The 207,406-nt window shown below is 33.3% G+C and overlaps 9 protein-coding genes and 1 long non-coding RNA gene across 16 annotated transcripts; 7 read left to right on the top strand and 3 right to left on the bottom strand.

Moving 5' to 3' along the window:
* The first annotated feature begins 22,238 nt into the window (after positions 1–22,238).
* LOC106050538 (uncharacterized protein YqhO-like) lies at positions 22,239–29,549 on the top strand. Its single transcript, XM_056008383.1, has 8 exons — positions 22,239–22,391; positions 23,646–23,793; positions 24,567–24,709; positions 25,803–25,938; positions 28,017–28,141; positions 28,546–28,643; positions 29,203–29,287; positions 29,535–29,549. Exons 1-8 carry the CDS (start codon positions 22,239–22,241, stop codon positions 29,547–29,549), a joined length of 903 nt encoding a protein of 300 aa, XP_055864358.1.
* Positions 29,550–31,398: 1,849 nt separating this feature from the next.
* Positions 31,399–36,850, top strand: LOC106050539 (uncharacterized). Of its 3 annotated transcripts, XM_056007395.1 has the most exons (5): positions 31,399–31,540; positions 31,754–31,807; positions 32,091–32,195; positions 36,256–36,351; positions 36,755–36,850. In XM_056007395.1, exons 2-5 carry the CDS (start codon positions 31,802–31,804, stop codon positions 36,833–36,835), a joined length of 288 nt encoding a protein of 95 aa, XP_055863370.1. In that variant the 5' UTR covers positions 31,399–31,540; positions 31,754–31,801; the 3' UTR covers positions 36,836–36,850. The 3 variants fall into 3 exon arrangements, with proteins under 3 accessions (XP_055863370.1, XP_055863369.1, XP_055863371.1); XM_056007394.1 differs by lacking the exon at positions 31,399–31,540 and having other exon boundaries at positions 31,560–31,807; XM_056007396.1 differs by lacking the exons at positions 31,399–31,540; positions 32,091–32,195 and having other exon boundaries at positions 31,560–31,807.
* A 9,916-nt stretch (positions 36,851–46,766) lies between these two features.
* Positions 46,767–70,227, top strand: LOC106072909 (fidgetin-like protein 1). The gene is made up of 18 exons (XM_013233362.2): positions 46,767–46,826; positions 48,071–48,221; positions 48,366–48,454; positions 49,936–49,989; positions 50,089–50,153; positions 52,068–52,161; positions 54,498–54,688; positions 55,886–55,960; positions 56,645–56,730; positions 60,235–60,288; positions 60,432–60,546; positions 61,371–61,471; positions 61,701–61,780; positions 64,320–64,390; positions 64,926–65,087; positions 65,227–65,446; positions 66,283–66,383; positions 69,643–70,227. Exons 2-18 carry the CDS (start codon positions 48,103–48,105, stop codon positions 69,769–69,771), a joined length of 1,806 nt encoding a protein of 601 aa, XP_013088816.2. The 5' UTR covers positions 46,767–46,826; positions 48,071–48,102; the 3' UTR covers positions 69,772–70,227.
* An 857-nt stretch (positions 70,228–71,084) lies between these two features.
* On the bottom strand, positions 71,085–81,814 carry LOC106072910 (leucine-rich repeat-containing protein 23-like). 2 transcript variants are annotated; one of them, XM_056009121.1, is made up of 10 exons: positions 81,573–81,814; positions 80,467–80,579; positions 77,665–77,839; positions 77,029–77,107; positions 75,728–75,858; positions 74,477–74,613; positions 74,140–74,216; positions 73,505–73,659; positions 72,480–72,572; positions 71,085–71,382 (listed from the first exon to the last, which is right to left on the bottom strand). In XM_056009121.1, exons 1-10 carry the CDS (start codon positions 81,696–81,698, stop codon positions 71,320–71,322), a joined length of 1,149 nt encoding a protein of 382 aa, XP_055865096.1. In that variant the 5' UTR covers positions 81,699–81,814; the 3' UTR covers positions 71,085–71,319. The 2 variants fall into 2 exon arrangements, with proteins under 2 accessions (XP_055865096.1, XP_055865097.1); XM_056009122.1 differs by lacking the exon at positions 72,480–72,572 and having other exon boundaries at positions 81,573–81,813.
* Positions 81,815–82,333: 519 nt separating this feature from the next.
* Positions 82,334–121,599, top strand: LOC106072911 (uncharacterized). The gene is made up of 13 exons (XM_013233366.2): positions 82,334–82,368; positions 85,381–85,439; positions 103,590–105,351; positions 108,062–108,197; positions 108,314–108,401; positions 110,002–110,166; positions 110,796–111,012; positions 111,196–111,333; positions 111,954–112,075; positions 112,373–113,250; positions 113,435–113,678; positions 114,362–114,476; positions 114,869–121,599. Exons 3-13 carry the CDS (start codon positions 103,617–103,619, stop codon positions 117,169–117,171), a joined length of 6,141 nt encoding a protein of 2,046 aa, XP_013088820.2. The 5' UTR covers positions 82,334–82,368; positions 85,381–85,439; positions 103,590–103,616; the 3' UTR covers positions 117,172–121,599.
* LOC129922531 (uncharacterized) lies at positions 121,503–134,115 on the bottom strand. Its single transcript, XR_008774544.1, has 3 exons — positions 133,874–134,115; positions 130,792–130,871; positions 121,503–124,421 (listed from the first exon to the last, which is right to left on the bottom strand). It is a non-coding gene; the product is annotated as an uncharacterized LOC129922531 (long non-coding RNA).
* On the top strand, positions 125,448–134,977 carry LOC106072912 (signal peptidase complex subunit 1-like). Its single transcript, XM_013233367.2, has 4 exons — positions 125,448–125,701; positions 132,080–132,139; positions 133,525–133,611; positions 134,233–134,977. The coding sequence occupies exons 1-4, from the start codon at positions 125,645–125,647 to the stop codon at positions 134,374–134,376; spliced, it is 348 nt and encodes a 115-aa protein (XP_013088821.2). The 5' UTR covers positions 125,448–125,644; the 3' UTR covers positions 134,377–134,977.
* An 8,304-nt stretch (positions 134,978–143,281) lies between these two features.
* On the top strand, positions 143,282–167,541 carry LOC106072914 (segment polarity protein dishevelled homolog DVL-3-like). Of its 2 annotated transcripts, XM_013233368.2 has the most exons (18): positions 143,282–143,537; positions 148,947–149,016; positions 149,900–150,024; positions 153,764–153,849; positions 154,058–154,126; positions 154,375–154,513; positions 154,761–154,854; positions 155,114–155,183; positions 155,284–155,371; positions 155,538–155,666; positions 155,929–156,158; positions 156,562–156,693; positions 157,871–158,038; positions 158,175–158,192; positions 158,870–159,172; positions 161,204–161,422; positions 164,184–164,399; positions 165,533–167,541. In XM_013233368.2, the coding sequence occupies exons 1-18, from the start codon at positions 143,377–143,379 to the stop codon at positions 165,559–165,561; spliced, it is 2,346 nt and encodes a 781-aa protein (XP_013088822.1). In that variant the 5' UTR covers positions 143,282–143,376; the 3' UTR covers positions 165,562–167,541. The 2 variants fall into 2 exon arrangements, with proteins under 2 accessions (XP_013088822.1, XP_013088824.1); XM_013233370.2 differs by lacking the exon at positions 161,204–161,422.
* Positions 166,767–184,069, bottom strand: LOC106072906 (lisH domain-containing protein ARMC9-like). Its single transcript, XM_056007712.1, has 23 exons — positions 183,880–184,069; positions 182,817–182,942; positions 182,060–182,227; positions 181,353–181,502; positions 180,807–180,899; positions 180,550–180,568; positions 180,337–180,428; positions 180,082–180,156; positions 178,663–178,787; positions 178,062–178,179; positions 177,807–177,902; positions 177,136–177,226; positions 176,474–176,597; positions 175,866–176,005; positions 175,664–175,740; positions 175,309–175,383; positions 173,922–174,012; positions 173,051–173,247; positions 170,026–170,114; positions 169,626–169,735; positions 169,322–169,403; positions 169,081–169,238; positions 166,767–167,880 (listed from the first exon to the last, which is right to left on the bottom strand). Exons 1-23 carry the CDS (start codon positions 183,937–183,939, stop codon positions 167,837–167,839), a joined length of 2,400 nt encoding a protein of 799 aa, XP_055863687.1. The 5' UTR covers positions 183,940–184,069; the 3' UTR covers positions 166,767–167,836.
* A 2,204-nt stretch (positions 184,070–186,273) lies between these two features.
* LOC106072915 (uncharacterized protein DDB_G0290301-like) lies at positions 186,274–206,646 on the top strand. Of its 3 annotated transcripts, XM_056007511.1 has the most exons (13): positions 186,274–186,515; positions 187,093–187,316; positions 191,585–191,725; positions 192,124–192,278; positions 193,641–193,748; positions 193,991–194,085; positions 194,414–194,487; positions 195,515–195,659; positions 197,218–198,042; positions 199,598–199,711; positions 201,065–204,643; positions 205,086–205,231; positions 205,763–206,646. In XM_056007511.1, the coding sequence occupies exons 1-13, from the start codon at positions 186,469–186,471 to the stop codon at positions 205,954–205,956; spliced, it is 5,847 nt and encodes a 1,948-aa protein (XP_055863486.1). In that variant the 5' UTR covers positions 186,274–186,468; the 3' UTR covers positions 205,957–206,646. The 3 variants fall into 3 exon arrangements, with proteins under 3 accessions (XP_055863486.1, XP_055863487.1, XP_055863488.1); XM_056007512.1 differs by lacking the exon at positions 191,585–191,725; XM_056007513.1 differs by lacking the exons at positions 186,274–186,515; positions 187,093–187,316; positions 191,585–191,725 and having other exon boundaries at positions 192,143–192,273.
* Positions 206,647–207,406: the final 760 nt, after the last annotated feature.

The raw sequence follows: 207,406 nt of genomic DNA, 5'->3' as shown, positions 1-207,406 counted from the left end.
TTAAAATAAGGTGGCAAGATAGAATAACGAATGAGGAAGTGCTATGAAGAGCAGGGTGCCAGGACATCCGCTCTGTTATCAGCAGCAGACGCCTGGGTGGCTTGGCCACGTTCGTAGAATGCCAGTAGGTCGACTTCCACAAAACATTCTGTATGGCGATCTAATAGAAGGCAGAAGAGCCACTGGTCGCGCACTTTTACGGTATGCAAACGCGACATGAAGCTCTTCAAAATCGACACTAGCAGCTGGGAAAAAAGTGGCTCTGGAAAGATCCACATGGAGAGAGAGCATAAAGGAAGGGTCTCGGATTGCAGATGTCATACACAACAGAAGCAGAAAGAAGGGTGAAAATGCAACGGCACCAGGTGATTACATATGCCCAACCTGTGACCGCAGCTGTGTATCAAGGATTGGCCTCTTGAGTCACACAAGAAGTTGCAAAGGGAAAACATCATCTCTCGAGACGTCAAATGCCACAGAAAATGCCAAAAGTGCTGACAATATAGTGATTGCACTTAGGTAAATCAGTTTGTTAAAAATTAAATAAATTATAACCTCTATCTATTCGAAAAGGAAATCATCCTGATAATTTGAACTCGAGTTGAATGGACTAATGGAGCTCTGTCCAGTCATGGTCTAGTTCACAATTTGACGTCTGGTGAAATCACGTTTGAATGTTGACAATAAGGAGTATATATGCCTTCTGATAAGAGTGTTGATCTCTGCAGTTTTATTTCAGTGCGCCTGGCTAATGTATACGTAGATGTTTTCGGTAACGGTGGCCAATACATCATTTCAAGTAATGTCTCAGTGTCTCTAGCCCTCTACTTTATATATGTATATGATAACCCAAATGACAACAAAAGATTCGTAAGAAGAAAGAGTCTCAGAAAAGATAATAAATTATTTTTACAAAACTTACATTAACTCACTTTGTCTGTCTGTCTGGTACACTTTTTGTACACGTTATGTCTCTCACAACTATTCTCAAGGTCACGTTGAAATTGTAAACAATCATTTTGTACCTGACAAAACAAGATTCAATCATGAAAAATTAACCAGTTAGTAAATTAAGCATTGTTAATTAATTTTTTTATTATTTTTTTTTTGGTATCGAAAGAAGGAAATAAATCCACCAGTATTTTTTATGTGGAGTTATTTCCCTTATCACATTTTGTACAATTTTTTTTTTTACCATTTCTCGTTCTAGGTTCAAGCTGAAATTTTGCAGATTTATTCTTAGTCGACGACAATACATGAGTCAATTTAAAAAAAAACAATTAGTTAATCAGTTTGTAGTGATTCATTAATTTTGCTTAGGGTGCGTATTCATGCATTAGAGAGATATATGTCAGTGATTTTGCGTTTTTTTTCCTTATATAAGCATCTTTTATTTTTAAAAGTCTTTTTTTATTTCATAAATACTCTTATGAAAACAAAACAAAAAAATGCGAAGTGTGCACACAGTCTCTAGCTAATAATGAACAATGCAATTTGTTAGTGTTTGCACGATAGTTACATAAAGTACTAGGACTAGAACTATCACTGCAACGTTCAAACTACAGGTTGAATTCATCTGACACAAGTTTTAAAAAAAGGTGAAGAGTGTTAGAAAATTCCCTTGGTCGAGAAGGAATGATTGAAATGTTTTAAGAACCCAAGGAGTGTGCAAGTGTTGGTAAGAGAGAGTGGCGATGCGACTATTGATCATCTCGTGCACATGGGAATGAGATCAATTCCTCAGGGACTCGGAATTTACTTTAGTATTAAATTAGGAACATTTATTTCTATATGTATGCATTAATGGGGACTTGAAATTAAGTTGTGAATCAAAATGTCATGCAAATTAGGTTCAAATATGGCCGCCACAATTGAAATGATACGATATTTTTACACAATGATAACTCCGTTTCTAATTGAATTTTCAATTTAAGATATTGTTTTTAATCTGCTAAGGGTCCTGCACATATAAATGATGAATAAATATGGAGAGTTTTTAAAGCAATAGAGCAATATTTGTTCAAGTAATGAGTTTTAAATGTTGGGCGTTGACAGACAGAACATAATTTTCGGAAAACTTGAAAAAAAAAAGAAAACTAATTATTTTGTTAATTTTATTTTCAAAAATGACTTTATATGCCTCCATGGAGTGTACGTTTCTTCTTGTATAGCTGCTGGGGGGGTGGGGGATATACAATTATGTTTTAATGGATCCTATCATTCCTATGACCTCGTATATAATTTAATTTTCCAGCTAGAAGGTCAGAAGTCGAGAAAAACAGCTAAAAAATGTAGTGTTGAATTACCATAAACGTGTCTTTATAATGATCTTTTGAAATAGTCAGCTAAAAATCAAAATAATATGTACAACAAGAATAATGAACGATTTTATACATTAATTAGTTTGCCCTCTGTTTGACATAAAGACGATTATCCTAATAATGAAGATTATTATTATTATTTTATTATTATTATTAAAATGAATCTATGCTTCAAATGTATAATACCTATCTGATTATTTGTATGCACTACTATCATTTAGAATTATTAAGCACAATGCTACTCGGGAATTTCACAATAACTTTTTTTCTAAACACTATCAATGACGCTAAAGTACGAGATCACTGCAGCCAACTAATTACTACAACATGAAAAACAAAAATAATGTTAAAAAAAAACTATACAAAGTTTGTAGTTGTATCATTTAGTTTGCATTGACCTGACTCATGACTCAAGCCTTCTCAAGCCGACACTTTATAGATATATAGTTTGTTTCAAACTTACTTTAGAGCGGCAACCTAAAAAGGGACTAATTCAGCTTATACAACAATTTTAGTCAAGTACAATTTCTTTACCTTGTTCAAGTTACCAAACAAAATAATTAATTACAAATAGATAATTAAATAATTAGTAAATTTTTGTTATTGATTCTTGTGTTGCCAGGTAAATGAAATAATTGTTCAAACTTTCGACTTGATCCGACATTGGGTGTGGGAGAAATCACGTGGACAAACGTTTTACCAGACAGACAGACAGACAGAGTGAGTTGATATAAGCTTTGTAAAAATAGTTTGTGCTACAAACTAAAGGGCTTAGAAGTTTGATTCTACAGTGCTGAAAAGTGCAAAAATAATTATTTCACACGCTTCAAGTTGCATAGCTAGTCAACACTTCCGGTTGAATGTACACCGTTTACACCAAATATTTATATTTATAGCTAGCTATTTATATTTATCTGGCTTACATTAAAATGTTAAATAAAATTAAATAACAATTATGCGAACCTTCTTAATGATGAACAAGATTATAAACAAAGTAAACATAAGACTTCTGCGTCGCCTAGCGAGATGTTATTTATAAATACTGCGCAGATGTTATATTTGCAGTGCTATAAACGATCACCAAACAATGATATATTTATATTTAACGCCTTTAATATGGTGTTCGGTGTGTTGATTATGTTTAATGTAGGCTGGGTGTTAAACATAACCCCTTTGAAACCGTAAACCATATCCTCTTTGAATGCCCCTCCCTAACCCACCTTAGGCAGACCCTACTTCCACTACAGCCCAACATAACCAACACCCTGTATGGCAGTGCTGAACAACTGAAGAAAACAGCACACTTTTTTTCCTTGGCACAGTCTGCAAAAGAGCTCACAGCTCAGCAGCAATAAAGCTGACTAGAAGAAGAAGAAGAAGAAGAAGTGTTGATTATGTGTGAAAAATATTTTTAATTATATTATTTAATTAACTTGAAAACCCCAACAAAAAATAAAAGGTTTCACTTTCTTAAGTCCTAGAGTGGTCCCCGCATCTATTTTGAGATGAAATCGTGTTTTCATTACCAATTTTAGTGGGGGGGGGGGGTTTAGTTCTAAACGTGACAGACAGACGGACAGACAGACAATAGCGTTTTCTTTATTGGGCCCGCTAACGAAGTTAGAAAGTGTTACTGACGTTAAACGAGAAAGAGGTCAATTAAGTTGGGAAGAAGAGGAGAAAGAAAAGTAATAACCAAGAGAGTTGAGCTCCGGGATCTGTCAGTAGGTTGTAGCCTGTGGTCTTTTTTTTTTAACATTTCTGAGTTTATTCTCTAAAGTGCATATGGAGATGGTGTTATTAAATGCAATTAATCATAGTAGTAACAAACATTCTTCCTTTAGTCGCTCAAGAGAAAAAAATTGTTCTAGCACAAACGGACAATAGTTGTCTATTAACTAAAGGGAAATAATCATGGAACAAACCAAGTGTAGATAAAAATTCATTTTCACTTACCTTCCTTGTCTTAGCATTTAAAAAAAAATATACACCTGTTGTGAAAATGTCAAGTTTAATAGAGGATTTAGTTCATTATGTAAGTGTGCCATTACAAACTCCTGGTCATCGTACTCTAGTCATAAGTAGACTACATGCCTTGTGGTTGACTGTAGAAGTGACGATACAGTATAACCGTAGAACTAACGTGTTGGATTCTCAACTAGACTGAAAGGCAGTCTGTACACACACACATATTCACAACAACACATTTGGAGACGAATGGTTTAACCAGCTTCATAACATAACGGACCATCCCAATGGGGAATTTCTTCATCTTCTTCTGTCCCTTTGTCCGTTGGACCGTTGGGGGCTACACACGGGATCTGTAACGTCTTTCTCCATTTTTCTGTAACTTTGCCAGGATAAGAGTATCTTTCATAGTCAGACCTGCCCATTTCTTAATGGTGTCACATCTTTTGTCTGCGCTCTTCCTTTTCCCTGTTTCTGTTCCCTACAGAAGCGTAATCCTGTTTTGTATTTCCACGTTTGTAATATGGTCTCTGTATGTGATGTCTTGACTACGATATGGACTAAGAACTTTTCATTCGAAATTAAATTTGATCTGTGTTGTGTTGGTTAAACTTCAGAAAAACAAATGGGACTCTGCAGTAGAAATAATAAAACTATATTTTCATTTATTATACTATCAGGTACGCTACCGGTGTGTAACTCATTAAACTCAGAAAAATAAGCTACATTGAATCCTAAATGCTGCTGGTAAAGTCATTGGCAAATAAAAACAAATCCCATTTTGGGCAGCTGTTTAAGTCAAACATCCATAAAAAAGCTAAAAGATTCTAGAAATAATAAATCACCCTTTGGGTCAGTATTTTGTGATTTTACCATCACAAAAGAGATACAAGACACCGATAGCAAAGACAAACAGACACAAACATTCTTTTGTTACCCTGGCTATCAAATGATTAAATAGAAACAATCTGATATAAACTTTTCACATGCAAACAGACACAAACTCTCTTTTTTGTTCCATTGGCTATCAAATCATTAAATAGAAACAATCTGATATAAACTTGTCACATGTAAATTATGAGTGAGTCTGGTGTGAATGTACACTTTGGTTTCTTATAGTTATAATGTTTTGTTTGTTGTAACACACAAAATGTAAGACAAATTTCCTTACGGACAATAAAGATTATTATATTATATTATATTATATTATATTATATTATATTATATTATATTATATTATATTATATTATATTATATTATATTATATTATATTACTGATAGGAGATGGAGCGTGCAAACAACTGAGAGTTTTTGTTTGGAGAAAAAAGAAGCGCTTACAGTTTATATCAATTTGAACATGATAAAAAATTAACTTCTAGCCATTCTTCTCTCACTGATCATCTTTTGCAATGTGAAAGTATGCAGTGAAAACAAATATAATGCTAATTCAAAGATTTTCAGATACAAGACGAAAATGTGTGTGTGTGTGTGTGTAGAAAATGTGTGTGTGTATGTGTGTAGAAAAGGTGTGTGTGTGTGTACAAAATGTGTGTGTATAAGTGTAGAAAATAATCGGGATCTCTAGGGCGCCTCTGAGTCCACCAAGCTCTAGTGGGTACCTTACATTAGTTAGTTAGTTAGGCTGGCCACGTGACACCCTCGTTAACCGTGGGCCACAGAAACAGATGACCATAGATCGCAGGGTCTGAAAAGTGTACTTTACTTTTACTCTCGAGTGGAATAAACCTGTATAAAGTATAAAGTACTTTAAAGCTCTGATATTTCGGAACAAATAGTTAAGATTGAAAGAGTGAATAAAATTTGTTACCATAAAAAATTAACTAACAAATAACAATGGCTCTAGTATTTTATTTTCTTGACTAGAAACCAGCTGGAGACTGGTTGAACTACAGATAATAGGACTTAGTATAAACTCTCAAGTAGCGTAGATGCAATTAACATTTTTGCATGTGACCATAGCAAAATTATTCTCGCTTTGTTAAAACATTTCTACTCTTGTAACATTTAATCTAAACAAAAGACAACAAATGTGAAGTATTTAGTTTCTTAACCAATCAGCCGTTAGTTTAAAATTCGTTGGCAAATAGGATTTTTTTAAAAAAGCTTTATGAAAAGTGTTTTTTAACTTAGAGAAGTAGTGATTCAATTACTTCAGAGGGCCCAGAGGTTGAATCGTGAGATACATTACACACAAAAAAAAGTTTGTGTCATATTAAGTTAAATTCTACATTCTAACAAATTTTGATGTGATAAACAGAAATAACTCCCTTGCAAAATAAATGCTAGGGTTTGATATCCATACAGAAATGTTTGATACTACAGGCACAAACTAAGAGCCTTTGTACTCGACTGCTCTTTCAGTGCATTGAGCACAATATTGTAGAAACATGATGCAGTCGTCTTTTTGAAATATGTAAAATCTGTTCATCTATGGAGCAACCAGACACGATGGACAGTTAAGAGCTGTTCTCCAGTTCCAAAGTGGTATGAATAAGTCTTCTAATAACCAATACAAATAGCTTTCAGGCCTTCTTTGTTCTGCAAACTGCTCAGAGCTATAACGCGCTCATCGCGGTCTCCAAAGCTTTCAATCGCTTGCTACCTTTCCATGACTCTATGAGCTACTTAATGATAAACAATAAACACACGCTGAACAAAGTGAACACTGTTGGTAGATCTAAACTCTGGCCGCATTAAGCCCTTTTGAAGCCTTAGCAAATAAATGTGTGTGTTCAGTGTCAACAACATTCTTTCCAATTAGGTAAATGTGTGTATAAACAACTCATTAAAACAGAAAGGACAAAAAGAATTGTGTTATGTACAACTCATGGAATAAATTAGATCGTTACCATTGAACAAATTATTTAGTCTTGTAAAGCTTTGTTTTTCTGCAGATGTTGATAAGGCTGGTGTAGGCTTAAAACCAGGGCTTTTTTGTGTACGGCTTACTTGTACCTTTTTCAATGTGGGGGGGGGGGGAAATATTACTTTTCTTGTATTTTAACGTTTATTAGTAGTTAAAAGTTAGGCAACTCATCACTGAGTCCCAGCTACTATTTCTTTACGAAAAAGCACTGCTTAAAATTATGCCCTTTTCTCAATGTCAATCATTCGTTTCCTGCATAACATTCTTGTTTGCAGACTTGTATTTGTGGACAATTTTTATTAGACGTCCTGAACTAATGTCTTTCCAGCTGAAATGTTCTCTTAAACTGGTGAAATGTTCTCCTAAACTGGTGAAATGTTCTCCTAAACTGGTGAAATGTTCTCCTAAACTGGTGAAATGTTCTCCTAAACTGGCGAAATGTTCTCCTAAACTGGTGTTCTTAGTTTGTAAGTCCCATCTTAGAGTTTTTTTTCCTCATCAGCTACATTTAGTAAATAAAAGTGTAGGCCATAAGAAATCATGCAATATTTTAGGAACACAGAACAAGAAGCAACAGCTCAACGGCAAAAAGAGATGTCGAGATTACAAATAAAAGCTTTGTAGAGTTACCTAACTGTTGGATTGTATTGAATTTTAGAATTTGATTGCACTGCAGATATCACAGAAGCAATAACACATTATTCACTTCTAGCAATGGATTTACACTACCAGAACAAGATTTCTTATTTAACTTTTAAGCTTTCCATTATACTTTGGAATCATCTGACCCTTCAATACCCGGGCAATCTACCCGGATTCAAAGTGGCACCCGGGTGGAAACGGTTGTAAGAGGAAACGACATTTTTTTTAAACAAGTAGACCAACTGGGTAGCGAAACAAGACTGGCGTGGGAGTGCCTAATGGGTGCGAGACTATTCCAATAGCACTGTGCGGAGTTGTAAAAGAGCTCCCACGATCTTGTCAACAGCCAAGTCCATGAAAACAGCAGTATTGACTAAATAGACATTAGCTTCGAGCCTCGCCTGACAGAACACTTTGTTCAGCTAAGCTGGTAAGAAGGAGCTCTTTCTGGCCTCAAGTTTCATGAGCCTTAGCTAAACTCTTAATGACAGATCAAACTGGCCCTCAAAATTCCGGCTGTGCTATGTGTTTCAGGCTGTGTCACGGGCAGATGAAGTTAGAATAGTGCAATCTAGGACTTCGAAAGTTTTAGTTAGTAGAAAACAAGTCAAAACCTTGAATCAGCAAGCAATTAGATCTTTCTCGAGCAAGAAATAAGTTCATTTATAGTCGTTGGGTTATAAAAAAAAAGGATCGATTAATTGATTTAACAGTCAATTGATATTCTTAATGTCCATGTCTTTTACTCCATGCACAAGAATTATTGTATTCTTTCATAAGAAACTTATTTAAACCATTTTATCATCAAGCAGAATAGAATTATATATTGCATTTCCTTCTTGAATCAAAATGACCTCATGGAATAATATAAGAATATTACATTTGATGTGGTGACTGTGCTCTAGTAACTACAAATGTAATATGCTTGAAATAATGCATTCTCGAACTTTTGTTATTTATACTTCGTAGCATTCATTAGAAAAAGTTGACTTATTAAGTATTTGTACTGTTGAATGTGAGTATCTATTGGAAAGATAATGTCCTCAGTCTCACTGTTATTTACTTGCATCACTTTATTTACAACTGAAATAGATTCTTCTTCCATCCAGACACAACATCCCGTTTGAAACCACTCTTCATGAGCGAAACTGAGACGAAAGTTATTCCTCTTTGTTTGATTTGTTTTCATTATCTCCCTTCACGTGCACTTTACACTGAGATGACGTCATTAAATACGGATTTAGGGATCGTGCATTTGTGCCGTCCAAGAAATAGTTTACGCAAGTTCATAGGTGGCATCAGGGCCGGCCCTAGCATTTGCGGGGCCCTATGCGAAACGGATTGCGCGGGGCCTAGTCTGGATAGGGATAAGCATAATGTCAAAATTAAGATTATTTTAGTTAAAAAATACTTTCGTCTTTGCAATAAATTTTTATTAAATGAAAGCTCACAATGCTGATTTTATTTACTGGCACCCCAAAAATGACAATATTGTCCATTTCTCATGAGATTTTAATAATTTCAGGAGATTTTTAGGACTTTTTCGTACATTTTGCCTTTTTAGGATATTGCCTTAAAATCAGGAGGCCGTGGAAACCCTGTTATTATATATCAGTTATAATGGTTTAATTTAATAATTTACACTTACAATTAGCGCGGGGCCTATAAAGGCGTGGGGCCCACTGCGACCGCATAGGTTGCAGTGGCTTAAGACCGTCCCTGGGTGGCATATGTGTTAAATGTGCGATGTACTTTGTTTGGGTGAGAATTTAACCTCGCCCATAGAGTTATCTGACTAGAGTTAGCTTCTAATGTTTCTCAGTCTACTGCTTGAATTCTCATAGATTTACATAATTAATGGAGCCCAGCGACAGATGACCTTTACATCATCTGCCCTATAGACCACAAGGTCTGAAAGGGGAACTTTACTTTTTTTTTTAGCGACATGTAGAAAAATAGATCAGTAAAAATTTTTCGGGAGAAGGGATTTTATTACTGCAAAGGGAATGAATCCATAACCACCCCATTTCCTTTTCTGACAACACCCATGGTTATGAGATTGTTATTGCCCTTTTTATGTTTTCGAAATGTCCTTTAATGATGTTATAGTGGAAAAAAAATTCAGAGCAAAATTACAATCTCCACCAGGGACGTAGCTAGAAATTTTCCATCGTTTGGGGTGCGGAGGCTTGACCTCTTTGGGGACCCTGCATTTTGCGTAATATTTAATTTTTTATGTAAAAAAACGACTCATTCGGGGGCCCCTCAAATGGGGGGCGGGGGGATTTTCCAATTCTCCCCCTACTCCCCCGACCCTAGCTACGCCACTGATCTCCACCACTACACCAAATAATTGTTTAACTTTGTGTTTTAAATAAAACGGTATAGTGTATTGTATATATTTCCTCCAATTTTTCACTAAGCATGTATTTTTGTCTGTTGTTTTTTTAATTGTTTGTGTTCTATCCAAATGAAATGTACCACATTTATTTCGTATTCTCTAAAAATCAATAGGAAATAGTTACTTTTTTTTATAAGCAAACCTGTAGAAGTTAAAAGAACCGCTAATTACTGCAATTTATCTGAAAAGGGCAAGGTTTATCTTCTTTTCTGCTATATAAAACAAACAGTATTAATTAGTATTAATTTATTAATTTATTAGTGAATTTTTGGATTCATGTATTGTCCTCGATTATAAATAATTATTCAGAATTTCAACTTGATCCAAGAATGGGTACAGGGGGAAAATGTGTCAAAACGTAATTAGGGAATTAAATCCATATATACATCCACATCTCGCATTAAGTAGCATTTATTCCCCTTATTTTGATATCAAAGAAAACAATCACCAATAATTAACTAATTAGGTTATTTTTCATTGATTCGCGTTTTGTCAGGTTCATTAAATAATTGTGCAAAATTTCAACATGATCCGTGAAAGGGAAATGGGAGAAAAAAAATGTTCAAACTTTGTACCAGACAGTAAGAGTGAGTGAGTTGATATAAACTTTGTAAAACGTAAAACCAACTTAAAGCATTCTTATCTTTTTTCTAAATCAATATATAGTAGAATAAATAACTCCGGGTCACATCACAATTTCTCCGTAAATAGTGTTGTCACACTTGGACCCTCTTTACAGACCAGTGGATCGTGTCCAGCCCATACGAAAAAAACTTATCTTGGTGTCTTTTTTTTTAAATAACTCAAACTCGCCATCAGAAATTTACAAACTCGCTATCAGAAATTTACAAACTCGTCATCAACAAATTTTACAAACTCGCCATCAGAAATTTACAAACTCGTCATCAACAAATTTACAAACTCGCCATCAGAAATTTACAAACTCGTCATCAGCAAATTTACAAACTCACCATCAACAAAGTTACAAACTCGCCATCAACAAAGTTACAAACTCGCCGTCAACAAAGTTACAAACTTGCCATCAACAAAGTTACAAACTCGCCATCAACAAAGTTACAAACTTGCCATCAACAAAGTTACAAACTTGCCATCAACAAAGTTACAAACTCGCCATCAACAAAGTTACAAACTTGCCATATCAACAAAGCTACAAACTCGCCATCAACAAAGTTGCAAACTCGCCATCAACAAATTTTACAAACTCGCCATCAGAAATTTACAAACTCGTCATCAGCAAATTTACAAACTCACCATCAACAAATTTACAAACTCGCCATCAGAAATTTACAAACTCGTCATCAGCAAATTTACAAACTCGCCATCAACAAAGTTACAAACTCGCCATCAACAAAGCTACAAACTTGCCATCAACAAAGTTACAAACTTGCCATCAACAAAGTTACAAACTCGCCATCAACAAAGTTACAAACTTGCCATATCAACAAAGCTACAAACTCGCCATCAACAAAGTTGCAAACTCGCCATCAACAAATTTTACAAACTCGCCATCAGAAATTTACAAACTCGTCATCAACAAATTTACAAACTCGCCATCAGAAATTTACAAACTCGTCATCAGCAAATTTACAAACTCGCCATCAACAAAGTTACAAACTCGCCATCAACAAAGCTACAAACTCGCCATCAACAAAGTTACAAACTCGCCATCAACAAAGTTACAAACTTGCCATCAACAAAGTTACAAACTCGCCATCAACAAAGCTACAAACTCGCCATCAACAAAGTTACAAACTCGCCATCAACAAAGTTACAAACTTGCCATCAACAAAGCTACAAACTCGCCATCAACAAAGTTACAAACTCGCCATCAACAAAGTTACAAACTCACTTAGCCTTGAAAGAAGGCTACTTTTTTTTTTCGTTTGTCCGTGTGTCGGAGAGGCCAGCGGTTAATTTCGGGGCAATGTGCTATAGTTTGTTAGGTTTGGCCGTGTGGCCGATTGGCTAAATTCTACGTTTTGGGGTAATGCTTGAAAGAGGTTGAGGACTGTAGAGTAATTATAAAAAGTTTTAGCTTTTAGGAACGCCTGAATGAGAGAGAGAGCGAGTACAATAATTATAGTCTTATTGATTTGCATACTAGTAAACATAACAGGCGTTTCGGTTGTTAGGATTAAAAGCAAGTTTTGTGTTACATATTTACAGCTTTAATTGTGTCAAAGATATAGGTAAGATCACCTGTAGCCTTTTTGTAATTTTTAATTAACTCTAAAGTTGATTAACTAAATTGGTAGCTACTTAACACGCGTTATTTGTTAATTCTAAAAAAAAAGAGTTACTTGTTTTTAATTGACAGACTAGTAATTTGATTTTTTTGTTTTATTTCATAATTATGGTTTGATTCTAAATCTTATTAAGAAGCTTTAATTTCCAAGTTCTAGGAATAAGTAGCTCTAGGTTTCGTTAGTTAACTCATCGTAAAATGATTCCAAAACTAAAGATAAAGTATAAGTTGTCTGACTTAAAACTTTTTTCCTTTCATATGTAATGTATTTTAAACATTTATTTTTTGGGGTATTTGAAAAAGGCGTTTTACCAGCTCTCAGAGACTGATTTAGGCCCTAGTGAGAGATGTAAGCGGGACCCAACCGTCACCTAACTCAGACCCAAAATTTCAATCTAAGAGCATTCATGGAAATTGGTCTAGATGAGGGGAAAGACTTCATTTCTATAAGCTACAAGTGTTTATGTAGGGAACTGTTTCCGAAGAAATCCAAGACATTGTTCCGTCAAGAAACGGATGAGTACAGTACATTAGAATGTGTGTTAGAGGCTCGCATATTAGTATTGTGAGCTGATGGGGGACCAACAAAAATGTCCCTATCACGAGGCCTCCCTTAAGTGCAGGGTCGTGAGCGGTCGCCCTTGTTTGACACCCCTTATGGTGGCCGCCTCTAAAGCTATAGAAAAACTCCCGTGGTTCTTAGTAATTTTGTATTGCCTCAGGTTCATAATCCAACAGTTTGTTTGTTACCTGCTGACCACATCAACTAGGGTCAGCGTAGAGCCCTATTAGTCCCTAGACTTGTGTCGTAGAGTTGCTGTGACTAATTGTGTAAACAAATCCCTCTACTCTTCCCGGTCAGCAGCTGTCCCTATCAGAATATCAAGAGGGAGGCCAGTCCATTCTTTCAAGTTGTCCAGACAACTTTTTTTTTTGGGACGGTTCTTTTTTCGTGCTCCCTCCGCTGCATCTTCTATCGTGAAGGAAAGTTTCAGACAGTGAGAGTCGTGTCCTACAATAACACAGACCAGCTCAACATACGAATTGTCACAGTACTATTGAGTTCTTCCTTTTTACTAGCCAACGTGTTGTTTTACAGAAGTACAAGCTCATTTCTTTTACTCTCCTGATATCTGATCAGTGATACCAAATAGGTTGTTTGTTTTTTTATAACATTTACTTTCATAGCCTAAAATTCAGCCAAAGCGATCAGCGTCCAACTTTCACAGCCATAAAGAACTATTGATTAGAGCTGTTCGATGCGCGCTAGATCATTTTCCCCTTACTTCGTTCTTCTCTGCAGACAAGATCCAAGCATTCTTAGATTTTACCTTTTCTTTTGATGATACATTTGATGTTACGTTTAATGTTAAATGTTAGGGCGACGAGCTGAATGAAAGGGGTTATACATCCGTGACAATATCTTTATTAGCCCCCCCCCCCCCCCTATTTTAGTTCTTGTTTATTTAACAGAAATGCTGACCATTGTCAGAACAAAATATTCCCTTGAAACTTGACAAGCTCATATCATGGCCACACGCCATATTTCCCCGAGTGAATGGATCTACCAGTAAACGACTTATCGCGATCTGTCAAGTATCAAAGTTTTCTGATTAAACATGTGTATACATAGAGGCAAGCCTATACATAGAGGCAAGCCTATACATAGAGGCAAGCCTATACATAGAGGCAAGCCTATACATAGAGGCAAGCCTATACATAGAGGCAAGCCTATACATAGAGGCAAGCCTATACATAGAGGCAAGCCTATAAAAAGCAACCTTTTTTTTTGGTATATCCGGTGCACCGAATATAAAAGTATTTATAAGAGTATTATATTAATTAACCCTATAATAATATTTGATCACTTTTCAGCACTTTTCAGTTTTTTAAACGCAAAGTAATTTAATTTAGTTGACAACAGTTTTTGGTATACAAGCCATTTTTTATTTTGTATCTCTCAATTTTTTTTTTTTACAGCAGGGCCGGCCTTAGGTAGTCCGAGGCCCTAGGTGAAGTGAATTTGGTGGTCCCAAAAAAAAAAAAAAAGAAACACCATAAAAATAAAATAACGCAAGGGTACCAGACTTGAAATAACGTTTTGACATATTCACCAATAAGAATAAATAAGGTTCTTCTAACATGGGTAGTCCAAGAAGTAGATCTAAACATTCACGAATAAGCCTTGAGTTTTAGTAGAGATAGCTAGCCTTGTAGACACAGATTTCTGTTTCATTCGAGATTTGATCCAAGTTTCGCAATTTTCTCTCGAAAAATGTTTCCTGTGCGAGGCCCCCACCAATTGCAGGCCCTAGGCGGCTGCTTTGTTTGCCTATGCCTAGGGCCGACTATGCTTACAGTCTTACTCCTTCCATTTTATATTTCTTAATCATTGGCCACCTTCAGTCGTAGAACGACAATGGTTCATCTCAGAGCACACTTCCTCATGTGGCTGTGGAGCCCTATTTTGGAGAGACACTCCCGTCCACAGATAGCGCAGGTTAAGGTGGCTTTTGCTTCCGTGGTAGAGGAGCTGGCCGTTTTTCGGATTGTACGTTTTTCTTCCAGGGCTGAGACCCATGTACTTTCACTATCCATAGCTTTCTTGGTCACTGTCTCTCTCCACCTGTTGCGGTCTAGAGCTATGTCTTCCCAATTGTCAGTATTGATGTTCACTGATTTGAGGTCACGTTTTATTACATCAATGTAACGGAGGTGGGGGCGACCAGTTTTTCTTGTGCCAGTCGTGAGTTTTCCTTAGAGGATGATTTTCGGGATGCGCTTGTCCTCCATCCGGCGGACATGTCCAAGCCAGCGCAAACGGCGTTGTCTGAGGGCTGTAAAGATGCTGGGAATACCTGATCGCGCAAGGATCTCAGTATTGCACACTTTTTCTTTCCATGTGACTTTCAATATCCTTCCATTTTATTTTTCTTAATAATACCTTTATATCACAACCCTTTTTCTTCATATTCCTTTTCTTCTTTTTCTTTTTTATTGAATTTTATTGCTTAGAGAAAGCAAGCGGCATCTTTAACCATCAAATGTAAACAAAGATCAGATTACTCTCATTAACTTTCAGAATTCTATACATAAAACAGTATAAGACTTTAAAGTTTGTTGTTACATATAACCATGTATGCCTATAAATCAGTATGTTGGTTGTTGTACTGACCACACGACGCACTCATTTACCGTCTGCCATAGAACATGTGAGCTTTACATCATTAGCCCTATAGTTTGCAACGTCTGAAAGAAAGATATTCGCTGAGCCATTTAGTCAATCGTAGTGGGGGAAAAAGGTAGTCTAGTTGTTTGACTTTAAAGTACATTTCAACTGACCAAAGTTTTTAAAAAAATCTATCCATTTGGATTTGAAAACAAAAATATACAAACAGCTGTTTCTTTACTTAAAAACTTTCATTAGTACTATGTAATAACTACAAACACACCAACTAAAAGTAATCCTATTGATTTTGTGCAGAGCTTTAAACAGGCTCTAGATTCGACCACCAAAAGTGCTAAACTCTTGTCCGGGTAATTAGGTAAATCCCTTTAGAAATAACTGGTGGACTATTTTATGCTCCATTAAATGTACAAAGTTTTTGTATGAATGAATGTTTTCACAGTTTTTCAATAGCATTATAATTCTTTAATTTATAATTTTAAAAAAATTATTTGTAGGCGAATAGTGCAGAGGTATTTATCCCTGCAAATCAACATCATTTACATCAAATAATCTACAATCTATATGTTAGGCCATTTACACTATTTACACACACCATAGTCATCATATAAATACGTTACACCATATACACTCGTAGACCATAAAATCCATCTATAGATATGCAACATATATCGCATAATAACTAACAAAAATATAATAACTGTTGCATTTTTAAAATCATGACAATATTTATACATTATGAAAAAAGTCAAAATAGACCATAACTCAATTTGAATTCTTTTATATCAACTTTTGCGGCTTATAAAAGTTGAAGAATTTAGGTTACCGGTCAGTTTACAAAAATATATCTATTTAGTTTATATTTAGACTTATGTCGTCCTGGAGGGATAAAGAACTAGAGTTCCGCCGTTTCAGTAGCAAACTTGTAAAGATAGTGGAAAAAGCACACCAGCAAATCAAAACATTTTAGGAATACGAATTTAAAATCTAAAATATGATTTAACACTGTAAGGCTAGCACATCCTGTAACTATAAGTCCCTACGGATTTCTTCATAGCTCCTTTCAGGCTTATGAAGGTGATCGAAGGCTTATGTCTGTAAAATTATTTTTTTTTTAATTATTGATAAATCAAGTTACACTTGACCGGAATACAGTGAAATTTTAGGGTTATTACATTAAAAATCTAAAGTGTAAGGAGTTAATAGCTGATCATTGGTAACAAGAGGTAAAGATGATTTTTTTTACTAAAAAAAAACAACAACCTTAAATGCATTTAGTGTTGTACTGAATCAAAAATTCCAAACACACATGTCTTCAGATTTAGTAGACTATTGTGCATCATTAATAATTTTTTAGTGGTGCCGTGACTGAGCGGTAGAACGCTTGGCTTCCGAACCGGGGTCGGTCGCGGGTTCGAAGACAGGGATTTTTAATTTCGAGATCTTTGTGCGCCTCTGAGTTCACCCAGCACTAATGGGTACCTGACATTAGTTGGGGAAAAGTAAAGGCTGTTGGTCGTTGTGCTGGTCACATGACACCGTCGTTAACGGTGGGCTGTAGAAACAGATGACCTTTACATCTTCTGACATATAAATCCCCCTGAGAGATGTACTTTACTCTTTTAATTTTTTATTAGTGCTTTGAAGCAAAAATATACCATACCATCCAATCCAGTGTTGTAAAGATGTTACAACAAGCTTAACGTTTCATGAAATGAGTTAACACGTGCTATATCAGTTGGTAGGCTGATGTCCTTTTTTTTCTAATTACTCCACAGATCCCTAGGTCGCGAAGGTAACTAAGATCAAGTCACAAGTAGACAAAGCACACTGGCAGTTTGATCAGTGTTAAAAGTAATAACACTTGTAGCTTGACGTAACACTTGTATTCTATTGTAACAAATGTCTAAAACACAAACGCTAGTCACTTGTATTCTATTCTAACAAATGTTTAAAACACAAACGCTACTCACTTGCATTCTATTTTAACAAATGTCTAAAACACAAACGCTAGTCACTTGCATTCTATTGTAACAAATGTTTAAAACACAAACGCTAGTCACTTGTATTCTATTGAAACAAATATTTAAAACACAAACGCTAGTCACTTGCATTCTATTGTAACAAATGTCTAAAACACAAACGCTAGTCACTTGCATTCTATTGAAACAAATGTTTAAAACACAAACGCTAGTCACTTGCATTCTATTCTAACAAATGTCTAAAACACAAACGCTAGTCACTTGTATTCTATTTTAACAAATGTCTAAAACACAAACGCTAGTCACTTGCATTCTATTCTAACAAATGTCTAAAATACAAACGCTAGTCACTTGCATTCTATTGTAACAAATGTCTAAAACACAAACGCTAGTCACTTGCATTCTATTTTAACAAATGTCTAAAACACAAACGCTAGTCACTTGAATTCTATTCTAACAAATGTCTAAAACACAAACGCTACTCACTTGCATTCTATTTTAACAATGTCTAAAACACAAACGCTAGTCACTTGAATTCTATTCTAACAAATGTCTAAAACACAAACACTAGTCACTTGCATTCTATTGAAACAAATGTTTAAAACACAAACGCTAGTCACTTGCATTCTATTTTAACAAATGTCTAAAACACAAACGCTAGTCACTTGCATTCTATTCTAACAAATGTCTAAAACACAAACACTAGTCACTTGCATTCTATTGAAACAAATGTTTAAAACACAAACGCTAGTCACTTGCATTCTATTTTAACAAATGTCTAAAACACAAACGCTAGTCACTTGCATTCTATTCTAACAAATGTCTAAAACACAAACACTAGTCACTTGCATTCTATTGAAACAAATGTTTAAAACACAAACGCTAGTCACTTGCATTCTATTGTAACAAATGTCTAAAACACAAACGCTAGTCACTTGCATTCTATTTTAACAAATGTCTAAAACACAAACGCTAGTCACTTGAATTTTATTCTAACAAATGTCTAAAACACAAACGCTAGTCACTTGCATTCTATTTTAACTATGTCTAAAACACAAACGCTAGTCACTTGAATTCTATTCTAACAAATGTCTTAAACATAAACGCTAGTCACTTGAATTCTATTCTAACAAATGTCTAAAATACAAACGCTAGTCACTTGAATTCTATTCTAACAAATGTCTTAAACATAAACGCTAGTCACTTGAATTCTATTCTAACAAATGTCTTAAACATAAACGCTAGTCACTTGAATTCTATTCTAACAAATGTCTTAAACATAAACGCTAGTCACTTGAATTCTATTCTATTCTATTGACAAAAAACAACTCTCAAGTTATTAAAAGTAATAACACCTCCATGACATCATTTTATGATAAACTATATATTCTACATTTCAGGACACTGAGACAACATGGGCAATAACAACTGTAGTCCTTTGCCTGTCAGTGAGGTGTAAGTAATAGATCTAACTGTAGAGTCTTTAAAAACTTTCTCAAGCCTGAGTAGTCTTCTATATGTTAATAATGTATCTTCAGTATTGTTGTAGTTCTCTATCTGCATCTATAGTAAGCAAATACTTGTGTAGTCTACTAACTAGATGTACTTGTTTGTCACTAGAAATATGATTCGGATTTCTTACCCGAGTATTGGTATACTGTAAACCCACCTAGCTAGCTTCTAACTAGTTTTTGACTATTATTATACTATCACTGTAATCTGACATGAGTCCTAAGAAACTCAAGTCTTCCAAATGCATGGGAGATGTCTGAAGTATTACTCGAAACTTCTCTGTTATTAGGTTACTGTAGCACTTTTGTTACTGTATTTCTTGTGATACTGTAGCCCTTGTGATACTGTAGTTCTTGTATTACTGTAGTTCTTGCATTACTGTAGCCCTTGTGTTACTGTAGTCCATAGGTTACTGTAGTGCTTAGGTTACTGTAGCACTTCTGTTACTTTACTCCTTAGGTTACTGTAGTTCTTGTGTTACTGTCCTTGTGTTACTGTAACTCTTGTGCTACTCTAGCTCTTGTGTTACTGTTGTCCTTGAGCCAATCTTGAGACGAGATTTTATAAGGACAACATAGAAGGGACAACTTGGAAGGGACAACGTAGAAGGGACAACATAGAAGGGACAACATAGAAGGGACAACATAGAATGGACAACATAGAAGGGACAACGTAGAAGGGACAACGTAGAAGGGACAACATAGAAGGGACAACATAGAAGGGACAACATAGAAGGGACAACATAGAAGGGACAACATAGAAGGGACAACATAGAAGGGACAACATAGAAGGGTGGCTTAGCACAACACATTGATTGGGGCACGTAAACTATCCACGATAGAACTACTTGCATTACCCAGACCATACAGGCGCTCGTATTTTTGCTGTCTTCAAATCTTGTTCTGCTGAATTTTAAAAAGGCCATAGCCTTTGAAGAAATACTTCATGAAGCTACTATTCATACTAACAGAGGCTTTATCTCATAGGAGCAACTACGTTTAAGGATCGAATAGTTGAATAAGTCTTATTTTGGTCTCCTGGATTACCAAAAGTCAGATTGTACAGTACAACCTAAAACATTTAAGAACTTGTACAGATTGTCCTGCAACAAAGGAAAAGGCAGAAGAAGCAGGGAAATACAGAGGGCATCATACAAGAATGGAAGATGATCAATGAAACAATGGTCGTAAAGAATTGAGCAAAGGAAACAGGAGTGTGGGGGCTGGAGATGTTTAGCAGATCTCTTGAAGCTCCTCTACGAGGACAAGTCGACATAGTCCTACTGTGGCGCTACCTTTCTTATCTATCAATCGTTGGCTAGATTATCAATGCTGTCATTAGTTTGGACGATCATTTAGATTTTAGAAAAGAAAAAAAAATACAAATACTTCAAAATAAAAATGTATACAAAAAAAGGTCCTTGCACTAGGAAGAGAAAGTTAAATAAAGAAATGATTTTTATTTCTATAACTACATCTCTCTTTGCCTTATAAAATGTAATCCCTACATCGACAACAATGAGTATGTGGGTAATGATGTTTCAAATAAGTTTTTTTTTAATGATAGTTTGAAAAATTTCGTTTCCTCTAATTTTAAGTTCGACTAATTAATATTTGTAATATTTTAGTCAAGTTAAATGTCGGCCAACAAAAGTCTTTTTAATCAATTAAACATGAGAAATCTAATCATTAAACTAAACACATTAACAGCTAAAGTGATTATTGTAATTGTACTACAAACTGGAATATATTTCTGTCTTTCTCATTTTGTGTCTGAATTTTACAGAATTAAAAAATAATACTTTAATAATAAAAAACATAGAGGGAGTGGCATAAATCAGGGGAGATTATCGTTTTATTTAAATGCATTATCATTATCATTAAGGAGTATGTGTGTGAGTGCGTTCGTGTTGCTTGTTTTTCTGTCTTGTACACAACTTATTTTCGGTTTATTTTTCAGGCGACAAAAATCGCTCCAGATTTTAGAAGAACGTGCGTTAGACAAAGAAAGAAAAGAGAATGGTAAGTTTGTTTTTAAAAGTACATTGCTAGGAGTTCCAGATGATAGTTTCAGAGATCACTTCACACTGCAATTAAAATTAGTTCATCATTTATGTTCATAATTCCATTCGCAAAGATCCAGATGAACTAAGAGTCGCTAACTAAAGAGACTAATCTCTAGTTTTAATTTTGGATCTAAATGTACACAGGCAATGGTGACGTAAAAATTAATAAAAAGCGTTAATATGTTAATGAGATGAACGGATTTCAAGATGGTTTGATTTAGTCAAGTGTGGTGCGCCTTCACCCTGATTGTCCTAGAGCGGAATGTAAATGGATAGCGTCTGAAGAGTAAATTAATTTATGAGAAGACAGGTGGCCATTTTAACGTATTCTTAGGCAATGAAATATATAACATACTTTAAGTGAAATGGTTTCGGTAACCACACATTATTTCTTCACGATGAGTTCACCATTCAAACTTAAGCTTTGGGAAATAGATTTAGACTATGTACTGGGCTTATTTGATATAAATAACAATAATTATAATAATAATAATTCTTGTATTCGAGTATGAAGATTAATGAGGAATGCAGTATTTCCCGTGGCCAATCAGAGCCAGCTGTGACCTACATATTTCGCCACACCTAACGCAGTCATAGCCATTGTCAGCCGGTGGTCAATTTAGATTTTCTTTTCGGCGTCTATATCTGTCCTCGGCAGCGGATTCTCTTTTGGTCTCAAATGTGTATCCCGAGGCCTTTGTAACAATAATGATAATAATATTAATAATAGGCCTCATAAACAATTTTTGGAACTTCGCAAAAACGGGAAATTATTAGTATAAAATTAAATACAATACATATTGTTACTCTTATTCTCATCTTTCTCTCTCTTTCTTTCTTTCCTTTTCTATTCTCTTTTTTCTTCTTTCCTTTTCTCTGTATTAGTCTACCCCATCCCTACAGTTCGCTCACCCTCACTGCCTCACTCTCTCACTCAATCTCTTTCTTTTCTCATTCTATATACTTAGACTTAATGATACTTATAAATTCCTCTTGAAATTCCTACTATGAATAAAGCACTGCAGCGACCAGCGAAGGAACTCAGTCAGGAAGACATTGCAGCCAGTTTAGTTCAGATCGAGGACTATGAATTCCCCTTTGAAAACCTGATATTTGAAGGCGGGGGGAACAAAGGAACGTCTTACGTTGGCTGCTTACAGGTAAAACAAAATACCAGAGCTTAGTGGTTTCATTAGTTACCAAGGGAACATGAATCAATTTATTACATTACATCCACATTACTAGGGTTATCTGTCTTAATACTTGTTTACTTGGGGGGTTTTTAACTTTTGTTACACAGTTTTATTTCAAATAGTTTTAAAAAATAGAGAAAAGGATTTTGCATCAACTGACTGCTACAATTGCCAGACCACAATATGTATCGCAAAGTTCCAGACAGTTGAGTGTAAGGATAAAGCTCTCTACATAAAGTAGAGGCGGGTACGCTCTTTATCTGAGCCTAATTTTACAATAGCAGCGAGTCTTTGACTTAAAATTAGAAAAAAAAAGGCAATGAGATGTTTAGGAAACGTTCAGACATCACTTATAGAGACAGCATTTCCAATGAAGAAGTAGGCGTCAAAATAAGAAAGTTAAAAGGGCCTCATTAGGAGGTTCCTGGTCTTTTTTTTTTTTAAAAAAAAAAAAAAGAAAACGCAAACGTGGATGGTACAGGCGGTACAGCCAAATCACGAGATCCACAGAAGCTGCAAATTCTTGTCTGCAACAGAAAGACATCAACGAAAGGAGTTTTAACATTTTTTGAGACCAAACCTAACACTAAGGAAAGTAGTGTATCCATTGCAGACTATGCGATCTATAGGACAGATAATGTATAGGTCATCTGATTCTTTTGCCGACGGTTAACGAGGGTGTCATGTGGCCGGCACAGCGATCAACCGCCTAATGTCAGGTACCCATTATAGCTGAGTTCCCCAACTGATGAAAGGTACCCATTTGAGTTGGGTATACTCAGGGCGCCCTTAAAATCCTGAAGTTCAAATTCTCACCCTACACTGAGATTGGAACCCGAGACGCCTCGAATAGGAAGCCAAGCGCTTTGACACTCAGCATCTCACCCCCCAATCACTGACTATTTAAGGAATAATAAAGAACTTTTAAGAACTGGTCAGAAGTTCATTATGTTATACCGGCTGTCCAAATGATTAATTCTCAGGTAAAGGTAAAAGTCAAAGTTTGTGAATAAAAAGATAAAATAAAGTTTGATAATATCATTTGCTTAGAGGCTTAGAATAACAAAAAAATGTTTAAACAGACTGAAATTAAAAATTCTTTTACGTTTACTTCCTAAATCCAGTAGTTGTTATTATTTTACTTTTAATGTCTAATTTACCAAGACACATGAAATACTTTTTATAATTGCTTCGTCTGTTGGTTTCATTATATTGTTATAGTGTTTAGAAGACATTGGACTCGTATCACAAATAAAGAGATTCGCTGGAAGCAGTATAGGATCCATCACCGCTGCTTTGATTGCTCTGGGTTATACTTCCTCAGAAATTGATGGATACATGTCAAAGAACAAGGAAGATATGATTTTTGGTAACGTAAAAGATAATTTAAAATATCGAAAATAAATTGTCAAGAAAATTTTTAAATAAAGCGTCTACTTGTTATATCTAAATCTGTCAATGTCTTTGGTGGTCAGTGCTGATGGACACGTGTAAAGGTTTCGTTCAACGTGTGGTGGTCATATGCATAATTTGGGCAATTTCACAAGGACATGCAATTTTTGTTATTAAAAAAAAAATGTTTTTTCTGTTATGGAATGTATGTCCCTAGATGACTCTAAGTGTCTCTAAGTCTATGCTGCTTTGATATGTCATGTGGCTAGCACAACGACGTAACTGCTTTTTTTTTCCCAACTAATGTCAGCTGCCCATAAGAGGTGAATAGACTCGAGGGCGTCCCGAATTTCCCGAAGTTCAAAGTCCTCTTTCCTCTTGCCACTTACCAGTTACAACGTACCAGTCACCAAATATATATTATATAAGATAAGATAAGATACAAATAGCCATCTACCACATGCCCATTCGAAAAACCTTTCAAATTACATCAGAATGTGGTAAAGCATATAGGGCCTATCAAACTATCTCCTACTAACTGCCTAAAATATTTCTATGACATAAGTATGATCCATATATATGAAATACATTATTAAGCGTTTACACTAATATTGAGACAAAGAACGCAAGAAATACGATGAATAGCTCATTTAAAAATAGGATAAAATTGTTTAATTAAATATGAGAGGCATCAAAATAGGATTTGAATAGAAAAAAAAGAATCTTTTTGTGTTTGATATTTCGTTTCAGATCATTCCTTTGGCTATCTGAGTCTGCTCCCAAATTTATTGAAGGATTTTGGTTGGAATCCGGGCAACGGAATCTACAAATGGTTTGGAGACATGATACAAAGAAAGTCGGCTGTAGGAAATCCAGATATGACATTTCTTGATGTAAGCTGAAACATGAATTCAGCTTAAACTACAGGGTAGAAATGGAGATATGAGGTCATTTATTTATACAATCTTAGGTGCTGGGAAACCTTACATGTCACAACTGTATGTTTGTTATTTTTATCTTACATTCTATAGTTGTTGCCGTACTTTAGATTTTTTTCTAGAGTTGTAGATCTGTTTCAATTCTTAGTATCTATACTTGTATACCTATGCTGGACTTTTTTCTAGAGTTGTAGATCTGTTTCAATTCTTAGTATCTATACTTGTATACCTATGCTGGACTTTTTTTCTCTGTAGTCTACAAGTCTATTTTTACAAGTTTATATTAACTCTGTCTGTCTGGTACAAGTCTTGTATTTCTCCGATTTCCCATTCTCAGATCAAGTTGAAATGTTACACAATTAATTCATTGCCCCTAACAACGGATGAACCAATAGAAAATGGCTAATTTTTTTCATCAATTAGTCATAATAAATCAATTTCGTTTTATATAAAAACGGTACTAGCTAAGGGAAGATAAGCCTTGTGTAGAGAATTAGGTCGAAAATTTTGAAACTAACAATAAATAAAATAAAATCTTTTTTTCATAACCCCTGGCTGACTAGCTTATTGGCAACCATAGTGAGAATAAGGAAGCTTAAGCTCTCAAGTTCGAAAAGCAATATTTTAAAATTGTTTTTGAAAAGCAATCACGGAAACCTCACAGATATCCCCTCCTTCCTCCCACCAACTGGTCCATACAAGACCAAAGCTCAGTGAGCAGGCTAAAAGCATGAAATTACGCTAACTTTGTACTAAATTTTACCCATCGCACTTAGGCATGCCTAGATTGACCTAGTAGGCCTAACATGCGTAGGACGTAATCATCTTCTTTTTTTAAGTAACTTTTGCATTTTATAAGATAAGATACTTATTATTGTTAGTCTAGATCTATTTACAAATCTAATCACATGACCCACTCAAACCAGTTGATACAGTTGCACTTGGTTTTAAGCTTTTTTTTTCTGTTATATTTTACCCGGTTTATGTTCCATTTCATACATTCGAGATATCAAGACTTATTTTCTTGTTGTTATCTTAAAATCTTCAGCTGTACAAGGAAAGAAAGAAAGAGTTGTGTGTCGTTGTGACAAATGTCAATCAAATGAGAGAGGAATATTGTCACATTAAGACCACGCCCAATATGCCAATACGAGATGCTCTCCGTATGTCTATGGCCATTCCAGGTAACTCTTGTTACAACATTTCAACAGATATGCATTCTAGAGCAATCCGGGCCTATACAAATCTACATTGTTGCTGTTTCTAAACTTTTTTTTTTCAACATTTTTAAATGCCGTTATTTTTTCTCTTATGTAGGACTTTTTGATCAGGTTTTTTTAATTTATCTATATGTATAATTCTCTTCATGGCTCAAGAGTTTGGACAAGAAATAGATCACTCTTTTTTATTTCTGCAAGTCGGACTTGAGTTACCCTACGAAAAAAAATAAAGAGGGGGTGGGGATAACAAGTAGTATTCACCCGTTACAAAATAGCAGGGCCGGACTTAACCATTGTGACCAAGAAGTCATGGAAAGATCACTCTTTTTTATTTCTACCCCACGTAGTTTAAGGGGCGAAAAAATGAGGGGGGGGGGATAGAACAAGTAATCTACTCTGTATTCACCCGTCACTAAATAGCAGAGCCGGACTTAACCATTGTAGGGCCCTATGCGAAACGGAATTTAGAAAATACATTCGTCTTTGCATTTTATTCATTCTTTACTACGTACAAAATTACTTTACGAGCCCTGCGTGTAGCGAATTCATACAGTATATCATGAAAATTCTATTTCCTACATAGATCACGCTCAGTAGCAAGAATTACCAAATGTTTCAATATATCTACGAGAACTGTTCACCTTAAGTAATTCTTCATTAGTTTGAGGCGCGAGAAGCTTCTTTCACCAGATTACACAATTATGGGTAATGCATAATGCCGTTTTTATTTATCGCGCGTAGGATTTGCGTTTTCCATATTGAATGACACCCCAAAATGACAATTTTTGTTTTGTCTATATATTTCATGAGATTAGTATAAGTTTTCAAAAGATTTTAATAATTTCCGGATATTTCCAGAACTTTTTCGTATATTTTGCAATTTCAGGAGATTTCCAGGAGCTCCTGATAAATCGACAGGAGGTCGCGGGAAATCTGTCATAAGTTTTAAAATGGTTTAATTTAATAATTTATACATCTAGAATTAGTGCGGGTCCTATGAAAGTGCAGGGCCCACTGCGGTAGCATAGGTTGCATTGGCCTAAGGCTGGCCCTGCAAAATAACGACTAGTTTATTGCCAGGATTAAGATTAGATACAAACTCTAGCAAGCAAAAAAAAAAGCGTATCTAAGTGAAAGAACCGATAATTACTGTCATTTATCTCAAGATGGCATGTTTTAGACCCCTTTCTGCTTATAAAAAAAAATTGATTGCTACTGATTGGCTAATTTTTTTTTTATTTATTCGTGTATTGTCATCAATTATGAATAATTTATGCAAAATTTAAACTTGATCTGAGAATGGCATGTGTAAGAAATAAGTTGTGAAACGTATTAAGGGGAATAAGTGTGTATATAAATCCACATCTCTCATTATGTAGCATTTATTCCCCTTATTTCGATATCAAACAAAATAGTTAATAACCAATAATTAATTGACTTATTGGTTAATATTTTAATTGATTAATGTTTTGTTAAGAACAATGAATAATTGTGCACAGTTTCAAATTGATCCAAGAATGGGAAATGACAGAAAAAACAATTTCAAACTTTTTACCAGATAGTGAGTTGTTAAAAGCTTTGTAAAAAAAAAAATCATATTAAGGCAGCGTGTGGTATTGTTTCCGCGTTTCCTCGGTACAACACTTTAGCTTATAATAAAAACATTCTTAGTCATTAAAGCCCTTAGAATTCATCAATCTTAGCAAATAGATATAGTTTCCCAAAGAATTGTCACTTGAGTCTCTTAGCAAACAACATGTCTCATATAGTTTTCTATTCTGCAAGGTGTGTTTGCGGCAATTTTTCATCAAAACAACGGCGAGCGGGATATTTACGTTGATGGGGGCGTGGTCTGCTCATACCCTCTCCACTGCTTTGATGGTAAGGGGAAAAAATCTTTTCAAACAAAAATGTTTTCTTGTGTACCTTTAAGTGGATGTTGTTCTGAAACACACTCTATTAGAAATAATCAAAAAAAAAAAGTTTCATGAAGTTTGATTATAATTGATACATTGAATAAAATTGTTTCCTATTTCTTACAGGTTGGTATCTCTCAATGTCACCTGACGATACGTTTCTCCAAAAGATGGCGCCACTTAGCAATCTTCATAATATCATGCTAGAACGTTTTCGAGAGAAAAATTTGAAAAGTCTGGGATTTCTGCTAGTAAGTGTTCAATCTTGTTTATTTTTGCACAGATCAGTAATTTCTATTTTTATATTCTCTATGAATCATTTTTGCAACAGATACAAAGATAGTCAATTGATTGGAAGGGTTTTAAAAACTTTAGACATTGAAGAATGATTCAAGAAATAGTTCGTTTATTTCTATGTTTCTATTATCATGTTATACCTTTAGGGCGATTTCCTACAGAAACGACAAAATATTAGGCCTACAATACTGTGTTTGTATCTCTAACCAAATTGTTTGTCTGGAATAAGACGCGACTATGTGTTTAAGTTATGTACTGCTAGGCGTTTTGATATTTAATTCATATCATGGTTTTCTTCAAAACGAGGCTGGTTTACTCTGATTTTATTTATTTATTGTTTGTTCTACATTTTTTAAAGTATGATGATTCTGAGCTCGAGGTGATTCGTTTTAAATTAGAGAAGAGAGTTGGAGCTACTGAGCCTCAGAAGCCAAGAGTGGAAACTAAACTGTACAAGTAAGTATTGAGTTGTTAAACGCAGTGGCGTAACTGTGGATTTGGGGGCCCCGGGGGCGTGAACTCAGGGGCCCCTACATTAAGACATTTGATATCATGGCATGAGATAATGGCGTAGCATTTCATGTAAAAACAAATTTCTAACACTTATTTGGGGGACCCCTCCTATTTTTCAAATTTGGATACCCCCTTTCCCCCACCCTAGCTACGCCACTGGTACAACGTACGCTATCACTGTGGTCTTAATTAGTGTACTTCTCTATGACAGTCAACCAAAATTCTTTCCCACTTAAATACGCATAAACTGTTTATTATTTAAAGGATCCAGTCCAAGGATTATATGTTTTTCTATTAAAAAGTAAAAAGCCAAATCGTTAGCGGTTAGCGTATTCAAAGTGTACCTTGACATTTTATAGCATTCTTAAAATCATTACTGTAATATTTGATACTCTTTTTACGGTATTTAAACAGTGTCTCTTGTACTCTCACATTCACAGCTATAGTTGTAGTTTTATTCAATAGGAAACTCTTATTCAGGTCTTAACTTATTCTAATGCAGACAATGGCTACATAAGATGAAACGTTCAACCAACGCCATGGAAGAACACAGTCGCGTTGTCGAAGCTTTCGATGCTTTTATGAAAGTAAGTAAACATCTAGTACTTATGAAGTAACACCTGGTGCGACTTTCTATAAGTTTTGCATCATCTTCAGATACGTAAGCAAAAGGATGGTCTTTTGAAAAGACGGTTTCTAGTCACATATTTATGAGAATAGCAAGCCTATTCTCACTCGAGACAAAATAGTGTCTATTACATCGTTAGTTTTCACTTTCTGTAACAACAGCTCGAAATCAAATGTTTTAAAAAAAAGTTTCATTTGATATCTTAGAGAGATATTGATTAACATATTTAGGGCCTACTGTTTTTTAGTTTTTATTGAATCTTTGTATCAGGCGCTAAGAAAACACAGTCTTGTAGATAAAGAATTCATCTCTGAAAAAGATTTGGCAGATGCTTTACAGGATGTAAGTACGTGTGTAATTAGGTAATTAATTGTAAACATGTTTGTAAAATGTTTTACATCTTTCGGATCTTCCTTCAGAGTTGTAGATAATCTACATCCTAGTCCAAACGTCACGCGGGAAGATGGGAGATGCCAGCGAGCAGGGTATGAACCCGGTTAATCTCGACGACCGAACAACAGTCCAGCGCGCATACCGCACAAGCAGTTGTAATAAGATAATGATAACCAGCTCTGGACAAAGGAGATCTCTAGTTCAATTAATGATGATTATTATATTCTTTAAAACATCATAACTTCTTCGCTAAGTAAAAGAAATCTCTAAACCATTACTAAACAGAACACCTTTTTTTTCCCCACTATAACAATTATGCCATTATATGTTCATTAGACAAGGATCCGTAATTTTGACATTTAGCTGTTTTTACTGTTCTCAGTCTCTTAAATAATCTTCTTTTCTATTTTCTTTCTTTATAAAAAAAAACTTTTTTTTTTCTTTTTTTTTTTCCATTCTTTCCATGACTATGCCCCACACAACAGCGGGACAGTATAACTTCTCTTTTGGGGCATCATTGACCTTAATAGTTATTATTGAGCCCATATTGTTATGCTAGCCTACAGCGTCAACACAACTGAAGATGTATTGTTGCCATGCTTTTTAAAATGTTATTATGTTCAACAGAAAGATGTTTTCCATGAAGAATATTCAGATCTTTTGTTTGGGCCAAATCTTAGTGTGGACAAGGCATTTCAAATGCTGGACAAAGACAGTAACGGACAGGTGAAGCCTACACAATTTTCTGTCAGAGTTATGTCTAAACTCTACAATCTAGATCTGTGTTTATACTTTTTAATCGGCGAAGAATTGCTTTTAAAAAGAACAACATCGTGATTGAAATGAATGATTAATTTTTGTCAACGATGAAGTGAAGTTTATTTTCAAAAGCGAGACAACTCATGTTTACTTATGATAGAATATTGATTCGAAACTAAAGTTTCTTGAAATCAAATATTCTGGTTCAGATGTTCTTGGAAAAAGGAATTTAAAAAAAAATACATGAAAAACGAGAAATATCTAGGAAATAAAAATAAACAAAAACCCTTTTATTTTTCCTTTTCTCACAAAGGTAATACCCACAGCCCACAGACCTAGAGGCTATATATCATGGGCGTAGCCGGGGGGGGGGGGGTTCTTGGGGTTCAACCCCCCCCCTTCCGAAATGAAATCCCCCCCCTGCGGGGGGGATCGGAATTTAGTGACTGATTTTATGCTTTGATTTTGTTTATTTTAGTTGAGATTTTAATACTTAACCATCAGTTGCCCCAGCACAGCCAAGGGATTTTGAGTTTAAAACCCTCTACCAGCTGGTTTTGAGTTTAAAACTCCTTACCAGGAGTTTTGAGTTTAGAACCCCCTACCAGGGGTTTTGAGTTTAAAACCCTCTACCAGGTGGTTTTGAGTTTAAAACTCCCTACCAGGAGTTTTGAGTTTAGAACCCCCTACCAGGGGTTTTGAGTTAAAAACCTCCTTCCATGGGTTTTGAGTTGAAAACCCCCTACCAGGGGGGGTTGACTTTAAACCTAACTGTAACAATCAAATAACCCTTAAAACCTAACTGTAACAATCAAATAACCTTTAAAACCTAACTGTAACAATCAAATAACCCTTAAAACCTAACTGTAACAATCAAATAACCCTTAAAACCTAACTGTAACAATATGACCAGGGAAATCATCGACAAAAATACATTTAGACTGAGTGCTGAAATTTATTTTCAAAATTGAAGATCATTGTTTTTATATGCATACCAAAGTGTTTCTCACCATATGTAAACAACACCTGTCGACCAGTCTATATAGTTCTATATCTATGGGTAATACATATTAATTAAATTGATCTATGTATAACCCATAATAAGGCCCTAATTACGAGGAATGCTGGAACAGATATTTACCACACTTGATTCTAATCTGCGTAATCGAAGACAATGCATTCTTATACGCTGTAATAATAGTGTTGGATTGTTATTATGATTATATAATTTTTTTTAACAATTATTTTGATTATGTTAATATTCCATCATCAGATATCATTTATTGAACTTGTACAGTTCATTGAAGCTCATGGAATAAAGATGCAGGTAATAACAACTTTCAAACAAAATGCACTGTAATTGTGTTTCTATTCCAACACTTCATATATAAAAATATGGAATCATTTATTTCCAGCAAAACTATTGCATACAGGATGAAAGCCGGATAGTTGACAGAGTGTGTGTCTCTGAGCCCCATACCTACCATATCTTTTTCTCTCTCATTTTTTTCCATTCCAAAGAAAATCCGAATATTTAGTTTGCTGTATTATTTGAACATGAAGTAGAAATTGATTTATATAAAAATGTATATCACTTGTTTTATTGCTAGGCGAAATTCCAGGGTTCTAGAAGAACAGAAGTGAAGAATCTGTCTCAGTTTTTTTCAGCCGTGGGAAATACTCTAATGTCCAATCTGGCATACCTGTTTCTAAAGGTTGTATCTTTATATCATATACTAGACATATATTACCCGCGGGTTTTTTGTTTGCGTATAACTGTCGATGAGTCACTGAGAGTGGTTTGTAAACAATGAAACGAAATAATAATGTTATAAGTAAAGCGAATGCGTAAAAATGTAAAAATAGTATGAGTGAATGGTGCTATCAAAATAGCTAATATACTTAAATCCATTTTTTCAAATAAAAACATTTGCTTGTATGCCTACATATATTTGATTAAAATTAAATGAATAGACTTAATTTTGTATGTTCATGTGTTAAAGAATAAAGTAGATCTTGAGTTAGACATAGATCTAGATCTAGAGTCTAGAGTACCGCAATCTAGAGTTAAATATTGGCTTGGATTCGATAGAGTTCATTTTGCACGTGCGCATGCGTGACCTTTTTAATTAGATGTACGCGAATGAATGAATCTATCAGAATATATATTAACACGACTTCGCAGGTTTAGGGACAACGAATGCATGAAAAATGCTTTAGAAAAAAACAAATTTGAATGTTAATTTGGTTAAAATATGAAATGAATAGACTATAATTAGTATGTTCATGTGTTAAAGTATAAAACTATCTTTGCGAAGAGAAGTTATAACATCATAGAGTTGAAATAGAGTTTTTGACCATGGAATAGAAAGATGTGTAACATTACTGTATTGTCTAATGAAAGAATGCTCATAAGGAATTCTACATTCGCAGATATAAGGAACGAATTTATGTAAAATAAAATGCTTATGAAACACAAATTTGAAGGTTAATGTTATTAAATAATGAAATCAATGGACTATATTTTGTATTTTCATGTGTCAAAGTAAAAAAAACTATCTGCGCAAAGTGTACTTTTCTCATGTAAACATGGCCTAGATCGATGAAGTTATAATGCTTTCATAGAGCTGATCAACTTTTTTTGAGGGTCTTAAGTTTGTTTAAGGGCTACAATACATACACTACGGTCTAAGTTGGTACCCAAGAAACATTTCTGCCAAGTTTTATCAAGATTGGTCAAACGGTTTTGATTTCTATACAGGGACATTTCGCCTTACTTTCTACTTCATACATTAGATGAATATATAGGTTACAATATTTACTTTACATGTATAATGCTGCTAAGTTTAGGGTTCTATGCAACTCACCAATTATCCGCCGCCGCTCTTTCTCTAAATATCGCCGACTTGAGTAAATTAATAATCCGGTCAAAGAATTCAATGAATTCAAACACTATTCCATACAATTCCATAACTCCTAAAATGTCTCAATATTTCTTTCCTACAATCGAGAAGAAATCTCTAGTCTACACACTCCTCGTGTGTCTGCACGAGTTATTCACACACACACACACATACGCAAAAAAAAAGTCATGCTGACCTATCCGCTAGTGGCCTGTAAAACAAAAAGGGAAGTTATCATACGTGCTACAATATTTATCATGGGACATTACAGGCTCACAACAATACATTTTTTAAATTTAGAAATAGTGTTTTATTTGTGATACCCAGCGCCCAGATTTTAAACAAATGTATGTACCCACTCGTTGGTAAGCTACAAGATTTGCGGGCCCTTCCCCACCCCGGTGCAAAGCTGTTTCCAGCATTTCAAGCTACAACAAGCAATTTTTTAAAAAATCCTCTTTTAAAAAAAACAAAATCTTTTCTTCTTATCTTATATAATACAGACGTTACTTCAAAAAAGAAGATGATTACGTCCTACGCGTCATGCATATTAACCAATGACCTAAATTCTGCTCACTTGTTTTCCTGGCTAGCTCAGGCAACCCATTCCATGCTCTGATAGCACTAGGGAAGAAGGAGAATTTGTACAAATTTGTCCTAGCATATGGAATGAAGAATGTGCCTTTATCTTTGTGTGTTTCTGAGTCGGCCTATTTTATTAGATTTTGTTATTGTATTTGAAGATGATGATTCAGTGTTTTATGTATAATTGCTACTTTACTTTTGAGTCTTCTATCCTGAAGGCTTTCTAAATTTAGTGATTTTACTAAAGGTGTTACTCTATTCAAATGTGAATATTCGTTAGTTATGAATCTCATTGTTCTATTTTGTGTCTGTTCCAGTTTCTTAATGTTTTCTTGAGTTGAGGGGTCCCAAACAGAGGATGCATATTCTATTATTGGCCTAACCAAGGTGTTGTACTTAATAACAAACCATGTTACGTTCAAAACTTTATTTCACTGAATAACAAACAACTACACACATAGTAGAGATCACAACACAAAATATGGTCAGTACACAGGCTAACAAATGTAAACAAACCCTAAGGGGTGACAAATAAGCAAATTCAAGACACAATGTTAAATAACATTTTAGTTCTATGTTCTTATATGATTTATAGAAATTTCTTTTAATAAACTCTAATGCTTTGTTTCATTTTTTTTATAGTTTTATCAATATGGCGATCCCATGACAATCTTTCATTTATTATAACACCTAGGTATTTTGCGTTTTCAGTCTGTGTTAATGGTTTACCATGAATAAGATAAGTGGAATTATCTTATCTTATACAATACAGACGTTACTTAGTAAAAGAAGATGATTACGTCCTACGCGTAATTTGTTTTAGTTGTTGTTTTTTTGTTGTTTTTTTTTTGGTCATTTCGTTACTCTTATTAACTGACATTTTACTGGGTGGAAAGACGTGCTCCAATTTGATCTAAGGGGAACAACTCCGCACTTTAAACTTTATGTTTCTATAATTTAGAAGTTTCCCTTATTCCACATCAAACATAATAAATATTTACCAATAATAAATTGACTAATCGATTAATTTTTTTTATTGATTCATGTTTTTTTAGTTACAATAAATGATTGTTTGAAGAGTCAACTTGATCCGAGAATGAGAAAAATAACGTGTACAATCATCTAACTGGTGAAAATCCTAAATATTTAGTCATGTTTGTAAATACTGAAGGATTTATTTCCCTTGTTGGTTGTTTTTTTTTATTAATTTATGTATTGTGTCAGTCTACGCCAATGGATAGTTGTAAGTTTCAACTTGATCCGAGTTTGGGTGTGGGGGGGGGGGGGGGAATAACGTGTACACATTTTTTTTACCAGACACCCAGAGTTGATAGAAGCTTTGTAAACAAAAATGTTTCTCCTGGAGTGTTTGTCGCATATTCCATCGGCTATACTAGCGTTCGTCAAAAAGTGAATCCGAGACGTGGATAGAAAGGTGTGTCAATACTTAGGAGAGACATTCGAGACACTTTAACGCACGTAGATTTGTAATGGGTTGGATCTTCTAATACCTGGACTGCTTTATTACACAAAAGAAGAAATCGCACCGAAGGAAGAATTTCGGACATTCTGAGGGGTGAAAGACTGGTAGAATTGCGTTGGCAGTTGTATACATTTATTGAAATGACATGCGAGAGAATGTTTAGAGTCGATCTTGCTACAGACGACACTCTTAAACAATTCTAAGGAGACAGCTGACCGCCCAAATGCCTAAGTGTAGGTATAAGTAAGTGTGTACGGTGAAAAGATATGTCCTAATTTTTTTTTTCTTAAAAAAAAGTTAATGTCTGAAATAATGTCTTTTAGATTATCAATACTATGACTACAATGCAAATACAGCTGAATTTTTGTCCTTTAAAAGAATAGATCATCTTTGCTCTTTCTTTCCCTTTGTTAACTCGTTGCTTTTTCTCCATGTTATATGGTTATCTTATATGTCCTATGCTTTTATTGTAGTAGCAATCAGAAAGAGAATCGTTCCGGATAAATTAGAATTTTATTCATCTGAAAATGTGTTTCTTCGATTCAAGATAGAACTCAACAAAACAATGCTCTACCGCCCTCTGGACTCTATAATATTCCCGATTCCCTAGTTATCGATATGCCAACAATAAGCTTATACAGCCTTTAATAGTTTCTCTTTAGCAGCTTACTTAGAACTAGAATACTTTAGTTTAGTGTAATGTGGTTTTTAAGTCTTTTGAACACGACAGTGGAATTTTTAAATCTTTAAATTAAATACCCTGTGTCTTTGTAGCTCATACAAAGTATTTCTTCTTTTCTCCAGGAAAATGATGAAGACCGAACTGTTGGTATTAATACTGGACATATTCAAACACTTGACTATAATTTAGAAACAGCTGATAAAGAATTTGTCATTCAGGTGATATTTTTAACTATTACATCAAAAAGGTCAGGCTCTACTATTGCAGCGAATCTCTGGTTTCCTTCCTTCTAAACAAACAAAAAAACTTTCTTCCTGATATCCATATAAAGAGGTGACTCCTCCTTCTCGTCTGCTGAAAAAAAGTCATAGAAAAAAAGGTTTAATTGTTTTAAAAGTATCTGGGGATTAATGACACGGAACAAAAGATTCAGGATTAACATACTGGCCATCATTCATCAACAAAATCAAGCTATCAAAAAAGAAAATTTGATAAAAAAAAATAGGGTTATCCTATATGTTAAAACAAGTTTCATAATTTATAAGACGTCTTTATATTTAATTAGGAAAATTTGGTAATGGCATGTATGCCAATGATTTGAATAATTATTTATTTCATCAGCGTGGATATAATGCGACCAAAGCCTTTCTACAATACTACGTCGTACAAAATACACAAACTAAGAAGAAGCCGAGACAATAAACCAGCCAAGAAAAGGTAAGCCTAATAAAATGTACTTCGCATTATTTTAAAAGTGGAATGTGTTGTGTTTACTGAACGCCTAATGGCAGCACGGAAAACCTTCTCCCAGATACCCACTCCTCCCACTGGTCCACAAAAGAGCTTGGACCATAGTGCTCTGTGCGTGCTATAAGCATGAAAGTTGCGCTTTAGAAAAGCTATTCAAAAAATAATCTTATTTTTGTTGGTACATTCGATATGCATAAAACAAACGGAGAGAATGGACAAAATGAAGTTATCATTGTATGTTAAGTGAATGTTAAGTCAACATCATTGTATGTTAAGTGAATAGTGAATGTTGAGTCAACATCATTGTATGTTAAGTGAATAGTGAATGTTGAGTCAACATCATTGTATGTTAAATGAATAGTGAATGTTAAGTCAACATCATTGTATGTTAAGTGAATAGTGAAAGTTGAGTCAACATCATTGTATGTTAAGTGAATAGTGAATGTTGAGTCAACATCATTGTATGTTAAGTGAATAGTGAATGTTGAGTCAACATCATTGTATGTTAAGTGAATAGTGAATGTTAAGTCAACATAGTTGTATGTTAAGTGAATAGTGAATGTTGAGTCAACATCATTGTATGTTAAGTGAATAGTGAATGTTAAGTCAACATAGTTGTATGTTAAGTGAATAGTGAATGTTGAGTCAACATCATTGTATGTTAAGTGAATTGTGAATGTTAAGTCAACATAGTTGTATGTTAAGTGAATAGTGAATGTTAAGTCAACATCATTGTATGTTAAGTGAATAGTGAATGTTAAGTCAACATCATTGTATGTTAAGTGAATAGTGAATGTTAAGTCAACATAGTTGTATGTTAAGTGAATAGTGAATGTTAAGTCCTTTCTTTAGAGATGCCTTTCCAGATCTTCATTTAGGCGATTCCGTTATGTTTTTTCACTGTCCGGCACTTTGGAGAATAGTGTTGTCTTAGGGTAATTATAGTAATGTAATGCTTGTTTTCCCTGTGTGATACATTGGATAATAGATTTGTTTTAGGGCATTTACAGTAATATTAAAGGTATTAAAGTAAAGGCGGTTGGTCGTTGTGCTGGCCACATAACACCCTGCTTGTTAACCGTTGGCCATAGAAACAGATGACCTTAACATCATCTGCCCCATAGATCGCAAGATCGGAAAGGGAAACTTTACTTTACTAATGAAACTGTAACGAGATAACTGAGACGATTTTAACGAGGCCATTCTCTTTTGCAAAACTTTTGAAACAGCTACTACAATTTGCGATATGTGCTAATTTAATAAAGATGATTCATTTTTGGAAAAGTATCAAATCTCTTGTGATTTCATTGCTATGACATAGGTCTGGATTTCAACATTTGGTACAAAATGAGTCACCAAAGGTCATCGGAAATCATTTTATGATTCATCGACGAATTTTAGTAACGAATACACTGCCACGAGAATTACAAGAAGCAATGATAAACGTCGCTGCAATGATCAAATGCAACATTCCTAGATTTGTTTTAAAAAAAATTTGATCTTTGCAAATAACACTTCAGCTTCACTAGCGGATCCAGAACTTTGGAGTGGGGGGGGGGCGATTTTTTTCCAAACCCTAACCCTAACGCCAAGTAAACCCTAACCTTATGCATAAACGTGCGTACAGCACACACACACACACATACACAAGCACACACACACACACACATACATACATATATATATATATATGAGAATTAAAAAAGCAGCATTTCTCAAACTTCGTCGAAAAACAAAACAACTGGGGCAGCGCTATAAGGTTCCCTAGTGGGGTTCGACGACAAAAGCGTTTTCTTACTTTTTTCACTGCTGAAACGCATTCTCCTGACATCTACAGCTCATTATACATCAATGGAATTCGGGGCGAAGCCCCGACTCCAAAAGCGTTTTCTTGCATTCTTCACTGTAGAAACGCATTCTCCTGACAATTACAGCTCATTATTCATCAGTGGAGTTCGGGGCGAAGCCCCGACGCCAAAAGCGTTTTCTTGCATTCTTCACTGCAGAAACGCTTTCTCCTGACCTAAAGCTCATTATTCATACTATTAAAAATGGACCTTTTGAATAATGTTGTACTTGAAAAATATTCTAATATGAATTTATAGGCCCTAAATACATTGCAAATAAAACCAATTTGTTCCTTGAAAAGATAAGATACCCCACATATTTAGATTTTGGCTTTGAGGATCGCCCCCCTGGAAAAAAATTGTTCGATAAATAGTATAAATTGTGAGTTAGAGTCCCAAATTTATTCAACTAGAAAAATATCAGATTGAGTAAAGTTTGGGAAAAGGCGACTATTGAAATATTATTTGAGTTTAGAACTCATCTCAATCATGACTCTTATACTGAAAAATTTCGATTGAATTCTAACTTTTCCAATGCAAAGTCTTTCTTAAAATAATTATGATAAATTCATGTGAAATTACATAAACTTTGTCTGGAAATGGCAGGGGCGGTAGAGTGAAAACGATTAATCCTCGCTCCTTTAATAATTTCTGCTAAAGATTGCATTTAGCATTAAAGAATAGGGGTGGGGCGACTCGATATAAGAATTTAATTTATAGTATATATAAATTATATTAGTGACAGATTTTTTTTAATTTTGTAATTTCTTAACTATAATACAAAAACAAAAAGTATTGATTTGTCCGATGGGGGAAATGCGATTGCATGTATCGCCCCTCCCACCTGGTACAACCCTTTTTCATTTAAATTCACTAATAATACAATTTGAGATTAAAGTGTGGTACGACATAATATACAATGGGTCACATATCAATACGTAGTTTATATTATATATGTATATTTAACTAATTTTGTTCACAAACTATGATTCTTCACAAAAATAGGACCGCCCCCCCCCAGCACTCAGAGAGCTAGAGTGGGGAGGGCAGTACATGCAATCGCCATCCCCCCCAACCCCACCGAATTGGCCAAATACCAGAAAGGGAGCGACATAATATAAAATTTATATATTAATTCAACTAATTTTGTTCACAAACTATGATTTCTCCATAAAAACGGACCGCCCCCCCCACTCAAAGGGTTTAGGTGGGAAGGGCAGTAGAGGTATTCGCCCCCCCCCCCAGCAATCGGCAAACAGGGAACGACATAATATAAAGATCGGTTAAAATATCAATAACAAGTTTTAGCCATATGGATATTTAATTGATTCTGTTAGCAAGCTGTGATTTCTACAAATAAATTGGACCGCCCCCCCCACTCGAAAGTGTAAGGGGGGGCAATGATACCATCGCCCCCTCCCGACCCCACCAAATCGGCCAACATACTAGAGGGGGGGGCGAAATAATCTAAAAATAGGTTGAAATATAAATAATTAGTATATATTTTTAACATAAGTAATAAATTCGTATACATATTGTGTGAATTCTATAATAAAATTCGCCCGCCCCCCCCCCTTTCGGGGGGGGCGGGTGTCGGCCGAGTGGGGGGGGGGCGATCGCCCCTACCGCCCCCCCCCCTGGATCCGCCAGTGTTCAGCTTTGGTAGACAAAATTGGACGAAAAAAAATATTTACATATTTCCAATATTATCTGCTTTCAATGAAGATACGATGATAATTTCTGTGAAAGAACATTTGCGCATGATTGAAGACGAAATTTCATACTTTTCAAATCTGTCAGATCATCAGATAAACCGTTTGCAGGTTCACACTCATAAGTCGAACGGTCGAAGATGTTACGCAGACAAAAAGTTTAACTCATTTTTCTTTCATTTCCATTAACTTATTTTAGCGAAACAAAGTTTTCTAGCATGTTAGTTTTCAAGTCTAAATACAGATGACATTCTTGACCTTAGGAAACTCGACCTTTGCATGCATTATGTAACAGTATTGATGACAGACATACAGATGTGTATATACTGTCTGACCTTAGTGACCATCTGGATGGAGGTATTCTTGACTGTAGCCTACTAATAAGTTGTTGTTAGCACAGTTTACTAGCGCGAATGAGTGTTTACATTTGAATGGGTAATATGTTGAAAACATGTAGAATTACGATTTACATTAAGGTGTGTAGTTTATTTATAAAATTGAGTTGCTTTTAGTTGCGTATCAATGACTTATCCATGAGTGCAGATTCAGAGGTACGCTTAGGTAAAGTGGATGAGTAAATGGTCTAATTCGGTGACGCCATATAAGGCACATGACGCTGTGCTTTCTGCCCCCTATACATTTCAGCCCACTAGACATTTCTGCCCCAAGACATTTCTACCCAGTAGACTTTTCTGCCCAATAGAAGTTTCTGCCCAGTAGACATTTCTGTAAAGCAGCAGACGATTGGTTTTATTGAACTCGGTGATTTTTAATGGAATGACACTCGTGTCAAAAACGTATGTGACCCTTATGTCGAATAAGTTTGGAAGCCACTGCCTAACAAATGACTACCTGGTCTTGTGGTATGCACTCTGGCTGTCGTCACAATGGTTCTGAGTTCTAATCAATCCCAATTTCATCCCCTGACATCACAGGATTATAGGATTAAGAATTATTCATCTTCATTTCTAAGAACACGTCTACAAGTTATAAAACGAAATAAAAACTTGTGCCTGACTCCGACCAATCGTACGTAGTGTTGATAAAGTTTGGACGTTGGCTATGTGTCGGAACAATCTTTCGCAGAAAGAAACTTCTAGACCTAGTAGTTTGTTGAGTTTTAACTTGATTGTAACATTTAAAGATATTTTTTAGATCTCTTTTTTAAAGGGGCAAAAATGTGGCGAAAGATGTTCAACCCTAAAAGTTTTCTTTAATTTTATGCTTTTTGTTGTCACTAACAATATCAAAAAAAAAAAAAAGGTTGAACTAGACCTATAATATATATATATATATAATTATTCGACTGTATGCCTACGGTTTGATCTTATTCTTTTAACATTGTAGAAATATTTATCCATAATAAAATCAGTATTAAGGAATATGTTTCTTACATAAACGTAATGCACAATAAAATTTAAAAAAACAAATTGCAAATAAATATATGTGCTTGTATTTTTGCCTTGAATTAAAACCTTTAGAACTCACTAATCAGATTCCCACTATAAACAGAAATTAAACACCTCCACGTGGCTCACAAAAAAAAATCGGAACAACCCCATTCATAATATTGCTTTTGGCAAAAAAAATGTACATTTTATAGTACTGCTACTTTCAGTTGCAAATATTTACTCCCACAACTTCTACCAGCATCTTACTTTACCCTCTTCAAATGCAGACTGACTAAATAGTTGTTAACTGCATCATTTTTTTTTATAATCAAAGTAATTGATATCAAATGACCAGAAAACAGGGATGTGTGTTTCAACCCTGACCACATGTTGAAAAGTTTTACAAATTTTAATTAAACTTTTTAGTTAGTAACTAAAAAAAATTAATTAAGCTACGATTTTAACTAAACTTTTTTTTTTAATTATTTTTTTAGTTAAACTAAAAGTTTCTATCTTTTTAGTTAACTCTTGCCCATCACTGTATATAATCACCAAATTGCTGGGCTTTATTTCTTTTATGGAATTTGCACTTGAGTTTTTCACTCTTTTTGTTTTCCTCTTCTAGAGAACGAGCCCCAGAAGGTTAAGCAGGACCCAGTGACCTCAGAGACCTAATTGTCTGAGTAGATGATGTGATGGACATTAAAGCTGAACTGTCAAAGAGTCTTTTGCCCTTATGTTGCCTAATGCGCACGGACTATGTATATATACTTTCCATCATCTCTATATATCCATTGATGCAACATTTGACTAACTACTAAAAGCAGATTGCCTTTAAATGGGTTGGGAGTTACTTATTTTTCCTCTTTATAATATGTGTTAAAAGTTTTCAATGTTTCTTTTTTTTTTTTTTATGTTTTCAGAAATTAAACAAACTTTCTAAACAAAAATTGTTTTTTAAAGTGTTGTTTACGTTTTGCTTGTAAGTACTTTGACTCATGTTTGTTCTGCTAATAATACTAATGTGTTATCCAGATCTAAAGAAGGTTATTTATTAAAATATAATTGCAACAGGTTAGACAATGGTCCATATAATAAGGGTATGAGGGTTTTTCCGGTGTTAATTTTGTTGAATGGCTTATAGCATTGATTCGGTATAGATTACATTTTTAAGGTAGGGAAGAGCGAGTGTCGTATGTTAGTTAGATATGCTGAATGTGGAACCTGATATAGATGCCCTCATGCAGGCGCTGCCTCATTTTATTTACCTTGCTCCAAAGAATATTGCAAAGAGTGTTGGAGCAGCACACAACCTTGCTTCACACCATCCATTCTCTATAGAAAAGTGAGCTTACAGGCCACCGTTGTATCTGATTTTTTACCTTCTTGACCCTAATATAGTTGCTTCAGATAGGCGATAGACTTAGAGATCGAGATAGAATCCTCCACAAGTCAAATGCTTTGGTGAGATCAATGAATGCAGCGTTCAAGTCCAGGTTCTGCACCCTGCATTTTCTTACATTTTTTTGGTATCTCAAACAAGAAAAAGAAATATTACTTGACTGAAGTGGTGATAAAAGCTGAATTAGCACCTTTCCAATAGAAAGAAATAGTACTTGACTGAAGTGATGGTATAAGCTGAATTAGTCCCCTTTATAGATTGTCGTCTGAGGCTTATTACTAATTAAATTACATGACTGATCCAAACTAGTTGATACACTTAATATAAGATTTGTTTTTTTTAAGTATTTTTTTATTTCGCTTGTTATAGTGGTACTGTTGAGGTGGACAATTCTAGTCAAACTGAATTTCCATTTGTTTGGACCAGTAAAATTAACTTATCTTCTACAATTACCGAATTTCAAGAGCATATCGAAAACCCAACCTTTGGCTACGCCCATGGAATTTGGATGGCTGCCTGGTCGTGCGGTTTGCGCGCTGGACTGTCGTTCGGATTTATCGACGGTCGAGGGTTCAAACCCTGCCCGCTCCCATCCCCCGTCGTCCTGCGGGAGGTTTGGACTAGGAAGTAAACTATCTTCAACTCTGAAGGAACATCCGAAACATGTAAAACAAACATTTTACAATTTAATAAAGATCTCATCTCTGTCACAGGCGTCCTCGTTGTTTTTTAAACGAAATGTGGGCTTCCACACATTTATTGTAGCCAGCCAAGTATAAGCTTTATTTTCAAACTCGTCGACCCGCGGCATATAAAACGCCGCTATTTAGACACAGTTGTTCAAATGGGATGGGTTTGGGCAAACGACTGTATGCGCATGCCTAGAGAGCGAGGAAGGCACGGGTGCGCACGGCAGGGGGGGGGCGGAAGGAGGGTTAGAGAATCGGCTTGCGTGCGTGGTGTCCCACATGGTTGGGCAACGTAGAGAATTATGTAAATAGATAGTTTCAACCGTTTAGACATCAGCGATGGACAAAAAGAGAGGTTTATATTAAAATGATTAAAATTAGAAGAGGGGGGCTTACCCGCCAGTGGCGTAGCTAGCAGGTGCGAAGGTTGCGGGCCGCACTGGTGACACCCATTAAGGGGTGATACCAAAATGAAAAAAAAAAACTGGTCACTCCTTACTACTTTAATTATAAGGAGGAAAAGCGTGTTGTAGGAGCGGGAGAATCTGTAGGCCTACATGAAACTCAGAATGCATGAAACGTTTGTCACCTGGAACTCGCTTGGAAAGCTTACGGCGCTCTCCAAATCCCTATCTAAATTAAGGTAAGGCTGGGTTACATGTATAGTTTAGGGAAACACTGTTTTAAAAATAGCCTTTACCTATGGATTTTAACACTGCACTATGCATCTCTTGCCTTCGAAATTTTGCATTGTTGGCTAACCTTAATAATTTCTGTCGATCGTTTTAACTGGCTCCTTGTACACAAGTTCTGCAAATAGAAGATTGAGTCGAGACCAATATTTATAGAAGGCCTGAACACTGATCTGTGACGTCGCAACCTTTGTGCAGTTTAGACCAATAGCTCGTTGCCATGTCACAGGTCCTACGTCACATCTGCCCTTAACGGCGTCTAAACTGCCCACAGGTTGCGACGTCGCAGCTCAGTGTTCAGGCCTTTTATAACGATTTTCTTTGATTGAGTAGACATCATTATCTTACCCGACTCGGTTGATGACGCTGCCAAGGCAAGGCTATGTTTATAAAAGTTTATAAAACGTTGAAAATTTATGAAACAAATACCTAAATTTAAATTTTTAAAAACCTAACAAGGTGACAAAGTCATTTTGTTTGGAGAATCACAAACTCAAGTGGTCCGCTCAGGCAGGTAAAAAGGCAGGTTTCAATATTTTCAGAAAGAATATCGGAAACTATGAACTACAAACTATCAACACTACATCCTATTTTCGTCAATACCAGGAGACGTGCGCATGCTGAAAGTGTTGCCGATACTGTTGTATTTATCTGTCGACTAACGATTGGATACTACAGGATACGGAGATTTATTAATGTTATTATTGTTAATATTCATATGTATTCAATGAGCTGATAGTTATGAAGATATAGTTAGGCCTAAATGTGATCCTGGCCTAACCGATGCTATTGAATGATTATCTAATTGATTTAATTGTTTTGTATAGGGCCAATCTCTCTTTCCAAGCCTCAACAAAGAAACTTTTCCCTTTATTTCTATGTTCATTGACCTATAATACTATATGGTAACAGTTACTATTTAAAAAAAAACACAAGGTTACAAAGATAGTTTGTGTAAAAACGCAAACTCAAAATTGGCCCCCGAAGTTGTCCACCCAGGCAGGTAAAAAGGCAGGTTTCAATATTTTCAGAAAGAAAATCAAAATGAAATTTTATCAAAGGTAAATGACAGAGAAGAATAGAGAAAGAAGGTTGACAGATCATGTGTGGTGCCCCAACTGTCCAGCAGACCAAGGGATATGTGAAAGTGAAGGTGAAGTTACATGTGAACCTGGCCTAACTGATCTAATTGTTTTGCAAAGGCCAATCTTTTATTCAAAGCCTCAAGAAAAAAAAAACATTTCACCTTCCTTTAGTTCAGTGTTCTGTATAGATATGATCACGCCGCGTTCACGCGATGATGTGAAGCACTACTTGTTAATTGTTGTTCCTATGTTCTTCTTATATGTATACTTAATAGATATTTTCTCTATAAAAATAAAAGTAAACTTTTTTTTAATGTAGTAGTATGACAGAACTTACAAATTTAGCAATACAATTGTAAAAAAAAATAAAAAATTTTGACAAAAAATCTAAAACCGTTTGCATAAATGTGTTTAAAATATGGTAATTAGTAATCTCCATTACAAAATAGCCTCCCGTGTTTGTTACTATTAATATTGAATAGTTAAAAATTGCTGGATTTTTATGAAAAAAAAACTGCTTGCATAATTGATTCTAAAAATTAAATTTTTTGCTTTCAGAAAAGAAAAAAAGTAGCCATTGCATCAGAACTTTGAATGGTCAAAAATATCATGTCGGATTTTCAATATCTTTTCTAGTTTACGATATCTAAAACGGACGGACGGACTGTCAGACAGACCACACAAGACTAATAGCGTCTTTTCCCTTTCGGGGGCGCTAAAAACATCTCAGAATAAGTTATGAAAAGATAATTTATAAAGATAAATGCGAATAAAATAAAGCATGTTTTCCGGGAAAAACAAAGTTCATCCTCCTAGTCTAGGCTACCTACTTCTAGAAAATATTACTAGATCTAGATCTAATATTAGATCTAGATTCTAATATCTATATCTAGATTCTAGATCTCTAGATGTGATCTGGATCTAGATCTATAAAGCTTAATGCGAAATTTGGATATAAATCTAGATCTGTTGTATTCATAGCGGCAGAATTTTGGACCTGAAGTTGAAGAAAAGAGTGAAAAGCTCGGGGCAGAGTCGGTGTCTTCCAAGACCAAGTATTCCAACTTCCACGTCTTCGATCATGATATTGATATTCATATCTGCATATTCTTAATTTAATTAAGAGTAAGAGAAACCCGATTTACTAGTCATTTAGCGTTTCTAGTCACGAAGAACCGGATCAGGCGTGGGCGGCATAATATCGCCTATTACCCTAGTCACGTAAACTAGACCTAATACCATATACTTTATATACTTCATATAATAGACTTATAACTTAATAACTTATAGATCTAGTTATTCTTAATCGTATCATACTTGTGCCTATGTCGCCTATGATTATGAATATTAATATTATGATTCTATGATTAGACTTATAATTATAGTTATTCTTAATCTTATCATACTTGTGCCTATGATTATGAATATTAATATTATGATTCTATGATTAGACTTATAATTATAGTTATTCTTAATCTTAGTGCCTATGATTATGAATATTATGATTCTATTACTATGATTAGATCTACAATCTAAATCTTTCTAGACCTCTAGAATCTAGATTTAAAATGAAAGATCCGTGAAGGAGCACCCTGTTAGTGTTAGTCTAACTTAGTCTAAGGATATATACAAGAAAGAAGTCATTGAGCTGATATTTAACTAAGCACAGACATTTGAAAGAGACTACCTGTACTGAGCCTGAGTACCTCAAAGCAATAGATCTATCTATATCATATTATAGATCTAGATCTTTTCATCAAAGACATTTTTTTTTTGTACTGTAGCATGAATGATTCATCCAATTGCCAGCATTTACACTGAACAAGTTATTTTTAATAATAGATTTGCATAGTAAGCTATGCTCACTGATGGGCATATGTATTAACAACTAAGAATTAGATCTATATAACATCTAGGCTAGATCTATGTTTGCAGAGGACATTACAACTTTACAAATAAAGTACACTCTCCCCCCCCCCCCCCATCCTTTAAAGAAATCTCAATAACTTTGATGAACATTTTTTCAATTTGTAAAATTATCTGGGTCAGAAACAACTGTCAGTTTACTTAATGAAGAATTTGCAGATAATTTGTTTTATTCATTTTACTGTACAGAAATTTTCTGTTGTAATATTTTTTTTAATACATCTAGTTATTTGTTCTAAATAATATCAAAAAATATTTTATATTTATAAAATATAAATAAAAGTTTAATGTTTCTAGATGCACCAAGTGCTTATGGTTTACTGAAAACATGTGTCTTTTAAATAGTTATGGAATTATTAAAGCAAAAATGTTATTGGTTTTAAATATTTTTTGTTTGACCTTTATTCTTCTTTATTGTTTTTTTCGCTTCTTAATTATTTTAGGCCTTAAAAGATAATGTGATTACACTTCCAAGATGAATCTACCAGAGAAGGAAGAACAATTTCTATCTGTGCTTCAACACTTGGAGTTTTCACAGAAATCTGATCCATCACAACTTGCTGACAAATACAGAAATTTCTATTTACACCTAAGGTAAAACATAACTCAGATGGTAAACTCAAGGCAGTGACATTTCTGGAATGAAATTAATACCCTTTGTAGATTTACTTCTCAAACCCTAGTTATGTAGTAAACAATGACTAATTAAATTATATGCTATTTTTCCCCCACTTACAGTGACAAGCAAGAAGAATTGTTTCTATGTCCTGAGACAAGACAAAGGCTTAGTCAGTATTGCCATATAGTAGATACTATTGATTCCAGGGGTAAGTTTTCTTAGTTAAAGCAGCTGAAACAACTCTTGCAATCTATAAAAAAACTGCTTTATAGACCAGTGTAGTGTTAGTAGCAGAGTTGATATTGTATAATATTGTCTGATATTATGTGAACTTATATAGCAATGGTATATTGTAAGGCATTGAGTTTGCTTAAAATTGATATAGTCATATTTAGTTATCAGTATCATTTAATAGTAATACTATTGTTCTGGCAGGTTTAGTATTATTTAGTAATTTTTTTATTAGTAGTAAATTAGTATAAGAATTCTATAGTATTTTTAGTTTAATTCATTGCGCATAGTGATGTCATACAGTTTATGAGGGTTATATGGAACCAGCACTAAGACAAATGCCTCCTGATCATTAAAGCTGGATGTACTCATAACCAATCTTACAAACTGCTATTAATGAGCATGATCTTCATCAGTGTTTTCACTAGTTGTCTAAGAGAAGGATAAAACCATAAAAATTCATGATACTTTTAGTTCATAATTATTAGGCATTGCACAAGTTCTAAGGTCTACCAGCCTTTAGTAATCACTTTATATCCAATTCTTCTGTGCGTATTGTGATGATTGTATTTGTGTATAGTATTGTAAATAGCACTTGATACAATCTTGGTTGTAAGATATAATGAATTCTATGTTTATTTGTTATGATTTCATTGGTCTCTTAAGTTAAAGTAGAGGCATTGCACAAGTTCTAAGGTCTACCAGCCTTTAGTAATCACTTTATATCCAATTCTTCTGTGCGTATTGTGATGATTGTATTTGTGTATAGTATTGTAAATAGCACTTGATACAACCTTGGTTGTAAGATATAATGAATTCTATGTTTATTTGTTATGATTTCATTGGTCTCTTAGTTAAAGTAGAGTTACGACCCTTGAGAGATTGTTATTCTTGTCTGAAGCCTTAGTTTTTCAGACTAATAGTAGAAGGCAGTTTTCATAGTTTGTTGCATATTTAACTGTTCAACATTTGTTGGCGTTGTTTACAGTTACAGTTTATTCTGATTGCTTTTATTAAATTTATATTTCTGTTCTTCATCAATCCCTGACGTTTCTTTGAATTGCTGAAAGACATATAGGCCCTACATTTACAGAGCCGTGCCAGCAGTTCACAAGAAGTATACATTTCTCTGACTGAAATTAGTTAATATTGTGATTAGGGGTTTGAGTTTTGACATATAGGCACAATTTAGGCCATGGCGTGCCCGTAATCCTTTAAGGATTACTCTCCCTTATATCACAAGAGCTAAATTCCATACAGTTAAATTATTAAAAGCAAGGTGTATTCACAGTTAAAATAGTAAGGGTAGTAAAAATTTAATAAAAATCTTTTGTAACTATTATATGTTCACAATTTCACAATTCAAATCTTCGTAGACAACCATAATTGCTTCCAGTATTCATCACTTATTTCAAGTTCACTTTTTATGACCAGCCCTTGCTTTTATTTTACTTACAGGTGTAAATAATTATGCAGAAGGTGCTATGTCTCTTTGTTCTTACTATAAAAATGGTAGGTATTTTTAAAAAGTAGAACTACTGAGATATGTTCAATTTTGATAGCAGGAATTATGAACAACCAATAATTATTTTTTTATATACTAAATTTCAGAAAGCAAATCATGGAAATCTTCATTGTCAGAAATAGATACTTCCTGGATATCAAATTTAAAAATGGTAATAAAAAAAAATTTTCCTTGTGTCCACATATTTTTGTATATTAATTTTTCTAAAGATAGAAATAAAAATTGCTAGTAATAATATTTATTTTTTACTTTTAAAATTTACTATATTGAACTGTCATTAAGATGGCCCAGAGCTCAAAACCTGCCCATTCTTCCATCCTTTAAGAGGTTTAGTCTAAAAATGAAGGACGTCTAAATAATAAAAGAATAATGACCAAGGAGCAAAAATAGTTATAAATACAGTATTCAATAAATCAATATATATATAAATCTGTGACCTAGATTAGATCTATAAATATATCTAATAATCTTTATCTCCGATGGAAACTTATAAAAACCAACAATGAAAAAATTGGAAGAAATATTATTCTAGATCTAAATAATTTTAAAGATTACACCAATTATCTGCATGGGGCGATGGGTTAAATTGAGAAAGAAAAAAACACATTCAAGCCAGGACATTTTGAGTGACTTATATATACTCTTCCTCTTGTATGTATGTTTTGTAATTTGTTCTGAGCAAAGAATAACACAACTGAATTGGGAAAACTTTTTTTGAAATGTGGTGAACCTTACAGTCTCACCTGTTTATATATAAATAAAAAATTTAATGCAGCCATTCTTATTGGGGGTTCACCGGCCCTATAGAAGCCACTGCACTTCTGAAAGGTTCCATAGGCTGTAAAACAATATTCAGAGGGATGTCTTTTTTTGTGGGGCTACACTAATTTTACAGAGCTTAGAATATTAATACAGTGAAACCAATAGGATTGTTTATTATTAAATTGAAGATAACATAGAGCTAATTAAATGGAAATGTTATTGAATTGCAATTTGTTTTTATTTTATTTTAATCATTATAAAAAACAACAAAAACAACAGTATAATCATAATAATGCAACTTAAAGGCACAGTTATTAAATGTTTGAGTATTCTTTAAAAATCTTGTTAGTTAATTCTATTTAAAGAATTTAAATTTTTCAATGAATATTGGAGAGTTCTCACAAAGGCGCAGAACACACATTTGAAGCCTAAAGAAAAGCCCTTGTAGAAGATGTAAAGAAAACTTAAATAGATCCCAGCAGACAATTGCTTTGTCTGCATAATATGTGGAAAAATAAGTAGGTCACAACTGGGTTTGCATAGTTATGTGAAGCATTGCTTTCATCCTTAATCTTTGGAATTGAAGACATTGCCTTTCATTTATTCATATTTAATATACTAATACCCCTTACAGTCCTTGCAATCTATAGGGAAGATACGTAAAGGACATCAGTTTCTATGGTCAACAGTTAACAAGTGTGTTATGTATCCACCATGTTGACCAACTGCCTTTACTTACCCCAACTAATGCCAGGTACCCATTAGAGTAGAGTGGACTCGGGGGTATTTTAAAAATCCCAAATTTTAAAATCACAGTCTTCACCAAGATGTGAAGCCTAGACCTTATGGTTTGAAAGCCAAACACTTTACCTTAGCCATCATGCTCCTATAAATATAGTCTACCGCCATAGATAAAAACTTTTTTCTTTTTAGATGTTTGTTAGTTTGTTAAAGCTCTACTTTTAATTTTTATCTGGGATGGAAAGAAGTCAGAGCAGGAGAAATAGCCCTGAAGAAGGGCATAGTCCAAAAGAAATTGGGAATGGCTGGTCTAAAAAAATTTATATAATTGTACAAAGATAAAGATAACTGATATAAGAGGCATATTTTGTTGAGATTACCCACTTTGACAGTAAGTTTTAATTACTTAATTATAAGGTTTTAAAAATATAGACATAAAAAGTAAGACATATGTTGTTGTTTTAAGTATTAAATTATAGCAGGGCATATTTGTGAAACAATTGTTTATAATCTTTTTTTTTTGTTGGCCTAATAAGCTTTTTCTTTTAAATTCTGTTTTAAGTATAAACCTACTGAAGTTCAAAGTGAGGAATTTATCTCTTTACCTGTCTTAACACCTACAAGAAAAGAACAGAAAATGGATGTAACAGATTCAAGTAAGATTGCAGAGCTTAATTACTTAACTAAGTGATTAGGAGTTATTTGGGTTGTTCAATAGCTTAACAAAATTAATGTCCCAAGGTTCAGCCTGACAAGAACATAATTCACACACATTCGTACATAGAGTAGCCATGTGGATGATTTAAATAACAGAAATTTTGAATCTAATTATATGATACCTATATATATATATATATATATGTACTGTCTGTACAATGAAAAATGGAAAAAAATGGTGAATAGATAATGGTATATAATCTATGTTTTAATGAACAAATATAAGCATCATGTTACTGCTGCAAACTTGTCAACATGGTTTCATAGTAAACCAGACGCTGACTGGTGATATCACCCTACTGAAGACATCGACAATGTTAGAGTTGAACTCAACTGATCCCCAAATGACAACAACTCTTCTGTAATGGCCACTGACTCTCACGTCTTCAATGTTTGACAATCTGACAAAGACACTCAAGACTGTAATAGATACTTCTAAGAAGATAATATACTCCAACACTGGCTAAGAATCGAGTTCAGTAATACACTCCGACACTGGCGCCCTATAAACAAAATAAACACCAAACTCAACTTCTACTCTAAAACTAGAAATGACAATCTCACTAAAACTAGAAATGACAATCTCACTAAAACTAGAAATGACAATCTCACTAAAACTAGAAATGACAATCTCACTAAAACTAGAAATGACAATCTCACTAAAACTAGAAATGACAATCTCACTAAAACTAGAAATGACAATCTCACTAAAATTAGAAATGACAATCTCACTAAAACTAGAAATGACAATCTCACTAAAACTAGAAATGACAATCTCACTAAAACTAGAAATGACAATCTCACTAAAACTAGAAATGACAATCTCACTAAAACTAGAAATGACAATCTCACTAAAACTAGAAATGACAATCTCATAGTCTCATAAAACATATAATAAAAGATATCACAAACGAAGTAACTCACCCTGAACAGGGATCCCAAAATCCTACCGAATAATAAGTCCAAGGAAAAAGTAATTGTTTAAACAGGCTAATAATCTTTTACAGACCAACACACCGTCAGTTTCAACCTTCTTCAGAGGGTGAACTGCCACATGACAGAAATGACCAATAAATGTCACCAAACTTTGTGTAGCAAACAATTCAAAACAAAAATACAAGACACTCTGGCCCCGCACAAAAAAAAAAACTTAACAGAATTGGAAGAAAGCAAAAGACACTTGTCCAAACTATGTGACAGTGATTATACTTAAAGAACACAATGCTTTTTAAATATGCAGAGCTAGGTTTAGGTTTATATTGTTGTTTTTTTACTTAAGCCAAGTTTTGTCTTATGCATGCTCTAAATCAGTTTGAAATATTAAAGTTAAAAATCATTTTCCTGAACCATTCTATTGTAAAAATTTCCTACATAAACTGTTGAAAGTGATATATTTCTATCGTCTTATGAGTCTAAAGATAATGAAATTTCTTTACATATTAAAAAACTTATTGTTTAATAAACATTGCCAGCATGTCACAGGTAGATGTTAATCTGAAATTTAAATTTGCCATCTTAGATTTTTTTTATTGAGTTAACTATTCTTGTCAATGTGCTTAAATGTGGTAATTAGTCTTTTGGATAAATTCAGTTAATATTTTTAAAAATACCATTTTTATTTTCACTATTGTAATGCTTTAATTATACATTTCATTTTACTTATGTAGTTTTGCTTGCTAAATAATAATAAAATAATTCCTCAGGAGCAAAAATAACTATTATAAAAATACAGTATTCAGTAAATCAGTATATATAAAATAATCAATATTTACCAAGAAGTAGGACTTCAGCAATTTACACATCAAACTCTAGTGTAAAGTAAATGTTATTTTTTTAACTTTACATTTTAAACAATAAATCTTTTAATAATAGGTAGACATGGACTTAATTATAAGTATATCTTTCAATATCAAAACTTATGACAGACCTTGGAATTTTTTATAAGCATATCTTGCAGTCTCAAAACTTATGGATACTTGGGATGCGAGGCTAAGTACGCTTAAACTTGACTTGGCTTGGCTTAGCTACCTATGAAGGGGTCTTGAGGTTCGACACATGACTCGAGCAAAGTTGAATTTACTGAGCGCCTAAAGGCAGCACGAGAAAAAAACCCTCCCAGATACATCACACATACGCACACACCGGTCCACAAATGAAATTGGACCATAGCGCTCTGGGCATGCTATAAGCATGAAAGTAGCTATATAAAAGCTATAGTTTAATTATTTAATTTAAGTATTTAATTATAATGTATTTATATCTGGCAATGATACAGTGTCAAAACAAAATATTATCAAGCAAAACATCATTATGGGTGGTCAGGAGTCTGCATTCAAGACAATGGTGTCAATGGTTGGGCAAGAATCAAGGCTTACTATGATGCCTAGTGTTTCAGAAAGGAAAGACATTTTTAAAGAGTCACCCACCAATAGCTATGCTATGAATAAATGTATTGACTGGAATGAGGCAAGTTAGCATAGTTTTTAGTTAAAATTTATTGACAAACAAAAAAAAAATGTTGGCCTTTTTTTTTTACCCAACTTTGTGTCCTTGCCTATCCTTTATTCTCTGGTATTATATCATGAAATCTTTTTAGCTCCCTTTATATCTAAATGTTTGCTATTGTAAGTTTTTGTTTGTTTACACTTTCCCTACAGCCTCTACTATTAGCATACACTCTTTTCATGAGTGGAAATGAATTTAAAAAAAAAAAGGATGAAAAAGACAGGATCTCAAAATATTATGGAAATGTTTTGGAATGGATATATTTGTAAATTAGGTTAATGACAGTTCTAGACCTGTGTGATGAGCACTTTGCTATACGGAAGTGAAAAAATGGTCAACCTACTCATGGCAGGAAAAAAGCTGAATGTCTTCCACCTCTGATGCTTAAGGCGGATCTTTAAAATAAGGTGGCAAGATAAAATAACCAATGAGGAAGTGCTACAAAGAGCAGAGTGCCAGGACATCCACTCTCTAATCAGCAGCAGACACCTTGGTTGGCTTGGCCACATTCATAGAATGCCAGTAGGTCGACTTCCACAAGACTTTCTGTATGGCAATCTAATAGTAGGCAGGAGAGTCGCTGGTCATCCACTTTTACGATATGGGGATGTATGCAAACGCAACATGAAGCTCTTCAAAATCGACACTAGCAGTTGGGAAAAAGTAGCACTGGATAGATCCACATGGAGAGAGAGCATAAAGGAAGGGTCTCAAATTGCAGATGCCATACACAACAAAAGCAGAAAGAAGGGGGAAAGTGCAATGGTGCCTGGTGATTACATATGCCTAACCTGTGACCGCAGCTGTGTATCAAGGATTTAGTCACACAAGAAGTTGCAAAGGGAAAAGATTTTCTCTCGAGACGTAAAATGCCATAGAGACAGTATTTGTAAATTGCGCAAATGTCATGGGATGGATCCCCACACTTGCCTTTTTTTTTCTTTTTTCTATTTGTTTTTCAATCAAAAATAAAATCTGAATGCTTTGTTTACTATATTATTTGAACATAAAGTAGGAATAGATATTGTTTTACATTTTTATATTGTAATTATTTTTCTTTCTAAAAGCAACTTTTTTTTTCCAATGCTTTTTTTTTTTTTTTTTTGTAGCAATAAAATTAGATTTAGTTTTTGAAAAATAATTTTCTAACCATTTCAGAGAAAAGAGGATCAAAATGTTGATGAGAACAAAGCCAATAAATTTGGACCTTTTAAAACAGCCAAACAACAAATGGTGTGTACATTGATTGGTGGATAATTTGTAGACTTATGTCAAGCTTCTTTTAGCCAATGTGTGCACAAAACTTCTTACTGGTACATTTTGCTAGACTGTCTAAATGTGTTAACAAATTTTGTAGGTTTGATACCACCTAAGAAAATGAAAAGTTATAATCGTTGCTTAGATGTGACAGAGAAACAAAAACTTAGACAAAACTTTAATGCAATGAAGATAAACTGTATTTTCCTTTTTTTTTTCTTTCTACTTCTGATTCTTCTTCTTCTTCTAGCCAGCTTTATTGCTGCTGAGCTGTGAGCTCTTTTGCAGACTGTGCCAAGGAAAAAAAGTGTGCTGTTTTCTTCAGTTGTTCAGCACTGCCATACAGGGTGTTGGTTATGTTGGGCTGTAGTGGAAGTAGGGTCTGCCTAAGGTGGATTAGGGAGGGGCATTCAAAGAGGATATGGTTTACTGTTTCAAAGGGGTGGGCGCAGTGTCTGCAAAGGGGGAGTTGTGTGGAGTTTATTTTGTTCAGGTGGTAATTTAATAGTGGTGTGTGTCCTGTATTAGTTGGAAAATTATAGATTGTTCTTTGTGGGGGAGGAAGTTAATACTGTCCAGTTTGTTAGGCGTAGTCATTTATGTAATTTATGTATTTTGTAGTGACCTAATAGTTATAAAAAAAAAATATTTTCTCTCCAGATAATTAATCAACAAAAATATGTGAATGACAAGTCACAAGTATCTGAAGCTAGTTATGGTGCACTGAAAAAATCTTTAGGTACCAGGTAAAAGAATTTAGTCATACATTGCAAAGAGAATAAATTTAATCCTTTTTTTTTCAATGTTTATTTGTTACTAGCTGGATATGAATTGCTGCCTGCAGGCCTTTTGTTTGGGTAGTACTGATCTAATGTATTGGATTTAGATCTATGTTAAACATGGAGAAATTTTTTCTTCACATTTTTTTTTGCCACAAAAATAAAAAAGTGTGAAAATGGGTTTACCCGTTTAGCTAACATATTTATATCTATATTTATATAAAATACTTTGAAAAATGTTTACCCAATTTGTTAGAAAGTTACATTCTCTAATAGAGATAAATTAAGCTATTTTAATTTTTAGGGCCTTCCGGTTGTGGGACGGAAATTAAACAGACTACGGTCTTTGTCATGGTCTAAGGAACATTTATGCCAGGTTTTATCAAATAGTTTAGATTTCTATGCAGGACATACATACATATATTCTACTCTATATATTAGATGACTGTTTTTTTTTTTTTTTTATTATTTGCGTGATGATCTTTGAAGTTGGCCCACTCTTCTTCAAGGGTCAATATATCTGCAAGAGCCTCAAAGCGGTTCGTTAGTTTCAATTGGAACTGTGCTGCAGTATTGCCGTCTTTAAGCTTCTCTACATTAAATGGGCGGGGTCGTGTGGTTTGTTTTGGTTGGCGTTTCAATCGGAGCTTACATTTGCCACTGACAAGGTAGTGGTCTGAGCCGATATCAGCTCCTCTGCGGGTCCGCACGTCTAACAGAGATGACCTCCATCGTTTGGAGATGCAAATGTAATCTCTCGTTGAAGGTTTCTCCATTTGGTGATCGCCATGTTTTTTTGTGTATTTGTTTGTGCTTAAAATATGTGTTTCCAATTGAAAGGCTGTTGGATGCGCAGAGAGAAATCAAGCGCTCGCCATTATCACTGATGTTTTCTGCAGAGCCATATGGTCCCATTACATATTCAAAGCCAGTTCGGTTAGGATTGATTTTGGCGTTAAAGTCTCCCATCAGTAGAATTAGGTCGTGAGTAGGTGTTTCATCAAGAGTGGTTTGTAGTTGATTATAGAAATGATCTTTGATGGTATCTTCTGCATCCTCTGTAGGAGCATAAGCTTGGATGGTAGTGACTTTAATTTGCTTTGTTTGGAGTCGAGCTGTAATGATGCGGTCACTGACCGGCTTCCAAGCAATTAGCGCTGAAGCTGCTATTTTAGACATGATGATTCCTACACCACCAATGTGCTCCTTGTCATGTCCTGAATATATTATTGTCTTGCCATCATTGATTATTTGTCCACTTGATGTCCACCGCATCTCGCAGATCCCAAGGATGTCCAGCCGGTAAGAGTCAGATACCACTATTGGATGCGCGGAAGAAGTTATCGGAAGGAGGCGAGGCTCATACAAGGAACGGTGGATACAAGACAGAACATGGAAATTGATAGATGAGAGGAAAGAGGCCAAACGTAGACGAGATCAGAAAAATGAAACACAGGATCGCAGCCTAGCGGAAGAAGCCTATAGGGAAGCAGATCTGAAAGTAAAGAGAAGCTGTCGGCAAGATAAACGGGACTGGATTGAGCAGAAGGGACAAGAGGCACAAGCAGCTGCAAGCAGAAATGACACAAAAACCCTCCATCGTATTGTCCGAGATCTCACTGGAGCAAAGAGTGGACATGGGGCACCAATAAAAGACAAGCAAGGCAAAACTTTGTTAACCAAAGAAGAACAGGATGCAAGATGGGTAGAGCACTTTAAAGAGACCCTTAACCAACTGTCGCCAGACCTAACTTACATATTCAAGGACCCCTCTCCAGACAATGATCTCAAGGTCAAGACAGACCCAATAACTGCTGAGGAGGTTACCATGGCCATAGCAGTGCTAAAGAATAACAAAGCACCAGGACTAGACATGATATCAGCAGAAATGCTAAAATATGGGGGACAGTGCATTGTTAACAGAATGACTGATCTCTTAAATCTCTGTTGGCAAACTTCAAAAGTTCCAGAGGACTGGCAAAAGGGAGTGATTGTAAAGCTTCCAAAAAAAGGGCAACTTGGCAGATTGCAACAACTGGAGGGGCATTACTCTCCTCTCTGTCCCAGGCAAAGTTTTCAGCACTGTTTTGTTGAGACGGCTTCAACAGTCTGTAGATGAAAGGCTCAGAGAAGAACAAGCAGGTTTCCGAAGAGGCAGATCATGTACAGAGCAGATTTTCGTTTTACGAAATATCATAGAACAAAGTCTTGAGTACCAACAACGGCTAATGATCAGTTTTGTGGACTTCAAAAAAGCGTTTGATAGTGTCCACCGAGAATCACTATGGAAAATAGTTAGAGAATACGGTATCCCAGAAAAATTCGTCCAGATCCTACGACGCCTTTACAGTCAGTCTAGTTGCTGCATTAAAACAGAAGAGGGAACAACAGAGTTTTTTACAATCGAGACAGGTGTGAGACAGGGGTGCATCTTATCTCCCTTCCTTTTCCTCCTAGCCATCGACTACATTATGAGGAGAGCAATGAACCAGACTGCCTTTGGTATTCCATGGCATGAACAACTCCGATTGATGGACTTGGACTTTGCTGATGATGTTGCACTACTCGGGGCTACAAATAAATGCATTCAAGAAATGACGGAGAGCCTAGACAGAGAGGCACCCAAAATTGGCCTCCGCATAAACTTGGATAAGACTAAAATTATGCGAGTGGGATATAAGGCAAAGGGTGTCCCCATCAGACTTGGCGAGTCAAAGCTTGAAGAGCTGGACAAGTTCACGTACCTTGGCAGCATCATAACAAATGATGGAGATGCTTACCATGATGTAGCATGTCGAATAGGAAAGGCAGGGAGCATTTTCCAAAGGCTGCAGCCTATTTGGACTAGCCAAGCCATTGGACTCGAGACAAAAATACACCTTCTCAACACAATCGTCATTCCAACTGCTACATATGCATGTGAGACGTGGAAGTCATCTGTCAAAATTGAGAAAAGACTAAATGTGGCTCAACAGAGATGGCTGAGACGGATTTTGGGAGTCAGTTACACAGACCGGATCTCAAACAAGGAAATCCTATGCCGAACTGGGAGTCGAACACTTAGTGAGGTTGTGACTGAGCGTCGCATGAGGTTTGCGGGACATGTTCTACGTCAAAATGAATTACGCACACCAAGAGTTGCGATAACCTGGAAGCCAAAACGAGGAAAGCGCAAACAGGGACGTCCTCGTATTACCTGGCGACACACCTTCATGGAGGACCTCAGAACAGTGGACACCAGATGGGAGGAGGCTCCAGACATTGCCAGTGACAGATCATTATGGAGACAGCTTGCCGCCCAATGCGCCGAACGGCGCGGGAGGACCTAAGTAAGTAAGTCTAAGTAATTTGCGTGATATTCCAAATAGTTCTTAAAGTCTCAAGGCTTAAATTAATTTTAAGATGTATATTTTTTATCTGGTTCTATATGGCAAATGCTAGAAAGATTATTTATTTTTATTTTCATTACAGAAGAGGTCCTGCCGCAAAATTTATTCCCCCAGTTTTAGTTCAGGACTCTGATGAGTAAATACACTTTTAGAAAATTTTAAATTATTTATATTACTAATAACTAATATGGCTACTTGTTATTAATACTCTTAGAATTTTACTGTTTGAGACTATTGTAAGAATACATACAATTTTTAAATATTGTTTTTGTAATCTAGACAAAAAGCAACACCAAAGTTACCATATGGTGCCAGCAGTAAAGCAGAAACAGAATGTCAAGATGAGCGGTTAAAAGGAATTGATCCTAAAATGGTGGAACTGATAAATAATGAGGTATTAAACAAAGAATATTAACCCTTTTACTACTTGTGGTATCACACTGACATCTCATAAATAAATTTACTTTTTTTAAATTCTAAAACCTTAGCAAATCTTTTTGATTTACCAGCATTACTTACCTTTAGTTTGAAGTTGAGCAGTTTCACAATTACAAAATGAAGAGTTACTATCCTTGGCATTGATTACTGTCCAACCAAAAGTAACTGAACTTTTGTTCATACTTGTGTTTAAAAAAAACACAGTATAATCATAATAATTTAAATTTCTGACAAACTAATTTAATTCAACATTTAATAACTTTTAATAGCTTTTTTTTTTTTAGTTTGTTCAGTTTTAGAGGTTTTTCATACAGTGTTAATCTTTAGGAAAATTAAAATTATAACCATTAAATTGCCAGTTATTGCACATTAATAAAGATTTAGGAGACAAAGGGAGAAAATTGTACTTATTTGATGTGTGATGAAAACATAAAGTTAATGAATTAATATTGCAGAATTTACTAGTAAAAGTTTGATGAATATTTATATTGATATATATTGAGATATTATGTGTTCTTAAAAATTCTACAAGAAGGTGATTTTTTTAAATACATTAAAAAATTATTTTGTTAAGGCTTCATAAAATATGAAATAGTACATTTTTGTATAGATTAATATCATATATGTATATATATTTATTTTTTAAGCCATCAAAGCATGTTAGTTTATTTAGTATTTATAGTATAAATTGTTTGAGTTAGAGTTTTTGGCACATCAGCACAATTTAGGCTATGTCGTGCCTGTAATCCCTAAAAGGTTACTCATTTTCTCTTTATGTAGATCATGGATCATGGTCCTCAAGTGACTTGGTCAGACATTGCAGGATTGACCTTTGCTAAAAAGACTATTAAAGAAATAGTAGTTTGGCCCATGCTTCGCCCGTAAGTTTACAAGATAGATAGAAAATATATTATTATTGTTTCAGATATTTGTTTTATAAATGGTCGTTTGAACTTATTACAGTTATTGAGTTAATCTTTTGAATACATATTTTATTGCTAATTTCCTTAGGCAGCCTCTTATGGTACAAAATTATTTGAATTTTGTATTTTTGTTTGATATGTATGTTTATATGTAATTTTGTTTTTCATTTCTTGTTTCTAAAACTAGTGATCTATTTGTTGGACTACGTGGGCCACCAAGGGGACTGTTACTTTTTGGACCACCAGGCACTGGCAAAACACTCATTGGTAATATATAAAAAGCAAATAAGTTAATATTTTTTTAGTTTTTTCTTTTGCCTTGAAATGAAATTATCTCCTTATCTTATCAAATACAGAGGTTACCTCAAAAAAGATGATGATTATGTCCTAGGTGTTTCCCTGGGTCAATCTGGTCATTCATGCTAATCAATGACTTAAATTCTGTCAAGTCATTGGTTTTCCTGGCTGGCTAGTGCTCTAATAGCGCTAGGGAAGAAGGAGCATTTGTACAAATTTGTCCTGGCATATGGAACAAGGAATATGCCTTTGTCTTTGTGTCTTTCTGAGTATTTTATTTGGTTTTGTTTTTGAAGATTATGGTTCAGTGCTTTACTTTTAAGTCTTATATCCTGACGGGTTTCTAAATTTAATGATTTTACTAAAGGTTTTTACTCTAATGAAATGTGAATATTTATTTGTTATGGAACTCACTGCTCTATTTTATGTCTGTTCCAGTTTCTTAATGTTTTCTTGAGTTGAGGGGTCCCAAACAGAGGATGCATATTCTATTTTTGGCCAAATAAAGGTTAAATAATATTTTAGTGTAATGTTTTTATTTGATAAACCCTAATGCTTTGTTTGATTTTTAATAGTTTCATCAATATGGGGATTCTATGATAGTTTTTCATTTGTTTTAACACCTAGGTATTTTGAGTTTTTAGTGTGTGTTACTGTTTTACCTGAATAAGTACAAGTGTTTTTTTTTTGTTAATTATTTGTTAGTTTTTTTGTTACTCTTAATAACTGAAATTTTTCTGTGTGGAAAGACATACTCCAATTTTATTCCCATTTCTGTAATTTATCTAATTTTATTTTTTTTTTGCAAAATTTCAGTATCTTGTGTTGTTTTTATTGTTCTATGTATTATTCAATTATCTGCAAATAATCTGACTTTTGTTCCTGAACTAATGCAATTTGGTAAATCATTTATGTTAATTTAAAGTAGTAGTAGACTTAAGACTGTTCCTTGAGGTACATCTGAGTTTACTGTTATTGGTGTTGATTTACAGTTTGTTCTTTCCCTATCAGAAAATCCTGAATCCATTGATGAATGAACCAGTAATGCCAGAAAATGGTGGTGAATTTTGTGAAATGCCTTAGAAAAATCAAATAAGAGAGCATCTATTTGCTCACTATTAAGTCCTATTAGTTGTGTTTCACATGATCTATATTTCCTAAAGCCATTATTATTATAGCTTTTATATAGCGCTACTTTCATGCTTATAGCATGCTCAGAGCGCTTTTGGTCCAATCTCATTTGTGGACCAGTGGGGGGGGGGGGGGAGGGGGTATCTAGGAGTTGGTTTTCCGTGCTGCCTTTAGGCGCTCAGTAAACACATCTCTGCCCGTGTCGGGTGTCGAACCTTGAGCCCCCTTCTAGGTAGCCAAGCCAAGCCAAGTTCAAGTGCACTTGGCCTCTCAACCACGCTTCCCACTAAGCCATGTTGGTATGGAGTAAGGGCATTATGTTTGTCTAAGTATTTTATGATGTTATTGCATGTGATACTGGTTAGTGATACTGGTCTGTAGTTTCCTGGTTCAGATTTTTCTCCATAGACTTATATAACTACTAGACTGGAAACCGGAAATAAATTCTTATCTGCGACTGATCGATCGTGAACATTATGTAGAAAGTTGGATCAATGCGTTGTTTTGTAAAGTAGTTAAAAGAAGTAAAGTTGTTGTTTTTTTCAACCCTAACCTATGTAACATAATTTTATTTTTTAGCTCTAGATCTAGTAATTGATTATCAAAAATACACAAAAAAATCACAATTTAGTGTTGCATTCAGTCTTTTGATAAAGAAGATTATGTATCTAAAAATTGCAAAATAATAATTATGAGACGAGAGTACTCTTATTTTTGATGTTCATTACTAGATCTAGATCTAAAAATTAAATTATATGTTACATAGGTTAGGATTGAAAAAAATAGCCTTTACTTCTTTTAACTACTTAACAAAACAACGCCTTGATCCAATTTTCTAAAAAAATTTCACGACATTTTTTGTAGTGTTAAAGAGTCTCCATGTCCAGTCTAGATATAGTATATATAAGTCTATGTTTTTCTCCTTTTCAAATAGGTGAGTGACATTAGCTTCTCTCCAGTTCCTCGTTACTCTGCCCTGGTTAAGAGAAGCCTGAAAAGTATTTTCAACACTCCTTTTTGCATCTGCCATGTAGGCTCTGCAGAGATTCAAAACTTTCTTAGAGTGTTTGTTTAAGCATTTTTAATGGAGTAGAGATCCTTTTAAAACAAGTTACTTCTTCCAATTTTTTATAGCTGTTTGAAAGAGATGTTATCACAATACCAGTTAAAACAATCTAGCTTTGACTGTTCTGACTGCAAGTAACAATGTACTATTATGCTGCCCCCCTCCCTATCACTTGTTGAAACGTGTAAATGAATAAGTTTTCATTTTAAATATTACCATTTTTTTTACTTTCTAATTACCTTTTTTTGTTCTGATTGTAAACTTTTAATAATTATTTTAATTAGTTTATTAAAACTTGTTTAAATCTTTCAGGTAAATGTGTAGCAAGCCAATCCAAGTCAACTTTCTTCAGCATCTCTGCCTCCAGTCTCACATCTAAATGGGTTCGAACACAATCATTTGTATAGAATATGTAGCTTTTTTTTTTGTAACACATGACCTTCACACCACATTGACATGCAAATCATTTCAAACTTTCCCTGTTACAAGGCTATACATAGCTTAGTAGAATCATTTCATTAAGACTATTGTTTTGCAGCAGCATACAGTAAACAAACAAACAAAGAAATTAGGGAAAATTAGGATTTAAAAAAAAAAGCAAATGGTGCAGCCTTCAATTCCCTTCCATATTAAATTGTGCTAGGTTCTATTCACTTCCTTGCATTCTGTCTCGATAAAGTATTCTAGGCATTAGCATTATTTTTCTGGTCTTCCAAAGCTTTCATGTGTTTGGCTACAATCAAGCAACTATTTCACCATTATAATCTTCATTTTCACTGTAGTATTGATGCTAGCTGCCTATTGAACTCTCATATTTCTAATAAAATTTTCACCTATTAACATCTTCCCATCCAAATAGGTTTTTTATTTATTTGTTTTATGATTTAACTGATTTTATCCTGCATTCTATTTATATAGGTTGGTGAAGGAGAAAAAATGGTCCGTGCTTTGTTTGCTGTTGCACGTTGTTACCAGCCAGCAGTTATTTTTATTGATGAGATTGATTCATTGCTTGCTCAAAGGTCAGATACAGAGCATGAATCTTCCAGAAGGATAAAAACTGAGTTTTTAGTTCAATTGGTGGGTCAAATTTCTTTTAAAATAATTGTGCATTTAGCCCACCTTGTAAAATGTAAGCATGAACTTAAAGCAGATTAATTCTTTCCTGTTAGCCAATAAGAAGCAATAATTTGCTGTTGTTTTTTTTAACTCATTGAAGGATGGAGCCACAACTCAGTCAGATGATAGACTTCTTGTCATTGGGGCTACCAACAGACCCCAGGAGATAGATGAAGCTGCTAGAAGGAGGTTTGTTAAGCGACTGCTCATCCCTCTCCCAGAGCCAGTTGCTAGGCAGGAAATAGTTCACAACCTGATGGCACAACAAAACAATAACTTAACTGAGGCTGAGATTCAAGTTATTGTCAACCAGACTGATGGTAAGAAATAAAGATAACAGGGACTATGGATCTATACAGGAGAAATCCAGTCATCTATAGTTATTGCTACACTTCTAGAGTACAAAGCAATTCTCAACAATTTTCTACAAATGTGGAGTTCCAATGCAAACCCACTAAAATTGTACATTTCTTTAACATAAGTCAAGTAACAAAGAGAGGTTTTAAAATTTTTATGAGCAGATGCTTATGAAGAATAAAAATACTAAGCCATTTTAAAAAAGTAATTGATAATTCAGTACAAGAAAGAGCCATTTCTAGTACACTCAAAAACATCTGACACTGAGAAAAAAAGGATGCTGATGGACCATGCTGTAGTAGGTGTTAAGGAAAGTTTAAAAAAAAAAAAAAAAAGTAAATTTTTGTGTTCTGTCACATCCCCCTTTCAACAATGCTGACACAAAAAGCTAATTCTTTTTAGAAGAATTTTTGGTCATGTTCTCATTGCTTGTTACTGCTATTATTCTGAGCAGTAAAGATGAAAAACTGCTCTTTTCTAGTGTTGACAAATATATTTTGACTGATAATTCCAATATTTGTCATTTTGTGCAAAGAGTGACATAAAAGTTAAAAAAAAAAAAAGAATTTAATCATTTTAAAACATTTGTTACTATGGTAGTGAAAAATTATTAGTAATGATTTGATTGCATTTAATACATTTTAAAGTAGATAATATATTATTTAAAAAAAAAATGGATGTTTTGTTTAGTTAAAAAAATAAATAACAAAAAATGATAGAACCTCAAAAAGTAATACAGATTTGGCATAGTGTTTTGTATTTCAGTGATTATCTTATAAATTTTTATATTATTTTTAAGGCTACTCAGGTGCTGATATGACCAACTTGTGTAGAGAGGCAGCTCTAGGTCCTATAAGAAGTTTGACATTTGAGGAAATGGAGACTATCACAGCTGAACAGGTAAAGAAGCCCTTTTGTAGAAGAACTAGAGCACAGTTTAAAATTATATGTTTATATTGCAAGCCTGATTAGGTTATGAGGCTTACTAACAAGTGCTTAAGATTATTTTATTAACAGTGATGAAAAAATGTGTTCCTCTTATAAAAACAGTAACTTCAATTAGTATTAGCCATTTTTCGCCACTCAGAGTAACAGTTTTATCAAATATAGCGGTTAGTCTCTTGAAGACATTGGAACAGGGAGATGCAAGTTAGATGCACATATGAGCTTGTGGAGTGTAAAGGCAATAAAACAACAGGCAAATAGAAACTCTAGGGAATGCAAAACTTGATCGCTAAGCATGAAATTCATATAGTGAACTTAATTTATCTGTTGTAAAACAGATAATAAGTAAAAAGTTGTTACTGAGTAATTGATCGCATAATGAGATGGACTTTCCATTGGTTTCTTATGTGGTCCACAACTATTATATTTTAAGCTATTGCATCTAAATAGGCCTATTTGGTGTGTTATTTTTACAAAGCTTATATCAACTCATTCTGTCTGTCTGGTACAATTTTTGTACACTGATTGAAATGGGGTTTGTTGCTGAACATAAAAATTATATATGTATCAGACACGAATAGCCCAATTTTTCAGTAAAATATATATATACTACAATAAATATAGGTTTTTGGTTTCTAGTTATGATTTATTTAGGTAGGTGCTGTTTTACTATTACATACCAAGTATTAGAGTTTAGAAAAACCTAGGTTTGTTTCTTGTGCAACGCTGTTAGCTAACACCGCATATTATCTCTCCATTAGTATATTTAAATCTATAATCTAATTCTAGTCTAGATCTATATATAAAAATCGAATAGATCTAGTAATAGTATAGATTCTATATTGAGACTAGATTGCCGAGTCTAGCCTATGCTATGCCTTTAGTCAGTTTTTATTAGAAAAGAGTCTAGATATTAATAAAGACTAAAGTTTTTTAAATTATAGATTATTAGATATAGACATAGGACATAGATCTAATAATACTCACATACTGTAATACATTTACTATACTCTATACTTAATCAACTAGACTAGAGATCTATTTATAGATCTATCTATAATCTAGTCAATCTAGATCTATACAATATTCATTATAATACTTCTACTTTTAATGACTTATTTAATAAGTTAGTACTTAGACTTAGATCTATTATAGTTTATTAATAGATTTACTTTTCAATGCCTAGACCTAATAATAAAATTGCAAATGATGTCTAAGGACTGATTATTTTAATTTTTTTATAGTAATAGTATAGGCCTACTAGATCTAGGTCTATACTCTACTTAAATCTAGTCTAAAATAATGACTGTCTAAGACTCTAGATGATTGAGAATTTCACATAGAGTTCATAGAGGTGTTTTTAATATAACGGCATGTCGGCTGAAAGTATATAAAGTGCTTTTTTTTTTGTAAAAAAAAAAAATAGGTGCCGGTACTCAGTGATAGATTGCCTAACTTTCAACTACTAATAAATTAACAATTAACGTTGAATTACAAGAAAAGTAATAATTTTTCCCGACATTGAAAAAGGTGCCGGTACCCCGTACCGGTGCTTACCGTCACAAAAATATATGTATATCTCAATCTTCTTTCATTTAATTTTTTTTTTTGCGGGGTTATTGCTACTTAATACATTGATACCGGATCGATTTATATAGGGCCTAAGTATACAAGCGGATCTCGAGCATTGGATAAATTTATTTTTTAAATACAAAGTTTTATGGAAGAGGCAATATATTAGTTGTTTGAAGTTTGTAACTTCTTAAATTCAGGCTAAAAATATCAAAGCCTACATTTTTACACTTATGTCTAAACAATTAGAAGAGATGGACTGACTCATAGTGTAGCTTTTGTACGTTTGCAAAAATACAAACTCTCTTTGTAATCTTATCAGTTAGACTTTCAAAACTATTTTTTTTAAAACTTAGTGATTATATTTACTGTAAAATTATATTATTATTCCTTTTTAGAATCAGGATATAAACAAAAATTTGCCATATGTCTTTGTCTAACAGAAAAAAAAATGAAACTTACGTCTATTTATGCAGTTATTTATAGTTACCTAGTAATATAAAATATATTGAACTATCACATACATTCATCATAATGCAACCATGCGATTTTTCGTTTATAAACATAGCATTATTTAGGACCAATATTTTACAAAGGCTGCTTGGAGAAATCAGGTATACCCATTAGGAGAAAAAACGACCCTTTTACTCAAGAAAAATTTAAGAAACTAGAACAGACACAAAATAAACAGTGACATTCATAACAAACTGTTATTCAAAATTGATTAGAGTAACACCTTTTTAAGTAATCATTTAATGTTTAAAATCACTAAAAAAATTTTTCAACAATTATTTTGTGTATGAAATTGTGTATCGGAAAATGCTGGGTACTTGAAATAAGCTAGTCCTAAAAAAATAACACAGATCTTGGGTAAAATACTCATCAAATAAAGTACTGTAAATGTGTAGTTTCACACGCCAGTTTCAGGTCTTATATTTTTATAGCCTCTATCGGGTTATATCCCAACTACCCGTATTTTTGTGCATAATTTTTTTCTCTATCAGGCACACTTAAAATTATAGCACATAATGTCAGTTTAATTTAAAAAGAGAACTGAAAAATGCAAAGATATATAAGGAAAAAAGCAACTTCCGGCCCAATTTGTGATTCAACTTTTTAATCAAAGAAACAAAACGGACTAGTCCAACATACCCCATTGTACGTGGTATAAGTCAAATTAGTCCCCTTTATATTTTGTGTAGAGAATTAGGTCATCACTTCAACATTTAAAACTAACAATAGATAGCTGTGGAACCTTTTATTTTCATAAGCACTTTGCTGGCACAGTGGTAAGTGTATTGGCTTGAACCCTCAAGCTTGAAATCAAGCTGTACAATGTTTTTTTTTTATTAAATACATTTTAAAAGCTATCCCAGATACCCCCTTCTTTCTTCCCCCATCCCATTTTCCCAACTGGTCCAGACAAGTGATAGGATCATAGCACATTGAGAAAGTTAAAAGCATGAAATTACACTAAGCAAAAACAATTTGAAAACTATTTCTAATAGCACAGAATTATTATTGTTAGTCTAGATCTATTAAAAATATCATTACATAGCTGATCCAAACTAATTGATGCAATTACACTTTAAAAAAAAGGTATTTTTTTTTATTTTTCTTGTTACCTTTATTTTTTATTCAGGTGCGACCAATAATGTTCAAAGATTTTGAAGATGCTTTTTCTCAAGTACGAGCCAGTGTTTCTAGCAAGGATCTAGAACTCTATACTGAGTGGAACAGATTATATGGCAGTTTCAGTCATTGTTGTTAACTTATAATCATTTTACTACTATTTATTGTTCATTATATTATAGAAAGTTGCGGACTGATTCTTCACTGCTTAAGTTAAATATGAGCATTAGTATTTATTTCATTTTAATGCCAATCCTACACAGTTGATTGGTGATTATGTCACAAATGATGGCTTCCTGGTCTTGTGGTAGGTGCTCTGGGCTGTCATATTAATAGTCCTGGGTTCAAACCCTGCCTGCTGCCATCTTCTGCAAACCTGCCAGAGGTTAGAACTAGGATATAATAATCTTTAGTTCTGAAGTAACCTCCGAAACATGTAGAACAAATGAAAAATTTCTCTGCAGTGTTAGAATAGCACTAAAAATGTCTGTAAATATTAGTGTTTTGTGTAAAGATGTTAGTTAATATGGCAATTGTTACCTCTACATTTTCTGTTTATCATGTTTATAATTAAATGTTATGTTGCTCATTTTAACTTTGTTGCTTAATTTTAAACTTGTAATTCAACTGAAGACTCAACCTAATTTATCTTTTAGAGGAACATGAAGAACATACTTTTCTTTTGTTTAATTGATGTTAGTATTAATTTAAAAAAAAAAAGTTCCCCTTTCAGACATTGCTATTTATAGGGCAGGTGATGTTGTCATCTGTTTCTCTGTTCAACAGTTAATGAACAGGGTGTTTTGTGGCCAGTTGTGGTTCCAGGTGACCATCAGAGTTGGGTGGACTCAGGGCACCCTGAAAATCCCTAAATTAAGATCCCAGTCTTCACCGAGATTTGAACCCATGACCCCAGGTTTGGAAGTAAGTTCCCCTTTTAGACCTTGCGATCTATAAGGCAGATAATGTAAAGGCCATGTGGCCAGTACAACAACCAACTGCCTTTACTAATGTCAGATGCCCATTAGAGCTTGGTGAACTCAAAAGCACCCAAAAATCCCGAAATTAAAAAATCAGAAACCAAGCGCTCAACCACTCTGCTACCACGCCTCTATGTTGGTATTAAGCCTAGTATTATTTGTGTGGCATAGAGGATAGCAGCTTGTAGCAGATGATATCTGAGAGACAGATGGAGAGCACACACGAGACCCAAAAAAAAGCCCTTGCAGATAAAAAGATAACTTAAATAGACCCCCGGCAAACACTAGCTTTGTCTGCACCAGGTGTGGCAAAATATGCAGGTTTGCATGGTAACATGAAATACTGCACTCATCTTTAATCTTCAGAATTGAAGACGTCTTATTTGTCTGTGTGTATTATTGGTACATACCAAAAAAAAAATAATATACTTGATTGAATTATTTTAAAAAATAGCATTATTCAAAACTCAGCTTCAACAAATTATTAATTCTTTTTAATGTCCTCATTTAAATATAGATTTAATAATATTTACATGCAATATAAAGCCTTACTTAGTAACATTTTTTTAAATTTATAAGTAGAAACAAAATAACAATGTCACCACTATTAGCATCACATACTAAATTTCACTTAGACAAATCCTCATAGTCCAAGCAGATTGAGTTGACCACAGGTACTGTACATTGACATTGGGAAACATCAATCATTAAAATTCTGGGGCTGCAGGGTTCTCACCAAGAGTACTTTCAAAATGTTCAGTTTCTTCTCCCTAAAAGTAAAAACACAAAGAGAATGGAGATAACAAAATACATGTGGACTCTCTACACAAGAAAATTTCAAATATAAAACTGGAAAAGAAAGTGAAGTACCCGGTAGTTGAAAAACAAAGAAGAACCAATAAAAAAAAAACGTCTGCTTTCAAACAAGGATGTTACATTCACTAAAAGTGCCCTCTGCATCGTCTTGCAGTATGTCTGTTTATATTAGTCACCTCCACTTTTTAATTATTTTTTTTTTCATTGAAACTTGACAATCGTTTCATAATTTGTTTGGTAATAATGCTATATGAGTAATATCCCATGATAATCTCCACCATTGTAAATTTATATCAACTATGGTACAAATATGCTTTTTTACAACAAATAAGAAACAAACAAAAAACTTCTGATAAAAAATTGCCCCCCACCCCCCAATTTTCCGATGGTCTTAGGCAACTCTGGCAAATGGTTATTCGACCCCCAAAAAGATAACAACCAACAGGTTGAGAACCCATGCTTTAGAGGTATATTTAAAAGTCATAAAAATGAAAGAAAAAAAAATTATTATTTGCAATGGATTGTGTTTGTTTCTTTTTGAGGTGAAAATTGAAATGCATGAAGTAATTGTAGGTAAACAAAAGGTAATGCTAATGCACTTATCCAATATTGAATCTATAATCGATTTACAGTATAGCTAGGTGATAGTGTATTTTTTTAATATATGTTTTTAAGTTAACAGACATTTCTTTTTTTTGCTTGCATTCTTCAAATTACTATTAACTATAAAAATGACCAGTTTAGTTTTCTTTAACTTTTAAAGTAATAAAGTTTAAATTATAAAATAGAAACACACAAAAAAAAAATTAACAAAGAAAGAGAAGAAAATTGTGTATGTGTTTTTGTCAAGATTAGTTTTTCTGTCAAAAATATTTTTTATTTTTTGTGTTCCTGTTAGTGTGTATTTGTAACAAAATGTCAATTTTAATTAATATTTTTTTACATACAAAAATGAAACTGAAAATGTTTTTAAAATAATCAAACAAAATTTTTAACGAAATTTTGGTAAAATAAAAATTCAAATTAATGATCTAAAACTTAAGTTGTAAACCTCAGCATAAAAATTATCTTCAGCATTCTCAAAATCTTCCCTAAGTGTCTTCTCTGTCAGCTCAATTTCCTCCATAATTTGTGCTTCCAAAATCTGTCCACAAAGAACTTTGATAGTTACTAATTATGTCCAATTGAATTTAAATTATATTTACACAAAAGACCAAACTGAAATAAAATTTTCCAGAATCTTGACACAATTTTAATTTAAATTACATTTTAAAATTATAAAAAGTCTGACGGTGTACAGTTTAAAATTTCTTTACAAATGGTGCACCAAATGACTAAATGGAGACAAATTAACTCTTTCCAAAATACAAAAGCTCCACTGATTCTGAGGCTGATGATTACTTACTAAACTGTATCTTTTACCATTCATTCATCCATCTCAGTGGCACTATAGCCCATGGAGGGCCCAGGCCTGCTTCAATACATCTTTTCATTTAGATCCCTCTTGTGCTTTTCATCTCTATGCCCAAACTCTAAGCTGTCATAAATCTGCCTCTACATTATCAAGCCCTTGTATTCATGTTCAGTCTTTGGAGCACCTGCCTTTTGGGTTTTGCTAACATACTTTTTTTTCTCTGTTTTCTGACATGAGATGACCTGCCCAACACAAACCCGATCTTTTTATTCTCACCACTAAAGAGGGGTCTTCATATAACTTGTATATCTCCTGCTTACAACTTCATGCAGATTTTATAGTAAAAAAAAACTTGTACATTTTGTAAGAAAAAGATTTTGAATTATTTTTTAGTAAATTTTCATCAACTTGTTTAAAAAAACAGTTCTAAAGTTATAGTAAGCTGAGATAGAATTAGAATATTTATAAAGATTTAATTGCTTACAAATGCAACTAAATCTGATCTTATAAATTATAGACATTCTTCAAAAGAGAAGATAATTATGTTCTACACATATCCATTCTGTTCATCTAGTCCTGCATGTTTTGTTAATTAGAGACTTGGTATTTGATGAATAAGCTGAGATCAAATTAAGATATTTATCAAAGATTGAAGTGCTTACAGCTTTTTCCTCTTCTTCAGCACGCCTCTTCTCTGCAATTTCCTCTGCTTCTGATCGTTCTTCTGGACTGTATTCATCTTTATCTAATCTTTCCAATGTTCTTATTGCTATTAAAGTCTCCAGCCTGTAATCATCTTCCTCTGCACAAGGGTTCTCTAATAAAACAATATTTCAAATTAGGGCATTATAATCTTAATACTGGCTTTATGGGTTATCTAATAAAACATATATTTTCACACATATATACATATCTATATAATATTATGATTGTATGTAGGATTTTTCATGAGGAAAATATTATTTCCACTTTGTTAAATATTTTAAAACTCCAGAACAATCATTTTTACCAAGTATTGTCATGTCACAAGCATCATGACTAAGGACTTTACTTTTACCAAACAATTGTGAGATATTTATTAGAACTGAGTCAGGTCTGTAACTTACCATCCACAAAGGCCAAATAAGAATATTACTTAAGCTGGTTGAATGCTTTAGATACTGTACAGCACAACTGTCACTTCTCTTAGTTCTGTATTCTATTTACAGCCTTTTTAATTATTTTTTTTAAAGAAATACTTTATATTACAAATCATTTTGTACATAAGCTACTTAAACCAAAAATTAAAAAAACTTACCAGACAAAACCACCGCTCTAAGCATTGGAAGTACTTTTAATTTGGTCACCTCTCTGACATTAGGGATGGCATTTCCCCTTTTTGTTTTAAAGAAAACACTAAGTTTTAGAATATTATAATCAAACAACTTATGTGTTTTCAGAAATATTCATTTAATACCAAATCCTTTATCCAATTACCATAACACAAAATAAAATGTATCTATAAACAAAAGATTTTGATAAGCTGTTATTTTAAAATTTGCTGAATTTTTTAGCAATCCTAATGAAAAAAGGGTGACTACATCAAACTAATTTTGCAGTATGGGCATAGAAAAAAAATGTGGAAAAGCTTTCACCTTAAGTTTATATATTGCAAATTCATTTGCAATTCAGAAAACCCTTCCAGGGATTCTATTTGATTTTCTCTGAGATGAATTGTGTTCAGACCAGGAAGTCGAGACATCCCTTCAATTTTCTTTAAAAGATTTGATGCCTGCAACCAATTTCCAATTAGGTACAAATTAACAATGTTTACAGTTAGTCCCTAATAAGCATAATTAACAGATCAGTATACAAAGCATCATTATAATGTTGTAGCATACTAACAATGATTGATGTGATAAAACAAATGAGGAAGAAAAAAACATATTTTCAATTTGCAGGAATATGAACAGTTAATGTGGACTTGGTTCTAGAGCAGTAGAAAGGAAAAAAAAAGAGGACACCGCAATAATCAATTATTGACCTCCATTGAAAAGGGGCAATGAAGAAACCAAACCAAAAAGTTCAGAAAAGCCACCAGATAAACTAAGGGAATGTTTGAAACAAAAAGTAACTTAATATTAAAATAATAAAATTCATCATGTAGACACAAACATATATGGTTCATATCTTGACATTTTATTAAAACATGTAGCCAATGTAATGAATATGAGAATAGAGGCAAAGCAACTGCCATTATAATATTAGGCCTGAATACTGACCTGTGATGTGGTCACTGTTGAGACCAATAGCTCTGTCATGTCACATGTCCCTACGTCAGACCTGTGACATGGCAACAAGCTATTAGTCTTTACTGACCAGAGGTAACAGGTCAGTGTTTAAGCCTACTATGACATTTGGTCTTGGGCAAAGCAATACAACTATAGAAGATGATGATACTAATCAAGTAGTTTTGTTCACTTTCTGAAGACGTGATAATGTTCTAAACTCACATAGTTTACTTGATCATTTAACATCTTTCTTTTAATAGAGTACAACTGAATTTCCTTTTAGCCAACTAAGCATATATGAGCAAAAAAAGATATCATTCTTTCTATTTTTATTGATGAAAACAAATTTTTTAGCTAATTAGTGTAGTGTATTTTTTTCTAGAAATGAAAAAAAAAACAATAATTTTGAATAAATAAAAACATTTATTATTATATATAATTCTGAAAAAAAAAAACGCATATAATCTTTAGTTTTCTTGAAAAATAGGCCTCTTATTATAAAGCTAATCTGGAATCTTTGTAATCAAGCCTAGATCTTGATCTATATACTGTGACCAATTTTTTTTTACACTATAAATATAAGATGTTAATGATATAGCTTAATATACTTCTTACCACAAACAAATTTTTTAAATTGGGCAAATTGATCCCTTCCAAGCTTTTAAGTTTATTGTTTCTCAGCTCAAGTGTGTGCAACCTAGACAACTTCCCTGCTTCTAATCCAGTAACTTCTTGTATATTATTGTCTGTGAAATAAAAAAAAGACTTAAAAATTATATTTCAAAAATATATTTATATTGTCCTAATTACTTTCTATGCGATAAAAATTTTTTTTTAAACTTGTTAAAAAAAAAAACACAATTTAATTAATGAACATTTATTTTTTCAAATAAAGTTTTAAATTTATTCTTGAATGTTTCTGACTAAAAGACACTGATAAGTCGTCGTCCAGATTGATTGTTCTCACTAATTGAAATCTTTTTGTCCAATTTTTTAGATTTAGACAAGACTTCCAAATGTGGTGTTGACAACATGTACTCAAAGGCCTATCTAAACTGTATCTGCAGACTAGCAACAATACCATTTATGTGACCCTGTATTGACTGCTGTTGTGTTAAGAATAATGATTTTGACATTCCTTTAAGCATCATATTATATTCATCAATAGGGCTTGCAGTTAGGTGAAAATATTCTCATATCATAGGCCTATATTTTCAAATATGATCCACAGTCACAACCCAAATGCCAAAAGTGAGAGTTCTTATCAGACACTAGATATTTTTTTATTGTCAATTCTCTGGGTAAATTCAAGCATAATTCCTCTTAAGAGATCTATTCAGCCTTGATTTTATCTGCATGTACTCTTGATTCCCTGACAGCTAATTCCCAATAGTAATGTCAAAGGCAAATCTTATTATGCTTCACTTAAGTTTTGAAGAACTTTTGTTTGCCTTATTGACAATGACAATTGTAACACTTGCTTACTGCTGGTGTTTCATATGTTTTTTCATATGGGAAAACTATTCTGCGACATGGAAATCTATGCTGCTCTTTTCTTCAGTACAACCACTTTATTCTTGCATTTAGATTGTTGATGAATCTGGTAAGTTTGTTGGATGCTTTTGTATGACCAAAGGGTAAAACACACACACACACAAAAACTACTGCACAAGCAAAAGTTCATCAAATGTAACACCATGGAAGGTATTATTTTTTTAAATCTTAAAAGTCATAACCCCAAAGAGCATTCTATATGAGCATGGCAGAGAAGCTATAATAATCATAATAAAACCTTATGGATAAAAGTATTTTAAAGGTTTATTTAAATGTGCATAATGAATTATGTGCCTTATTTTAAAATCTACCTTTAGCAATTTAAAGACACTTTTAATGCAGACTCATTTATATAAACTTACGATTAAGGTTTATATGCTCTAACATAGGATGGTTAATTCCTTCTGTTGTGGTGATTTTGTTGTGACTGAAATTGGCAACCTGAATAAGAATAGTCATAGTATGTCTTTAATGTTTTTAAAAATCATATTGTTTTGACATTGGTGACATAAAAAAGGAAATCATTGTAGTTCAAATAAGAAGACATAAGACAAGGGAAACAGTATTTGTTTTTGGAAGCAAAAGAAAACACAAATATCTCTAAGCTGCTAAATAGTCAAAGAAAGAGTAGCAAAGTAAATTTTCCCTCCCAAATCAAAATATCAATGGGGAAGATCAGAAATTAGTTAGCAGACATTCACAGAGAGTGCTGTATGGCCATTAAAACAACACTTTTCGCAGCTGATGTTTGGTGGACTGAGGAACATATTAAAATGCCAATCTCCATTGATTGACACCCAATGATGTTTATTACGAATATCTGGTCTTTAACACTTCTCCACCAAGTTTCAAAAAAGCAACATTTTTTATTACAAATGCAATACAGAAAAAAAAAAGAAAAACTGCATTACATATACATTTTATTTTCTAAACTAAAAGTTTAAAATTGTAGATAAATCTGGTTGTTTTTTTTTTAGTTACTAAGTATTCAGAATCACCTGTAAATATGGCATTTCATCCAATTTAGCAGAAGTTAGTAAGTTTTCTTCAGCTTTCAATGTCAACAGCTGTGTTAAGTAGTTTAAAGCTGATATATCTTTTAACATGTTTTTACTAATATCAACATACCGGAGATGAATGAATGACTTAAGAATATCAATGTTTGTAAGTTCCCTGTAAATAAAAAAATACAAAAGTGATAGTTGTTGTTTTTTTCACATTTGTTTTAAAATATTTTTGATGGTCTTAAAGTTGTATAGAGGTTGAAAGCTGAGTTAAAGTTATAAGTTAAGGAATGTGAAAAATAGTTACATTTTTTTTTCAGTCATGATTGTATGGAATGTTAAAGTAAATATAACACACAGAAGCTATCCTAATTTTGGTTAATTTCATTTTTAAACATATTAATTATAAAATATGTAAATAGATCTAGTTTTCTAAATTTTGAAAACATAAATGAAATAAATACCATCAACATTTTAATATTTGACAGAATATTTAGCTTTATTCCTAATTCAATTTTAAAAAATGATGTATAATTTAATTTTTCAATAATATATATAGTAGAGTCACTATTGCAGAGCAGGCATGTTTGCGGAACAACTCGTCGAAATTATTTAAAATCTACTTTATTTTGACATTTTCTGCTAAACTACTGTAACTGTACTGCGCATGGGCCATTTCTCTACATTTCCAACATAAGGGTTTTCCTTTCACAGCAGAAAATTAATTTTGACTGCAGGTTAAAGTTGACAGGTGTGGAATCGTCCATTATTTTTCATGTACCAGGAGAACTTAAGGCTTTTTAAAAATGATAATGACTTTTCACCTGCATGATACACATATTTTTCGGTTTATAAATGGAAAAACTTCATTTCATAGCTATCTACCAGGAATTCAAAAAAATTGGGAGGTGTTCACCTAGTTTTTACCTTTTTAAAGATAGTCACAATTATGGAACACTATAGATGTTATTTATTTGACCTGCGCATTTAGCTTAATATTTACATAGTAATTTAGATTATCGGAATTTAAATATGAGTTTGTATTAGTATACATCAATTTAAAAACTCTTAGAGAATAATATTACATATAATATATAATTTATGATTACCAGACGTCCAGCAAAAAGAGGACAAATCATAATATCAAATAATATCATATAGGCCTATATAATATTAATATAACAAAAAAAAATTAAAGCGGAAAATAAAACCTTGTAAGGAAAATCAGGCTACTGTGACGTCAATTAAATTAAAGAGGTAAAGAATCAAAAAGTGACAATGTGTTGTCTTAAGCTTTAATAGAATAAAATTAATGTAAAGGATAAGGAGTTCAAGTATTATATAAGACTAAAAAATATATGCTTTATATAGGCTTTGTTCCGACATTTTTACCATGTTCCGCAATTATGACTTCTTAAAAAATCCTGTTACATAATTGTGACTGACCGTATCTCAGTCGATTCGAATGTAAAATTTAAATATCTGTTGAAAAACTAAACAATGCGTCTATTTTTATCAGAAAATGGATGGGCAATGCCTAGATACTTTTAGTTTTTCCATAGGTCTAACCATTACGAGCAAAAAATTGAAAACTAAAAGTAGCTGCAAACTGTTCCGCAATAGTGACTCTACTCTATAGGATTAGCTTTATTTTTTTATGATAAACTTTTTATGTTTGACAACAAATGACAACACACAAAAAATATTTAAAAAAACAACTTAAATAACTTCAAAGTTTAAAAGGTGGAGAAAGGTTGAGATGGAGGGGAGAGAAAGGAAATGAAAAGCTATCATGGAACAATGGATGACATTATTAAAGGGAGATCAAACAAAACATTAGAGTTTATTAAAAGAAGCTTTTACAAAACAAATAAGAACATAATGCTAATTAACTTTGGTTAGACAAATATTACAGTATACATCCTCTGTTTGGGACCCCTCAACTCAAAAAAAACATAAAGAAACTAGAACAGACACAAAATAGAGCCAAGAGATTTATAATAAAAAAAAATTAACATTCATAAGAAAGCTAAAAAGATTTTAGAAATAAAAAAAAGACACTCGGGATAAGGATTTTGTCATTTCGCAATCACAAAGGAGATACAAGACTCCGATTGCAAGACATATATACAAAAACTCCTTTGTTCCCCAGGCAGTCAACTCATTAAAAACATTTCAACTAAACACTATGCATGTAACTTTTGAGTGAATCTGGTGTGGATGTATTTTTTTTTGTATAGTTATAATGTTTATAGTGTAATGCACAAATTGTAATACAATATTTCCTTACATATAATAAAGATTATTATTATTATTATATTCACATTTGACTAGAGTAACACAATTAGTAAAAGCGATAAATTTAGAGACACTTTAGAACAGAAGACTAAAATAAGAATAGAAACAAAACATTGAAACATAACTTATAAATACATACACACACCTAATGAAATACTCAGAAAGATAAAGGCACATTTCTTATACCATATACTTGGACAAATTTGTCCAAGTGCTTTTTTTGCCCTAGTATATGCCATTAGCATGGAACTGTTGCCTGAATCAGCTAGGAAAACCAGTGATTTAGGAGAGTTTAAGTTTTTAATTAACATGAACATTAACACATGAATATGCGCAGGCTATAAGTATCATCTCTTCTGAAAGAACATGTTTAGTTTATAAGATTAGAAGGATGGATACAGAAGGAGAGAGAAAGTGAAAAGAGAGGGGGAGAGATAGAGGGCGAATGATTGAAAGAAGGACAGGAAAAGATATGTATATATGTAATTTAAATCTTACCGTTCATGAATGTCGAGTTGAGCATAAGCATGTGACAGGCCATCCCCAGTTTTACAAAGCAAAGACAAGCTGTCTGCTATAAGCTCTTGTGATAGAGGATTAGGTTGAATTTTCTTGAATAAAATATAAATATACAAAGTAATTAATCTCTTGTGATAGAGGATTAGGTTGAATTTTCTTGAATAAGAGATAAATATAAAAAGTAGGCCTAGTTATAGCATATAGTTTATTATAATACATCTAGTTATTCATTATTCTGGATAATTGTAAAGGGAAATATATAAATATTAGATTTTAAAAATTGATAATATGCCTTATTTCAGCTATCCTCATCTCAAGCTGCAGCTATGATCATGATTGTTACATCATAAGAGTTTTAACTCCTCGAAATCTCTAATATATGTATTTTGTTGATATATACTGATATACTGTTTGTAATAGTCTAAAAAATAGATCTATATTTAGATTTGAAAAGTGATAGGAATATCTCTAAATTTAAACAGGGCATGTTCTAATTTAGCTGCAATTGTATTTTTGGATAGTCACCATATGATTATTATGATGATCCCTCGTGGAACTGAAGGATTCTAGGCCCTATTATGTTTTGGGCATAGGCATAATAATATTTTTTGAAACTTAGACAATCTCATGAAAAATAATAATAATTAATTCAACAATAAAGACGAAGATAAAATTGAAGAAAATAACTATTATATAGAGTAGAGAAGATAGATTCTCTAAAGTATTATACAATAGATCTAATATAAGGCCTATCTATAGTTCAGACTAAACTTAATTCTAGAATATTTCAAATATAGGCCTACCTCTATAATAGATGCAGATAGTTTGGTAAATTTGGTCTTATTTTAAAATTGTTTGTGCTTAAATCCATATTAAGATTAGGTCTAGCAGTAATAATATATGGGCCTAATTAAGATGTGACTTTAGACTACTTAGTACGTCAATAATAACTAGACGTCTAGAATCTAGATCTAGATCTACTGTAGTGTAACTGTCTAGCAGATGCAGATGACAGAGTCTAACTCTAACTAACGTTTACTAGATCTACTCATCTAGTCTAGATCTAAATCTAACTAGTAACTTACTTCTTCTTCTACATGATCTTCTTCGTCGCCTTGAATATCTTCTGCACCTTCATCTTTATCTCTATCTATTTCAATGCCATCTTCTTCTTCGTTTCCAATAATTTGTTCGGTTTCGTCGTCAGACATTTTATCTTCAATTAGATTCTAGATCAAGATCTAAGCTAGATCTAGAGTCTAGAATCTCAAGTAAACAAGAAAACGAATTGAATTTTACAGAGCGTCGCCGTTTCTCTGACAACAGTTATTTCCGGTTTTATCTAGATCTATATTTTACTAGATTTTAGATCTACACCATATTTTAATTTTCCATAAATGCATTTAATTTTTAAGTCTAATTAAATTTATTATGTTATATTAATTTTTCTATATATAAAATAGATCTAGGTCTACCATAAAGAAATTACTCAAATTTGTTTTTCAATTCTAAAAATTATTTTATTTAATATTTAGACCGAAGATTAGATTAAATCAATTTTGGACTGAGGATTTGAGGCTAACTCAATAAATTATTTTGTGGAAAAAGAAAAAAAAATAATAATCGGTAAATCACACAGGATGACTTAACACCGAAAATGACACAGCGTAGTAGATTATATATATTATTTTCTCTAATCAATTCTAATCTAGACGTCTAAGTTTTGTGTCTCGACCGAGATGCACCGCCTTTTCATTGTGAATTCTTTTACTTCAGTCTTTCAGTGAAGGCTCAGTAAACTCAGTTAGTAGTTGTGTAGGTGTATTCTAATTCTGTTATTTTCTTATTCTTATAAATTCATTGTCATTGTTATTCGAATAGGTAAGCGAGTTTTATCAGTTTTGTTTCTAGATCTAGATCTAGATATCTAGATCTAGATTCTATTTGTATTAACTATTATATTATATTAAATATATCAAATAATTATAATGATAATATAGATCTAAATAATATTTAATCTATTTAATATTAAGTTAATTAAAATTAAGTAATTAGATCTAGATCTAGATTAAGTAAAGGTTTTATCTTCGAATTAAGTCCATTATAATGATTATTATTTACTATATTAATAATATTTTTATAATAATTAGATCTAGAATCTAAATAATAGATTCTTGCTAGTATTCTTTATAATTTATAATAATAATATATAGAAAAATAATAGATCTAATACTAGTAACTATATATAATACTATATATATTATTTAGACTCTAGCACTAGCTAGCCTAGACGCCCTCGCCCTAGAACTAGAATGGAATGCCTAGATTATCATCTAGCAATCTAGGACAGGAGGATATAGATATAGAGTAGTATAGAGATCGACATAGCATAGACTAGAGTAGATAGAATATTAATACTGAATTCTAGATCTAGCTTATTCTAGATCTATACTAAGTTTTTTATATAGATCTAGAGTCTAAGTCTAGCTACATAGTAATCATAGTTACAGTCTGAGTATATCTAGATTCTAGATAATTTATATAATATAAGAGGTCTATATAATATTTATCATGATCATCTGAAAAAAGATTTAGTTGATATAATGATCATCTAGTTCTAAACTAAAAAAAAAAGTAAAAGTTCCCCCATCAGACCATACAGGACAGTCTATCTAGTGGCAATAGCCACTATAAGGAAGATGATGTTAAAAGTTAAAGGTCCATTTCTTTTGCCAACGCCACAGTTAACATGCAGAATGTCATTTGGCCAGCATAATGACCAATCGCCTTTACTTTCCCAAACTAAAGTCAGGTACCCACCAGAGTTGGGTGGACTCAGGGGCACCCTAAAAATCCTGAAGTTCAAAATCCCAGTCGGCACCTAGATTTGAACCCAGGACCTCCAGGTTCGGAAGCCAAGGGCTTAACCATTCAGCCACTGCACTCCTTATTCTAAACTAGATCTAGATAATAATAAATAATAGATTCTTGGTCTAGATATAGATTCTAGGTCGAGATCTAAAATTCTAAATTTAGTCAGTTTGATGTCAGTTGACGTCATAGATCTGTCACTAGCCTTATTATATGTTAGGGTTACCAGACACAAGCAAACCCAGAGGAGGAATAAAAGGAGGATGAAGCCTTACAAAGTAAGGATGTAATCATCTTCTTTTTTTGAATTAATGTCTTTAGTTTATAAGATAAAACACAAAGAACAGACAAAGTAAACTTGCTAGATTTGTATTTAATTAATGAAACATTTTTTATTTCATGTTTAGGTCTATATCATTTGTCATTGATTGATTGATCTATATATATTTTAATTATTTATTTGGAAAGCACCAATCGCTAGCACTAAATAAATGTTATTATAGTATAGTAATTATTATTTTTGCTTGAAATATCTAAAGTTAAAAGTAATGTGTGTCTTTATAAAGAACCCTTTTTTACCAATTTTTTGTCGCATATAATTATTGATATCAATATCATTGTCATAATGTATTTTTCATCATTGATTTTCTAGCTCACTTATCACACTCACACTTATTTCTATGATTATTTGGGTTTTATAGGTCAGCTTTGTGGGAATTTTATTTACATTTAATACATTAAAAAATCTAATATTCAATAATCTACACTTGCTTTAATGATATTCACATCCAGAAGTCTAGTTTAGTTGTATTTATAATTTTATATATATTATATATATATATATATATATATTTAGCTTTTGGAGGCATGGTGGCCTAGTGGTTAAGTGCTTGTCTTCTGAACCTGATGTCCTGGGTTCGAATTTTGGTGAAGATTGAGATTTTTAATTTTAGGATTTTTATGGTGCCCTTGAGTCCACCCAACTCTATGGATAGCTGACTTAAGTTGGAGAAAGTAAAGACATTTGGTCGTTGTGCTGGCCACGTGACACCCTGCTAGTTAACCATTAGCCAAAGAAACAGATGACCTTAACATCGTTTGCCCTATAGATTGCAAGGTCTGAAAGGAGATATTTAGCTTTGTTTTAAAAAAAAAAACTATTTTGTATATAGTTTTCAATGTAATGTGGTAGATTATTTCTTATTTTGGTTGGATTACATCATTATTATTTTTTTCATCTCATTATCTTTTAAAATCATTGACTGTCTTATCCATATCTTAAATTACCTAATTGAGAAATGGGTTGTAATTTAAACATATTTTTTGAAGCATATATATTATATGTTGCCTGCAGTCATTTTAATTAGTTTTGTTTGTGTGTTGTTGTTTTTTTATTGCAATTTTTAGTTTTTCTTAAATGTCTATTAGGGAATGAGGGACACATAAAGTTTAGTTAATAAATATGAGAGTGGTAAAAGGTGGGGAAAGCAGGTGTTTGGCTCATAGTCTACATGCATATTGTGGCATTAGCCTAAAAATCAACTAACTTTATACTTCTCAGCTAATGTGCTGTTATATATGGTTAATTATTTATTACACAAATATATATGTAAATATATTAATTAAAGTCCTTTAGTTGAGAAGAATAAAGTATATATATATCTATATATATCTATATATATCTCTCTCTCTCTATATATATATATATATATATATGCATATGATTAAAATGAACTAAATGAAATATTAAAACCATGATGAAATGATTATTATACATGAAAATGAAGCTGTTGCTAAGAATGTGTTTATTTGGATTGGATTGTCTGTAGAATGAAACTTTATCTGCTTTAGGACTACTGAACATCAGTTAGGATTATGATAGTTTTTAGGGCTACTCAACATTAGTTAAGAACAAGATAGGTTTTAGGATCTCTACATCAGTTACAATCATGATAGGTTTAAGGACTACTCTTCATCAGTTAATATCATAATACTAATGAAATGTATTTTTCTTATACATAGGGAAACTGCTGTCGTGTGTATTTGCTAACTGGAGACTTTTTAATAGCTAATATTTCCAGGTAAGTCTGTAATGTTTTATATATGTCTTTCTTGTCTTCTTCATATATATATATATATATATATGTCTCTTCATGAAAAAATATTCATTCATTCTTTCACCTATACACTCATCTATCAAGAGATCTCTTGAACTTCCATGAAATTTTGTACACAGGTTCCTTTTACTTCTTAGGTGCTTACTAAATAGAAAATAGCTGTGTGAATGTTTGCGTACAAAGTTTATAATATAAAATGACATCAACAATTCATTGATGCTTAACTCGCCATTGTGGAAAATTTAACAACACTAAATTGATATTTTCTTTTTTTTTAATCTGAAAAACATCAACTATATTTAAGTATCTATTTAAAGTATGTGTGTGTGTTGGAGAGGATTTTTTTTACATGTATTACAGTTGGTGGTAATGGGGTCATAATTCCAAATAGAGCCTTTTAAATATTTGGATCTTGAATTGAGAAGTCGAAGAAAAGTCTGAGATTATATTTAAGACTAACTGTCTTGTTGGAAGAGGGAAAGTTATACTAGATTTTACAGGACAAAGAAAATTATGTTTGGGTGCTCATTATAAAGCAGGCCGTTCCAATTCAAGTCAAACATCTATTTGGGGTGCATCAAAAAGGGGTTGAGTGTCATAGCAAGAACAAGAAGACTATATGGGTAAGAATAATGATACGCAGGGAGCGAAAAAAAAAGGGGGGGGATCCAAAGAGAGAAAGATGTGGAGAGAAATAGCCAACTGTTCCAATTCAAGCTAAAAACCTATAGAGAGCATTACGATGCATAAGTTGAGTTCTGAGAGACAAGATGGAAGAGAGAAGGAGAGGGAGAGAAGGTGATATTTAAAAGTGAGTTGTTTAATTAAATGTAACAGATACTAGAATCTACAAGCTTAAAAGTACATTAGAGGTGATCATTAAAATGTTGATTTATGGGAAGTGCAAAGAAATAAATAAATAAAGAGAGCAGGTTTCACCCCAAAAAAAAAAACAACAATATATAGTCTGGAAACAAATCAATGGGCTACTCTTAGAGTAATATATTTTATTATTTGTAATCATCTTGATTTCAACAATTATCTGCCATAATATAATAGGTTTGCTTAGACATAGGTTTGATCTATCCCCACCCCTTCTTTTCTGTCTCTGTATCTATCTCCTCTTTCACCTAGACTTTCTCTCACTCCATATAGTTTATTTTTTTTACATTAGGAATGCTTGTTTTAACTTTTTGCTGTCGTGCGTTACATTGTGAGGGTCTTTTAAGCTGTGTTTATATTATTACATGACAAACATGCAACAGTTACATTCAACAAAACAAAAAGGCAAAGAATTTGTTAATTTACTTGATAGTTTCATTCCTCGTGAGCATTCATTCATTCTATCTTAATTGGAGGTTTGTACAGTGGAACGTATTATAGTGAGAGCTTGGTGGGATACTAAGAATAGTGTTAATGTGAACTTTTAACAAGTGCATACAAGTTTAATATTAATTCTTGCACCGGTATTTTTTTAGGGGAAAAGGTGGATGTTATTAGTTAAAGTGCACTTTGGTGTCAGTTTAAGTGTGGTGGGTTTGATTCCTGGTTTTGTGATTTAATTTTTAAACTGTTTTGTTTTCTGCGTATGCTAATCTAACTTTTATCCCAATCGCGACTTAACACTTCACTGTTGACAAAAACCTCAAAAGGCCCCTAACCCCGGTGACATTCAAACTTCAATTCCTCCAGTTGTACCAACGTGACCATTATAAGGTATTTATAAAGTATGTCTTGACGAACCTTTTCTTAACCATGTCCTTCAAAATAGTTGCGCATAACTGTGTATAAGTATACAGTACAGTGAAATCATGTCTAGGAAACTCTGTCTTTACGCAACAGAATTATCATAAATTTAGGACCTATCATTATTCTTGATAAAGGAAATGCGTCAAATCGAGGAGTCTCGGGTTTCAATCTTGATGAAGACTGAGTTTGAATTTGAGGATTTTAGCACGCCCTTTAGTCCACCCAACACCAGTTTTGGATAGTAAAGCCGTTGGTCGCTGTGGTGGCCACATGACACTCGATGGCTGCCTGGTCGTGCAGTATGCGTTCTGGACTGTCGTTAGGGCTTCGATAGTCCTGGGTTCATACCCTGCCCGCTGCCATCCCCCGTCGTCCTGCGGGAGGTTTGGACTAGGAAGTAAATTATTTTCAACTCTGAAGGAACATTTTACATTTTAAACCGACGGCCATGGAAACAGATAACCTTTACATCATCTGCCCTAGAGATAGCAAGGTCTGAAAGAGTAACTTTAATTTTATATTTTCGGAAATGGAAACGGGTCACGATTTCGTCGATCTTTTCCAAGTATTCAGTATTCTGTGTTTGTTAAAACGTTCGCCTTGATGCGTGTCCAAGACTATAGAATATGATGTTTGGAAAAAAAAAAGAGAAAAAACGCCATCAAATCAATGTTTCCATTTTATACTGTTGATTCTCAGGAAGTGCTAGACTTTACCTTTATGTTGTTCTTACAACTCCACGCTCTAATGTCAATAATATTGATAAATAGTCCTCACGTTTGGTCAGATAGTCTAGTATTTGGATTGAAAAAAAAGTATGGTCAATCTCATTCTAGGGGACTGAGGCGAAGAAAAATAAGGAACAAAAGCGTATAAAAGATTTATTGAAAGCCCTATTGATTGGCTGACATACTTTCCTTCCTTTGTGGCGTTCTTGGTCGTCATGGTAACGTACAGCTTTGGTCGTGACGGAATATCTGATGAAATTGATTTATGCTTTCGTGACTGTGCTGTGACACTAAAACTAGCAAGTAGATCCAGTTTTTAAACCAGTTTTTTTTTTTTTGGTGCTGCTTGACAACCGCAAATAGACCTACGTTTTTTTTCCCCTCTCAATGTCTTTATTGTAATACTATTAGAAATAGTAGGTAGACAAAACGCATGAACTCTAATCGATATGTTCTCATTGATAAGTTCACTAGAAGCAGGACTTCACTTTACATGGTCACGTGTAGGATTGGTGTGATTTAAAACTATGCCCATATTATATTGTAGCTTGCTGTAGCTAATTCTGTTATAAGTCATTATGTACTGGTATTCTTGTTTTTGGAGGCGTCCCACTTATGTTGAAAAGAGGTGAACACCAAAATAGAATAAAAACTAGTTGCTAAACTCGTTAAAAAATGGTGACTAACCATGATTTATTATTTTGATGTGCTGTATGTTGCTGCAAAATATATATATATATATATATATATATATATATATAATTTGGTAACAGACATAGGTATCGAATCCTTTACGAATATTTGGATTTTTCTAATATTTTCAATGCATTTATATAGTTTAACATATTTAACTTCTAATTAATATATTTATCACCAAGAAAAAAAGATCACTTTATCTTATTGTGTATTCTTTATTTTCAAGTATATGTATCATCAGTTCTCATGATTGGTCTGTAGATGACAAATATTCAATCGATTAAGCTCACGGACTCCCCTGTTAAATACATGTGTGTTTGAGCACCGTCCGTCCCTAGTCTACTTAAATACATGTTTGTTAGAGCAATGGCCGTAGTCTACTTAAATACATGTTTGTTAGAGCAATTGTCCGTCCCTAGTCTACTTAAATACATGTGTGTTAGAGCAATGTCCGTCCCTAGTCTACTTAAATACATGTGTGTTTGAGCACCGTCCGTCCCTAGTCTACTTAAATACATGTGTGTTAGAGCAATGTCCGTCCCTAGTCTACTTAAATACATGTGTGTTAGAGCAATTGTCCGTCCCTAGTCTACTTCAATACAAATAGTGTGCACTGCTAAGAAAACAATAAAAGCTCAATATGATTTACGTTCTATGGAACTCAATGAACCACGTTGACTAGAGTTCGATTGAGTCTAGTACCTGCGTACCTCATACAACTTCCTTCACACCTCATAATGTTAGGTGTCGTCTATCCAGAGGAGTTGGCTTCTTTGAAGTGTGTGGTAGTCGGCAATCAAACATGATGACCGATACCAATTTGAGTCCAGTCGACGGCCTATAATCTGCATTTATATTTTAAAAAATCATTACGTGGTTTCGATCTTGAGCCCTTTTGACAGGATTGTCCTCAAGGTATCGGTCACCGCTTGTTCATCTAACTTAAGTGAGTTTAATGGTAAGGCGAAATTTACGTTTAATTAATATCACAGGAATTCATTTCCTAAGCTCGATGCTTATTTTGTTCTGACTTTGAAATAATAGCAGAACGAAATACAAATATTGAGAGGGAAAGAGCTTGAAGTCATGTTAGTTTTGTATCTTATTTTATATAATACAGACGTTACTTCAAAAAAGAAGATGATTACGTCCTAGGCGTCATGCATTTAGTTATGCATATTAACCAATGGCCTAAATTCTGCCAAGTCACTGGTTTTCCTATCTAGCTCAGGCAACCCATTCCATGCTCTAATAGCGCTAGGGAGGAAGGAGTATTTGTACAAATTTGCCCTGGCATATGGGACGAGGAATGTGCCTTTATCTTTGTGTCTTTCTGAGTATTTTATTGACCGAAATAGACGGGTCATTGTATCAGAAAGTACCGATGACCTTTTCTGAAATATCAAGTTATTTGATATTGGTAGAAATTCAGATATTAATTTAATGCTATATTGATGATATTGATGAATAGGTTTGAAGTTTCCTCAAAAACAACTTGGTATTCTTTGTATAAAGTGATTCATTTGAGCTAATAATTCGAGAATGTGAGTTGTATCTCTACATAAATGACCGCATCGCTTGTGTCGTTAGCTCTTAGGTCTGGCCGTCTGACGTCAGTGTTTGAAAGCTGCAACATTGTCCCTGGTAATTCTCATGAAATCCTGCTGAAGGTCTGTGCAACAAAAATGTAATGACCTTTATTTTAGATGGAACACCGGGAACTTTCCAACCATAGGCCCTTGAAGTGACTTTTAAAAGAACACTATGTCCCTTGTCTCTGGTGTCTCTACCCATAGTTTCACAATGAAGTCGTAACAAATGTCACAATGATTTGTGTTGATTGTTTGACTTTATTCAAAATGGATAAAGTTTGTCTAACTAATTAGTATATATATATTTACATAAAACAAAGGAAACAAAGTTGCTTTACATCTCTGTTTGTAGGTTGTAGGCCCCTATTTATATATACTTTTTGTTTTGTTTTTTGTTATTTGTTTGTCTGGTTTATAATTGGTTTAGCTACTTTACACATAACTTTCTTGATCATCATTATAATGATCTAATAAGTCGTATTAGTAATTCGTCGATATTCTTTGTGTGAACAGGCGCACTACTTAACTGGGAATTCAATGGAAAGAAGCAAATATTTTCTGTCAGACACATATCAGAAATACTTTTTTTTTAATTCAATAGATATTGTTATAATACATATATGGCTTGATCCCATGCTTTTTCTCTATTCCAGACAAGATTAGTCTATAAGCTTTCGTTGTATAAATAGGTTATATCACACAATATTAATATTATTTTTTGTTCAATGTAATGAAAAAACAAAAAGAGGGACATGGGTGGATTCGTGCGTAACATAAGCCTCACCGCCACCAGATTTAACGTACCTAATACCCACATAACTCTACCGCAGTGTTCTGGACAAGTGATTTCTGGACTGTCGCCATGGCAATCGCAGCTCCTGTTTGTTCTATAAATAACTTATGTTCCTGACGGTGACATTTGCTTTGAAAACCGCGACTATGATATAAAAATAACATTAACTTTATGATTCCTAATGGGTTGATAACACAGAAATCTGGGAGGGCGAAAACCCAAAACGTTACATTGCCTAGTTGAACTGGGAAGTAGTACCTTTACTGTTATCATATAGGTGGCCTCCCCTACTTTATGCAAAGCTCCCTAAAGATATAGATACAGGTACATATATATTTTTTTCCCCTTAGTCTTAACATATTTGTATGTGCCTAACTCTCCTTGTTCTGTTGATTGTCTTGTAAACGTGCTATATTGGGGCATTGTGGTGCACATGCTAATAGATCTATGTGCATTTATAGACGGCGTCCTTTGCAGTTGTATTGTGTCGGCTATTTAATACGTGTTTCATTGAACTAGAAGATCGTTGAATTGTTGTTGTTTTTTTTAACTGGGGAATTACTTTAATCTTCTTTGGCTTGGCTGCCCCTATGCTGCAAGACGATAGGCTAGACATAATTGGTGAGTGCTTTAACCCGTTGTTTGTCTTTTCGTACCAGCAGTATCTACTGATTCTGTGATGTGTTTCTCTGACTCTCAAGACTTTGATGTGAGAGTTTTACTTACTTTGTGAGTTAAACTCGTGTTGGTCAGTATAATAATAGAGAATGCACAGGAATATTTATAAATGAGGTTATGCTTACAATGGACTGTAATGTACTTTTATTGTTTTTCATTGCTTATCTAGCTACGTTCCACCACAAGAGGGGAAAATGCTCTAATATATATATATATATATATATATATATATATATATATATATATATATATATCACACGTTCGAAAACTGGTTGTGATATGGACTATTGATAGCTCGTCTGTGTGCTATGTGTTCAACTCATGTTGATAGATATGGACATATGTTTTTTCCGTATTCGTCTCTTAGAAGCAGAACGTTTTGATCAACTTTTGGAAACCTATTTGTATACTCGAGTAGTCAACATTTTTAATCATTGTGAAATCTTTGGACGTTGAAAAAGTCAAGACTCCAGTGGTTTGTTTTCTTCTTTTATAAACTTAGCATTATACACATACAGAATCTACATTTACACAAAAATAAACTTAAGAAATGGTCATGAATCTACCGTGTTGAATTTTATGCCTAAAGTGTGCGGGCAGATGAAAATGTGATTCTGAGCTAAAAATAACGATTATGGTAATCTGTGTCAAACAATGAGAATTGTCTGCGTGTGAACTGCATAAAATTCAGGATGTTGTATTTTACCATTGGTGATAAGAATGCATTACGTAGTTTAGGTTAAAAGTGAAGTGCGTACCTATACTGAACTATAGAGAAGTGACTTGAAATGCAGTTGCGAAACTTAGTGTTGTAGATTGCAAGATTTGTAGATAATTGTAGGCTACGTATTATTGTTCATTGTCTTTTTCTAATTAATAAGAGCTCGTCTTTAATGCTGTTGTTTAAACATTTATCTGCTCAACAGATATCGAAAGATAGCTACTATTAAAACGACAATTTGTGGAGGACTATGTTGCTAGCAATGTTGTGTGCAGTCAAATAGACGGGTCATTGTATCAGAAAGTACCGATGACCTTTTCTGACTTCATTCCCCCCCCCCCCCCTCACAGGACATGACAGCGCATCTAGATCTAGTAGTCGTTTCATTTTTTAATCGTTTGCCGCATGTGTATTACCGATAGTATTATTATTATTATTTATATAACTTACAAGTGCACTTTTCAAATCATTTTTCGAGTCTGTTATAGGGACTGACAGACGACAGTGTCCGGGAAGTGGAAAAAATTCTGTTCACCGATGTTCTGGGTGCCTCGCGCTGTCAGGGACGGAAGAACTCTATGTTTCTGTCTTGCTAATTAGATCTTAAGCGTTCTCGTGCGATCCCTGTGTGTCAGTGACTCTCAGATGTATATCTTGATCCATGGCGCAGGCCGTCTTCCTCGTTTGTGAGTGCTTGTCTTCTATGTACAATGAATGAACCAATAAACCAATAAGCATTTATGATTGATGCCCCTGTTACATATCTTATATAATACAGACGTTACTTCAAAAAAGAAGATAGAGTCTAATTACGTCCTACGCGTCATGCAAATATACAAGTAAATTAGCGCCCTGGTTATGTTAATGTTTTGAAGACTGCATTGATATCAACGTAAAGAAGACTAATTTAGACATCCTCTAAGCAATGATAAGACCGATGTACTTCCCTAAATATTATGTTTAAATGAAATGCATACATCCTAAGATTAAGCTATAACATAGTAGGTAAGAGTGTTAACAATATTACGGCTTTTTGTTAATGACGAGTTTTTCCTACAGCCTGTGTATTGAACTAGTCAGCCTTTGGTTGACCCTCAATTCAATATGTTCCCAAGCACCAACAAACTGTCTTTAATGAGCGACTTGTTAGTTAGGTGCTCGTGGAGCCATTATTGCACGTATAGTTTTGTGTTGTGTTTTTGTCGACCTACTTTCCAGGTATTTGTCCCTCGTTTCATTATACACTTAACGTCATCAACATGACCAATTCCCCCCCCCCTCCCCCATCCCTTCGCCCTATGCATTGTTTAATGTCATAGAGTTTAGATCATCGCTAATGCCAGTTGTCTTTCCTAATGGCTTACTAAGGGAAGTTATTTTCTGAACATAGATTTTCTTTTTTGTCAACGAAGCTATGTGTGTGGGGGGGAGGGGGGAATAACTATGGCATGGTATGCATACACACATACGCGCGCGCGCTGTATTGATGAGACTATAATGGGACAGTGGACTGTGTAAATCAGTTGGATCATTCATTTCATGATGTAATGCTCTTTTATTGCCCTGACAGGTTAATACTGCTGTTTATCGAAAAACGAATCAAAAGAACTCTGTGAAAAAGATGAATCTGCACTGGGAAAAAGGAGGGGGATTCTACCTTTACTACTAGGTTATAACCGCGTTTAGTCGATTTCTTAAAGGGAAAACAAAACACATATATTTTTTTATTTAATTGAAATAGCTCGTTCAAGTTGTATTGGGAAGTAAGGTTTCATCGATCAAAGCTGAGTTGTCGGCCAGTTTAGGTAGGCCTACGTGGATAAGGGGACACACACGCCTCGTATCATCACTTTTAGTGAAGAAATGAGCGAATTGGAATTAACACTTCTTGATGCTAAATCTGGTTTTAGGAGAGTCACTTCTTGATGCTAAGTCTGGTTTTAGGAGAGTCACTTCTTGATGCTAAATCTGGTTTTAGGAGAGTCACTTCTTGATGCTAAGTCTGGTTTTAAGAGAGTCACTTGATGCTAAATCTGGTTTTAGGAGAGTCACTTGATGCTAAATCTGGTTTTAGGAGAGTCACTTGATGCTAAATCTGGTTTTAGGAGAGTCACTTGATGCTAAATCTGGTTTTAGGAGAATCACTTCTTGGTGCTAAATCTGGTTTTAGGAGAGTCACTTCTTGATGATAAATCTGGTTTTAGGAGAGTCACTTCTTGATGCTAAATCTGTTTTTAGGAGAGTCACTTCTTGATGCTAAGTCTGGTTTTAGGAGAATCACTTCTTGATGCTAAGTCTGGTTTTAGGAGAGTCACTTCTTGATGCTAAGTCTGGTTTTAGGAGAGTCACTTCTTGATGCTAAGTCTGGTTTTAGGAGAGTCACTTCTTGATGCTAAGTCTAGTTTTAGGAGTCACTTGATGCTAAATCTGGTTTTAGGAGAGTCACTTGATGCTAAATCTGGTTTTAGGAGAGTCACTTCTTGGTGCTAAATCTGGTTTTAGGAGAGTCACTTGATGCTAAATCTGGTTTTAGGAGAGTCACTTGATGCTAAATCTGGTTTTAGGAGAATCACTTCTTGGTGCTAAATCTGGTTTTAGGAGAGTCACTTCTTGATGCTAAATCTGGTTTTAGGAGAGTCACTTCTTGATGCTAAATCTGTTTTTAGGAGAGTCACTTCTTGATGCTAAGTCTGGTTTTAGGAGAGTCACTTCTTGATGCTAAATCTGGTTTTATGAGAGTCACTTCTTGATGCTAAGTCTGGTTTTAGGAGAGTCACTTCTTGATGCTAAATCTGTTTTTAGGAGAGTCACTTCTTGATGCTAAATCTGGTTTTAGGAGAGTCACTTGATGCTAAATCTGGTTTTAGGAGAATCACTTCTTGGTGCTAAATCTGGTTTTAGGAGAGTCACTTCTTGATGCTAAGTCTGGTTTTAGGAGAATCACTTCTTGATGCTAAGTCTGGTTTTAGGAGAGTCACTTCTTGATGCTAAGTCTGGTTTTAGGAGAGTCACTTCTTGATGCTAAGTCTGGTTTTAGGAGAGTCACTTCTTGATGCTAAATCTGGTTTTAGGAGAGTCACTTGATGCTAAATCTGGTTTTAGGAGAGTCACTTCTTGGTGCTAAGTCTGGTTTTAGGAGAGTCACTTCTTGATGCTAAATCTGGTTTTATGAGAGTCACTTCTTGATGCTAAGTCTGGTTTTAGGAGAGTCACTTCTTGATGCTAAGTCTGGTTTTAGGAGAGTCACTTCTTGATGCTAAATCTGGTTTTAGGAGAGTCACTTCTTGATGCTAAATCTGGTTTTAGGAGAGTCACTTGATGCTAAATCTGGTTTTAGGAGAGTCACTTCTTGGTGCTAAGTCTGGTTTTAGGAGAGTCACTTCTTGATGCTAAATCTGGTTTTATGAGAGTCACTTCTTGATGCTAAGTCTGGTTTTAGGAGAATCACTTCTTGGTGCTAAATCTGGTTTTAGGAGAGTCACTTCTTAATGATAAATCTGGTTTTAGGAGAGTCACTTCTTGATGCTAAATCTGTTTTTAGGAGAGTCACTTCTTGATGCTAAGTCTGGTTTTAGGAGAATCACTTCTTGATGCTAAGTCTGGTTTTAGGAGAGTCACTTCTTGATGCTAAGTCTGGTTTTAGGAGAGTCACTTCTTGATGCTAAGTCTGGTTTTAGGAGAGTCACTTCTTGATGCTAAATCTGGTTTTAGGAGAGTCACTTGATGCTAAATCTGGTTTTAGGAGAGTCACTTCTTGGTGCTAAGTCTGGTTTTAGGAGAGTCACTTCTTGATGCTAAATCTGGTTTTATGAGAGTCACTTCTTGATGCTAAGTCTGGTTTTAGGAGAGTCACTTGATGCTAAATCTGGTTTTAAGAGAGTCACTTCTTGATGCTAAGTCTGATTTTAGAAGAGTCACTTCTTAATGCTAAGTCTGGTTTTAGGATTGTCACTTCTTGATGCTAAATCTGGTTTTAAGAGAGTCACTTCTTGATGCTAAGTCTGATTTTAGAAGAGTCACTTCTTAATGCTAAGTCTGGTTTTAGGATTGTCACTTCTTGATGCTAATTTAAGTCTGGTTTAAGATATATTTTTCTTGATGCTAACTTTGGTTTAAGATGCCGAGTCTGTTCTTTGAACGGTGTGAATTTTAAAGTCTTAGAAATACAAACAAGGTTTGTGAAAATCCCATACACTGTAATGTATTCAAGTAATTAGTTCTGCTATATAGCTTTCTTTTTGTTTTGGTTGTAATTTCCAAGACTAGAGCTCCTAAAAAAATAATAAAAAATTGACGACTTCGGTTTGGTTCAGTAGGCCGTTATCACAAAAAGTGCCAGTATGAAGGATATTGTCATAATCTGTATACCACAGTTTTCTAAACACTGACATTGAGTTGTCTTATTAGTAAGACCGAGTGTAGATATAGAAACACATTGGCTCCCAGTTGGACTGAACAGCGTGAAGATCGTATTAAGTTTCAGCCACGTGTAACATGTGTTTGGCTTTTAGAGTCTGACCTTCGTTACTACATTTGTATGCTCCTACACTTCAAGGATGGAAGGAAAAGTTGGTTGCAAGTTCGTCGCAATTCAAATTGTTATGGGCTAATATCATCTTACTAATTATTACTTCTCATTAGCCACAGAACATTACAAAATAGAAATATGCTTAATAACTAGTTTCACTTGAATACAATGGCACTTTATTTATCACTGGGAAATCCGTCCAGTCTTCCTAAAACGTCGCTATTTCTAACTACCCGGTACTATTCAAAACAGCCTACTTCTAGATCAGTGATTCCCAAAGTGGTCTATATAGACCCCCAGGGGTCTACGAAGATTTTCAAGGGGTCTACGAAAGTGAAAAAACAAATTGGGGGTCCATGAGATGTCCAAGGGGGTCTATGATAATAGATTTCATATAAGCAGGTCGTGACTTTAATTTTTACATCCCATTAATGTAATTCTTCACACTATATATAATTTTAACTTAGTTTATCATTTAAATATTTATCCTGTTATTCAAACGAAAAATTGTTTTATTTAATTTCAATACTTATTAAAATAACTTAATTTTGTCTTCATGTAAATAATGTTTAACAAAAAGAAATGTAGACTGTCTAACAGTTGATTATATAAAATTGTTCATTCTTTCCTTGTCAACCAAGCGGTTACCGATTGCCTTTTTTATGACGATATGAAACTAATTACGCTTGAGGATCATCTGCGACAATATCACCCAGATAAAAAGATATAGATTTGAAAAACTTTTGAACATTCAAAGATAAAGTTCAGAAAAGACCCACAAAATCTCTATTCAACATTATGTAGAGAAGATGGTGTTTTATGAGTCTTACAATATCTGTTAACTTATAGCAAAATAAGGGTGTGGTGCTAGTGGTTAAGCGCTTGGCTTCCGTAATTGGGGTCCTGGGTTCGAATCTCTGTGAATTTTGAATTTCAGGATTTTCAGGGCTCCCCTGAGTCCACCCATCTCTAATGGGTACCTGAATTATGTTAGGAAAAGTAAAGGCGGTTGGTCGTTGGCCCACATGACACCCGGCTCGTTAACCGTTGGCCAAAGAAAAAGATGACCATAACATCATCACAATGTCTGAAAGGGGAAATTTACTTATGGCAAAATGAGGAAAACACCATAGGTACAACTTTGATTTTTACCAGCCGTTGTAGTTTTAAAACCTGTTTTACACAAACCCACATCTGATATTATTATAAGAATTTCTTTAAGCAACAATACAGTTCAAGGTTGCTTCGGTGGCAAGAGTAATAAAATTAAAAGCTTCATTTGTAATTCGACATATATAATTTTGGGCTCAGCAGCGTCACAGGTTCTGACAGGATGTAGTGGTGTGTGCTGCAAACTGCATTATGGTCACCGGCTCCTTATTTTTCCTCAAGTTAACCCACAAAACCTTTCCCGTGTTTGAGTTGCAAGACATGAGAGTTTTGAATTCAGTTTTACTTCTGCTAGGTTGGTAGCCAGCCAAGACTAATGAGCCCTTCATGCGCGGACACAATATTTGAGTAACTCGTGAAACGTCAACAAATACACGAGAAACTGCTCTTTGCGAAAATTCTTACAATGATACTAAAGGCCATTGTGTTTGGAGATTCCAGCAATACATATTGCTATTTTAATTGGTTCTGAATTTTATCAATAAAAAGAGAGATCTCTAAAATCTCTAATATGTAGCTTTAAATTACTTTTTCACTTTTCAACTCTCTACAGATAGAAATTAGGAGACGTTTTGGCTGAGCGGTAAAGTGCGTGGCTTCTGAACCGGGGGTCCTGAGTTTGAATCCTGTTGAAGACTTGGATTTTTAATTTCGGGATCTTTTGGGCGCCTCTGAGGCCACCCAGCTCTAATGGGTACCTGACATTAGTTGGGGAAAGTAAAGGCTGTTGGTCGTTGTGCTGGCCACATGACACCCTCGATAATCGTAGGCCACAGAAACAGATGACCTTTACATCATCTGCTCTACAGACCACAAGGTCTGAGGGAACTTTACTTTACTTTTTGTACAGATAGAAATTAGTTTTTAAAATGTTGAATTTGCAAAAATTTGAAAGTTAAGCAGGGGGTCTACCGATAACCAGAAAACATGGCAAGGGGTCTACGAGACAAAAAAGTTTGGGAACCACTGTTCTAGATGAACGCCTTGTTGGTCTCTTGTTCGCCTAAGTCTACTACGTCATTAGTCTGTTTTTCTACGTCACTACTTTTACCGTCGCTAAAATGTGTCTAACAAAACTAACCTACTCTCTAAACTAGTACATTACAAAGTGCTTCGAGTTGTAGAATGGTGTGAATGCAGAATGAATGAACACAAATCAATAAAAGAAATTAACCAATTAGTTAACTAATTATTTGTTAAGAATTATTTTGCTTGGTATCGAGCAAGGGAAATAAAATGTTACTTATTGAGAGATGTGTATGTGGAGCTATTCCCCTTATTACGTTTGATACACGTTTTTTTTTCTTTCCCACTTTCAATTCTCGTATCAAGTGAAAACTTTGCACAATAATTCATTGTCGATGACAATACATGTATCAATAAAAGAAAATACCGATTAATTAATCAATTGGTGATAATTAATTATTTTGTATATAGAAAAGGGAGCTTGTTCATGCAGTCATTGGCAAAAAACAAATCCCATTTGGGCAGCTGTTTGAGACAAACATCCATAAAAAAGCTAAAAAGATTCTAGAAATAAGAAATCACCCTTTGGGTCAGGATTTTTTTTATTTTACCATCACAAAAGAGATACAAGACACAGATAGCAAAGACAAACAGACAAAACACTCTTTTGTTTCCCTGGCAATCAAATCATTAAATAGAAACAATTTGATCTAAACTTTTCACATGTAAATTATGAGTGAGTCTGGTGTGAATGTACATTTCGTTTTGTTTTTTCTAGTTACAATGTTTTGCTTGATGTAATGCACAAATTGTAAGACAAATTTCCTTACGGACACTAAAGATTATTATTATTATTTTGCGTTTCCTCCACTTAGATAAGCTTTGTTTAAAAGAATAGATTGTTCTACATTTTGCTTGTTTCTTGAAATATTCTCAACACCCACATCACGAACCAACTCTCACAAATCATACCACTCGTCAGTTTGTGTGATTTGGCTATTGAGTGTCGAGACGAAGCCTCTTTGACCAGCATGCTGGCTCCTCAGATCAGAAATGAGAAGTTTTTCAATCGGCCTCCGTCAACTGGAAGCTCATTAAATGACAACCGTCACGGGATCTCTGCTCCTTGAGCCTCCCCGGGGTCGGACTGGGTGTCGAAATCGGTCCTGGCATTACCATACGAACCGACCCACAAGTTACGTGTCATATGACGTACATCTATTGGTACCTGTCCTCACAATATATACATTTTGATCATCGAAAGCTGAACGCATATATACAAACGTGGTTTTTTGAGTTACGTATTCTATTTCTATATGTATCTAGACTCAGAGGCTATAAATGAAATCTCAATTTGCAAAAAAAAAAATCATCTTCCATACAATCGCAACGTTAGTTATTTTTAATGGAATGCTTGATTGTATGCTTTTACAACTATTTGTTGTGACTAAAATAGTCATACATATAACTTAAAAATGGAGCGACCAACAGTTCCTTCTACTCACTTATACTGTATACATTAACAAATCCACATTCACGGAACAAGGTCTCTCATTAAAAAATCACATTAACGGGACTTGCTGTCATTCAAAGTGGCCCATTGGGGTACCGGTCCACCAGGCATTTGCCCGAATGCCCATATAGCTGGTACGCCCCTGAGCCACCCCATTCCACGGCAGCAAACGATGTGATGTTTCGTTTTTCTGTTCGCCTTTCCTTAAGGCCTCTAACCATCCGACTCCGAACACACACATACTGCGAGACATGCACAGTTCCAAGTCTAGTACCCTTTGATTTATAATCCAATCATGCTTGATCTTGTAATGTAGACGATGGATGAAATTGATGCGTCCATCTTAGCAACCATTTGATCGCACACTCACGATCACACCTTTCCTGATTTCAAAGTAAACAAAAAAAATGACCCTATTCCTTTAACAACAACAAAAAAAAGGACAAATATATTAGGCCTACCTTTGTAGGACTTCTATTTATTGACCTAAGACTAAAGCACGCTCATAACAAAATAGCTGCCGACTTAAAAATGCGGAGGTTCTTCGATTGTCCACTAGCGTTGTCTAAACCTTATTTCAACTCGACCACAGATAATGCCTTCTAGGTTTTTGTTTGTTTTGTTTTTTTGGTTGTTTTTTTTTTTAAAGAAGAAAAAACTACTTCATCAATTAGCCCTCGCGTCTCCCAATTATCGCCTTGTGTTTACCTTTTGGACAGATAAAAACAACAGTACTTAAACACAAATACAAGTGTACCTCCCCCCCCCCCCTCCTTTTTTTTTTTGGTCTGCCAACCCGTAGTGTTCCATATAACTTCTTATTTCGGTGCTAGGTAACGGCTTATAAGGAAGCCGACATGTCACAGCGAGTTCGTCTAGGACACAGCGTAGCAGACGTGTAAATACCTGCCAATGAGGGGGGGGTTATGTCCAATCTATGTTGTTTTTAAATATGTTTCTATGGTTAAGATAATGAAATGGATTTCTAACATATCGACGTCTGCTCTAATTACCATACAGTACACAATCCGCTGGTGTGCTGTTTTCCTTAAGCACACGATAGTTGTGTGTGTAGTTATGAAGGTTATCGGGGGGAAGGGAGAATAACTCGTCTGCGTGTAATACGATTTTATGTTTCAAAATTTAGGGCAACTCAGGTAAAAAAAAAAATTGAGTTAGAAGTGAAATTACCTATCACGTGACAGAGTAGAGGCTATGTTATACCACCTTTTGTTCTTTGTTTTATAGATTGGGAACACGGCTTCAGTTGTTGGGTTGTGTGTCAAATTCAAGCTATGCATTTATGCTATGCTCTATTATATTGACACCAATAATTTAGTCATAGGACATTTAGATTTGATATAGCCATTTCTATCATGTGAATGTAGCAGTAGAGTCTATATACCATTACTTAGTGCTAGTGACTGTGGCATTAAATAATATCAGCCATTAGAAGTCATATAATTGTGTTCAATAACATAATCCCTTTTTCAATCATGTGATGTTACATGTTAAAAATAGCTCCATTACTTCCTATTTATAATTGGAAGCAATAGTCAATATATAGTCCTATTCCTCTCAAAATACAATCACATCATTTTTAAGAAGAAAAAAAAAATAGTTTCTTGTAAAATGTGTTTCTGAGATTTTCCTAGTGATAAATAGCCATGTCAATTTCAGGAAAAAGTTTTTACTTCATAACTGTATTTGAAATCCTTCTAAATCTTAAATTCTTGATTGATTAAGTCCTAGAAGTACATAGGAGCCCTAGAACCTAGCATTGAAAAATAAATCATTCCTGTAGCTCCCCTTCCCTTCCACTATGTCACTTCTCCCCTCCCTCCCCTCATAACAAACTTGAACATTTTTTGATTGAAAAGCTCAGTTTTGAAAAAGTCAGTCATCCATTTCAGTAACATGTTGTTACAAATTTAGATAGTTAGACTGTAAAAAAAAATATGTTGGCTGTATTTAGCATAGCTAATGGTGTGCTTGAGACCTGATTCAATAAGTATATGTAAGTTTTCAGTTGGTTTGTGTTTCAAGACTTGAATTTCAACACTCAGTTTAGCAGACAAAAAAAAAAACACATTTCTGTTCAATGTATGGATATAGATGTGTACTTTGACCTAGTAAGTAAGGTGGTAGTGTCTTTTTTTATATATATATATAAATATACTTTTTTCTATAATAACAAAAATACCTGTAAAACCTTGTAAATTTAAGGCTAAGAAATTATTTATATCTCTACTGAAACAAACAAAAAAAAATGTGATGATATCTGACTGAGATAAGCCTTACACTAGTTGTGATAGTTGATTTTTTTATTTCACACTGTGGACATTAAGCTATAATTCTTTTCTTTCTTTCATTTTGTGTGTGTGTGATATAGTTTAAAACTTCATATTGGTTTTATTGAACAAGGTAATAGATTGCACTGGGGAAATGTGTTGTTAGTGTGTTCATAGATTGACTGTTTCATTCTTTAGGATTGCAGTCTTGTACATTTATGTTAAGATAATGGCTACTAATTCTGAAATAACCTTTTTTTTTAAAACTAAATGAGTAAATTTATGTATGTGTAGTTAAGAATATCATCATTTAATCTTTTGTTGGTTTACCTTATCAGTATTATTATCTTGAAGTTCATACAAATCAGCATGGTATGTTTAATGTAAAAGGGCAACAAAACATAAATAGATAATGTCTCTGGATATCAGAATTCATGACAATAAAATTGCATTTAATACTGAAAAAGGGAAAGGATTGTACTTAGTTATAAGGAATGTTGTTACTTTTTTTCAAAAATAAAATACATTAGTGTACTTTAAATTTAGGAATGACTGTACTTTAAGTTATGGAATGAGTAGTGTAGGTGATAAGGGATTTGTTGTTGTTGGTGTTTTTTTTAATAATGGACTTTTTGTATTGCCTACACAGTTCTTTTAAAAAAGGAAAAATATTTTTTTTTTTTTTCCAGCTCATTCTTTTCCTGTGATGGAAAATAATGGCTACATTCTCGCTAGGAAAGTTAGATGCTATTTGTGCCCGTCTAAAATCTACCCAGCAGTCTCAGAATGCAGAAGTTACCAGGGCTCAGGCCAAGGTCACCACGGCATCACCTAAAAAAATATGTGATAACAATGAGGCTTCAGCAGGTGGAAATGACTCAGAGCCCCTTCCTGCAAAATATTCTAGGCATAGTATAATTAAAGAATGCGCAGGGAGTGTCACTACTGAAAAGAACAAAGTACACAAAGGTGTGGTGCCCTCTCCAAATTGTGAAGACAAATGTGTCAGTACTATCCCCAAAAACAATAATAACAATGTTGAGACAACTGACTACAACGAAACAGCTTCTTCTTCTACTACCCCTTCTTCATGCTCAACATTCCAAACTGCTGACTCCACCACTGCTGATTCCTTGGTCTCGTCCACAACAGGAGACATTCCTAACCATGATGGCACCTGGGATAAGTTTATACTAAACCTCACCGTCCAGCAATCTGGCAGCTCTAGTCCTGAAAGGAATCCCTCCAGTGCTCAAAAAAATGCACCACCCTTGTTTTCTCTTTCTGCATCTTCAAAACTGCTGCAGGACAACAGCACCGCTTGTGATCCACATAACTCGTCACACCTTGAAAGTGATCCACAGAACACTTCACATATTGATAATGTTCTGCCTTCTGGTTGTGAAACTAATTGCCCTGAGGCAGATAACTCTGCCAGTAACCATGATGTCATTTCTTCATCTACATCATTCCCATTTCAGAATGTAGATACATCAGCTAATGTTGAAACTTTAAAAAGTGATCCACCTGCCAATGTTAAAACCTCACAGAACCCACCTTTTAGTGGTAACATAGGGAAAGCTAAGAATGAAGACAGCAGTGAAAAAAGAGAAATATCTATCAATGCTGAACCTTTTCAGAACCTAGAACCTAATAGCACAAGCACCGAATCAGTATCAATGAATGGAGTAGAATGCATATCACAGCCATTGTCAGAATATGACTGCAAATCAAAACCATCGTCAGGTGTATCTGGCTTCTCTAGTAAAGTATCTCCCACATGTCCTAGTCTTCCTGCCACTGGTAGAAGAAAAAGTCGTAAGGCAGCTAAGCCCCAAAGACAGATGAAAGATAATTTTTATTTTGACTTCTCAGATGCAGACCTTGAGACTAGTTCATTTGACAAAAGCAATATTTTATGTGATAATTCGGAACTAGTAATAGCTACTTCTACCAAGGCAGTGATTAAGACACCAACAGCGGATGATTTATTGAAAGATGATTTATTGTGTCCCACCCATCAATCTACACCTATGACTTTGTCTGACATTCCAATGAGGCATTTGACAAGTGAAAATGGTCATTGTTTAATAGGCCAGTCTGAAAGAGCTAGAGCCAGTAAAAATGCTAGAAAGAAATCTAAAGAATTATCCAAGTACTCTAGCTCCCCTCTTGATCTAACAGACTCCAAAGTTCTTGTTGATTATGCCCAGAATACTATGAATGAACTGCTTGGAATTTATGGGTTTGGGGGCTCAGAGGCCAAAAATATGTTACTCCAGAACTTTCAAAATTCACCTGAAGAAAAGTCATCATTAGCAGTAGCTCTGGAGACAGTTAATTCTCAAAATAGGGATAGATTTGAGAGTTCACTTGGACCAGATCATGAAGTTGATATTAGTAATACACTTATAAAAAAGAGCCCCAGTTCTCAGCAACTAGCTAGTTCAGGTAAGTTCTTAAATATTCCAGCTCTTCTCTAGTAATTTACTAATGTTCTTAGTCAGTGCTAAACAGTAGATTCATTACATGATTTTAAAAAATGTTTCTATAATCATATAGTTTTCCAACTATGAGAAGCAGTGGTATTGCTGGGTTTTAAGAGTTTGAGAATACTGGAGGTTCATACAAATGTTGGGAAGCAGAGTAATAAAATAACTATACGAAAAGAAACTTTCGGGGCGGGGTATAATAAAAGGAATCATACACATTTTATACTGTCATAAAAAAAAGTCTAATCATAAAATTTTTATAAATAAAGTTCATAATTTTGTGCACAAATCCTTCTAGCTAATGTTTAACTTCATTGTTATGACAATTAGTGACAGTTAAAGGTATCAGCATACATAGCATGCAGTTCAAGGACCAACATTTTTTTTTTCATGATTTATGTCTCTGTGGCATAGATCCAAGCCAAATAACTCAACTAAACAGATGTTTTAAGTTGTTAGTCTCTATAACATCACCCTAGATCCCTAATTTTATTTTACCCATATGTTAATAAAGTGTTAAATACTATCATTCCATTGTATCCTATCATATTTGTTACAAAGCTTATATCAAAAGGATCTAGAATCATAAAATTTTTTAAGTTCTTTTTTTCAAAACAAAACAAAATGTCTTTTCATGCGAATAAAAATACCATTTTTTCTAATTCTTGAAAGACATTTTATTCCCTTAGCTTTTCATTAGTATAGTGCTTTCTTGGTTATCACCAAAGTCCAGTTAAATTTTACAGAAGAGTGAAATACATTACTTTTGTTAAAAGCAAGCTCACTGTCTGATTTCAAAAGAAGGGCTATTTTTTTAGCCCTTCATCCAAGCATGATTAGCACATTCTAGGGCTAGAGAATCTGATCTTAAGGTTTTTAATTGTCCATGCCATACAAATTCAGTTATGTAGGCTTGTTATATCTATAATATATTTACAAAGGCCCTGACATTATTCATCACTAATTATTCTCCCAATTGGAATGGATGGGAAAAAAATTTAACCTGTTATTATTTACTTTGTGCCGAGAACAGCCCATTTCATGATCAAAACAGCAGTGATTAATTTACCTCACATTGACTTTTTTTTTGCAGTTTCATTTCAGTACATATTTATAAAACGAACATTATTATGATTAAAAGCACAAAGAATCTACTTCCTTTTGCTCCAACTTTTAATGATTGGTATCATGCATTTCCTGTTTTTTTTAAACCATGTATTTATAGATCTAGTTGAAATTAACAAAAGCAATTAATAAAACCAAACATTTTATTTTTCGAAGTTTGCTGCCTTTAAAGCATTATATAATTATGACTAGATCTAGACCAAAATGTATTCTAGATCTAAAACTAAAACCTTAACTAATTCTCAGAATGAATATTAGGACCTAATAATCAATAGTTTTTTTAAAGTATGGTATATTTCTGAAGGGAGGGTGGGGGTTAACATATTTTTTTTCAATAATTGGAATTTCACCCAGTTATTCTTTAGCATAGGTCTACATATTATAATGTTACTACAATTAGAATTTGTAATATTAGAGTTATAAATAAGCTGATTCTTAACACTTCAGTTTTAACTTATATAATTTTCAGCATTTCATTCAGATTTTGCTAAGGTTGAGAAATAGATAGTCCTTGAAGGATTAATGTGGATGACATGGCCTAAAATAGTTTTACATATTTTGATTGTTCCTTCAGAATTAAACATTATTACATCCTTACCCAAATCTCCATAGAGATGGTGGGGCATCAGAGTGTGCTGGGTTTAAACCGGGATCATTGAGACAATAGTCCAGAGTGCAAACAGCACAATGTGCCAAATAAACATAACCAAGAGAGGGGGGAGTAAAGTGATACTAAAATAAATGTGTCAAAAGTAGATGTGTGTATGGGTGATGGAGGACATTCCAGTTCAACTTAAGAGACTAGAATTCACTGGCCAAAAGTAAGTTAGTTAAAGGTTTATTTGTGGGATATTTCAATGGAAGTGGAAATAAGGAAAAGAGTTCTGGCCAGAATATTGTGTTGGAGAATGTACGATGCGCTGGATGGAATACAAAATAAAAGGAGATTCTGGTCATTTATTAGACATGGGAAAAAAGGGGTAATGGTAAGGGTCAAAATAAATAGTAATTACCCTGGAAACAAATTGACAGGGTTAGCTGGTATTTAATGATAGTTTAATGATAGTTAACTGCATTATAAACCCATCCCACACTTTCTTAAACTTTCCCACAACATCCATATTGTTTCCTGTACTGAAAAAAAAAAAAGATTCTTAGCAGTCATTTGAACTCTTTAAATTGCATAATTTAAAATCTTATTTCCTTAGCACTGGTTTAAACTTTTTAAAGTAGAAACGTAATTTAAAAACATACAGAGCATACAAATTAATGCTGACAAAGTCAACAGAGATAATCAGAGCCCAAAATTGTGTCTCATATACTATCAACCCTAACTAGCTAAAGTTGATGATGGAGTAGCGCATACATTTGGTTTGGGTCTGAATAACTGCATCTCTTGTTCTTATTTTATGGTCAAAAACTATTCATAACTATAAATTATTTGGATACTTGCTAACTAGATCTAAATCTAGCAGCTGACTTGAACCATAGCTGAAAAGATAATTTTCTGTTAAAGCTAAAGATAATACTGTCCCATATTTCAGAAACTACTAATGCTATGGAATCTGCCAGTAAAAAGTTTGTTGTACAGGATTCCATCACAAAATCTTTGTCAGGTCGGAAAAAACACTACACACATAAGCCCATCAACTCTGCAGACTTCAACAAACACATCAAAAGGTAAAAAAATAGTTATTGGTAAGAAAATAGAGGAATAAACTCCAATGTAAATATTGTGTAGATCTACACTAACAATAAATGTGTACTACATTCCAATGGACAATTTTCCTTTATAGATATGGCACAGGCTTTGAGTGTGGTGGTAAACTCTGTCAAGACTTGGGATACAGGGAACATTATCATTGCGTGGATTGTCCACACAAAGTAAGCAATTTTTTTTATTTTAATTATCATTAGCTTAGAGAACAGAAAATAGCAGTTTGTTGTTTGTTTTTTCTTAGAGTGAACACAAAAATGTGGTTAATTTGATGAAAGTGGGATGTGTGGTATAAACCACTTGGCTGCCTATAATAAGGCTCAAGTTCAAATCCCAACTCAAGGTCATTTGTTTTTGCTAAGCGCCTGAAGGTAGTATGGAAACCTTCTTCCAGATAGCCCCTCGACAAATGAATCCACAAAAGAGATTGGACATGAGTGCACTATAGCATGAAAGATGCTGTGTACAAAAACAATTAAAAGAATTTTTATTTTTTTTTAAATTGTGGAAACAGTTATTGAGCTACAAATTCAAATGTTAAAATTAATCCGAAAATCATTTCAATCTGAGGCAGATTAGCATATATTTAACATTGGCTACAACATATCTTGAAAAGTCTTGATTTTTATTAACCTCAAAAAAATTTTTAAAGTTTAAAGTTTTTATCCTATGGATAAATATCTCTTATTAAAATTTAATTTGCTATTTAAAAAATGCTTTAAATTTATGTGCTTTAATCTTAAAGCAAATAAAAGCTCTTTAATCAATTTGTATATATTCAAGATAATAAAATATTGTTGTTTTTTTTTAAGATTTATTTAATATAATGGTATAATTGAAATGTAACACTCAATTACTGTTGTAAATCCTTCACATGCTCTTCATATTATACAACTATGCAAATGTATAAAACCTACATTTGCTTTCTCTTTGTGTCTTTCAAAGATATTGGATTTTTAGTCTCTAAGAGAATGAGTACATTCTAAATTTAGAATTTAAAGTATTTTTAGATTTTAGAATATTGTTAAAGTGTATCATTTTTCACCATACAAATGTTGTTGATCATATTAAGTTTAACAATGACACAGTCAATGTTTATTGTTGTTTTTTTTATCCCTTTTGTCAAAGTGTACATTGTGGGCATTAGTATCGGAAAAAAAAATGTATTTTAAAAAATAATTTTCAATAAAGTAGAAATGTAAATTAATAAATTCAGAAAAACATATTCAGCACCATTTTAATGAAAACGAACAGGGGATAAAGCTTTTAAAATTTTATTTTAAATAATTAACAAAGCTACCATTCACTAGGAAACCATGAATATTTTAAATAGATATTTGATCTTAACTTGCTGTGCATGTTTTATGTGATCTCATTTATAAATAAAGATTTTAGATGTCTATTGTAACTCCTCAAGTTCAGGTCAGAACTGAAATTTTTTTAGACATTGATTTTTATATTACTAAAATCAGATCTCCTTTAATGGCAAATTAGTTGTTTAATTATTTTACTATATGAAAAAAATTATTTATACATATTGACAATCAATTTTTGTGTTTATCAAAAGATATATCTTAGCTTTTGTTCAATAAATTCATACAATTACACAGTCATTGCTTTTTTTCTTTTTGGGACGGCGAAGGGTGGTGAACATATTTTACTACTTCTTCTTTTATTAGATAAACTTGCTAAAAACTTTGATATCTGACCTTCAATCTTCTTACACTTAAACTCACAATGGAATTTTTTTTTTTCCAATTAATTAAGGTTCTTCTTCGCAAAGAGGAAATGTTACGTCATTATAAGTGGCATAAGAAAAGACAAGACTCCCTCCAACATGGTTTTATGCGCTACAGTCCGACAGATGACTGTAGTAAGAAATATGGCAGCTGTACTCATAATGGAAGGCAAACACATTATCACTGTGTTCAGGTAGATGTTTAGTAGTAAATAGTGGTTTAGCTCATGGATTGTTGATTACAAAGCACTTAAAATAGTTTAACTTACAACTGATTGAATATAAATGTTTTACAAAATACATCTCACATCTATGCAACATTATTTTAATTTGCTCAGAATAACAGTTACAAAGAATGAGCATAAAAATTTGGTGTATTTTATTGCTATTAGTGTAATTAGGTAACTAACTCTTTGTCATTTATGAATGAGGAAATAGAAAAATGATCAACATTTTAGAGTAAAACAAAAATCCAATAAAAATTATTATAAAAAATCATCATAACATTTAACCTTTCGGCGCAATTTAGTATTTTAATTTTTATATTTACCATGGAGTATTTATTTGTAATCATATGGGTTTTAATAATTAAATGGCAAATGTAGAGCTAGTAAAAGCACAGCCTTAAATTATCAAGTTAAAACAATGCCACTTCTAATGTGCTTTGCCGGCATTGGACTTAAGATATGTTTCTTGTCTTATCTTTATTTAAAATTGTACATTATAGTAGTATCTTTTTCTGTCTAACATACCATGCTGTGGTCAACCCAGATTTTGCTATTTAGATGGAACCTCACTGTTGTCTCTCTGTCCTTATTTTCAGAATAGCTGTGATAAAGTTTACGTCAGCACATCAGATGTTCAGATGCATGCCAACTTTCACCGCAAGGACTCTGCCATTATCCAAGAAGGTTTCCAAAGGTTTAGAGCCACTGAGGACTGTGGGACTACATCCTGCATGTTCTATGGCCAGAGAACAACACACTTTCACTGCAGGAGGCCGCAATGTCATTTCACATTTAAGAATAAAGCCGACATGGGTACAACATTTGTTTGCTTATTCTTGTTCTCCTAGAAGTAAAATTAATTTAAAACCTAAATCTTGACTCACAATGTGTATGCAGTTTGATTAAATATTTACATGTCCAGTGCTTAATGTTTGCTACTTCAATTTTACTTACTCTTTAACACTTTAGGTATTATTATCCACCCTATCATTTCAGAAAAACACAAAAGTTATCACCAAAAAGACGAGATACTAAGTCGGGATGGTTTCAAGAAGTTCATGAAATATGAAGCTTGCAACTATGCTAACTGTCGCTACTCCAGTACCAGCAATCATATTCATTGCATAAGACCTGGTAGGTTTGTTTGTAGTTGATTTGTATTTATATAATACATTTTAATCAGCTTTGAAATTTTGAAACAAAAGTGTACATAGAATACCTTTATGAAACCAAAGTAATTTTCCTTTCTGAAGCCAAAGTACTTTTTCTATAAAGGGCTCAATATTTTACTAAATAAATGTTGTGTGAAAAGTTATTATTTCTCTTTGGTGAAAAATATTATTCCAACTGCAGTAAATAAAATATTTGTAGAGATTGTAGCTGTCTGCTAATCAGCTCTTTACATGGCTTTGTAGTACTAAACTATCTCACTAAATTGGTTTCTCTTATTTAAAGAAGTATAATTTAATAAAAATTATGCATCACAAACTCTTACATTGTTTAAAAATACATATGTCTGCCTAACATCACTATGTTAGTTAATAAGTTCTTTCCAAATAATTTAGAGAATATCAAACTTTTTCTTACCTAAAATTAATTTGACAAGTTTAAACAAGTATACTAATTTTGTATTTACACAATAATTTTTGATTTCTTAAAAAAAAAAAAAAAAGGATTTCTACATTGATATTTAGTCTTTTATGGCCCACAAAATTTTGGTTATATTCTCAATGAGTTGTACTTTTTTGACACAGGATGTCAGTATGTTCTACACTCATCTACTCAGCTCTACTCACACAAACGTAAACATGAGAGGAGAGACTTTGAATTTGCCTACAGAAACTTTCGTCACCTCCAACAGCTGACACCCAAAAAGGTAACTTGAATTATTTTTTTCTTAGACCAATGCAAATCAGAGGGCTCTTAATCTTTTTAGACTTCAGAACCAAATCACTTATTTTATGTCCTTTTTTTTATGAAACTATCATTTCATTAATTTAAAGCATATAATTTTCTATTACATTTGGACAAAGATGACAGGTTAAAAGGCTCATTAGTATTTTAGTTTCATCCCATAATGAATAGACTTTTAATAGTAAAACATTTACAAGGGCAAGAACTTAAAGCTTTAAATTCAAATTCAGTTTTTTTGTTTGTTTTTTTTTCAATATAGATGAAAAGAACGGGAATGAATCTGCCCAAAATGATAAATCCCACTGTTGTTGAGAACAATGTTAAGAGCTCTCCTATCTCTGGCCTCTATGCTGTACAGTCCATACCAGTCAATTCAAGCACACTGCCGATAGAGACAATAGATACAGTTTTAAATTTGAGTAACCAAAAAGCTGAACTCAAAGTGGAGGAAAGAGAGGACTCCTCGGATTTTCCAATTAATTTAGCACAAGACAAGACTGCTGTTGCTGTTGAAGAGAAAATCAAGTCAGAAGTTTCTACGCCAGATATTAGATTGCATGCTGTCTCCAGCTCATGTATTAAGAAGGAAATAGACAGTGAGCTTGAGCCAGAGGATTTGTCTCTAAAAAGTAGACCCCCAAACTTTACGGAGTCCTCTTTTAGTAGTGAAAATACTCAGGTTGAGGGTCTTCCCATGAGTAACAAACAGACAAAAAAAGAGGTTGACGACCCCAGTGTTTATGGCTATTGTGAACTAGATGATGAGACTTTGGAGGATGAAGATGATGACGACGATGATGATGACAAAGACTATGGCCTATATGAAGAGCCAACTTTGGTCAATACAGACAGAGAAGAACCAATAGAAACGTGGCATCCAGTGAATGGTACCACTAGCTGTCCTACTTCTGCAAGCTTAGAAGATCACATGCTTGGTATCACAGCTGGTGCTGCCACGTTAGGAAGCAATATTTCTTCACACAAGATCAAAGTAGAACATGTGCTGTCCAGTTCTCACCAGTCGCTCCCTGACCCATCAGTTCTATTAAGCAATAAAAGAAAAACTGCGATTGCTCATAAACATTCCTCACCAGAGAAAAGAGAGAGAGATGAATCATGGAAAAAGTACTTGATAAGGTTAGAAATCATGTTTCTGAAAGGTCACTTTTTGTAAACTTATATCCCTATTGGCATTTCTTAATTAGTGTACTTAAAATAACTTAGTTATGTTTATCACTTAGCTTAAATTTTTAATTAAGCATTTTAGAACCAAACATTCCTATTGTAATCCAATTTCTATTTTGATCTTACTTCTTGCCAGATACACAGCCAATGATGCCTGTTATTCTCGCTGCTCTTGCCTGTATAAGGATCACTACCACTGCCGGGTAGAGGGTTGCCAGGTGATATTTAAATCTAAAGATGGTGTGAGGAGCCATGCAAGGTTTCATGACCTTCAAGACAGTATCACACCTTTAGTTTACCGCCATTTCACTAGCGGCCAAGCCTGTAATGAAACAAATTGTCAGTATGACCAAAAGGAGGCTCATTATCATTGCAATTGGGTGAGTTCCTCTTACATTAACAATAATTGTTGAGAGTCGCTGCATACACCTAGACAACTAGAGTAGTTGGGAGTCACTTGCAGTCGCTGATGTAGGGTATTTTTTTTACAAATTCACTTTTAGTTTGTAAATAATTATTTTATTCTTTACTTTCTGACCTTAGAGAGCAATAGTGTTTACTCGCTGTCTGCTTCTTGTTGGTAGGAATTTTTATGACACTTTGAAAATTGCGGTTGGTAGGGGTTTTCAGCTAGCCTACAAAGACTGAAAATATTTAACTAATGCTATAACTGAATATGATTTTGATGAGAGCATTAATGTTTCAGATGTAGAATAAGGAAATAAGAGCCATTTGAGACTGATAGTAGTGATAGTGAAGAAAAAATCAATACTAGAACCAATATCTCTAAGAGTATTTTTTTTTTTTAAAGGATAGTTTTTCATGATTTTTTTTATTTTTTTTTTTCTGTGAATTTAAACAAAAAACTGATTTTTATGAAGATGATATGGAGCTAGATCCCCTCTCTTAGGGATGGGGTAGATATTTCCTGACAACTACTAAAGGGTTAAAGATAGCATACCCTAATTGATGAAGTTCTAAGTTGTAATAGAAGTAAGTGTTAAGGAGAACATGCCTACTTGTAATTTGATGTTTTGTTTTAAATCCATTTATCTTTTTTCAGACCAATTGCACTCATATTGTGCCTGACTCAGCCCCAACTTTTGCTAGATTAGAACATTATCGCATACATGAATATGCTGCAACCTATGTAGGGAAATCTAGAAGTATTATACCAGGTACTTAAATTTGTTTTTTTCTTACAAAATCGAGATCATGTTTCATAGTATATTTGCTTGTATGCTATATGTTGATACAAGTGAATGATCATCATAATAAATAGAAGTATCTGAAACAAATATTTGTGAACAAACTTACTGAAGAAATGTGCTTGCAACTATAAAATTTGTATCAACCAGCTTCACATTTTTAATATCAAATATTACAAGTTTTTGAATAGTTTACCTTTTTATAATCATCTTCTTTTTTGAAGTAACGTCTGTATTATATAAGATAAGATAAACATTTTTTTTAATTGTTTTTTTTAGTCTGAATTTTATAAAATTTTTAGTACATAAAAATAAACATAAATTGATTACATCTTTTATACAAGTTATTTTATTTTGATTAGGTTCAAGGATAGACCTAGACCCCTTGCACAAACGCAGAGGAAGACCCCCAAAGTACCCAAAATATGATCTACCTATTGTCCCTAAAGTACATCTTACTGAAAAAGAAATAACAGATTCAACTATAGCATTTATGCATAACAGATGCCCAGAGAATAGCAGAATCATCAATGGCTTTAAGAAATTTGTTGTCCCTGAGTTGTGTCCAGATGAGAAGTGTCTTTTTAAAGGGAAGGATCATTATCACTGTGGACGCAAGTTTTGTCATATGTCAACAGACAGGATGGATGTTTTGAATGTGCATGCAAAGGAGTTCCACAACAACATCACCATTTTAGAAGGATATGAGTTTTTTGAGCGAATGGTGAACTGCCGTAGGCCTGTGTGTCACAACAACAGAATCAACCGCCATTTCCACTGTGTGAGGTCTCGATGTGACTACAGTTTTGTCAGACACAGCACTATGGCACAGCATAATAAGAAGCATCCAACTGTCACATCTGCTGTACTTTCTGCACCACTGACCAGGTCTGCTCCCATATCTTCTGTGGCTCATACTAAATCCACCCCTTCTCAATATGTACCCATAGCCCCAGCCATCAGCTCACCAACTTTGGCATCACCACCTGTTACTTTGAAAACTATATCCAACAGTTCTAAGAATACTATCAAATCATCTGGTACCTACTACCCTATTCCCGGCGTATCTAAGTTCAAGCTAACACCATCGCCATCTTCAAAAATAGCTTCTAGCAGGAAAACAATGTCTTCTAATCATCAGGTTATTGCAGGTCACCCCCTCTCGTCAGGGAGTAACTCTATCTTGACCCCTAATGGAGTTTGTCTAACATTATCCCCTATTCCTTTAATTGCACAGGGAACACCTTTGGCTCAACAAAATAATATTCTTGCAGGAGTGATTCCACTAACTTCACCAAATTTAGCACCAACATTTGTTAACATTTCTGGAAACACATTTTTGCCAACTGCACATGGTCAGTACCTTCAGCCAAGTGAACTACTCACGTCTAATGTCCTTCATCTTGTTCAAAACCCATCAGCTCCAGCTAGCAGTAGCACAAGAGAGACTGTCAATTTTCCAAATCGAACTAGTTCTGCTTTTCTCCAAACCAAGCCTGAAATCTCTGGCACCTGGTTAAGCTTAAAGAAGAGAATGTATTTCTCTGTTCAGCTCAATTGTGGGAGACCATTTTGTAAACTCAAGAAAAAAGACCATTACCATTGTTTAGATTGCAACCAAGCTTTCTCTGATCCTGCCAGACTTAGAACTCACTTGGGTAAACATGGTTTCAGGTTTCAAAAATCTGATGACAAAACTGACAATAAAGTTAGCCCCAATGCCCTGGACCTGAAAATTTCTACAAAGCTTGATGAGGACAAAGGAGTCCTCTCAGAGTCTGAAGATGACCCAGCTAATTCATCTCTTAATTTACAGCCATCTGTATTTGCTAGTATGGTCACTGCCACTGCTAAGAATGAAGATGCATCAGTAGCTGTGCCCTTGAATGGCACTAATTTTAATAATCAAAGCCCAGAGAGAAATAGTAAGAACACTAGTGATGAACATCTTCTTAACCTGTCATCAGTGGATGATAATTTAGAGGAAAGCAATGATTCTATTCTTAATGTTTCCTCCTCAAGCTTAACTCTCTGCTCATCACTTTCTTCACCTAAATCTGTCTCTAAGCGACCTTTTGATCAAACTACTGATGTCGATGCAGAGATTACTGAGCCAAAGCAAAGAAAAATGAATGGTTCAGAAGCAAGGATGGGGGATATTCCAGGAGGTTACAAGAGAGTGAGGTGCGGAGAAGACTGTGGCCATGTGCGTTGTGCTTACAGACAGACTGTAACGCACTACCACTGTACCCGGTCAGACTGCGGCTATGGCTTTAGTGATAAGTTACGCATCATGCAACATCAAGTCCGGCATGACCGTCTTGACGCCTTGATGGGAAATGAATTCCAGCAGTTCCGAGCGTCTGTCAGCTGTGAGAGGCCTAACTGTGAGTTCGATGAGAGGGCGTCCCACTTTCACTGTTTAAAGTGTATGTACTCTTGTGCTGACTCCAGTAAAGTGCCAGCTCATCGTAAATTCCATGCCAAACTTGATAAGATCAGCAGCAATGGCTTCATCAAGTATTCAGGGTCTGCCGACTGTCAGGTTGCTACCTGCTCGTACTTTCGCAAGCAGACTCATTATCATTGCACTTTTTCAGGTTGCAAGCATGCTGTCCTGGGTCCCTCCCAGATGGCAGCACATAAACTTAAGCATGATCAATGACAGTCATTTATATAGTCATATTAATCTCAAGCAATGCAATAAGTTAACATAATATAAACTTTGCTATTTATTCATGAAATCGGAGGACCATCAACTTGTGTTTATTCCAAATATCTTATAATCTTTTTTGTCTGATTTGAAGTAATTTAAATTGAATTGCACTGAATTCCTCATCAAAGAGTCATAAGTTATTTAATTTACTTTATAATAATAGTTTTTTTAATTGCTGTGTGCACATAATTGGTTTTGAAAACATTGCGTTGAACAAAACAATTTGTAATATGAAACTTAATACCTTTACAAGTATTTAACTTAATAGTATTTCTTCATTTCAAGTGAATTAGAAACTTTAGAGCTTTGATAAAAAAAAATATTATAATACTAATTAGAAGCTTGAATTTTATGCAGTAACTTTAAAATCAGAACAATTCAAATGTATATGTAGCACATGGCTATAGAAAAGTTAAAGTAAAGCTCATTTCTTCATCAAATTATGATCACTTGAATTTTTCAGATAACCATAATACTTTACTTGAAAATCAGATTTCAAAAAATGTAACTTGAACTTGGTTGGATTTGTGCATTCTTTCTTTTAGTACATGGGCATATACACTACTAGTTCAATTGTAATACATATAACACTGTGTGGACTTCTTTTTTGTGCTAAAATAAGGTATTAGTCTAGGAACTAACAGTTCAAACTCAAGTTTTGTTTTGTAATATAGAAAATTATTCACTCTTCTTTTGATGTAAAATGCTACACTATTATTGTTTGTATACTCTTACTTTCAAATGTGTTGTTGTAATGCAACTTGACGTCTAAACAAGCATAATTATTTGATAGTATCTTTATGGAGAAGCCGAAGAGCTAATCAGAAGTCAGGATAAAAATTAGAGATTTATATTCTGCATATTGAACCTATAGCAATATGTGTCTCTTAAATGTTATTTTAAAACTGTTATAGCAACTATAACAAATCTTTATCCAAGTAGATGTTTGTTTTTAACTTTTTTATTTATCTATGGCTCTATGCAAATGATTTGTACTGCTGATAAATTTTTTGTTTCACCTGATTGCTCTTTTTTTTTTAATCTTACACTGCTGGTGTACACAGTTGTTGTTTTTTTTTACTGCTGATTCAATTCTTTGATTTAGACTTTTGTTTTTCCTTTTCACACTGTTATTGTAAGATTTCTACTGCTGATTCAACTCTTTGATTTGGACTCATGTTTGTCCTTTTCACACTGTTATTCTAAGATTTCTACTGCTGATTCAACTTCTTGATAGGGACTCATATTGGCCCTCATAATTTTTATTTCTTGTGTAAATTTTTAAGAAGTGAACAAATATTTACATATTTTGATTTTAGATAATAATTAATGGTAAAATATATCAAATATTATACTGTCCCCAGACTGCTGATTTTTTTATATTTAAAAGAAATAAACAGTGTGCCATAATGCGTGTGCAGTGAAACAGAAACAAGTAAATAGTTAAAATTAAAACTATTGCAATATGCAAACGAATATAAAACATTATTTTTTTAAATCTTCTCCTCAGTAATTTTGTACTGCTGATATTTTGGTTTGGCTATTGATAATATTTGTACAATATTTGTACTTGTTGTTCAAAAGTTGTTACTTTCATTCATGTTCCTAATATGATATATATATCATATATATATAGGATGTTCCTGTAAATATTTTGGTATTATTTTTCTTAGTGATAGTCATTTGTTTGATTTTTACCCAAAACCTAATTTGATAGTTTTGTTTTTGTCTAAAAATTTATTATACAGTGTGTTATTTTGTAAATTATCTGTGAATCAATTTCAGTTTATTTGTGTAGTCTTTGCAGTATTCCTGAGCCACTGTTTGCCATATTGGTACTACATCGGCACTTTTTATGTGCGTTTAGTGTTAAATTGTGTTTAGAACCTTGTTTAGTGTCGACTGAATTCACTAATCACTTTATGTAAGCACACCTCAGTTCCATGAAAAGAAAACCATTGCTCTGATTATTCCTGACTTAGCCTTAACAATCATTCCATCCAGTTCACTATACTTGTTTGTCACAGCTGATGCTTGCTATGCATTCCTGACCTTTTCACATCTTTTATATAAAAAACTATATATATTTATAAAGTATATTATTCAAACTGCTGACTGTAATAATGAAATGTAGAGTTCCAGTGTGTTTTATTATTTTAATGTATATTTTGAATATATTTTATACAATGTATGTTCACTATTTATGTTGTTTTGAGTACTGCTGGAAAATGTTGTTTTGTACTGCTGAATCTGTTACTAGAACATAGTGTCTTGTTGTCTTAATGGTTGTTGACACAGAATTCCATTCATGCATTAATTTAACAAGCTCTTTTAATAATATGTAGTAAGTTGTTGTTTTTTTTAGGCATTCTAAAGAAAATGTATTTTTAATCATCTGAACATTGTGCAAAAAAAAAGTCTGAGGTTAGTATGGTTGGATCATAGTGTTAAGTGTTACCAAAACAACCAATTTTTTATTTTTATTTTGGGAGACTTAAGTGACAATAAAGGATGCAAAAAAAAAAGTATAATATAAGTATATTTAAAAATCTGATCCTCATTAATTGTGCAAGGCCTGTTTCAAAGCCTGACTGTTGTTACACTTAAATAATCATTATGCTTAAATCTTAATATTTAGAGCTTAACGTCAAACTGTGTATGTTGTATTTAGCAATAATAATTGTTGAAGTTGGAGGATTCATGGTAGAGATTAAATGATTTAAGCAAAGCTAGATTAAAGAATCAAGGTCTTACATTCTTAGCTTCTTTTGAAATTTACTTCTTTTATTTATGGATAAATATAAAAGATACTTCTCCTCTATACTTAATTGCGAACTATAACTGTATGATGGGAATGAATGTAAGATAACTATAATAACATATGAAATTATCTTTCTGAAACTATATTGATTTTATTCCGTGGTCTTTATTTTATGCTGCAGTCATTCTGTTTAGAAAATTACATTTAAGTGAGATGAGAATAATCCTATTATGTTGTGCTCTATACTTTCACCATGATGCTATAAATCCTTCAGTTGAATATTTGTCTCATATTTTCTATCACTGTGATTATTTTCTTTTGAATCAGCTGGAAGGTGAGCATAGTGAAAATGAAAAAGGTGGTTCCAGCTAGATGACTCTATACAAATCCTATTGGCACAATTTATGTGTTCTGTGGGCCAGGTTGTTGTTGTTGTTTTTCCAACATGCCAGGTTTTGAAAATTGTGGACGAAACTTTACATCTGTATTCTGTATAAATTTCATTCTCTTTTTTTTTAACTTAACACACAACCTCTGCATTTTATTTCATTGTCCTGCAAGTCTAAATGTGATTTAAAAGTGTTACATTTGGCTCCTTTGCATAATTACCTCTTTGAAACCTCAAGGTACCACAAAAAAAATGAAACTCAACCAGCAATTTGACCTTACACCTTTGGCATGGCAACCAAGAAATCTTTAACTTTCCATGATATTTGTCATATACTGGTGTTGACACAGTATAAATATCTAGTTTTATGAGTATGAATTTAAGTGTTTCTCCATAGTTTAGCAAGCCGTGTGTGGTTCTTTACATGCTTGTGTATACAACTTTTTAAAATGTTTTAACATTTTTCAATGGTACCTTTTAGAATTCACAACAAATGTTGTTTTTTAGGGATGTCATATTGAATAGGTGATGCTTCAGTTCAATATTACATTAATGTCTACGTTTAAATTTGCTTTGGGTTGTTTATACTATGTTTTATTCAATGTTTTATTCATTGGTTGTTACTAAGTATTTTATTGTTTGTACTGCTTTGTAATGAAACTAAATGCAACAAATATACTATATAAAACATTTCTAAATGAGTTTGTATCAGAGTATCAGTAAAAGCAAGCAAGAGCTCTTAACATTTTTCACTTATGAAATTCACTTGACACCAACACTCTTGGTCAGAGAAAAAGTTGCATAACAATAACATTTAAAACACTAAATTAACCAAAAAAAGACATACAGATAAAATTGTATTTCCATATGATAGGAAAAATGTGTACAAGAACAACTTCTTAATAAGGAGACATTTTTACATTAATAGGAATAGAACAGTTCAAATCTATATAATGAACTGAAAAATTAGAGATGTGTATATGTATTAAGAGTGTAAAAACTATAATATTATTTTGAGAAAGAATTTTTAAGCATTAAGGTTAAAAGAAACATTGTAATTTTTTTTTTGTTTAAAAAAATACATATTTTTTTTTAGTTTGTTGTTTCCTTGGCACAGATTGCAAAAAGCTTTTTGTTTCCTTTGCACAGATTGCAAAAAGCTGGCTTGGTGAAGGTCAGAAAGTTTGTGTTGGGTATGGTCTTTGTGGTGTGTTTGTGTGGTTTGGTACATACATATTTATACATTTTATTAGTATCCCAGAATGCCATGCCAAAAGCAGTCTTTTTTTTTCTCTTAGTTTCATTAAAGAAATATTGAATTCAGCATTCATTCAATTCTTGCTTAAAAAATGTTATGGACTAAATGGACATAAAAATTGTGGTGCATGTTTTATTGAACAAATCATACTTTACATATACATACATATACATGATTAGTGTCTTTCTAATTTTATTTCCCTAATTTACATTGACATAAACATGTCTCTACATTTTGTACAACTTCTATTTCTTTCTTTTTTATTACATCAAGTCAGCAGTTAAGTTGTTCATCCTTCTGGTTCATGGAAGCAAAAAAAAAATGATTGACATTATTTTTAATCATGCATTACTTATCAGAAAAGTATATGTAAATAATGCATCAGTCACATTGTAGTTTTATGTGAAATTTTATGTACCTTTAAGATTGGTTACTAAATTATATTGAAACAATCTTTGGATTTCAGAACTATGTTTTAGCTGAATTGGGTCAGTATCAAACATATGTATCAATTGCTTTTGATAATGTGCAAAACATAGTTTAGTTCATTATAACTCACTACTTGCTTGAACTTCTTTTGGTTAATAAGATATTGCATATACATTATCAGGAAATGTGTATGTTTCATATCTATTTATTTAAACCTAATAGGAATTTATTTTCATACAAATACAAGATTTTGTCTAAAAATGTCTCCTTAAATTTGACAAGGAAATTTGTGTAGAAATTCAGTTTCGTTACAAGGCAAAGGTCACATCTACTTTTTTTTTTAAATCAATTTATTTTTATTAAAGTTTGTGTCATGTAGACCTATTCCAGCCTCTATAATTTATCATTGTTTTATAATTAATAATAAGCAATGTTTTATGTGCAGTAAGGGATGCATGTACGGATCAATGTGGATCAATACACAATTTAAAATACAAATGAGTATACAAGTATTGAGTATAAATTAATGTAAATCTTCATTTCCTGAATTCCATTTAATGCCCTTTTTTGTTATGCATTATTATTAAGTTTCTGTAAATCTAACTTCTATTCCAGAAACAGGTTGTTATTGATATATTTATTTCTCTTAAGGTCTGATATGTTGGTCTCTTTAAGTTAAAGGAGATTTAAAAGAATCAAACTTCATCTGAATTATTCTTTTGAGTTCTACATATATATGTATTTTTTTTTAAATGTTTGACATGTGATAATTATTTATTTATTTTTTTTTTGTACATTAAAAGATAATTTTCAATTTAAAACAAAAAGATTTTGATTAAATCAGTGAAGATTCATTCTAAAGCTAATTAATAATTAATATGTTTTTGCAAAACGAAATATAAGAGAATGGATAATTTCAGTGCACTAACTAATTGGACCAACTGCATATTTAGGAGGGAACATTCTTGTAAACTTGTAATACAGAAAATGTTCATATAACCTGACAAGCCAGTTATTCGGATCAAAAGCATTATGTGCCAATTTAGTCCAAGTAACTGGAATCTAAAGTAACTGGAACAAAAAAAAATTGATTTTGTCTAGAACAAACAAAACAATGTTTGGTATAAATTCATAAATGTTGCTTAGTTTTCTTGTGGTTCTATTCCATGTGTTTCACATACACCAAATTAGACTGGGCTTTGTCCAATGTTAGAATTCAAAGATGTCAGTAGGGGTTTTTCATTGAATATTTAGCTTGTGAATTGTTTGGTTTTTAATGTAATTATTGATCAGAAGTGTTTTAAATGCTCTAAAGTGTGTCATTTGATTGTGCTTATGTAATGGAACACACTTGCATCACCTCAAACTGTTTTGTGGTTAAGTCAACATTTTTGTGGTACAACTTATTTCAAATGCATCGCTTCATGTGTTGTTTTTTTTAATTGTAAAAAAAAATGTTGATTCTAATATCAAACACTGTAATTAAGTTAGCATTCACCTAGGTATATTTTTTTTAAGTGGATTTATGTATTAGCTAATTAGTCAGGTAAATCTTTAATTGTGCATGTATCCAGATTTATTTTTGTTCTCTTTCAAATAAAGCCTAAAAGAACAACCAAAACAATATTCATTTCTTACTTTTTACTACTTAATTTTACATTCGTGCTAGCCACCGACCTGTGAGAACGTCTACATTACCTTAATTGAGCTAGTCCATTCACTTTTCACAGACATACACGTGACTTTATACAATTACCACGACAAAGAGCAGTGAAGTTCTTTGCAGCACATTTTGTATTTATTTCGAGACATTTTTTTTCCATTAGATCTTTATTTAATGCTAGTGTAAGTTCATTACATAGCCTAAGCATAGTAGTAGAAACTTCTTGTAAAATACAGATACAGGGTCGGCTTAGGAGGTAGTCAGTTTGGACTGCCGCCCAAGACCTTTCGTTTCAGGGTAGTGTAGATGATATTATTTAGCGTAACCTATATTCGGGTGTCTGCTCTCTGGACTGTCGTCTTGGTAGTTCCGGGTTCGAAGCCTGCTCGCCGTCCTACAGATCCTTGTTGAGATGAATGGGTTATCAAAACAGCTGACGCTAGCCAGTAGCCTTGCTTATCACCCACTATAGGGTCAATTCAGTCCTTGCGTAGGCCTCCCTCTAAAAAACAATAGAGTTCCTCGGTTTAACTTGTAGGAACCTACTCACCACGTTCGGAGTAAAGGAAGTCGAGGCATTTTGAAATCTGCTGCCATTTGGCTAAGTCCATGCATTAGAAGAGAACGGTGAGCTTATTTCTGATGGTGAAAGCCCGGCCTATAGATGGTCGCATTAAGGGGCGCTGAACCTCAGTTGAACCTGGCGTTTGATAACAAAACTAAATCTAGATTCTAAATCCTTTTTTTCTTTTAAATGACTAAAACAATCATAACTAATTATTGTTATTAGCATTATATTAGACCTAAAGTATCTGGCAGGACTCTGAAAGAGACAGTTGGAGAGCTCTCACGAAGGCAGCGGGACACACATTTGAGGCCCCAGAGGAAAGCCCTTGAAGAAGACAGGCGCAGATGACGTTAAACTTAGACACCCGGCGGACAACGACATTGTCTGCATCAAATGTAGAAAAATATGTATGTCGCAACTGGGTTTGCTTAATCATGTCACGTGTAAAAGAAATTTCTACAAATCAAATAAGAACATAAAACTAAAATGTTATTTAACCTTGGTTATGCTAATAATAGAATATACGTCGTCTGTTTGTGACCCCTCAACTCAAGAAGACATTAAGAAACTGAAACAAACACAAAATAGAGCAGTGAGACTCATAACAAACGAATATGCCTATTCACTTTTGATTAGAGTAACACGGTAACACCTTAAGTAAAGTAGCAAATACATAAAACATCTATACAAACGCTCCTTTTTCCCTGGTGCTATTAGTCTATTAGATTCTAATAATTAGAGCATGGAATGGGTTGCCTGAGCCAGCTAGGAAAACCAATGACTTGGTAGAATTGGTTAACATGCATGACTAGATTGACCTAGGAACAGGCGCAGAACGTAATCATCTTCTTTTTTGAACTTATGTCTGTATTTTATAAGATAAGAAGAAAGGAAACACTGCCCTCATCCCTAATCTTTGGAACCGAAGACTGAAGACATTGCCTTTAGGCTATTAGACCTAGATCTGTGTCTGTATCAATTTGAAAGAGTATTATTTGATTGACTCTTGAAAACTTTTAAAATGGATTTTGAAGATAACAATCTAGATCTAGATTCTAGAAATCAACTAATTAAGATCTGGAAAAAAAATATATACCTCAATGACATATTAATAATTAATTGAAATCTATTTAGAAGAAAATGCGAATATATTTAGCACAGTGGTTTCCGGCTTGTTAATGCTACGTTGACCAAGTTGTTTATAAACTAGATTAGAGATATAGATCTAGATCTACATACATAGACATAGACAGGTCTAGATCTAAACCTTATAGAATATCCAGATCTAGATATTGAATTTAGGTCCATAGACCTTTTATATCTAGGATCTAATTTAGATCTGTAAAATATCATAAATGGAATACATTCTTCCTTTCCTGCCAGAAAAAATAAAAAATCTTCCTATTCACATGGTAATTTTAATTAATTTATTTACTTCAAAATTTATTTTTTTTTAATCTTAAAATCTTAACTTAATCTATTCTAAATTCAAGATCTTCACACAGTACCCAGTAACCTAGAGGTGTTACATTTAAATTTATTTTAGACTCTAGATAGACATCTATATCTAGAACAAATCAAATACAAAATATTGCAATAATACTAATAATAGTAATTAAGTAATAATTAGATCTAGTCAATCTAGAATTTTATAATACATTATTACATAAAACACTGAACGGGAACCATAATTTACAAAAATAAAAAAACAGAACCTAATAAAATTTTCAGAAAGACAAAAAGAAAGAAGGCAAGAGGCATTACGTTTTTGTTATGTGAAGAGGCTCTTTTAATAAAACACAAACAAAATGTTAACGTCATAATAGATTATAATTAATTTAATGTTCATGAACACTAAAACCACTATTTTATTTAGTTTCTATTCCTCCATTTTGGTTCTCACCCTTTCAACATGCATTCGCACCATTCCACATTTACGACATTTACACTAACATGCGCACGTAATATATATATATATATATATTTCTAAGAATTTCTTATTCCATATAATATATATATATATATATATATATATATATATATATATATATATATATATATATATATTTTATGACTCTACATTGCACGTTGTCATTAGGTGTGAGACTGCGCACCATGAGACACGGGACAGAGACAGGAAATAAGTGTGGGAGTCAAAAGATGGCTGATGTAAACAAGTGTTGTTATTATTCGAATGTGTAATTGTTATCCGACTATTAGTCTATTATTAAATTGCTGTTTTACCTATCACTTTCGTTGAGGTTCTTTGGGCTCGCTGTAGGCAGAGTTACAGCAATTGGTATCAGAAGTGGGATTCTCAACGAAAGTGGGAACAAGGTCATTGTACACGACGGTTACAACATTTTTTTCTCGGATAACCCAACGTAAATTTTGGTAGGCCAACGTAAGAAAGATACTGGATGGCGTCAACGAAAACACTTGGTCAGCTTTCATTGATAGAACTTAGACGAGAACTCAGATGCAGAGAGCTGAAGGTAAGCGGCAACAAAGAGGCGCTCACGGAGCGTCTGAAGCAAAGCATCATAGATGATGAACAGGATCCGGACACCTATTTATTTGAAATAGAACCCGATACGGCGGAGATTTGGAAATCGATGAAAGAGCATATAAAGGAAGATCTGAAATTGGTGAAGGATGAACTTAAAAATGAATTAGGTAATAAACTTAGCTCTATAGAATCCGTTGTGTTTGGATTGAAAAAGGATATGGACGATTACAAACAACAATTAAGAGATGAGATAACTGAGCTCCGGTCGCGGATGGTAGAAGATGTTGATTCTAAAATTCAACAATTACGAAATGAAATGAAGGCGGAGCTGCAAAAGAAACAAGATGCGGGTGCCACTGTGACTGAAATGACGGGGAAGATTAAATCACTGGTGTTTGACGGCTCTGTGTCTTGGTCGGTGTATCGATTACAATTCGAGGCGGCGGCGCAAATCAACAGATGGGATACTCAAGCAGAGAAAGCAACTGGTCTTATGTTGGCACTCAGAGGAAAGGCAGCCGAATTGTTACAGACTATGACGGATCGGACGAACTACGATGCCATGGTCAAAACAATGGAACTACGATACGGCAATGAACACCTGCAGGAAGTTTTCAGGATGCAATTAAAGAATCGACAACAGAAGAGCGGAGAGACATTACAGGAATTAGCAGCAGACGTAGAACGTCTCGCCCGTCTTGCCTACCCATTGGCAACACAGGAACTTTTGGATGTTCTGATCACAGATGCTTTCATAGATGGAATGCGAGATTCGGAACTTAAGAAGGCCGTCTGAATAAGCGGAAAACGGAAAATCAACGAAGCCCTCATCTATGCCATGTCCTACGAGGCGGCCGAAGTTTCAGCGAGGAACATACACTATTGTCGGACGTTAAATGTGGCGGAAGAGGAGGATCTGCCGAGGCTGATTCGAAGAATGGTGGAAAAGGCTTTAAATGAACGGGAACATTATCAGACCTCAAGGCGTAGTAGAAAGACTTTTCGTTGTTGGAATTGTAACACTCCAGGTCATGCACGGAGGGATTGTAACATGTTGTTCCAAGGCCAAGGCCGTACATCAGAACGTCAAACGCTACGATTCCACGGGTTTAGGGAGCAAGAACGGGCAGCCCAGGAAATCGGAACTCCGAGAATGAAGACTCCTTTCAGAGTGTTAGAGCAAAGCGGAACCTTGAGAGTGCAGGGAAAGATTGGCGCTGGTTCTTATAGGTTCCTCTTGGACACAGGGGCTACGCGGTCGATAGTTAGACCCAGTCTGATCGGAGATCAGGAAATAATACGAGTGAATGGCTACACTCTTAAAACGGCAGGTGGCGAACTGTTACCTATACTAGGACAGGTACGGCTTAATTTTGAAATAGGAAGTCAACCATTTAGTCATGATTTTCTGATCGCCAATGTTGTCGACGACTGCATCCTTGGTCTGGATTTTATGCAGGAATTCGGTTTATCTCTAAACATTGGAAGTGGAACTGTACAATATGGACACATAGAGTTCCCATTGCTTGATGATGGTGTGGAAGGCATTCAGGTGAAACGAATCGAACATACGACCATACCAAAATGGTCTAATCTGTCAGTAAACAGGTATCATAAAAGGGACAAACTGAAGTGGAACAAACTGGAAGGCCAGCTACATACTAGAAGAGCGGAGATTGCAACATCAACCAATCATTGTTGTGGCTATACGGGTAGTTACAAGGAAAGTGTTGGTGGTGGCAGCGCCGTCGATGATCATAATGACAAATCAGATGCGTCTAGCTTTCAAGATAAAGAAAGTGGCAACCTTTTTAACGATAAGCGCAGACCCGAAAAGAAAACGCTGGATGGAGAAACTAGAGGATTGACCTATAGGCAGAGTGAAACTATTGCTTTCGATGTCCGTGATACGAGTGCTTCAATGGGCATGACCAAATCAGACAACGTTGGGTCTGCGTCCAATACTCCTGTTTGGCTACCAGTACTAACTGCAGACAGAAATTTAATAAGAACTGTACGGGCGGCACCTCGAATGAACAATACAAATACCAGAAAAACCATCAACAGGTCTGTACTTGACAAACGTGTGTACGTCTGCCTTCACAAAGCAGAGTAAAAGATGAATCAATTTCAGCGGAAACTGGACACTGATAATGTGGTTAATGGACATGTGTAGAAAGGCCTACCTTCTGGAGATAGCGGGAAATGACTGTGTGTTTTATAGCCTGGCCTCCAGTGGAACTATAACTTTCTTGCCAGAACTTCATCTGCACTGACAATTCCACTGCCCTGTCGAAAATCTGGTCATGTTCGGGACGAACATAACTAAGGAGGGGGCAGTGTTATGACTCTACATTGCACGTTGTCATTAGGTGTGAGACTGCGCACCATGAGACACGGGACAGAGACAGGAAATAAGTGTGGGAGTCAAAAGATGGCTGATGTAAACAAGTGTTGTTATTATTCGAATGTGTAATTGTTATCCGACTATTAGTCTATTATTAAATTGCTGTTTTACCTATCACTTTCGTTGAGGTTCTTTGGGCTCGCTGTAGGCAGAGTTACAGCAATATATATATAGAGAGAGAGAGAGAGAATATAGATCTATATGATATTTTATTATATGCTAGGACAAATTTGTACAAGTGCTTCTTCTTTCCTAGAGAATGGAATGGGTTGCCTGAATCAACAAGGAAAACCAATGCCAATGACTTAGCAGTCACTAATTAACATGCTAATTAGATTGACACATGACACAATTATATTCTTTTTTTTTGTAAACTATAAGATGAGAAACTAGAGTTCTAGTTCTTGATAGACAGATCTATAATAATTATATATATAAAGTAAAATGTAAGGAGTAGGTATTTTCCGAATAGAAATCAAAATGGTTTGACCAATCTTGATGAAACTTTGCACAAATGTTCCTTGGGTGCTAACTGGAACAGTGACGTATGTATAGTCTATAGTAGCCCTTAAACAAACTAAAGACCTTCAAAAAAAAAGTTGCCCAACTCTATGAAAGTATTAGAATTTGATGAATCAAGGCCATGTTTACCATGTTTAGATTGAAAGGATCTAGATCTAATTTTTAAAACAACACTTTGCACAGATAGTTTTTTACTTTGACACATATGAAAATACAAAATATAGTCTATTGATTTCATTATTTAATAAAATTGACCTTCAAATTTGTGTTTCAAAAGCATTTTTACATTCATAAATTCGTTCCTTATATCTGCGAATTTAGAAGTCCTGACGTACATTCTTTCATTAGACAAGACCGAAATGTTACACATCTCTCTATTTCTAGGTCTAAAATCTAATTCAACTCTAAGATGATAAAACTTCCCTTTACAAAGATAGTTTTATACTTTAACACATAAACATACTAATTATAATTATAGTCCATTCATTTCATATTTTAATCAAATTAACATTCCAATTTGTTTTCCATTTTTCATACATTCGTTCGCTATAGCTGCTAAGTCGTATTGACATACATTTTAATGGTTCCATTCATGATTCCGTACATCTAACAAAAAGGTCATGCATGCACAGAGCGAAGCCTCCACGCACGCGCAGAAAGAACTCTATCCAAGCCAATATTTAACTCTAGATTAGTCTAGATCTAGGCTATCTCTAACTCAAGATCTAATTCAAAGATGATAGATCTACTTTATATTTAAACACATGAACATACAAAATAAAGTCTATTCATTTCATATTTTAATCAAATGTATGTAGGCTTACAAGCAAATGTTTTATTTGAAAAACTTGATTTAGGTCGATTAGCTATTTTGATAGCTCCATTCATACTATTTTTACATTCACGCATTCACTATACTTATAAAAGTATTATTTCGTTTAATTGTTTACAAAACACTCTCAATGACTATATCGACAGTGATACGCAAATTAAGACCTGCAGGCCACTGCTAACATATGGCTAGTCATATATAAAAACACTATTTAGTAACTATTAAAACCAACCTGCAAATCTCCTCACATCTCTAACAAGACTAAAATAAGACTCTTTAACTCTAATGTCAAGGCAGTAATACTGTATGGTTCTGAAACATGGAGAACAACTGAAGCAACAATAAAAAAAAAAAAGTACAGACCTTCATTAACAGATATGTCTGAGAATTATCTTAAAAATACACTGGTATGACAAAATAGAAAACACAAAACTGTGAGAGAGGGGTGGACAGAGAAATATAGAGGTGCAGATCTTAGAGGGAAAGTGGAGATGGATTGGTCACACCCTTAGAAAAGATACCAACAAGCCTTAGAGTGGAACCCCCAGGGTACAAGATGTAGAGGAAGACCAAAAAGTATGTGGTGACGTAGTGTACTAGATGAAGCTGAGAGGACAGGAAAGAGACATTAAAAAAAACTAGTAAGAGACCATGGAGAGTGGCATGTTTTTACTGAGACCCTATGTTCCATGAGGAACACAAAGGAAATTTGATGATGATAATAGTAACTAATATTAGTATTATTATTAATCTGCATAATTTGTACATCTCTTTAAATACTTTTTACCATCTCCATCCTCCCACCTTTTTGGAACCAACCAATCCTTTGTGCGCGAGGAATTTCTCAACCACTCGTTATGAAATGGAATTTCAGTCATTAATGTGCCGCCATGACCTTATGATGCAAATATTCAACCAATGACAGAATTGTTTTTATTTTTTTTTTTTCAAAATGGCCTTGCACTCTTCCACTCAATGATCTAGAAATTCTAATGTCTGTACTTAGAAATTAAGATTATTATTTCATTACTTGACTTCTACAATTATCTTATTACTGCATACCATTTGCAGCTATGTTTCAGTCATTTTAGAGAAGATCAAAGTGATACTTTTTTTTTGTTGTTAGGCCTATTTTCTGGATCTTGTAGGTCATAAATAACTTTATATATATAAAAAATGTAAACTTAAGTTCCTTCTGAAAAGGAACACTAATCAGTTTCCAAGAGATAATTTTGAGTAACTAAACTAAAATGTAAGGCTAAGGTTTTATGTGAAAAGCACATTCTTATTTCATGTTCTAGCAAATATATCTTTGAACTTCATCTTCATGATTAGTATTACAAATATCATGACAAAATATTGATTGAATTTAAATGTAAAATTCCACCCATAACCTTGGGCAGTAGAAACAGATGATCTTTACATCATCTGCCCCATAGATCACAAGGTCTGAAAGGGGTATTTTACTACTCATATCAAGGTATATATTGTCATTTTTTTTTTTGTTGTTTTTTTTTTAGGATTTTGATGGTCAGAAAAGAGCAGAACGTTATTTTCAGATTATCATTATTCTTTTTGCAGTGAGTACTTTTGTCTATTTCTTGTTTTTACTTTTTTTTTTTCTTAAATGCATTTTTGAGTTTTTCAATATTACTATTTTTAATTGTAACATATTTACTAATCATAACGGGATACTTTAATCACTTTTTTGTTAGCATTTTTTTAAAAGAATTTGTTACATTTTAAGTTAAAGGAATTTTCCCCCTCTATGTCAAAAATATTTGTTTCTTCAGTAACTAAACTTTGTGTAGAATGTTGCATTAATTATTTCACAATAATTTATCCAGATTAAGTACCAATGTTTCTTTTTTTTTTATTGAAACAGAATTAAAGAATCACAATACTGAGACAAGTTTGCTGGTTTTCAAAATGTTTACTGTGCCTGGAAATTGTTTTATTAGAACTTGAATATGTACACTTGCACTTTTATCTTTTGGGTTTCAACGCTATAAAATGAAAGACATTACACCACTCTCAGTAAAACAATATATTATATTGTAATTCAACTGGGCCACTTGTTTTACCCATCACCACCTTCATATTTCTTCCTAAAAAGAAATTTAGCAAGTTGTTTGCCAAGTTCTGTTATATTGATTACAATACTGACAAGCTTTAATAAATCTTAAAAAGTCTTCTAAAGCAACCATTGATTAATGCCTGAACTATTCCTATTTTGTCTTAGTATTTCTCCATATCTATGCTTCTTATGGAGGCGTGGTGGCTGAGTGATAAAGTGCATTGCTTCTTTGTGCTCAAATCTTGGTGAAGGCTGGATTTTTAATTCTTTATGGGGCGCCCAGCTCTAATGGGTACCTGGAATTAGTTGGGGGAAAAGTAAAGGCGGTTTGTTATTTGTTGTCTGCATGACACCCTCATAAACCATGGGCCACAGAAACAGATGATCTTTTATCATCTGCTCTATAGATCACAAAGTCTGATAGGGGAGCTTTACTTTTTTTTTACTTATGTTTCTTATAGAAATATTTTTCAGACAATTTTTTTTACTACAGTACCCAACTAGTTATATTATACAGTTGATAATCTCATACATTTTACTAGTACTTGGTCTGAAAATAATAATGATTAATGTGAAAATTTAAAAAAGAGGACATCCTTTTATCTTTAAAAGCTTCCCAGAATTGCTTTGTCATTTACCAACCTCTGTTAATAATATTTCATTACATAGCAAAGATCTGTAGAACTTCAAGATAAATGAGATAACACAATTCAGGCTGTATAGTATGTAGTAATATTTCATTAGCTAGGACAACTTAAAGTTGCCATGGCATGTTTTAAAATTTGCCCTTAGTATATAATATACTGTTATCATAAAATCATCATCAAAAATGTATGTCACTATATTTCTTTAGTGTTTGAAATAATGTGTACTTTTATTTCCTTCCAGGTTGTTGGTTTTGTTTGGGGTTATATAACTCAGCAGTTTTCTCAAACATTGTATATCCTCTTTGCTGGAGTTACAGTGTCTGCATTGGTAAGAGAGTAAACTGGTGTGACAGTCATTTAGTGAAAAAGTCAATTTTGACAATGATAACAATAGAATTGACAGTGTCACAACTATTTTGAAAGTCATCTAATTTAGTTGTGGAAAAAAACTAACTTCATTATGACTTTCACTAAATAACTGAATTTGTCATATATAGTTTATGACTTAATGGATGTTTATGAAAATGTTAAAAACAGTCAATAGGATTAATCTAAATTGGCTGATATAAAAAAAAATAATTTTAAATTACCCTGATTTTAATTTAGAAAGAAAAGCAAGCTAAGTTCCCCTTCAAGATCCAATAGTTTCTGTGATAAGCATTTCACAGTGGTGGTTAATTGTCAAGCTGCTGCCTTTTCTGAAGATTTGGGGAGGTATCATTGTAGAGATCATGAGACTAAATTCATTCTTACAATCTGCAATAAAAGTTCTGGTGTTTAAGAAGTGGAGTTAGAATATAGTCTTAATAAATTTAAACTTTTTAGAAGTCTATCCAAGTTCAACGTAATTGTTTTAAAATACTTTATTGTTACTGTTCACATGTATTGTTTTTTGTAATGCCTTCAATTAGAATTTTATTTTTTTTCTTCATACCTTCAAACAATTAAGTTGACTCTGATTCCATGGAGCATTTATAGACGCAAACCCCTTCAGTGGCAAGCTGTCTTGGATCAAGCTTCTAAAGGAGCATCTCAACAAGGATCTGCCAACATGACACAGTTGAAAACTAAAAAGAAAAAACTGAAAGATTAAAGTTACCATATTTAACATTTTCAAATTATTCACTTTTTATTAAAAGCTTAATCCTTTATTATTGGAATGTTCAGTTCCAAAACTAAAATTCCAGAGCTTCTTATTGTTTTAGTAAATGTAATAATTAATAGAGTCCAGTACTGCTATGGAAGTATTTTCATCTTGATGACATTGCTGTCCTAGTCATATACATTGATGTTCCAGTTATTGTTTTTAAATCATGAGTACTTGCAGTGTAAGGTTCAATGCACAAAATAATCATCATAAGAGAACTAGACCTAATAGATTGTCCTGTTGTGAATCAAAAAAATGTTTGCCTTTTAGTTTATATTATTGTTATAGCATCAAAGCATTTTGTTTGGTTTATTAATTAATAATTTGGTAAAGGGTGCTTTTCTAATTAAAATTACATGTTAAAAATTGTTTATATTTTATGAATATTGTGGTAATTTTTTTTAATTTTTTTTTTCATTTTTTATTGACTATTTATTTAATTAATATTGTTGATGAAAAAAAATTAACACAAAAAATTTATGAATTAAGTGTTGATGTTTATTGAATATTTCTTTTCATTAAAAAAAAAAAAGTTTATTGCACTAGCTAGACCACGTTATGCTTTTTCTAAAAGCTAAATATATTTGTGCAGTAGAGAATTGCTAAAAAAAAAAGTGATTGAAATATTATTTTTGTTTTTATTTTAACTGCATATATATATATATATATATATATATATATATATATATATATATATATATATATAACAAAATTAATACTGGGCTAGCATGTAGACCTATATTCACACAAATTATATACAGTTCTCAGAAAAAAAATAAGGTGCCAATGGAGATAATTTCAAGTTTATAATTTTCTCATAATCCTTTCCAATTTTTTATTATTTAAATCTCTGCTGCAGACATTTTTTTTTAAATTAATTTTTTATTTAAATGAAATATTTAAAAAAAAAAAAAAAACGAGCTTAGATTTTGTAAGGACTAAAAAAAATACTGTGTTGACCTTCCTTCTAACCACAAAAAAAATATTTTTAAATTCAATTTCCGACTTCCCTCCAAAGTATACCACAGAGTTGAAGATAATCTACTTCCTAGTCCAAATCTCCCGCATGACGACGGGGGATGGCAGCGGGAAGGGTATGAACCCGAGACCATCGAGACGACTGAAGAACAGTCCAGTACGCATACCGCACGGCCAGATTTAAGTGCGCCAGCATGTTTGGATTAAATTCTGAGAATGTCCAATGGTAGCGCAATAAATAACGTGATGCTAGAACAAATGAACGCGCAGACTTAGCAAGAATTCTATCGATTTTTCAGTCATTTGCCCCCCCCCCCCCCCCCCCCCCCCCCAAAAAAAAAAAACCGCGCATTTCTTATGACAACACAGAAACTTTATGCGCCGAATAACGGTCAGTTTTTAGGCTGGTTGAGATGCTTGACATTCAAATCAACCATACAAGAACTTCTTCGACGGATTAAGAACGCCGAGGCTCACGACCAGAACCTCAGATATAGGATTCAAAATGAGCTCATGGATCTGATGGCATATTTTCCCGTCATCTTTGATTGACTGTACGCTTGATTTTAGCCACGAAAGCAGAGGTGTTTTTTTTAAATAGCCTTTTGTGGACGTATCAGATTCAGAAGTTGAAATGAAGAGTGAGATTCAGAAGTTGAAATGAGGTGCACTTTAAGTTCACTTTATGTGGTTAAAAAGCCAGTACTTACGTAAGGTAGTATACACACAGAAAATACTGTGGGACATTTTGCTAACTAATAATACTAAAGCCTGTGTGATGAGCACTTTGCTGTACGGAAGCGAAACATGGTCAACTTACTCATGGCAGGAAAAAAGCTGATTGTCTTCCACCTCCGATGCCTAAGGCGGATCTTTAAAATAAGGTGGCAAGATAGAATAACCAATGAGAAAGTGCTACGAAGAGCAGCAGACGGATAGACCACGTTCGTAGAATGCCAATATGTCGACTTCCACAAGACATTTTGTATGGCGATCTAGCAGGAGAACCGCTGGTCGCCTACTTTTACCGTGTACGGATGTATGCAGATGCAACATGAAGCTCTTCAAAATCGACACCTAGCAGCTGGGAAAAGTGGCACCGGATAGATCCACTTGGAGAGAGAGAGCATAAAAGAAGGGTCTCGAATTGCAGATGCCATACACAACAGCAGCAGAAAGAAGGGTGAAAATGCAACGGCGTCTGGTGATTAGGCCTACATATGCCCAGCCTGTGACCGCAGCTGTGTATCAAGGATTGGCCTCTTTAGTCACACAAGACGTAAAATGCCACAGGCAGACAGATATGATATATATAATATATATATATATATTGTCAGCCCTTACGGCTCAGGACCCCGCGCACTGCTAAAGTCTCATCTGACGTAAATGGACCTGAAAGCGAGGCTTTCTTTCTCATGTCTAAAGCCACTTCGTTTCTTTGGCTCTCTGTAAGGTTCGTATAAACACACAGTCTGTCTCCATGCTGTCCAATCTTGTGATATTTCCTCTTTGCCTGTAGTTCTCAGATCTCGCTTTATCTGTAAGCTCAGCACAAACATGACCTATGAATTATAAACAGTATTACCATTGAGACTTAAACTCTACAAACTCATTGGTTTTCCTTGTTATTTCATGCAACCGTTCCATGCTATAATGACCGTAGGAAAAACGAGCGCTTGTACGAATTTGTCCTATAATATGTGTTTTTTTTTCCTTAGTACCGTTACATGTATTATATTAGGTTGTGTTTTATAAGTTATGATCATATGTCTATGGTTATGATTCACGTATAGGCCTATGTATTATTGCTATTTTACTTTTTTAGTCTTCGGTCCTGAAGGCAAAACTTCTATTGGTAGGGGTTGGAGGCATTGCAATTTTTTTAGGTAGGCCTACTTCCTATATGTTTTCTGAGTTTAAAAGTGAATTTTATGAACAAAAATATGCTGTAATGACTTGGGTATGTCAGATAGCCAGTATTGTCAAAGAAATATAAATTATTAATATAATAAAACTTGAATCGGATTCTAATCTTTATTAAGGCCTAGTTTTCAATTAAGTAAAATTTGGGATTAAGTACACAAGAGGGGGGCAATGTCGTCGATAATTTAAAACCCTTAATTTTGCTAGATTCTTTTATTTTGCTATAAATATCTTTTGGGCGGACTTATAATAATGTTTTTTTTCTTTTAGTTCCTAATAAATAAAATACTCGAAAATAACACAAAGGCATATTTTTTAGTTTTCCATATAAGCAAGTACAAATTGATACAAGGGCGGCGTTTTCTCTAGTGCCATCAGAGCATGGGAGCCTTGCCTAAATCAGCAAAGAAAACCAATTAACACGTTACCCACGACAATATTAAAATATGGATACGCTTATGGCGTAGGCTAAATATATTCTATTTAGGTACTTCTGTAATTTATAAGATAAGAGTTAGTTTTTTATTGTTCTGTACCTAATGCAACTGCCTGGCCCATTTATCACTATGAGCATTGTTGGTCACCTTTCACCTCTCATTTGTGACAAGGAAGAGAAAAATCCCCTTGTCTTTATAGTAAGATACATTACAAATAGGGGCCTACAGTCAGACGTTTCACCTTACGTATATCTAGAGCTAGATTACTATCCAGTCGACTTCCGAGTGTAAATGGTTCATGCTTCTTCACACGACTGTGTTGAACAAAGGTGAGACAATTCACGTCGGTGACCTATTGTAACTGGTTCGCGTTTCTTCACATTGTGTTAACAATCAAACTATCCCTCTTCATGTGCTATGGCTTGGCGAACGATAAGCAGTTTTGATAATAAAAGGGAAAGACAAACCATTTATCCGAATGATTTTAAGAAATTATCAAGCAGCTTAGCAGCCACATTTAGAACATCAAGGCGCTTAGAACCTACTCATGTAGAAAGGGGACGCAAATGTTTAGAACTCTCAAATCACTGACGGATCCAGAAAAAAAAAGAGGAGCGATTGCAGTCCCTCCCCCCACCCCGTCCACAAGGGGATGGCATTCTAAAGGATGACTACAAAAGCTTCAAGCAAAGTGTTAAATGATGATTTAAAGTATTTAATTCACAATATAAATTTCTCTGAATATTCACAATTAACATCTAAATAATTTAGTCTTGTTCTTTAAGGCGTGGAGTATGTTTGATTACGACTAAGTGTGCAGGCTTTGTACAACTTGTAGCCTATAGGCTACTAGGTAAAAAGTTGATACAAAAGATGTATATTATTGTGTTGCATGAATGGCGAAAGAAAATATGTCTATTATGTGATCAAGGCAAATACGACTAAGAAGGAACCACTTGACTAGATATTGATAAATCTGATAACACGTTTTGTTGTGAGGATCGTGGAAAACACAATTTATCATATTAAATAAGGCTTCAGCGCAACTATACAGCAATTATACATAAAACACTGAACCATAATCTTCAAATACAAAAACAAAATTTAATAAAATACTCAGAAAGACACAACGATAAAGGCACATTCCTCATCCCATATGCTAGGACAAATGTGTACAAATACTCCTTCTTCCCTAGTGCTATTAGAGCATGGAATGGGTTGCATGAGCTAGCCAGGAAAACCAGTGACTTGGCAGAATTTAAGTCATTGGTAAATATGCATGACTGAATGCATGACGCGTAGGGCGTAATCATCTTCTTTTTTGAAGTAACGTCTGTATTATATAAGATAAGATAAAAACTCATTTTTGAATTGTCGACAAATATTTCGCCATTGGAAAAAAAAAAGTATACGCGTAGGCCTATATAATATCCTGATCTTGAAATTGAACTATATAATCAACTCAGTGGGTCTATAGGCCAAGTAGGAAATGGAGAAATGTGGCTTATAACTTCGAGATGTAGGCCTATATTTTGATAGCGCATCCAATTAACCTATATATATGTCCGTATAGCATTAAATTTATGAGGACCTGTCCTTGTTACTTAAGCCCCACAATACCTTCCTCTGTATATGTATTACGGCATATGCTATATACACATAGACTATATATTTACTGTCTATACAGTGGCGTAGCATCCATGGCGTGAAGGGGTTCAATGAACCCGGGCCCACGACCATTAGGGGCCCACAGCCGAAGGAGTAGCAACAATGGCGTAAAGGGGTTCATTGCACTTGGGCCCATGACTCTTGAGTAGTTGGAGTGAGAACTTGCTTATGACACTCAACCCAGTCATCAAGGAATGCTCTAAGACAGTGTTTCTCAAACTGTGTGCCGCGGCACACTAGTGTGCCGCCGAAGATTTGCAGGTGTGCCACGGGAGTTTTCAGAACGCCACACGTGCAGCGTTACACAGGTCTGCCTACTATTAAATGTTTATTTTACATTGCGACGACATCCCCACTTGCAACGACCAGTAATAGTAGTGGATCGCTCCATAGTGACGGAAAGGGGTGTTAGCTCTTCAGGTTATGGAATTGTCCACTATACATATATCATTATAATGACTCAAATGTAGGCCGCCTTAGCAGACGCACAGCAGTTCTTGAATTGGTAACGATAATAATAAGCGATGTGTTTCGTGTAAATTGTTTAGGTGTATGCTGATAATAACAAATTATTACTAAGCCTTATTCATTGTTATCCATGGAGAAATACGTTAGTAACTGCGGAAGTGTTCAATGAAAAGCAAGGAACCAAACGAAGGTACAAAGAAGATTACATTGGATATGGTTTCATATCTTCTGGACCTGAAGATGCTGCATTGCCATTCTGTCTGATCTGCAATGCAGTTCTGTCGAATAAGGCGCTTGTTTCAAGCAAATTGAAGAGACACTTGGAAACAAAACATCCAGCTGTAAAAGCGCAACCGAAGGAATACTTCGAAAACATCAGGGCTTAACAAAATAGACAAGCTTAGAAACTTAAGAACTACCTAAAGCTGCCAGAAAAGGGATTAATAGCAAGTTATAAGGTTGCTCAGTTATTAGTAAAACGCAAGAAAGCACACACAGAGGCTGAATCAGTCATTGCACCAGCTTTAGCAATAGTTGTTGAAACTATCTTTGGACCAGATGCCGCCAAAAAAAGTTTAAAAAGTTCCTTTTTCAAATGGTACTATCTTGCGCAAAATTGAAGACTTATCGTCAGATTTACAAGTTCAAATCTGCGAACACTTTGACGTGACTGACGATGAAGTGTCTCTGCTGTGGTCTCTTCAAGTTGATGAATCCACTAATGTTAGTGGCAAAGCCCAGCTGCTAGCTTTTATTCGGTTCATAAAGGATGAAAAATGTGTCAACGAATTCTTATTTTGCAAAGACTTACCAACTACGACCAAAGGCGAAGATATTTTTAAGTGGTGAACGAAAACATTTTGCTATTCAAAGTACAGTGGAGAAAAACTTTGTAAGCGTTTGCACCGTTGGCTGTCCTTCCATGCAGGGAAATAGAAAGGGATTCGTCACTCTTGTGCGTCAAGAAAATCCAAATGTATTAGTTGTTCACTGCATGATCCACAGAGAAGCTCTTGCCTTCAAGTCTTTGCCGAAAGATTTGATGTCTGTTCTGGATCAAGTGATTGAAGTTGTAAACTTCCTCAAATCTCGACCGCTTGTATCCCGACTTTTCTCCGGGCTTTGTGAAGCAATGGATTCAGACTACAAATGTCTCCAGTATTACACCAACATTTGTTGGCTCTCCAGGGAAAAATTGTTAAAGCGTGTCATCCAACTCAAGGCTGAGCTGGTTTCATTCTTGGAGGCTGAAAAAAAAAGACTTTGGATTTTCTATTCATGACCTGATCTGGTGGGTTAAGGTGACATTTCTCTCTGATTTATTTGACAAATTAAATTCATTGAATTTAAGTCTTCAAGGACCATCGGAAACCATCATCATTGCATCCTCAAAACTGAAGTCATTTGGTGAAAAGTTGTCTTTGTGGCAAAGTAAGATCAAGAAAGGACTGCTTTCCTACTTACAACGAATGTGCTTCAAATAAAGAAATCACCCCCGAAATTCTGGACACTTTGAAACACCTGCAGTCAATATTGCAGCATTACTTTCCAACAGTTGGAAGTAATGAATATGAATGGGTCAGCTATCCATTTGGAAACAATGAAGCTACAAATCTTACAACTGAAGAAGAAGAGCAGCTCATTGATTTAAAAAACGATGCAGTTCTTAAGTCAAATTTTGCCGAGAAAGCTTGGATGTGATTTGGATTTCAATCAACATGTTATATCCTGCAATCAGTTTAAAAGCAATCAAAATAATTCTTCCATTTGCATCTTCATGGTTTTACGAGTTTGGATTTTCAGCACTGACTGAAATCAAATCTAAGAAAAGAGAGACTTCTTACAATAGTCGATGACATGCGAGTTTGTTTGTCGACTTTGGAGCCTCAAAAAACAGGCACACCCTTCACATTAAATGTAATACTTAAAAACACATAAAATCTTTTTTTCTTTTTATTATAAAACAACTGTTGCTCTTCGTGGTGTGCCGCGAAATTTTTGTAGTTTGTTTACTGTGCCGGCAGCCAAAAAAGTTTGAGAAACACTGCTCTAAGAAAATGAGATTCATATATTTTGATGTACTAAAGCTGATCACTCAAATTACTTTGTGTTCTTCAAAAGAAAAAAAAAACGCCTGGAAGCTACAGCATAGAAACATTCGATTGTTCAGCTCAGGGCCGGCCTTAGGCTACTGCATTCTATGCGTTCGCAGTGGGCCCCGCCCTTTCATAGGCCCCTGCGCAACTTCTAGTTGTAAATTATTAAATTAAACCAATATAAATTGTATGTATATAATAACAGGGTTTTCTTGGCCTCTTGATTTTCCAGAGCCTTATATAAATCGTCTGTGATAGCAAATATACAAAAAAGTCCTGGAAATCTCAAGAAATTATTATAATCTCATAAGACCTCATAAAAATCTCCGAATAGACAAAATTGTCAATTTTGGGGTGCTGATCCTACGCGCGATTAAAAAAAAAAACTGGCATTGTCAGCTTTCATTTAATAAAAATGTATTGCTAAGACGAATGTATTTTCTAATACAAAATCTTAATTTGATACTGTGCTTATCCCTACCCAGACTTGGCCCCGCGAAATCCGTTTTGCATAGGGCCCCGCAAACTGGTTCAGCTTATTGTCGAGTACAAACTTGTAATCGCAATCAGCGTTACATTAACAATGTTGGAAAGCGAGCAGCAAGTTCTACATGAAGTAAGAAAGTATTGGAATGTCTTTTGGTAATTGCACCCATGCATTCAGATAACTCAATTGTTCTGTCACACACTACATTCGTTTATTTGGAGGAGGGGGCCCACGAAGATATTCTCGAGCCCGGGCCCACAGATACCTTGCTACGCCACTGTGTCTATACTATAGTCTATATAATATATTATTATAGCCCTATATTTAAATGACAACGTAAGAGGTAAAAGGGAAAGGGGAGAAATATGAGGAATGTGACAAAAATATTAAGATGCAATAGAAGTAGATTCTATATATAGTTCTAAAGCTAATTATCTTGCTGTTTCCAGTAATTTAGAAATTTATTATCCCCCCCCCCCCAACCCAAATATGTTTCAAAAGCCAATTTTTTTTTTTTTTTAAATCTCCACATTTTGCTCTCTCCCTAGATTTATACACCCATATAACTGCCGAAGGTTGAAATAACGTTATGAAATTAACTATTTGTGTAGACATTTAATTTTAAAAAAGGAGCTAGACATCTAGACTCTATGAGCTAGTCCAGATTTAAATTTAGTAGAGATAAACTTATCAGTCAGTCTGTTTATTTCTGACTCATTCTCGTAACCATCCTTTGGGTAGAGAAAACAAATTAGTGAGATTCTAGAGTGAGTTCCCTCATTCGCCTCGTTTTGGTTGTTTTGTTCGTAAGGGGAAAAAAAAGTGTCGCCATTTTGTTGGATAAAGTGCTTTTCTAAGGATATTTTTTGGTTCCCGTGCTTCCTTCGGGATGGGGGAGACAAAAATTATTTATCATATAGATGATGAAGATACCCCCTACCTAATAAAGCTCCCCATCCCTGCAGATCGGGTAACTTTAGGTGATTTTAAGAATGCATTAAATCGACCGAACTTCAAGTTCTTCTTTAAGTCAATGGATGATGATTTTGGGTAAGAGTAAGACAGACTGTGACTGTGAGACTGACGAGTGTCCTATCACCAAGTGACCAATGTGAATCTTGAGTGTAATGTTTAGTTTTTTTTTTAAAGTTTAGCAAAGTTTTTTACAAATAAAAAATTAGCACCCATTGGCACTCTAATACTTGCAATGTCAATAGGTAGATTTAGAGTCTAAGTCTAGATCTAAAATTTATAATCTATTCTTATATCTAATCTATACTTAAAAATTAATTCTACATACACGTAAGTCGTAACACTACAGTCTACACTTACACTAGTTACAGATCTCTAGAATGATAGAATCTACTAATCTCTAATCTATCTAGATCTAGATTCTAAATGTAGACACTAGAGTAGAATCTACTTATAATCTAGACTATTCTAGACTGACTTTTCACTAGATCTAAATAGTCACTACACTACACTTACAGATGTAACTAGGACTATGTCTACCTACAGTGTCTACATTTTACTAAATATAGAGCTCTAGATCTAGAGTAATTTATTTATTCTTGACATTACATTAATCCAAACATCTTGCTGTTACTGTTACGCTGTTTTTGTGGTCATTAAATCTTTATTTTGATATTTTATAGATCTATAATAATCTATTTGAAACTAGCGCGCTGATGATTCTGATCCAATTTCCTTCAATTTAGCTGTCTTTTTATGTAAGAAAAAAGAATTTCAAATTTGAAAGTCAGGCTTTTTTTTCTTCCTACCTATGTTACCAGGATGACTTTACCTCTTCCTAGGGTTAAGACTATAGGGCTATGCTAATGAACCCACCAACATTTGTTCTGTTTTTGGAGCTGATTTATTTGATTCATAAGCCAAGTTGTTTGATTTCATACAAAAAAAAATTAATAGGGTGTTTGTATTAAATTACAATTTTCTTACCAAAATTTATTCCAAACAACCAGTTTTGGACATCAATATTAATGATCTTGTATTAGATCTATATTATATTTGTTTTTTTTTGTTTGTTTGTTGTTGTTGTTTTTTATAGAGAAATAATGGCATAAAATGGGCAAATATTTGGAGTGAGCTTGATACATTCTATAGAGAGAATATAGAGAAAAGAGGATTCAGCTATTTAGGCAAGAATGGCCATCCTAGCCTGTACTGTACTATACAAGAGATCATCTGTATTAGAAATTAATTAAATGAATAAACAAAAAAACACAAACTTTAAACATACATCTATGATCTAATCATGCAAACATAAAATAAGTCTAAAAGTTGGTGTAGAAGTCTCTATCCCAGTGACCTTCTTCTTCTTCTTCGTTCTCATTGTTATTTTGGAGTGTTCAGATGACTAGACCAATACATGAGATGAACTGCGCAGTGGTTTCCATATCAGGGAGCTCTCCATATAGTTTTCTTTCTATTGGGGTGTTTTGGGGCCAATGTCTTATACAGGCCTCTTGGTAAAGAGAGCAGTTTTGGAGGACGTGGTTGGCATTCTCTAGTGATACTCCACATGGGCAGATTTCACTAGTTCCAATTTTGAGCTTCCGGTACATGTGTTGTCGCATTCTGTTGTGTCCGGTCCTGAGTCCAAAGATTTGACCTTGCTCTTGTCGGGATAACTTATAGTAAGCGTCATCTTTCTGTGACCTAATTTGTGTGTTCAAATTTTTTTTGTCTTCGTATTTATGCATAATTTGGAAACAGCTTTTTGATCTCATGTGAGGCGGTATGCCTGGTGATCTTAAAATCTGAGTTTATTGATGCCAAAATATAGAGACTGTTTGGAATAAATTTTGGTGTTAGGAATCAAATAAAGTGTGACTAATTTGTTTGAATTAAATTGTATAACCTCTTTGACTTTATTCTCCTTAAACTAAAGAAGATTTTGAAACTTCATTTTCTTTTCTATGTCAAACCATTATCAAATACTGCGCTGTCAAAGTCAAACTTGTAATTTTTGGCCTATAGGTGTTTGAATAGCATAAATAACTCATATACTATATAATATATATATATATATTATCCACATATTGATGAAACTACAAAAAAATCAAACAAAGCATTAGGATTTATTAAAAGAAATTTCTATGAATCAAATAAGAACATAAAACTAAAATGTTATTTAACCTTGGTTAGGCCAATAATAGAATATGCATCCTCCGTTTGGGACCCCTCAACTCAAGAAAACATTAAGAAACTGGAACAGACACAAAATAGAGCAGTGAGATTCATAACGAATATTCAGGATGGCTGCCTGGTCGTGCGGTTTGCACGCTGGACTGTAGTTCGGACTTATCGATGGTCCCGGGTTCAAACCCTGCCCGCTCCCATCCCCCGTCATCCTGCGGGAGGTTTGGACTAGGAAGTAATTATCTTCAACTCTGAAGGAACATCCGAAATAAGTAAAACATTTTACATTCACATTTGACTAGTGACTAGTGTAACACCTTTAGTAAAATCACTAAATTTAGAAAGCCTTCAGGACAGAAGGGTCAAAAGTAAAGTAGCAATCATACATAAAACACTGAATCATAATCTTCAAATACAAAAACAAAATTTAATAAAATACTCTGAAAGACACAAAGATAAAGGCACATTCCTCATCCCATATGCTAGGACAAATTTGTACAAATACTCCTTCTTCCCTAGTGCTATTAGAGCATGGAATGGGTTGCCTGAGCTAGCCAGGAAAACCAGTGACTTGGCAGAATTTAAGTCATTGGTTAATATGCATGACTGAATGCATGACGCGTAGGACGTGATCATCTTCTTTTTTGAAGTAACGTCTGTATTATATAAGATAAGATATATAATATATAGTTTTTTTTATAAATCTAAATAGTCCCTCAACACTACAGTTGAACAGTGTCTACATTCTTTTAGATCTAAATCTAGAATTCTAGATTTACATTATTTAGATCTAGAGTTCTAGTCTATAGACTATCACAGAAAATTCACTACATAGTATACTATTCTAGATCTAGACAGACCTACATTAGATCTAGTCTAGATATATATAGATTATGGATCTAGATCTAGTTATATATAAATTCTTGTTACTTAACCATTGACATTGTAGATCAGATCTATATTAGATCTAGAATAGATCTTACTCATCTTAGGAAATAGATCAATTTAGATCTAGTAATCTAGATTGTCTAAGGCTTTGTTGAGCTCTATTAGGGTGGGTACTTCGTATAGCTCATTTATTGTGCATTTAATTGGTTAATAGTGTTAAGGGCTGTTGCAGAGACTGATCTTGTTGTGGCATAGAGTTCGGAGTAATTCGGATTATTGTGATGTATATCTTCTAGTCACTATTGACTATCTAGTTCGATCTAGATCTAGAATAATCAGTCTAGAATCTAGATTAAATGATGAGTATCACTAAATTGTTCTAGAAGATATATAGACATCTACTAATCTAGACTTCATATCTAGCTATGTTTTGTACAAAATAGCACCCATAATTAGACTCATGATAAGGCCCATTGGCAGGCATTGGATGATTGGATGGGTACACTAATGTCACCTGAGAATGCTGATCATGAATAGGCCTGAACAAGATACTGGTCCTTAAAACACCCCTATCGAAAGAAAACTATATAGAAAGATGCCTGATTTGGAAACCACTACTGCAGTTCATCTCGCATATTGTTCTAGTCATCTTAACGCTCCAACATAACAATGAGAACAAGGAAGAACAACAACAATGGATACTTTTTTACTGTAGATTAGTGTACAGGGGTAGATTTGAAATATTCTAGATCAAGAGCCTAGAATCTAGATCTCTACATGCAGGGCCTGCCTTAGGCCACTGCAACCTATGCAGCCGCTGTGGGCCCCTCACTTTCATAGGCCCCACGCTAACTCTAGTTGTAAATTCAAAACATACATAGAAAAAATAGACAAAATTGTAATTTTGGGGTGTCATTCAATATGGAAAATGCCAATCCTACTCGCGATAAAAAAAACCCCTGGCATTGTCAGCTTTTATTTAATAAAAATAATAGGGCGAATTTTATCCAAAACAGTAAGTTCCAACATTTAATTTACTGTAATAGTCAATGGCATTTAAATATAGATCTAAATCTTTCTCCACCTCTTAAAAAGATAAAAGCTATATTTTGCTAGTCGTTAGTAAATCTAAAAAGCAGATCTGAATGTTAATCGAAATCTACCTTCTATTTTAGATGGCTCGTATTTGATCGTGATTTTGCACTTAGTAAAGTACAAAGAAAGTGCAAAGACAAATTTATTTTCTAACTAAAAATCTTATTATCCGTATCCCTACCCAGGCTAGGCCCAGCGAAATCCGTTTCACATAGGGACCCTCAGTCTGTAGAACCGGCCCTGTCTACATGTATACGTTTCTAGAATACTCTAGAAACAGATTTCTACTCATAAATTTCAAACTCCCATTAAATTCCAACTCAGTACAATTTTGGCATTTAATGTTTTTATTCTTTTGCTAATTTAGTAATTGGCATGGCATAAGTAGCTTGTAGATAATTATAATAAAGAAAACCCTATAATATTTATAATGTTTTCTTTTTCTCCTCTAAATAATTAGGCAGATTGATTCTAGTGATTGGAGGCACTGTGGCTGAGCGGTAAAGCGCTTGGCTTCTGAACTGGGGGTCCCGGGTTCGAATCCTGGTGAAGACTGAGATTTTTATTTCGGGATCCTTGGGCGCCTCAGAGACCACCCAGCTCTAATGGGTACCTGACATTAGTTGGGAAAAAGTAAAGGCGGTTGGTCATTGTGCTGGACACATGACACCCTCATTAACCGTATGCCACATAATCAGATGACCTTTACATCATCTGCCCTATAGACCACAAGGTCTGAAAGAGGATCTTTACTTTACTTATATTGGTGATTCGTGCCATAGAAGGCAGCAAGGTATCGTGTATCATTTTCTCTTCTTGAAAACATAAGTGAAAGTGACATAGAGATGACATCAATTACTTGTTTAAAGTATATTTAAGCCTTTGAGCAAACTATAAAATAAGATTTGTATAGTTAATTTTTAAATAGAGGTAGATCAGATAGTGCCCTTGTTATTTTTATTAAATATTATATATTTTTTTATAAACATATAAAACTTCGAAAATAAGCCAATATTTGACCTATTATAAACACTTAGCAGTGTAGTACATTTTATAATATAGAATAATCCTTACATTGGCAAAAGGCAGACACTTGCTAAATGTTATTTTAATTCAAATTTATAGTGTCATCCAAATAAAATTTGATCTAAATTAGTTGCATCAATCACACTTAAGCAAATATTTGAAATAACTGGGGTTGTTATTACTGTTATCATAGTGCTTTAACCAGGACTTAACTAAACTGTTACCTCGAGAAAATTATGCTCAATATGTCACAAGACATAAAAGATAACCATATTTTTTATTCTGTAGGGTGGTAAAAGAAGAAATTGTTGATGAAGATGCCCATTTACCATGTTTTAATGGAAGAGTAGTATCCTGGGTAAGTATAACATTTACCATTTATGAAATAGAGTTGTTATCCAAAACAATGAGATTGTAAACACTCAATGTTACTATCTTTGTCTTACCCTGAGAAAGGTATTGCATAAATGAACACACTATTTATATCTATATATCATGACAAAATCCCATTGCTTGGACTGAGATTTAGGCCCAGGCACCTGGGGGGTAAACATGAAGGAAATTAGCTTCTTCACTTCTTAGTGCGCGGAAGTGCTCCTTAAAAAAAATGTTCTTTAATAATGGTATATGTGTATAATTGTATAGACGTGTAGTGTAATAGGTTTGTCTTGCAGTTGTATGATGGTTGTCTGGCTTTGACAGATTACTGAGAAGATGTTTGAATGCCTTGTGTGGGTGTATTATTTGTAATCAGTAACTACTAAGAACAAAACCTATCACATGAATAAGCAAAGAACTATTCCAGACTGTTGAATAACTTGAACGAAGTTTAATACGAAAAGGCCACTTTTGAGTCTCTGTCAGTAATACAATGTTGTCACCTTGAAGTCCTAACACCAACTTGAATAATATTAACATCAACAAACCCAACCCCATATCCGTGATGTCACTAAATGTTGCATTCTAAGTCCATCAGCAGTGGTGCGTCACTATACTAGTGCCTAACAGTAGCTATACTGTATAATTGTTCAAAACTTTTCACTCGAGACCACTGAAACATTTTTTTTTTTAGTTTCTCAATAGTTTTGCTTAAAGACTTTCTCACATATTTTTAGGAATAAAAAAAAATCATATAATATCCTTAAGTTTTTAAATTTCAAAAGTATTTTTTGAAGTAGCAGGGGAAAAAAAGTATTATGGAGGTCATTTTATTATATATTATTACAAAAATGTATTTCCAGCTTGTTGCAGCTGATAACAGTGCTTCAGATAGCCAGTCAGTAACTGATTCACAAACTGGAGATGTTGTACAACTACCTGCAGAAAGAGTTGGTGGTATTGGAGATAGTCGTCCCCCTTCATTTCAGTAAGTTGGACATTCTCGCATGCTTCTTGGGAATGAATACTATTTAGTCATACCATTTAAATTACAAGTGCACCAAGTCTCAATTAATCAATATCATGTCCACTGGACTATTTTACTTTGCGCCCACACAACTTAATGATAGCAATAAAGTATGTTTATATTTTCTTGTCTCTTAAGTCTGCTAAACCATTGTGAACCCACATGTCCTATTGACTAGTTTTCTTTATTTCCCTTAACAAGCTTTAGGGTTTCTCTCTTCTAGTCTTTTTGCTTGCCCTACCATCCTCCTGACACAGGATTAGCTTTACCTTCCTCCTGAAACAGGAACTTTTTATTTTAATAATCAGTAGGTTTGGGCTAAAATCATATATATATATATACTTTGAAATGAGACATTAGCTCTACCTTCTTCCTGACATAGGGACTTTTTAAAAAATAATCAGTAGGTTCATTCTAAAATCATATGGCGGAAAACAGATTAAGCTCTCAACATTCTACTTTTAGGACCATTTTTTTTGACCAATTTCAAATTGGCTATTATTGACATATTATATATCAAATTTATTGCCCAAGAATAAAGGAATTAAAAAAAAAAAATCAGAAGCAGCAGACAATTATTTAACTTGAAAAAATGAGGTTAAACACACTTACCCCTAATAATGAAAAATCACAGAAAAACTCACAGAAGATATGTCCAATAATCCATGAATTTCACAAATTCACAATATTATTAATAGAAAAATGTATCACAAAGTAAAGTATATTTATAGTACATTTGAAAAAAATATATAAACAAGTGTTTTAAGACATTTATGCCTATTAATTGTGCCCCCACCCCACCTCCACCCCCCCTCGTAAAAAAAAAAGCTGCAAATTATACTTTATCATCATCCTATATAACAAAACCATTATCAGTTTTGACATAATATGTATCTATTTTAATGCACAAGAACAGAGGAATCCAATAAAAGTAAATTCATTAACATCAGACAAGTATTTAACATTAAAAATGAGATCAAACAGACTTACCCCTAATAATGAAAAATCCACCGTTCACAGAAGATATGTCCAATATTCCATGAATTTCACAAATTCACAATATTATTAACATAAAACTGTGTCACAAAGTAAAGTATATTTATAGAACATTTGAAAAAACAAACAAACAACTTTAAAATGTATTTATAACTAATATAAATAAGCCCCCTCTTCGGCCCACCCTACCATGAAACGTCACTTTTTTTTTCTTTTCTTCATACATGTCTTAACATATTATAAATAACAATTTTAGATTGATGTACAATTTTAGACTAGAAAAGATCTAATATTAAATGAAAGATAAATAGATCTAGTTCTAGGCCTAATAATAGGCTTAACTTAATTAAGAGTTGCATGGTCCATGATGTTTTTTGTTTATTTTCTTCAACTAATCTCTGTCTTTGTATTTGTTGCAATGGTTGCTGAGAAAAGAAATAAAAGAAATAAAAACATTTATTTGGTTTATTATTATATGTTTTGTTTTTGTCCATAGGTCATAAGTAGATCTATATTCTATATTTATATTAAGTTCCAATGTCTAGATTCTAGATTCACCAACACCAGAACTAGTCCTTGAGTCTAGAATTGTCTAGATCTATCTAGCCTAATCATCACAAACAAGTCAAATACTACATTAGAATTTATTAGATCTAAGGTCTAGATCTAGACTTAGTTGATCAAAAGGTTAACATTATTAACAATAACAATGATTTTTACTTTAAATTTTAAACAAAACTGTCAGTTTCTGGTACATTCCATGATTCTGGTAGTTGTAGACAATAGTTCAATAGAAAATAGTAAGAAATACAGGATAGATTTTAAATATAGATCTAGAATCATGATTTTACCGATCTGGTCTATCAGATTATTATATTTAACTAGATCTAGATCTAAATTAGATCTAATCTTCAGACTATACAAGAATAGCTTTAAAGTAGTAAAATAATAAATGATTTCACGCTAAGACGCCCTAACCCTAACTCTAGAGAATGGATCTAGAATAATCAAGATTATTCAAGATCTAGACATCGATCTAAGTCTAAGCATTTTGCTAGATTAATTTAAAAATATGGTTTAGATCTGGTCCTTAATTTACAGCTCTAGATTAATTTAGATTTAAATCTAAAAAAATCTAGTCAATACAATAGAAGAAATAACCTACAGTAGATGTAGACCTACGTCAAGTTCGCGACTTTATTGATCGACTGGCGAGTAACGATGTTTAAGTCTAGTCTTACTTATAGATCTACTAGATCTAGATTAGATAGATTACACAAGTATCGCAATTACTAGATGAGTCTAAATTAAAATAATAACTAGATTATGACTTTTTAAACATAAATGTCAGTGGTAGACAATTTAATAGAAGAAATACAGTATGGTACGCAATTACGCGTAGCCCGGCTATCGTGGTATCGCTAGAATTAGACTCTAGATCTAATCAAATCTAATGTTATGTTTAATATTGATGTTCTAGATCTAGAATAGATATAGTTATAGAATAGAAATGTATATAGTAGATCTAGAGTCTAGAAATAATAATATCATAGTATCTAGATTAGATCTAATATCAAAACTCGTGTTTTCCTCACCGGGCGCTCGCTCGCATAGGTACGCGTTGTTAGTCTATGGCGTAAAATAATGACCTTTTAAATGACCAAAGCCGATGAACTGATTACTAAAGCATAAAAATTACCTAACAAGTTAATATTCTAAACTAAACTGTCTGTACTATCTAAACTCAGCTATTGCCTTTGCTATATGTTGCCTCTTGGAGTTTCTTTGAGTGAATGACTTTTTAAAAACACATGTTGAAAAAATTCGGTTGACCTTCGATTTTGGCGTTAGACATTCCGATTGGTTAAAAAAAAACGAGATTTAAACAAAAATATTTTTTTTTAAATAACCAAAAATAAAAATAATAATACATTATTATTACTGAAATAAAAAAAGATGTATTTTAAAACTAAAATCGATCATTTTTAAATGTTATTTTAAAAATAATGTACAGGGTATTTGGCGATGGATAAAAATAGGACATGATGTCAGGACTAGTTTTTTCAAAATTTAGGACAAACAAACCCTTTCTTTCACTTTTTTTTTTTCTTTTAGGCGTGTATCAACCATTTTTAAATAGTAAGTGTGTATTTTATACATAGATAATATAGAAAAAATATGTTTCTTACCTTTTGAAACGGGAGCACATAAATCCAAAAGTAAATCTTGTCCATTTTTTTTTTTTTTTGCATACTTGCCGGTATTCACAAACGCACAAATTCATTATAAACACGTATTTCAAAAACATTTTGCTAATAAATCTTCCATAAACATAGATCTATCCACCAGTAAATCAAATTTTACATGGATGGTCTATTTTATGTAGAAAATGCATTTTCAATAGGAAATCTGTTTTCTGCCATATATACTTTGAAATAAGACATTAGCTCTATGTCAAAATACAATTCAATAAATTAACCAGTGGAATTACATTGTATTTGTGCCTACCCTGATGACTGTAGTGCATTCGTTGTTAAATCATTCAAACCAAGCTATGGTGGGAACTCATTGTGAAGTCAATCATTTACCCTGCTGTTTTTTTTTTTAAATTAATGTAGTAAATAATTTATTATTGGCATTCATTGAATATTTGCATCTGTGGGCCATTTATAGTCTATTTGATTCAAACTATTGTGTATTTCAGCGCCAATCCTTCTTCAGTTGTCAGTCGTGATGAGCCATGTGACACTTGTACAGAATCAGATTCTGTACTTAGTAGTGCAAGAAGAGGTCAGTTCTAGACTTAGAAAGTATGTAATATGTTGTATAATAAACTTTCCCAGTGTATCATAGTATAGTTTTAATATCTTTATGTTTAAAAAATATGTTTTTGTTTTTCTGTTTCTTTAATCTGTAGAGCTTTTTTTTTTTTAAATAATAAAAAAAAAATATAGAAATGCATTACTACATATTATATGTATATTTTTGTTAATTATAGTTGGACCATCACAACATGTTGGAATGCCTGGAGTAGCTTATCGATTCAGACAAACAGTAGGAAATAATGGCAAGTTTTTGTTTGATTCATTTTTCTTTTACACTTGAATTCATTTTAAATTTTGATGATAGACATCAAAACAAGTTATAATAGCAGAGCCAAAATCAGCTAGTAGTTATAAAAATGTGTTGTTTTTTTTTTTTGTGTGTGGTGTGTGTGATCTTGCTTATAACAAATAATTTTATAGACAGATAGTAAAAAAAAAAGATGACATACTGAACCAACGCTCTATTTCCAATTGTCTTTTCCCAATGTAGGGCCAAGGATAAATGGCCATGGCCATCTGAAACATGACAGACACAGAGATCCTCGCAATCTTTATGAAACATCAACAATGCTTAGCAGTGATCTAGAGACCACCAGTTTTATAGACTCAGAAGAAGATACAGCCAGCAGGTTTGTATTGCGATCAATCATTTATTACTGAAAGAAAGCTTTTGTAATACATAAATCATAGTGCTATTTTTGTAAAGCGCCTACCCCACCCCAAATAAATAAATTCTATGTTAATTTTTTGTAATGAAATAGTGATACTAGTAACCTGTTTCTGTTGATTGGTTTAGCAACATCGTATTATGCTAATAATATTGCAAGAAACTTTTTTCTATTAATGGGCCAATCTTTTTTTTTTATTATTATTTAGGTTTTCCACAGTAACAGATACAACGAGCAAGTCTTCAATTTATGGGCGCCATAGACGACGGCGGCGGCGCCATAGGCCTCCCCCTATTAGTCGTGTAAGCATTTTAAAAATGTGTATTACACATTAGATAATTTTCCTGGTTGCAGTTAATAAGATAAGATAATTTTTATTGATCCAATCAGCTGGAAATTCAGTTTGACTACCATTGACAACCTCAGCGTAACTACTGTACAATAACAATATAGATGAAAAATTCAAACAATATTCACACACGAAACACATACACATTCACAACTAGAAGATGTGTATTTTTGTCATTTTCATTGATGAAGTTTAACCTTTTTATATTTTAGGCATCTTCATTTAGTAGTATTACAGACTCCACCATGTCTTTAAATATTATAACAGTCACATTAAATATGGGTAAGACTTTCTTAACTACATTGTAAGCCTTCTGTTTAAGTCTTTCCAAGTAATGTTTTAGTACTTCCTAACCCATATGTTGTACCTTTTGCTTCTTCAGACACAGTCAATTTTTTAGGTATCAGTATTGTAGGTCAGAGTAACAAAGGTGGTGATGGTGGCATATATGTTGGTTCTATAATGAAAGGGTTAGTATATTGTTTATTAGTCTTAAGAAATAATTTTTTTTAATGCACCAAAATTAACAAATTGAAAAAAAAAAAAAAAACTTTCCCTTTAGGTCTAGATCTGATCCAGAGTCTTTTTTTTGTTTTATGACAATAATGTAAAATACTTTCTTTTCAATTTGTTTAGAGGAGCAGTGGCTCAAGATGGTCGAGTTGAACCAGGAGATATGATTCTTGAAGTGAACGGAATAAGCTTTGAGAATATGAGTAATGATGATGCTGTTAAAACTTTAAGAGAAGCTGTACAGAAGCCAGGGTACTTTTTACTTTGCATGTCTTCAGAGTTTTATGTCTCTTTTACAGTTCTAAAATAAAACTCTTTTTTGTTTTATAAAAAAATACATTATTATCTGTATTATTGATTGGATATAAAATTTTGAGTTTTTCTCATCATCTTTTTTTCAAATAAATTACAATTATTAATTAATAGATATTTTGAGAAAAATTTAAGTAACCTTTACAAAATTTTGAAATAATTCATTTTATAAACTTACAATACTTGTGATTGTCACTTGCAGTCCCATTGTACTAGTCGTTGCCAAATGCTGGGATCCCAATCCAAAAGGTTATTTCACTGTTCCTCGACAAGAACCAGTTCGTCCTATAGATCCATCTGCCTGGATAGCCCACACAACTGCCTTGCAACAGCAGTATATGGGTCGGACAGGCCCTGTAGCACCATCTATCAGCAACATGACATCAACCACTTCATCTTCTCTTACAAGTTCCATACCAGAGTCTGAAAGGGGTATGTCTAATGATTCAAATTCTTCAGCATACAAGATTGTTTATTTGCATTTACTGTGTGTTAAGCAAGCTTGGAACTGTGTTAGTATATTTACTTCTTGATCCTGGACATGTGGTATGTACTCTCTCTGATATGAAGGAACATCCAAAACTTGTAAAACTTTCTTTGAAGTATTTCATTTGTTTACAACTCTGAAGTAATTTAATACCTTTACTAAATGTAAGAATAGCTTGATATTATTATCTTGGCTAAGATTGAAATGATAGTATAATTCAAAATTGAGTGTATAAAAATAGCCTACTTTTTAAGTTTAATAGAATTTAATTCCTTTAGCAGATATGTTGTAGATAAGGCTTCATGTTGATCACTACTTTTGTAATTATTCCAATTATATTTTTCTTAGGATTTGATGATATGAATTTGACAATAGCCACTGATATGGGTACAGTGGTGAAAGCTATGGCTCAGCCAGACTCAGGGCTAGAGATTAGAGATAGAATGTGGTTGAAAATAACTATAGCCAATGCATTTATTGGTAAGTCCACAGAACTGCCTTGCAACAATTTTTCATAAGTTACCCTTCACAACGTTTTGAAAAATTCACATATTTGAAGAGCTAAACCTCCTCACAGCAAATCTGATTTAGTTCTTTTAGTTTCTTGATTTAGTTCTTTTAGTTTCTCAAAAAAAGAAAAGTTGATATTAGGTGTTCAAGTGTCTAAATTAAATGTGTGTTGGTTCCCTACTATATATGCCAATGTGCCACTACATGAATCTATTGCTGATCTACTTTTAGATTTTAAAAATTCAAACTCTCAAATATTTTCATGCATTTAACCCAAAAATTAGTTATCAACTTAGTAACTTAAAAATATTATTTTTGTAAAGTCTCATCTGTGTTAAGCTTTAATATAAAGCCTAATCTACTACTACTATTCTTAAGCACACAGTTGACTAATGATAATTGCTATATAAAACATTGGAAGATAAACTAAAATCTAAATCAGGGACTAGACTAGTGAGAACTACTTTAATGTTAAAGTTTTTATTTCAACCCAAAGTAGTAAAGCTTGAAAGTCAAGGTTTTAAGTATAATTCAATGATTAAATAATAATTTTTTGTTTTGATATTGCTTGAAAGGCTATGGGAACAATGCATTAATTAATTATAATGAATACAAATATTAACAAAAAAATAAAACAGATGTACTATAACCTTGAATAAATACTGATGAACTATTTAGACATAATCAGACATTGATGGTAAATCCTGTTTTTTTTTTGTTTTAACTTTCAGATCTGAAGCCTTTTGATAATACATATTAAACATATTTATCTTGTTGTTAGGATATACAAGAGTTTTATTGATTACAAATAACTCTTTTAACCTTCAGTTTATTTGGACTTCAGTTTCAAATGGCCTACCTTGAAACTGGTTTCCTTTTTTTTTTCTACTTTTAAACTAGCTTCTTAGTTTTCTTTAGGCAATGGATTTAATCAAGTAATTTGTTTAGAAATAGATAAAGTCAATTCATGCAAAGATTTGGTTGTTTTGGGGAGGTGTAGATTATGTATAGTTTATAAATACTTGTAAATTGTACAGCTGATATTATATTCAACTCAGTAAGTTGAAAGCATTTTTTTTTTTACTATTATTTATGTGTTGGTAAGTTGTGTGGTAAATTTGTCTAATAACTGTTTCTCTTCCAACAGGTGCAGATTTGGTGGACTGGCTGTTTACACATGTAGAAGGTTTTGCAGATAGGAGAGATGCTAGAAAATATGCTTGTCATTTGCTAAAAGCTGGCTACATTAGACATACAGTCAATAAGTTGACATTTTCTGAACAGTGTTACTATATATTTGGAGATTATTATGGTGGTAAGTGTAGGATTCATCCATTTGACTAGATTTGTTTGAATATTTTTTAAATCTATCACTATATCATACTGTTAATAAAACAACTTACATACACGTACATTATCATATTTCAAAAAAAAATTATTCCATTTTCTAGGTCCACCAATATATCCTGGTATGTACTTTTTTGTTCTTTTATTAGTTGTAGTTCTTATTTTTTTTTTAAATTAATTCAGTGAAACTTAAATATTTATTTCAAATAATTTACTCTTGTTCGAGTAAGCTATTAATATAAGCCATAATTTTAAATTCTACTTTTTTAGATTTATTACAAATTTTAATGTTTTTTTAATGTTTTATCTGTCCTTAACCATGTCTAAATTATTTTTCAACTTAAATTATAAATAAAGATTGCTTTGTTAATATAAGCAATTATAAAAACAGTTTGGTGGAAAGTGGGTGTATTAGTCAGTGTTATACATGATTAACAAACAAACAAACAAAAATCCTAACAAAAAATTAGGATTTTTAAAAAAATGTACAAGACTAAACACAGTGATATGTTTGCAATAGACTCACACACTGTCATTGTGAAAAAAGATTTCTCTAGTAGCAGTTCTAAAACAGATTTCACACTGATCCTACATAATAATTAAATTTATAGCGCTGTTAACAAACATAATGTAGTCTCAAAGATCTATGAGAACACCACAAACATAAATAGAAAAGTTAAAATGAGTTTTGAACATAATCCAGTTGTATTTATACTAAACGAAAATTCTGTATTTGCTTGAAGTTGTTACCTATTTGTCCAACTATATAATACAACTATTTGATTTTTTAAAAATATAGATCTAGCTTCTCTCAATTTGGAAGATGTAGATTCTGTATCTGAAGCTGATCGTGATACTCTGGCTCCTCTTCCACCTCCATCATGGAGCAGCAACCAATTCCCTTACAGCTCCAGCTCTTACCTCCCCCAGAACTTACATTATATCCCAGCCTACGCTCTTAACACTGGAGACAATGCCAGCTTCGTGGGCAGTTTTGTGGATGTCCCACCTGGAGTTCCCATGCCTGGCAGTATTGGGGTGCCTGGTAGCAATGTTGTATCCCATGGTGGTGGCAGTGCAGGGAGTGTACACAGTGCATCAGGTAATTATGTCAGTGTTGTAGATGTAGTGTCCCTTACTTTTACATTCCTAGTGCTTTAGTATTTACCAGTTGTTTTGTCTTTTTTTTTTATAAATATTTTAAAATAAAGTTAATTTCTTTTAATGAAGCTAATTTTTAATATTTTATTGTTAAAAATACTGTCTCAGATCAGAAACGATTTTCATTTTTAGCTTATGTAATATAAAAGAACCAAATCTGCTACAGAAACTATTATGTTTGAAGGTACAAAAACTAATTAAAGTCAGTGCTAACAGTATATAATTTATAGTAGAATAATTATCAGAATTGGGGTGTGGTGGCTGAGGGGTTAAGTGCTTGGTTTCTGAATCTGGGGTCCTGGGTTCGAATCTTGGTGATTTTTAGGGCATCTCTGAGTCCACCCAACTCTAATGGGTACCTGACTTGGGTAAATAAAGGTGGTTGGTCATTGTGCTGGCCACATGACACTAAGCTTGTTAAACGTTGACCACAGAAACAGACATATGACCTTAACATCATCTGCCCTATAGATTGCAATGTCTGAAAGGGGAACTTTTCTTTAATTCCATCCAAAAGGCTATATTCAGAGAGAAAAAACAACATCTCAGTTTTTGTTAATGTCTCAGGAGTAATGTGGGCTATATAATTTTTTTTCTATATTTAAATTCTATTGTTTTTCACTAATGTTTTTTTTAGAAGTTCATTTTTATTCTGCTCAGTTAAAAATAAATGGTTTATACTAAATCAAGTATTTTTTTTAGTAAGAAAAAAGGAAATTAAAAACAAAATTTGCTGCCGCTTGCTTGTTGCTTTATACACTTTCTTATGACATTTTTTACTATTAGATGCAATGGTGCATGCTAAATTAGCTTCTTGTTTATAATATAATTATTAATTAAGACATCTGTTTCCTATGCTTAAATCTTTTGGATAAAAATTGATATAATTTTAGTATACTTAATAGCTATAAATTTAAAATCAGTAAATCATCTATGTGTTATCACAGCCTTTTTTTCTGTTTGATGTTACCCACAGTACTTCATTCAACTTTTGCCTATTTGGTTTTTTAATGATTCAGTTTATGGGACCTAACCAAAACAGTAACTTGGATGTGTCAATACAAATGCATTTGATTTGGGTTGAAAACTGAAGTAGTCATCTGTAAAAAATAAATGGATTTTTTTTTGTTTCACTGTATAATCATACATTTTGTTAGTCTACATAATATTTACTACAGTATACAATTGTTTGTTTTACCATTTACCACTAACAATATTTTTTACCTAGTGTTTTAAAATTTCATTTTTTTAATTTTTTTTTTGCCTATAATTATCCTATATAAATTTAGAAGTAGCTGGTTTTTCTGTTAGTTCTATTTGCACTAACTGTAAACATTGGTTGAACTTGAGGTCCAGGCACAACATATTTTACCCTTAGTCTGAATTGAATCACTTTAACACTTTTCTTCATTATTTGAAGTTGTTTCATATTCCATTTTACATAAACATTTGGCATGACCAACTAGACATTACCTAATAATTTTTGTTAATGAATAAAGATAAAAGAATAAATAAGGTTTTTGTTTAATATATTTACATTAGAATGCTTACTTCCTTATTGATTCAATGCAGTAAAGTAGAGAATTAACTAGGTCTAGATATTGACAAATTCGTTTTTAAAAAAAGTGATAAAAATGGACTTAGTGTAAATTAATTCTTGAATTAAATAATAATAATTTTAAAAATTCATGTTAAGAAAAATATTTTATTTAACAGTATCATTAACTTCTTTTAATTTAAATATACTTTTTACATTTGTGCAACCTGCACCCCCTTTTCTCATTGTAAATTAGATATACACTCAAACCTCAATGCATCAAAAGCCAAAAGTACAATTTAAGTACTGTCTAAGTAACCATTAGCTTGATCTTTTTCTTAGTATATTGAACCACTTTCAAAGTGGTGGCCCTTGGATACAGTGAGGTTTAAGTATTATTTGTTTAGTGTGCCCCTATTTCCATTACCATTTCAGTTGTGGCTAAAGATTGTGCATGTTTGTCAAGTACTTATAACCAGCTGAAGAGACTCTGGGAGAACAAAGATAAACAAAATGCACAATTACACCAGCAACATGCCACTACAGGCCCCAGTGGAGACCATACTATGGGTGACAAGCACTCGTATCCATATGGCTCCCCTATTAACTTACGTCACCATCCTGCATGCTTGAGGAATTCCAATAGTAGCTTAGGTTGGTTGTTGTTTTGTTTCCAGTATTTTTTTGTTTTCATTCATTTCAGTTTAGCTGAGCATCTGTTACAAACATTTCATCTCTTCACACATACATCTAGTCATCATGTTCTCTACAAAGAATTAGTATCTGGAAATAGGACACTTTTAATTAGCTCTGAATTAATAGTGAAATAATGCAATTAAAAAAACTAAAAATGAGGGTTTCAGGAAATGCTACATTTGCAAGGAGGTTGTTGAAGAATGTTTCCTTAATAATCAGATTTAGATTGTTTACTGTAGATATATATTTTAGATTGTTTACTGTAGATATATACATAATGTTCACCTTTTTTACTGTAGACTTACTGATAAATGTGCTAGATCATGTTTAAAGCACAAATTATTGAGCATTTATATATAGAGAGGTTAAAAGTGTCATGACAGTTGCTACAATCTTTTTATAGGTAGTATTTGAAGTTTTAATGAAAAAAAAAAACAAACTTAGTTATATATTTTATTGGAGGCATCATTAATAATTTTCAAAATCAAACGCTAGCCGTCAGACTGAAAAAAACAACATTGTGTTGAGCTCTAGTATAGATAGTGAAATACTTCCATTCACCATTTTAGTTTTTAATTGTCTGTTGTGAGTATGCTTTTTTTTTAAGCTAGTGTTGTTGTTGCTGTTGTTTTTTTTCCCCCATTATTTCTTCTGGATTGTTCTCAGTTTTTTGTCTAATATATTAATTTTATTTTTATCATGTTCTGTTTAATACTGTTAAGACATAAATTATTGGCAAGAAAAAATATCACAGATGCTGGTTTATATTATATATATATATATAGGTTCTCAAGTAGATCATCTGGTGGCCTGAGGGTACAACACAGGTTTTGGTGATGCTAAGACCAAGTATATCAAGTAGATCAACTGTTCCGAAGTTTACATCTTATATTTAGTTATTTGCAGAGTATGTTTTGTGTATGTTTATGTCTATACTAATTGTAGATGTTCTATGTGATCAAAAGTTGATTACATAGTTGGCCATCAAAATTCATAGGGAATAGCAGGAAGTAGCAGTTATGGACCATCCTAATAGAACCATCAATATCTATAAATTGAACTTGCTCTTTGAAGTGACACACATCAAAGTTTGTACTAATATGTTTGATACATAAAAACATCAATACAGCAAGATTAAATAAACATGAATTAACTAAGAGTGATGTACAATTTTATTATAATAATTGGTTAAAACCCTAGATAAAAATATGTCTTACCAGTTTCAGTCTTGTATTTTAAGTTTTTGTTTATAGGCTGAAAAATGATTAATCTATTTTGAAAGAAAAAAAATATTTATTCTATGTTTAAGTATTAAAGGCCCATATCCAGTCTTTAAAATTTTAAAGTAGGCACATAAAGTAGCTGCAGACATATGAAAAATATGTTTAAAAAAAATGTTTGAAGTAGTTTAATGTTTTGTTTTTAGACATGTACATCAGTTGGCCATCTTTTGTAGCACTATATTTATCCAGTAATAACATCAAACTAAAATGTTTCATTCTCTCAAGTGGATCATATACCAAAGTATTCATCCTTTGTATTAAAATACTCAAAGATAAAAACATATTTCTGTTGCATATATTAGGAATGGCACATAAAAGAATTTCTTTTCAATGCCATACAAGTCTGCTACAGTCTGCCTTCATTTGTCAGGAAACTGACATAATGCAGCTTAAATATGTATTTGAAATGAATTACTAGATGGGATATGCACAGGATGTAAACAAAAAATGAAATACAAGATCTTATTTTATAAATCAAAGAAGTTCCTTCAAAAAAAGAAGATAATGACATCCTACCCATACCTGTGTGTTAATCTTGTCATGCATGGTAAAGACAAAACTCTATTAAGTCATTGGTTCTCGTAAGCTGATTCAGGAAACCCTTTTCATCAGTGGCTGATTTTGACAATGAAACTAGAGAAGATAGATCACTCATTGTAGTTCATTGTAGCATATGGAATAAGAAATCTGCCTTTATTTTTGTGTCTTTCTGAGTATTTTAATATGTTTTTGTATTTGTAAGTTGAGTGTTTGATGTATTATTGCTTCTTTACTTATTAATCTTCTGTCCTGAAGTGTCTCTAAATTTAGGGATTTTACTAAAGGTGTTACTGTAGTCTAATGTGAATATTCATTGGTTATAAACTTCATGGCTCTAGTTTGCTTTTGTTTAAGTCTCTTTATGTTTTCAGGAGTTGAGGGGTCTCAGAGGACACATTTTAATGCTTGTACAGAACAATAATCCTTATTTCAAGTGTCCTAAAGTTGGAACAAAGCCATTGTACATTTTATGTTCAAAACTGAATGAGTAGTCTTTGAGATCATGGAAAATGTGTACTTAATATTTCTAGTGTTTTTAACTGTGATTAGTAAACAGCCATTATGCCATTATAGAATCTTTGAAAGCTTTGAATAACAAGAATCAAATATAAAATAGTTTTTTTATGAAACATGTCATATAATGTTTAACAGGATATTTTTTATTCAATCCTAAACTATTTTTTTTTTAAATATGGCATCACTTATTTGAACTCATGTTTGTAGGAATAGAGCTTGTTTACAGTATTCCTTTCAAGGATCCACTACATTTTGGGTTGGTTGAGATTCTCATTTTCAGGAAGTTCATGAAGTTGACAGAAAGCTGATTGATACAATGGCTTTTGAAATCAAATTTTAACAGCAAATAAACTCATCTTTTTTTATTTTTCCTATTTCAGGAAGTAGTGCCTCAGGGAGCAGTAAAAAGGACAGAGACAAATCTGGAGGGAAATCAGGGAGTGGAAGTGATACAGATGCAAGCTTAGCAAGTGCCAGAAGAGTGGGACCGTCTTCACAGGGGGCACCTGGAGCACCTCCAATGTCAAATCTGTCTTCCGTTCCTCCAGAAGTTAGTGGTAGCAGGCAATCATTTCGTATGGCCATGGGCAATCCCTGTGAGTTTTTTGTAGATGTAATGTGATATTTTTGTCATTTATATATAGAGAAAAAGACATTCTGTTTGACTCTGGCAATGAATAGACCAGAGTGACCTACCTTGTTGGTAGGATGAGCTGTCTTTACTGCATGCCATTGTACATTGTATCATTGAAAAAAGAGAAATCTTTTTTCCTAAATTATTTATATGTTGTTTTGTTGTTGTTTTTTTTTTTAATCTACACTTTTCAGTTTTGACACTCTGAGTCTGAATGTCTGTACTATACTATTCAGTAAAAGAACAGCACTTGAAATCTGATAAACATATACATACCTTATGTGTTATCAAAATGTATGCATTAACAAAATCATTCAATGTTATCAATCACAAATATTGATGTTGAAATACTTATAACTGCAAGAACACAGGGTAGTGATTGAACTGAAAGAAATTGTTTTTAACTAAAATTAACTGTCACTATTCTCGTAATATAAATGACCACATGTTGAACTATCCTTATATATAATTTTATATACACAACTAATTATTTTACCCTTATAGGAGTTGTATAAATTGTATAAATGTAAATATCAGACGTGTATAGAAAAATTCAGTGTTGTTTCTACTAATTGTCTTCACTTTACACAAATATTCATTTAGATATGTAAAGTCATGGAAAGTTATTCAAAACTTGGTTGTTGTTTGATGTGCATGTTACTATCTATATAGTCATTGGTGGCTTGTGAATGTAGCTTTTATAGCAACCATCAGGAGTAAATGTCCTATGTTCTCTAATCTATGCAAACTGTTGGACCTGTTTATCAGTACAGATTCAGTGTGATATGGCTTGACAAAATGAGACATGTTCAAGACAGTCATTGAATAGGAATTTAACTTTGAACATTTTGTTTTGATCCATCCAATTTTGTTATCATTTTAATTTCTCAAAATGTCTCATTTTCATTTGTTCAAACTGGCAAGGCAGTCTTTTTTTTTCTTTTTTTTTAATTTTTACTTTAAATATTTTTGTTCGTTTTGTATAGTGTTGTTAGACCAGCTTTTTTTAAATGTGAAAAAAAAAAAACTAGCTCCAGCATGATCTTCTTTTAATGAGTGGAATTACAACTGACACATTTCTTCTCCATTCTCCAGCTCTCATAGAAGCTGAAGATATAGACTGATGATGGCATGAGACTTCGTGGAAACTTCTAGAAATATATATTGCCCCAAACGGATCAGTCACAAATAGGCCCTCCCTAGCAGGCAGTCAAGCACAGTGCTGTTGTTTTTTTTTTTTCTTCAGCTTCTTAAAAACTCGTCAGACATTCTCTGTTCTAACCCATCTCTTAGAACGCTTGGCTGGGATTGTACCAAGTCCAACACTACACTTGACTGTGTCATGCAAAATTGTGTGATTGTTGACTAGACAATGTAATGTTATGAAGACTTGCACTTAACTTTTCATGTTCATGTCATCATTGCTGTGTCATTGCATTTTGAGAACACTGTATCCAGGAACACTCTGCCACATTGCTGCTTAGTATGTTGTACTTTATTCTGGAAACTTCTTCACAGTTAAATATTAGTTTGTTTACCCCTGTCCACATTTTTATATAAATATATATAAAGCAGTTTCCATTAAATGTAGTGAGTCCAGAAATTAATTCAATAAACTGTTCACACTGTTTTATCATTATTGTTTACTCTCTACAACTTTGAATGTCTTTACATTTATCAAGAAGCATTTTTTAAAAACACAATTTTTTTAAAATGAATGATACTAACATACTCAGAGTTTTAAAAAAATGATGCTTCAGTTGCTTGTAACCTAAGTTGTTCTGCTAAAGTAGTTAATAGGATAGTGTTCAGGACAATGTAAGTTTGACTATATTTTGATGGGACACTAGTGCTTTATGTCTTAAAAATACTGAAACTGACATTATTCATTCAGTAATTTTTTAATATTATTTTTTAAGACTTCCTTCTTACATCTTGCCTAGGCACAAGAACAAATTGATGGTTTCATCATGTTTGCTTGTAATACCTTTTTTTTTAAGAGGGTGTATCTTATTAGGCACTGATTTTGTTGTAAAAAAATTTTTTTTACTCTGTTCTAAGTGAAAGCATATCAAATGTTTTTTTAACCATAGGATAATTCTCCACAAAATAATTTTTTTTTTTCAAGACAGTCCTGCTAGGAGATATTGAATATTTGCTAGCTGAATTAAGTCCCCATGGTGTTCCCTATATACAGGTGTTCTGAAACTTTAAGAGATCTTCAGGCAGGGTCTCATCCTAAGTAGTTTGTTTGGAATTATTTAAAAAATTGTTTTTTTTTTCAAAGATACTCTACTATTGTTAATAAAAGGTCATTTATTGAAGCATGAAAGTTTGAACAAAGTTTATTGTGGTTTCTGTAAATGATATACATTTGTACATAACTTATAACTTTTTTTAATAGCTTGAATCAAAACAAAGCAGCACATCAGAATTATTGTCAGATATTTTTTTTTGTTATAATTGTATAGCATATATATAAATGGGCATACACTTGATAGGAAATAGAAACTTGGGCTGAGGGTTTATTCATTTTATTGTAATCAGGATAGTTACACTTGAGTTACAACTAGGTTTTATTTAATGACTAACCACAAGGATTATTACAACATAGTGCAGACACAGTAAGACAGAATTGCCTAACTGGTCAAGTAGAATTTGTTTTTTGATTGTTGCTTTGAATTAAACCTCATGATGAATACAGAAATGTTTTTATCTCTGTCATAAAGTAAAGATAATATGTTCCAATGATATCACATTAAATGGTTTGGAACAAAACAAACATTTAGATATGTTCTGTTGTGTTAGTTACAAGAGTATTTTATGCCACTGTATATTTGTCCTTTAAATCCATTGTTTAGGAAAGTTCGTATATTATGGTTCATTGACCACTTGCTGCTGATCTGCTTCAATCATGTACATAGTTCTATACATATATTCAATACTTATGTGCAATTTTTGTGTAAGCATCCTTAGTATGTCAGTGACTTACTAAATTAGAGAATCATATCATTATACTTGTACCAGTCAGGACTGTTGGTGAACGTTTTGTCTCAAAACACTGTACAATTTGTATATTTGAATAAATATGACATAATAACATATCTATACAGTGATTCTCAAGTTCATTGTTTTGAGTGAAATGTGTGTAAATAAGAACATACAGAACCTGCTTGAAGTGTATTACCAATAGTGGCAAAGCTAAAGAAATGGTGAAAGTTGATCTTTGGAGAAAATATTTAGCAGAATGCAATTGTATATGATTGTTCTGCTTAGAAACAAATTGATTGAAGAGATCTTAATGACAACAATGATAAATAACCACAAAATTAGCATAATATTTTGACCATGTTAGAAAAAAATAACTGGTACAACATGTTCACAAAAGATGTTAGAACTTCAATTTTTTCCAGTGCTTGATGTTGATCCTTTCCTAGGGCTGCCTGAAAAAGAAAAAAAAAGAATGTATTGCATCTGGTTACTCTGTTGTAAATATTTATGTTTGACATAACTACAAAGTGGTCATTTATTTATTGTGACTAGCAAAACCCAGGAAAAATCAAATCTAAAAAGGAAGAAGATCCTTATGTTCCAGCTTCTACTAGGATTAGATGAAAGCTTAAGACTAGGTAGTTTACTCTAAATTAATTAGTCCCATTAGATTTAGAACACTTAAATGTATTTCATTTCTAAATCAGGCAATGAAAAATCATACTTTTTTTAACTTGATAGTTTAAAGAGGCCTTAGGCTAACAGTACTTTAAATTCTTAAAATACTATTCAAACTATAATTAAAGCTATAAAATCTTATAATTATTTTCCATAAATTGAAATAAAACATTTACAATAATGTTAAAAACCAAAAAGAAAAGAAAAAAACAATTCATCAAGAAAATGTGTAATAAAAACCAATACATAATTTATACAATTTTAATTTATTTTAAATTCTCAAAATATTTCTTAATATGGGATAGTAATAGCACAAGAGCACTAACAAAAATGGCATTTCATGTCTGGCTTGTTGATTACAGAGGACAATCCTTGATACAAATCCACATTCTTAAGACTATTTCTGTTGTGTTCCCCATCTGTGATCCAGGATCCCTCCTTTATATTTGACCATCATGTGCTTTAATTCTTGAAGAGCTTAAGGTTGATAAGACTAAGATACACAAGGGTATCTAAAGAGTGGAGGACCTGCAGTTCTCCTGCCCTCTATAAGATCATCATACAGTATATCTTGTGTTTATATATATATTTATAGTTCTTGTCTGAGTCTGAACATTAAGAAGGAGTACAGTATTTCACCAGGCAACATAGACCCAGCTGTGACCTGCATGTTGTGCAAAATACAACACAGACAAAACCATTGTCTGCAGTTGGACAATTTACATTTAAAAATAAAAGGTAATCTAATTGAACATTGACCAACTTTTATTATTATCTGCAAGGATACAACTTATATGGCTCCTTCTGGCTCGGAAGACAATAAATTCGTTCAGATGAGTCACTGGTTTTGGTAAGGATTTAACTAAGTGTTAAAACCATATTATCTACAACAAGTGGAGATAACTAGGAACAAACCACCCTTCTGTTAATAAGTTCTTTGAAAGAAGCCATGCAGATGACACTTTACTACTTACCACTACTTTTACCCGCTGAACTTGGCCTCGGCCCTGATTCAGAAAATTGAGGCTGAGGAGGCAAATCTTTGGGTGATCGAATGGATGAATAGGATCCTGCTTCTGGTGTTCTTGGTATTTTTGGTTTGGCTCCAAAGGCAGTTCTATACTCATTGATACTAGAGAAATAGAATTATCTATAGTAGGAAGTATTACTTAATGGTACTATTTATTTAAAACAAAAACACTCCTATAGTCTTACTTGGCATTAGGTCCAACCTTCTCTAGAGATTTTGTAGAAGGGCGGAGAGCTCTGTTTTGACTAGATGGTCTGACATCAACATCTAATGCAACATATAAAATCAGGTTACTTAAATATTCTGCTCAAGGTTATTAATGCTCTATGCATGATAACAACACTTAACAATAATAATTTACAAATTAACTAGTGCATAAAATCCTATTTTACATTGAATTCCATTAGCCCTAATATAAATTTGGAGTTATGATTTTTAATATTTGGGGACATTTTGCAGAAGTTGGATTGATCAAGATTCAATACTAACTGTGAGAAGATTCTTGTGAAGCAGGTCGACTTCCACTTCTTGTTGGAGGTCTTGCAAGATTTGTTTCTGAACCAAACGAAGGATTTTCTGTTGGTGTAGTTTTCCTTACACTATCATCAAAAATGAATTTTAATATATATATATATATATATAATATTTTCATCAATGTAATGTTTTAATTTTTTATTCTACCTTAGAAGCAGTAAACATTAAGAGTACTATTATTGGTTCATTTTTATGACTAAAATATAGTTACATCCAGTTCCAAAGGTTTACAATTAATTATGATAGTTATGAATTTTTTATAATGTTTTTTTTTCCATCAAAATGAGCCCTCAAAGTACTGGTACTTTCAATGTGCTTATTTTTAAATAATTTTTCACAATGAATCAATACTAACCTTGGGGCATTATTATTGTTCTTATTTAAATTGTCATGAACGCGTCTGTTCCCAGGAGTTGCTGGCCTTTGTAAGGGCTCATCTGTCAACTAAACAAAAGAAATTTCCTTCAAAATCTATAGATATATATATGCTATATATATATATATATATACAGTACAGTGGCGTAGCATCCATGGCACAAAGGGGTTCAATGAACCCGGGCCCACTTCCAATGGTGTAACAACCATGGGCCAGGGTTGGATTTACCTCTATGCAACAAAATCTCTAGCTTAGGGCCTCCAATTAATATTTAGTAGTTACAAACAATATCTGGACTTATATGGGGCCCCATATCTCAAATAGCTTAAGGCCTTTTCAACTCTAAATAAGCGTTTAGAGGTTTCATATCGCCTGGTCCCATGACTAATGACCATTTGTGGCCTACTCTACAATGCAATTTTGTAAATAATGGTTAAAACATTGAAACGTTTCCATAAAATATCCTAAACGTCATATCAAATTTTATATTAACTTCAAAACATTTACCCGTGTTTTCACCTAGATTCATTGTAAGGAACAGCTTTTAACAGGTTTATTGTAATGTGGTATCAGTGTGTTGGTGGTGACGTTTGGGTCCCATACTCCCATTCTTTCTTTTTCTTTCCGATATGTTAATTAAACCCTTGATATGATTTTTTTTTTAAAGTAAGTATCGTTTTTTTGTTTAGATTTAGATTTAAAGTTAGATATAAAACAAGCAAAAGAAACAACATATTCTGTTTGTTCCTTAGGGAAACATTACAAATCTTGACTTTTGTGCTACTTATCCTGACTGAATTGGAGAGGAGGTTTATAACAAAAAAAAATTTAAGATAGAGTGATAATTACATTTATAATGGAATAGTGTCTTTCACTTGAATGGCTGCTTTGTTGTCTGGTATGTGCACTGGAAAGTCGTTCGGATGGCCTGGATGGTTTCTGGTTAATACCCTGAGACAACATCATTGTTGTTTGTTTTCCAAACGAATCGTCAAAAAAAAAGGATAGGGCCTACTAATGACTTAACTTCATCAACAAGCTTGACAAAATTACAGACAACATGAACGACTGAGAACGGTGGATGATGTAAACAAGGAGCACATTGAAGAAGTTGACAATTACTGACGCATAGTGAATGTTAGTTTTAACTTACGCATGCAATAAACTTTCATTTAGTGGTCATCACGAAGCATATCTTTTAAGTGAAACAAGTAACAATGATAATGTCTTAGCAGTACATGCTATCTTAAGAAAAAAACACATGCCTTTACCTCGACACGCAGACTCAAAATAATAGACCTGTTGGGCAATGCAATTTTACCAAAAATATTAAAGGATATCCAATCTGCACCATTTTTCTCTATCATGGTTGATAGCACTCAAAGAGAAAAATTTTTCACAATTCATTTTTTTTCTGAAAATGTTTTGTGAACTCCGATGACAAACTACCCAAAGACATTTATCATTTGTAGGTTTTCATACCAGAAGTCTACAGGATTGACTGAACAAATAACCTACTTTTAAGTAATAAAATATCATCATCTTTTTTTAAATTAATTATGATGCCAAGGCTATGATGGTTTTGCAATATGAGCGGACAATATAATAGCCTTCAGGTATTGTTTCAACAAAAGCAGCCCCTTGCGCATTATGTTCACTGTGCTAAACAGTAGCTACTTAAACATGGTCTTCAATGATTCTGTCAGCTGTGTTCATGAACTTGCATTGGAATGTCTTTTAGTAAATGTACCAATACATACAAACTACTGGATTTTATTGTTAAAAAAAAAATTGTCATACTAGGGGGAAGGAGGGGCCCCTCAACATATTCTTGAACCCGGGCCCACGGGTACCTTGCTATGCCACTGATACAGTATATATATAATTTACTATTTATTAGTGATCTAATACTATACTACTATAGACCACAAGGACTAAAAGGGGAACTTGACTTTTTTTTTTTACTTTAATACTTGTTCTCTTGAAATCTTTTTTCTTTTTCATATTATCTACTAGTTACAAAGCAGATATCAACTCCCTCTGTCTGTCGGATACAATTTTCTACATGCTATTTCTCCCACTTCTCATCATCAGATCAAGTTGAAACTTTGCACAATTTTTCATTGTCCCTAACAACACCTGAGTCAATTAAACAATTAACCAATTAATTAATTAATGAGTGGTACCAGTAAATAACTAATTTTGTTTGATATAGAAAAAGGATATTAAGTATTGATATATATATTGATATATATATCACAGTAAATGTGTAGTTTTTTCCATCATATAAGCTATGTTTTTTTTTTAAATAAGAAAATGTCTGTTTTTCATATACCACTAACAATCTACTATTATAATCTATTTTATAGTGGTGTGAATCAGTAGGTTTCAACATTTCAAATTTATTTCTACAAAACTAAATATTTTTCTGCATCCATATTTGCAAAAGAGATAAATGCTGAATGAGCTGTTTTATTTAAAATAACTACTGTGTTTTCGTACATACACATATACCCCGCACAAATTACAAAATAAGTAAAAAAAAAAAATTGTAGAACTTACACTGTTATATATCCCACATGTGCAAAGTGTGACTTGCTGTAAATTACTGGTGCCAAAATGTAATAAAGTACTATGATTGGAACTTTTTTTTTTCTTGAGATTTATAATGAGATATTCATAAAGCTTTTCAACGTACATTTCATCACAACCACACAGATAACTACCGGAGGTATAAAGAGCCACTGGTATGTCTATAGTTTCCTTTATGCTCTGATATGAGTAAAATAAATTTTATAAGCCCCGAACCTTTGTAGAAACGTGTATTACCTGAGGGTTATATAAAAAAAATTACAGTATCTCTATGCACAGAATTCTGAACTTTTTTTTTGTCTTTTATCTTGATGCATAGCGCTATTTACAAATATTATGAAAATTTGTTAAAGATGCTATTCTAAAAAAATGTTTTATTTCTCTATTTAAAATGTTTTTGGTGGTCTAATACCTTCTTCTTCCTGCGACTGGCTGTGTTAGGTGGTTGTGTTAATGTAAACTGTCTTAAAAGACCTTCACCAGATAACTCCCCTTGTTGTGGCCTGAGGACTTCATCCTTGTCAAGATCAGCCTCCAGCATCTCCTGATCTTCTTCCTCATCTTCATCTTCCTCTTCTTCATCTGAGTCAAACTCTTCACCATTTTCACCTACAGTTATTCAGTAATATGCAATTAAATATGCAGTGAGGTGCATCAAAATAAAATATTTAAAAAGATTCAAAATATGTTTACATTGTCAAATATAGTAGTATTGGCATAGTTTATTAAACAAAATTTTGTTATGATCTTAGAGGGTTCTGTTTCCTACTCTTTTTTTTTTTTTTCACCTTTTATAAAAAAATAGTATTTTAGTCAATAAAATGAAGTTTGCCTAGTAACCTGGCCATTAATTTCAGGAAATTTAATGGACAATAATTTCTTAGTTTAAGTTACACCTATCAATGTTTGTGTTCAGATTTAAGAGGCCCTCCTATGGAAAAGCCACTTTGGTTTTGTGTTGTCTGATTGTCTATCTGTCCATCCATTCACTTTCACACTAACATCTCAAAATATGATTTGACCATCACCACCATCATGCTACTTAAGCTCTTTCATTAGTATCCCTTTTGTTTTTAAAATGCAAACTGTTTGTACACATTAAAGATCCATCATATTTAAGGCATGATTTTCCAAGTCTTATATTGAATAATATACTATTACATAGTAATGCATGAATCATTGTAAAAAAATGGAAATAAACTGTTTCGTTTTCTATTAGAGCAGGCAGGCATTGATGAATCAGCATCTAAAAACATAAAATGGTAAAAAGAAAAAAAACTTACTTGAATTTAATTGTTTGATTATAAATTCAATCTGTCTGTTCATATCTGGCTGGTTTTCTTTTATAAAACATTTTAAAACCTCCTCCATACCCTGTTTGGTGGACAAGATTTTATTGAATTAAAAATAAGGTATATATTACCAATAATTACCAATTTCTTATAGTTATAATGTTTTTTGTTTGGTGTAATGCACAAATTGTAAGACAAATTTCCTTACGGATAATAAAGATTATTATTATTATTATTATTATTAATCAGTTTGCATCTTAGTGTGTCATATATTGGAATTGTTCAAGCCATTAGAAGTTCATAAAACATAAGTATATTTATAGTATATTTATAACAAATGAATATTAACATTTTACAAGAGTAACATCATTAGTAAAATCAATAAACTTAGAGATACTTCAGGACAGAAGGTTTAGAAAGTAAAGTTGCAGTAATACATAAAACGCAGAACCATTACCAACAAATATAAAAAAGGCAACCTAATAAAATATTCAGAAAGACACAAAGAAAAAGGCATATTTCTGAATCTTTATGTTTGGACAAATCTTCTCTAGTGCCAAGTGTTTCCCAAACTGTGTTAGACAGAAAACTAGCCTGAATAGGTGTTCCATGAGCTACGGGAGTAGTTAACTAGTAAGGTATCACCTGAATTAATCTCTCTAAAAAATTAAAGTGTGCTGCTAAATACTCAGAATGTACAAAGTGTTCTGTTAAGGAAAACGTTAAGAAAACTGCTTTAGAGCATGGAATAGGTTGCCTGGTGCCACCCAGGAAAACCATTAACTTAGCAGAGTTTTGTTTCAAATCAACACACATGATTAGATTAACACATGGATACACATAGGATGTCATTTTATTCTTTGTTTATAAGAAATGTCTGTGATTTATAAAATTAATAAAGTGGTCTTGGAATGAGGCAGAAATGTTACTTGATTTGACATTAAACAAACAATCTTTGGGGTTAAAAGATAAGATAGTATTCTGATATGACATGGTTAATCACAGTACTGGCACAAAGAATGAGAAAGAGAATTGGCGAATATTAAAAACTGGACAAGCTTTTTTTTTTCTCCCCATCACATTAAAGCAGCAGTTAACCAAGAGAAATGGTGTGGAGATAGCGAAAATATTTCAGTGATACTCAATAATAACTTATGGGCAGCAGTTAATTCTTTAACAAGGATCCTCCAAAACTGGCAGTGAGTAGTTACATATTTGTGAGCCTATTTCACTCTGGGAAATTCCATTCAGACTTAACACTTAATGTAATGAAACTTAGAAAATGTATGGCATTATTTTTTGTAAACGATGGACACAGAAAATAAAAAATCACTTATTATTTTATTTTACCCCATTAGAATATTCATAATTCCCTTACCATAGCTTTTGCTTCTTCTCTAATGGCTGGTATAGCTAATATACTATAGAGAGCTCCATTGACATAAGGGCGAATCTGACAAATAAAAATGCATTTTATTTGAAAAAATACTTTATAACATGATTATAAAATTTCATTGAATTCACTACAGAACTATGTTACATTGAATTGATTTTTGTATGGAAACAGCAAATCTTGATCCTTTTCACTTTATAAAACAAGTTTAATATATTACAATTAATAATTTCTACACACTAATTAATCAAATGTTGTATGTAACAACCAAAAAAGTGGTCTAAGATATTGCTTTCAGATTTATTTTTTTTTATTTGTAATAAAATGAAAAAAGTTCTACCTCAGTATTGTCATGACCAAGTAGGTCACTGAGAACTTTTAGAGTCTGGTGGGCTTTTAAAGAACATTTCTTTTTACCTGTGAAGAAACATATTCATAAATGTAAATGTACTTCTTTTTAAAGTTCTAATCAAGCTCAAAATATCACTGTATATTTTTCTAGTGTTTAGTTTAATTGTTTTCAAAGTTTGATTCATAATTACCAGCAGTCCTGAGGCAAAGATTCATCAACAATGCAATAGAATACTCCAGTGTGTAATCAGACAATGAATCATTATCTTCCAGGACATCCACAAGCCACTCGATCACACCCCTGTCTATCATTGCTGACTGGAGCTGGCGCCTAAAATTTATCAATAATAGAAATTGGTTCTTTTCCTATTTCAAAGTTTATATAATGTGTGTTTTTAGTTTATGAAAAGCTGATTCAGATAAAAATGTATAGAAAGTAAATGCCTAATTATTATTATGATGAAAACAAAAATTGTGGTGGCAGAGCAGTCAAGTACTTGGCTCTGAAATAGATTTTCTATAGTTCAGATCCTTTTTCACACAAGATTAAAAAAAAGGGATGAAATAAAGTTCCAAAGTTGACTTGTTATAAGGAAAGAGAAAGCAAAGCATTTCTGTAGGCCACACAATACCCTAGTTTGACTCTGAAACTGATTGCTTTAGTATTAATAATGTACTTAAGAGTAATTAAACATTAGTGCACACACATATCTTTTTGTTTATAGGGAGGGGGGGGGGGGGGGAGTCGAAAGGTAAAAAGTTTTTTGAGCTGACCTGAGACTAAGTTTTTTTAGCTGACCTGAGACTAAGTTTTTGTAAAGCTCCAAGAACCATTTCTTGAGCCATGTGATCTTTAACATCACCTTTGAGGACATCCATTAAAGCTGGCAATAAGTCTGTATTTGACGAGAGATAACCCCTTCCTAAATAGTAATAAAACAAAAACATGTGTTACAATTTATCTGAAACTGCCTTTAAGTTGTTGTTGGAACATAATGAAGCATAAGAATGCACAACAATATGCAACACTAATGTAAACAGTATGGAGACAAAGTGCTTTGTTTGATGCATCTTATAAAGGGAAAAAACATATTCCACAAGCACATTTTTGTTAGCTTAAAGTACACTAGAAAAAAGTTGCTCTTCAGATGCTCTTTATTGAGCCATCTAAGCATAAGCATTTTCTTAAAGGCATAGAGTAAAACACCTGGCAGTAACTGGCTTTTAAAAGAGAAATATGGAGAGCTTTTACAAAGACTGTGATGAATACATTTGTACCCGTAGGCAAAAGAAAGTTACCAAAGAAGAAAGGCAGAGGTGATGAAAAAAACAATCCCCAGACTTGAATGTCTTGTGATTAAGGGAACATGTATTATATAATGCTTAAAGCAGGGATGAAATTAACATAGAATGTTTATGTTACTAAAGAATGAGATGTTTTCACATCCAGATAAATCTTACCAGCACACAATGAGGCACATGCATTGTAAAATCTGGCCAGATATTGTTTGACCACAACAGAACCAGTCTGGAGAAGATTCAATATTGTTTCCTGAAAAACAAAAGCTCCATAATAAGAAAGCGACTAAATGTTCACTAAAAATACACATTTTTGTATTTAATTTGATAAATTCTTTGGTAAACGTTTGACTGAAAAACATTATTTTCAATTATTTTAGAAATGGTACATGAAGATGTTTCTCTTGTAAATTAATTAATAGGATGTTCCTGTCATATCGTCAATTACTTGGCTTGAAAACAAAAGTTTTATGTTTCAATAATGGGGGAACTTTAAGGTTCAAGAAAAAAAACACATTTGGATAACCCCGAGTCCAAACAATTGGGTGCCTGAAATATGATGGGGAGAGTAAAATTAGTTAGTCGATGTATGTATTGAACATCTTGATAAACTTTCGCACTTAAAAGCTGTAAGTTTTAAAAGGTATTTTAATTAATTTTTTTTTTGGGCTTCAATATTTTTGTAAACAAATAAAAAAAAAATAGGAGAGGTTTGTAAAGGAAGAACTACAAAACAAATATTAACTTTTTTAAATGTTGCAAGTCAAATCATTTCTGAACTGATTGGAATAATCACTACTACTTTTCACAAGCTTAAATTCCTATTCTTTTACCCTAAAAGGTCCCGGATGAGTACAGCCCAGAATATCATTCTGAATGTAAGCATTGAGTATCTGGTCTCGCTTGGGTCCAGAAGTTCGGGTTAAATGCTGTGAAAGTAATAAAAAAAAAACATCAAAAACTACAATTTTTACAGCAAGAATAACAAAAAACACAATACGGGATGTAAATTTAAGCTAGCACTAAGTTATATTTTTTATTAATTTACCCAACGAAGAACTTGAAAGATTAAAGCTTTATTAATTTACCCAACGTAGAGCTTGAAAGATTAAAGCTTTCTTTCGATCCGCTGCATCTCTGATTTGATTCTTGATTTGATTGAAATCCAAAGGAGGGTAATTTTCTTCTGAATTAACAGATGGTAACCTATTTAGAATGGAACAAAACAAAAAATTCTGATTTTCAGAACAGACTGTTGGAAGATTTTTTTTACAATTTAAAATAAACTGAATAATTTTTTCAAAATAATTACTTGTGTAATATTCTTCTAATTACATTTGCCAACTCAAATTTAATATTCATATCCTGAAATTTTTGGCAGCAAACATTTTTTTTCTAGTACTGCCATTATAAATATAACATATATATTCAACCATTATATTAAGAAATAAAAAAAAAATATATAAATATATTCAGACACATATATTTCATCCTGTTTTTTTTATTGTAACATAAAAACAGTCACATAACTTATAATTAAAATGAAGTTTAAAATTTAACTATATAATACTTCATAAATAGTGAGTAAAATACATTTTTATTACTTTGACTTTTCTGTCAGAATAAAATTTAAGAGTCATAAAAAGAAAAAAAAAATTTTAATACCAATTGCCAATGTAGTCAACTTACAAAGAGGGAATAACTGATGCTCGAAGTGCTTCCCCAGCAGTGCCTGGCCTTGAAATATCCACAGATGAGCGCATGTGGGAGGAGAAGAGCCGATTACAAAGATGTTGCAGGTATTCTGGTGTTATCTGGACATTGTAGTTAGTAAAAGAGTGAACAAATAAATACATAGTATAGTTACCCCGAGAGATCTGAAAGCCAAAAAACAATTTTTCATTTTGCTGTTAAGGTTACAGTATTACTATTTGGTATGTTGCCATATGCACTGAAAGACAAATGACAGTATACAATATATTTGTTTAATGTATCCCCCCCCCTCATTATTATGTTTGAAATGTATGGTAACTAACTACAAAAGTGGTGTACACAGGGAAAGCATTTGTTAGGTTATTTTTAAATTATTTCAAATTAATGGTAATAAATTATTTTTTAAAAATAAGTTTTAAGACATTTTATTATTGTAATTTTGTAATAGTAATTCAATAAGCTCCCTATCAGAATTTATCAATCATACTCAGACCACTTATTCATGTTCAAAATGATAAAACCTTTCTAAATAACATTTTCTACTTTGCGCAAATCACTAACATCACAGTCAGTATTGAAGTGGAACCAACAAGGAAAGAGAAAGAGATGGTGTCCAAGAAGCAGCTGGAACTAGAGGCAGACACATAAATGTTTGGTTACACCTGGAACAAGATGGAAATGATGGCCCAAGACAGGGGACTATGGAGATTTATTGTTGGCAGCCCATATGCCAATAGGAGTGTAAGCTGTAAGTCAGTAAATAACATTTTCTAGAATGATACCTGGCATCTTCATTATCCTTCACTTGCATGCTAATCAGTACATATTACATGAAAGATGTTATTAGAATGTAAGAAAAAATATCTAGTTGTTAATGTGTTTGAAAGTCTATAGTCTTAAGAGCACAACATTGAAAATCATTACAAAAAAAATGATGAAGTAATGAAGAAGAAAGGAGGTAAATAATGCATTATCACTACTATTTGGACACTCACTACTATTTGGACATTTACTACTATAAGGACACTCACTACTATTTGGACACTCCCTTCTATATGGATGCTCTTATCAAACATTTTGTACAAAATAATATGGAATTTATCTTATTTTAGCTAGCAATATTGAGTCTAAAAATTGTAGTTAATCAGCATTGGTTAAAAATTGATAGAGAGAACTAATTTTTCTCAAAATTAAATCTCACAAGATATAAATATGAGCTTGTGTCTCCCTCTCTTCTCTGCGTTTTTCTAAAAATTACTTTCTTCTGTCAAATTTTTTTCTCATTATTTTTTTCATTTTTCTTTCTCTCTCTCTTTTCAAATATTAACTGAAAACAAAGCTGCAACAGGTAAACTAGTCTAAAAATATAAATAGAAATCATAATGTGATATTTACATGTCTTCCTTGCACTGTAGATTCCAATGCATCAACCAGGTCTGCAGTAATTCCTATCAGATTGTGATAGTCTGACTGCACAGAATAAAATGATTTAGTACATCAGTTAAAATTACCAATGATTTATTTATCATTTAAACATTTTAAGTATCTCAATATCCATAAATAAAAAAAATAATTATACAGAGTAGAAAAATGAAACTGTATCCAAATTAATTTATTTCTTAACTTTAGCAACAACAACAAAAATCTCACTTGAACTTTGCTGTGACGCTTCAAGTAAGCAGCTGCTTTTTTTTCTGACTCCACAACTTGTTGGCTCAATAAAAGATTTTTTTGTCTTAAACCTTCAAATGCACATGAAATACAAAATGTCTCAAAACTTGACTGTTTTAAATAATTTTTTAAATTAATATAATTAATATAAAGAATACAGGTAGGTTATAAATAACTTTAATACTAGCTTACCTTTTCCATCTGAACCATTCTATTTCTCAAGTTAGGGAACATATACATTTGTAATTATTTTGTCATAAACCTATCAACATATAGCCTGTGCCATTTGAGAAATTTATCTTACTCAAACTTTCTAAAATCATGTTAACGTATTATAAAAATAGCGAATAAAGTTCTATATATTTTAGACTATTATTTCAGTTTAAAAAAAAACAACTTATAAAATTCTATTAGAGATAATTGATTATGAAAAGTAAATAAAAAGATACATAAAGTTCATATAATTTTGGCTGTGGTGTGGATGTGAGAGTTGAAGAAAAAAATGTCTCCAGTTTGGCTTTAATATCTTTCGTCCAATTTTCCTGAAATATCAAGTCAATTTTGTTATTACAATGGCATTTTTAAAATTGTTTTTTGTTGTTGCTGTTGTAGTTGATTCTATAACATTCATTGGTTTTCAAAGTCAGTTTAGAAACAAACATAACTATATGAAATTAAAAGCACCACATATAGAATGAGTAAAAAATGTGTATACATAATGAAATATAAAAATAGGTTAAAATAGTTTTCATGGAGATAGGTATTTTTTTAAAACAACATCTGTGTTGAAATAAAGAAAGAGGGAGCTGGACAAAAAGAGAGATCAAAATAGAGACTGAGAAAATAGTGAAAGAAAAAAAAAACTAATTGAAAAGTATTAGATCTAATTAAGATGTGATGTTGGGTTTTATAAATACTACATGTCTTTTTGATAACACATTTGTCATATTGACATTGTATTAATATATAAATATAATGAAATAATAGACACTCACTGAAAATAATTCTGCATATGAAGGGTGAGATTTAGGATTTTGAACAAATGGTAAAGCGTAGAAAGGTAGAAACTCTGTTGTTTGACTAAGTGTAGCTCCACTGCTTTCAATATACTTTTTAAAATTGTTCATTGCTTCTTCTTTGTCTTTCTAGAAACAAACAAAAATTGTGAATATTTGTGTTGCTAGGTGAAAAATAAATATTTTTGCATTATCAGTTTATATTGTAATTATTTTTAATTAAACCTATATCTACTACCTTAAAAAGTCATGTCTAGCTTTGAGCCAAAAGAGGTTACTTTAAACAAAAACAAAGTCTTTAAAAAATATTTTCAGATAATTAATATGATAAAAAAAAATTAAAATAAAAAAAATAGAATAGTAGCTTATGTATAGTAAAAAAGTATATATACTTTTAATATTTTAGAACACAAAAACGCTTCATAAACATTTGATTTCCAAGGAAGGCTTTTCTCACTGTGTTATCAACCGTTTCATATAAAATTAATTTTTTCCTTCTAAATGTGACATGAGCTTCTAATTTAAAAAAATTAAAAACTATTAGTAATGTCTTATACCATCAAACTGCATTATTAGTATACTGTAAACACTGCATTCTATTGCAATGGTAGTTATTAGGCTCATATAATTTGAAAGAATGAAAAAAAAAAAGCATAATATTTGTATTAACTGCTGTGAAAACGTACTTGTGACTGGTTGTATTTGATTGGATAAATTGCAAAGTAAATGTTCAAATAAAATTCAATCTTCTGTGAAAGACTTTTGTTGTCTTGTTCAGATAGATGCATGTTGCTCCTCCAGAGATTGAAAAATAGATCACTCTTGCCTTCATGGAAAAACTCAAGCATCTGTGCCTGGAAGAAAGGTATGGCTTTACATAGTTTTTAACCATTCAACTCATTATACTTGGTTATTACCCTATAAATCATAAAACTTATAATAATACTAAGTTTTTACGTTGTTGTTTTTTTAGGTTATCACCACCAAATAAGATGGTGAAATTTGGGAGGAAAGAATTTAATTGTTGTTAGGTCATTAGCATATATTGACAGGTGCTCTACCTAAGAGGACCAAAGGGAAACTATTAATAAAAAGCTTATATCAACTCTGTCTGTCTGTCTGGTAAAAAGTTTGTATATGTTATTCTCCAATCAAGCTGAAATTTCGCACTTATTTCTTTTACATGACAACACAAGACTCATATTAAGAATTAACCAATTAGTTAATTAACTATTGGTAATTAATTGCCAAAATAATGTTCTGGCTAGTTTCTTGTGTTGCTCTACTTCACTATTTCATTAACAAGGCACTTCATTAGTATGTCAGTTTGAGGAGGATTGAGCCATGAGTTTAAATTCAGGTCGTTCACCTATTTTTTAATGTTTTTATACTTTTTGTTGATATTATGACATTGCGAAACTCAATGACTATGTATCTACTCACCTGTGCCAAATGTAGCTTTTCTGTTCCATAGGAACTACTGCTTTTTTCTGGTAAAGGTTTGTTTTTCTCTTTACACTCTGATTCAAAAGTTATTTTTGTTTTATCAAAGCCACTAAAATCCAAGTACTGCAATAATAAATGTATATAAACATTGTTTTTGGCATTTTATAGATTCTAGCAGATCTAGGAATGTAGAGTCAAAACAAAAAAAAAAGGTAAACTAGTAACTCCTTTAGTCATTATTATACTTATATGGTGTGCAATGATCCAATGGTAACAATATCTAAGCAATTATATGTTACCAGAATGATTTTATTATTTAGGAATTTAGTATTAAGCATAGTAAGGATCTTATGAACAATCCTGAAGCTTGGCTTGGTCATGCAATCAATAAAGTTCAACTTTGACATGTGTGGATGAGTGGCATAAACCACTTGTCAAGGGGTCTCAAGTCTGAATACTGACTCATGCAGAGCACCTAAAGAAAAGCCCAAGGTATCTAGATTCTACATTAGAACTAGATCGAGATCTAGTGATGATCTAAAATCTAACAATACCAAAACTCAAAATATAGATTTAAAACTAATTTAAAATTCATAATACAAATCATCATAATCATAATCATGTTAATCATGGTAATTCCATGTTAGCCATTATATTCATTATAATCATGCATGTAAACCTTACTTAAGTTAATGAAATGCACTGCTATCGAGCATCTAGATTCTATATAGATCTATATCTATTATTAAATCTATAACTAAACTAAGTCTTAGGTCTTAGACTGTTTTAACTGTTTAGTCTTAGTCTAGTATAAAAATAATGATATTACATTATTTGATCTAGATCAAGATAGATCTAAGATTATAAATGATTCTTAATAATAAATAATAATATTATTATAATCATCATCATTATGATCCGAAATGATCGATTGATCGCAGACGTATTAATAGTAATTCTAAGTAATAATGATAAGTCAAGTATTAACTTTTGTCAACTTTTGTCTTTTAAATTTAAGTAAAGTAATCTACTTTTAATCTAGTATTCCGAGTATTCGTACTTCTTTGACAATAGCATTCAGTTCTCCTTCATAACTTATAATCGATGCGTCGCCAGACATCTTAGAAGGGTAATTAGATGTAGGTCTATTAAGAATTTATTAAGTTTTAGATCTAATTTAGTATATCAGTAGATCTATATCTTTGAAAATTAGTTGCCATTGATGCCATCTTGTTTATCTTAGTTGCATTGTGCACAGGACTAACAGTAGTTTCGCAGAAAAAAGAAATTTGTACGTGTTTTCATAAACTATAAAGATCTAGATAGTCTATTGAATATTATTATGCTGGGGAAAATTAATAATATAGATCTAGATTTAGAATCTACATTCTAAGTCTAAATTTAATCTCTTTTTTTTTTATGTAATATTTGTTTATATTCTAATTATTAATTTTATTACATAGCAGTCCCCCCCCCCCTTTTTCCTTTTTCTATCCACGCAGGTGATCTATCAAAATATTCAAAAAGGAACGGCAAATGCTGATACAGTTTATCTATAGATGGTCTACTATCTAGATCTAGACTATAGCACTATAGTTCTTAGTAATATGAGACCTATCAACAATTTACCCCTCCCCATTTTTTTTTTTTTTTTTTGACTTTCGTGGTTGGGTGCTGTGACGGTTCATACGTCCACGTATTCCCGCCAGCGGCTGTTCTTAGCAGAATACCAAGAGAGACGTCCAGCCAGCTTTTCTTTGGACTGTCCTTTCTTCGTGCCTCCTCCAATGTAGTCCTCATTTTTCAAAGTGAGTCATGTCTTAATAATTACAATATGACCAAACCAGCTGAGATTTCGTTTCTTCGCAGCCTCCTTTTTGACAGCCAGCTTAATGCCAAAGTACAAACTCGTTTGTGCTCTTTTCCTGGTATCTGATACCCAGCAGATTTCTGTACTCTCAAAGGCTTGGATTCTTTTCTTTCAGCCTCAGCATTCAACTTACACAATATAGGCCTATTGGGGAAGAAAACAGCTGACGAAGAATAAAGTTTATATTTTACACGGAAGAGGATGTTACTCTCCCAGACGTTTCACAATCCCACTTCTGACACCATGTAGAATATTTGTGTTACACAAATAACAAACTAGTGTTTAAGAGGGAAGACATATTAAGAACTCCATTTATTACGTAAACACAAGCGGTGTTACACTGACGCGCTAGTGTGCAAATGTACATATAATACCAATATGTTACAGGCCTACTCGTGACGGCGAATGCCAAACTTAAACGGGGTTTTCTCTTTTAGTGATCTTGTTATGTCTGAACCTAAATATTTAAATGAGTCAACTTCTCCTAATGCCATTCAGCTGTGGGTAACATTTCGTATTCTCTCCACCACCATAGTAGCCTATTTTGATTTGGTTTAGCACTGATTTCGATGCGACCTGCTCTAGCTAAAGCATCCAGCTTAAGGCCTAAAGTTCGTGTACCTGGTCTGTATTTTCTCCAATGAGGTCTATATCATCTGCAAACCCTTAGATTAGATTTATGATCAGGCTAGGAGTAAATCTTTCTATAGAGTTTCCACCATGATATGATCATTTTAGAAAGAGCTAATTAAGGAGATGAGAGTGCATCTTTGCCAAACTCCTAAGGATGTCCTAAAACTTTCTCCATTTTGTGTGTGTATGTGTGTGTTCTGGATTACTGCAATATTGGCATTGAGGTAAAGGGCTTTGATAATATCGATATTGTTCTATGTTGAACTCTCTCATCACATGCCATCATGCCTAACCTGGTAAAAAACCTGTTTTGAAGACTATGAATTTGCGTACCAGGTTCATTTGACAAGTTTTTTCTTATTCTCATTTGACAATCCGATGATAAATATTTGTTCAGAAGTGCTTCTACCTGCTCTGAGTCCTGTCTGTTCTTCAGCTTTCCTTTTGAGTCTCTTGAGAGTTATTCTTAGGAGGCGCGGTGGCTGATCGGTAAAGCGCTTGGCTTCCGAACCAGTGACCTGGGTTCGAATCCTGGATTTTTAATTTCGGGATCTTCGGGCGCCTCTGAGTCCACCCAGCTCTAATGGGTACCTGGCGTTAGTTGGGGAAAAGTAAAGGCGGTTGGTCGTTGTGCTGGCCACATGACACCCTCGTTAACCGTAGGCCACAAAAACAGATGAACTTTACATCTGAAAGGGGGGAGAGTTATTCTTATCATTATCTTGGTAGGATGACTGATTAGACTCAAAATTCTAAAACTGGTATTGTCTAAAATTTTCACTCTTTGGCAGTGGCATAATTAAAGATTGGGTCTATTCTTTTGATCAGATACAATGGTTTAAATTTGGATCTATCTGATATTCTATTTGCACATTTTTATTATTATTTGGGCTCCTACCAAATCCTACCATATTGTTTTGAATGCACCGTTGTGCACCAATGGGTCACAAATTTGGTGGTGCTGCTGATGTGTTGTTGACTTTTTTTTTACTTGACAACAGTAGAGTCTAATAGTTCAAGTCATTTTAATGAACCTTGATCTAGATCGTGGTAGCTCTAGATCTATATTTTTTAAAGACATGTTCATCTTTTCTTTTTGTAAATAAATACGATCGTTAATATCGATCTACATCTACTTGGACCACAATGCAGCGCGACAAACACTTATCTTTGGATGATTTGTTTATACCAAGGTGTTGCTCGTTTTGTTTTCGATAAATATAATGTTACTAATATTAGATTTAACTAAAATGATCTCAAATGTAGCTCTGGATCTAAATGATCCTATTGATAATAGTTGATAATTGATCTTCCCTAGTGCTATTAGAGCATGGAATGGGTTGCCTGAGCTAGCCAGGAAAACCAGTGACTTGGCAGAATTTAAGTCATTGGTCAATATGCATGACTGATTAGTTATTTCTTTTTCAAGACGTTAAAGATAATAAATTATGGCTTTTATATAACACTACTTTCATGCTCATAGCATGCTCAGAGCACTATGGTCCAACCTCATTTGTGGACCAGTGGGGGAGGGGGTATATGGGAGAAGTTTTTTTCCGTGCTGCCTTTAGGCGCTCAGTAAACACAACTCTGCTCGAGTCGGGTGTCGAACCTCGAGCCCCCTTCATAGGTAGCCAAGCCATACCAAGTTCAAGCGTACTTGGCCTCTCGACCATTGTTAATAATTTTATTTTCAACTTAAAAGAGTTTAATAATAAACATTAATCAAAAGTGGAATTCCTTTTTTTTCTTCTTTAACACAAACGCCAGAAATCTGTGGCAACGGTTTGAACAGCTGATGGTTCAGCAGATGTTTCGACTTCAAACAGAGGATACAGCAGCTCAAGATTCGTCCAGCACATGTTCCACATCCTCTGGCGAAACGGGCAGCTCTGAGACAATTTTGAATATTCCGTGTATGCCATCTGCCTCACAGTTACAAAGGAATACGAATGCATTATGCACAATGCACATAGGACAACATCCACTTGTTGGTGCGTTGATTAAATAGTATTCCCAATTAGACCTGTCTGAGCTATCAGGGGCGGACTGGGTATCAAAATTGGCCCACATTACAATACAATATGGCCCACAATGTGTTTTCCATGTGATTGGCCTCCTATGTCAAGTTTATAATTTGCCAAAAGCTTGCATGCGTGGGTTTACGTAGCGTATAGTATTTATACAAGTAGATAGGCTGGTGTGAATAATTTATCACGTGATTTTGAAATTATCTGAAATTAAGGTAGTTAAAAGAGTAAAGCATAACACTTAAGAAGGGAGAATACTCTACATATTATGTTCCAGTTATGGTACACATTACCTAGTACCATATATGCCAAGGTACAAGAAGATTCCTTATAAATGAACTAACGTACTCGCTCCCACATCGTTTATAATTGTGTTTAAATCAAGTTATATAACGTTATTAACGATAGCTAGCAACGTTGAAATGTTTCAAGTGTCATGATACGTGATACGTATAATATCTCAGCCTATTTACACACTTTAATGTGCGAAAACATCTTTCACAAACATACAATACATGATAATAAGTATTACAAGTTACAACCCTGTCAATAAATTTTACATCCTTAAAACTCTATCAGCAATTATCTCATCCTTCGCCAGTTCTCCAAGCATTCGTGTTTACTCATCGCTATTTTTTCAGGCAAATAAACTTTCATTTACAAATTTAACTCTTCACCCTGAAGAATGGCTGCCTGGTCGTGCGCTGGACTGTCGTTCGGTCGTCTAGATGGTCCTGGGTTCAACACATACCCTACGCGTTGCCATCCTCGTCGTCTTGCCGGAGGTTTGGAGGAGGGAACATCCGAAACATGTAAAACATTTTACAAAACATCCCCACGTCACAAAGCCATCATTTGCTTTCTTCATAACTTGGACATCTAGTTTGAGTGTCTACATATTAGAGTTAGCGGAACTTAGCTACACACACAATGTTCTGTGCTGTTATGTATGTGCATGTGTTTTGAAGTTAAAAATAAGCTTTCTGAAAAAAAGTGCAGTAAAAAAAAAGGTTTCAATATTGTTTCATATTTAAGTAAATCTTCTTTGTGTGCCTTGACTTTTTTTCTTCACCGCTTTAGATCTGCTTTTCTGTGCAATGTTTTTAATTGGAATAAAGTGTATGAATTCATAAAGCCTTTCCAATTAAGATAAATAAAGCAGTCTAAAGATAAGAAGTCATAGTTTTCTTTAGACTTTTGTCAAATAATACAATACCAAAGACGTTAAGAGACGTAAAATGGCTTGATCAAGAGCGATCCGAAGACTTTTGTTTTTTCAGCGCAGGACATAGAGTCACTTGTTCATCGGAAATTAAAGTCATACATAAAGTGTAGAGCTTCTAAGTCTGCCTCTTCGTCATTTTGGCGTGGGCCAACATGGCTTGATCTCCAGGAGTTAATGGCGTTGTGCTTGTTCAGTCATGAATGCTATCTTCATGATTCACCAGGTTCAACAACGGTTGTTTAATCTGTTGTGCATGTGGCTTAACTGATCAGTAATTTACTGCAATTTTTTTTTGTCAGAAGATTCTAGCAATATTTGCTTTTTATGTCATTTTTTCTGCTGTTTCCTTTTGCACTTGTAACTGGTATTTTTATTCTTATGCATTTCGACCATCATTTTTTTTATCCCTATCTACAAGTCAATTTCGGTAACAGTGGACTACAGTAGGCACCCTTGCACCCCATAACGCAGGGAAATTTGTTGGTCTCTTTATAGATTTATTAAATATACTCACACAAACGCAAATTCTATATGTCTATATATTGCATTGTGTTTGATAATCACTTGATGTGTATAAGGGATTTAAGCCTACAAGAAGCATTGTATACGGATATAGGTTATTACATTATTCCGGAAAATGTGTTAGGATAGATGGATAGTATAAATACAATATTATGTCTTTAAATAAAATCTTTTATAAAGGTAAGCATTGGCCTATAGTACACGACACTCAATGGGACCCTTTATAAAAGAATATAATGAAGATACTTTGTATAATATTCATGCAGCCCATCCGGTGGCTGCTCTACCAGCCCATTAAGTAGGCCCTACACATACCAGCCCACCAGGCATTTGCCCGAATGCCCTATAGCCAGCCCGCCCCATGTGATTCAAGCTACTATGTAGGCCTAATGTTGCATGGAGATCTGATTCAAAATTAAATTAGGATTAAATTAAATTAATAATCCATAACGCATTAAAATTGATGAAGGCCTAATTGGCATGTATGTGAGTTAGGATTCACGTTTTTTTTTTAAAGTGAAAGCTATAAACTGAATTTGTAAAACTTGAACTTATTCACTTGTACATCAATTAGCTGATTGATCCTGATATATTTTTACACAAACAATATTAACCTTATTTAAGCTAAGTCTAGTAAGCAACTGTCACTTACAGCCTTTTCAAAAAGGTTACTTTCTGATACTGATAGAATAAATCAAATCATCTGGATCAAAAACTATTCTGTGGCTTCATCCAGATTATTACGAAGATAACCCATTTTTATAACTTTTTCCATGGCTTTCCACACAAAGTTACTCCTACGAGTTAACTTTGTCTTTAAAGTTTAAACTAACAAGTAAAAAAAAAGGCCTATTATAAATTTCAATATGAGTCTCAATCTCTACAACAAGGCAATAAATAGTTTATTAAGGGCAAGTAATTTGTTCCTAGCATTATAAAATAAAAAGTTTATAAGCAATTTTTTTTTTTCAATATTCAAACTCCAATAATTAGACTCTTATAAGATCTAGACTTAGACCTTGCAATCATTTATATAATTTCTGAGAATATAAGTAGATCATCTGGGGGGGAGGGGGCGCTCAAAATTTTCACATATATAAAAATTAGTTTCTATCATAGGATAAAAGCTCACAGGCATTATTGTACACACAATATCATTCTCTAGATCATCTGGTAGATGTAGATCTAGAAGAGATCACAATATAACAACATAATAAATATTTTGTGCTGATCTAAAATTGTTCATTTCAGGCTGAAATCCTGATTACGTGTAGTCCTAAGGTTATTCTAAAAAACAAACCCTTAAAAACTAGGTATACTCCTTTGGTAAAAGCAAATAACCATTTATTTAACGTTATTATAGCTTGTGCTGGAAATGAAAATGTTATTTGATAGAGGCAGGACTGAATCCAAAATTCAAATAGGCTACTGGTCTCGTTGAACAGATCTTTTTGTAAGACAGTATAGTATATTATAGGTGAAGATGCCAATATGGTTATGAATGCTTTACCCTATAGTTGTGTGATTTTCATTTCTGATTGTTGCCACAATGGTTTAAGTTCAAATCCTGCCTGCTATCAATTATATATATAGTTATATACAGTAACAAATATAAATAGTTGAAGTGAGACAGGAAATGTATAATTATTACAAAATCTAGCATTCTAGTTAGAGCTATAATCTATATGAATAATGCATGATATTTTAATTGTTATTTTTTAAAAAGTATTTAGATCTGAATGTAATTTTATTTAAACTTCTGTATTTTTTATATTATTATTATTGTTTTTGAAGGAAATGCTGTTTTTTTTATAAAATACAATATTTGGGAATCATAAAATTTCCTTGCTTCTTTTTTCAGTGCTTTTTACAATAGAACTACAAATTATTTAGTACAAGCCTGTCAGGAATTCTAGTTGTTGGTGACCTTTTAACAATTCATATCAACATTATTTTGAATTATTTATATCATTTTTTAATATTTTCTTTGCTTATGATAAATTTCTCATGTGACATTCTTCTCAACAACAGTAATTTTCATAATGCTTTGTATCTATAATTTTTCAACTTTAAACTAAATCTTGTTTTACAGAAGAAAACAAGTTTCAGAAACTGATAAATTTGTGTGTCTTTTTGTCTACTATGGTATCACAAATCTATGAGTTAGAAAAAGTGACTGAAACATGATGCCTTTATCTAATTTTGGCATGCCCAACTTAGCAGACAAAGTGACTGAAACATGAAGCCTTTATCTAATTTAGGCATGCCCAACTTAGCAGACAAAGTGACTGAAACATGATGCCTTTATCTAATTTAGGCATGCCCAACTTAGCAGACAAAGTGACTGAAACATGAAGCCTTTATCTAATTTAGGCCTGCCCAACTTAGCAGACAAAGTGACTGAAACATGATGCCTTTATCTAATTTAGGCATGCCCAACTTAGCAGACAAAGTGACTGAAACATGATGCCTTTATCTAATTTAGGCCTGCCCAACTTAGCAAGAAGCATGAGTCCTCTGCTGGAAGCACTAGTTTTCATCATGAAAGACATGCAGTCCAGCACCTCTCCAACTGATGCCTTAGATGCTGTTGACAGAAGTCGTCAATGCAAAAAAGTTCTATCCAGTCTGTTTAATCTTTTTTTTTCTTGTACATTCTTTTATTCAAAATATTTGAATTTCTTAACTCAAATATTTATTGAGCATAAACCTAATGTATGTTATATAATTTACTTATCCTAAATCATTCATATTTAACCTATAGATGTGGATCTAATTTTAATTATGTCTTTCATATTAGAAAGAAATTCACAATTTTGGGTTTAATTATTGTATAAATATTTTCTTTTAAGCCATTGATACCTCTTAACAATTTTTTATAATCTTGGTATAACTAAACACTCTCAACTGAAACTGTAAGTGCTCATTAAAATATCTTTGTTATTCTTTATATGTTCAAATGTATTTTAGCCTTTAATCTTTGATCAAAGTTGGTATATTAAACTTTTAATTTTATTTTGTTAGGAGTGTACAAACAATCGTTAAACCTTGAGAGTCAGCTCCACCAGTATATAAATCCTGGACTGGTCACCTCACTTCAGAAAAGAACTGTTAGAGCCACTAAACAGATAGATCTTATTTCAAGACTCATTAAAAAATTGAAGAAAGAATCAAGTAAGGTATGGACTTATATTAAATTGTGATAATTTTTTTTTTAAATTCTGCATTTAAAGAAGTTCTTATCTGCTGCTCCTATATACCAAAAGTAGGCCTTAGGGTTATCCAACAGCTGCATTTCAAAAGGAGGACAGAACCAAGGACAAAGCCTCAAAAACAAAACAAAAGAAAATGAAAACAAGATTAACTGCATCCTAAGCTTACAATTTAACTGATGAAACTTGACAGTAAATCAGAGGCTGTATTACTACTAGAATAAATATTATATTTCTCAGACAAAGCAACTTATTTGGCACTAGTTCAGTAGTTTATCATTTGCAAATACAAACCCATGAACATTTGTCTTCATGTTGTACTTTGGCAGAAGAATGCCTCTCCTTTTGGTAATGGAGAGTCCATTGCTTTCTTTTGTCCATTATGCCACAACTGTGCATTGAATATTGGCTTCCTGGTGGTGTATTATGCACTCTGGACTGTCATCTCAATAATCCTGGTTTCTAACCCTGCCCACTGCTATCCTGCACCATCCCTCTGAAGGTTTAGGTTAGGATGTAATAATTTTCAATCTGAAGGAATACCTAAAACATGTTTAAAAAAAAAAAAAAAAGAACACTCTTTCAAAAGAAAAATTTTCAGATCTTGACCTGTCATTGGACTTCATTAACATATTTAACTTAAACAAAGGAAGAAATCTAAATCTAATCTTTTACCCCCCCCCCCCCCCCCCCCCCAAAAAAAAAAAAAAAGTCTACTTTCTATCTTACAAATGTTTTTAAGATGCATTACTGGTAAAAAAATATTTTCAATCATTTTTTTTTACTGCATGAATTTAAAATAGAAGATATGAAGGATTTAATTCGATTGATGGATAATATGCCACTGCAGTAAAATTTGGACATTTTTACATCTTAGACTAATGCCAGTTGCACAGAAGACTCAACATCAAAAAGAAGGACATGTCCTCCTTTTGATGGATGTCTAATAACCATAGCCTTACTGATATCAGTTGGAGAATCAACTAGATTATATATGAGATAAAGAGAGGTTAAATGATAGTCTATTTTTTTTTTAATATCATCAAAGCTTTCTAAAATATAAGTCTACATTGGTATTGATTTCATGGGGCACACTGTAGCTATTTTATACTCAATAAATTGTCCTGAATTGCTTAAACTTTCATATCTTAGACTCTCTCAACAGCATAGTCTTGTAAATACACTATAAGCTTTTTTTAAATGGAAGATTTGTACCTTTAATGTCAAATGCTCAGCAGGATAGTCATAAAGTAATGCCTATTCTTTTGATGAAATGATGCCTGTGTTTATTATGTATTTAATTATGTATGCAATGTTGCAATTTTGTAGAGATACTATGATCATGAAAGCTTTAGAAGAGCCAGTGAAATATCTGCTCAGTTAAAATCTTTACTTTCTCAACAAAGATGTGAGTGGCAATGCGTTGGAAGACTGAAGGTACATCTAATGCATTTTTAGTTGTAAATGTGGATTTTGTTTTCTTTATTTCTTTTAGCTATTGTCTAATGTTTGAAACTGCTGAGCTATTAATAGAATAGTTGTTTTTTTAATATTTCAAGGCATGCTATAAAAAAGAATGTCTTCTTTATTTTATTGAATTAATTTTGTGTCTCTTAAATTTAATTTTGTTCAACTTTATATAATTTCTTAATAAATATACAATATACTTTTTTTTTAAGGAGACATTAACTATGGCAAAAGAAATAACTTCTATTCTCAAATTTATTTGTAAACTAACTTCATTAATTGAACGGAATGCTGATGCCCTTCGTCGGTAAGCATGATGAAAAACAGTCTATATAAGAGCACTTATTCTTACAGTTAGTAATATAGCCTACTATCAAAACAAAAGAAAAAGTAGGAAAAAATTAATCAAATTATTAGGGAGCAGACAAAAATAGTGGGGGTCATGTAGGAGTTTGTTTTTTTTTCTTTAAGGACAATAAATCCTTTCTATTTGCATTGTAGTTATAAATTTTATATCAAAGTATTAATTATAAAAAAGACATCATCAGTCATGTTTAAAAAATTTAATTGTTTAATCTTATAAGTTAGATATACCAGTTTATATAATTACTATTCTGATTATTTGTATCATGCAGTATGTATGAAGGACCACCACCCTATGATGATGCTAACAATGTTAGTTCTTCAATTGGTACTACTGATAATTTAGGTAGGATATTCCTAAGTTGATTTTGTAGATTATTTTTTTACCATTCCTTTTCTGATATATTGTTTTGTGCTTAAATTTAATAAAAAATTTTTTAGGTTCTATTCAATTATGAAATTTAATTCCATAAAGCTTTCATCACCAGGGATGAGAAAATGTTTCTCAAATACTCAAAATCTGTCAAATTGTTATTACTAAAAACACTATTACTTTTAGTAGAGGAGAATTTTTTTTCAACATTACAATTTATGGCTGATCTGATTATTCAATTTTTTTTAAATTGGACGTTGAGTATTGTTGGAGATCTATTAAGATAAGTTGGTGCTAAGAACTTATCTCATAATGTCACTTTTGTTTTTATTTGGTTGAGTGAATGTGTCCTCAGCTTAATATGTAAAAATATAATTCAGCTGTTCTGTGTCATATAACTTCACTTTAAAATGAGTAAAGCACAAAATCTAATTAGTACCCTATAGAGATCCTAAACACAGTAATAGATTTTTTTAAAAAGTAAAGTTCCCCTTTCAGACCATTTGATATATGGGACATATGATGTAAGGTCATCTGTTTCTTTGGCCCATGGTAAATGAGGGTGCCATGTGGCCAGCACAATGACCAACCACCTTTACTTTTCCCTAACTAATGTCAGGTGTTCATTGGAGCTGGGTTGACTCAGAAGCGCCCTAATGATCCTGAAAGTAAAAATCCCAGTCTTCACCAGGATTCAAACCCTGGACCCCCTGTGACCCCAATGACTCTTTCCTTCAAACTACTTATGTACCAGTAATATGCTATTCCCCTTTTTTTTCTAGACTTAAATTGCTCTGTAACACATAATTCATACAAAATGTAAATATTTCTTTAAAAGAAATATTAAGTCAGATATTTAGTTGAATGAATTGTTACATCATCAAGACTAATATCTGTCTTTCATTAAGACAAAATAAAATTTGTAATGTATTTGTTTCATTTGAGGGAGCAAATATGAAAGACTTTAATAGAGGAGAAAAAAATCAAATTTTTTATCTAGAAAGTTCTGATGCTACTATGGAAAAACTGAGAAGTCACTCTAACACCTTGCCAAGACTTTCACAGAGTGAAGTAACAATATCACTATCTTTAGACTATCTGCATAAACCTGAGTGTCAACCTAGAAATGTAAGGAAATTAAAGAGGTAAATTTAATTTTAATTATTACTGGGGGATTGTATTTTTTAAATTATTTTTCTCCTATTTATCCTTGTGGAGGGATAACTTAAATAAAAGCCATTATATTTAGCACATTTAGATTTTAAAGGTTCTCATGAAGGTCTAAAAATTTAAATGATATTCTCCTGCAGATAATGGTCTAGTTGACAGCACACATTTAGGCTCTTTTTACAAACCTTATATCAATTCACTCTGTCTGGAATTTCATAAACTATTTCTCCCATTTCCATTCTTGGATCAAGTTGAAACTTTGCACTATTGCCCATAGCAAAATATGAACCAATAAAAAATTTACCAATTATTTCATCAATTAGTCATAATTAATTTAATTTTCTATAGAGACAGTACTAACTAAGCCATGTGTAGAAAATTAGGTAGTCACCAAAAATATGAAACTAATTACAGATAACTATAAAATCTATTTTCATAAGCACTTGGCTGGCTCAGTGGCTAGTCTATTAGCTTGAGACCTCAAGTTCAAATTCAAGTCAAACAACTTTTACAAAAAAAAATGTTTAAACCATCATGGAAACCTTCTCCCTGATAGTCTAGATTAATTAAACAATGATTCAAAATAATTGATTCAATTACATATATTATAAGCTTTGTTTTAAGAAAAGTATATCTCTTATACTTTACTTGTTAAGTTTTTGAGCTGCTTAATATTTAGAGATGGGTGGAATATCCTAAATTCCAAGTAAAGATCCTCTGCTTCAGAAGCAATACATTTCATCCACAATGATTTATTTATTATCATCATCTTTTTCTATTGATAAGTTATAGGTTTTTTTTATCGTGAATTTTATTTTTAAAAAAAATAAATAAAAATGTTTTAATTCACCTAAAAAATAAAGACTTGTATAAATTGTATGAATATTAGAATAATTTGACTGGAGAATAATATAATTGTTAAATAAAGGATGGGCAGCGAAAATAGTAACAATCAATAACTACTTTCCAATGAACAATGACCACTGAACAATGACCCCAATAGCTTGCCTTGCTTTCCTTTTATAGTCTCCTAAAAAGACTTTTCTGGATTGTTACGTAATTATTAACCTTTTCTTCAACTTTCTATCTTTTTCTGCCCCTGCCTACATGTTTATATAAATATTTTTTCAAGATCTTAAGAAAAATCTGGTCATCTATATTTGCACTATTTGACCTATTAACCTGGTCATTCACGCATGCACTCTACTCATGGCTGACATGTGTGTTGAAGCATGACACATAATCCTATATTTGTGGGGAAAAAACGGTAGAATAATATTTAAGTCAGTGAAATATGAAGTTTAGTTACACATGTTGTTTTTAAAAAGGATTTTAGCATTCTCAAATTTAGTGAAATCAAAGCTTAAACTTGAGGTAAAATTGTGATAGAAGTTTTTAAAAAATATCTGTGTTTGAATAAATTTCAAATTGTTTCGATATAAGGGATGGATATAGAGGATAAAAATGAAAGGTCTTTTATCCTGAAGAACTACAAATAATCGGCTTTGCTAACTTCCATCATAAAATTTTCAGGTGCAAAAAGAAAAATGTAGAGATAGATTCTACCACATCTGGTGCTGAATTTTCTAAAGATCATTGTAATAGGAGATCTAAAAGCCAAAGAAGAAAACACCAATCTGTAAGGGGATCTGGAATCAAGCAAGACATTTTTAATCCAAGCAGGTCACAGCATTCTATAATGAGAAAGCATTCATCTAAAAGTGTTCATAGACACAGACAGTTATATGAGCCTAGAGAAAAACATAGAAAGAAACATTCTTCCTCTAAGCACCGACGTTATGTCTACCACATTAGGAGGCCAAAAAAATCCTCGTGCAGTGGTCACAGTCATGCCAGTAACAAGTGCTCAGTGTGCACTAGATCTTGCTGCATGCAATGCCATTCACATCCATCTTGTAAAGAATCCAATACAAAGAAAAAAACTTGTCTCAAGAAACACAAGAAAAGAGCTAGTGTTCTCTCAGACATAGACAGCTCTCGAGGTAGAGTCTCTGATGGCAAAAGTGATAAAGAAAAATGTTCTCCAAAGAAAAAAAAAAGCAAAACAAAAAATAAAACCAGAAAAGAAAGTGGCAAGCCATGTTGTTGCAGACTTAAACAACTAGATCTAGTTTTAGATCGCTGTGATAACAAAAAGCAAAACTCAGCACAGAATTGCTCTGACGGTAAATTCTATATGCATACTAAACAGAGTGGGAACTCATTTGACTCAAGAAGGCCACTTTTGTTTTCCTCAAGTGAATCAAATATTGAAGATGATCACCCAGAATCCCACCAGACATCTCAAGGAGAGCTTAGCTCCAATAATAAATACCAGAATCATAAGCCTAAAAAAAGGTAAGTGCAATTAATTATTCCTTAAGCTGTCAACCTTTTTTAAGCTTTAAAAATGATACTTTTATAGTGCTATAATTAAATTATACAGATTCTCACAAAGTAGGAGATACTGTATTTAACCTCAGTTCAATGAACAATAAACTTGAGTCTTTATTTTAAAAATTCAAAATATAGAAAAATACCTTCAAATGTCTGTTATGAACTCTTATCAATATAATAATTAGAGTGATTAATTCAGCTACACATGGTGGCTGAGCATATACATCCATTTTTTAAAGGTTGACACTAATAGTTATCACCAATTTTTCAGTCAATATTTTTTACCCGTTTTTGCTCTCTAATATAATTTCTAATCAGTTATGCATTGGCATTATTCTGTTTTTTTGTAACAATGACACTAGGAAAAGTAAATTGTCAAAGGTGACATAACAAAAACAAAAATTGGGTCCTCTTAAAAGACACTGGTTATCAGAAGTTTTAACCTAACTGATAAGTTAAACAAAAATAATTATTTGTTATAGATATTCACATTATGAATATCAAGTGGTGAGATGCCATAGCTAAGTGGTTTGATGAAGTGGTTTGTAAATGTAGAGCATTGCAAATGTAGATGTGAATGGACTTCTGAAGAGAATTAGGGTGTGGTGATTAAGTGATAAAGCGGTTGGCTTCTGCACTGAGGGATCTTGGGTTTGAATCTAGATGAAAACTGGGATTTTGAATTTTGGAATTTTTAGGATGTCACTGAGTCCACCCCACAGTAATAAGTACTTGACATTAGTTGGGGAAGAAAACGTGGTTGGCCATTGTGCTGGCCACATGACATCCTATTTAACATGTTTTGTATATTTTTTCTTAATTGAAGATAATTACATCAAAGGACGAAAATCCAAAAGGATGGGGGAAAGGGAGGGTCAGGGTTTGAACCCAGGATAAGTTAAACAAAAATAATTATTTGTTATAGATATTCATATTAGGAATATCAAGTGGTGAGATGCCATAGCTAAGTGGTTTGATGAAGTGGTTTGTAAATGTAGAGCAATGCAAATGTAGATGTGAATGGACTTCTGAAGAGAATTAGGGTGTGGTGATTAAGTGATAAAGCGGTTGGCTTCTGCACTGAGGGATCTTGGGTTTGAATCTAGATGAAAACTGGTATTTTGAATTTTGGAATTTTTAGGATACCACTGAGTCCACCCCACAGTAATAAGTACTTGACATTAGTTGGGGAAGAAAATGTGGTTGGCCATTGTGCTGGCCATATGACATCCTATTTAACATGTTTTGTATATTTTTTCTTAATTGAAGATAATTACATCAAAGGACGAAAATCCAAAAGGATGGGGGAAAGGGCTGGTCAGGGTTTGAACCCAAGACCATCAAGATAACCATCTAGAGCACATACGGCATGACCAGACAACCATCCAAGAGAATGTGTTCACTACATTAATATAGTTTATTGTTGTGTGAATATCTTTGTTAACCAATATCTCCTTCTAGTTTGATAAAACCCTATATTAGGTTTGTCTGACTTGTTCATAATTCTTACTACAAGCATCAAACAGGAAGTGAATAGCTCTGTCGAGGAGGACAGAAGTACAGGGAACTCTGGTGTTAACAGTTTTACAAACTCATTAGAATTTTGTACATCTGTGTCAACAGAAATTAGGTAAGTTAAAATAACCTCACCTAAATTATATTATGGACTGTTTACTCTGTTTATGTATTTTTTATATAAACTGTTTAAGTATTTTATATACTGTTAGATAGGCTACTGTTTCAGTAATTGTTATATATACACTGTTTATGTGTTATTAGATACTGTTTGAGCATTTGTTGTGTACTGTTTAAGTTTTGTTAAATACAGTCTAAATATTCATTTCACTCAAATTCACCAAAAAAGAGAATGTCACAATTAATTATTTTGTTAGCAGCCATGAGGTTTGAAGTCTTTAGCTAGGATTTAAATGGGGTTTTAAACTAATTATAAGAATAATATTAAATTGAATAAGGAGTGATGTAAACATCAATTGGTTTTCAATCAAGAGCGCCATGCTGTTTTTTTTGTTGTTTTTTTTTCAAATATATTTACTTGATGTGAGATGGAAATTGCCCAAAGAGTGACTGACATAGGTGTGCAAGCCCCTTGCAAGAAAATGATGACTTGAACGTATGTTAAACACATGTTCTGTGGCATATTACATCTTGAGAAATGATATTTTCCCTTTGCAACTTGTTGTGTGACTAAAGAGGCCAATCCTTGATACACAGCTGCGGTCACAGGTTGGGCATGTTTAATCAACAGGCACTGTTGCATTTTCACCCTTCTTACTACTACTGTTGTGTATGGTATCTGTAATCTGGGACCCTTCCTTTATGCTCACTCTCCATGTGGATCTATGAAGTGCCACTTGTAAAATGTTTGTTTGTAAAATGTTTTACATGTTTCGGATGTTCCTTCAGAGTTGAAGATAATTACTTCCTAGTCCAAACCATATGCAGGACGACGGGAGCGGGCAGGGTCTGAACCCTGGACCATCGATAAATCTGAACGACAGTCCAGCACGCAAACCACACGACCAGGCAGCCATCCTTTTCTTTTTCCAGTTGCTGGTGTCGATTTTGAGAAGCTTCATGATGCGTTTGCATACATCCATATACAGTAAAAGTGGATGACCAGCAGCTCTCCTGCCTTCTGTTAGATCACCATAATAGTAGTGTCTTTATTTGAAATGATCCAACTTGTAAAATGTATAGAAAGAGTTTAATGCATTTAAGCTGACATCACATTACACTAACTGAACTTCATTTCTCTTTTCATTTCAAGAACTGTTCTCTATCTTTACAATAGTTTTAAGTTATCATCTGTCATCATCTAAAGCAGATAGGTTGATTCTTCCACTGCAGGTTTGGCTGTCAAATGCATCTGGTGTCACTTTAAAATATTATGTATTTATTTTCCATTAAATTATTTTTGTAAATATCTGGCATGTAACTTTTATTTTGTCCAATTTTTGAGCAGTTGCACTGACTATTTGTCTTCTGAATGTGATGTATCTGAAATAAGTTCCAAAAGAGCCAATAGACAAGACAGTAGCAAAAGAGCTAATAGACATGTAAACAAGCCTAACGTGAGCAAGTCAGAAAGCTTGTCTTCCTCCAAGTTAAATAGAGGTCCCAAATCAACACAACAAACTATGAGTGGAATCTCATCTTCTAGCTCACTTCCTGAGCTACAGTTTTCTGTGACTGGGCAATCTAAAACTAGATTAAATGATGACACATCTGCTTCTTACACAGAATCTCTTTTAGACAGCAAGGAGACATCACTTAAAACCTCTCAACACACTGGGACAGAGTTACACTCAGGAACATTAAGTGAGGTGTCCATTGGTTTGTCCCTTTCTTCAAAGAGGTCATGTATCATTTGTAACTCTGTCTCATCTGTTTCTTGTGTTTCCAATAAATCAGGCAGGAAGGATCATGGCAGAAAGCCTAGCCTTCATTCAGCTAGAAAATCATTAAGAAGTGCACATCATCAGGATTCCCATGATGCTATTCGCAACAAATCCACAAGAAAACATTTCCCCAGACCAGGAGCAAGGACACCATCTGTTTCATTATCTAAAGTTTCCATTCAATTCTGTTCAGCAAAAACACAAACACTTCAAAGAAGTGTTTCCTCTCGATCAGCATCTAAAGAATTCTACTTGCATGATGAAAGGCAATTAGCATTTGTTTCTGAAAAACCAATACGAAAATCAAACATAGCAGACAGATGTTCCCCACAAGTTTCTATCACATTATCTCATAGACAGTCAACACAAACATATCAAGAAGAGAGCTTCCCTGAAAAACATTTATCACACAAAGCTCTAGACCCAATAGATTTAGCGGAAGATTACTCTACACAGAAACAAATTAAACCATTATTATCGAGACCATCAAAACAAAGTAGTGCAATTGAAGAAAGGCCACAAGAAAAACAATCATTGATTTTATCCCAAAGGTCTCCTGGACATGGTTTCAAAATTGAAGGCAGACAGTCTGTCAGTTTATCTCGTAGATCTTCTAAACAAAGTTATAACCTTGAAGAATGCTTACCAGAAATGCAATGTGTTATTTTATCACAGCGGCCATCTAGACATGAAATTGAATCATTCTTACCAGAAAGACACTTTATTGTATCACAGAGGCAATCTAGACAAATAGAAGAATGCTCACCAGAAAGACAGTCAGTTCCTTTATCAAAGGAGTCATCCAGACAAAGTTATGAAAGTGAAGAATGCATGATAGAAAAGCAATCTTTTGTTTTATCACAGCGTCAATCTAGACAAAGTTATGACTTAGAAGAACCCTCAATAGAAAGGCAGTCAGTTTTTTTATCAAAGCAGCCATCTAGACAAAGTTATGAAAGTGAAGAACGGTCAGAAGAAAGGCAATCTGCTATGTTATCACAGCGGCAATCTAGACTAAGTCATGACATAGAAGAGTGCTCAACAGAAAGGCAATCTATTATTTTATCACAGAGGCCATCTAGACAAAGTTATGAAAGTGAAATACAGTCACAAGATAGGCAATCTGTAATTTTATCACTGAGGCCATCTAGACAAAGTCATGACATAGAAGAATGCTCAACAGAAAGGCAATCTGTTATTTTATCACATAGGCCATCTAGACAAAGTTATGAAAGTGAAATACAGTCACAAGAAAGGCAATCTGTTATTCTATCAAAGCAGCCATCTAAACAAAGTTATGAAAGTGAAGAACAGTCACAAGAAAGACAATCTATTATTTTATCACAGAGGCAATCTAGACAAAGTTATGAAAGTGAAATACAGTCACAAGATAGGCAATCTGTTATTTTATCACAGAGGCCGTCTAGACAAAGTTATGAAAGTGAAGAACGCTCAATAGAAAGAGAGTCAGTTATTTTATCAAAGAGGCAATCAAAGCCAAGTTATGAAAGTGAAGAACCCTCAATAGAAAGGCAATCTGTTATTTTATCTCAGCGGCAATCTAGACAAAGTTATGAAAGTGAAGAACAATCACAAGACAGGCAATCTATTATATTATCACAGCGGCAATCTAGACAAAGTCATAACATAGAAGAATGCTCAACAGAAAGGCAATCTATTATTTTATCAAAGCGTCCATCTAAACAAAGTTATGAAAGTGAGGAACGCTCTACAGAAAAGCAATCTGTAATTTCATCAAAGAGACCATCTAGACAAAGTTATGAAAGTGAAGAATGCTCACCAGAAAGAGAATCTGCTATTTTATCAAAGCGACCATCTAAAAGTTATGAAAGTGAAGAACGTTCAATAGAAAGGCAATCTGTTATTTTAGAAAAACTACCATCTAGACCAAGTTTTGAAAGTGAAGAACGCTCAATAGAAAGGCAATCTGTAATTTCATCAAAGCGGCCATCTAGACAAAGTTTTGAAAGTGAAGAACGCTCAATAGAAAGGCAATCTGTAATTTCATCAAAGCGGCCATCTAGACCAAGTTTTGAAAGTGAAGAACGTTCAATAGAAAGGCAATCTGTAATTTCATCAAAGCGGCCATCTAGACAAAGTTTTGAAAGTGAAGAACGTTCAATAGAAAGGCAATCTGTAATTTCATCAAAGCGGCCATCTAGACAAAGCCATGAAAATGAAGAATTCTCACCAGAAAGAGAATCTGTTATCATATCAAAGCGACCCTCTAGAGAAATTGAAGAACACTCAACAGAAAGAGAATCTATTATTTTAAAAAAGGATCCATCTAGAGATAGTAATGAAACAGACAAATACTCACCAGAAAGGGATAGGCAGTCTTTTGAAAACCACTCTCCCAAAAAAGTATCAGTTATATTTCTTCAACCAGACTCTACACTATCTGAAGTTGAGGAACAATCATTAAAAAGACACTCAAAAGTGTATAGTTACAATGAGTTTTCACCTCAAAAACCATTGAAAGGAAAATATATTGGTGATGAAATTACACTTGACGATACATATTCACATAAAAAACCTTCAGAGAACCAAAATGCAACTTCATCCCCTTCCAAAAAGGCCTCAAAGAAAGCTGTTACATCACTAGATCAAATGACTAGACGCCATTCTTCTCCAGCATTTGTTTCTGTTGAAAGCTACAGAAAATCTCCTAAAATAAGCCCAACAGCAACACCAAAACATAGAAGCCCAACAGCAACACCAAAACATAGAAGCCCAACAGCAACACCAAAACATAGAAGCCCAACAGCAACACCAAAACATAGAAGCCCAACAGCAACACCAAAACATAGAAGCCCAACAGCAACACCAAAACAATCTGTTGAGAAAACTAAAGAGCATTCTGAGACATCCACCCATTCCCTTTCAAATGAACGAAATTCCTCTGATGATGAGGAAAGTGATGATTCCACACCTGAGGTGAAACAAGAACCTGAAGAGACACCACGTCGAGTTCCTTCAAGTAAAACTACATCACCTAAGAAGAAACCTACTCGAGTGAAGTCCAAGAAAGATGCTAAATATCAAAGTGCCAGAAGTCAAAGAAGTTCACTCATTCAAAATCAGATGACTCCAAAAAATAAGACACCTGAACGGATTAGAAGGTTAGTTTGTGTTGTCAGGTCTGCATATGAACAAATGTTGTGCCCAATGTTGGTTAAAGTCTTTTAAAAAAAAAATTTCAATAATTTAAAAAAAAAAAAAGGTTTTAAAGGTGTATTAGTGTGATCTTATTATCTCCATCATCTATGACTTGGCAAAGTTATCATCTTGTTTCTCAGCCATTGACATAATCCATTAGCCCACCATTCATGTATGGAATCAAAGTGATTATCCTTTTCCTGATACTGACATTAGCTAATCCCCTTAACTATTCTATCAGCACTATGATCCTCTCATCTTGCTGCGATTATTAGTTTTAGTAAAAGATTTTGCCACCATTAACTGACAACTAGCCACCTATTTAATACAATACTATCACATTATTAAAGCCCATTTATTGCTATTGCTTTAACTCAATGACTTATTGACATTTAATTGCTCAAGCCCAAAAGCTGCAAGCTCACAAACATCTGTTAAAAGGCTAAAAAAGCAGTTTGTCAATGATGAAACTATGCTGACTGTCAATGATGAAACTACAGCATCAGAATCTCTTCAAGAAGAAACTGATGACGAAAAAGGAGCTAAAGAAGGTATTTAAAATCATAATAAAATAATAAAAAAAAAAAGAAAAAGTTTCCCATTCAGACCTTGCCATCTATGGGGCAGATGATGTTAAGGTCACCTGTTTCTATGGCCAACGGTTAACAAGCAGGGTGTCATGTGGCCAGAACAATGACCAACCGCCTTTACTTTCCCCAACTAAAGTCAGACTCAGGAAGGCCCTAAAAATCCTGAAATTCAAAATCCCAGCCTTCAAACCTGAGATTCAAACCCAGGACCTCAGGTTTGGAAGCCGAGCGCTTAACCACTCAGCCAAGTAATAATACTTACACATATTCATTTTAGATCAAAAATATTATAAAGGTAGTAAGCTATTGTGGGTAAGAAAAATAAATGAATGGACAATAAAAAATGAGTACAGAGTTTGCAAATGACAAAAAAAATTATTCTTAGTTTCCACAAACTATTTTCCCCACATAATAAAAAAAATGTCTAGTTGCTGTCCCCACACTTCTAAAAAGTATCAAAGAAATGTAATGTCTATTTGACTGTTCTTCTAGGTTGGTACAAGCACAGGTGGTGGTGGCTCCTGGCATTGCTTCTCTTGCTAGCTTTGCTCTACCAAATCTACTGCAGCTACACAAGTCCTGCGTGCACAAGGTGCACACTCCCCATGCCTAACATTTTCTTCTATCCACTGAACAAAATTGTCAACTCTGCTCGCTTGGTACATTTTGGACCTACTCCTAGTTGATGCATGGTGGACTTGAGAGTCCTTCAACTTTTTTGTTGACTCAACAGAATGCCTTTAAAAAAGATTCATTTTATTTTGAGCCACATCTACCTAAAGAATTCAAGAGAATAAGGTAGAATCATACTTCTGACTTGAAACTAGACAATTTGATTTCAAATGTTACCATTCGTGACATTCTGGTTATGTTTCATCAATGTACACTGTGGATCTATTAATTGATAATGACTTAATCTCAAAACAGTTGACAATTAGTGACATTCTGGTAACTACGTTTCACTAATGTGCACATTGGACCTATAAATTGCTAATCTAATCTGAATCTCAAAACAGTTGACAGTGACATTCTGGTAACTCTGTTTCATCAATGTACACAGTGGAACTATTAATTGCTAATCTAAACTGAATCTCATAACAGTTGACAAACACAAAGGTTCATTCAGTTCTGTTGAACAGCCATTTCACTTTTTCACACAGTGCAGTAAACTGCACTAGTTGTAGCATGCATGCTTAGCAAAGAAGCAGGCTCCACTGAAGTATCAGTGCTGAAACATAGCTAATGATATTTCAAAAATGAACATTTGTTATTATTTAATAAACATTATGCTTTTGTACATATTTTTTAAAAACATTTACTATAATGGTGTAAGGAGTACACTATTATTTTATAATAAATATCTCTACAAAAGTTTAGTTTGTTATTATTACAAAGCTTTTATCAACTTACTCTGGTAAAAATTTTTTTTAATGTTTTTTCTCCAACACGAATCAAGCTGAAATTTAGTAACTGACAAAACAAGAATAAAAGAAATTTAAACAATTAATTAATTAATTATAGTTATTAATTATTTTGTTTGGTATCGAGCAAGGGAAAGATAGTACTTGATTTATGTGGTGGTATAAGTTGATTTAGTCCTCTTTATACTTTGCTTTGAAGTTTGTAACTAATATTAGATAACTATAAAACCTTTTATTTTCATAAGCACTTGTCTGGTACAGTAGTTAGTATATTGGCCTAAGGAGGTATGAGGAAGCCAGAGCCCATCAGTTCAAATCCAGGTTGTTCTACTTTAAATTTAAAAAAAGTATGCATTTAAACGTTCACCCAGATACCCCCTTCTTTCTCACCCCAACTTGTAGGTCCATATTTTTTTTTTGTGAGCGCATCAAGTCCATCCAGTTTAAGGAATTCAAAGTTAGCAATATAGAAAGATGACATTGTTTGAAATTTAAATATTTATAATGAGTTAGTGGGAGGGATTAGGTGAATGAATATTTTATCTAAAACATAGTCCATTCAATGGAAATTTAAATGTAAAAGATGAGTCAAGTAAAAGTAATTTATATTACAAAAATGCACTTGTAAACCTTTAAACAAATAAATGTTCATTGAAATATGCATAGCAACTGATTATCTATAGATTAAAATATATATGGGAAGCATATCAATTTT

This window comes from Biomphalaria glabrata, chromosome 13, assembly GCF_947242115.1.
Source record: "Biomphalaria glabrata chromosome 13, xgBioGlab47.1, whole genome shotgun sequence".
NCBI classification, from domain to species: Eukaryota; Metazoa; Mollusca; class Gastropoda; family Planorbidae; genus Biomphalaria; species Biomphalaria glabrata.
This window is presented reverse-complemented; position numbering and strand designations above follow the sequence as displayed.

What these genes read in the sequence shown, in the direction of transcription:
- LOC106072911 (XM_013233366.2), top strand. Translation starts at nt 103,617, where the DNA reads ATGGCTACATTCTCGCTAGGAAAGTTAGATGCTATTTGTGCCCGTCTA. An exon ending in CACATTATCACTGTGTTCAG is followed by an intron (nt 110,167 to 110,795) that starts GTAGATGTTTAG and finishes CCTTATTTTCAG; the next exon opens with AATAGCTGTGATAAAGTTTA. An exon ending in TATTCATTGCATAAGACCTG is followed by an intron (nt 111,334 to 111,953) that starts GTAGGTTTGTTT and finishes TTTTTGACACAG; the next exon opens with GATGTCAGTATGTTCTACAC.
- LOC106072914 (XM_013233368.2), top strand. Translation starts at nt 143,377, where the DNA reads ATGGGGGAGACAAAAATTATTTATCATATAGATGATGAAGATACCCCC. An exon ending in GAGTGTACACAGTGCATCAG is followed by an intron (nt 159,173 to 161,203) that starts GTAATTATGTCA and finishes TTACCATTTCAG; the next exon opens with TTGTGGCTAAAGATTGTGCA. An exon ending in GAATTCCAATAGTAGCTTAG is followed by an intron (nt 161,423 to 164,183) that starts GTTGGTTGTTGT and finishes TTCCTATTTCAG; the next exon opens with GAAGTAGTGCCTCAGGGAGC.
- LOC106072912 (XM_013233367.2), top strand. Translation starts at nt 125,645, where the DNA reads ATGGAATACATTCTTCCTTTCCTGCCAGAAAAAATAAAAAATCTTCCT. An exon ending in TTATCATTATTCTTTTTGCA is followed by an intron (nt 132,140 to 133,524) that starts GTGAGTACTTTT and finishes ATTTCCTTCCAG; the next exon opens with GTTGTTGGTTTTGTTTGGGG. An exon ending in GAGTTACAGTGTCTGCATTG is followed by an intron (nt 133,612 to 134,232) that starts GTAAGAGAGTAA and finishes CAAACAATTAAG; the next exon opens with TTGACTCTGATTCCATGGAG.
- LOC106072910 (XM_056009121.1), bottom strand. Translation starts at nt 81,698, where the DNA reads ATGTCTGACGACGAAACCGAACAAATTATTGGAAACGAAGAAGAAGAT. An exon ending in TTGCAATATATAAACTTAAG is followed by an intron (nt 74,217 to 74,476) that starts GTGAAAGCTTTT and finishes TAAAACAAAAAG; the next exon opens with GGGAAATGCCATCCCTAATG. An exon ending in AAGATAATTTTTATGCTGAG is followed by an intron (nt 71,383 to 72,479) that starts GTTTACAACTTA and finishes TTTTACTTTTAG; the next exon opens with GGAGAAGAAACTGAACATTT.
- LOC106072915 (XM_056007511.1), top strand. Translation starts at nt 186,469, where the DNA reads ATGCAGCGCGACAAACACTTATCTTTGGATGATTTGTTTATACCAAG. An exon ending in AATGCTGATGCCCTTCGTCG is followed by an intron (nt 194,086 to 194,413) that starts GTAAGCATGATG and finishes TGTATCATGCAG; the next exon opens with TATGTATGAAGGACCACCAC. An exon ending in ACACCTGAACGGATTAGAAG is followed by an intron (nt 204,644 to 205,085) that starts GTTAGTTTGTGT and finishes TAATTGCTCAAG; the next exon opens with CCCAAAAGCTGCAAGCTCAC.
- LOC106072909 (XM_013233362.2), top strand. Translation starts at nt 48,103, where the DNA reads ATGAATCTACCAGAGAAGGAAGAACAATTTCTATCTGTGCTTCAACAC. An exon ending in AGATACTATTGATTCCAGGG is followed by an intron (nt 48,455 to 49,935) that starts GTAAGTTTTCTT and finishes TTTTACTTACAG; the next exon opens with GTGTAAATAATTATGCAGAA. An exon ending in GGATATCAAATTTAAAAATG is followed by an intron (nt 50,154 to 52,067) that starts GTAATAAAAAAA and finishes TTCTGTTTTAAG; the next exon opens with TATAAACCTACTGAAGTTCA.
- LOC106050538 (XM_056008383.1), top strand. Translation starts at nt 22,239, where the DNA reads ATGAATAAAGCACTGCAGCGACCAGCGAAGGAACTCAGTCAGGAAGAC. An exon ending in CTTACGTTGGCTGCTTACAG is followed by an intron (nt 22,392 to 23,645) that starts GTAAAACAAAAT and finishes ATATTGTTATAG; the next exon opens with TGTTTAGAAGACATTGGACT. An exon ending in CAAGGAAGATATGATTTTTG is followed by an intron (nt 23,794 to 24,566) that starts GTAACGTAAAAG and finishes ATTTCGTTTCAG; the next exon opens with ATCATTCCTTTGGCTATCTG.
- LOC106072906 (XM_056007712.1), bottom strand. Translation starts at nt 183,939, where the DNA reads ATGTCTGGCGACGCATCGATTATAAGTTATGAAGGAGAACTGAATGCT. An exon ending in CATATGCAGAATTATTTTCA is followed by an intron (nt 180,900 to 181,352) that starts GTGAGTGTCTAT and finishes TTGATATTTCAG; the next exon opens with GAAAATTGGACGAAAGATAT. An exon ending in AGCGTCACAGCAAAGTTCAA is followed by an intron (nt 180,157 to 180,336) that starts GTGAGATTTTTG and finishes TATTCTGTGCAG; the next exon opens with TCAGACTATCACAATCTGAT.
- LOC106050539 (XM_056007394.1), top strand. Translation starts at nt 31,733, where the DNA reads ATGTTAATATTCCATCATCAGATATCATTTATTGAACTTGTACAGTTC. An exon ending in CTCATGGAATAAAGATGCAG is followed by an intron (nt 31,808 to 32,090) that starts GTAATAACAACT and finishes TTTTATTGCTAG; the next exon opens with GCGAAATTCCAGGGTTCTAG. An exon ending in ATAAAGAATTTGTCATTCAG is followed by an intron (nt 36,352 to 36,754) that starts GTGATATTTTTA and finishes TTATTTCATCAG; the next exon opens with CGTGGATATAATGCGACCAA.